At 46.2% G+C, this 217,360-nt stretch overlaps 3 protein-coding genes, 1 long non-coding RNA gene and 1 pseudogene across 11 annotated transcripts; 3 read left to right on the top strand and 2 right to left on the bottom strand.

The window, feature by feature from the left end:
* Positions 1 to 1,908: 1,908 nt before the first annotated feature.
* Positions 1,909 to 142,139, bottom strand: GLT1D1 (glycosyltransferase 1 domain containing 1). Of its 8 annotated transcripts, none has more exons than XM_054444237.1 (13): positions 141,951 to 142,139; positions 118,323 to 118,471; positions 105,206 to 105,311; positions 94,295 to 94,346; positions 86,211 to 86,258; positions 80,727 to 80,763; positions 78,193 to 78,249; positions 66,424 to 66,519; positions 65,724 to 65,773; positions 41,157 to 41,200; positions 39,084 to 39,204; positions 29,377 to 29,475; positions 1,909 to 3,943 (listed from the first exon to the last, which is right to left on the bottom strand). In XM_054444237.1, the coding sequence occupies exons 1-13, from the start codon at positions 142,016 to 142,018 to the stop codon at positions 3,782 to 3,784; spliced, it is 1,089 nt and encodes a 362-aa protein (XP_054300212.1). In that variant the 5' UTR covers positions 142,019 to 142,139; the 3' UTR covers positions 1,909 to 3,781. The 8 variants fall into 8 exon arrangements, 7 of the variants coding, with proteins under 7 accessions (XP_054300212.1, XP_054300207.1, XP_054300208.1 ...); XR_008492957.2 differs by lacking the exon at positions 86,211 to 86,258 and adding an exon at positions 9,231 to 9,369 and having other exon boundaries at positions 3,860 to 3,943; XM_054444232.1 differs by lacking the exon at positions 86,211 to 86,258.
* LOC129010242 (GTP:AMP phosphotransferase AK3, mitochondrial-like) lies at positions 41,320 to 42,278 on the top strand (annotated as a pseudogene).
* On the bottom strand, positions 106,217 to 106,659 carry LOC129010243 (small ribosomal subunit protein eS12-like). The gene has a single exon (XM_054444238.2). It carries the CDS (start codon positions 106,591 to 106,593, stop codon positions 106,237 to 106,239), a length of 357 nt encoding a protein of 118 aa, XP_054300213.1. The 5' UTR covers positions 106,594 to 106,659; the 3' UTR covers positions 106,217 to 106,236.
* Positions 142,066 to 146,540, top strand: LOC129010244 (uncharacterized). Its single transcript, XR_008492958.1, has 3 exons — positions 142,066 to 142,186; positions 142,349 to 142,480; positions 146,129 to 146,540. It is a non-coding gene; the product is annotated as an uncharacterized LOC129010244 (long non-coding RNA).
* A 22,405-nt stretch (positions 146,541 to 168,945) lies between these two features.
* Positions 168,946 to 201,629, top strand: SLC15A4 (solute carrier family 15 member 4). The gene is made up of 8 exons (XM_054443686.2): positions 168,946 to 169,562; positions 180,093 to 180,388; positions 184,972 to 185,140; positions 185,613 to 185,690; positions 186,146 to 186,314; positions 193,820 to 193,975; positions 195,406 to 195,564; positions 200,466 to 201,629. The coding sequence occupies exons 1-8, from the start codon at positions 169,011 to 169,013 to the stop codon at positions 200,624 to 200,626; spliced, it is 1,740 nt and encodes a 579-aa protein (XP_054299661.1). The 5' UTR covers positions 168,946 to 169,010; the 3' UTR covers positions 200,627 to 201,629.
* Positions 201,630 to 217,360: the final 15,731 nt, after the last annotated feature.

The raw sequence follows: 217,360 nt of genomic DNA, 5'->3' as shown, positions 1-217,360 counted from the left end.
GTGTATATATGTATACATACAAATACACATATATGTATATATACACACACACACACACGCATATGTATATATAGTTTGTGTTTTGTTTTTGTTTTTGTTTGAGGCAGTCTTGCTCTGTCACCCAGGCTGGAGTGATGTGGCATGATCACGGCTCACTGCAATCTCCGCCTCCCAGGTTCAAGCAATTCTCCTGCCTCAGCCTCCCTAGTAGCTGGTATTACAGGCATGTGCCACCATGCCTGGCTGATTTTTGTGTTTTTAGTAGAGACAGCGTTTTGAACCATGTTGGCTAGGCTGGTCTTGAACTCCTGGCCTCAAGTGATCCGCCTGCCTCGGCCTCCCAAAGTGCTGGGATTACAAGCGTGAGCCACTGCACCTGGCTTAGTGTTATTTTTATTGACAGTATTTCCCTCAATATGTAAAGGTTATAGTATCTCAATTTTATCCTGAAATGTATTTTTGAGTCATTCAAACGTGTACATCAGCAAACTAAAAACTACACACAAAATATTTGAACATTTTACCCAAAGGAAAAGAAATCATTATATCCAAAAGACACCTGAGTTCATATGTTTATTGCAGCACTATTCACAATAGCAAAGATCCAGAATCAACCTAAGTGTCCATCAATGGAGGACTCGATAAAGAAAATGTGGGGGCCGGGCGCGGTGGCTCACTCCTGTAATCCCAGCACTTTGGGAGGTCGAGGTGGGTGGATCACCTGAGGTCGGGAGTTCGAGACCATCCTGGCCAACATGGAGAAACCCCGTCTCTACTAAAAATACAAAATTAGCCAGGCATGGTGGCGCGTGCCTGTAGTCCCAGCTACTTGGGAGGCTGAGGCAGGAGAATCGCTTGAAGCCGGGAGGCAGAGATTGAGGTGAGCCGAGATTGTGCCATTGCACTCCAGCATGGGCAACAAGAGCAAAACTCTGTCCGCCCACCCCCCCCAAAAATGTGGAATATATACACACAATGAATACTATTCAGCCATGCAAAGGAATGAAATCATGCCTTTTACAGCAACATGGATGGAAGTGGAGGTCATTATTATATTCAGTGACACAACTTAGAAAGACAAATATTGCAAATTTCGCCTTGTAAGTGGAAGCTAAATAATGTGTACACGTGGAAGCAGAGTGTGGAATGCTGGGCCTTCGAGGGCTCAGAGGGAGGAGGGGAGGATGAAGGTTGCTTGGCGGGCAAGATGTGCATTGCCCAGTGATAGATGCCCCAAAGGCCCTGACCTCACCACCATACAATATATCAACAGAGCACAACCGCATGTGTGCCCCATGAATATATACAAATAAAAATAAATACATGTTTAGGCTGGGCATGATGGCTCACACATGTAATCTCAGCACTTTGGGAGGCCAAGGCGGGCAGGCCGCTTGAGGTCAGGAGTTCAAGACAAGCCTGGCCAACATGGTGAAACCCCATCTCTACTAAAAATACAAATAAAAATACAAATACTATATACAAATAAAAATAAATAAATGTTTAGGCCATGTGTGGTGGCAGGCGCCTGTAATCCCAGCTACTCAGGAGGCTGAGGCAGGAGAATCACTTGAACCCGGGAAGCAGAGGTTGCAGTGAGCTGAGATCGCACCACTGCACTCCAGCCTGGGTGACAGAGCGAGACTCTGTCTCAAAAATAATAATAATAAAAAATAAATGTTTAAACATAAAGTGAATCAAGTATGAAACTGACACCATGTAGAACCCTCATGGAAAAGCCCTGGTTTTACATCTATACTTGGGTATTAAAATAGTGGCTGCATTTTAACCCCCTCTTAACTAGATGCTTGAGTGTCTGTACTTCCTTTGAAGACGCGGGGCCTGGCGGGTGGGGAAGGGGCCTGCTCCTTGCAGAACACTGCTTACCGTGGGAAGAAAGAGAGGCTATTTCCATACGGCTAATGGTGACACACTTTATTAATTTAAAAACACGCCCTTCCTCCATAGTGCATGAGGCAGGTGCACATTTTCCTACAAAGACATAAACAGTGAGGTGGAGGTATGGTGGAGGTCAGGCATCTACAGGGTCATTCAAGGAGGAACAGATTCAAGCTTTCGGACGATCAGTGTTTTGTAAATAGCAGCATCATCAGATCTAAGACAACACTGGACCCGGCAGGGCCTTTTCTTTGGATGGCATTAATTACTCCAGATTCAGACCAGGCCATTTCTCCGGGCCCAGGAACCGCCTCTCCCTCCTCTGTCCCCACACCTAGACATGAAAGCCATAACCCTTAGGCCCCTCAGAGGGAAAAAACAAGGGTGCAGGGTGGGGGGGCGATGGGAGGCATTGTTGAGCAGTCCTCTCACGGCTAGGAGCCTCTGCTGTTTCCAGTTAACTGCCTTTCTGGAAAGCGATTCTATTACATGATGGAGGCAGCAGAATGAAACATCGAATTACACGGCACGAGATCCAAGCTAGTTGTTCTCATCCCCAGGGCATCAGAGTTTAAGAAGTTTAATTTGAGGCTACTTCTTTTAAAAACAAGATGTAGGCTGTGCCATTAAAAAAATGATGGTTGAAAACATGAAAGCAGAAAGTTCAGACATCGTAAAACTTGAAGCAAGGACAGTGCTGGTGGCATCTTCTCTCTCGGCCCTCCTAAGCGTCGAAACCCGCTTTCACCGAACGCTTCCCACAGCAACGCCCTGCCCTGGCTTTGCCTTCTCGCCTCCTCAAAGCAGACTGCTTTCTACCCACAAGAGGTGGGAAACACCCCATTCCCCATTGTTGTAAGGAATCCACAGGCATGCAACAATTTCAGTATTCAGTGGAGGTTCTCCCAGGCAAATTCCACTAGCAGAGGACAAGGAAGACTGCACGTCCTCATGTGACATGGATGACATGGGTGGGGCGAGGCCACCATTACCATGATGGCGGGGCTGGCCCCGGACTGACCTCGCTGTGTGGCTGCAAAGCCCTGCAGACCCGAACTCCATCCTGCCAAGGGCTGGAGGCTGGTGACCCTTCCGACACCCATCTCCGGGTCCCTGATGTGGGAAGGGGAAGGGCCCACCCTGGACCCAAAGCCCCAGGCCTCCATCTCAGGGTCACGCGAGCGTTTTGCAGGCTACGCGTGACGTGGCACTTTTTCCTTCCTGGTTTTCCACTCAAATTCAGCCAAGAGGTGGGCGGGGCCTACGAGCAGCCTGGCCGCTTTTCTAAAAAGCACAGCTTTCAATTCCACCATTGAAAAGTGAGATGTGCCGGGCGTGAGGTCACTCACAGCACTTTCTAGTGTTCAGAGAAGCCTGGGGCCACCCACGTGCCCGTCAGAGTCCTGAGATCACAACAAAAATCCTGCTAGGACTCAGCTCAGCTGACACGTCTGTGTTTTGCTTTTGCCTTTCAAACTGGCAATGATGGGGAGAGGTTGGTCAGAAGGCAGGCGGGGGGAGTCTGAACCATGACTGCTTGAAAATAAGCCTCTATTGTCCACACCAAAGCCCTAAAGCAGGTAATCAAATTCTCTCCCAAATTCCCTCAAAACCAGTTCCCCTTTCCCTGTCCCAGTCAACCCAGTCACTCATGCACCTCCATCAGGACTGGCTGGTGAACACGCCTGGGACAGCATCTGAACGCACAGAAGGATATGGGATGAACGCAGGGGCTCTGGGGACTCGCGACTAACATTTTCTGGGATTCCGCTGAGGCTGGTTTTATTTGAACTGCACTGGACCCACGTGACCCAGAACTCTGTCTCTGAGTGTCCACCCAGAGCCGTGTGTCAGAGAGCAGGTGTCTGATGAGGCGGGGCCCTCAATCTTCAGTGCTTCCTTCCAGCTTCCTGATGAGCTGTTGGTAGGTGTCTCTTTCCACCTGCCATGAATGATACATTCTCACGTATTCCTTTCCGTTCACTACAATTTCCTTTTCTAATGCAGGATCACTAACCAGTCTCTTTGCCAGATGAACAAACTCCTGCAAAAAAAGGAAGGAGAAGTAGACATAAATGACTGATGAAGGGAGATTTTGCAAATGCACCCAAGGCCCTGTGTCTGCACTAGCTGCTGGCCTTGCCCTTGTCTGCCTCCTGGGCCTGGAGAGAGTGACTTTTAGGAGGGATGGGAGTTAATGCAAACACTGAGACTGAGTAGGAAATAATATATGTGCACACACACACACACACACATGCACATACACGCACACACATATGCACACACGCACACACACATGCACACACACACGCACACATATGCTGGGATGAACATCACGAAAAATACTGGAGCCATCAACTCCCTTCCCTAGATCAACAAGACCAGCTGTCTTCCCAAGGACTCTCAGAGCCACAGTTTCTTCCCTCTCATGAGTGGAGCCTCAGTTGTGAATTTAGGTCTTACCCCAGAGTCTGAGCCCCACACAATATGACCCCTAGCCCATTTCTTTTCCTTTGTGTTGTTCTGTCCTCTTCCCTGGGTGCAGAGCCAAGCCTGTCTTCACAATACGGATGGTGTCTGCTGTAGCGGAAAGCACTAGTGCTTCAGAGCCAGATCTGGGTTCAAATTCTTCTGAACGACCTAACTTTGCTGTGTGGCCTTGGGCAAGCCAGTAGGCCCCTCTGAGTACCACGTTTCCCATCTGTAGAGGAGTGATGGGTACTTAATCAGTAAACCCAGCCCTACCCCAAGTCCCAGGGGCTCCCAGCATGAAGAAGGGAGGGAGGGGGATTTAACAGCCCTTTGCTTTTCTGGCCTTTCCTTCTGCAGCTCAGCTTCGGTCTGTGTTTCCGTTTATGCTCATTACTGAAGAAGGCTTACAGACCCTTGGCGCAGCAATGAAAGAGTGCTCCTGCTGACCTTGCTTTAATATCAAAGCCTTTCAGGATTGGAAACAAAATTAGAAGTATTTCACTGTTAAAGGGTATTCAGGGAGAGGAGGGGACCAGTCATTACTCTCCATGCGCGCATGTAAGTCAACAGCAGAGTTCTTGATACAGGAGGCGTGGGTTTAAATTCACACCCCACCCTTCACGTGAGCGGCAGTGGGTCAATTTCTTCCCCTCCCCGTGCCTCAGCTCCTCAGCTCCTCAGCTGTCAATCAGGGGTAATCACATACCTCTTTCCTAGGGTGTTGAGAGGATAGCAAATGAGTTACTGCAAACAAAGAATTTCGAGCAAAACCCGGCACATACTTGGCTCTCATTACCATGGTTATTCCCCCACGGCCCACGTAAATTCCAAGAAGGCAGCAATGCCTAAGATCAATATACAGTGCTTTTGCTGTTTAAAAGGCACATAAACATATTCTCAAAATTATTGTTAATTAAATGTTGAATGCCTTTTATAGCTGGCAATATAAATAGTAATATTTATGGTATAGTAGAATTATATGTTTATAGATTATGTTTATACTTTATAGTAAATTGGTGGTCGTTTATAATAAAAATGTAATATGTTTATTCCTGTTTCAGGGCAGAACATTCTTATTAAAATCATTTGAGATGCTTATAGCTGGGCATATTATTTTATGATGCTGGGCCTATCTTTGATTTATCCGACGTGGAGACTTTGGTGGAAACCCAAACCCCTCCTTCCCCGCTCTGCTTATTATTCCTACAGAATGCATGGCCCTTCTACAACCAAATCCTGAATGACAGTTTCTAGGAACAGGTTGTGATAAAACACACTTTTCTTTTCTCTCCGCATGGAAAAGTGAACGAAAAAACATAGACTTAAATAAAGCAAGAGAGAGGGGGGTTATGAGTAAGCAACATCTTGGCTGCTGGCTTAATAAAACCCTGGTTGAGTGGCAGAAAGAAAGGAAAGGAAAACCATTAGCAAAAGCAAAAATCTCTCTTGAATCATAAGTCACTCCCTGAGACTCTGGGATTCTTTTCTTCTGGACTAAAAGCTCCTATGTGGCTGCATCGGGAATCTGCTGGACACGCGCCTGTGGACAGGAGAAATCCATGTGGACACAGACTCTGTCGTTTGCTTACCAGCTAAGATGGTTTGCAAAGGTGGCCACACCCTCTATCCCTGTATGCACATCTCTGCGATATGACACTGCCACTGTCCCCGTTGAGTGGGTGTGGTCTATTCCCCACCCCGCCCCCGATGAATCTGACTTGGTCGGGTAATTTGCTTTGACTGACAGGATATATAAGAAGTGATGCCGTCTGCCTTCCACGCAAAGCTTCAAAAGCCCTTATAGCTTCCAGGCCCCCCCAGCCCTGGAGACCACCAGGTAAAGCAAAGCCTGGGCTAGCCTCCTGGGGGAAGGGAGACCACGTGAACAGGGACACTAAGCAGTGACCAGCACCATGAGTGAGGCCGTCTCAGAACATCCAGCTCCAGGCCAGCTGCCAGAAGACTCTCGCTGGACCAGTGGCCCCAGGCCACTCCCCAAACCAGCAGAAGCACCACCCCGCCAACCCAGCTCAAACTGCAGACTCGGAAAACTGCAAACAAACCAAATGGTGGTAGTTGTAAGGCACTGACTTTTGGTCAGCTCCTCCTCTTCAACAAGAGAACTGTGAATGTCTGAAGTTCTACCCCTTTACAACACGGTCTGGGAAGAAGACCCTGTCTCCACTTCCAAAAGTTGGTCCTGATTTGTCCAAGCCTGTTGTGGGGTGGCAGACAAACCCTGGGCTGACCCCAGCCACCCCTGCCTGTGACGTGAGTGTGGGTGGACTTGCCTCCCACCAACAGAATACGGCAAAGGTCGGGGGATGTGGCTCCCTCGACAGGATGATGTCACACAGGACTTCATCTCAGCAGAGCGGAACAGGGGACACCCCATGTTGCCAGGCCGCAGGGCAAGAAACCACAAACAGTCCCGACTTATGATGGTTCAGCTTAAGGTTTTTCAGTTTTCCAATGGTGTGAGAGTGAGATGCATTCAGTAGAAACTGTACTTCAGGCACCCATACAATCATTCTATTTTTACTCTCAGTATAGTAGTTGATAAATGAGATATGCAAAACCGTACTATAATACAGGCTTTGTGTTGGATGACAGCCCAACTATAGGTTAGTGTAAGTGTTCTGAGCACTGTTGAGGTAGGCTGGGCTAAGCCAGGATGCTCCGGAGGTTGGTGTATTCAGTGCATTTTCTCTTCTTTTTTATTTTTAATTTTTTTTTTTGAGACAGATTCTCTGTTACCCAGGCTGGAGTAGAGTGGTGCAATCACAGCTCACTGCAGCCTCAGCCTCCTGGGCTCAAGAGATCCTCCCACCTCAGCCTCCCAAGTAGCTGGAAATATAGGCACATGCCCTTTATCTGGCTAATTTTTGTATTTTTTCTGGAGACGGGGTTTCACTGTGTTGCCCAGGCTGTTAAGTGCATTTTCAGCTTCCAGTGGGTTTATTGAGATGTAATCCCATCACACATCCAGGGGCATCTGTCCTGGCAGCTTCTAAGAGCTGAGGGTGGCCCCTGGCCAACAACCAGCGAGAGAACAATGGCCCTAGTCCCACAGTCACAAGAAACTGAACCCTGCCACCAACTGTGCTCTAGATGAGAATGTGGCCCAGCCACCCAGAGGGACTGGTGGGACATGAGGCCCCGAGCCGAGGACCCACCTGGGCAGTGCCCAGAGCCTGGACCTGCAGAAACTGCCAGACAGCAGACAGGCGTGGCTTCAAGCTGCTGAGTTTGTGGTGATTTGTTACATGCAGTAGAGAGCGAACACTGTTATCCTGTTCTCCCCTGCCAACGTTTGACCCAAGTCTGGCCACTGAGATTATCAGAGGCGTTTGAACCAGATGAACTCCATCTTGAATAGCAGCTGGGTAAACTGAGGCTGAGACCCGCTGGGCTGCATTCCCAGACGGTGAAGGCGTTCTAAGTCACAGGATGATATAAGAGGTCAGCACAAGACACAGGTCACAAAGACCCTGCTGATGAAACAGTTTGCAGTAAAAGCCGGCGGAAACCCACCAAAACCAAGAGGACGACAAGCATGACCTCCAGTTGTCCTCACTGCTACACCCCCACCAGCCCCATGACAGTTTACAAATGCCACGGCAACGTCAGGAAGTTACCCTATATGGTCTAAACAGTGGAGGCATGAATAACTCACCGCTTGTTTAGCATATCATCAAGAAACACCATAAAAATGGACAAACAGCGGCCCTGGGGTGCTCTGTCTACGGAGTAGCCATTCTTTATTCCTTCATTTCCTAATAAACTCGCTTTCACTTTACAGACTTGCCCTGAATTCTTTCTTGCGACAGATCCAAGAACCCTCTCTTGGGGCCTGGATCGGGACCCCTTTCCCGTAACAAGATGGGAGGGAGAGATCAGCAGTCAGTGTCTTCTGGAAAAAGTAGTTTCCTCCTTCTAAGAAGAGAACACTAGGAACGACTGCCCCCTCCAGCCTCTGAGGCCACCCAGGTCGCATGGGGAGCCCGGATACACTGCAGCAATTCCCACCGACCTCAGGACGACGCCGCACGCAGGAAGGCAGGGCCAGACACTCACACGGAGGAGGAGAGCCGTGCCCGCCCTGACATGCCACACCGGACATCAGCTGTGGCCCTGGAATCTGACACCGGACACCTCATCAAGTGCACTGAAGAGTACACAGCAGGACTTGCAGCCCTGAGTGTCCCTGAGACGGATCCTTCCAGCCCAGGTGCTGCAGGTTTCACACAGGTTTCAGCCAGGCGCTGCGGAAAAGCCGATTGGCTGACAGCCACACACACAGGCTGTAACTCTGGAGGAGGGGGTGTCCACTCAGGATTATCCGCTTGGCTATGCAGTGATCTACTCTTGAAAATTGTTCCTGAAAATAACTCACAGGCCGGGCGCGGGGGCTCATGCCTGTAAACCCAGCACTTTGGGAGGCTGAGGTGGGCAGATTACCTGAAGTCAGGAGTTCCAGACCAACCTGGCCAACATGGTTAAACCCTGCCTCTACTAAAAATACAAAAAAATTAGCTAGTCATGGTGGCGGGCACCTGTAATCCCAGCTACTCAGGAGGCTGAGGTAAGAGGATCGCTTGAAACTGAGAGGCAGAGGTTGCAGTGAGCTGAGATAGCGCCATTCATTGCACTCCAGCCTGGGTGACAAGAGCGAAACCCTGTCTCAAAAAAAAAAAAAAAAAAAAAGAAAAGGAAAAAAAAGAAAAAGAAAAAAGAAAAGAACTCACAAGGCATTACAGAGGGCAGATGCTAAAAACTCAAAGCAAAGCCAAATATGGAAATTCCATCTCTCAAGAGAGTTTAAAAAAAAAAACAAAAAACAAAAAAACAAGCCTCACCTGTTCCTGATCAGCGGTGGGAAACGCAAACGCCTTCCGGGGCCCAGCAGGTGAAGTGGGAGGTGCACACATCCACATGGTAAATACAGGCCTATGCTGGTTGCCGCATTTCTTTTCTTTTCCAAGAGAGGTCTAAATTCTGGATATTTATGTAAAAGTGTTCCATGTTAAATATCAACAAGTAATTCAATATTTTAAGAATACAGCAAAGTAAACAAAACACATGTACAGACCAGATCTAGGTCCAGGGCCACAGGTGTGCCAACGCTGGCTCAGGTAATGCACTTGTGATGTTAAATAATAATAATAATAATAATAATGCAAAAGAGCATGGTTTTGTCTTTAGAGAGTAATTACTCAATTAGTAGATGACCGTCCTCAGAGCTTCTTCCTTTCTGAGGAGTCTGGAGCTGCTGGTGGAGCATTTCTCATTGAATCCTTTTGACCTGCTCCATCTCCCTGAGGTTTCACCAAGATCCAGAGGAAAAGAAGTGGTAGCCATTTTGTTTTGTTGTTTTGCTTTTGAGATGGAGTCTCTCTGTCGCCCAGGCTGGAATGCAGCGGCGCGACCTCGGCTCACTGCAACCTCTGCCTCCCGGGGTCAAGCGATTCACCTGCCTCAGCCTCCCAAGCAGCTGGGATTACAGGCTTGTGCCATCACACCCGATTAATTTTTGTGTTTTAAGTAGAGACAGGGTTTTGCCATGTTGGCTAGGCTGGTCTTGAACTCCTGGCCTCAAGTGATCCACCTGCGTTGGTCTCCCAAAGTGCTGGGATTACAGGTGTGAGCCACTGCACCCAGCCAGTACCTGTTTTATAAAATGAATATTAGAACCTCATTACAATCCTTCTCATGATGATGTCACCTCAAAGCTACAGAACAGAAGGGAAAAAAAACTCCACGAGAAGCGAAAGCCTTGAGCAGGACGCATGCTGGGGCTGGCAGATTTAAAATGTTACGGTTTTAAAGAGCATTACATTCTGACAACCTTCAGCAAGTGATATATACTTATTTTTCCAAGATGAGCTACAGTCAATCACAGGAAAACTCTTGAATTTCGGGCTTGGTGTGTTAAATTAAACAGCCCCGAAGCTCCTCTCCCGCTGCTTCAAATACGACAGCTTATCGATGGGAGACGTTGACGAGGAAATGTCTCAAGACTGGCGCAGGCTGCCGTCGTTAAAGATCTCGGGTTTTCCTCGGGCTTTTCTGGTTGGAGACTTTGAGTTAATTAAGGCTTCGACGGTGGCTTTGCTTCTCAAACCTCGCTGTAAGACTCTCTAACGGAGCTTGTAAAACACACACGCCCCACGTACCCGCCCTCAGTCCCCGAGATACTGATTGGGTGGGTGGAGGGTGGGGTTCAGGAATGTGCGTTTTCTAACAGTGCCCAACAGCGCCCCCAGGGGATTGCAGGAAGCCTGACAGGTCTAAGGCAACCTGCCGTGCCTGCCTCATTTTCCAAAAATTATTTGGTCATGGGACAGATTTATTTTGTTGAAAACTGCAAGTTGTGAGGCTCCTCCTTCAAGACCTCAATGCCTAGAAGAGGAACGTGCACCTGACTGTGGTACTTTTCTTGTACACGACACCATCCCTGTGGTCACATTTTATGGCACTATCCAAACTGTCAAACTGTCACCGCTGACAACACATCAATGTGACCACGTCATCACCCCGACTGCTAGCGTATGCTGATCGTTCTCCCAGTGGCTCCTGCATCGGGTAAAGTCGGGACCATGCAAAAGAACATGAAGCTCTTTCTTCAGCATGAACCTTCCAACCACCTCTTAAAACAGAGTAGTCACTGATTTATAGAACTGATGTTCTTTCACCCTGAACAGCATGGTTACAGTTAGGGGCTCACTTTAAAATAAGTATCAAAAACAGCCATTGGGGGCCCGGAGCTGTGGCTCACACCTGTAATCTCAGCACTTTGGGAGCCCAAGGCGGGTGGATCACTTGAGGTCAGGAGTTCGAGCCCAGCCTGGCCAACATGGCGAAACCCTGTCTCTACCAAAAAACACAAAAACTAGCCTGGCGTGGTGGCACGCGCCTGTAGTCCCAGCTACTCCAGAGGCTGAGGCAGGATGATCGCTTGAACCGGGGAGCTGGAGGTTGCAGTGAGCTGAGATAGCGCCACTGCACTCCAGCTTGGGTGACAGAGTGAGACCCCGTCTCAAAAGAAAAAAAAAAAAAAAACAACAGCTATGGGAATCTTCTGCAGATGGAGATGAGCAAGCCAACTGGGTAGGGTCAGAAATAACCTCTCAGTCAATGAGCCCTGTGCATAGCAACTGCTCAATACAGAGCCAGAGGACAAGGTGGTGGGGTGGGGACTCTGACCCCTACTCATGATGCTTCACTTCCCCCCGCCCCCAGTCATGATGCTTGAGTCTGATGTCCATTCCAAGACTGACCCCCAGTGAATCTGTGAGTGGGCCCTGTGCATGCACGCTGAGCCAGGGAGGCTCCGTGCTCAGGCCCTTTGCCGGGACAATGCCTGAGCGTGTATCTAACAGGCCACCCGCAGACATGGTGCGTGCTCAGGAGTGATGGAGCGTGGGAGTCTGTAGCATGCGGAAGGAGGTCTGCAGGTGCAGGTGCAGTGGGGACACTAAACAAAGGAGAGCCAGCAGGTGAGAAAGCTAATTCCCACCCGATTCATCTTCACTGCTGGTGGAGGGGAGGACAGCCTCAATGAGGGGCAAATGCTTCTTTCTTCAACACTTCTTTAGCGAAGAGAGAGCTGGCCTCTGGCCAAGAGCCTCCAGTGGAGGTCGGGATCCAGCCAGAAATTAACAACAGCAGCCAACATGCATCCAGTGCTCAAAAACGTACACGGAATAAGGCTTCAGAATTCAGGACCTGTGGGATTTTAGTAATTCAGCTGCTATAGCCTCCTATTACATATCATCTCCAGCGAGGTCTAAGGCCATGCCCGTCAACAACGGATCAGTGTTTCTTAATCAAAATGTATGAACAGTCCCGTGACGCAGGACAAACACAGCCCTAGGTGACTTCACATCAGTTCAGACAGGAGTTTTGGCACCAAATTCACTAAAAAGAGTGGTCTTATGGGTGGTGAGACAGTAAAACTCCTCTTTCCCTTCTGGCATTTGCACAGCAGAGGTTGATTATGCTGGTCAAAGGACAGCTGTTATTTGAGGAGGGAAAACAGTGCAAGACCTGGGTAACTAACAGCAGGGTCACTGACTGCCAGAGAACCTGTGTTTTATTCCTGCCATTCCCGGGGCTCTGTGGCTCATGAAATGCATGATGCAGGGTTAGTGTGGCTCAAAGGCGTTGCTGTGGCTGAGGTAGGAGGGAGCAAGAGCCCTTGCCGTCTGTGAGCCGGGTGGGTCCATAGATGTCCGTGTGAACAAGGACTCCGGCCATCAGCCAGGAACCTGCTAGTAAAAACGCACAGAGCTGGCGGGTGGGTCCCGACTGCAGGTTTTCCAAGCGCATGTTTTCCAAGCGCTTTTTGGATTTTGAAATTGCAGAAAAGGAACTAGGAATTTGGACTATTCCTATGCGCCCTCTCCCCTTCCACACACACAGATCAAGAGATGGGAGCCCAGGTCACCCGGGAACCCGCCTGAGGTTAACACATCACTGAGTGGCAGAAAAGGCATCTAGACCCAGACTGTCCCCCTCGGAGCACCGCTGCTGCATGTGGTGCAGAGCACAGATCACCAAGCACTTCCCCCCACCCCACACACACACCCTACACACACACACACACACACACACACACCCTACACACACACACCCTACACACACACACACCCTACACACACACACACCCTACACACACACCCATACACACACACGGGAAACCTGGGAGCCACCGATGAAGCTAAAAACAACTTCAGGAATATTTTCTGTGCTTCTCATTCGCTCACTTTCCAGACGATGGGCCGAGTAGAACACTAGCCATTTCAACACACACCCGGCTGGCTGAAAGGTGCTCCTGCTGCTCTGGTGTGCTTTGGGGCTGGGTGGGGAGAAGGTAGGCATCTTGAAGGAAAGAAGAAGGTGAGAGGCAGGGGAGGGAGGGAAGAGGGGGCCCGGGAGACTTTCCTCTGGGCTCGTGTGACGGCTTGGGTTAGAGCAGGAGGAAGTTGGAGGGAAAGAGCTGCCCGTTAAAGTGTAGCAGTAAATCTGCCATTCGTTCTGTTTATGCCTGGGGGAGAGGAAAGAAACACAAGCAGGCTGGGGCGGTGGCTCACACTTGTCATCCCAACACTCTGGGAGGCCGAGGTGGGTGGATCACTTGAGGTTAGGAGTTCGAGACCAGCCTGGCCAACATAGTGAAACCCCGTCTCTACAAAAATACAAAAAAAAAAAAAAATAGCCAGGTGTGGTGGCACATGCCTGTAATCCCAGCTACTGGGGAGGCTGAGGTAGGAGAATTGCTTGAACCCAGGAGGCGGAAGTTACAATGAGCCAATATCATGCCACTGGACTCCAGCCTGGGAAACAGAGTGAGACTCCGTCTCAAAAAAAAAACCAACAAGCAAACAAACAAAACAGAAAAGACAAATACTTCATAATTTTACCTATATGTGGATTCTTAAAAAGTCAGGTTCATAGAAACAGAGTAGGAGGGTGGTTACCAGGGACTGGGGGGCTGCAGGAGAGGAAATAAGGAAACACTGGTCAATGGTTCCAAAGTTTCAGTTAGGAGGGTCACATTCTGGAGACCTATGGGGCAGCCTGGTGACTCTAGTATACTTGAAAGTTGCTAAGTCAGTGGATCTTAAATATTCTCATTACAAAAAATGGTATGTGTGGGGATGGAAATGTTAATTAGCTCGATTTCATCATTGCACAATGGATGCACATAGCAAAACACTAAGTGGTACACCATACATGTATACAATCTTTAAATTTGTCAATCAGACCTTAATAAAGCTGGAAAGCAGAGTATGAACCTCAGCTGCACCTTTTACCAGGTTCTGGGCCTTGAGGAAGTTAACTCCTCTGTGCCTAGTTTGCTCATCTAGGAAATGGGGCTGATAACAGCACATTTGTCATTGTGCAGGTTAAACAAGATAATCCACATTTGTATCCGTAGAGCAAGCATTCAACAGATGCTAGCCATCTTCCTTATGATGGGTCTTGTTTTCTGTGTTTCTTTCTCCCAGAACACGTTAGCCTCATTCTTTGGTGAGAAAGGAGGAGCACCCAGTCATACCGTTGCTCCCCGGTTCTTCCCAGGCTGCAATTCCCAGCCTCCCTAGCAGCGGGCGTGATGTGACCGGGTTCCAGCCAAGGGAGCAAGAGCAGAGAGGGGCGTGTGCTCCCTCCAGCCCAGGTCACACATACCTCCCACGGTGGACCCTGTCTTCTCTCTCCCCAGTAGCTACCTACACGTGGAGCTGGAGCCCAGCCACGGAAGGAGCCTGTGCTCTGAGTGACCGAATGGGAGGTGGTCACAGACCAAAACAACCAGCTCTGGCCTCCAGAGGAGAGAGAAATAACGTCTCCCAATGCTGCCCTCCTGAGGTGCTGGGGTCCATTAGAGCAGCTGCCACTTCCTGTTGGCACCCTGGTCATCTCATGGCTTTGCCCCGCATGCAGCCCAGTTCCACTGCAGTCCAAGATCCCCAAGGGACAGCTTGCTCATTCAGACATGTGGTAGCGACACTTGAGAGGGAGCCTTGACGTGCTACAGAGATTCAGGGAAAACCACAGAGACCATGCTCCTGTATCAAGTGCAAACAATGGATTCTCCCGGCAAAACTCAAAAGAAGGTTGAGCTCACTAATGCGGAACGATGGGGGCAATGGTGCACAGGAAGGGAGAGAGGAGGGGAGGGAAGGAGAGAGGAAGGGAGGGAGGAAGGGAGAGAGGGAGAAAGGGAGCAAAGAAGGGAGGAAGGGAGGAGGGAGGGAGGGAGGAAGGGAGGAAGTTAGGGAGGCAGGGAGAGAGGAAAGGAGGGAGAGAGGAAAGGAGGGAGAGAGGAAAGGAGGGAAGAAGGGAGGGAGAAAGGGAGGGAGAGAGGAGGCAAGGGAGGAAGGGAGGGAGGTAGATAGGGAGGGAGAAAGAGAGGAAGGGAGAGAAGGAGAGAGAAAGGGACAGAAGGAGAGACGAAGGGAGAGAGGGAGGGAGGGAGGTAGAGAGAGGGAGGGAGGGAGGTGGAGGGAGGGAGGTAGAGGGAGGGATGGAGGGAGAGAGGGAAGGATGGAGGGAGAGAGGAAGGGAGGGAGGAGGAGAGGAAGGGAGGAGGAGAGGAAGGGAGGAGGAGAGGAAGGGAGGAGGAGAGGAAGGGAGGAGGAGAGGAAGGGAGGAGGAGAGGAAGGGAGGAGGGGAAGAAGGAAGTCAGGAGGGAAGAAGGGAGAAAGGAAGGAAGGAGGGAGGGAGAAGAAATCAAAGAAAATGGGAGCAAAGAACAGATGAAGAAAAGGAGGGAGGAAGAAAGGAGGGAGATGAAGGAACGAAGGAAAAAGGGAGGGAGGAAGGGAGGGCAAAAGAAAGACAATTTCTAAGCCAAAGGCATTTACATGGGATCTAAGCACCCAGGCAGGAGTAGGCGATCCTGTCGTTTTGCCACGTGGCAGTCAGCACCAGAACCCGTGATTGGCATGAAACTGTCAGAGACTACTTGCTAGGCATGGGGACAAAATCTGACAGGTGCCAATGATTGGGCAGGATGACTGCTGTCATCTGTGACTTTGAAAAGAAAAAGAAAAGAGAGCAGTTAAAGTACAACTGTGTGGCGTGCTGCATTGCTCACTATCAGATGAAAATAACAAAACATGCCCTCTGGAAGGGTTGCGCATCGTACGCCGGGGCATACTCATACCTTCCAGTACTCACTGAGCACCCAGTCCACATCAGGGTCCCTGCGAGGGAGAGCTGATGAGTAAACATGCCTGACTGCTGCCCTCGGGAAGCTTCCAGGCTGGGGACTGGTGTTTATAGATGGCAGAGTGCAGTGTACGCAGACACAGGTGCAGGGACAGAGGAAACCCAAATGGGAACCCCAGTCACACTGGGCGGCCACGACAAGTCCTTCCAAGGTGATTTCAATCAAGAAACAGTTGAGGAGGCGCCAGCCGTGGGCGCAGCTCGGTTAGAGACAGAGGATGAGCAGAGCTCAGGTGCTGGACAGAGAAGCCTGGAACGAGGAGGGGGCAGCGCGAGCTGTGCAAGGCCTCAGAAGCCAGGCCAGCAGTGGCATTTTCTTCTAGGTGCAATGGGGAAGCCAACAGAGGGTCCTCAGCTGCAGTGGATAGAAGCGGACTTTCACTTGGTGCCTATGGCTGCGGGGAGGGAGTGGACGGGCTGGAAGGAGGAGGCTGCTGGAACAGCCCAGGCAAGACCCTAGAGCCCCTCGGTCAGGAGTGCAGTGGAGATGGGGTCCAGCTGCGTTTGCAGACAGAGCTCAGGAGAAGTGGGACAGATGGGAAGTGGGGCTCAGGAGAGAGGGCACGGCGGGCTTGGGAGCCCAGGACCCAGGACGGTGTGCCCAGCTGCTTGTGCACGCACCTGCAACAGGCAGGGGCTGAGGCTCCAGGCAGGCCTTCCCCTGCAGCGTTACCCCTAAGGCTGCAGCCCACAGGGGTCCTCCACAGACCCTGGCCCGGCTTCTACCAGTGCCAACAAGGCACCATCCTCTTCCTTCTGAATTCCAGGATACTCCAGAAACGGCCTTCGGAGCTGATTCCCACAGCAGCGTTGTTTTGATGCGAGGCAAGCACCCCGCTGACTGGGGACTGCATTTGTCAGTGCTGACACAGATCACCAGGAGGCCTCCAGGAAGCGCACACAGGCAGAGGCAGGGGGAGGGGAGGGTCTCTCCATGCCTGGCCCCTCCCCTAATCACAGTCCCCAGCTGGAGCCTGCAGGCTCACACTCCTGGCAGGTGCCCAGCAGGCTTTGCACAGCAACAGGTGCACCCGCGCGAGGGCCCAGGAAATGGTAGAGAGCCAAGTGTCAGGATGACGCAGAGATGCCTCCTCCTGTTCTCAGAGGTGGGGACTGAGCTCACAGCGGGAAGGAAGCTCTTCTCTCTCTGCCTCTTCCCTCTCTGTATTTTCAGAGAATTCCAGACGCGATGCAAGCAGGATGCTCCCTGCTTGGTCAGGAGTGAGGCGGCCAGGAGGAGCCCCGAGTGCCTCCGCACCTTGGTGATGGCCCAGCCTCTGTGTCTGAGCAGTGAGCCCCACCTTGTGGCTCACCCGCGTCCTGGCCCTGCTTGCAGTGGCGCAGCTCAGTGCACACCCAGCTCAGTGCACACCCAGCTCGGTGCACACCCAGCTGGGTGCATACGTGCCCTAGGGGCTGCACAGTCAGCCAGGGGCTTCTCTTCCCACCTCATGCTGCATCCAGGGGCATCTACACCCAGGGTGGGGCTCAGAAATTGTCCCTTCTCCCCAGGAATACAGACAGAATCAGGGTGAGAAGAACCACTTTAGAAAATGGTTAGGTGTAAAACAGGAGAGGAGGGGAGGGAGGGAGACAGGGAGAGAGAGAGAGAGAGCGAGAGAGAGAGCTAGAGACTGAGATAGAGGTAGAAACAGAGACAGAGGAAGAGACAATGAGAGAAACAGAGACTGAGAGGGAGGAAGGCTACAGAAACAGAGACAGAGAGAGACACAGAGAGGTGGAGGAGGGCTACAGAGACTGAGACAGAGTGACTATGAGAGACAGAAAAGCTACAGAGACAGACAAGGAGATGATGAGACAGAGGGAGAGGGACAGAAAAAGGGAGGCACAGCAGGAAAGAGGAGGCAGAGTGAGGAGGAGCTGCCAGGGCAGAAGCAGGGAAGGGGGAGAGCAGGGTCATTTGTGCTCCCGGCCCTGCCCGAGCTCAGGCTCTGCAGTCAGACCCAGTTCTCACCCAGCTCCTCACCCCACCCAAGTGGCCGGAGGCAAGGGACCCACCCTCTCTAGCTCACTGGAGAATCTGTGTCCCTAACAATACACCAGCCCAGGCACCCAATCACAGCCCCCAGGCAGGCTGTCCCTAGGCTGCTCGGGTGAGGTTTACATCTGTTGTCCTAGTATTGTTATTATTGACATGATGTCTCGCACTGTCACCCAGGCTGGAGTGCAGTGGCATGATCTCGGCTCACTGCAACCTCCACCCTCCGGGTTCAAGTGATTCTCATGCCTCAGCCTCCTGAGTAGCTAGGATTATAGGCACCTGCGACCCTGCTCAGCTAATTTTTTGTATTTTTAGTAGAGATGGGGTTTTGCCATGTTGGCCTCGAACTCCTGACCTCAAGTGATCCACCTGCCTCAGCCTCCCAAAGTGCTGGGATGACAGGCATGAGCCACTATGCCCAGCCTGGTGTGCTTGTATTAGTCCACTCTCAAACGCTTCCCAGTATCACACAATAAGCAACCAGGACACACTACTTCCAAATCCACATAAGTGACCAGGTGCAGTAGCTCACGCCTGTCATCCCAACACTTTGGGAGGCCAAGGCGGGCGGATCACAAGGTCAGGAGATGGAGACCATCCTGGCTAACACTGTGAAACCCCATCCCTACTAAAAATACAAAAAATTAGCCGGGCATGGTGGTGGGCACCTGTAGTCCCAGCTACTTGGGAGGCTGAGGCAGGAGAATGGCGTGAACCCGGGAGGCGGAGCTTGCAGTGAGCTGAGTTTGCACCACTGCACTCCAGCCTGGGTGACAGAGCGAGACTCTGTCTCAAAACAAAACAAAACAAAACAAAATCCACATAAGTTTTGCATTAACCTCCAATGTAGTTCACACACGCTTTGTCCCACGTTTCCTCTGGGCTTAACTGGAAATCCAATCAACGCAGCAGGGTCTGCATCTCGGATTTCATGCTGAGGACCTACTGTGTGCTGTGCACTGGCTGGTGCTTACACATCCTGGATGCGTTTAACTTCCAAGAATTATAGATGTTACGTTAAAACACTTTTAAAACATAAGAGAGAAGTAATATTTTACATAATGTTGGCCAGTAGCCTCCCCAAATCCGTAAGTAGAAGGTAACTCGAAGAGAGAGTGAGACAGGAATTTCTCCCTGGGTTCTCAGTGCTCTGCACCGGGCGGGAATCCTGGTGTGGGCTGATCCCAGCACTTAAACATAAGTGCTTTCCATACTCCACAGCTTCCCCTAGTGCACAGCGCTGTAAGCCGTGAACGCGGTTGAGTATTTGCAGTTTTTTTTCCAGGGGAAGGGAGAGGCAATAGTGCATGGGTCCTCCCTCAGCTATTCCCCAAAGAGAGGTCATGATCTCCACTCTCCCGAAGAAGCATCGAGCAGAGGACAGGAGGGGTGTCCAGGATCACTCAGCTGCCAAGAGCAAAACTTGAGATCTCAGCACAGCCCTGCCTGAATGAAAGTTTGGAAGCTGATGTTTTCTACCGGGCCTCACATTTCCCAAACATTAAATCGTTGACTGACTATTAAAGCCATTAGCGTTTGAAGAAAAATAAGCTATCTTTAGTGAAAATGCAAGCCACATAGAACAGTATGGCCAGAGCCCGGCCCAGAATACCCACTGGATAAATGCTAGCTCTGGTCAATGTCATTATTCCAGAACTTATGTTTTTCTATAGCTGTGCACCATACAAACAGAACCAACAAGCAAAATAGGTTTGAGCTACACTTTGAAAGTCTGACCCTGGGACAGTGTATAGATTCACAGTTTCTATTAAATGTCAAATGGATTTTAATTTCAAAGCTATAAAACAGAGCAATAAAATACCTAGGATAGTAGCTCAACCCTTTTCTACTTCTTAAAAGGAGAAATAACAGGATTGTGGTGGTAATGAAAAAATCAATCTTTAGTAGGTTTGGAAAGCTTTGCTTAAATTGAAGTTTTCCAGGGGTGAGGTATATAGAATTAGAGATTATTCTGTTCCTACCGGGGCTGAATATGTTTAATCGTCATTTTAAAAAAAAAAATAAAAAATCGTTTTTTATTCAGTTCGGTAGGCTGTCCTCATAAGTTCCCTAAAGCAAACTTCCTTCCAGATTCCCATCATCTTTGTGCCAACAGCTGCCACCCCTACCCCGGGACCCTGTGCTCAGCATTCACCTGTCAACACACATTTAGTGCCAGGTGCTGCCCAAGTGCTGAGGCTGCATGCAGAAGAGCACAAACCCCCCAGATGAGGCCTCACTTCCCCATTTTACAGTCGGAGAAACTGCTCTCCTGGATCTAACAGTCTGAGGGGGTTGGGGAGGAGGGTGTGGGCACCAAGCAGTGTGGCACCGTGACACATGCCAGGAGGGAAATAAGATAGGGAAGGGTGGTGAAAGGAGGCTGGGGACTCCAGTTACCTGTGAGGGAGGAGCAGAGACGCCCACATGGCTGCAAAGCAGCAAAGGCAGAGCGGTAGGCAGTGGTTAGCTCAGGGACAGCTTGGTGGCCATCAGAAAAAGTTTGGACTTTCTTCCAAGTGCAGCCGGCCACCCCTGGGGTATTTCAGGCAGGGATGCTGGCTGGTATGCATGCCCTCTCAGCTCAGCCCTGGCTCCCGGGAGCACTCTGCTGTCTCTTTCTCTCCAATTGCACCAAGGACTCCTACTCCCAGCCGCTCATTGAATAGAGAAAGATGCAGTGGTTGCAGGGGGAAGGAGAAACATAAGGTTTTCTCCAGTAAGACCCTATGAATCCCCTTGAATGACCTTCCATCATCTCAAATGTGATGCATTAATTACCTGAAACAGTCCTCTTTCTGGAGGTCCCATCTCTGCCACTGTGAACACATTCTTTCCTCCTCTGCAGCCAGCTGCATTGGCTTCACTGGAAACTCTTCCCTTGCCTTCTTCCTGGAGCTAGTTCTCTTTTTCTTTATTTTTGAGACAGTGTCTTGCTGTTACCCAGGCTGGAGTGCAGTGGCAAGATCTCAGCTCACGGCAACTTCCATCACCCAGGCTAAAGCGATCCTCCCACCTCAGCCTCCCCAGTAGCTGGGACTACAGGCAAGAGCCACCACATCTGGCTAATTTTTTTTCTTTTTCTTTCTTTTTTTTTTTTTTTTTTTAAAGCAGAGACAGGACTTTGCCATGTTGCCCAGGCTGGTCTTGAACTCCTGAGCTCAAGCAATCTGCTTGCCTTAGCCTCCCAAAGTGCTGAGATTACAGGTATGAGCCACTATGCCCAGCCTCTGGGACTAGTTTTCTATTGCTGCATAACAAATAGCCACAAACTTGGGACTTAGAATGACACCCATGTATTGTCTCATGGTTTCTGCAAGTCAAAGTCCAGGCACAGACATAGCAGAGCTGACTTTTCAGCTCAGCATCCCACGAGCCTGAGATCAAAGTTTGGGCTGGGCTGGACTCCTGTCTGGAGCTTGGGGTCTTCCTTGAACCTCACACAGTTGGCAGAATTCAGTTTCTATGGTTGTAAGACCCAGGCCATCTTTCTCCCACTGGCTGTCAACCAGGGGTCGCCCCCAGCTCCTAGAGGCTGCCCAAAGTTCCTTGCCATGTGGATCCCTCCACAGGTCCCAGTCTCTCTGAATTCTTCTGTCCTTGACCTCCAGATCTAAATTTAAAGGGCTCTGATGATGAGGTCAGGCCCACACAGTTTGTATTTTTGATTAACTCAAAGTCAACTGATTAGTTACCTTAATCACAACTGCAAAATCCCTCTTGCCACGTAATCTACTGTAACAGCCGAACACCAGGAGGCAGAGGCCACAGGGCATCTCAGAACTCTGCTCACCACACTCCCCTATGTCCCATGCTCCTTACATCTGAGTTCCCTTTCATTTAGCCATTCCTTCCCTCACACCTTCCACACTGCACTATGCCTAACTCTTCCAATGCATTGCACACTTTCATGCCCCTAAAGTTTTGCCCAGGCGATTCCCTCTACTGTGAATGCCTTTCCCTGCCTGGGGAATCTCGTCCTTTGAGGCCCAGCTCAACGTCTCTTCCTTCCTTAAACCTCACCCTGCCCAGGGAAACCTGCAGGCTTCTCGCCAGTGGGTCCTCAGCAATCCCTTCACACTAACGACACAACATGCCAGTGGTCCTCAGCAATCTCTTCACACTAATAACACAACATGCCAGGGTGACGAGGCTCCAGGTGTGGCTCTGACACTTATGAACTAGTTAACTGGGCTTCTCCGTGCCTCAGTTCTCCCACTGATCCCAGGGTGATTATGAAGGTGTTGACGCCATGGCATTGTTGTGAGAGTTCACAGAGTCCATCCATGTAAAGCAGCGGGAACATGTCCATCACAGGATGAACACTTGACAAGGGGTCATATTGTGGGGTGAATGTGTGTGTCTCCTCAAATTCATACTCTGAACTGCTCACCCCCAAGGGGACGGCAGAAGGTCTTTGGGAGGTGATTGGGTCATGAGGATGGAAAGGTTGGTGTCTGTGTTGTTTTGAGACAGGGTCTCACTCTGTCACCCAGGCTGGAGTGCAGCCACGCCATCATGGCTCCCCTGCAGCCTCTACCTCTCAGGCTCAAGTGATCCTCCCATCTCAGCCTCTCGAGTAGCTGGGACTACAGGCATCTGCCACCACCGCCCGATAATATTTTACTTTTTTTGTAGAGACAGGGTTTCTCCATGTTGGCCAGACTGGCCCTGAACTCCTGGGCTCAAGCAATCTGGCCTCCCAAAGTGCTAGGATTATAGGCATGAGCCAGCGCAACTGGCCGAGATTAGTGTCCTTATAAAAGGGACCCCAGAGAGCTGTCTCGGCCCTTCCACCATGGGACACAGGGAGAAGACAGCTGTCTATGAGGTGCCCATCTTGGACTTGCAGCCTCTAGGACTGTGAGAGAGAAATGTTTGTTGCTTAAGTCCCCAGTCTATGGTATTCTGTTACTGCAGCCGGAACAGACTAAGACAGGTGTCACTCACCATGGCCGATGATGCAGAGGGCATGCTACCTGCTGCCGTGTTCTGCCATCTGTGCACCACCCACAGCCGACTGTGCATTCCCAAGGGCCTTGCAGCCTTTCTGTTTCATTCCTTCACCTTCAGGACCTGGCTCAGTGGCGGGCACATAGTAAGAACTCCATAAAAGTTCTCTGCCTAACATGCCTGTGCGTGATAGGAGCCAGCACACGTTAATTTTCATGTAGAGAGAGAAAAAAACACCTTTTTGTTTTTGTTTTGAGATGGAGTCTCACTCTCGCCCAGGCTGGAGTGTAATGGCATAATCTCGGCTCACTGCAACTTCCACCCCCCGGGTTTAAGCAATTCTCCTGCCTCAGCCTCCCAAGTAGCTGGGATTACAGGCGCCCACAACTATGCCCGGCTAATTTTTGTATTTTAGTAGAGACAGGGTTTTACCATGTCGCTCAGGCTGGTCTCGAACTCCTGATCTTGTGATCTGCCCACCTTGGCCTCCCAAAGTGCTGGGATTACAGGTGTGAGCCACTGCGCCCAGCCTCCCACTGTTGTTTTATCACATCAAGTCCTTCCTATTTTCTGGCCCATACAGCCCTGGAATCAACCCCACTCCACTCCTGAACCCACAGCAGGCCCTCCTGGGACAGCTGACACCTCTTTTGTCTGGAGTGAGGAGGACACTGATGGCCAGAGGCAGCCTGGACCCTGGGACCAGACGTCACCTTTGATGTGTCCTCCTCAGGTAACCCACTGTTGCTGGTGTGCACAGTGGACTCCAGCTGAGTTACAGTTCTCATCTGTCAGTGGAAAGGGGTATCCCTGATCCAGAGCAGAGGTCACAGGCTGGCAGCAAATCTCCCCACGAATGTGTAAGTAGGTCTCCATCATGTTTAAAAGAATCATTTTAGCTGGGCGTGGTGGCTCACGCCTGTAATCCCAGCACTTTGGGAGGCCAAGGCGGGCAGATCACAAGATCAGGAGTTCGAGACCAGCCTGGCCAATATGGTGAAACCCCATCTCTACTAAAAATACAAAACTTAGAGGGCATGGTGGCACACACCTGTAGTCCCAGCCACTCGGGAGGCTGAGACAGAATAATTGCTTGAACCTGGGAGGCAGAGGTTGCAGTGAGCCGAGATCACATCACTGCACTCCAGCCTGGGCAACAGAGAGAGACTCAATCTCAAAAAAAAAAAAAAAACAAACAAAAAAAAATAAAAGGAATCATTTTAGAATCTGACTGAGTTGTCTACATTTATAAATCGGTAATACCCACGTAAGAATCGACTTTCAGCCACTCTTCAACAGCAGCAAGGGCTGTACGTCTGACCCCAAAGTCCCTAGGGTTGCACCTGACCAGACCACCTCACCGCCTGCATACCTGGGTGCCCTCCAGACACCTGAGCTTGAACCTCCTGCCCAGCACAGGCCACACTGTGTTCTACTCCCTCCACTCATTCCTTGCCCACACCTGTTTGCTGGGAAGTCTTTCCCTAAAGACCTCATTGCTGCTGCCCAGGCTAATTGATGCACTGCTATGGCCATTGCTGATGTCTTAGTCCTGTCCCTTCTTAGACGAGATGTGAATATTCGTTCAAAGACTCTGGACATTGTGTCTAGACCCAGAGCTAGCCCTGCAGGTCTGCAACAGACAGCTAGGAGAATAATCGACTGCCCCAATCCCACCATACACTGCAGCTCACTCCACCCTTGAAAGCATGACGTGTGCAACCCCTCACTGGAGCACACACACGGGGCCGCCATAGGACACAAGTGCCAGGAGGCCGAGGGGGACAGGGGCACACACACGGGGCTGCCATAGGACACAAGTGGTGGGAGGTGGAGGGGGACAGGGGCACACACACGGAGCCGCCATAGGACACAGTGGCAGGAGGTGGAGGAGGACAGGGGCACAGACATGGGGCCGCCATAGGACACAAGTGCTGGGAAGGGAGGAGGGGGACGGGGCACACACACAAGGCTACCGTAGGACACAAGTGTCAGGAAGGGAGAGGGGGACAGAGTCCGGGTTACCAGAAAAACTGCCTGACTCACAGAGTGTGTGTTATGGTTTCAAAAAAAAAGGTCACATTTCTGTTCCTTTTGTTGGTTTAGTCTTTATGATGGTTAATTTTATGTGTCAGTGTGCCTGGGCTAAGGGATGTCCAGATAGCTGGTGACGCCTTATTTCTGGGTGTGTCTATGAGGCTGTTTCTGGTAGAGATTAGCATTTGAATCTGTGAACTGAAGAGGGAAGATGCACCCTCAGCAATGTGGGCCAGCACCATCCAATCCGAATAGAACAAAAAGGGGAATCTTCCTGCTTCTTGAGCTGGGACATCCATCTTCTCCTGCACAGAGACATCTAAGCTCCTGAGTCTCAGCCTTTCAGACTCCAAGAATGTGCAATATTCATCTTTCTTTGCCTGCCTTATGTCACTTAATATGATGACCTCCAGTTCCAACCATGTTGCCATAAATGACAGGACTCCTTCTTTTTTATGGCTGAATAGTACTCCACTGGGCATATGTACCACATCTTCCTTATGCATTCATCTGTTGATGGACACTTAGGTTGATTCCATACCTTGGTGATGGTGAATGGCGCTTTGATAAACATGGGGGTGCAGGTGTCTCCTCCATATGCTGACCTCCTTTCTTTTGGATTCACACTCCTGATTCTTGGGCTTTTAGCCTTGGACTGAATTGCACCACTGGCTTTCCTGCATCTCCAGCTTGCAGACAACAGATGATGGAACTTCCTGGCTTCCAGAATCATGTCAGCCAATTGCTATAATCTCCTCACATATTTATATCTGTCTCCTACTGGTTCTGTTTCTCTGGGGAACCCTGATTAACACTGTTTTATAAAAGATTCACAAAATGAAAAGAATAGGGAATGCCCTTTAACAGTCACCCACATCCTTTACTGTATGTAAAATCAGTTTTCTGTTTTGAAAAATAGGTAACTGGGGTATTAAACATACAATCTAACGTGTTGAACTTCATCTTTTTATATCAGGTTTCTTTACATTCTCAATTAGAAAATAAAAACGAATGCAGAACTACTAACTGCACATTATCATTGATTTGAATAGCATACATGGTAATATATACTCCATATATGTACATAACTAAGGCTGACGCTCTGACGTGGACATTCCTGCTTAAAAAATGGAATGCTGGTTCTAATGCATATTGAAATATATATTTAACTTTTTTTTTGAGATACCCAGCTCTGTCACCCAGGCTGGAGTGCACTGGTGCAATCTCGGTGAAGTCTCGGCTCACTGCAACCTCCACCTCCTAGGTTCAAGCGATTCTCCTGCCTCAGCCTCCCGTGTAGCCAGGATTACATGCACCCACCACCACACCTGGCTAATTTTCATATTTTTAGTAGAGACAGGGTTTTGCATGTTTGCCAGGCTTGTCTCGAACTCCTAACCTCTGGCGATCCACCCACCTCAGCTTCCCAAAGTACTGGGATTACAGGCACGAGCCACTGTGCCCGGGCTCATATTTAAAATTAATCTTGCCAACACTGGCAACACACCAGTGGTCCCTTTCATCTGAGTTTCTTAGTCAAGATTCATAGAATCATAGTCCCTGACTTATTTAAAATGCATATTGTTGTTTAAAACAACAGCTCCTACCCCGTGCTGGGTAAAATTGGAAGGAGACTGTAAAGAAAACCAAACCAAACCAAACCAAACCAGGTGCGACATCCACGTCTAGCGCACTCTTTCAATGTGTGTTAAGAATCGCAGCCTCCCCCAACATAAAAACAGAAGAGTTCTATTTTTTTTAACATCCTTTGTGAAATGAACACGAAAGTGCTGGAATCAAAATAAGTCTGCAACTAGACTCCGTGAGTGCCGCAGAGTCGTGTCTGATGGCTCACAGGAAGCCGGAAACTCGCAGAAATGACCTGAATACATCGGAGGCATGATAGTGATTTGCAAACATTAAAAGGAATATTTTACAAGAGGCTGTATGAAATCGGAAGAGCCAAACTGCTTTCATTCTTCTGTTCAGCCTAATAGCTCCACTTATAAGGGATTGCTATTCAGACGTTCACTGATAAAGTTGGAGTGCTTTCTTTGGTCCTCTGAAATTGTGCTATAAAGTGAATAGACGTTGCCTTTTGGGAGATGGAAAAAAAAAAACCAGAATACTTTGCCAGAGTGGATATTAATATTCGCTGACCTGAAGCTTGGCTGGCGTTGATCTTGAGAGACATGGAATATGGTAAAAAGCAATAAGCCTTTGTTTGGAGAATCAACAAGTAACTACTGAAAACTCTTCCTATTCTGATATTATTTAGGCTTTTAGGTATTACTATCAAAAGAGAAGCCTTTAGTGCTACCTACGCCTTTTGTAGACAATAACAGATAAACTCCTGGGTCCCACCTTTGCTATTTCCCTCCACTTCTCAGGATGGTCAGTGCATTCTTTCATGACCTGCTGATACCTCGCGACTTGCAATCTCCACCCCCAACCCCTCGACGCCCCCCCACCACCCGCCGTCCCCCACCCCGCTGCCACCTCCCTACCCCCCGCTGCCTCATGAAGCTGGCTTTCATCTTGTTTGTGCTGGAATTTGTTTATGACTCTGTGAGAAGCAGGCAGTGAAAAGCATGACACGTCACCACACTACAGAAAGGGAAAGTTGAACTTGAATTAAACATCTGCTGTAGGAAATCTTAAAAACTGAATATTCAAGTATTTGAGTTTTTAGTTTTTAAGCGTAACTTTCTGGATTTCGGAATATCATATGTGCTTTAATAAAGATGGTTAGAAGTAGAACCTAATATTTTTTTAAGAAGCTAATTTTTGCTGAAGGTGGTGCTTATGCCTATAATCCCAGTACTTCAGGAGACCAAGCAGGTGGATCGCTTGAGGCCAGGAGTTTGAGACCAGACTGGGCAAAAAGGCGAGATCCTGTCTCTAAAAAAATAAACAAAATTAGCCAGGCATGGTGGCACATGCCTGTAGTCCCAGCTACTTAGGAGGCTGAGGTGGGAGGATCGCTTGAGCCCAGGAGGTCAAGGCTGTAGTAAGCCATGATCACACCACTGCACTGCAGCCTGGGCTACACAGTGAGACCCTGTCTCAAAAAAAAAAAAAAAAAAAAAAAGATTTTTACTTCCTACTGCCTAACAAGAGGCATGCGTAGTGACAATGCCTTCCTTTTTTTTTTTTTTTTTTTTTTTGAGATAGAGTCCCACTCTGTTGCCTAGACACAGTGCAGTGGCGCGATCTTGGTTCTCTGTAACCTCCATCTCCCGAGTTCAAGTGATTATCCTGCCTCAGCCTCCCGAGTAGCTGGAATTACAGGCATGCACCGTGCCCAGGATTTTTTTTTTTTTTTTTTTTTGTCTTTTTAGTAGAGACAGGGTTTCACCATGTTGCCCAGGCTGGTCTCAAACTCCTGACCTCAAATGATCCTCCCACCTCAGCCTCCCAAAGTGCTGGGATTACAGGCGTGAGCCACTGGACCACTGCACCCAGCCAACACCTTCCCTTTTGATAATATCGGTGTTTACTGAGCTCTGAGCATGTTTCATGTGTGCCTCTAAGCTCTGCCATCAACTCATTCAGCACATGTCACAACTCTAAGAGGGAAGTATTACGATAAGCTCCACTTATCCGGAAGAGAAAGTGGGGCTTGGAGACTCGGCCAAGGTCACTCTCTGCAGGAGGCACTCAGGGCGTCGGATGCAGGCAAACCCTGGACGGCGAATCCCCAGAACTGTCTGTGGCCCTCTACACTGGGCAACACCTTTCCATGCTCCTGGGAGGTGATGGCACACATGTGTGCCCCAGAAGTCACTGGATAACCAGCTGGACCGATGGACAGGTACATGGCCCTTTCTTCTATTTCCCGACATTCACACGTGTTTCTGTATTTACACAAGAACCCTGCATACTTTGTGCATTTGTTTCAAGGAATGAAAAGTGATCACATAGGCGCTCGTCCTCTGAAAGCCAGCAGATGTTCCATAAATACAAGGTTGTGTCTGAGAGTTTGCATTTTAGAAATCAGAAATCCGAACATCGCAGAGGTGATTATCTTTCCCAGCCCCGTAGAGCAACTTGGCAACAGAATCAGGAATGGAACTCAATGCTCCTGTTCCCTAGGCTTCTGCTAGTGGTACACCCAGGCAGCTGCCCAGGTGATAACAGAAGGCAGCATGCTCTCTGCAGGGCTCCAGCTAGGACAGGAATACTGAGCGCTAACAGAAAGAGTCTCTCCATTAAACACAGAGGAAAACCATTCAGACAAGGTGAGTAAATGGAGGGAAAGAACTTTTCTTTACCTGAGGATTGGAAAACAGTAGCCCTGTGACTTCATGCTTCACCATGGCAGCATTCCCCGGGATGTTCCTAGCCAACACTGGAACTTCTAAATCCATCGCCTGGAGGAGACAGGAGAAAAGGGGGCGGAAGGCAGTCATTTGAAGAGCCTCTGCAGCAAGGTGAGTCAGGGTGGGGCAGAATAACTTCTTAGGTTAACTGGACCTCTGGCACCTCACAAAAAATATGCCTTGCCAAAACGATATCCCAATCTCAACAGCACGTTTTCAAAATACATCTGAGTTTTAATTACTTACTATGTTTGGAAGCTCTGAAACACTGTATACTGTAATTGTTTGTCTGACATAATTATTGCAGTGTCACAAAGAACCCCCTCTCTCCGAATGCTCATTTGACACCTCTTCACCGACCGCATGGAGTATGCATTTTTAATTACCATCATCACTTTCCCTGAGGAGCCATTTCCTTCCAGCACAGGCAACGGAGTATGAATGCCACAAAAACCAAACTCAGCTCTCTGGCATGCAGACAAAAGTAAAGGAAAACGATTTATCATTCTGATTATTCACGAAGCCGACTTTCCATTTCCGAAGGTCTGGAGATAGGCACCTGATGCCCCACAGCCTGGCAGCAACTAGCAGCTGTGCCACAAGAAGATGGCCTGACAGCACAGTGTGCAGCCCTGGCCTCGCCTGCCCGGAAAGGAGGCATTTTGCGGGTTCTCTTTCTACAGTGTTCTAAGTTCAGTGATGTCAGATCGAAAGGAAACAGAAGCCAACTTCAAGGGGATCCCACTGACCACAGCGGGACAATTTTGCAACTTCAAAAAGAATAATGATTGTAACAGACGGTAACACACTAAATTTCAAAAATACCTGATTCCCTAGTCATGAGAGGGAAATGAAAGGAAAGAGGAGGAGGAGGAGGAAAAGTAGGAGGAAGAAAAGGGAAAGCTCATCTCTGCAGAAGAATCCGCACGTATAATAAGTGTAGATAGAAGAGCGGAATTAAAAAATCATCACTTTGTAACCCCCAGTGTAATAAGTGATTCAGGTGAGGATCAGGGATGAACAGTGGATCCTAGTGGATCCTGATCAAATCCATTGAGTAAAAGGTCATTGGGAAACAGGATACAGATGGTCTCTGACTTATAATGATTCGACTTAGGATTTTTTGACTTCATGTTGCTGCAAAAGCAATACATGTTCAGTAAAAACCATATTTCAGCAACAATATAACCATTCTGTTTTTCACTTTCAGTACAGTATCCAATAATATCTTCCATGAGATATTCAACACTTTATTATAAAATAGGTTCGTGTTAGATGACTTTGCCCAACTGTAGGCAAACGCAAGTCTTCTGAGCATATTTAAGGTCAGCTAGGCTGAGCTATGATACTTGGTAGGTTAGGGGTATTTAACGCATTTTTAACTCACAGTATTTTCTTTCTTTCTTTTTTTTTTTTTTTTGAGACGGAGTCTTGCTCTGTCACCCAGGCTGGAGTGGCACCATCTTGGCTCATTGCAAGCTCCGCCTCTCGGGTTCACACCATTCTCCTGCCTCAGCCTCCCGAGTAGCTGGGACTACAGGTGCCCGCCACTATGCCCAGCTAATTTTTTGTACTTTTAGTAGAGACAGGGTTTCACTGTGTTAGCCAACTCACAGTATTTTCAACGTGTGATGGGTTTATTGGGATGCAGCCCCATCATAAGTCGAGGAGCATCTGTGTCCCCAAATCCCAAAGCACCATTCTACAGAAGACTTATCAATCACAGAGGAGAGGTGAGGGACAGGTGAGCCTTCACAACGGAGCCATCTGTCACCAACAGCCAGAAGAGCTGACCAGATGCGTCTCCTGTTTGACGTGGTGGGAAGTACACATCACCAGCCCGGAGTCCCAGCTGGAAGTTTGATGTAAATCCAACCCCAAGGAACGCGTCAGCCAAATCTATTGGTATGTTCTCTAGGACAACTGACCAGGACCCTTCAGAGGGTTCAATGTCATGAAGAGCTATGGGGAGCTGGGTTGGGGGACACTAAAGAGACACAAAGCCAAATGCAATACATGAATGGTGTGTGGATCCTGCCTGAAAAAAAAAATATAACACCAAGGGAATTATCTATGGAGTGCACATCCAGTGATGTAATTTAACTAACACTGAATTTTCTCAGGCATGCTCATGTCTTCTCAGGTGCAGGAGAAGACACCTGTCTGCAAAGTTTCAGAGAGAAATATTAGCAGTGCTGTGATCAACCACCTTCTTTCAGATGATTTGGCAAAAGAAAAGAGAGAGAAAGAGAGTGTACGTGTACAGAGAGAGATGAGGGAGAGGGAGAGGAAGCAGGAGGATGAACGTGAGTGAAGGGTACACAGGTATTTGCTGTACCATTCTTTCAGTTCTTCTACAGATTTTACACTTTTTAAAAGTAAACAAATAATCACATTTGTAAGGGAAGCTCTGAAGCTGACCTGCGTGGGTGTGAATCCTGGTTCCACTAGATACTAGTCGTACCATCTTGGGTCAACATCTCAGCCTCCCCCAGCTGTTTGACTATTTCCCCTGAGGCAAAATAGAGATAATAAAATCTCCTTCAAAAGGGTAGTGGGGAAGATTAAATAACCTTTTTTTGGGGGAAGAGGGGACAGGGTCTCACTCTGTTGCCCAGGCTGGAATGCCGTGGCTCAATCTGAGCTCACTGCAACGTTCGCCTCCTGGGCTCAAGCAATCCTCCCACCTCAGCCTCTCTAGTAGCTGGGACTACAGGCACACGCCACCATCCTCAGCTAATGTTTTAAAAAATGTTTTGTAGCGATGGGGTCTTGCTATGTTTTCCACACTCATCTGAAACTCCTGGGATCAAGCAGTCCATCCACCTTGGCCTTCCAAACTGTTGGGATTACAGGTGTGAGCCACCGTGCTTGTCCAGATTAAATGGCTTAATACCACAGAATTTACATCTGTCTCTGGGCATTGGTATAACTGCAAATGAGATTACAGTAGCAGATGGGCTTCCTACCTGACTCAGTAAGTTTTATAGAGCATAGTGACCTGTCCCAGGTCTTGAGAACACACTCCACACCCATAAATCCCAAGTGAAAAACAGCTGACCTTAGAAACAGACCTCGAGATAAAGTAAATTAAAATTATATTAAAGCTATATTAGGCTGGGTGCAGTGGCTCACGCCTGTAATCCCAGCACTTTGGGAGGTGCCAAGGTGGTCAAATCACCTGAGGTCAGGAGTTGAAGACCAGCCCGGCCAACATGGTGAAACCTCGTCTCTACTAAAAAGACAAAAATTAGCCAGGTGTGGTGGCATGTGCCTGCAATACCAGCTACTTGAGAGGCTGAGGCAGGAGAATCGTTTGAACCCAGGAGGCGGAGGCTGCAATGAGCCGAGATTGTGCCACTGCACTCCAGCCTGGGCAACAGAGTGAGACTGTTTCGGGGAGAAAAAAAAAAAAAGCTATACTAGTCATTGTTAGTGTGCACACGCCAAAGAAGGAAGGAATTTGGAATCTGGCCCCTTCCTCACTCCACACACACAAAATTCACTCAAAATGGATCACAGACATAACAGACAAATTAAAACCATAAAATAAAATTCTTAGAAATACGCAAGTTAAGTCTTCAAGACTGTGGGTTAGGCAAAGCCTTCTTAGACGTGGTATCAAAAACACAAGCAACAACAAGAAAATAGGAAGATTGGACTTCTTCAAAATTGAAAACTTTCAACGAGGTACAGTGGCTCATGCCTATAATTCCAGCACTTTGGGAGATTGAGGCAGGAAAATTGCTTGAGGCCAGGAGTTTGAGGCCAGCCTGGGCAATATTGTGAGCTCCTTTTTCTACAAAAAATAAAATAATAAAGATAAAATTAAAAACTTTTGAGCTTCAATGGAAACCATTAAGAAAGTGAAAAGACAATCTACAGAATGGGAGGAAATATTTAGGAAATAAATATCTGATAGGCTGATAGGAGATTTGTATCTATAATATATAAAGAACTCTTACAACTCAACAATAAAAGGAGAACACAGTGAAAAAGTGGGCAAGGGGTTTGACTAGATACTTCTTCAGAGAAGGTATAAATAGGGCAATAAGCACGTGAAAAGATGCTCAACATCAGCCAGGTGTGGTGTCTCACTCCTGTAATCCCAGCACTTTCTGAGGCTGAGGTGGGAGGATCACTTGAGGCCAGGAGTTCAAGACCAGCTAGGCCAACATGGTAAAACCCGTCTCTACTAAAAATAGAAACAAAATTAGCTGGGCGTGGTGGTGCATGCCTGTGGTCCCAGCTAGTCGGGAGGCTAAGGCACAAGAATCACTTGAACTGGGGAGGCGGAAGCTGCAGTGAGCAAGAATGTGCCACTGCACTCCAGCCTGGGCGACAGAGCAAGAATACATCAAAAAAAAAAAAAAAGGCCAGTCGTGGTGGCTCACACCTGTAATCCCACAACTTTGGGAGGCTGAGGGAGGCGGCTCACCTGAAGTTGGGAGTTTGAGACCAGCCTGACTAACATGGAGAAACCCCATCTCTACTAAAAAAAAAATACAAAATTAGCCGGGTGTGGTGGCGCATGCCTGTCATCCCAGTTACCTGGGAGGCTGAGGCAGGAGAATCACTTGAACCTGGGAGGCGGAGGTCGGGGTGAGCCGAGATCGGCTACTGCCCTTCAGCCTGGGTAACAAGAGCGAAACTTCATCTCAAAAAAAAAAAAAAAAAAAAGAAATTTCCCTTTTCAGCCCCCCCCCCGCCCCCACCCCACACCCCTGCCCAGAGACCTCATTCTAGCTTGATTACCTCTATCTCCAAATACGTTCCCATTCTGAGATGCCAGGGGTGAGGACTTCAACACAGGCGTTTGGGGAGGGGCCACAGTTCAGCCCATGACAGCATGGAGTCTCCCTGAGCACATCCCCACCGCCCACTGCCACATCGTGCTGCTGCGCTTCCTGCTCAGCACTTACTACGTCCTAAAGTTCTCTGTTCACTTTTCCATTTGCCTGCTTCCTGCCCGTCTCCCAGTCCTTCTTTCTGTCCCTCACAAGGACATGGGTTCCACGATAACAAGGCCCTTTAGCGTCTGTCCGCTGCGGCATCTCCAGGGCCTGACAGACCTGGCACTCTACGCATTTCTGCTGAATGACAGAAGGCGTGAACACACTCATCCCATCTGATGGTCCACGGCGCAAGGGGAGATGCAGGGGAGGGTTCCACACCACGGCGGGCACGGCCCTGCCTCCAAGGAAAACCGCAGTTCAGCAGAAAAGATGCAACGCAACCCGTTCACGACATTGTAAAATGTACACAGGGCGAAGAGACTTCAGTGGAATCTGAGGGTTGCACATTTACAGAAAATTAGTTCTGAAATCAACTCTCGGAAAACCAACAAAATGTGCCTTTAACCAAGGAAACATCTTAAGGAGAGAAGAACTCCTGGACGATGGTGACGTTGTGCAGCTGGGCCTGACGGAGACGGGCGGTGCCTGGGCGGACAGTGCACAGAGGTGAGTGTGCTCGCCCTCAGAACATGCCCCGTGAGTCCACAGCGGGGCACCGTGCGTGACTCACAGGCTTGGGATGGAAAGCGGTTCATAGCCAGTGTCAGGGACCCCACTCTGGGACTAAGACAAGTGAAATGTCAGGATCCAAGATGCACCTGACACCTTTGTGTTTGAACTCACTTGATTAGGAAAAAAAAAAAAAACTGGCAAGTAAAAATTACCTACATTTACAGTGTACAACATGATGTATTTTTGTTTTGTTTGAGATGGAGTCTCGCTCTGTCACCCAGGCTGGAGTGCAGTGGTGTGATCTCAGCTCACTGCAATCTCCGCCTACCAGGTTCCAGCAATTCTCCTGCCTCTGCCGCCCTAGTAGCTGGGATTACAGGTGCACATCATCATACCCGGCTCATTTTTGTATTTTTAGTAGAGACAGGGTTTCATCATGTTGGCCAAGCTGGTCTCGAACTCCTGACCTCAGGTGATCCACCCACCTCAGCCTCCCAAAGTGCTGGGATTATAGGCGTGAGCCACCACGCCTGGCCACAACATGATATTTTGATACACATCTACCCCGTGGGATGGCTAAAGCAAGCTAATTAACATATGCATTACTTCATACTTGTTTTGTGTGGTGAGAACACTTAAGATCTACTCTTAGCAATTTTCAAGGATACAATATATTGTTATTAACTGTAGTCGCCATGATGTGCAATACAGATCTTTTGAATTTATTCCTCCTAATTGGAAGTTCAGGTCCTTCAACCAACATCTCCCCACTCCCCACACTCCCAGTCTCTGCTACACACCATTCTACTCTCTACTCCTATGAGAACTCACTTGATTTCTTATTTTCCCCAGATGAGCTCTCCAAGCTCTTATCAGGCAGAAGGAAACTTCATATGAGACTCTTTGTAAAAGCCTTTGTGGCTAGGATGCCATTTTCAGCAGAGCTGATAAAGGTTTACAGAGACAGTGCCTCTGTTCTACCCTGCAGAACTGTCATAAGACACTCAGCAGCCAGGCCCCTCCCCAAAACAAGTGAAGCTGATCTGTGAGGGGTGGGCACCATCACCTGTATTTATGGTTTTTTTAAGCTTCAAGGTCATTCTGGTGCATACCTGGGGCTGGAAACCACCATGTCTAGATTTTCTTGCAGAGAAGTTGGCTTGCATTTTAATGGTCTTTACTGAGCGTCTGTCAAGTCAAACAAGCATTGCTTGTCACGTGGCGATGGAGTTGGGCTACATGTGCCCACAGCACATTGGGATCTTACATAATTGGGATTACAGTGATTCTCAGTGGGGATGCCAACGGCATTTGGGTACAACTCTGATGCAATGAATTGATTAGAATCAATTCAGATAGCCAAAGTGTTCAATCATGGAATAAGTGTGTATCACTTTTGAAGGAAGTGACCTTTTGACCTTTCAGAATTAGCTATATTCTGGCACCTTGAACCAGCACCCCGCCTCCCTGCAGCTGTTCCATCCCAAATACATGCCAATAGCATCTTCCTAATGATGAAAACTCAAAAGGCCCTTCACTTTTCAAAGTGGGAAAGGCATCGCACTGCCGTATCCACACATACACTTACAAACAATTACAAACACACACACACACTTACAAACTAGTTGAGGTTAAAGTGACACAGAGTCGCAGCTGCCTTTGAATGCCCTCACATCCTACTTCAATCACTAGGGCTGGAGTCTGGAAGCCAAGAGGCCAGGAATCACCTCCTTCCTGCAGGTACTCCTCTCTGCTTTAGAAATTGGGCTTCCTCTCAGGCAGAGTGTGTGTGTGCGTGTACACGTGTGTGTACGTGCGTGTGCATGTGTGTGCATGCATGCATCTGTAGGTGCATGTGTGCGAGCGTGTGTGTGTGTGTGTGTGTGTTCTGGGGCTGGGAAAAGAGCCTAATCATGACGGCTGGGATAAGCAAATAATTGTTTATATACTTTTAATGTAACTCTCTGCAGGATTCAACTCCGTAAAAAAGCTCAAAAGTGGAAACAACTGATTAGTTGTAGAAGTGTTCACCCCGCTGCCTACGCATCCAGCTAAAGTTTGATTTTTGGAGTTTATCAGTAAGAAACGTGTTTCTGCAAATGGGATGTTTCTATGCTTCCATGGGAAAATACAGCTAATTCTGAAAGGTCAAAAGGTCACTTCCTTCAAAAGTGATAGGCACTTATTCCATGATTAAACACTTTGGCTATCTGAATTGATTCTAATGAAATGCACCCTTACCACTCCTCTAAAATCAGTTTCATTCAAAACCCTTCGCCCAAAGGTTATTTTGGAGTTTTCAAAAGGAACACAACATCAACATTTTAAGGCAGTCAGAATTGCTAACAGCTGCCTTTGCTTTGAAGTAAATGAGGTTTGACAGCGATTCATCCGCAGTGAAGTGCTGTGTGTGCTAGTTATAAAATCATTCCCGAATTTCACTCTACCTTGCCTTAAGAAGTTGAAAAAAAAAATGTATATTTACCTACAAAGGAGCAATTCACAACAGTTCAAATACTGGTACCATAAGCATATACATTTTTAAAGGAACATGACGAATAAAATGTATTGCTCTGAGGACTGCAGTTGGGAGCTGATTTGAAAGGACAATGGAGATTAATACTAGCGACAACCCCTAAGCGGAGGTGCTGACATCTGGCTGAGGACGATCAAGTTACAAACTCACACTTTGTGCTTTGAAAGCACCTAACAGCAGATTCATGGGCACGGACACACAGCTTCTACCATCTCCCTCTGTGTTTTTTTCTTTGGGTTTTTTTTTTTTTTATAAGTGATGCCAAATTAAGAGCAAATATTATGCATACAACGTCAGTCATTTCTTAAATGTAAGGAGAGGATTTTTTTCCTAGATTATTTACCGTGTTCTCTCTGGACCCCGAAGGTTTGCAGATCTTAACTTTTGTCAGTAAGTTCAGTACATTCACCCGGTATCCAAGGGGATACATGGATATCCCAAAGACTTATGATAAAGTAACAGCATGAACCTAAGTAGACACTGACATAAGAAATCCACGTATTCAGAAAGAACACATGAAACCTGGATCAAAGACGTCAGGAAGCAGTGGCCACATGTTTCCTTTCGACAGGAAAACAGGCTTTATCAGGTGCCCATCAACGCTTGTTTACGCCATGTCTATCGTGTGCAGTGTGTGTGCTGAGAATCACCAGGGGCACCATGCATGAGGTACTGGGTGCTTTAATCGCATGAGGAAAATTCAGTGCTAAAGGCTGGCACTGGTGTGAGCGAGCCCAGCCTGCGCTTTTCTGGGTTCATTCTTCAGGAGCCCCCAAGGCAATGAACTAACAATGAAACAAGAGAAGGAACATCTTTTTCTGTGAGACACATGCTGGTGATTCTCTCTAGGACCTAGCATCAAGCACCGAAGATAATGGTTAAATACCCCAGTCAAAAACCTCTCAAGGAGGAGAAGAGATGTTGTAGGTGGTCCCATTGCAAAAGGGATGCGAGGATTGCCAGGATCTTTTACAGAAGAGGGGACATAGCCCAGCCAGGGCCTGCCCGGGTTTCACGAGCACGGCCTTCCCACTCCAGCCTCGGTCCTGAAAACACAGATACGCCGGTGGGGAATTGCAGAGTGGTGCTGGGATAGACACATTTTGTCAAAAAAGATGAAGCGATTTTATAGAGCTGACTGCTAGATGAAGAGATTAGATCCACCCTGGCCCCCACGCCACCCCGACATCTATGATCACTACCCTGCTCCTGTCTCCTGCCACCTGCAAAGTCCAGCCCTTTCTTCTCCTCCCTTAAATTCTGGAATTACAGAACATATGGAAAAGAAAGAGAAAAGATCAAGTAAAAGGAGGCTTCCTGCAAAAATACCTTCACCCTGTTTCCTATCCTAATCTTTTGTAACCTTAGCTGCCTTCCTGTCAGAGATATTTAGAGGGTCAGAGAGGCAATGCTATCCCAGTTTTATTTTACATCGTAGCTGGCAAGGAGAAATAGCAATGAGAAATGAAATGATATTTTTAAACTTCCAGATAGAACTTCAAAAGTACTTTTGAACTCCAACAGGTATGCTGCTTGGCCTTTTTAGCTTTGAGAAGTGCAGAATGTTATTGACAAAGACGTCACCTCCATAAATAAGAGAAGGAGTGATGGACAATTTCATACTCTCACTTTCAGTACTCGAGTTACATAATTACCTCCAAAATTGCAGCTGACATGCCTTCAGAGACAGAGCTATTCACCACCGCGAAGCAATTCTTCACCACCGCGTGCAGATCTTCTTGAGGCATCTCTCCAATCAATCGTACCCCAGCGGCCCTGAAACACAAAGCAGGAAGAGTGGCTCTGATTCCAAGAATCTCGTGGGTAGGCAGCTGAGAGGAGGAGAGATGACAATTTGGGTGTAATACTCTAGATCAGCAAGTAAGCACTGTTGACCACGCATTCAGCCAGGAGAACTATACTGGGGTGGAAATCCTTACAGCTCATGTCCCTGACAAGGGAGGGAGGGAGTTGCTTAACATGTCTGCTTTTGTTTTCAATATGCTCCATAAAGACACCTGCTCTCAAAGATTAGAAGAGTCGGAGATAAGGTTTGTGCCATTTTCTCTGCATGATTTAGAGAACATTTTTCTAATAATTCAACTTTTTTTCAAATAATTCTTTAAAATACTAATGAGACAATAAGAATAGAAATAATAGAAATAGGCCAGGTGCAGTGGCTCACACCTGTTATCCCAGCACTTTGGGAGGCCTAGGCGGGCGGATCACCTGAGATCAGAAGGTCGAGACCAGCCTGGCGAACATGGCGAAACCCCGTCTCTACTAAAAATACAAATATTAGCCAGGCGTGTTGGTGCGCACCTGTAATCCCAGCTACTCGGGAGGCTGAGGCAGGAGAATTGCTTGAACCTGGGAGGCGGAGATTGCAGTGAGCTGAGATCGTGCCATTGCACTCCAGCCTGGGTGACAGAGCAAGACTAGGTCTCAAAAAAAAGGAGGCGGGGTGCAGTGGCTCACGCCTGTAATCCCAGCACTTTGGGAGGCCAAGGCGGGTGATTACGAGGTCAGGAGATCGAGACCATGGTGAAACCCTATCTCTACTAAAAATACAAAAGATTAGCCGGGTGCAGTGGCGGGCGCCTGTAGTCCCAGCTACTCAGGAGGCTGAGGCAGGAGAATGGCATGAACCCAGGAGGTGGAGCTTGCAGTGAGCCGAGATCGCGCCACTGCACTCCAGCCTGGGCGACACAGCGAAACTCTGTCTCAACAACAACAACGACGACAAAAAAAAAGAATGGAAATAGAAATACTAAATAGAGATGATAATGTCACAAAAGCCCTGTTCCCAGCACACAGTGCTGACAGCTATTTTGTCACAGACATTTTGCCTTGTTCTATTTTTTTCACCAGACAATGTAAATCTTCACCTTTCTTCGATCTTCCCCATCGCCACCGCTGGCCACCACCCTTATGGCTCTGCCAGGCCTCCCTTCCCCGAGCAGGTGATACTTTTGCACACATGTGTCTGCACCTAGGAGTAATCTAAAGATCCCTGATTATAGATGGGGAAAAACCAGTCTTTGTCAGTGCCCTTTGCGGTTGGTGTGGCCAATGAGTCTGGCTGGAATCCCGGGGGCTGTGAGGACACTGCTTTACAGGGGGCTGACCCAAATAAGACCCACATCCTTCTGGTCTGCTCATTCCCATCGCCCCACTTAAAACACAGACTGATGACACAGCTCTATAGCCACCATGTCACCTTCAGGATGGGAGCCACAGGCTGGGAAGGCAGGACAGAGACAGGAGCCAAATCCCTGAGGTCTCAGGGAAGCCTCCGTTTTGCTCCTTGACTGACCACCCTCAGACTTGTTGATGTGAGCAATGAAACTTCAGTCTGTTCAAGCTTGTGCTGTCGGTTCCTGGCCGACAAGTGCAACTTATAACCAACACACTAACAAATTGCTCTCCAGGCAGGCTGTGACAAAGGGCAATACCCCTCAATTGTTCCAAACCCTTGAGAGTTTAAATCTTTCCATTTTGGCCAATGTGATCCGTTTAAAAATTATAATCACAAAGTGGTTTTTATTGGCCTCTCCCTGGGCAAATAATAGTGCCTAGGATGCCACGGGCTCGCCGGGAGGATGCATGAGGAAACACTGGGAAACTGCTTGGAATAGTGCCTGGGACTGGAGAAATGTGAGTTCAGGTAATTCAGGGCCACCCAGGCTTCCCGTTCTGCAAAACGACTGGTCTCCACCAACTCTAACCTTTTCACGTTGGCTTTCACTTCCCTTGTAAACACTGGATCGACCTGAAAAGAGACAAAGATAAATGTCAGCGGTCGCTGCCTGCTAGTGGCGCTGTCAGCCAGCCAGCATGGGCCAGGCCAAAGCCCTGGTGCCAGCGCAGTGCAGGCCTCGGTCTGCAACCATGGGGGTGTCCTCGCGGCTGCTGCGTGCAGTGATCATGGGGGCCCCGGGCTCGGGCAAGGGCACCGTGTCGTCGCGTATCACCCAATACTTCGAGCTAAAGCACCTCTCCAGTGGGGACCTGCTCTGGGACAACATGCTGTGGGGCGCAGAAATTGGCATGTTACGTGTTCTCACTCATAAGTGGGAGTTGAACAATGAGAACACATGGACACAGGGAGGGGAACATCACACACTGGAGCCTGTTGGGGGTCGGGGGCTGGAGGAGGGATAGCGTTAGGAGAAATACCTAATGTAAATGATGAGTTGATGGGTGCAGCAAATCAATATGGCACATGTATACCTATGTAACCAACCTGCACATTGTGCACATGTACCCCAGAACTTACATATATATATATATATATATATATATATATATATATATATATATAAATTGACGTGTTAGCCAAGGCTTTCATTGACCAAGGGAAACTCATCCCAAATGATGTCATCTTGGTTGACCCTACAGGAGCTGCAAAATCTCACCCAGTCTAGCTGTTGGATAGTTTTCCAAGGACACTTCCACAGGCAGAAGCCCTAGATAAAGCTGATCAGATCGACACAGTGATTAACCTGAATATGTCCTTTGAGGTAATTAAACAACACCTTACTGCTCACTGGATTCATCCCACCAGTGGCTGAGTCTACAACATTGAATTCAACCCTCCCAAAACTGTGGACATTGAGGCTCTGACAGGGGAGCCTCTCATTCAGCATGAGGATGATAAACCAGAGACGATTATCAAGAGACTAAAGGCTTATAAAGCCAAACAAAGCCAGTCCTGGACTATTACCAGAAAAAAAGCAGTGTTGGAAACATTCTCCGGAACAGAAACCAACAAGACTTGGCCCTGTGGATATGCTTTCCTACAAACTAAAGTTCCTCAAACAAGCCAGGAAGCTTCAGTTACTCCATAAGGAGAAATGTGTGGAACTATTAGTAGTAAGATGGGCAAACCTCATAGTCCTTGCATTTAGAAGCTGCTTTTCCTAAGACTTCCAGTATGTATGAATTCTTTGAAAATTATATGACTTTTATTTCTACTGATTTTATTCTAGACACTAAGGATGTGCCAAATGAGTCAGATACTAAGATTCATCCTTTGAAATCATCTAGTGTGTTTTACGCAGCTATCCTCAAAAACATCAGTGATGTCTGAACTTTTAAAACATCTGTTGGAGCAAAATTAAAAGAGCATTTGGTAGTAATCTAACTTTTTGTTCAGTTAATAAGTGGTTGATAAAGCTTCCGCATTTTCCCGGAAAAGTTAAAAAAAAGTTACATGTCTGGAGGAGCCAAGATGGCTGAATAGGAACAGCTCCAGTCTACAGCTCCCAGCGTGAGCAACGCAGAAGATGGGTGATTTCTGCATTTCCATCTGAGGTACCAGGTTTATCTCACTAGGGAGTGCCAGACAGTGGGCGCAGGACAGTGGGTGCAGCGCACCGTGCGCCAGCCGAAGCAGGGCAAGGCATTGCCTCACTCGGGAAGCGCAAGGGGTCAGGGAGTTCCCTTTCCAGGTCAAGGAAAGGGGTGACAGACGGCACCTGGAAAATCGGGCTACTCCCACCCGAATACCGCGCTTTTCCGATGGGCTTAGGAAACAGTGCACCAGGAGATTATATCCTGCACCTGGCTCGGGGGGGGTCCTACGCCCATGGAGTCTCGCTGGTTGCTAGCACAGCAGTCTGAGATCAAACTGCAAGGTGGCAGTGAGGCTGGGGGAGGGGCGCCCACCATTGCCCAGGCTCACTAAGGTAAACAAAGCAGCCCTGAAGCTCGAACTGGGTGGAGCCCACTACAGCTCAAGGAGGCCTGCCTGCCTCTGTAGGCTCCACCTCTGGGGGCAGGGCACAGACAAACAAAAAGACAGCAGTAACCTCTGCAGACTTAAATGTCCCTGTCTGACAGCTTTGAGGAGAGCAGTGGTTCTCCCAGGACGCAGCTGGAGATCTGAGAACAGGCAGACTGCCCCCTCAAGTGGGTCCCTGACCCCTGACCCCCAAGCAGGCTAACTGGGAGGCACCCCCCAGCTGGGGCAGACTGACATCTCACACGGCCGGGTACTCCAACAGACCTGCAGCTGAGGGTCCTGTCTGTTAGAAGGAAAACTAGCAAACAGAAAGAAAATCCACACCAAAAACCCATCTGTACATCACCATCATCAAAGATCAAAAGTAGATAAAACCACAAAGATGGGGAAAAAACAGAGCAGAAAAACTGGGAACTCTAAAAAGCAGAGCGCCTCTCCTCCTCCAAAGGAACGCAGTTCCTCACCAGCAATGAAACAAAGCTGGACGGAGAATGACTTTGACGAGTTGAGAGAAGAAGGCTTCAGACGATCAAACTACTCCGAGCTACAGTAAGAAATTCAAACCAAAGGCAAAGAAGTTGAAAACTTTGAAAAAAATTTAGACGAATGTATAACTAGAATAACCAATACAGAGAAGTGCTTAAAGGAGCTGATGGAGCTGAAAGCCAAAGCTCGAGAACTACGTGAAGAATGCAGAAGCCTCAGGAGCTGATGTGATCAACTAGAAGAAAGGGTATTAGTGATGGAAGAGGAAATGAATGAAATGAAGCAAGAAGGGAAGTTTAGAGAAAAAAGAATAAAAAGAAATGAACAAAGCCTCCAAGAAATATGGGACTATGTGAAAAGACCAAATCTACGTCTGACTGGTGTACCTGAAAGTGATGGGGAGAATGGAACGAAGTAAGAAAACACTCTGCAGGATATTATCCAGGAGAACTTCCCCAGTCTAGCAAGGCAGGCCAACATTCTGATTCAGGAAATACAGAGAACGCCACAAAGATACTCCTCGAGAAGAGCAACTCCAAGACACATAATTGTCAGATTCACCAAAGCTGAAATGAAGGAAAAAATGTTAAGGGCAGCCAGAGAGAAAGGTCGGGTTACCCACAAAGGGAAGCCCATCAGACTAACAGTGGATCCCTCAGCAGAAACTCTACAAGCCAGAAGAGAGTGGGGGCCAATATTCAACATTCTTAAAGAAAAGAATTTCAACCCAGAATTTCATATCCAGCCAAACTAAGCTTCATAAGCGAAGGAGAAATAAAATATTTTACAGAAAAGCAAATGCTGAGAGACTTTGTCACCACCAGGCCTGCCCTAAAAGAGCTCCTGAAGGAAGCACTGAACATGGAAAGGCACAACCGGTACCAGCCGCTGCAAAATCATGCCAAAATGTAAAGACCATCGAGACTAGGAAGAAACTGCATCAACTAACGAGCAAAATAACAAGCTAACATCATAATGACAGGATCAAATTCACACATAACAATATTAACTTTAAATGTAAATGGACTAAATGCTCCAATTAAAAGACACAGACTGGCAAATTGGATAAAGAGTCAAGATCCATCAGTGTGCTGTATTCAGGAAACCCATCTCATGTGCAGAGACACACATAGGCTCAAAATAAAAGGATGGAGGAAGATCTACCAAGCAAATGGAAAACAAAAAAAGGCAGGGGTTGCAATCCTAGTCTCTGATAAAACAGACTTTAAACCAACAAAGATCAAAAGAGACAAAGAAGGCCATTACATAATGGTAAAGGGATCAATTCAACAAGAAGAGCTAACTATCCTAAATATATATGCACCCAATACAGGAGCACCCAGATTCATAAAGCAAGTCCTGAGTGACCTACAAAGAGACTTAGACTCCCACACAATAATAATGGGAGACTTTAACACCCCACTGTCAACATTAGACAGATCAACGGGACAGAAAGTTAACAAGGATACCCAGGAATTGAACTCAGCTCTGCACCAAGCAGAACTAATAGACCTCTACAGAACTCCCCACCCCAAATCAACAGAATATACATTTTTTTCAGCACCACACCACACCTATTCCAAAATTGACCACATACTTGGAAGTAAAGCTCTCCTCAGCAAATGTAAAGGAACAGAAATTATAAGAAACTGTCTCTCAGGCCACAGTGCAATCAAACTAGAACTCAGGATTAAGAAACTCACTCAAAATCACTCAACTACATGGAAACTGAACAACCTGCTCCGGAAGGACTACTGGGTACGTAACGAAATGAAGGCAGAAATAAAGATGTTTTTTGAAACCAACAAGAACCAACACACAGCATACCAGAATCTCTGGGATGCATTCAAAGCAGTGTGTAGAGGGAAATTTATAGCACTAAATGCCCACAAGAGAAAGCAGGAAAGATCTAAAATTGACACCCTAACATCACAATTAAAAGAACTAGAAAAGCAAGAGCAAACACATTCAAAAGCTAGCAGAAGGCAAGAAATAACTAAAATCAGAGCAGAACTGAAGGAAATAGAGACAAAAAAAAACCGTTCAAAAAATAAATGAATCCAGGAGCTGGTTTTTTGAAAGGATCAACAAAATTGATAGACCACTAGCAAGACTAATAAAGAAAAAAGATAGAAGAATCAAATAGACGCAATAAAAAATGATAAAGGGGATATCACCACCGATCCCACAGAAATACAAACTACCATCAGAGAATACTACAAACACCTCTATGCAAATAAACTAGAAAGTCTAGAAGAAATGGATAAATTCCTTGACACATACACCCTCCCAAGACTAAACCAGGAAGAAGTTGAATCTCTGAATAGACCAATAACAGGATCTGAAATTGTGGCAATAATCAATAGCTTACCAAAGAAAAAGAGTCCAGGACCAGATGGATTCACAGCCGAATTCTACCAGAGGTACAAGGAGGAACTGGTACCATTCCTTCTGAAACTATTCCAATCAATAGAAAAAGAGGGAATCCTCCCTAACTCATTTTATGAGGCCAGCATCATCCTGATACCAAAGCCGGGCAGAGACACAACCAAAAAAGAGAATTTTAGACCCATATCCTTGATGAACATTGATGCAAAAATCCTCAATAAAATACTGGCAAACCAAATCCAGCAGCACATCAAAAAGCTTATCCACCATGATCAAGTCCCTGGGTTGCAAGGCTGGTTCAATATACGCAAATCAATAAATGTAATCCAGCATATAAACAGAATCAAAGACAAAAACCACATGTTTATCTCAATAGATGCAGAAAAGGCCTTTGACAAAATTCAACAACCTTTCATGCTAAAAACTCTCAATAAATTAGGTATTGATGGGACGTATCTCAAAATAATAAGAGCTATCTATGACAAACCCACAGCCAATATCATACTGAATGGGCAAAAACTGGAAGCATTCCCTTTGAAAACTGGCACAAGACAGGGATGCCCTCTCTCACCACTCCTACTCAACATAGTGTTGGAAGTTCTGGCCAGGGCAATTAGGCAGGAGAAGGAAATAAAGGGTATTCAATTAGGAAAAGAGGAAGTCAAATTGTCCCTGTTTGCAGATGACATGATTGTATATGTAGAAAACCCCATCGTCTCAGCCCAAAATCTCCTTAAGCTGATAAGCAACTTCAGCAAAGTCTCAGGATACAAAATCAATGTGCAAAAATCACAAGCATTCTTATACACCAATAACAGACAAACAGAGAGCCAAATCATGAGTGAACTCCCATTCACAATTGCTTCAAAGAGAATAAAATACTTAGGAATCCAACTTACAAGGGACGTGAAGGACCTCTTCAAGGAGAACTACAAACCACTGCTCAATGAAATAAAAGAGGATACAAACAAATGGAAGAACATTCCATGCTCATGGGTAGGAAGAATCAATATCATGAAAATGGCCATACTGCCCAAGGTCATTTATAGATTCAATGCCATCCCCATCAAGCTACCAATGACTTTCTTCACAGAATTGGAAAAAACTACTTTAAAGTTCATATGGAACCAAAAAAGAGCCCGCATCGCCAGGCCAATCCTAAGCCAAAAGAACGAAGCTGGAGGCATCACACTACCTGACTTCAAACTATACTACAAGGCTACAGTAACCAAAACAGCATGGTACTGGTACCAAAACAGAGATATAGATCAATGGAACAGAACAGAGCCATCAGAAATAACGCCTCATATCTACAACTATCTGATCTTTGACAAACCTGAGAAAAACAAGCAATGGGGAAAGGATTCCCTATTTAATAAATGGTGCTGGGAAAACTGGCTAGCCATATGTAGAAAGCTGAAACTGGATCCCTTCCTTACACCTTATACAAAAATTAATTCAAGACGGATTAAAGACTTACATGTTAGACCTAAAACCATAAAAACCCTAGAAGAAAACCTAGGCATTACCATTCAGGACATAGGCATGGGCAAGGACTTCATGTCTAAAACACCAAAAGCAATGGCAACAAAAGCCAAAATTGACAAATGGGATCTAATTAAACTCAAGAGCTTCTGCACAGCAAAAGAAACTACCATCAGAGTGAACAGGCAACCTACAGGATGGGAGAAAATTTTCGCAACCTACTCATCTGACAAAGGGCTATTATCCAGAATCTACAATGAACTCCAACAAATTTACAAGAAAAAAACAAACAACACCATCAAAAAGTAGGCAAAGGATATGAACAGACACTTCTCAAAAGAAGACATTTATGCAGCCAAAAGACACATGAAAAAGTGCTCATCATCACTGGCCATCAGAGAAATGCAAATCAAAACCACAATGAGATACCATCTCACACCAGTTAGAATGGCCATCATTAAAAAGTCAGGAAACAACAGGTGCTGGAGAGGAGGTGGAGAAATAGGAACACTGTTACACTGTTGGTGGGACTGTAAACTAGTTCAACCATTGTGGAAGTCAGTGTGGCGATTCCTCAGGGATCTAGAACTAGAAATACCATTTGACCCAGCCATCCCATTACTGGGTATATACCCAAAGGACTATAAATCATGCTGCTATAAAGACACATGCACACGTATGTTTATTGTGGCACTATTCACAACAGCAGAGACTTGGAGCCAACCCAAATGTCCAACAATGATAGACTGGATTAAGAAAATGTGGCATATATACACCATGGAATACTATGCAGCCATAAAAAATGATGAGTTCATGTCCTTTGTAGGGACATGGATGAAATTGGAAATCATCATTCTCAGTAAACTATTGCAAGGACAAAAAACCAAACACTGCATGTTCTCACTCATAGATGGGAATTGAACAATGAGAACACATGGACACAGGAAGGAGAACACCACACTCTGGGGACTGTTGTGGGGCGGGCGGAGCGGGGAGGGATAGCATTAGGAGATATACCTAATGCTAAATGATGAGTTAATGGGTGCAGCACACCAGCATGGCACATGTTTACATATGTAACTAACCTGCGCATTGTGCACATGTACCCTAAAACTTAAAGTATAATAATAATAAAAGAAAGAAAGAAAGAAAAAAAAGTTACATGTCATTGGGGGAAAATATGTGATCAGAAATGTTTGCACAGATCGATGCCACAAAAGACATCTCCAGCGTTGTGGAATATGGTGAGACACAATATAAAATGCCAGAAAGAAAGCAACTGGGTTTACAGATTTGTTGTAAGACACAAATCCTCTGCTACTAAGAAATGTATATGCTAACCATATGTGCTGTGTTTATTTTGTTGTTAAGCATACCTTCAGTTTACTCAGAATTTTCAATTTGCTACAAAAATGTATCCATTAGCATATAGAAGAATATTACTTTAAGATGACTTATTTCCTTTGAAAATACATATGTACTGAGGGTTATGATTTATGTCAGAAATTGACATTATAAGTCCTTGGACAAGCACCAAAGTTGAAGGAATTTTCAACAAAATGTAATTAAAATCTATATGTTTTCAGATGTGACTCAGGTTAAGAAATGTGTTTTAGGATCTACTTGCCGGTTTCTCTTTTTGATCCAAATGTATGATCTGCCCTGATAAATAACAAGTTATAGTGCCACTGCCTGCCAAAAAAAAAGAGAGAGAAAAGAGAAAACCTGTGGCACTATGTAAATAAAGTAAACACACTTTGTCGTTAGTAAATAGATGAGACATGCCTGGGAAATGCTCCCTTGGCATAAATAGCAATCAATCATAATTAGTAAACAGGTGTGCCAATAAAAAGAATTTACACAATAGGTTAACAAGGACCAGTAAGTGAGTTTCCTGAAGGAGTTCTTTGTTCCTGATCAAAGAAATCGATACCTGTTAGCATTCACTGCCACCTTAAAGGGAAAGAACTCTGTTGGTGTCATCTGAGAAACCATTTAAAAATTGGAATCTAGGCCGGGCGTGGTGACTAACGCCTATAATCCCAGCACTTTGGGAGGCTGAGGCGGGTGGATCATGAGGTCAGGAGATCGAGACTATCCTGGCCAACATGGTGAAACCCCATCTCTACTAAAATACAAAAAATTACTCGGGCGTGGTAGCAGACGCCTGTAGCCCCAGCTACTCAGGAGGCTGAGGCAGGGGAATCACTTGAACCCAGGAGGCGGAGGTTGCAGTGAGCCGAGATCGCGCCACTGCACTCCAGCCTGGGGGCCGAGCGAGACTCTGTCTCAAAACAAACAAACAAACAAACAAACAAACAAACAAAATTGGAATCTAAAGTGATTCCTGAGTGGACAGCAAGGATGGCTGCTGATGGGCTGTGTGGTCTGGGAGAAGTGGGGCAGTATGAGAGGTGGACGAAAAATCCGATGGTGTCTTCCATGGCGTATTTACTCTTAACTTCACTTGGTCCCAAATCAAATGAAACAAGCCCTCGTACAAGCTGTTATTAATTGCCTTTAAAAATCTGTTCCATTTTTTTTCCCAGGTACTTAAAATACAAGTGCCAGTAAGCAGTTCTTATGTATTTTTGGGGGAAAAATTTTATTTTCCTTTTCTTCTGATATTTTAAAAATGCATCGATCTTTCAAGAAGAACCAAAGTTTCTTAAAAGAACTATAGTAAACACTTCATTCTTTATACAACTTTCTATAATGCCTTATTTAAATGTTAATCGTATGTGCTTTCTAAAAACGTTGTGAACTACCAAACTTGTGGATTATCACTAGGTTATCAGGCATACATTAGTCTTTATCAGAATAAAATGAAATTTCCTAACTGTGGCTATAACTTTGTCCTTGGTCCTTCCCAGGGCCTGCTCCCCCACCTTCCTTCCTGCTGCCTGATGTCCCCATGGCTTCTGAATGACTGTGTTCTAATAAATAACCTTAAAACAGTTGGGGGGTGGGGGGGAAAGACACATGTTAGCAAAAGCCTGAAATGAGGTTAAGTCTCCAGGAATTACATCGAATGGCAGCAGAGCCAGACTCAACAATTCAGAGAGGGAAAAAAATAAATAGGAAATGGTACTATGAGCCCAGCTATTAAATAATGAAAACAATAATAGTAAAAAAAAAAAAAAAAGAGAGAGAGAGAGAGAGACCGGGCACGGTGGCTCACGCTGGTGGCTCATGCCTGTAATCCCAGCATTTTGGGAGGCCGAGGAGGGGGGATCATGTGATCAGGAGTTCGAGACCCGCCTGCTGGCCAACATGGTGAAAGCCTGTCTCTACTAAAAACACAAAAATTGACCAGGCGTGGGGGTAGAGTGAGCACCTGTAATCCCAGCTACTTGGGAAACTGAAGCGGAAGAATCGCTTGAACCTGGGGGGCGGAGGTTGCAGTGAGTCGAGACAACTGCATTGCACTCCAGCCTGGGTAACAGAGCGAGACTCTGTCTCAAAAAAAAAAAAAAAAAAAAAAAATAGAGAGAAGGAAGAGAGAGAATGTTCCAAAGAATACATATAGGCTCTGGTTAGGAGCCTGTATGGTTACACCTGAGTGTGGTGAGTGAGAACCCTTCAGCCAACTTAAGGTCTTGAGACAGAGTTGTTTCCAGAAATGGGACAATTTGACAACCACCCAATATTGCAGTGGAAGTGTTGCTTAAATGGTGCAGAAGGATTTTGTCATAAAATCATTCAGGCCGAATAGGTTGGAATCCTTAGTAAGTCTATGACCAAAGGTCTGACCATATCAAAATATTTTTTAACAGGATGACTTCTCAGAAACAGTTTGAAGGGCCAGGATCTGATCATCAGCTGATGAATGAGTAAGCATGACATGCCCATCCATACAAAGGAGTGCCACTCAGCCGTGACAAGGAAGTGCCGACTTAGGCCGCAACAAGGGTGAGCTTGGAAAACACGATGCCACATGAGTTACACCAGACAGAAAAGACCACAGAGTGTATGATTCCACGTCTATGAAATGGTCAGAGCAGGCAAATCACAGAGACGGAAAGTAGATTAGCGGTTACCCAGGGGTTGCTTAGGATCTAATTAGGAGTTATTGGGGTGAGGGGGAAATGGGAAGCGACTGCTCAGTGGATAGAGGGTATCCTCTTGGGGTGAGAAAAAATATTCAGGAATGAGATAGGTGTGATGGTTGCACAACTTTGTGAATAGACTAAAACCCACTGGCTTGTACACTCTAAAATGGTGAATTTCGTGGCATGTGAATTCCACCTCAACTTTTTAAAGCCTAGGGGCAGCCTTTTCATTAGTCACAACCTAACATCCTCCAGTCCCAACTTGACTCCTACTTTGCATCTGGAAGGAACAGGTGCTTTGGGGCAGGGATTATTTCCATCCTGTTGCATTCCTGAAGGCTAATAACACACTTGTTGAATTCATGCAAAAATTAATAACAATGTGTTCAAACTTATCGCTCCTCAAAGACAGGCCAGAAGTTTTTAAGCAAACTCGTAGTGGATGTGTGGAAGCCAGAAAGAGGCAGCAGCAGACTGAGGGGACTCCGGATATAGAGGGCCAGGGTCAAGGCCACCCAGGCACCAAACTAGCCTCATGCACATTAACGGACCTCCCTGCGTGTCAGTTTGCTCATTTGTACAGTGAGAACTCTAGCACCTTGAGATTGCTCAGAGGAGTAAATGACTTAGAAGACATGAAGCGCTGAGCTGAGCCTGTATTCACATTCAGGCTGACCCCAGGGGCTGAATTTGTAAAACTATGCTCTGCCGCCTCTCTGGTTGCTGTTAGAACTGTGCCTGGGACACAGTAACTGCTATACGTGTTGCAGAAGAAAAAAGTCAAATGTCAAAGTCTTATTAGAAAAATACTAGAAGAAAATAACAATGAGAGCTACAGACGGCACCACCAATACAAAATACCAACACAATACCAATACGGATGGCACCACCAATACAAAATACATCTATTGAGAGCTACAATACAATACAAAATACATCTGTTGAGAGCTACAGACGGCAACACCAATACAAAATAATCCATAAGCTTAATCTTATATATGTACACATATATGTGTACATATATAAGATATATATACATATATTAAAAACGGGGTCTGATACGGTTTGAATCTGTGTCCCCACCCAAATCTCCTGTTAAATTGTAATCCCCAGTGTTGGAGGTGGGGCCTGGTAGGAGGTGATTGGATCATGGGGGTGGTTTCTAACAATTTAGCACCATCCCCCAGTGTTGTCTCATGATGGAGTTCTCAGGAGATTTGGCTGTTTAAATGTGTGTGGCACCTCCAGCCTCGCGCTTTTCCTCCTGACCCAGACGTGTGAGATGCGCCTACTTCCCCTTCGCCTTCCACTGTGATTGCAAGTTTCCTGAGGCATTTGCTGGCTGTGCTTCTTATACAGCCTGAGGAACTTGAGCCAATTAAACCTGTTTTCTTTATAAATTATCCAGTCTCAGGTAGTTCTTTATAGCAGTGGGAGAACTAACACAGGGTCTCACTATGTGGCCCAGGCTGGTCTCGAACTCCTGGGCTCAAGTGATCCTCCTGCCTCGGCCTCCCAAAGGGCTGGGATTACAAGCATGAGCCACTGTGCCCGGCTGAGCTTAATCTCAAATATGTACTTTTTTTTTTTTTTTTTTTAGTAGTGACAGAGTTTTGCCATATTGGCCAGGCTGGTCTCGAACTCCTGACCTTAAGTGATCCACCCACCCTGGCCTCCCAAAGTGCTAGGATTACAGGTGTGAGCTGCTGCACCTGGCCTCAAATGTGTACTTTTGAGATTAAGTACACATCTGAGATTAAGTGACACCGCCACATTTCTGAAGACTCCAGAACTGGGAGGTAGAGAGAAGCTCCCTGATTGCCTGAAAGGAACCCCTGGATTCCCAGGGGCAGCAGCCACACTCCTCACCACCAGAAACCTCGCCGTGACACGACATCATCTTATGCAACCTCGTCTTGTGCAATGATCTCATCTTGTGCAACGATCTGGCCTCAGGTAAGTTTGCTTACTGAGGTGATGAGAGGACCTTCCTAGGGTGCTGTTTCACCTTTTCCAGCCCACTCAGGACAAAGCTGCAGAATACAGTTATCATATCTGGCTCATCCAACAGCAAAGTCTTCAACAAAACAACCAACACCCATGCCTCTCCTGGTCTTATCGACAATGAATAGAATTTTAAAATACTGAAAAAAAATTCCTAAATGTATGCAAGTGTAACACAAAATTCTAAGCATTTATTCAAAGATACAGGCAGAGGGTCTAAACACATTTTGCTAATGCTATGCCTGCAGTTTCTTCCCAGCTGCTACTCCTGATGAGTCGGGAATGAAGGTATATTCAACTTCTATTCTCATTTACACTTTACCAGTAGGCATCATGAGTTACAAACCAAGTTGGTTTGAAGAATATGATGATATCCCAACAGTTTATAACACTAGCTGAAATAATGCTGCTTTCTAGAAACTTTATTTCTGTTTCTTCTGGCAAGGAGATGTTTCATGTGTATATTAAACCCCAATTCCTTCAGATGACCAGAAAGCCTGAGACTTAACCCAAAGGATTGGTAATGCTAAGCTCGTTGACATCCCTGAGATCACTAAGTCACTGAAAATTTGCTGTTAGCCTTCAGCCAATTTGGATGCATAAGAAAATTTAAAAGAATTCCTAGAAATCTATTTCAAGAGAAAAATTCATAGCCATACACAATTTTTTTGTTTATTGCTGTTGTTGCTATTAATAGTTAATACTTCTCGGCCACCTACTCTGTGCAGAACATATGCTAAGTCCTTCACACGCATTAGCTTATTTCTTCCAACAACCTGGTTATCATTACCCGCCTTTTACACATGAAGACACTGAAGCTCAGAGAGTTCTATAACTTAACCAGGATCACACAGTTAGAAGTTGCTGAGCCAGTATTCACATTCAGGCTGACTCCTGGGGCTGAATTTGTAAAACTATGCTCTGCTGCCTCTCTAGTTTCTGTTCAAAGTATTTCCTCAGATATAGTTCATAAGCTCATGTCGATTCTGGAAAGCCTACCTACTTATTAATTTACCCACTACACCCCATCCGTGTCCGTATTAGTCTGTTCTCACACTGTTAATAAAGACATATTCAAGACTGCATAATTTACAAAGGAAAGAGGTTTAATTGACTCACAGCTCCAATGGGCTGGGGAGGCCTCTGGAAGCTTACAGTCATGGTGGAAGGGAAGCAAACACGTCTTTCTTCACATGGCAGCAGCAAGGAGAAGTGCAGAGTGAAGGGGGAAAGCCCCTTATAAAACCATCAGATCCCGAGAACTTACTATCACAAGAACAGCATGAGGGTAACCACCCCCATGATTAAACTACCTCCCATGACACGTGGAGATTATGGGATTGCAATTGAAGATGAGATTTGGGTGGGGACACAGCCAAACCATATCAGTGTCTGTGTCCCTGTATTCTCTCTACCAGGAATGTCATCCTCTGTGCCCAAAACCTATTCATACTCTGAGATGCAGGCAATGCCCCCTCTCTGAGACACCTTCCCATCACCCTGTCCAGAAGTAACATCTCCACCCCATGCTATTGTAACACCTCCTACCACAGGGGCCAACCTCTTTTGATACTTGCCCACCTCCTCCTCCTATCTCCATGTTCCTCCCAAGGCCATGCACAGGGCCCTGCATACAGTTCTATGCTCATAAGATCTGCAAAAAGAATGATTTCCAGCAGACCCCACCTTTCCATTTGCCATTTCTGATGCCTTTTGCTTGAATTATCCTAAACAACTGAATTATCCTTTAACCCTAACATCTTATCATGAAAAAGCACACAGTCCAATGAAGGCCTTTTTTGGGCTCTACATATTAATTTTCAAAATCACATTTTATGAGTATTTTTAGTTAGGAATTTCTCTTATTTTTAATTTTATTAGCATGCTTCTGCTCTCATGAATAACTAAGGAAAAATAATTTATCAAGGAAAGAAATCAAATTTTATAAGACCACAAAAACACTTCATCTAAAACTTAAGGCATAACAGCAACTTTCAAGTTGAAACTAAAAACTGCATTAAATTTTTCTGGATTTACCTTCCACATCAGTTCACTTTCAAATCTCTTAGTGAAGCCACGTGGAACAAAGTGCAAGATAAAGAAAAAAAGAAGGGGGGATATTTTTATTTAATGAAAGCACATGTCATGAAATTTTAAAGGGCAAAAGCATCTCAAGCCACAATGAAAATTCTCATTTCCTCCTTCCAAGCTTATTTATTTTCTAGCAAAATATATTGTTACAACTCCTAGGCTTAAGGGAAGTAATCTTTGATATAAGAAGTTATTGTGGAAAGTCATTAAGCTGTCATGCTCAAACCAAATGTGCATACCCCACTCCTTATCAAAGAGCACCAGAAAATGCACCCACATATGATCGCCTGCAAGCAGAGACCATATGTTTTGTTGAAATGGTTGAGCTAAGAGATCAAAGAAGCTTTAATAGAAAACCAAAGCCACGCTCAAACCATCCTGCAGCTAAAACAGAATCTCAGCATGTCAAAGCAGAAAGGTAACATCAGCATGAAAAGATATTTTATGGCCAGGCGCGGTGGCTCACGCCTGCAATCCCAGCACTTTGGGAGGCCGAGACAGGCGGATCACGAGTTCAGGTGATCGAGACCATCCTGGCTAACACGGTGAAACCCCGTCTCTACTAAAAATACAAAAAATTAGCTGGGCGTGGTGGCGGGCGCCTGTAGTCCCAGCTACTGGGGAGGCTGAGGCCGGAGAATGGTGTGAACCCGGGAGGCGGAGCTTGCAGTGAGCCGAGATCAGGCCACTGCACTCCAGCCTGGGTGACAGAGCGAGACTCTGTCTCAAAAAAAAAAAAAAAAGATATTTTATTTAACACTCACAGGATGCTGCCTAGGAACCAGGCACTATTCCAGGCACCGTCCAAGAGTTCACTCATCGAATCCCCGCTGCAAACTGTGAGGCAGATAGTATTAGCTCAGTCATCCCCATTTTATAGATGGGGAAACTGAGGGACAGAGCAGTTAAGTCCTGTGCACCCAGGTAGCTGGATCCAGAATCCACGACATGCATGTGACCACTCTACTACACAGCCATGTGGTTGTGGTCTAGGGGTGTTAACTAACTTGCCAGCGGTTAGCATTGAATGATTGCGTGGATTTCATACGGGACTACAACCCATCTTTTTAAAAAGTTCTTGCTAAGAATTACCACAAAAATGAACATGTGTATGGCATCTAAAAACTAAAACAGTGCTAGGCATGGTGGCATGAGCCTGCAGTACCAGTGACTTGGGAGGCTAAGGTGCGAGGATTGCTTGAGGCCAGGACTTCCAGACCAGCCTGAGAAACATAGTGAGATCCCATCTCTACAAATAAATACATAAACAAATAAATATAAATAAAACATATGCAGCCTCAGCGACATTTTGGGCAATCTAAGAACATCTCTACTATTTTGTTTTTTTTTTTTTGAGACAGAGTCACTCTGTCACCCAGGCTGGAGTACAATGGCACAATCTTGGCTCACTGCAAACTCTGCCTCCCGGGTTCAAGCAATTTCCTTGCCTCAGCCTCCTGAGCAGCTGGGATTACAGGCATGTGCCACCACACCCAGCGATTTTTGTGATTTTAGTAGAGATGGGTTTTCACCATGTTGGCCAGCCTGGTCTCGAACACCTGACCTCAAGCTATCCGCCTGCCTCAGCCTCCCAAAAGGATTACAGACGTGAGCCACCATGCCCGGCTACTCTACTATTTTATAAAGCGCTGATAGAGTAGAAAATGCAAATTAAAAAGCAGAGAGATGATATTCAAAGAAAGCTGCTTTGACTATCAACTGCCTCCTGGCTGCGCCCAGAAATGGCCAGTGCAGAAGTCCACACAGCCCGCACCCCACCTGTACTTGCCTTTCCTGAAGCACCTCCAGCCTGTCCTGTTCCAGGCTCACAAAAGGGTGGGCTGTGACCCTGGCTGGGACAATTCAGTTCCCTCTTCCTGTACCCCATCCTTGAAGAGAATGACAGAGACTTCCAGGACCCTGTCCTGGACCCCATCTCCTTGAAGAGAATGACAGAGACTGAGGCATGGGTGGGGCTCATTTTCTCAGGTGTGAAGCCTTGAATGAAGGGCTTCTTGATGCGACATCCTGGCCTCTGGAATGTCTTGGTTCTGCCTAAATCCAAGCTGGCTCGCCAGCCTGCCCAGGAATTCTCTTAGTGAGACCTTGTCTTCTTCTAATCAATAGCTTTTCGCTGGCGTTGGGCCAGAGGTGGTTTCTGATGCTTGGGGTGGAGGCTCGGGACTGAGCTGGTGTGGTTTCTTCATTGGGACCTCCTGCGAATTGGGGCTTCATGGAGAGAAATGGACAAGAGGGAAACACTGCTGTAGATGCACTGCCATTGCCTCCTAAAAATAGACTAAGCTGGCTGGGCGCAGTGGCTCACACCTGTAATCCTAACATTCTGGGAGGCCGAGGCGGGCGGATCACCTGAAGTCAGGAGTTCGAGACCAGCCTGGCCAACATGGCGAAACCCCATCTCTACGAAAAATACAAAAATTAGCCAGGTGTGGTGGCACGTACCTATAATCCCAGCTACTTGGAAGGAGAATCGTTTGAACCCAGGGGGTGGAGGTTGCAGTGAGCCGAGATCGTGCCACTTCATTCCAGCCTGGGCAACAGAGCAACACTCCATCTAAAAAAAAATAAATAAAGACTGTCTCTTTGAAGACACAGTAAGTCAATGTGATTTTGTACTAAGAGGCACTGAACGTGACCTAGAAAAGCTCCAGCCCTCCAAAGTGTCTAGCTGATACCTAAAGGGTGTGTTCATTCATTGAGCTTTGCAGTTAACAGAGAAAGACATGGGCTGAAGCAGAGTGTGCTCCCGTTGGATGTCACAAATAGTGGTGAGATTCAGGGTGTTAAATCTGTTGCATGCCGTACTCTTTCCAATAAGAATTTTAATGTGACCCAAGACTTGACCTCTCGCCCACTTCTCAGATCCACCTCCCAATCTTCAGCGCGTGCACTAGTCACACTGCAGGAAATAGTCAACTTCAAGCATGAAATTGCCTTAGTCCCCTCCTAGTTCTGTATTCAGAAGTGTAATTAAATTGAATGCTTGACTCTGAAAAGTAATCGATGTTTGGAAATGTTATAATGATGATGGAAGAGAGGGAGTTTCAGCTGAGTGGTCGGGGAAGGGTGTCTGAGAGGGTGGCATCTGAGCCAGACTGAGGTCTGCAGAGAGAGAATTTCACCCCAAGGAAGCAGCAAGTGCACTGGCCCTAACCAGAGTCCAACACACCCACAGACCCACACACAGACCCTCCATCGGGGGTCGCCCAAGTCACAGCTTTTCAAACTACACCCTAGGTAGCAAATTATAAAATCAATTTTGGGGTAAAATAAAAACAAGCATTTCTCAAAATGGCGTAGAATAGAACAGCATATCATCACAAAGGGCAGCCCGGGACAATGTAAAAAATCAGAATGCATGAACTGCATGAAGTAAAAGAAAGTGTATTGTTTAACAGAGCGTGTTTCTGACGTACGCATGCGTGTGGCGGGTTCCTGTGTAAAATGCGCGGGAATCGGCTCCGCCTGCGCACGGGCGCCGCCTGTGTCTCCCCGCATCGCTTCCCCACTCTGTGTTCAGTGACGTGGGCTGAGGAACTGGAAACTGGCCTTGGTAAAGCATTGACACACGGACACTGATACACAGGGCTTTTAGGAAACAGGGCTCCCCCACTTCCTAAAAAGCTCTCTCTCCCAGACAGGAGTGGTTTCCTGCTTACAGTTAAAAAACAAACAACACGCGAAGACACCAGCCTATCTGCAGCACGAGGCACTGAAACACGTGCCCAGAGGCCCCCATCCTGTGAGGCTTCAGTGGGACATGGGAAATCTAGAGGCCCCCATCCTGTGAGGCTTCAGTGGGACATGGGAAATCTAGAGGCCCCCATCCTGTGAGGCTTCAGTGGGACGGGGGGAATCTAGAGGCCCCCATCCTGTGAGGTTTCAGTGGGACGGGGGGAATCTAGAGGCCCCCATCCTGTGAGGCTTCAGTGGGACGGGGGGAATCTAGAGGCCCCCATCCTGTGAGGCTTCAGTGGGACGGGGGGAATCTAGAGGCCCCCATCCTGTGAGGCTTCAGTGGGACGGGGGGAATCTAGAGGCCCCCATCCTGTGAGGCTTCAGTGGGACGGGGGGAATCTAGAGGCCCCCATCCTGTGAGGCTTCAGTGGGACGGGGGGAATCTAGAGAAACCCATTCTGTGAGGTTTCAGTGGGACATGGGAAGTCTAGAGGCCCCCATTCTGTGAGGCTTCTGTGGGACGGAGGGAATCAAGAAGTAAATAAGTTGTTGGAAGGGGCTTGTAATTTGTTAGATTCAGTGAGGCCTTAGAAACGTAGAAACTCAAATTATTTCATCCACTGAGATGACGTCAAGGTTTTATGGCGGTGGCTGTTGCTTTTCCCTTAGATATGAAAGACCTTCGACAAGGCAGGGATCTTAAACTAGGGTCGTGCCCAGAGCCTTCGTTTCTGCTAAAGGCCCACTGAGGCTGAAGACCGGCAGCCTCACTGTAAACCACGACTGGATGTGGAAGCCTCGGTTTCAGCAAATCCCAGGACAGCTCGGGGCTACGTGTAAACAGGCACAAACCTGGCGCTTATGACCTGTTTGCTTAAACAACAAATCCATAACCAAAGGGTGCACTTTTCCATTTCCTAGGACTGCTTTAATTATAGATAGCAAAGTGCCTCGTGAAAGAGGTGCTTTAGAATTCTTAATAATTTATGGCAATGAATTTAAAAAACTCTCAGACCACTGGAGTCCTTCCTACCAGGGTCTGGGACACTCTGCTGCAATGCTGCCTCTCCCAGCTACCCTTTCCTCTCATTACTTTGTGTTCTCTGCTCCACCCAAACCAGCTAACGTGCTGGGCTGGACATGCAGCTCCAGACGGGGATGTGGGGGTTTCAGGGACGGCGATCTAGTTGGGGTGTGAGCTCTAGGGGACTCATCTGGGACCTGTACTTGCCTACCACGTATCTTGTCATCAGGTATGTTACAGATGTGTTAGACTAGCTTGGAAATGGAGAGGGGGGATCTCTGGAAATCATGGAGGAGCTAAAGCTTCCCCAGACGGGGCTTTCCATCGCCGCCAGGAGCCGGCAGCACCTTCAAGCAGCCCCGTGCCCCCGACTGTTCCCTAATCCTGGAATGTCAAGTCCCAGTCAGCCCCTCAACAGGCAAAGCCATGGCAATCCCTGCTCAAACCCATTTCGCAATGACCTCCCTCCAGAATTAGGAAAGGAAAGAAAGTACAGAGATGCATTTTGTAGGACATACAAGGCCAACAGGTGTATATGTGTGTGTGTGTGTGTGTGTGTGTGTGTGTGTGCGCGCGCGCATGCGTGCACATATCCTCACATGAACACAGTGTTTAGTTAGTTCCCAGCACTTAAAAATAAAGGCATTTCACTGACGTTATTTTTAATAAAAAAACCACACACATTCACCCTTTCAAATAAAAAGAGGAGGCCTCTGGACTTGTGGCTTCTCCTGCAGAGTCAGCTCCTGGCCCTGCAGGGACAAGATTCCTAACAGCCACTTTAGGAGGGAAGACAAACACTTTTTCCACTGACTGTGCTTTCAGAAGCAGGCAAACGGAAGAGGGGAGGTGCCGTGTTCCATAAGAAGTGGTAGAAGAGGGCCGGGCATGGTGGTTCACACCTGTAATCCCAGCACTTTGGGAGGCCGAGGAGGTGGGCGGATCACTGGAGGTCAGGAGTTCGAGACCAGCCTGGCCAACATGGTGAAACCCCCGTCTCTACTAAAAATACAAAATTTGCCGGGCGTAGTGGTGGGCGCTTGTAATCCCACCTACTCGGGAGGCTGAGACGGGAGAATCGCTTGAACCCAGGAGGCGGAGGTTGCAGTGAGCCGAGATCACACCGCTGTACTCCAGGCTGGGTGGCAGAGTGAGACTCCATCTCAAAAAAAAAAAATTTAAAAAGTGGCCATGCGCAGTGGCTCAAGCCTGTAATCCTAGCACTTTGGGAGGCCGAGGCAGGCGGATCACGAGGTCAGGAGATTGAGACCATCCTGGCCAACATGGCGAAACCCCGTCTCTACTAAAAATACAAAAAATTAGCCAGGCGTGGTAGCACGTGTCTGTAGTCCCAGCTATTAAGGAGTCTGAGGCAGAAGAATTGCTTGAACCCATGAGGCGGAGGTTGCTGTGAGCCAAGATCACGATATTGCACTCCAGCCTGGGCGGCAGAGCAAGACTCCGTCTCACCAAAAAAAAAAAAAAAAAAGGTGGTAGAAGAGATGTATTTCCTCTGGGAGGTGAAAAACATTTCTCATTGCTTCATATGAAAACAACAGCAGCAACAACGGTGTCTCTCCTAAAAGACTATTACTTAAGAAGCCATTAAGAAACAAATGGCACCTGCTCCCTCACCGGCAGGCAGCTGAGTTAAAGAGGACAGATCAATCCAGGCAGCGTCCTTTGTTCCAGCAGCTCTCTCTTCTCCCGCCTCTGCAATCAGCTCACATGCACCCGGAGTCTTTACTTCTCTGGAAGAGGGCTCTGTCACATACCTAGTGCTATCTGTGTGCCCCTGCGTTTGCCCCCTGTACCAGCTTCCTGATCCAGAAAAAGCCAGACATTGCGACCAGATGATCGTCAGTTCAGTGTTTGTGGATGATCTTCTCCAGCAGGGGTTCCTTTTAAGTATTTCTTCCACCCCACACGCTAATGCTGTACAGAACTCTTTCCCAAACTTTGGCTAGTCGCATGTACTTGCACCGTTTGTCATATCTGCGTGCCATCTGCACCACTGCTTATACTTTTTGTGAAGTCAATTTATTTTGAAAGGCAATTTTCATAATTGGAAAGCCGGTATCAAGCACTATATGTGGGATGTGATCATCAGAATGAAAACAATGAAAAAGAAAACCACGTTATTAAATGCCTTCTAGATACTGTTGTTGCCTACCCATGGCCCCAAGTCTGAGGCCTTCTCTCTTGATTAGCCAGAATTTGAGCATCAAACTAGAAGTTTTTCTTTCAATGTTCTTCAAACAGAAAAATGAAAAGATAATTTTAAAAAGTAATAATAATAACCATACCTCTATGGGACTTAACATGAATTAGCGCACTGGGAATTATCTTGTTACTACTACAATGCTAGCACTTAACGTGTGTGTGTGCATGCATATATGTGCGTGTATGTTAACAAACTGCCACATTTAAGCGTAATTTATCTTCCATATGGTATTCAATGTGGCCACACAGATTCTAGCCCTTGATGTTTTTATTTGTTTGTTTGTTTTGAAACGGAATCTTGCTCTGTCACCCAGGCTGGAGTGCAGTGATGCAATCTCGGCTCACTGCAACCTCCACTTCCCGGGTTCAAGGGATTCTCATGCCTCAGCCTCCCAAGGAGCTGGGATTACAGGTGCAGGCCACCATGCCTGGCTAATTTTTGTATTTTTAATTTTTGTACCTTTAGTAAAGAAGGGGTTTCACCTTGTTGGCCTGGCTGGTGTCAAACTCCTGACCTCAGGTGATCCGCCCCTCTTGGCATTCCAAAATGCTGGGATTACAGGCCTGAGCCACCACACCTGGCCTAGCCCTTGACATTTTTAGTATCTTATGTGGCCCTTTCCAGGTAAATATTTCCAAAAGCCTTTGAAAATACTGAGAAAAGCTTGTAACTCCCATGTTATGCTTTTTTTTGGGGTCCCTAGGGAACTACAAAAAACTATATAAGGAAGAACCACAAAACAGACAAGGCTCCCGGCAGTTGTGTAGAGTTCCCTTCACTCGGATTTTCAGGGACACTGCTGCTTTAGGGACCGGAAACAGAACACCCCCGAAGAAACAGAGTTGTCACTGCCAGTGGTACACCCCATCTGGCTGGAAACGCTAAGTGTGTTTTGTTTTCCAAACTGCTTGGAGTCAGTGCAAGCTCTTTCTCCTGAGATGACCAGAGCAGCCACACAGACTTTATTTAACGCTGCAGACCAGGCAGCTTAGTCCATGAGAGCTGCTATCGCAAAATACCATAAAACAGAGGCTGACAAACAACAGAAATGTGCTGCTCATGGTTCCAGAGGGTGGAAGCCAACATCGAGGTGCGGGAAAGATGGGTGTCTGCGAGGCCTGCTTCCCATCCAGATGCTCGCTGGGTCCTCGCTTGGTGGAAGGGGCGAGGCAGCTCTCTGGGGCCTCCCTAATAGGCACGAATCTGCCCTCATGCCTGAATCACCCCCAAAGGCCCCACGTCCTAATACCCTCACACTGGGGAACAGGTTTCAACATAGGAATCTGGAGGGATGCACACACTCAGGCCATAGCAGCAACCCTGGAACAAAAACCCCACAAAGAGGCCGGGTGCGGTGGCTCACGCCTGGAATCCCAGCACTTTGGGAGGTTGAGGCAGGTGGATCACCTGAGGTCGGGAGTTCGAGACCAGCCTGGCCAACATGGTAAAACCCTGTCTCTACTAAAAATACAAAAATTAGCCAGGTGTGGTGGCAGACGCCTATAATCCCAGCTGCTAGGAAGACTGAGGCTGGAGAATCACTTGAACCCAGGAGGCAGAGGTTGCAGTGATCCGAGATCACACCATTGTACTCTAGCCTGGGTGACAGGAGCAAAACTCCGTCTCAAAAAAAAAAAAAGAAAAAAAAAAAAACCCACAAAGACGCGGAGCTGTCACTGGCAGCGGTCCACCCTGTCTGGCTGGAAACATTAGGTGTATTCTGTTTTCCAAACCGCTTGGAGTAAAGATGAGTTCATTTTCATGAGATGAGCAGTGCAGCCACAGATTCTATGAATCCTAAGCGCTTGGGACTTCTATTAGGACCGGCGTGGAACACAGCACGTGTTGGGTCCTGATCTGGTGAGGGATGAGTGAATATCCCGGAGTCCCCACGGAATGGGAAGCAGCGTCTGCAAGTGGCTCCCAGGGGCTCCATCCCTCGGCCACGGTCACCACGGTCGGGTAAGAACGTCTCCCATCCCAGCGTGTTTCTCGGATTTACAGATACTCATTTTCCACACAACAAGGCTCCCAAAGGTGTCACCTACCATCTGATGCTGGGTGGAAGGAACCACGCCAAGTTTGTTGAGCAATTTAAGGAAATTTCAAAGACAGTTTGGATCACACATAATATTTGCCTTATGCACCAAATTAGACTAATTTTCACTTTATATAACTTTAATTTTCTTTTTATAGGACTCCTATGTATTTCTTTTCTTTCTTTTTTTCTTCTCTTTTTTTTTTTTTTTTTGAGACAGAGTCTTGTTCTGTTGGCCAGGCTGGAGTGCAGCGGTGCGACCTTGGCTCACTGCAGCTTCCACCTCTCAGGTTCAAGCGATTCTTCTGCCTCAGCTTCCTGAGTAGCTGGGATTACAGGCACCCATCATCATGCCCGGCTAAATTTTGTATTTTTAGTAGAGACGGGGGTTTCACCGTGTTGTCCAGGCTGGTCTCGAACTCCTGCCCTCAGGTGATCCGCCCACCTCAGCCTCCCAAAGTTGCTGGGATTACAGGCGTGAGCCAGTGCGCCTGGCCAGACTCCTCTGTATTTCCATAGAAGTTATTAGTTATCCTTTGTAGCAATAAATTAGTCGTAAAGATTCATTGTCATTGTAATGATCTTTAACCTTGGTCTAGTTTTCATTTTTAAGAGGTAAATTGACTTCATTTACTTAAAAAGAGGAAAACTCCGCTTGGTTAGAAGAGCAATGTAAGCTGGGCGCGGTGGCTCACGCCTGTAATCCCAGCACTTTGGGAGGCTGAGGCAGGCAGATCACAAGGTCAAGAGATTGAGACCATCCTGGCTAACACGGTGAAACCCTGTCTCTACTAAAAATACAAAAAGTTAGCCGGGCGTGGTGATGGGCACCTGTAGTCCCAGCTACTCGGGAGGCTAAGGTAAGAGAATCGCTTGAACCTGGGAGGTGGAGGTTGCAGTGAGCTGAGATCACTCCACTGCACTGCAGCCTGGGCGACAGAGCAAGACTCCGTCTCAAAAAAATAAAGAAGAGAAATGTAAACTAATTGTAGAAAATACATAAAAAGTATATAGAGGAAAACAGAGATGAGATAAATGTTTACTGCACATCAACTTACTTCAGGACCCAAAATCACCAGGTACACATTGGGCTCTTCCTGATGCCATTCTTGGGAAGAAAAAAGAAGGCAAAAAAACACTTAAAATGGTTTTAAGTCACAGCTGCAAGCACAATTAACTTCAATATAAATTTTCCAATAACATAAATTATTTCATATCATTTGGCTTTCATTCATAATATTAGTCAATTTAAATTATATTTATTTAGAATTTCTGTATTTGACATTTTATGATTTTAAGTGAATTTCTACAATATTATCCATTGTCCAGATTTCTAATTTACTGGATAACTAGGACTAGTCTCCAGTATCACCCCAATTCAATGTGGACTTTGGAATATACCAAGACTATATAGATTACCTTAAACAATAAACAAAACTCCAAATGCATCACACAAATCGGCATGTGTGAAATATTTTCAGGTAAAATTATTTTAGTCCTATAATCATTTGCTATTTTTATGATTTTCTCAGAACCTGAGGGCACAGGACAGTGGAAAACTAAACGGAAATTCCTCCAAACAGCTGCTGATCCCATATATTATTTTTCTGTTCTTTCCCAAAGTAGCAATCTAGAAACAGTTCTGCTCATGTGCAAAGAATGAGGAAAGAAAATTCAGGGCCCTGAAGAGAGAAATGCTGAGATGGGCGCCCACACGGAATTCTATAAACAGTGGAGGAAGGTAGCCAGCAAACACACCTGAGAATGCATCCACCAGATAGAGAGGATCCTTAACTTGTCGAAGTCCACATATCAGAAGAAATATGTGCAAATTATCAGCACTTTGGTTAATCTCTGTAAGAGAAGAGTTCAGAATGTTTTCAGTGGGGAGGGCTCTGGATGCTGCAGCAGCAATGATATCACAGATGCATTCAGAAGTGGAGGCCTCTGACTTCGAGGCCAGCTCCTCCTACTCTTATTGTTATTATTATTATTATTATTATTATTATTATTTTGAGACAGAGTCTTGCTCTGTTGTCCAGGCTGAGTGCAGTGGTGCAATCTCGGCTCGGCTCACTGCAACCTCCTCCTCCTGGGTTCAAGCGATTCTCCTGCCTCAGCTTCCTGAGTAGCTGGGATTATAGGCATGCACCACCACGCCTGGCTAATTTTTGTATTTTTAATAGACATGAGGTTTCACCATGTTGGCCAGGCTGGTTTCAAACTCTGACCTCAGGTGATCTGCCACCTTGGGTTCCCAAAGTGCTGGGATTACAGGCATGAGCCACCACGCCCCGCCCCTCTCTTACTTTTGTATTAATTTCCTTGCTGTAAACTAATTATTTCTGGTGGGAAAAATGGAGCTGAGCTCAGGCTGTAAAATGCAACTTCACCTCTGCTGCAAAGAAAAAGGATGAGGCAAGGGGGAACTGACTCAACTATGACCGAAATAGGAGCCAGACATTCTAGAAAAGATTTAGATGCAATTCTAGATAGGAAGAATAATGTCTTGATGAAACTAGAAAAATGGTTTATATATTAATGTCTTCATTAACTCATATGTGCAAAGAGAGATCCACACACCTAAATGAACGCATGTCCTGGAATCAACCCAAACGCCCATCAATGATAGACTGGATCAAGAAAATGTGGTACATATACACCATGGAATACTATGCAACCACAAAAAGGAACGAGATCATGTCTTTTGCAGGGACATGGATGGAGTTGGAAGCCATTATCCTCAGCAAACTAATTCAGGCAGAGAAAACTAAAAACCGAATTTTACTCACTTATCAGTGGGAGCTGAATGATGAGAACACATGGACACATGGGGGAAGGACACACTGGGGCCTGTCGGAGGGTTGGGGTGGCAGGAGGGAGAGCATCAGGAAGAATAGCTAATGGATGCTTGGGCTTAACACCTACCTAAGTGACTGGATAATCTGTGTAGCAAACCACCATGGCACACTGTTAACCTACATAATAAACCTGCACATCCTGCACATGTACCCAGAACTTAAAATAAAAGTTGAAGAAAAGATAAATAAACACATGTCCATAGGTATATAAAATAAAATGTATACAGATATCAAACCATCACATCGTACACCTCACATACATATAATTTCTGTCAATTATACTTCAATAAATATGGACAAAGTAAAAACAATAAATAAAAACAGTTTATTTATGAAGAAAAGAAAGAAGCAGCATTGTTTCCCAGGCTGGAAGCTGTCACTAAGACTACTTGTGGTGGATGGCCACAGTCTTTGCAGCCCTTCCCAGCAAAAGTGGAACAGATCACTCTACCCCAAGACCCTGGGCTGGCCTGGGACTTCCAATGGCAGTCAGTGGCAGTGGCCAGATGTGATTTCCAAGCCTGGGCAGGGGAAGACTTTGTGCTTCCCACTCTCCCCACTGCCCCGTTCACACCGGTACCCTCTAATCTGGCCCCGCGACCTCTGTTCTCATTCTTAAGAATGAGGCTTTTTGGCTGGGCATGGTGGCTCACCAGGATCACTTGAGGTCAGGAGTTCAACACCAGCCAGGCCAAGATGGTGAAACCCCATCTCTACTAAAAATACAAAAATTAACTGGGCGGGGTGGCGGGGGCCTGTAATCCCAGCTATTCAGGAGGCTGAGGCAGGAGAATCACTTGAACCCGGGAGGTGGAGGTTGCAGTGAGCCAAGGTCACTGCACTCTAGTCTGGGCGACAGAGCAAGATGTCTCAAAAATAAATAAATAAATAAATAAAAAGAGGCTTTTTCTTTTTCTTTCTTTTTTTTTTTTTTTTGAGACCAAGTCTCACTCTGTCAACTATGCTGGAGTGCAGCAGCACGATCTCGGCTCAGTGCAACCTCCACCTCCCTGGTTCAAGCAATTCTCATCCCTCAGCCTCCCAAGTAGCTGGGATTACAGGCACACACCACCATGCTGAGCTAATTTTTGTATTTTTAGTGGAGATGGGGTTTCGCCATGTTGGCCAGGCTGGTCTCGAACTCCTGACCTCAAGTGATCCGCCCACCTTGGCCTCCCAAAGTGTTAGGATTACAGGCATGAGCCACTGCTCCAGGCCAAGAATGAGGCTTTAGTCTGGAGACTCCCGGCTGCATGAGGCCCTGGACACATTATGAGCTCATGCAGGACCCAGTGAGGGTTGAGCTGTCTGTAAGTGTCCAAGTGAGCCCAGCAGACACACATGAAGCAGCCCCCGCAGAGCCAAACCCCAACATCAGGAGAAATGCAGGGGTGGCTGCTTTCAGCTGGTGCATCTTTTTTTTTTTTAATGAGAAAATATGTTTAATTTTGTAATAAAAGTTTCTGAAAAAGAGGCGTAAATTTAGACACATTTGCTTCACAGTCCAAATTTCCTATAGTGCATCTGCTCTCTAAAGTGAGGGATCCTGGCTAGACGCCGTGGCTCATGCCTGTAATCCCAACATTGTGGGAGGCCAGGAGGGCGGATCACCTGAGGTCAGGAGTTCGAGACCAGCCTGACCAACATGGTGAAACCCCGTCTCTACTAAAAATACAAAAATTAGCCAGGTGTGGTAGCAGGCACCTGTAATCCCAGCTACTGGGGAGGCTGAGGCAGGAGAATCGCTCAAACCCGGGAGGCGGAGGTTGCAGTAAGCAGAGATGGTGCACTGCACTCCCAGCCTGGGTGACAGAGTGAGACTCCGTCTCAAAAAAAAAGAAAAGAAAAAAAAAGTGAGGGATCCAGACCAAGACATCTTCAGACACAGGAAAAAGCTGAGCCTTATTAGCAAAGGACTTTGGAGGCATTAGAAGGTCCATACCCCCCACCACAGAACAAATGGAAGCAGGTGGTACATCCTGAGGTGGCTTATTACAGCTCAGTACATGACGCATGCAATAGAAATTGCTAATACACTTAACATAAGCCGACCTAAAACTTCAGCATTTATAACCTGTATAATTGGCCATAAAATTATGCAGGTTCAAGGTTTTCTTTCCCAGCACAGGCATTCGTCCATTATTTAATTCAAACACTTTCATTTTCTCTATGCTATTCCAAATCTTGAACAACAATACAACTAGTGTGAATATAATGACTTATGGTGACACCACTTTAACACAATTACAAAGCTTCAAAAAATTAATACCTAACAGGAGAAAATCCTACTGAAATGTTAAGATCGAGATGTCGCTCTTAGAAAAGCCTTGGAAAATTGTCACAGCCTCCGAATAAGCTGCTGACAATCTGCACTGTCAATTTTTATTGAATATGTTGAGTTTTTAATATTTCCTTAATACTTTTTTTTTTTTTTTGAGATGGAGTCTCAGCCTGTAGCCCAGGCTGGAGTGCAGTGATGCGTTCTTGGCTCACTGCAACCTCTGCCTCCTGGGTTCAAGCGATTCTTCTGCCTCAGCTCCTCAAGTAGCTGAGACTACAGGCGCAGGCCACCATGCCCGGCTCTTTTTGGTATTTTTGGTATAGATGAGGTTTCACCATGTTGACCAGGCTAGGCTCAAACTCCTGACCTCAGGTGATCCACTGGCTTCATCCTCCCAAAATGCTGGGATTACAGGCGTGAGCCACCGCACCTGGCCCTTTCCTTAATATTCTAAGTATCCTGAAGCTAACTTTAGAAATGCAAACTTTAGTGAGTCCTTGTTTGGCCAAAAGCCTAAGCTAGATGCCACATGCAGAACTTGAATTGTAGGTCAGAAGAATTTGAGGTTAGGTATTTGAATATGAGATCAAGAGTCAAGCTATTCATTTTAATAAATGATTGTTAAAAATGGGGAAAATTTTTCAAGATTGAGAGGTCAGGTAGGAGAAACAGTCCAAGCCTACATTACTAGGCAAAAGCCACTAATGAATGCTAAAATTTGCAACTGAAAGTTTGATGAGAATAGAGATTAAGAGCACCCTCTCAAAAATTACTTATTAATTACAAAGGAAATATAATACCTGTACAGTACACGGAGAAACCAGGGGATACCAGCTTAACTAAGGGAGGAAGCCTTAGCCCAGCACACATGGCTGGTGTGTATACACACACACACACACACACACATACACACACAGAGTTTACATAGTCAGAAAAAGATCTCCAGCATTGGGACAAGCTGATGCTGTACACATCCATATGTGACATACTGAGAAGGAAACAACATCACTTCCCCCATATTCTTGATGTGCATGGAATATCTATTCACATACACAGCAGGAGGAAGAGGGAAAGAAGGAAGGTACAAGGAGAATCACAAATGTACCAAAAAGAGGGGGAAAGTCAAGAATCAGTATTACCGAATTGGAAAAAAAAAAAAGTAAATGTCAAACAAACAAACAATCTACAAAGATGGCATCCAGAGATGGTACTGAAAGCACTGTGTGAAGAACGCAGGTGACGTCGAGGTGAAGAGACTGTTTAATTCTTTATTTTTGCTGTGTGAGAAGTACGAGTGCCGGAAACCTATTTTGTTCCTTTACTCTGACACACTTAGCTACTGAGAACTCGAGGCTCTGAAGACGCATTGGCATTTTGGTCACGCGCGCTGTAAAAAAGTGGCCCTCCAACTACCCCTGTCCTAGGATCCCTTGGAAAGATGGCCCTAAGAAGAGAATAATTCATAAGATACAATATTGATTTTCAGAGTTTTTTGACTATGACATACGGTAAGATAAACATATTATGTTGCAACTCAGTCACATGAGATATATAAATACACACATACACATACATAGACATAGAGTTTATATATGATTAAAAAAACATACTTTAGACTGACTACATGCAAGCCACTTTGATGTTTTCTATTTGATTTCACTTCAATGTTTAAAAGTGCTGGTCCCTAACTTACTCAATTCATTATGAGACCCCTGACCTGCAAGACGCTGCAGGGAGATGGAGCGAATCCTATATTCCTTTCCTCTCCCCTCATCTTCTTCCCAGTTGGAGATTAAGTATAATGGGAATATAGGAAACTTAATTAGAAAAAGATAGAATAAAGGGCTATAGCCTTGTCTTACTCTAGGTTAAAAAAAAAAAAAAAACTAAAAGGCAGAGACAGCATTTGGATTTGAGTAGCTTATGTGCACTTTCCACATACTAAAATATCATTCACCGAAAATAAAGATTATAGAGGAAAAATCCTGATCAAGTGTTCAAGGGCTCAGCCTCATCACACATAAGCATCAACTCTGATGAATTACACTTCAGGCTCCCTAAAGCCCCTGACAGCTTTAAGGTGGTATAAATTCTTAGCTTTTAACAAAGAACTATTAAATAAGGTTGGCCTGCTGATGCTCAGAGACAAGGCACATACCTGACTAATTTTTTTAGTAAATTTTGTCTCCTCCTTTTAATGCCAAACTTATTTTTATTACCTCTGCTTTTCCTCTAATATCTAGGTTATCCATGAGTCAAGATTTGAACTCGTCACTTAACAAATGCACACACTGACATGTCTTTCCGTTAGAACCATTTCCTGGAGAATGGTATTTTTATCTTCAAAACAAAATGTGTTGTTTTCACGATCTGGCATATTGCTGCCAACAACTACACTCCATGTTGCTTAATCTCCCAAGTATGAGTCATCAGCAGGCTCAGGAACAGAAGCCCAATCCACACTGAGGCAGTTTCTATGCCCTGTATTCTATTCTAGAAGCTGTCTTTATTATTTTCTTTTTTCTTTCTTTCTTTTTTTTTTTTTTTTGAGACAAAGTTTCACTATTGTTGTCCAGGCTGGAGTGCAACACCGCAATCTCAGCTCACTGCAACCTCCGCCTCCCAGGTCCAAGCAATTCTTCTGTCTCAGCCTCCCAAGTAGCTGGGATTCCAGGCATGCACCACCACACCTGGCTAATTTTTGTATTTTTAATAGAGACAGGATTTCACCATGTTGGTCAAGCTGCTCTTGAACTCCTGACCTCAAGTGATCCGCGGCCTCGGCCTCCCGAAGTGCTGGGATTACAGGCGTGAGCCACTGCGCCAGGCCATGCTCTTCATTATTTTTTACTTGTTATTACAAAAAAAAAAAGTACTTCATTCGAACACATTAGACTTACTAAATTATAGCTGAAAAGGCTGATATGGGGGCTATGCAAGAATAAAGGCTTCTACTAACACTAGTTTTCCATACGAAAAACAAGTGAGTTTTCCTAGGACTAGCCTGAGGAAGAAAAGTGCTACAATCTGAGTTAGGCAAATTTGAGTTTCCATTATAGAAATACAAATAGAGTTGACAGAGAGATAGAGATAGAGATGAAGAGAGAGAGAGAGAGAGAGAGACAGATAGAAATAAGCAATAAAACTAGAAATACAGTAAAATAGAAATCAGAAAAACAGGAAGGAGTTACCCAGTCAATTTAAGCTTTCATACATTTTAGGTTTGATAGCCTGAAAGGGATCATGACTTTGATGTGTTGGTTATTGAAATTTAAAGGCAAAACTCACAGAACATGGAATCATCACATTTAAAATGTATCTAGAAATGCACAGAAAAACTCAAAGACCAGGTAACTAATTTAATGTCTACACATCTATCTTCCAATCAGAATAGCTATTGTCAATATCATGTGAAAAAATTACAACCATGCCATTTACTACATTTAACCTGCTTTATTATTTATTTGTTCTTAGTTGACCTGTTTTCATGTGAGATAATGGTAAGCATAAGAGGGGTTTGATGTTTTAAATTAAGGAGACTTAGTAATTCTTTAGCTGGGGCTTAGAGATAGAACTGAGTATGGTGAGAAAACCTGTGACGTGCTGGAAGAGGAGAATGCATCGTGACGTGGACATCAGACATTTAAGAAGCACACTACAAACCCTGGTGACTAATCAATTACTCAACTGTTTATATGCAGTGTTAAATGAAGCCCTTCCCACCCACTCCCCCTGATTTCAAGGTTAATAGTTGGTGAGAAGGCAGAGGGTATTTGATCACTAATAGTCTCTACCAATTTCACTCTACCTTCTGTTTTCACTGTCTGAAGCTCCAAGTGGGAGGGACAAATTACAGGCACAGGTTTCCAATGCTCCAGAGGCCAAGGGAAGATAGAGTAAGGATGATGAGGATGGCCCATCCCCAGAGCCTGAGAGATGACAAAGACACATGACGGCACAAATGCGAACAGACGCCTGATCGTAAAACCCAGAGACGCAGATTAATCCTACATCTACCCTTAAGCCATTATCTGCCACTGTCAGCTATCAGAGCCACAACCAGTCTCTCTAAGCCCATATATTCTGAATACATTTACAACTTCTAACTGCACACATTAAGATTAAGCAGCAGCCAAGTAGGTCTCCAGAGGAAAACGCTTTCTAAGGAGAGTTTAAAATCTCCTGGCTGTTCCCTTAATCATTCAATAGCAAGACCAACAAAACAGTCAACCCTGAGACTATGGAATGTGATGACAAATCATTCTCCTACTGGAAATTATGAATCTTAGTTACAATGCCATTTCGTCCTGTGATAGACTGAAGACAGACTAACCTTACAACAGGAAATGGAAAATGGGCCCACTCATTCTGAATAATGGTACATGTAACTGACATGACAAAGCAGCTGAGGTCGCGTGGGTTCATCTGTAATACTGAGAACAGCCATGCTAGTGTGGCTGAGATTGATGAATACACTACGAAAATTATTTCTGATAAAATGCTTGGAAATTTTTCTTTTCAATAGAACTTAATACTGACATAGAGTATGTGGTAGAAGCTTTGTTTCAAGTCTTTTTTGTTTCATTTTATCTTATTTTAACTTCCAGAATACATGTACAGGATGTGCAGGTTTGTTACATAGGTAAATGTGTGCCATGGTGGTTTGCTGCATCTATCAACCTATCACCTAGGTATCAAGCCCAGCATGCATTAGCTATTTTTCCTGATGCTCTCCTGATGCCCCCAGCCCTACCCTCCCCTGACAGGTCCCAGTGTGTGTTATTCCCCTCCCTGTGTCCACGTGTTCTCATTGTTCAGCTCCCACTTATAAGTGAGAACATGCGGTGTTTGGTTTTCTGTTCCTGCCTTAGTTTGCTGAGGATAATGGCTTCCAGCTTCATCCACGTTCCTGCAAAGGAACATGGTCTTGTTCCTTTTTATGGCTGCATAGTATTCCACGGTGTCTATGTACCACATTTTCTTTATCCAGTCTATCATTGATGGGCATTTGGGTTGATTCCATGTCTTTGCTATTGTGAATAGTGCTGCAATGAACATACACGTGCATGTATCTTTATAACAGAATGATTTATATTCCTTTGGGTATATACCCAGTAATGGGATTGCTGGGTCAAATAGTATCTTTGTGGAATTGCCACACTGTCTTCCAAAATGGTTGAACTAATTTACATTCCCACTAACGGTAAAAGCGTTCTTATTTCTCCACAAGCTCGCCAGAATCTGTTGTTTTTTGGCTTCTTAATAATCGCCATTCTGACTGATGTGCGATGTTATCTCATTGTGGTTTTGATTTGCATTTCTCTAATGATCAGTGGATGATGAACTTTTTTCATATGTTTTTTGGCTGCATGTATGTCTTCTTGTTTCAAGTCTTTAGCATGAAAACAGACTCGGGGTATCTTTCTGTTTGCTGAGGACAGAGAATTGATTTTGCATCTTCAGTCTCTTCTTAGAAGTTTGCAGCAGGAGGCTAGGCGAGGTGGCTCATGCCTGTAATCCCGGCACTTTGGGAAGCTGAGGCAGATGGCTTACTTGAACTCAGGAGTTCAAGACCAGCCTGGCCAACATGGTGAAACCCCCCTCTCTCCAAAAAATACAGAAAATTAGCCAGGTGTGGTGGGGCGTGCCTGTAATCCCAGCTACTCAAAAGACTAAGGCAGGAAAATCGCTTGAACCCAGGAGGTGGAGGTTCAATGTAACAGGATTTTACAGAAATTGACGAGTTGAGCCCCAAATTTAAATTGATATGCAAAAAACCTAGGATAGCTAAAATAATTTTGAAACAAAGTTACTGACTAACACTACTTGGTTTCTAGACTATTACCCTATACCAACAAAACAGCATGATATTGGAATAAAGATAGGCATAGATAATGGAGCGCCACATACAGTCGCCACATACAGCGACTTTCAACGAAGGCACCAGAGCAATTCAATGGGCAAAGAAAAACATTTCCAATAAATGATGCCAGAACCATCTGGATATTGTTAAGAAAAAAAAAAAGATCCCTACCTCATACAACACACAAACAGTAATTTCAGATGGATTTATAATCTTAAATGAAAGAGCTACAGCACTAAAACTTCTAAAGACATTTAAAAAAGAAAGAAAAACATATTTGTGACCTTAGGGTAGGTAAAGATTTTGTAGACAGGACTCAAAAGCACTAACCATGAAAGAAAAAGTTTGATAAACTAGACTTCAATAAAATTTAAAGCTCTTCTGTTCTTCAAAAGACATGGTTAAGCAAATGAAAATATAAACCAGAGAATGGGAGAAAATATTAACGATATATTTATCTGACAAAAGGCTTGTACCTAGAATATAAGGAAGTTCTACAAACTAATAATTAGAAGACACACACACAGTTGGCTAGACACTCAAAAAACAAGATACATGAATGGCCAACGTGCACATAAAAAGGTGCTGAACAAAATTAATCATCAGGGAAATAAAACTTAGAAGAATGACAATGAGACACCATTTCATTAGAACAGCTAAAATTGAAAAGACTGTCTACTCCATTGGTGGGCAAGAACGTGGAGTAACTGAAGCTCTTGTCAGCTTCTGCGGAAGTGTAAGATGGCACACCTTGGAGAACTGTTTGGATATTTTTTATAATGTTAATCATATAGTCAAGCTATTTGACTTAGAGGCATTTATCCAAGAGAAGTGAAAACATAGGTCACCAAAAACCTTGCACAAGGATATTCATAGTAAATGTATTTGTAATGGTTAAAAATGGAAAACAAAGCCAGGCGCGGTGGCTCAAGCCTGTAATCCCAGCACTTTGGGAGGCCGAGGCGGGCGGATCACGAGGTCAGGAGATCGAGACCATCCTGGCTAACACGGTGAAACCCCGTCTCTACTAAAAATACAAAAAAAAATTAGCCAGGCGCGGTGGCAGGCGCCTGTAGTCCCAGCTATTCGGGAGGCTGAGGCAGGAGAATAGCGTGAACCCGGGAGGTGGAGCTTGCAGTGAGCCGAGATCGCACCACTGCACTCCAGCTTGGGCGACAGAGCGAGACTCATCTCAAAAAAAAAAAAAAAAAAAGGAAAACAAGCTAAAAGTTCATCAATAGAAGAAGAGATAAGCAATTGGTGATGATATATGGAATGATATACACCATTCCAAAATAGAATACTAAGAAGAAAGGTCTACCGATACACACAATAGGGATAAATCTCAAACACATTAGTTGAACAAAGAAAGCCAGATACAAAAAATTATTGAACGCATGACTCCACTTAGATGAAGTTCAAGAACAGGTAAAACTAATTTAAGATAAGAAAAATGAGACTAGGAATCGCCTATAAAGTGACAGAAATTAAATATGGAAGAGGGCAGAAGAGAATTTTCTTGAGTGGTGGAAATGTTACCTATCTTGATTGGGGTATTTGTCACATGGCTATACATATTAGTCAAACATTTGCCTAATTTTATACTTGAGATCTCTGCATTTCACTACATACAAACTTCAGAATTTTTTTAAAAAAAGGATGAGTTCACTCTATTCTCCTGACATAATGAGCAAAGAAGGCAGGTTACAGTAGTAAGTGAAGCTTGATTTTGTCTTTTAAACATCATTATTTACATGTAAATTGTTGAGAAAGATCACATCAAACATTAATAGCAGTTCCTTTTTGGTGATGAAATTTCAAGTGATTTAACTTTTTGTTGTATTTTTTTGGCTGGGCCCGGTGGCTTATGCCTGTAATCCCAGCACTTTGGGAGGCCAAGGTGGGTGGATCACCTGATCAGGAGTTTGAGTCCAGCCTGGCTAATATGGCAAAACCCCATCTCCATTAAAAATACAAAATTTAGCCGGGCATGGTGGCGCATACCTGTAGTCCCAGCTACTTAGGAGGCTGAGGCAGGAGAATCACTTGAACCCGGGAGGTAGAGGCTGCAGTGAGTCTAGATCACACCACTGCACTCCAGCCTGGGCAACAGAACGAGACTCCATCTCAAAAATAAAAAACAAATGTGTTGCATATTCTGATATTTTCTCACTTTTCTACAATGGTAATTTAATTATGTGTATAATTAGTAAAGTAAAATAAAATGAACACATGAGGTTGTTATTCTTATAAAGAACAAATGTCACAGGAAATGATACTGAAAATTTGGAAAGCAGGTGCTAAAAACAGCATCAGAAAGGGCCAGAGCCCCATCTCTCTGGCTTTCTAGCCCTGCTGTTCCTCAAAAGGATAAAACTACTCATGAAGTCGCAGACAGAGGGAAATGAACCTTGTTCTCCCTGACAACCACTTTTTCAAAACCACATGAACATCACAAGCTCCTGAAAGTAACTGACAAGATGCACTTCATCAAAATCCTCTAAGAAGATCTCATGTCTCACCAGAACGTTGAAGAAAGGTATTCCAGTTAAAAGCGGCGTTTGGTGTTGTTGCAATTCCTGGGTCAAAGAAACAAAAAAAGGGCAAGTTCACTTTGATGCGACTGATGAAATACAACGAGTTATTTTGTGTTGAGGCTTATTATTATTATTACTATTATGATTATTATTTTGAGACGCAGTCTCGCTCTGTTGTCCAGACTGCAGTGCAGCGCCACGATCTCTGCTCACTGCAACCTCCTCTTCCCAGTTTGAAGTGATTCTCCTACCTCAGCCTCCCGAGTAGCTGGGATTATAGGCGCCCGCTGCCACACCCGGCTAATTTTTGTATTTTTAGTAGAGACAGGGTTTTCACCATGTTGGCTAGGCTGGTCTCAAGCTCCTGACCTCAAGTGATCCACCCGCCTCAGCCTCCCAAAGTGCTGGGATTACAGGTGTGAGCCACCACACAGGGTCCACTTGTGTTGAAGTTTAAATAACGGTAGCACCTGGTTTTCATAAAGCCACTCGATGCTCTGAGTGCGTCACAGAAGTCCCATGAATCCTTCAGCACAGGAGGGTTAAAAAGAGCCCACGGATTCCACATGAGAAAAGACCCACCCCTTTCAGCCCCAGGATCCATGACAGGCCCAAACTGGGTTAGACGAACCATGAGTTCCTTAAAAATGCCAGGAAGTAACAGGTTTCAAAAACACTGTCAACTAAGCCCCATGTGAAAATTATACCTCTCTGGAAAATTCCCACTCTCAACCCTCACCAACTCATGCCTGATGGTCTGTTGGCTATTACTTCCTCAGACAGAGAAGTTACATTTAATTTTTGCTGAAAAAAAAATGAGTATTTTACAATTCAGAGGCAACATCTAACACGTTATCTTGGTAACGGAAACATTTTGAAATTTTATAAAATGTAAGTAAATCAAGTCGTCTAACCACCTCCAAAATCCACCTGCGTAATCATTATTCACACTGAATGATACTGACAACGGCTATTTAACAAGTGCCCACTTCAAGCCAGCCCTGGGCTCTGACTGCATGTAGGCGCTTTCCATACTCCACTGAAACCCTTAAAGGCCCACTGAGCAGACTGGTTCCTCCAGTTTATCCAGCTGGACACTGATGTTCAAAGAGGTTAAACGGACTTCAAAATGCGCAGGGTGGAGGCAGTAGACGCTGTGTTCAAACCTACGCACTGCCTCAGAGCCCAGGTTTTTCCTGCTGCACCAGCTAAAAATGTCACTGAAGCCAATGCAGCAAGGACACGGTGATGACAGGACACCGTGCCTCACTAAGGTGCGCCTGAGCACCACGGAAGTCCTCAGGAGGCCCCGAACGCCTGACCTCAGCCTCTGCACTCGTTCTAACCTGAGCTTGGGGCCAATTACATGTTCTTCCTTGGATCTAGGCTTTCCATTATTTCTGTCGTGTAGTACAGTGGTTTACAAACTGTGTTTAGAGAGGCTGGGCACGGTGGCTCACATCTGGAATCCCAGCAATTTGGGAGGCAGAGGCGGACAATCATCTGAGGTCAGGAGTTCAAGATCAGCCTGGCCAACATGGTAAAACCCTGTCTCTACAAAATACACAAAAATTAGCTGGGCGTGGTGGGGGGCACCTGTAATCCCAGCTACTCGGGAGGGTGAGGCAGGAGAATTGCTCAAACCCAGGAGGCAAAGGTTGACGTGAACCAAGATTGCCCCACTGCACTCCAGCCTGGGCGACAGAGCAAGACTCCATCGCAAAATAAAAACAAAAACAAAAAAGTGTGTTTAAACCTCAGAGGGTTTGATGAAGAGCCTCACATGCCACCACCATAGGGAGAGGACTGGGCAGGGAAGAAGGAAGAGGAGGAAGGAGGAGGAGGAAGGGAGAAGAATTCCAGGTCCCCTAACTCAAGTCAGCCGAAACAGAAGCTCCGCATTTGGTTTGGTTTGTTTTTTCCAAACATACTGCTGATGGAGTATATCATACCTCTACTGGCAGAAAATGTTAAGTGATCTGCACTTTAAATCATTATTTTATAATTTGTCCTATTTATCTTTTATTCTAATGTTAGAAAAGTCTTAACAATGTAGCCATTCTCAGGCAGATTGCTTGAGCCCAGGAGTTCAAGACCAACCTGGCCAACATGGCGAAACCCCATTTCTACAAGGAATATAAAAAAAAATTAGCTGGGCATGGCGGCTCATGCCTGTAGTCCCAGCTACTTGGGGGGCTAAGGCTAGAGAATCACTTGAACCCAGGAGGCAGAGGTTGCAGTAAGCCGAGATCGCACAACGGCACTCCAGCCTAGGTGACAAAGCCAGACCTTGTCTCAAAAAAGAAAAAAAAAAAAGTAGCCATTTCACTGATTATTTTTAAGTAAATCTGAGAAATCATATTATCTCCTTCATAAACATCTCAATATGTGTCTCTTAAGGATGCAAACTTATTCTTTTAAATATACATATATATTTATCACATATAAACATACATCTATTTTTATATATTCGTTCTCTACCCCTGTACATAAGTAAATGAATATTTTAAAATTCTTACCTTGACTCTGGACATAGATCTTACCCTTAGCATGCGGCTTTTGAAAGGAGGGGAGAAAGAAAAGAAAAGTACATTGGATAGTGCATGACAACTGCTTTTTAGAAATAAAATGAAGGTCATTAACAAAAAAAGCTGTCCTGGAAAACATCACTGAGAATCATCCACACAGCTGCTCACAGACTTATTACTCTGTAAGAGCAAAGCATTACTTCTGCTTTTAATAGGTTTTGCCATTAAAAATACCGCATCTATAAGGTAAGAAGCACACACAAAAAAAGTCTCTTAAATGAGGCCTAACGCAATTTTGCAATTTTACACTTGCTACGTTAGTGGAGACATTACTGAAGTTCAGCCAGAGAGCATGCCAGTGCCGGCCCAGCTGATGCAGCTCCTGCCCCTGCGTGGAGGTGGAGGTTTGGGGAAGCATGTTATGGCTTATGCATCCCTAAAGGGAAGACTACTTCACTACCCCCAGAAAAAATGAAGAAAGGAGCGGGAGGAGAAGGAGGAGCTGCCAATATGTTGGGAAACCAAAGACAGGCCCCAGGAGGCAGATCCTTCCAGGCAAGGGAGGACAGCTGGATGGAAAGCATCTGGTAAGGTACCTCCCTGGCACCAAGCAAAAGGCGGCCCTTGCATGACGGATTTGGATATTTGTACCAAGATATCAACTTACTATTCCTTGCCATGTTTTCTGGCGGAACGTCACAAAACTACTAGAGAGAAATTGAATCCATTTCTCCAGTTCATTTTGAAACAGTGGCAGGAATATTTTTAAGATGACGTTTAGATGGAAAGGTGGAGGCAGGAGCAGAGTGAGACCCTCTCTGGAACGGCTGATGGAGCAAGTCCATGCCAAGGACGGTTTCTCTCAAGTGATCAAAATAGGCCATCATTTTGGTGAAAGAGTCCAAAAATGGATGTCTTTTTGTCATGTGACCTAAGCCTGATCAATGCATGAAGTGACTGAACTAGCTAGATCCCTGGAGGTCACAGAAGTCACACCCCTGTCCTTCCTCAGTGTAGGGATACAGTGTGGTCTTTAGGGTACCAGGGAGCCCTTGGCACTGCTTGGGGTATGCTGGTTCACGTTGGACATTGTCCCCACATCAGTTTTATATTTTGGGACACAAGCTAAAGGTGAAGCAGCCCTGCCAAGGGCGAGACAATCAACAGGAAGAAGGAGACTGGCCCTCCCCAAGCCTGGGAAGGTTTGGTAGAGGCAGCATCCAGGCAGAAGGTGGGTGGCACGGCCAGACACGGTGGCTCACCCATATGATCCTAGCACTTTGGGAGGCCGAGGCAGGCAAATCATTTGAGGTCAGGAGGTCAAAACCAGTCTGGGCAACATGGTAAAACCCTGTCTCTACTAAAAATACAAAAATTAGCCGGGTGTGGTGGCATGTGTCTGTAATCCCAGCTGCTTGGGACGCTGAGGCAGGACAATCGCTTGAACCCGGGAGGCGGAGGTTGCAGTGAGCCGAGATTGCGCCACTGCACTCCAGACTAAGCGACAGAGTGAGACTCTGCCTCAAAAATAAAAAAAAAATAAAGAAGGTGGTGGGTACACACGAGGCTTGGTATGGCGTTGGTTTTGTCCTTAGCATTGCATTTTGTATTTCACTACAGGAAGCATCTCAAGCCTCCAGAAGTCTTGCCTCGCCTCCCTACTTCATCATGCAAGCAGATATGCGTGGTATTCCAAATGCCCTTAAAATAGTAAACCTTTAAGAGAGAGTTTCAAAGACCTCTTCTCTACCAGTTAAAAAAGACATTAACTTTAATGAAAAAAAAAAAAAAGGCTAAGGGCAACCATTGAAATTAGAAATTGCAGTTCAGAGCCCTAAACTATTCCTTGTGCTGAATTATAATTTCCCTGGAAAGCTGGAAGAGCTGTTACTGGAGTGTAGTGGAGGCTTGGAGTGTTTCTTCCTGAAACAACCCTGTGTCCAAAACACTCGCCTGGCAACATCTTGAAGATGGATGGTAAAGCACTCACAATAGAACACCATGGCATTTAACTTAATATAAGTTAAGTTAATAAAAGTGTTTGACAATAACAGATTCAGCATAATCCTAGATAAATATAAGGTGAGGCAACATAGAGTTTATAGTTTTTGTCACTATTTTCATTGGAAATATGCTCTGCAATTAGCAATACATAAACTCAAAATGTTCCTGTCAAGAAACTCCTTTTTCCACCAAAAAAAAAAAAAAAAAAGAGCTAAACTTTTATCTCAGCTCTGTCAGCAGAAGGAATTGACTGAATGTGAAGATTTCTGAACTTATCTGCTGATCTTCCCACATCTCTGAGCATCATTTTTCTAAAATCATTTGAAAAGCGTTGCATAAACGATATTTTCAGATCTCATCCAGGCAAACAGAGGAAATAAAGTTGCAGTATAAACGAAGTCTGGACCTGAGTTATTTTTAATCATTGCAATAAAAGAAATCTGGCAAAAGCCAATTGGCTTATATCGATTTTGAAAAACATTTTCTATATGAAAGTGTAACAAATACAAATTAGCTTTCTTTGCTCAATATTTATTATTGTTCTATCTGCCTTGAAATAACATGAGTCAAAGTCCTTGTGTATGGCCTGCCTTGCAGATTAGCTCATCAGTGCACACAACGGCAAACACTGAGGTGTGTCTATCAGCAACTGTTACCTCTTTGGCTCATTACTGGATATAAAAAGCCAGGATCCTATTGGATAGATACCTATAAGTAGATGGACTTCTAACAGACCCAAGGACTAACTGATACCTTTTCATGCTGGAATAACATCAACCAAAGAACTTCCCATTCTTTGACTAAATATAAGCCAGAGAGTCACCTTCTAAAATTAAACTTTCTGCAAATGGAAACCACAATAGCTTATTTTCGAAATACAGGCACAATTTTATGCTCTACAGATGACAAAAATAATAGTTTTTGCTCTGAAATTATAATACAACTTCAGATTGTGGCTTTGTTAAAACTACTTGTAAAACGATTACAAACTGCTTAAAAGAAATGATGGCCCATACATATAAAGTTACAAAATATATTTATGCCACAAAACACATAGAAATTGGGCACTTTTCAAGGTCACAGTGTCTTTTTTCCTCCCTCTACTCTTTTCCCTTAGAAATCTGTTATCGTGCATAAAAAAAAGAAAATGATATTCAAAAGGAAGGGGAGCTGTGGGGAGATTCAGCCTTGCCACTGAACTCCTGCAATGGAACCACACAAAGAACAATTTTTCTTTTCTTTTCTTTTCTTTTTTTACTAGGAAGTACTTTAATCATTTTTCATAGGAAAAAAATGTCCAGACACTAACACTTCACAACATTTTAACAACAAAGAAAGAGGTTTTCAAGAGCTGGGATTCTGGAATATGAGGAAGAAACGTTGGTGTCCTGCTTCATTATCGATGGATGGCACAGGTCAGAAATGGGAGACTAGCTGCGAAGCCAATATCAAAACCTAGTAGAATGACGCTTGGACCTATCATGTTTATTTTTAATTTTATTTTTTTATTTTTTTTGAGACGGCGTCTCGCTCTGTCACCCAGGCTGGAGTGCAGTGGCGCGATCTCAGCTCACTGCAGGCTCCGCCTCCTGGGTTCACGCCATTCTCCTGCCTCAGCCTCCCGAGTAGCTGGGACTACAGGCTCCCGCCACCACGCCCGGCTAATTTTTTGTATTTTTAGTAGAGACGGGGTTTCACTGTGTTAGCCAGGATGGTCTCCATCTCCTGACCTCGTGATCCGCCCGCCTCGGCCTTCCGAAGTGCTGGGATTACAGGCGTGAGCCACCGTGCCCAGCCTATCATGTTTATTTTCCTTCCTGCTTTCTTCCGTGTCCCATAGAAACGCCAGCCACCATACAGAGCCCAGCACCTAGCTGAGCTGCCAGTCTTCTGCCTTGGGTAGGAGGACAATTAAAAAAAAAAAGAAGAAAGAAGGGAAGGAAGGAAGGAAGGAAGGAAAGAAGGAAGGAAGGAAGGAAGGAAGGAAAAAGAAAGAAGGAAAGAGGGAAAGAAGGAAAGAAAAGAAACAAAGAGAAAAAGAAAGAAAGAAAAGAAAAGAAAGAAAGAAAGTATATACATGGGTGAGATGAGAAAGAAATGTTAAAACTATACTGGGATAGGATTCTGTCAGGTCCAATAAGGAGCAGGCATAGAGATGAAATTAACACAACCCGGCAGGGCGCAGGGACTCACACCTGTAATCCCAGCACTTTCGGAGGCTGCAGTGAGCTGAGATCTCGCCACTGCACTCTAGCGTGGGGGACAGAGCAAGACTCGTCTAAAAAATAAATAGTTAAATAAATTTAAAAGAACAACTCATGATCCTTCACAAAATCAAAGGATGAGAGTGTGGCACCCAATCTAGTGGGGCGACTCAAGAAACAGGAACATCAACAGGAAATTTCCAGAGAAGATTTTTGTTTTTTTAAACAATTAAATGTATGGAGTAAACAACTCAGAATGATTGTTCATTTTATTCAGAAGGTTCCCCTACCATGCTCTGCCTTGGCAATTTAATGAATTACAAACAATACTTGTGATGGTACCACACATTTGAGCCCCGGATCATGGAAAAAGTAAACTCAAGATCTATGCTCTGGAATGGATCCATACTTACATTCCATACTTCTGAGTTCCTTTCATACTTCTGAGTTCCTTTCAAACTTCTCAATTCCCAGGGATCTCACATGGGGGTAAACAAACAAACAAAAAAAAAACCAAACCAAACAAAACAAAACAAAAAACCCACACAGACATTAAGAACATTTGCAGTTCCATCCAGAAATCTCCAATGAAGGCTCACCTTCATAGAAGTTATTAAAAATGATTAGCGGCCGGGCGCGGTGGCTCACGCCTGTAATCCCAGCACTTTGGGAGGCCGAGGCAGGTGGATCACAAGATCAGGAGATCGAGACCAGCCTGGCTAACACGGTGAAACCCCGTCTCTACTAAATATACAAAAAATTAGCCGGGCGTGGTGGCGGGCGCCTGTAGTCCCAGCTACTCGGGAGGCTGAGGCAGGAGAATGGCATGAACCCGGGAGGCGGAGCTTGCAGTGAGCCGAGATCGCGCCACTGCGCTCCAGCCTGGGCAACAAAGCGAGACTCTGTCTCAAAAAAAATGATTAGCTTCCTGGGACATAATCAATCCCTGGAGCTTCTCCTGCAGAGGTGAGAGGGCTGGCACAGAAAGGAGGTAGTCTAGAGGTGAAACCCATGTGCTCAATGTGTTTTTATGTTTCCAGGAGGGTGGGAACTCTAATAAAAGGTGTGGTCTGTGTAGTTTCAGCTGCTGCCAAGATGACTTTCCGAGGTAATCAGACATGAAGCAATGGGGCCATGCAGGAAGAGGGAGAAGTAACAAGTAGCTCAAAAGACAACATGCTTCTACTGCAGACTTTAGGGAAAAGTAGACACGCAGCTCATTCTGATTAGGCCAGCGCTAACATCTGCACTGACTTGTGGAGCTCACCTGTACAGGAACTGCACTTGTAACAGCCAATGAGATCTGTCTTGCTTTCTATATTTTAATTTCCAAAAGAATTTTGATGAGTAAATGTACACAAGGTAAAATTACACTTTAGGTTTTGCCTAATACAGCAACTTCAAGAAGTTACTTTTCTTTAACAAGTGCCAAGGCAAAGTAGATAAATTAGGCCCCAGAAGGTGGTGACTCAAAGTTTCCAGAAAAGAAAAAAAAAAAAGAAAAACCTCACTCTAAAGATAACACCTGAAAACTTAGCCTTTGCAAAGCATATTGATGGGCCATTATGAATGGCGCTGTGCTTTTTTTTTGTTTGAATTTGATAACTGTTTCAAACAATATTTACTCAAACAGGATTTTTTAAATATAGCTCATAAATAAATATTTGAGTTTAGATAATGTCCTCTTAGAAGAATGCTTATTAGGAAAAGAGTGTGAAAACAGGCATGAGGGGTTTTTAGCCCAATGGAGATATATTAAACCATAACCATTGCTTCTCCTGGTAGAAGCGTCCATTAAGATACACATTTAATTTGTTCATGGGTGTTTTATTTTTGGTGAAATTTTTACATTTTCTGGCGAAATTCTGATGAATTTAGACAAAGCGCTCTAAACGTGGACTAGAACTAGAAGTACTCAAGTTTGCATCCTGAATATCTATTACATATTGTAGCAAGAAATCAAAATCCTACATAAAATATTTTCAAACTTCCCGCAACATATATTTCAGGATCAGAAATGTGAAGTGAATCAAGTTCCTGAAAATGTCAAATCGGTATTATAATATCAGAAACTGGCCAGCACAGAGGCTCACACCTGTAATTCTAGCATTTTAGGAGGTTGAAGCAGGAGAACTACTTGAGGCCAAGAGTTCAAGAGTAGCCTGCGCAACACAGTGAGACCTTATCTCCATAAAAAAAAAAAAAAAAAAAAAAGTAAAAATTTCAGGCAGGTGTGGTGGCATGGGCCTGTAGTCCCAGCTACCCAGGAGGCTGAGGGGAGAGGATCGTCTGATCCCACGAGTTTGAGGCTGCAGTGAGCCATGATCATGCCGCTGCACTCCATCCAGTCTGGGCCACAGAGTGAGACCCCTTTAATAAAGAAAAAAATACTTAAAAGATATATTATAATATCACAAACCGACATAGTAATGCCATCCCAAAACATGACCTACATTGATCACGCGTGCTAGGCGTTAACAGCCTGGCATGCTGACCTGGTGAGGAGCCCACTAGGATTGTATATTTTACAAAGTAGGTACAACGTCAAATTAAGGCTGATATAAACAACACTAAAAAATAATGACTTGAGCATAAACAAAGGCATTTCAAATTAAAAGAGATAAAACCATCTTTATTGAAATCCAATCAAACTAATCTGTGAAGGTCAGCCAGAGATAGGTAGGCAATCATAAACCCAGCTCCCAAGACAACGTTTCCACAAGAGCAGCCCTGGGGGCTGAAGTTCGCTCACCGGTTACAAACTAACCCTCACTGGGCACATGTCCATTCATGTGTCCTCCAGGATCAGATATGGTGTAAGTTTCAGAAATCCTGAAACAGAGCTGCCCTGAGCACACAACAGCCCTGGCCACATGTGGCCACGTGGCTGATCCAGGGCACGTGTAAGGCAGCCGGTTTGAATTAAGATGTGCTGTGAGTGTAAAATACACACCGAATTTCAAAGACTTCACACAAAAAAAGGTAAAATATGATATCACTAGTAACTTTCATATTGATGACATGTTGAGATAATATTTTGGAATATAGTGAGTGTGTACTAGGAAATTCGGCCTTGACCAAACAAAGGCATGACCTGCACCCTTAGCTTCTGGGAAACGGCGTAAGTGGTGTAATACCTGACAGCAGAGTGTTTGTTTAGGGTGGGAAATGGGCTAGGCGCAGTGGCTCATACCTGCCTTTTGGGAGGATGAGGTGGGCAGATCATTTGAGGTCAGGAGTTTGAGACCAGCCTGGCCAACATGGTGAAACCCAGTCTCTATTAAAAATACAAAAATTAGCCAGGCATGGTGGCAGTCACCTGTAATCCCAGCACTTTGGGAGGCCAAGGCAAGTGGATCGCCTGAGGTCGGGAGTTCAAGACCAGCCTGGCCAACATGGTGAAACCCCATCTCTATTCAAAATACAAAAATTAGCTGGGTGTGGCGGTAGGCACCTGTAATCCCAGCTACTTGGGAAGCTGAGGCAGAAGAATCGCTTGAATCTGGGAGGCGTAGGTTGCAGTGAGCCGAGATCGCACTGCTGCACTCCAGCCCGGGCAACAGAGAAAGACTCTGTCTCAAAAAAAAAAAAAAGACTGTTTTCGTGCTTTAACCATCTTTAACCATCACCTGGACACCAGTGACTCACGTGGCTGTGTCCCCAACTGTGCCCTCCTCTAAGGACAGTCCTACATTCTCAGCTCTATTCTGGATATTGACCCCTGAGTCTAATATTTGTCACTAAGTCAATACATCTGGAACCAAATAATTCAGTTCCTCTCCTTTTCCCCCTCCAAATTCTATTCCTTGATTTCTTCCAAACTGTATTGATAAAAATGTTAGGTTGTATGAATACTCTTAAACCCCTCTTTATTTCTGCCTTACTGACGTGGTCTGCCAATACAAAGGTTACCTGTACCATGGTGTTTATGGGTTTTTAAAAAAGTCTTTATCAGAGTACGTTTGCAGGTAAAATGGCACATAATTATAGGTGAAATGGCATGATATTGGTAATTTTTCAAATTATCCTACAAAACATTTTATGTGTGTGTGTGTGTGTGTGAGTGTAGTGTGTGTGTGTATTCCGGAGGAAGTAGAGTAAATAAGAATTGAGGAACAATACACTGGGTCGTGGCACATAAAGGGCTCACTCTACTATTCTTGCTACTTCTACGTATGCCTGAAAATTTCTTTAATTAAAAGTTCTGGCCGGGCACAGTGGCTCATGCCTGTAATCCCAGCACTTTGGGAGGCCAAGGCGGGCAGATCACATGGTCAGGAGTTCGAGACCAGCCTGGCCAACATGGTGAAACCCCGTCTCTACTAAAAATACAAAAATTAGCTGGGCATGATGGCGGGAGCCTGTAATCCCAGCTACTCAGGAGGCTGAGGCAGGAGAATAGCTCGAACTTGGGAGGTGGAGGTTGCAGTGAGCTGAGATTGCGCCACTGTACTTCACCTTGGGTGACAGAGCAAGATTCCATCTCGAAAAAAAAAATCAAAAAATTAAAAAAAACCAAAAGGTTCTAAAGGAGGAGTCATTCCTAATCAATCAATTTAACGGATATTCCATGGGCCTGAGACAGTATACTATTCTCCAGGGATGCACGAGTGACTATATCATGTCCCTTTCTCAAGAAGCTCACCACTTGAGAAGCACGGGAAAGAAAGTAAAACATGTTATACTCATTAGAGACAAGCACGAAGTGTGGCAGATGGTTACAGAGGCCATCAATTCTCCCCGTCCCTGCATCCGTGCCCTTGTAAGGCAGCATTAAAGATTCTCTCATTATGAGGTAGGGACCGTATCTCCACCCGCTGAGTTGCTTTGGTCAATGGGAAGGAGGCAAGCCTATCACAGGCAGAGGCCTGGAATGTGCTTGTGAGTTGAGGCCTGTTCTCTCTTCCTGCTGATCCTAAAACAGGATGACAGACCCCATGGAGACAGGCCTCAGGGGTCCCCACCAACCCAGCTAAGGTACAGGCATGGAAGTGAGGCCACCCTGTGTGTTTAAGGCAACTGGTTTGTTAAGCAGCAAAAGGTAACTGACAGAGGAAGGGAACTCATCTATGCCAATTCTGGAGGGTCAAGGAAGGATTTACGATGGAGGACGATATTGAAGCCTGACAAGTTAGAGAAAAGGGCAATGAATTCATGGAAAAGGAGCATGCTTCCATAGGTAAAATATTTCTTTTATTTATTTATTTTTTTGAGACGGAGTCTTTCAGTGGCGTCATCTCTGCTCACTTCAACCTCGGCCTCCTGGGTTCAAGCAATTCTCTTGCCTCAACCTCCTGAGTAGCTGGGACTACAGGTGCACACCACCATGTCCAGCTAATTTTTTGTATTTTCAGTAGAGACAGGGTTTCGTCATGTAGGCCAGGCTGGTCTTGCACTCTTGACCTCAGGTGATCCGCCCACCTCAGCCTCCCAAAGTGCTGGGATTACAGGTGTGGGCCACCGCGCCTGGCAATTATTTCTTTAATGTCTGTCTTAACCAACACAGTTGGGTTCCCATATTTGCTGTTTCATTTAATTTGTTGCAACATGTTGTTTTGGTTGAGGTCTATAAAGAAAATCCTGCCTCTTGCAGACAGGTAGTAGGAAAACAAAGAGTATTTTAATAGCCTTTCAGATCACTGTAGGCATTATCCTTGGACACTGCACCCAAACTCAGCAAGTGGCAATTTCTTAAAGTTTAGCTGCATCAGGGAACTTTTCTTTTTTTTCTTTTTTTTTTTTTTTGAGACAGAATTTTTGCTCTTGTTGCCCAGGCTGTAGTGCAATGGTACAATCTCGGCTCACTGCAACCTCCACCTCCTGAGTTCAAGCGATTCTCCTGCCTCAGCCTCCCGAAAGTAGCTGGGATTACAGGCATGCACCTCCATGCCCGGCTACTTTTGTATTTTTAGTAGAGATGGGGTTTCTCCATGTTGGTCAGGCTGGTCTCGAACTCCCGACCTCAGGTGATCCCGCCCACCTCGGCCTCCCAAAGTGCTGGGATTACAGGCGTGAGCCACTGCGCCCAGCCAAACTTTTCATACTCAGTTATATTAAAGTCCATTGGTCTACCTGGTACTATGAACTGATCTTTCACCTGTACTTGATTCTATAGGTCACATATTGATCATTTAAAACATACTGGTTCACTGAGTCATGGAGATCTTTCAAATGTTTAAACATTTCATTATACAACACCCAAAAAAGTCAGATTTGTTAGTAGAACCACTGATTTCATCAGGAAAGCCTTCAGATACTGGGAAACTGACAACCTCATGCTGGCTTTCCAAAATTCTAATTTTTACTTGAAAATTCAAATTTGGCCACACGCAGTGGCTCATGCCTGTCATCCCAGCACTTTGGGAGGTGAAGGCGGGAGGATGGGCTTGAGCCCAGGTGTTCGAGGCTCCAGTGAGCCATGACTGCACCATTGCAATCCAGCCTGGGTAACAGAGTGAGAGCCTGTCTCAAAAAAAAAAAAAAAAGAGAGAGACCAGGCATGGTGGCTCATGCCTGTAATCCCAGCACTTTGGGAGGCCAAGGTGGGTGGATCACAAGGTCGGGAGTTCGAGACCAGCCTGGCCAACATGGTGAAACCCCGTCTCTACTAAAAATACAAAAATTAGCAGGGCGTGGTGGTGGGCGCTTGTAATCCCAGCTACTTGGGAGGCTGAGGTAGGAGAATAGCTTGAACCCGGGAGGCAGAGGTTGCAGTAAGCCGAGATCACGCCACTGCACTCCAGCCTGGGCAACAGAGCGAGACTCCATCTCAGAAAAAAAAAAAAAAAGAGAGAGAGAGAGAGAAAAGCTCAGGCACGGTGGTTCACGCCTGTAATCCTAGCACTTTGGGAGGCCGAGGAGGGCAGATCACTTGAGGTCAGGAGTTCAAGACCAGCCTGGCCAACGAGGCAAAACCCCATCTCTACTGAAAAAACAATAACAACATATATTCAAAGGTTAATATTTGAAAAGCTAATAATTTGTATTTCTTCATCAAGGACATTTTTAAGTGAAACTGGCTTAAGTGGGTGGTGGTGACTAATCAGCGAATATTAGCACAGATGGGGCCACTGCCTTCATTAGTATTAAGGCAGCTGCATTTTACTCATCATTGCATTTTAAACCATGAGAAAAGCCAAAAGAAAAGGCTTTGCATTATTATTTAGAAAAAGCTTGACTTGATGGGGCCCTGAAAGAGTCCCGGGGAATCTCAGAGGTCCAGGGACCCCATTTTGGTAACCACTGGTTTGAAAACTACCTTAAGAAGGCAGATAGATAGTCCAACAGGTAGGCCAGGTGCAGTGGCTCACACCTGTAGCCCCAACACTTTGGGAGGCTCAGGTGGGTGGATCACTTGAGGTCAGGCGTTTGAGACCAGCCTGGCCAACAAGGTGAAACCACGTCTCTACTAAAAATACAAAAATTAGCCGGGTGTGGTGGCACAGGCCTGTCATCCCAGCTACTCAGGAGGCTGAGGCAACAGAATCGCTTGAACCTGTGGGGCAGAGGTTGCAGTGAGCTGAGATAGCACCATTACACTCTAGTCTGGGTGACAGAGTGAGACTCTGTCTCAAAAAAAAAAAAAAAAAAAGTTAGGTATTACAATAAAACTGGAAACCAGGATGCCTGTTGGGTTTTCTGATACTGAGATTGACAAGTCATTAAATTGCACTAGGAAATACAACCTCCATGCTCTGCCTGGGAAAAGTCTGACATAAAGAGTAAGACTATGGGCAGTCAGGGTGTGTGCAACTTCACATTCACATATGTCTAGCATCCCGAGCTTTCAGAAGAGACCACAGATGACTGGGTTCTGCCCTTGTCCCAATGCAGCAGTTTCCAAGTACCACCAATTTTGCAAATTGCAATTCCATAAAGAATGGGCAGAGCCTGCAAATGATCAGGGCATAAGCCCTGTTCCTTGATCCCCCCAACCAACAGGAATAACGCCTGCAAATGATCAGGGCATACACCCTGTGCACAGCAGATGAACTGGCGGAACACAAGCACTAACAATGCTGGTGGAGCAGGCTCAATGCAGTTCCCACTGCCAGAGACAGCAGCCTTGCCCGCCAAAGGGAAACTGACCTTTGGCTTTTTTCTTTAGTTTTGCAGGCACCAGCTCTGTGGTGCGTTCACATAGCTCCTTACTGGGAATTCAGTTAAGCTCCCACCAGCTCATACACCAGCCCTCTAAGTCATCATGAATACAGAGTCAATAAGTGAACTAACTTGTGGATCTACAAACTCTTGACTGTTTAAAGCTTTTCTAATAAACGGTCCAACCCAGGAAATTACCTCTGTCACCTAAGAGATTGTTACTCTCATGCATACAAGGTTGCTGCAACATTTATAGTGCAGCTGATAAATCACCCGATCTGAGAACATAGAAAGAAAACAGGGTTCAAGCTATTCTCCTGCCTCAGCCTCCCAAGTAGCTGGGATTACAGGTTCCCACCACCAAGCCCTGCTAATTTTTGTATTTTTAGTAGAGACGGGGTTTCACCATGTTGGCCAGGCTGGTCTCAAACTCCCGACCTTGTGATCCACCCACCTCGGCCTCCCAAAGTGATGGGATTACAGGCGTGAGCCACCATGCCTGGTCCCTCTTTTTTTTTTTTTTTTTTTTTTAAGATGGGCTCTCACTCTGTTACCCAGGCTGGATTGCAATGGTGCAATCATGGCTCACTGGAGCCTCGAACACCTGGGCTCAAGTCATCCTCCAACTTTGGCCTCCCAAAGTGCTGCGATGACAGGCATGAGCCACTATGTATGGCCAAATTTGAATTTTCAAGTAAAAAGGTTCAGTGGCTCATGCCTGTCATCCCAGCACTTTGGGAGGCTGAGGCAGGCAGATCATTTGAGATCAGTAGTTCGAGACCAGCCTGACCAACATGGTGAAATCCCATCTCTACTAAAAATACAAAAAAATTAGCTGGGTGTGGTGGTGCGCACCTGTAATCCCAGCTACTCAGGAGGCTGAGGCAGGAGAATTGCTTTAACCCGGGAGGCAGAGGTTGCAGTGAGCTGAGATTGCACTCCAGCCTAGGTGACAGAGCGAGACTCCATCTCAAAACAAAACAAAACAAAACAAAACAACAACAACAAAAAACACAGACAACACATTATTGGGCTATTTTTGTCATTCAATAACAACATCAAAAAATATCAGGGACGTTTCAGGTGCATCTACACATACAAAATCAATCTATGGGAAACATAATACACTATTGTGGCCACAACAGGCACCGTCCATGGAAACATTGTCAGCTCAGTAAGGCTGCCTTTCAGTTCTCGAATTCTGCAATTTCATCAGCACAACCAAAATAACAATACCAGATAAACACATACCCACTGCACTTGTGCCATTTCCTTCATTGACTCTGTGAAAGCGACAGCAAATCTAGTAAATGAACAAAAATAATAGAAACAATTAGGCCAGAATTCAATTAAAAGAACTATGAAATAGCTCTTTGGAACAAATTATGAGAGACAAGGTAAGACACTAAATTTAAAATGCAATCAATCTTTATTACTTGTGGTCACTGGCCGTTAGGTTTAATCTCAACTCACACCAAAAAAAAGTTGTATATGCAAGAAGTAAACCAAACGAACCACAAAACTTCCTATTTTTTCTCTTCCTTCCACGCAAGTTCAGAGAGGCAGGGATAAAATCAAAAGCAAGCCATCAAGATGCAGGAGAGAAGCAAGGAACTTGCTTGGTTAATCCACCCTGACCATTCAAGGGCAGCCTGTCCACTCCACTAGCTCTGCCAAGGGGAGACTATGGGGACACGATCACAATTTACTGAATGCACATGGGTGCTCACTGTTAACATCTCCCTCCTTTCAATTGCTTCTTTAGGAAATGCACAAGGGCCCTCAAAACTAAGAATATAAAGGTAATCTATTTATTAACATTATGTTTGCCATGAAGTGCAGGAGTATTAAGAGATACTTTTTCATGGAAATGTGGAGCACATTCTTAGATGGGAAGCTCCAATACTATCAAAACGTCCATTTTTACCAAATTACATGACAAAATCAATAATTCAAATAAAATCCAGAAGTGGATTTCTATTGAAATTTGACAAAATAATTTTAAAGTTTACCCATACGTACAATTGGGTGACAAACAATCAGAAAATTTTGATGAAGAATTCAGGCCAGGCACAGTGGCTCACACTTATAATCCCAATACTTTGGGAGGCTGAGGCAGGAAGAGCACTTGAGCCCAGGCATTCAAGACCAGCCTGGGCAACATAGGGAGACCCCCATCTCTACAGGAAACGTTTTTGTAATTAGCCAGGCATGGTTGAGCACACTTGTAGTCCCAGCTACTCAGGAGGCTGAAGCAGGAGGATAGCTTGAGCCTGGGATGTCAAGGCTGCAGTGAGCCATGATTGTGCCACTGCACTCCAGCTTGGGTGACAGAGGAAGAAGAAAGAAGAAAGGAAGAAGGAAGAAGAAGGAGGAGGAGGAAGAAAAGGAAGAAGAAGAAGAGGAAGAGGAAGAGGAAGAAAAAGAAGGATTCAAAGATGAGATGTGTATTAACAGATATCAAAACATATTAAAAATATAACAATTGAAACAGTGTTGGCAGTGAAGAAAAGATAGAAAGATCAAAACCAAATACAAGGCCAGAAACAGACCCAAATACATTTAAGAATTTGACATAGCATAGACCAGGCCTGGTGGCTCACACCTATAATCCCAGCACTTTGGGAGGCCCAGGCGGGCGGATCACAAGGTCAGGAGATCGAGACCATCCTGGCTAACACGGTGAAACCTCGTCTCTACTAAAAAGACAAAAAATTAGCCGGGTGTGGTGGCGTGCGCCTGTAGTCCCAGCTACTTGGGACGCTGAGGCAGGAGGATGGTGTGAACCCGGGAGGCGGAGGTTGCAGTGAGCCGAGATCGTGCCACTGCCCTCCAGACTGGGCAAGAGCGAGACTCCATCTCAAAAAAAAAAAAAAAGAATTTGACATAGCATAAAGTCAGAGAAGTGGTGTTAAACACATGGAAAAAGTTAGTTTCCTCCCTTATATCACATATCTGAAAAGGTTCAGGAGCTAAGTAAAAAAAAAGTAAGACTACACGAGAAGTCTGGAATGATATAAGTGAACAAACAACTGGCCTCAGCCTGGGAAAGGTTTTCTGAGCATAAAAAGCTATCACATTATTGGGTACCACAGGCAAGGTATGAAAAGGAGAAAGAAAAAAGCTATGAAATTAATTCTAAAGATAAAAAAGCTTTGATTATATTAAAATTTAAAAACTACTGAAATACCGCAAATTAAAACAAAAATAACAATTTGGAAGAAACATGTGCAATTGACATGGAGAAAAGAGGAATAATATCCTTACTCAGGAGCTCTTCAAAATTAACAAGGAAGCCAAATATCCCAAGGGAAAAAAAGGGATGGGAAAAATGGGACAGTCACATGACAGCAAATACAAGGGACCATAAAATGTGAGGAAAAGTAAAGTTTCTCTATTAACAAAATAAATCTAATTAGAACAATAGGAAACAATTGCATCACATATAAGATTGGCAGTTTTAAAAATAAGAATGCCCAATGTTGATGAAGGTGAGAAAATGAAAACATACACCCACTTGGTAAATTAAAATGCAAATATTTTTTCTGAAGAGAAATTTGAGAAACTGCATCAATATATTCGCATGTTCATATCGTTAGACCTTGCAATTCTACCTGTAGGAATTCAACCTAAAGATACAATCAAGGCCGGGCGCGGTGGCTCACGCCTATAATCCCAGCACTTTGGGAGGCCGAGGCAGGTGGATCACGAGGTCAGGAGATCAAGACCATCCTGGCTAACACGGTGAAACCCCGTCTCTACTAAAAAATACAAAAAAATTAGCCGGGCGCAGTGGCGGGCGCCTGTAGTCCCAGCTACTCGGGAGGCTGAGGCTGGAGAATGGCAGGAATCCGGGAGGTGGAGTTTGCAGTGAGCGGAGATCACGCCACTGCATTCCAGCCTGGGCGACAGAGTGAGACTCCATCTCAAAAAAAAAAAAAGATACAATCAGACAAGTACACAAAGACAGAAACAGATTGTTCCCTGTGGTATTGTTTATAATAAAGATATAAATGCCCAATCTCAAAGAATTTACAGAATTTATGACAGAATTCTATGCAGCCATTAAAACCATGTTCGGAACCTTAAAATTATCAAAACTGTAGCTGGGCGCGGTGGTGCAGGCCTGTAATCCCAGCTACTCGGGAGGCTGAGGCAGGGGGATCAATTGAACCTGGGAGGCGGAGGTTGCAGTGAGCCAAGATCGTGCCACTGCACTCCAGCCTGGGCGACAGAGCGAGACTCTGTCTTAAAAAAAAAAAAAAAAAAAAAAATAGTATGTGTCATTCAGCCCAAATTTTCAAAAATAATAACAATGAAAATATAGTCACAGACATACAAATATAAGTAATTAAAAGATCACCTACCAAAAAGCTAGTCATGGTTAAAGTACACATAAAGTACAAAAAAAAATTTGGTAATTTGCTTTTGCCTGGCTTCTTCAGTACTTTCCAAAATTTCTACATTGCATTGGGACAGCCTTTTTTTTTAGTTAGAAAGAAAATTCTTAACAAAATATTTTATAAAGTCAGGACTTTCAATCTTTCAAGACTTTCTGTAGATAATATATATCCTCCTATCTTTCTCCCAAATCATTTTCTCCTCTACTCATTATAAAAATGCTATTATTTCTCTGATCTTAAAAACGACTCTCTTAATCCCACAGTCCCTGCTTCAATTATTGTCCTTTTTCTCTTTTCTCCTTGACAAAAAAAGCCCTAGTGTTACCTTGACTCAACACCTCCAATGCCTCTCTTCTCATTTAAACCACTCCAGGCAGCTCCCCTGACTGCACCATTGAAACTGTGCTCAAGGTCACTGAGGACCTCCACGTTGGTAAGCGGAATGGTCCCATCCTCAGTCTTCATCTTACTTGACCTATCAATAGCAACAGGCACATACGCTCTCTCCTTCCTCCTTGAAATGCTTCTTCATTGGTTTCCACCATACCATTCCATTTCATCTTACTGGCCACTCAATCTCAGTCTCACTAATTCCTCTCTCTGATTTCTCAAAAATGGGCTGCTCCAAGACTCAGTTCTTGGGCTTCTCTTCTCTATCTGCACTTACTCCCTTGGTGAGCTCACCAGTTTTCAGTTTTCAATAGCATCTGTAAGGCCAGACGCGGTGGTTCATGCCTGTAATCTCAGCACTTTGGGAGGCCGAGGTGGGAGTTCGAGAGACCAGCCTGACCAACATGGAGAAACCCCGTTCTCTACTAAAATTACAAAATTAGCTCTATGTGGTGGTACATGCCTGTAATCCCAGCTACTCAGAAGGCTGAGGCAGGAGAATAGCTTGAACCCAGGAGGCAGAGGTTGCGATGAGTCAAGATTGTGCCATTGCACTCCAGCCTGGGTGACAGATCGAGACTCTGTCTCAAAAAAAAAAAGCATCTGTATATTGACCAACAAACTCCCGACCCCTCCCCTAACTTGCCCAGACTTCTACCTACTTCATACCTCCATTCGGATGCCTAATACAAACCCTAAGCTTCATACCAATGTCAAATAATGAGAACCATATTTCTAGTGATGAAATAAAAATACATACAGTTGTATATGTGCATATAAACATACTTACATTTCCAAGCTCTAAGAGGGCTTACAAGAAAGGACACTGAGTAAGCAATAAGCACATATCTTAGTTTCTAAATAATATTCTCTAAAAAGACAAAAAAAATTATAACGGAACCAGGACTCCTTTGAGAAATAGCCATTTCCAGAAGTAGGACAAGTTAGACAGGAGATGAATCAGGGACATTTTATGATGCCAGAAAGTAGAAAAGTGCTCAGAAAACGATGAATGATGAGAGCATGTCAAAAGAAGACAGGCATCAGCTCAAAGCATCTCCTATGGGCAAATCTGCGACAATTTGAGCAACCGAATAAACAAAAATAGTAACAGATAACCTGTAAAGGAAAATAAAATAATATCTATGAGTCCATGTTTTTTATATATATATATTTTTTATATTTATTTATTTATTTATTTATTTTGAAATGGAGTCTTGCTCTGTCACCCAGGTTGGAGTGCAGTGGTGCAGTCTCAGCTCACTGTAACCTCCGCCTCCTGGGTTCAAGCAACTGTCCTGCCTCAGCCTCCTGAGTAGCTAGGATTACAGGCACGCACCACCATGCCCGGCTAATTTTTTTTTCTGTATTTTTAGTACAGATGAGGTTTCACCATGCTGGCCAGGCTGGTCTCGAACTCCTGGCCTCAAGTGATCCACCCAACTCAGCCTCCCAAAGTGCTGGGATTACAGCCATGAGCCACCACACCCAGCTCCCTTGAGTCCATACTGAATAACAAATAAATAATCAAATAAGTAAATGGGATCAAAGGGGAAAGTCTTCCGTAAGGCAGAATTCCAGTTAATAAACAAGACGCAGTGCAAATGGAAAAATCACCATCAGGCAAACACCACAGGAATAATTAATTACTGCAGATGAGAACCAGGAAAGGACGATTCCTTCCCTGCAGCAGGACCCAGAAATGGCAGATTCTTCCTCCAGTAGTCCCCGCTTCCCCTGCCTGTGTCTGCCCCGAGCTTTCCTTTCTGCCTCCTCTACAACCCTGTCATCAGTCGGGCACATTCCATCACAGGTCCACTACTGAAGGGAGAAGTAAGGAAAGACGGACGGAGAGGAGCTCACACTGGACTTCCCACCAAGGCCCACTTTCATAATCCAAGCACGGCACAGTGCTGACGCGGAAGGAGGCTTGAGCCCAGCACGGGTTGTTCTGCTGGCCTCAGTTATGAGAAGCTCTCCATTTGCTCTGAAAACTAACAAGAGGTGCAAGGAAACTGTATCTGGGGGAATAGACTTTATCCTGTGAAAATAAGATCAAAAAGAAAGAAAAGTAGCTAAATAACAATTGCCTGACGATGGGCCTTTCAGGAGAGTGTGTAAACCTTCCTTTGCCGGGAAACTTCAAAACTGAGAAACTTAAGAATTGAACAATTAGTGGGGCGCAATGGCTCAGTCCTGTAATCCCAACACTTTGGGAGGCCTAGGCAGGCAGACCACTGTAGTCAGGAGTTCCAGACCCGCCTGGCCAACACGGGGAAACTCCATCTTCACTAAAAATACAAAAATTAGCCGGGCGTGGTGGTGCACCCCTGTAGTCCCAGCTACTGACGAGGCTGAGGCAGGTGAATCGCCTGAACCCAGGAGGTGGAGGTTGCAGTGAGCTGAGATTGCACCACTGCACTCCAGCCTGGGTGACAGAGTAAGACTCTGTGTCCAAAAAAATAATAAAATTAAATTAAATTAAAAAAAACACATTTCTCATGAAAAATATAAAGCTACCATTTTTGCACTTTTAGTTGAACATTGCCATTTTGAAATAGATTTACTCACTTTCTCATGTGATTTTTTTTTTACAAAAAAAAATCTTTGGGCTTAAATATCTATAGCTTAAATCTTATGAAACTACCAATATTCAGCCATTTTATGCCTACAAAACAGCAAATTCACCTTGTTTAACCTATCGTGCGCTATATATTTCCTATTTATGAGGCTATTTTTGAGGTGTTTCATTTTATACAAACTCTCTTTTGCTTATTTGCTTGACAATAATTTTTTCTTTTCTTTTCTTTTCTTTTCTTTTTTTTTTTTTTGAGACAGAGTCTCCCTCTTTCGCCCAGGCTGGAGTGCAGTGGCGAGATCTCAGCTCACTGCAACCTCTGCCTCCAAGGTTTCAAGCGATGCTCTTGCCTCAGCCTCCTGAGTAGCTGGGATTACAGGCATGTGTCACCATGTCCAGCTAATTTTTGTATTTTTAGTGGAGATGGAGTTTCCCCATGTTGGCCAGGCTTGTCTCAAACTCCTGACTGCAGTGATCCACCTGCCTCAGCCTCTCAAAGTGCTGGGATTACAGGCGTGAGCCACCACGCCTGGTCAAGAGTATTTTCTTCTAATATGTACCTGGATGATCCTTCACCAAACAATTTCCATAGGTTTCACATACTCTTCATTTAGTTTTGATATTGATAATATAATTATCAAGTACTGATTACATTATAATATTTATAAGCCAAAAAGCTGAAGCTAAGTTCGAATACTATATAATATAGAAAAAAATTTTAAATACTAAAAAAAACTTCAAAAATAGACCCTCTAGGAAAAATATAACTATTTAAAAAATTTGATTAAAAATGAAATACTCATTATAAAGCTAGACAAGTTCAATACTTTCTTTTACAGAAACGTGTGCTATATTGTACTGGACAAAGAATCTGATTCATGCAGTTTTCCTGCCTACTAACCTCGATCAATAACCCCCCAAAATAGAAATCAGTGTTTGCTTTAATAACAATGCAATGAATAATACTAATGATAATACTGTAAGATGGATTCATTCAATGTTGTTTCTAGTAAACAGAATTGTTTTCCTTCCATAAGGCAGTGCATTGCCAACTACAGGAATCAAAGGTAATGAATTTGCAGAGCATAACAACAACAAGAAAACCTGTAATAAAAGATCCCCTTTTAAGGTAACCCCCATGTGTTTTAATGCCTTTTTTTATTGTAACACACACACGCACACACATGCACATGCACACATGTGCTCTCTGTTATGATAAGGTGGTGTGAAAGGAAAATATCTTGGGTCCCCAAATCACTAAGCTAAAGGGAAAAGTCAAGCTGGGAACTGCTAAGGGCAAACCTCCCTCCCATTCTATTCAAAGTCACCCCTCTGCTCACTGAGATAAATGTATATCTGATTGCCTCTTTGGGAAAGGCCAATCAGAAAAGCAAAAGAACGCAACCTTTTTTCTGTCACCTACCAGTGACCTGGAAAACCCCTCCCTGCTTCGAGTCTTCCTGCCTTTGCTTCCAGTTGTCCCGCCTTTCCAGACCGAACCAGTGTACCTCCTACATATATTGATTGATGTCTCACATCTCCCTAAGATGTAGGAAACCAACCTGTGACTGACCACCTTGGGCACGTGTCATCAGGACCTCCTGAGGCTGGGTCATGGGTGCGTGTCTTCGACGTTGGCAAAATAAACTTTCTAAATAGTAACTGAGACCTGTCTCAGGTTTTCTGGGTCCACACTTGCATTGCCACAACATATGATCAGGGGTCCTCAGGAAGGACTAGGGTCCTAAATGCAGTGATACCTCTCAGTAACCCCGGTTTTCAGAAGCGAGACTGACACCTACATTACCAAACAAGGAATCTGAGGCTCCAGACAGAACTTTGAATGCTGTCCCCGGTATGGAATAGGGTGACCCAGCTGCATAAAGACTTGAAGTGTCCCAAACTCCCTGGCCAGAGCTTCCCAGCCATGAGGTTAGCCACAGAAAATTGATGGCTGGTGATTTATTGGGATAAAACCAATTACCAGTTTTGCTTTGTTTTGCTTTTTACAATGATTCAAAGATTTAAAAGGGTCGAAGGGATAGTTAGGCAGTACTTGTTGGGCCAACTGTAAACCGTGATTTCAGAGTTATTCTAGACACAGGTGAGGCTTTCTTCTAACACCAGCAGCCAGTGAACATGTGGGAGGACAAACTGCACAGAACCCCGTCGACTGTCCAGGGAAACCCCGAGGAAGCCCATTGAGCACCTCATGACTGATCAGAAAAGTTCTTTGTTTTGGGTTAGTTCTTTTGATTTAATTTCTGCTTTTTTTCACAATTTTCATATGATCATGGAAGATTCATATTGCTTTTATCATTATTTTATTTAATTTTTTATTTTTTTAATTAATTAATTAATTTTTTTTTTTTTTGAGACAGTCTCGCTCTGTCACCCAGGCTAGAATGCAATGGCAAGATCTCGGCTCACTGCAACCACCACCTCCTGGGTTCTTTTGTTGTTGTTTGTTTTTGAGATGGAGTCACGCTCTGTCTCCCAGGCTGGAGTGCAATGGCACGATCTTGGCTCACTGCAACCTCTGCCTCCTGAGTTCAAGCAATTCTCCTGCGTCAGCCTCTCAAGTAGCTGGAACTACAGGCACAGGCCACCATGTCCGGCTAATTTTTGTATTTTTAGTAGAGATGGGGTTTCACCATGTTGGCCAGGCTGGTCTCGAACTCCTGACCTCAGGTGATCCACCTGCCTCAGTCTCCCAAAGTGCTGGGATTACATGTGTGAGCCACCACACCTGGCCACCTCCTGGGTTAAAGTGATTCTCCTGCCCCAGCCTTCCAAGTAGCTGGAATTACAGGCACCCACCACCATGCCCAGCTAATTTTTGTATTTTTAATAGAGACGGGGTTTCACCATGTTGGCCAGGCTGGTCTCGAACTCCTGACCTCAAGTGATCCACCTGCCTCGGGCCTCCCAAAGTGGTGGGATTACAGGCATGAGCCACTGTGCCTGGCCTGCTTTTATCATTATTTTAATTCTTATTATTGTATTTGTTAGACAAAGAAATGGGAGTGATTTTTTTAATCAAGCCTTTCAATCCACTTTAAATTGCTATCCAAATATGATAATTTTCTAAGTATGCCTTGTCAAAAGACACAATGACAACAAATTTAGTTCAAAGATTATAATGGGCTTTTATTAGCAATTCTAGAACTGGGCAGCACCTCATTCTACAAAACAGAATGAGTGTTCTGATGAGCTGCGCAGAGGACGCGTGTTTTACAGACAGACAAGGGCTGAAGAAAGCAGACACAGAAAACAAAAAGCAGATGGGGCATTTCAGAGTTACTTTCCCTACAGGGTTAAAGCAGAGAAGACTTCCCTATTCTGCTCACTGAAGTTGGCTGGAATTTCTTGCTTTTTAGAAAACTGGCCCATTTCAGGCTGGGCACAGTGTCTCATGCCTGTAATTCCAGAACTTTGGGAGGCCAAGGCAGGTGGATCGCTTGAGGCCAGGAGTTTGAGACCAATCTGGCAAAATGGCGAAACCCCATCTCTACTAAAAATACAAAAATTAGGCGACTGTGGTGGCAGGCGCCTGTAATCCCAGTTACTCGGGAGCCTGAGGCACAAGAATCGCTTGAACCCGGGAGGCTGAGGTTGCAGTGAGCCAAGATCGTGCCATTGCACTCCAGCCTGGGCAATGGAATGAGACTCTGTCAGGAAAAGAGAAGAGAAGAGAGAAGAGAGAAAGAAGACTGACCCATTTCAAAGTTCAGTTTGATTACACAGCGCTCAGCACAAGTGACTCCTTTCTGTCTTGGGCTGGTCTGCTGGGGCACAGCGCAGGGGCCAGTCCAGAACAACAGCCTCCGATGAACCTCCTTTCACCACGTTGACATGGAAAAGTTGGGAAGTACAGCGCTGGAAGGAATTCTCAACTGGGAATAATAACTTCCCCCACCCAGGGGGCATTAGAATTATAGGGAGACATACTAAGGTAGTTGTGGTACCTGGAGGCTGCTGCCCATGATTAGTATCTGGGATCAGAGATGTGCAGGGCAGCCCCCAGGATTATCACAGTGACCCCTGTGAGAAGTTTCACTCAGAGCATGTAGAGCTGTTCTCACAGCAGCTACCTCTCAGGTCCCCAGGACAGCTAGAGGGACATACCCAAGGAAAAGGCCTGAGCCACAGTTTAGAAATCCTGTTGGTGGCCCTTCTTGCAAATGGCATATATAGCTCAGAAAGCTACATAGATAAGACCCATGCCAAAGACAGTCTACTTGGGCAAACCTGATGCGAACTAGATCCTAATTTGTGTGCTGCTAAGGCTGCAGTTTGCCTGTGATCCGTGTTTTCTACATCCAGAACACCTCTTTTTTGAGAAGAGGGCTTTGCTCTACCACTCAGGCTGGATTGCAACCATAGCACACGGTAGCCTTGGGCTCCTGGGCTCCAGCAATCCTCCCGCCTCAGCCTCCCAAGCAGCTGGGACCACAGGTGTGCCTCACTATCAAGTGATCCTCCTGCCTCAGCCTCCCAAACAGCTGGGACCACAGGCGTGCCTCACTATGCCCGGCTCCATGCAGACCATTTTAAAGAGGCTTATCTAATATTAACTGTAGTTGAAGACTTAAGTGCAATAACCTGTTAGCAATGACTATTTGTGGCCAAATAAAAATGTACCAAATGAAAGAAAAGGTTACAAGAAATTGGTTTTAAGTGATAAGATGTAAACCTTCCCGACAATTGGTGCCCTCGGTCTTTGGTTTCAATTAATTCCATTCACATAGTTTAAATGTTTGGCATGGGTGAAATTCTCGCAGGTATTACCTGGCTTCCTCAAGAACTCTGCCCATGACTGTGTTTTTTTCTGCCTGGTTGGCATCTTCATTTACATCAGTTCCACCAAAGATGACTCCAAAAGGGATTCGGTGGCCTGCAAAACAATGACAGTCACAAAGCAGAATTTAGCCCTAAAAACAGCCTTCACCAACCATTCCCAAGCAAGGATCTTAAACACTGAGGTTCCCAGATCACAGGAGCTGTGCATTGCTATATGTTTAGCTGCATCCACCTCTCCTGGATAGCAGAATAGGTATCACTACAATAAACACAACACCAAGAGGAATCACGGAAGGCCCCAACCACTGTTGTCAGGGCTATCTTTCAATTAATTCATTTTAAACTTTAGCAAATAAAAAATATTGGTAGCCATCGTCTATCAAAGCCAAGCTTATCATTCCTAGGAAATCGGCTAATCTGGCATCATCAAAATTCATGACAAAAAAAAGGGCTCTCCAAACTGAGTCCTATTATTCATCAGCACCAACAGGCACCGTGCTAGCTTGGGACGAAAACAGGGGAGAGAGAGGTACAGACAACCTTGATGATATCCTCAAGAACTGTTCAGTACAGCAGGGATGATAAATTATGACGGGCACAACTAGGATGAGGGCCAAAATAACACAAGGTGCTGAGCACATAAAGTGGGAAAGAATTTGCAATATGTATATTCCGAGCGACGGGTCCTGTGCGGATGGGAGGCAGTGTGTGAGTCCACTCCCTGCTTCCTCGATGAACATGTCATGAGCGCAGATGGGCAGGACAGGGCATTAGCCCTGCCCATCTCAGGCTGAATGATGTGCTCATCAAAAGCGACTCCCTGAAAGGACTCCCAAAGGTCAACTAAAAATTTCAAAGAGACTTTGGCCTACAAATCACCCAACAGACCAGATCTAACTGGAGTTCACCCAGTTAGATTTCCCAGACAAGATATTTCTTTTTGTGTGTGTGTGTGTGTGAGTCAAAGATTTATTTCTTCATTTATTGCATTTAAAATACTCTTCGATGACATCCTTGGCCTAAGACTCCTTGCCATAGTCCTTAACTACTACACAACTGCAACCAACCACTTTACAGAGTTTCCCCTCTCTGTCAATTTTACAGAGGCCTACCCATTCTCCTAGTTTCTTGTTGTCATCAACCTTAATTAGGTTGATTTGGTGTTCAGCACAAAGGGCTTCCACCAGCTTGACATACATAGGCTCATCACAGTTGGATGCAAGCACACAAAGATGGGCTTGGCGCTTGTCTAAGGCTTTGGCAGCTTCGCAAATTCCACGTGCTAGGCCATCATGGATGAGGGCGGTCTTCAGCACCTCTTGTAAAGCCGTATTAACATCCATTACACCTCCAGCAGCAATGCCTTCCTCGGCCATGGCGGTGGGTTACGGGTGAAGTTGAATCTTGAACGCACCCAAGCCTCCGCCTCCGCGCCACTCGGCAGCGGCAGGGAGAGCCCAAACAAGACATTTCTATCAAGATATTTAAAGGAGAAGATACTGATCTTTCCTTTTACTGGCCTTTGAATTGTTTTTGTCATGTAAATTAGCAGAGCCCATCTTCTTTCTCTCTATCTAGGTCACTCTCACCCTAGAATTCCACTGCTATGAATTCAGCCCCCACATATTAAGCTGAACAATAATAATACCAGCAAGGCTGCTAAAAGTAGCACAGTTTGAAAAGCAACTTACTTATGCATTGGTGAAGACCAACTCTTTTTTTTTTGGATCTGTGTGTGTGTGTGTGTGTGTGTGTGTGTGTATACTCACATAGAAAGACTGGCAAAAAAAAAAAAAAAAACGCATATTGGTGAACAAAACATGCTTGCACAAAAACAAAAGCCATAAACACACATTTCTATATGCACAGAACATCTGTGACAGTACACAAAATAATAACTGTTGTCACCTCTGGGAAAGAGACCTGGAAGGCTACAGATATGGGATGGGCCAGGCACGGTGGCTCACACCTGTAATGCCAGCACTTTGGAAGGCCAAGTTGGGCAGATCACCTGAGGCCAGGAGTTTGAGATCAGCCTGGGCAACGTGGCAAAATTCTGTCTCTATTTTTGTAAAAATACAAAAATTAGCCAGGTGTGGTGGGGCACACCTGTAATCCCACCTACTCCGAAGGCTGAGGCATGAGAATCACTTGAACCCGGGAGGCAGAGGTTGGAGTGAGCTGAGATCATGCCACTGCACTGCAGCCTGGGTGACAGAGTGAGACTCTGCCTCAAAAAAAAAAAATCTGGGTTGGGAGTGAGACTTACTTTTCACTCTGTAACATTTTATATTGTTTGAATTTCTTACTATACACCTGTAAGAACTTTTCCAAAAATACAGAGAGACATAGAAACGCCTGCCCAGTAGAGATGGTTCACCACAGGTGATGGGTTTAGGCTTTGGGAGATGTTGGGACAGAGTGAAGATTTTTCTCATATGGTAAGGACATGAATCTGTGGTAGGAAGAATAATTGCTCCCAGAGATGACCACATCCTAATTCCCAGGACCCATGAGGCTGGGACAGGGGAGGGGCATTACGGTAGACTATCCAGGCAGGCTCAACATAACCACAGGGGTCGTTACAAGTGGAAGAGGGAGGCCAGAGAGTCAAGTTCAGAGTGAGGAAGACCTCACCAGCCTGATGGCTCCGGACATGGAGGAAGGGCCATGAGCCAAGACATGTGGATGCCCCTCAAGGCTGGAAAAGACAAGAAAACAGATTCTCCTCAAGAGCCTCCAGGAAGGAACGCAGCTGCTGACACCTGAATTTCAGCCTGGGAGATCTGCTTTAGCTTTCCAACCTCCAGAACAGGCTCCCCTGTCACAGCCTCAGGGGTCCTGGGAAGTAGGATGTGGACATCTCTGGGAGCAATTATTCTCCAGACCTGGAGGTCAGGTGACGAATTTCTGTTGTCTGAAGCCACTGGGTTTGTGGTAAATTATTACAGCAGCAGTGGGAAACTGATACACCCTACTGCCACAAAGGGACTGTATTAGTCCATTTTCAAGCTGCTGATAAAGACATACCCAACTGGCATGGCAACTGGATATGTCTGGGCAATTTACAAAAGAAAGAGGTTTAATGGACTCACAGTTCCACGTGGCTGGGGAGACCTCCCAATCATGGCAAAAGGTGAAAGGCACATCTCACATGGCGGCAGACAAGAGAAGACAGCGTGTGCAGGGAAACTCCCCTTTATAAAACCATCAGATCACGAGAGACTTATTCACTATCATGAGAATAGCACGGGAAAGGCCCGCCTCCATGATTCAATTACTTCCCACCAGGTCCTTCCCACAACACACGGGAATTGTGGGAGCTATAATTCAAGAAAAGATTTGGATGGGGATGCAGCAAAACCATATCTGGGATATTCCCCCAATAAAAACTGCTACTAAAGGAGGCTAAGTAAAACAGTGGGAAAGTCGTTCTCAGTGAAATTCCCAAAGACAGAAAAATAGACACCTAAAAGATACACACTATCAATGAGGTTGTTTAAAAGGTGTGAATATATTTAGTACTTAAGATGACAGCCCTTTCTTACTCAATCAGACCAGCAGCAATAACTCATATATGTCAAAGCTAATTTGACCTATCTGGAGAAATCACAGGACTTTCACTCCAGACAGCCCCAGGTTAGAATTCTGCTTCTCCACCTAGAACAGGCATGACTTTGGCCAAGCTACTCAGTGACTGTAGAAAATAACAATGTATTGTACACTTGAAAATTGCTAAGAGAGGGGCCAGGCATGGTGGCTCATACCTGTAATCCCAGCACTTTGGAAGGCCGAGGCGGGTGGATCACTTGAGGTATAGAGTTCGAGACCAGCCTGGCTAACATGGGGAAACCCCATCTCTACTAAAAATACAAAAATTAGCTGGGTGTGGTAGCGCACGCCTTTAATCCCAGCTACCCGGGAGGCTGAGGCAGGAGAATCGCTTGAACCTGGAAAGCAGAGGTTGCAGTGAGCCAAGACTGTGCCACTGCACTCCAGCCTGGGCGACAGAGCGAGACTCTTTCTCAAAAAAACAAGACTCTTATAAATTCACCCATGATTGCAATTGAAAAATTCTGGAAGTCCTCTGCTATAACATGATGTAGCATGATGTAGATAAAATATTTTTGCAAACTCTCTTTTTATTATTCTACATATATATGGTGTACAACATGATGTTTTAAAATATGTATACATTGTGGAATGACTAAATCAAGCTAATTAGGCCAAGCGCGGTGGCTCACACCTGTCATCTCAGCACTTTGGGAGGCCAAGGCAGGAGGATTGCTCCAGCCCAGGAGTTTGAGACCAGCCTGGGAAACACAGCAAGACCCCATCTCTTTAAAAAAAAAAAAAAAATCAAGCTAATTAACATATGTATTACCTCACATATTTATCATTTACTTGGTGATGAGAACACTCAAAACCTACTCCTCTCTTAGCAATTTTTTTTTCTATTTTTTGAGACAGAGTCTCACTTTGTCACCCAGGCTAGAGTGCAGTGCTGCTATCTTGGCTCACAGCCTCCACATCCCAGGTTCAAGTGATGCTCCTGCCTCAGCCTCCCAAGTACTGGGATTACAGGCAGCACCACCACGCCCAGCTAATTTTTGTATTTTTAACAGAGACAGGGTTTCACTATGTTGGCCAGGCAGCTCTCGAACTCATGACCTCAAGTGATCCACCCGCCTCAGCCTTCCAAAGTGCTGGGATTACAGGTATGAGCCACCACACCTGGCCCCTCTCTTAGCAATTTTCAAGCGTACAATACATTGTTATTTACTACAGTCACCATGCTGTGCAATAAATCTTGAATGTATTCCTCCTAGCTGAAATTTTGTGCTTTTTGACCAACGTTTCCCTAATCTCCTCACAATCCTGAGCACCTGGTAACCATCCTACTACTCTCTGCTTCTATGAATTTGACTTTTTGGATTTCACAGACAAGTGAGAACCATGAGGTATTTGTATTTCTGTGCCTGGCTTATTGTATTTAGCATTATGTCCTCCAGGCTCATCCATGTTGTTACAAACGACAGAATATCCTTCGTTTTCCATTACATATATATACCCCATTTTCTGTATCCATTTACCATCAATGGGCACAGGTTGATTCCCTGTCCTGGCTATTTTGAATAGTGCTGCAGTGAACATGGGGTTGCAGATATCTCCTCCACACACTGATTTCATTTCCTTTGCACATATACCCAGAAGTGGGATTGCTGGATCCTACGGTAGTTCTATTTTTCATTTTCGAGGATATATTTGCAAACTCTTACTCACTCTTCAAAACCCTATTCAGTCATCCCCTTGTTTCTGAAATCTTCTCCACGTCTCTCAGAAGTAAATCCTTTCCCTTCTACGTCATGCCATGTATCATAAGGTCTTGGGTTTTATTTGTAGATTAGAAGATTCTCTTATTTATGTCTGCACCCCTTGCTCTAATATGATGGCACTCAAAGTTCGGTCCTCAAACAGCATTTGCTGAAATGCACTGAGAATGAAGAGTGGTACAAAAACTATTTTCCAAGTGGGTTGACTCAGAGCCACCCACGTAAGGGTCTTATTCCTAAATCAGTGCTTGTGCTAGAGGTTTGTCTCTCCCAGTAATCTGCTGAGAAAAACAGAAAATCATAGCTTTCTAAACTTGGCTTCTTCTTTTTTTTTTTTTTTTTTGAGATGGAATCTAGCTCTGTCGCCCAGGCTAGAGGGCAGTGGCGCGATCTCGGCTCACTGCAAGCTCCGTCTCCCGGGTTCAAGCTATTCTCCTGCCTCAGGCTCCCGAGTAGCTGGGATTACAGGCATCCACCACCATGCCCAGCTAATTTTTGTATTTTTAGTAGAGATGGGGTTTCACCATGTTGGCCAGGCTGGTCTTGAACTCCTGACCTCGTGGATCCCCCCGCCTCAGCCTCCCAAAGTGCTGGGATTACAAGCATGAGCCACCACGCCCGGCCCTAAACTTGGCTTCTCAATCAGCCACCCGACCTTATCTGCTTCCTTATTAGGCTCAAGCCTAAAGCATATTCTTAAAAAGAAACAAGGCTGGGCGTGGTGGCTCACGCCTGTAATCCCAGCACTTTGGGAGGCGAGGCGGGCAGATAACGAGGTCAGGAGATCGAGACCAGCCTGGCCAACATGGTGAAACCCCGTCTCCACTAAAAATACGAAAATAAGCTGGGCGTGGTGGTGCGTGCTTGTAATCTCAGCGACTCAAGAGGTTGAGGCAGGAGAATTGCTTGAACCAGGGGAGTCAGAGGTTGCGGTGAGCCGAGATCCCACCACTGCACTACAGCCTGGTGACAGAGCGAGACTCTGTCTCAAAAAAAAAATTAAAAATATAAAGAAATAAATAAATAGAAACAGGAGGAGCTTCATTAACACACTGTTGACCAGCATCAAATTAAGTTTTTCCTTGTGTGCCATTTAGGGTATATAGGAAAGAGTCCAGAAAGCACGCTACCTGGGAACAGGCTCCATTCCATCTAAGTTAAGGACACCTGTAAAGTTCTGCTCGCATACACTTGAAACGATGGATTGGTATGCATGCCAAAAATATTTTACAGACATGCCCAAGAGGGAGAAACTAATATAATGTGTTTACTTTGATGTTCATATAATAATTGGTCCATAGCTTAAGGAATTAAAGTTGATATTGTTCTTTAAAACATTTGCAGGCTGGGTGTGGTGGCGCACACCTGTAATCCCAGCATTTTGGGAGGCCAAGGTAGGTGGTGGGTCACCTGAGGTCAGGAGTTTGAGACTAGCCTGGCCAACATGGTGAAATCCCATCTCTACTAAAAATATAAAAATTAGCAGGGCGTGGTGGCGGGCGCCTGTAATCCCAGCTACTTGGGAGGCTGAGACAGGAGAATTGCTTGAACCCGGGAGGTGGAGGTTCAGTGAGCCAAGATCTCGCTATTGTACTCCAGCCTGGGTGACAAGAGCCAGACTCTGTCTCAAAAAAAAAAAAAAAAAAAAAAAAAAAAAAAAATTGCATTACACCTGCAATATATCTGTAATGTGTATTAACGTTGTTAATGTGCTATTTTCCATTATTTGCATATTCTACTTAGCTATTTTATATAATTATTTGCTCAGCAAATACTGATTTTAAACAGAAAAGCAAACTTCCACTTGTCCAAGCTGTTAAGGTTTTACTTAGCAATATTTAATATACACAGTTATATAAATGTGACTAGTTATAACTTGGCAATATGTATGAAAAGCTTTAAAAATGCATATACCCTTTGATCCTGCAAGGTTATTTCTGGAAAATCCTAAAGGAAATAGGCTCCAAAGGTTTATGCAGAAGGCTGTTCATCACGATATTGTTTAAAACTGAGGGGAAACATGGAAATAGGACGTGACCATTCATGACTTGCTGCAAAAGAACATTCGATGACAGAGGAAATACATACGATCTATTTCTAACATATTGTAAAATAGGTTACGACATTATAAGTGTAATATGATTGCAATTTTTAAAATAGACACACAAACTACAGAGCAAGAGTCAGATACAGCAATATCTCTGCATCCAAAGCATTTATCAAAGTGCTTAGCACATACTAAATACTCCACAAAAAATATATATTTTTTATATATTATATATAAGAAATATATATTTATATAGGTATATAAATATATTTATTTTATGTATCTATATCTGTAAATTTTATATACACATATATATATTTTTTTTCGATACAGAATCTCACTCTGTTGTCCAGACTGGAGTTCAGGGGCATAATCTCAGCTCACTGCAACGTTCACCTCCCGGGTTCAAGCGATTCTCCTGCCTTGGTCTCCCGAGTAGCTGGGATTACAGGCACTCGCCACCATGCTCAGCTAATTTTTTTTGTATTTTTAGTAGAGACGGGGCTTCACCACGTGCGCCAGGCTAATCTCGAAATCTTGACTTCAAGTGATCTGCCTGCCTCAGCCTTCAAAGTGCTGGGATTACAGGTGTGAGGCACCAAGCCTGGACTACAGATTTTTTTTTTTTTTTTTGAGATGGAGTCTCGCTCTGTCACCCAGGCTGGAGTGCAGTGGTGTGATCTCGGCTCGCTGCAAGCTCCGCCTCCCGGGTTCACGCCATTCTCCTGCCTCAGCCTCCCGAGTAGCTGGGACTACAGGCGCCCGCCAACACGCCCGGCTAAATTTTTGTATTTTTAGTAGAGACGGGGTTTCACCGTGTTAGCCAGGATGGTCTCGATCTCCTGACCTCATGATCCGCCCGTCTCTGCCTCCCAAAGTGCTGGGATTACAGGCGTGAGCCACCGCGCCCAGCCAACTACAAATATTTTTTAAAAGAAGTTGCAAGCTTAATTGTAAAAGTATATCTTTTTTCCAAACTTAATTTTGAATAAAAACATAAATAAAACCAAAAACACACACACAAACAGTGGTCATTTCTGGCTGGCGAAATTGCAGGTGCCGTATTTTCTTCTTTGTATTTTTACATAGTTTCCAAGTCACCTCCATAAGTAATTTAAAAATCGATAGGTACTATATATTTTTAAATACAGTTTAATCAATAGAAGGGTGTCTAAGAAATGTGTAGTGTATGCACAGAATGAAATATCACACAGCCAGTTAATGACAGGGTAGGGCAACTCAATGTCCGCAACTGGTACAGAGAAGGTCCCCAGATACTTTGTTAAGTGAAAACCTCACAGTGCACAGGGACAGCTCTTCTTACTGACAATGGTTCTGGTGCTTTTTACACATGATGCTACACAGAGAGACTTTAACCTTCAAAAACATAACCCTGAGGAATAAATACAGTTTAATTTCCATATGGACAACAACTAGGAATGAACAAGTAAAAGTTTAACCACATTTACTAAGAGTAAGCATGGCTTCAGTTCTCGATATTTATTAGATTGAGCAATGTAACTGATTTTTTTTTCCTCTGGGCAACAGGTTGGTTTTGCGGAGGGCTCCTCTCCTCCTTCATCTCTTAGGAGAAGCAAACCTAACTTCAGATGACTTTGTGTTTATTTGAAGCAGAGGTCAAGCATGGTAAAATTGAGAACTGTAAGTTTGAAGGAAAAAACAAAAACCCAGCAATCTGACTAGCAATAAGTCCTTGCCTATCTGTTAGTAGAATACGAACTGGAATAACCTTTCCATATAGCATTTTGTCACTGTCAATCAAAACAAACTTACACAGCCCTTTGGCCCACAGGCTTTCCTAGGAATTTATATTTCCAACATGCACATACAATGGAGTAAAGAAATGTAATCGAAAACACTTCAGCCTTGCTTGGAATAGCAAAAAACCAAGAGAGAGACTTTTAATAAGTATGGTGCATTCTCACAGTGGAATACCTCACAGCCAATAAAAACAATAAGATAGATGTAGCTTTGTGGATTTGGAAAAGTAGCTAAGATATGAGTTAAATATACAGACCTAATCCCACTTGTGGGAATAAAATGTTCCACATATGTGTGTAAAACATTTAAAAAGGAATAATAGGGGCTGGCCGCACTTGGTGGCTCCCGCCTGTAATCCCAGCACTTTGGGAGGCTGAGGCCGGCAAACAACTTTATTTAAGTCAGGAGATGGAGACCAGCCTGGCCAACACAGTGAAAGCCCATTTCTACTAAAAACACAAAAAGTAGCTGGGCGTGGTGGCACGCACCTGTAATCCCAGCCATTCTGGAGGCTGAGGCACAAGAATTGCTTAAGCCTGCTAGGCAGAGGCTGCAGTGAGCCCAGATCATGCCACTGCACTCCAGCCTGGGCCACAGAGTGACACTCTGTCTCCCCCCAAAAAAAAAGAAAAGAAAGAAAGAAAGAAATAATAAATGTCACTTTACAGAAAATGACACAACTTGACAACTTGTTGGGGGTGGGGTGGGAAGAGGGAGAACATCAAGAAGAATAGCTAATGGATTCTGGTCTTAATACCTAGGTGATGGGATGATCTGTACAGCAAACCACCATGGCACACGTTTACCTATGTAACAAATCTGCACATCCTGCACACGTACTGCTGAACTTAAAAGTTGAAGAAAAAAAGAAAAGAAAACAACACAACTCACAGTCAACAGAATCACTAAACTCAGGGCCGGGGCTTTGTGACTGCATAGAAGAGTTGCAACAGTCAGTGACAACCTTACAAAGGTTCCTGTTGAGGTGTCAGGGGTTCCAAACTTCATCTTGGCCTATAAGGAAAGTTAAACTCTACACTTCTTTCACATTCAGAGACAAAGCTCAGACTGTGTTTCACTACACTTAAAACCGAATTCAAGGCTGGGTGCAGTGGCTCATGCCTTTAATCTCAGCACTTTAGGAGGCCAAGGTGGGTGGATTGCTTGAGTCCAGGAGTTTAAGACCAGCCTGGGCAACATGGCAAGACCCTGTCTCTAAAAATATACCAAAAAAATAGCCGGGCGTGGTGGCACATGCCTGTAGTCCCACATGCCTGTACTTGGGAGGCTGAGGTGGGAAGGTTATTTCAGCCCATGAAATGGAGGTTGCAGCGAGCCGAGACTGTATCACTGCACTCCAGCCTGGGTAACAGAGTGAGACCCTGTGTCAAAAAAAAAGAAAAAAATAATTCAAAGCCATATACTTGTTCAGCAGAAAATAACTCTCTAGAAATAATACTTTCAGAAACACTGTCCGCATGTACAGAAAAGTTAGTTTAGATTGTTCAAGCACGGATGCAAAAATATGGAAGTACAGATATATTCTCCCAAGTTCATATGCTATGACGTCTGTACAGAGACAAGCGTTCCAATGGATGAAATAGAAAAATTAAAGACAACGTAAATGTTTATTAATTGAAGACTTTAAATGATGGCACCTCCGCACAATGGATGAGATAGATCTATGTATGTGCCACTATGGGAGAAAGTTCCCAGATGTGTGGCTGAGTGGTGAAAAGGAAGATGCTGAATATATATTCAGCAGTGGGCTTCCATTTGTGTGTGTGTGTTTAAGGTGGGGGAGGAGGTACATATAAATACATGCACGGGTGTATGTGAACCTCCTCGTATGCATGCTCTGTGTAGTGCCCTCTCACACCGAATAGTGCTGACCTGTGTAATCAGAAGGATATTGTGGGATTCATATTGTATTGACTTCCGAGCCTGGGTCATGAAAAATAAGGCAATTTCCAACTTGCTTTTCTTTTGATGGTTCTCTCAGGGAGAAGCTGGTCATCACATCATGAGGACACTCAAGAGGGCCATGGAGAAGACCATGTGGTGAGGAACTGAGACCTCCCACCAACAGCCTTATGAGTGCACTATAATGGATGCACATCAGCAAGCCCCAGTCAAGCCACCAGATGAGACTGCAGCCTCATGGGAAACCCTGAGACAGACCACCCAGCTAAGCTGCTTTTGAATGCCCACAGGAACTACTAGATAACAAATGTACTGTGATAAGCAACTAAGTTGGGGCAGGGGGTAATTTGTTATGTAATAATAGATAATCAATATAGTACATATATTTCTAGGAGAATATACACAAGAAAATGGTAACTGTGGTTACTTATGGAAATGAGAAATAATACGATGGGGATAAGAGGTGGGAGACAGGTTTACTTGTCATACTATACCACTCAATTACATTTTACTCTACACCGGGGCAATTTTTCATGTATTACCTGAAAAAATAAAAAAGAACACATAGTAAGATGTGCCCATATATGAAGACAGTGTTTGGAGAGGGCTCAACTTGCTGTGGAAAAGGAGGCAGAAAAAAGAGCTGGAGCTTAAATAAGGTTTGATACAGTGTGGAAAAATGAAAAAATCACCTTCAGTAAAAAACCTCTAAAATTTTTGAAAGTGTGACACATTTTGCTGACCAAAATTTAATCCTGATGTGATGATGACTGGAGCAAATTTTGATCCTCCAATGACATGCTATTACTATTCCTTAAAATGGTGCAGCACAAATGATACCACTACTATGTCATTTAATTCATGTTTGAAGAAAGTCACTCAGGCCAGACAATAACAAAAATATCTGTCTTGCCTTTATTTGGTGGCTGCTATACTCTCAGTAAAGTCAGATGGGTCTTGCAAGTGTTAAGAAAAATTTTCCACAACCTGAAAATAAGGTCAAGAATAAAATAAGAATAAATAAGGTCCACATGCACTTTCTTGCAATGTTCTAGGAAGCCACAATTAAAAGGGTCCTCTAAAGATTAATTTTCTGTTAATCTTTAGAGGTATTGTTGTTTGACTTCACTATTTACTATTAATTGAAAGCTCATACTCTGTGAAGTTACATTAAGCCATTTGTAGCTTTGTGTCAGATAGAGATGTAAATCATTTCTGTCCAGTAGAAAAGATACTTCCAAAGCTTGGGGCCCATTGCCTTGTTGGATGTTAATCAGTTCTGCAACTAACCTCATGAATTTACTCTGACATTCTTTATTAAATTGCCTATTTAAACTCCAGTTGCTCAAATGTGCTTTAAACTGGTTTTAACATTAGTAGTTTCCTCATAAATTGATGCGTTGAACAACATCTTTCATAAGTGCTCTATTTGTAAAAGAATTCTTTTGAAAAAAATATATTTTGAAAGATGAAATATGTATTGAAAAAATTCAGGGCCAGGCTCATGCCTGCAATCCCAGCACTTTGGAAGGCTGAGGAGGATGGATTACTTGAGCCCAGGAGTTCAAGACCAGCCTGGGCAACAAAGATGAAACCCTATCTCTGAAAAAAAAAATTAAATTAGGGGACATGGTGGCATGCACCCCATAGTTCCAGCTACTTGGGAGGCTGAAGTGGGAGGATTGCTTGAGCCCACGAAGCGGAGGTTGCAGTGAGCCGAGATTGTATCACTGCACTCCAGCCTGGGTGAGAGTGAGACCCTGTCCCAAAAAACAAATAAACAAAAACTAAGGATGATACTTTTAATGTGGTAAAAACAGTTTCAATACACATCCATTCTTGACTGTTATAACATTTAAGAAAATTGTGCACTAAGAAAGCAAACCAAAGAGATTATTGCATGTCTCCCATTTCTGAACTGGATAAACAGGAGACACTGTTTCCTGTACTATTAGACATTACAGGCGCTTCTGGTTTTCAGAATTTCTAGTGTTTTACTTTTGAAGAGAAAGAGGATTACCTTGCAAAAGCCTGCCTCCCCTATAGAGATGAAGAGCCAGGGCAGCCTCACAGTTCTCAGCCAAGATGAGGTTTGCGATCTCAGATGGGCTTTCAAAGTCAAAGGCATCTTTCAAAATGCACACGTGCCCTGCAGCCTCTAGATGGGCCCTTTATCAAAAAATACAGAGAAAGGAGAAGATGAGGGGAAAATGTTAATATGTAACAGGTTGCTGCGACAGTTAGGATTTTTTTTTTTTGGTTGTTGTTACTGTTGTTGTTGTTGAGACAGAGTTTCACTCTTGCTGCCCAGGCTGGAGTGCAATGGTGTAGTCTCAGCTCACTGCAACCTCCGCCTCCTGGGTCTTCAAGTGATTCTCCTGCCTCAGTCTCCCTAGTAGCTGAGACTACATGGGTGCACCACTATGCCTGGCTAATTTTTTGTATTTTTAGTAGAAACGGGGTTTCACCATGCTGGTCAAGCTGTTCTCAAACTCTTGACCTCAGGTAATCCACCTGCTTTGGCCTCCCAAAGTGCTGGGATTACAGGCATGAGCCACTGTGCTCAGCCACTATGATTAAGATTTTAAATGAATTCCATAAGATGACTTATTTACTGAATCACCCTTTGTAAGCACCCTGCCTTAAAATACAAGAGAAGGCCTAGAATCAATGACATTAACCATTCATCTGCCAGTCTCAGATACCCAGGACTGTGGCTGGGACGGAGGCCATTGGAAGGAAGGTTGACCCAGGAGGCCTTGACAGCCTTTAGACATGGGGTACACACTGCCACCTCCAGTGGCATTTGCCATACCGGACAGCTCCTTTTCTATTTCCTTAATTCCACATTTTCTCTCCTGTCCCTGAATTGTGGTATCTAAAGATTGTTTTTGGGCCTGTGTTGCTCAGTTCTTTGAAAAGACTTCAAAAGTCACCTATTATCATAGCTTCAAAAAATACTTCCTGGTCTTTCCATTCTACCTGCTACACACACACACACACACACACACACACACACACAATATTTATGTCTTTCAAACATGTCTCTTCTCTTTCTCTCCACCTTAGTTTCAGTTCCTGGTAACATAAATATAAAATACCTCATAAACAAAAAAGAAATTTTTTCAATAGTGACAACAACATGAACAAAATCAGAAGACAAATGAGAAACTGGGGAAAAAACTATTTACGACTCATAAAGAAAAAAGTTCATCTGCTTAATATATAAAGAGCATTCGTAAATCAATAAAGAAAAAAGGCTAACAACACAATAGGAAAACGGAGATGAGAGCTGGGTGAGGTGGCTCAGGCCTGTAATCCCAGCACTTTGAGAACTTTGAGAGGTCGAGGCAGACAGATCACTTGAGCCCAGGAGTTTGAGACTAGCCTGGTCAATACGGTGAAACACCATCTCTATTTAAAAAAAAAGTTTTAATGCACTGGGCATGGTGGCACATACCTGTAGTCCTAGCTACTTGGGAGGCTGAGATGGGACGACTGCTTGAGCCTATGAGGTTGAGGCTGTAGTGAGCCATGATTGTGCCACTGTACTCCAGCCTGGGTGACAGAGCAAGACCCTGTCTCAAAAAAAAAAAAAAAAAAAGCCAGCCACAGTGGCTCAAGCCTGTAATCCCAGCACTCTGGGAGGCTGAAGCAGGCAGATCACTTGAGGTCAGGCGTTCGAGGCCAGCCTGGCCAACATGGTGAAATCCCGTCTCTACTAAAAATACAAAAATTAGCTAGGTGTGGTGGTGCACGCCTATAATCCTAGCTACTGGGGAGGCTGAGGCACAAGAATCGCTTGAACCCAGGAGGCAAACGTTGCAGTGGGCCGAGATTGTGCTACTGCACTCCAGCCTGGGCAACAGAGTGAGAGAAAGAAAGAAAGAGAGAGAGAGAGAGAGAGGAAGGCAGGCAGGCAGGCAGGCAGGCAGGAAAAGGGAAAGAAAGAAAGGAGAAAAAGAAAAATAGAGATGGGCACAAAATTGCAGTCCATAGAAAAAGAAATACAACTGGGCTCTTGAACAAAGAAAATGATGCTTTTAATATCAGTCATCTTTTTAATCCAGAAAATCTGTAAAGATTAAAAAGTTGACCTGAGGCTTCCTGAAATAAACACTCCTATACATTATCTGTGAGAGAGCAAATTGGTACAACCTCTCTAGCGGGCTATGCAACAGCAGCTAGAATATTTTAAATGCACAAACTCTGTGACCAAATAACTCCACTTCTAGGAATTTATTCCAAAGATAGACTTGGATATATGTGCAAAAGCATGTACCCAGGAATACGCACTGCAGCTGTGAAGTAGCAAAAACACTAAAAAGCTACCTCACCGCGCATCCACAGGGCCCTCGTTATATTATGGTAGACGGACCTCATCATGTTCTTTTGCCATCAAAAGAATGCAGTAGATCACTATGAGGTATTAAGAATGAATTCCAAGATTCACTATTAATGAAAACAGAGCACAGTGAAGAATACTTTTGGGTATATACACTTTGCGTGCATAGAATATATCTAGAAGGATACATTAAAAAGAGATAACAATGATTGTGTCCAAAGAGGAGAATCAGGCCAGGTGCAGCGGCTCCCACCTGTAATCACAGCACTTTGGGAGGCAGAGGTGGGAGGATCATTTGAGCTCAGGAGTTCAAGACCAGCCTAGACAACATGATGAAACTCTGTCTCTACAAAAAATTTTTTAAATTACCTGGGTTTGGTGACATGCACCTGCGATCCCAGCTGTTTGGGAGGCTGAGATGGGAGGATCGATGAGTCCAGGAATTCAAGGCTGCAGTGAGCCATGATCACACGACTGCACTTCAGCCTGGGTCTCAACAGAGCGAGACCCTGTCTCAAAATGAAAGAAAGAAACAGAGAGAGAGAGAGAGACAGAGAAAGAGAAAGAAAGAGACACACGAGCTTTTGTATTGTGGGATAGTTTTTACCACATGCATATATTATCTTTTTAAATTGTTTGAGGGGTGTGTGTGTGTGTGTGTGAGTGTGTGTGTGCATGTAGATACACAACAAATGGGACCAGGTCTCTTTTCTGATTAAAACCTGCAAAGAGCTCACCGTATTCAGCTCAACTGTCAGCGGCATGAGAATGGTGACCATTTCCATCCTGCTTAGGGAATCAACTAATGGCTGAGCGTGTCTCTGGGATAAATGCCTCAGCCCAGAACGCAGCTCACCCCGCATGGCAGAAGTGCACTCCACGCCAACCACCCTCCCACGGCAGGACCTTGGGACCTTGGGCACATCACGCTCCCTTCTTGAGTCTCCACGCCTCTGACATGACACTTCCGAGTGCCAGCTCCTTCCAGAGAACTCTCCTGACAGCCCCAGGTCCTACCACACCACAGTCTCTCAAAATTCCCATTTCGTTTTGAGCCTATCTGTTATAACCCCTCTGCACTGCATTTATATGGAAGATGGAGTCACATCTTACTCGGGGCACTGATTACAAAATCAGCACATACAGGAAAATCAAGTACACTTAAAATTACCCTTGAATCGGCCGGGCGCGGTGACTCACGCCTGTAATCCCAGCACTTTGGGAGGCCGAGGTAGGCGGATCAGGAGTTCAAGACCAGCCTGACCAACATGGTGAAACCCTGTCTCTACTAAAAATACAAAAAAATTAGCTGGGCATGGTGGCATATGCCTGTAATCCCAGCTACTTGGGAGGCTGAGGCAGAAGAATCGCTTGAACCCGGGAGGCGGAGATTGCAGTGAGCCGAGATCGCGCCACTGCACTGGGTGACAGAGCGAGACTCCGTCTCAAAAATAAATAAATAAATAAAAATAAAAAACAAATTTAAAAAAAATTACCCTTGAAAATCTCTTAAATCATCCAGACAGTACTATAGAACAAAGTTCAAGTCCAACCTAGCCTTTTTTTTTTTGTAATTCCAGCAATTAAATAATTATTAATTCAGCTGAACACCAGGTGAATTAACTGGTGTGCATTTAGGGGTAATATTGCACAAAATCATGAGTAAAACAAAGAAGAGGAGGACAAAGACGAGAGGAGGAGGAAGTAGGGGGAGGTCTAGAGCCTTTAAACACTGTGTTCATAAAATGACCAAGTTGCTAGGACTGTGGGAACCACAAAGAAACACTAGGTTCAAATCGTCTGGCTCACATTGACTCTAGGGCATACGGTGAGATTCTACACTGTACTAATATGTGGATGATATTTTTCTCTCTCTCCTTCTGTTTCTTTTTCGTAATATAAAGTGTCACAACATCACTGTGCAAATAAAGAATAACTAGGGCCTTGAGACCTAAGTTGGTTTAACTTACTGAAGTGCATCGTATATCTTGAGCCTACCATTTTCACTGTTAATTTTGATCCAGTCATTGTGGGTCAGTAACATTCCTTCTCTCCCCACCAAACCTAGCATCCTTTGGAAATGCTGAAGGTAACTGACCAGCAGAACCAGGAAAGATGCCTGCAGCAGTCAAGCTATCGGCTCGCTTCAGCCTAAAAAAATATAAAATATATCACACAAAAATAAGGATTCAACATGCTTCTGACCATGGGTGAATAATTGCTATTCTGTGTTCTTCGTAAAGCTCTAAGAAATGAGAAGCCAAAAATAAACACTGATAGATGGGAAAGGGGCTGAATTCTACTTGGAGAGTCCATTCCTGAGGGACTCATGACTTATGCAGAATCGATACAGCACAGCACATGGAATGCAGGTGGTTACATAGAGACAATCGGTAGTTCCTGATTTATTAAGGTGTTTTTGTTTGTTTGTTTGTTTGTTTTTGAGACAGGGTCTTGCTCTGTGGCACAGGCTGGAGTGCAGTGGCATAATCTCAGCTCATTGCAACCTCTGCCTCATGGGTTCAAGCGATTCTTGTGCCTCAGCCTCCAGAATAGCTGGGATTACAGGCATGTGCCACCACGCACAGCTAATTTTTGTATTTTTAGTAGAGACGGAGTTTCACCATGTTGGCAGGCTGGTCTCGAACTCCCAACCTCAGGTGATCCGCCTGCCTCAGCCTCCCAAAGTGCTGAGATTACATGCATGTGCTACCGTGCCCAGCCTATTAAGCATATTTTTAAACGGCATTTTGACACTAACTTTGCAATCTCATAAATATTCTAAATAAATTTGTCTAATCTAAATTATTCATGAACTAAAATTGTACCCTTGTTTCTGGTTGACTTGCAACACCTTTAAATCAATCTATGCTCTCTCCTTCTGTCATGTAATAATTCAACTAATAAATTCACTGAGCACCTATTATGCCCAAATAATTCTGATTTGATTTAAAAAGGCTTTCTTGAAAATAAAAGCATCTCCCATAGAGATTTTGGGCACTTGGCAGGTCCACAAAGAGAAGAAGCCTATGTGTGCGCCCCTGACTCAAGATTCACAGACTCTCTGTGGCTCCCTGGCCGGCAGCCAGACTCTTTACCTGAGTGTACAGTAGAGTTTGGTCATTTCTGTGTTTTGGTTTTGTTTTTTTGTTGTTGTTTTTTTGAGACAGTCTCAAAAATATTTGCTGGACTGCAAATTTATTTACTTTTTGAGATGGAGTCTCACTCTGTCGCCCAGGCTGGAGTGACTGTAATCCCAGCAGGCTGAGGCAGGTGGATCACATGAGGTCAGGAGTTTGAGACCAGCCTGGCCAACATGGTGAAACCCCGTCTCTACTAAAAATACAAAAAGTAGCCGGGTATGGTGGTGCACGCCTGTAATGCCAGCTATTCAGGAGGCTGAGGCAGGAGAATTGCTTGAACCTGGGACGTGGAGGTTGCAGTAAGCCACGACAGAGCAAGACTCCGCCTAAAAAAAAAAAAGAAAAAAAAAATAGAATACACACAGGAACTCTTTTTTAAAAGAATGCAAAAATTCAATCACCTAACAGGCAAAGTGACTAGATCAGGAAGTGTCTTGAACTCAAATGTCAACTGAGATCAGGTGAAATCAACAAACTGGAGGGAGGATGGTGAAATTATAAGACAGGATGAGCTCTGCACCGAACAGGGGGGGATGCCCATCTGCAGGGTCAGGCCCCCATAGTTCAGTAAGATAAAGAAAGCCACCTGGGGCAGCTGAGCACTAAAACTGTGGCTAATTCGAATAGAAAGGCACTCAGTGTGAAAGACACACGCAGCTCGGTTACACGTGCACATGTATAATATATATTACTACTTACGCATAAATATATAAATTATTTGTATATACATATTTATAATGTGTATTTCAAATATGTTTTATAAATATTCTACTTATATCATAAATATTTCAAACATATAATTTATTTCAAAATAGATGGGGCTGGGCATGGTGACTCACAACTATAATCCCAGCACTTTAGGAGGCCAAGATGGGTGAATGGGTTGAGCCCAGGAGTTTGAGGCCAGCCCGGGCAACATGACGAGACCCTGTCTCTACAAAAAATACAAAAAGTAGCCAAGCATGGTGGTTCACGCCTGTAGTAGTCCCAGCTACTCGGGAAGCTGAGGTGGGAGGACGGCTTTAGCCCTGGAAGACGAGGCTGCAGTGAGTCAAGACGGTGCCACTGCACTCCAGCCTGGACGACCGAGTGAGACCCTGTCAAAGAAAAAAATAAAACAAACGAGGCTGGGTGCAGTGGCTCACGCCTGTATTCCCAGCACTTTGGGAGGCCAAGGCGGGCGGATCACCTAAGGTCAGGAGTTCAAGACCAGCCTAATCAACATGCAGAAACCCCGTCTCTACTAAAAATATAAAATTAGCTGGGCATGGTAGTGCACGCTTATAATCCCAGCTACTCGGGAGGCTGAGGCAGGAGAATCACTTGAACCCGGCAGGCGGTGGTTGCAGTGAGCTAAGATCGTGCCATTGCACTCCAGCCTGGGCAACAGAGCGAGACTCCATCTCAAAAAAAAGAAAGAAAACAAACAAAATAGATCAAAATCATGTTTAGATATGTTGAGTGAAAGAGAATATAATATTAAAGTTGATTTTATCTGTTTCTTTTTGCTATGTTTAATGTGACTACTGGAAAATCTGAGAGGACCCATGGGGCTCACATTATGCTTCCAGGCGAGAGCGCAAGGTCAGACCCCACTGGCTCTGGCAGTCGGTCCCCAGCCTATCGAGGAGCTACTCGTTGCTGCAAGGTTACCAATCTACCCAGAAAAGCCAGGCATTTCAACATCTATGAGAATCTCCCCAGTTCCAACCTGCCTAATGGTATTTCTCACTCCTTCAAGGTCCACAACACCTGTTACTCCTCTACATCTTCAGAAGTTCCCGGAGGCCTGCGTTTCCCATTTCCCTTCTCCATAAGGACGAGTGACGCTTTTGGGCAGGTGTTGCCTCCACAGTGTCTGTTCCCACATGCCCCTTCCTAATACCTCGACCCTCCCTGGCACTTATTTGAGGAGGACGAGCCCCACCTCCAGATCCAAGGGTGCTCCTGCAGGCTCCTGCCAATCAAAACATCCGGCTCTCCACACACCCACCCCTAGATGTTCAATTCTGGGACCTGGGGTCGTGTTTTCAGAGACTCAACCGCGGAGGTTCTCCATGGGCCTGGGATGCAGGGAGCCCCAGGAGGGGCTGGCGAGAAGATTCTGCCAGGAGAGGAAAGCAGATGCAGGAAACGGAGATAAGTGGACTCCTGTCCCTGTCCTCTGCTGGAAAACCACCCCGAGAGGCCCTGCCTCCAGCCTTCTTATGGCAAAAGCCATTACATTCCCTTTATTGTCTAAGACAATTTAGGTTGGGTTTTCAATTCAACTTAGCTTTCAATTCAATTACCCAAGGCTGAAGATCTCTAAGACACACCACAATAATAGCTTAGCGCCCTTATTGTTAGTTTATACACAATCCATCGCAGTCTCTCATCCCCTCAATCCTTCCATTATGAGTCCTTTGGCCTCCTCGGAATTCCAGACCATTGACCTCTGCCCCCTCGGACCCACAGTCCCTCCGGGCTTTTCTCCCAGTTCTGGGGAGATTCCATGCTCCGCCATTTCAATCACTTTCTTGTCAACACCTTAACCACTCCCATCCCCTAGTCTTTCTGTAGCAAGCATGTGAGCATCTGGAACAATGCCAGCCCTGGAGAGTCTCCAGGTCAGCTTTCTCCATGGCAGCCCCGGGCACTGGCGCCTGCTGGGGGACCCCCCGAGGCAGAGGGTAAGTGGAGATCTGTGAGATGGGATCCCAAGTTGCTCACTACTGCGTCGGCACCTCTCATGCATTTTCAGTGACTGAGCGCACCTGCTGTATGCCCAGCACCGTCGGGGCACCAAGGGTTCAGTAAGGAACAAAACATGCACAAACCCCTGCCCTCCAGGTGCCAACTCTCTTTTTTTTTTCTTTTTTTTTTTGAGAAGGAGTTTCACTCTTGTTGCCCAGGCTGGAGTGCAATGGTGCGATCTCGGCTCACTGCAACCTCTGCCTCCCGGGTTCAAGCATTTCTCCTGTGTCAGCCTCCTGAGTAGCTGGGATTACAGGCATGCGCCACCACGCCCAGCTAATTTTGTATTTTTAGTAGAGACGGGGTTTCACCATGTTGGTCAGGCTGGTCTCATACTCCTGACCTCAGGTGATCCGCCCGCTTCGGCCTCCCAAAGTGCTGGGATTACAGGCGTGAGCCACTGCGCCCAAGGGCCAACTTTCTAGAGCAGGGAAAAGGTCAATGAGCCAGAAAATCCCAAATCTTCTCTATGTCAGAGGCAGGTCTTTTGCTCGGGAGGAAAACCACCAGCCCCAGGGAGACAGGGAGAGAGTGTGTGGTGGAAGGGGCTGCTATTTGAGAAGAGTGGGCAGGGGAGGTACCGCTAAAGAAGGTCACCTGAAAGTGGCTGGCGCGGTGGCTCATGCCTGTAATCCCAGCACTTTGGGAGGCCGAATTGGGTGGATCACCTGAGGTCAGGAGTTCGAGACCAGCCTGGCCAACATGGTGAAACTCTGTCTCTACTAAAAACATAAGAATTAGCCAGGTGTGGTGGCGCACGCCTGTAATTTCTGCTACACAGGAGGCTGAGGCAGGAGAATCGCTTGAACCAGGGAAGTGGAGGTTGCAATGAGCTAAGATCATGCCACTATACTCCAGCCTGGGTGACAGAGAGAGATTCGGTCTCAAGAAAAAAAAAAAAAAAAAAAAAAAAAAAAGCCTGAAGGTGATGAGGCAGCAAACCATGTGGATACTGTGGGGGAAAAGATGAAGAGCTAACAAAGTCCAGCACACAGAAGTAGAGAGCAGAATGGTGGTTCCCAGAGGCTGTTGGGGGGCTTGGTGGGGGTCAGGAGGAGGAATAGCTTGTACGGCATGGTGACCATCGTCAATAATAACATACTGCATATTTCAAAATTGCTTAAAAAAAAGATTTTAAATGTTTTCACTACAAAAAATAATAAGTACAATTGCCGGGCACGCTGCCTCACGCCTGTAATCCCAGCACTTTGGGAGGCCAAGGCGGGTGGCTCACGAGGTCTGGAGATCGAGACCATCCTGGCTAACATGGTGAAACCAGGTTGCTACTAAAAAATATAAAAAATTAGCCACGCGTGGTGGCAGGCATCTGTAGTCCCAGCTACTTGGGAGGTTGAGGCAGGAGAATGGCATGAACCCGGGAGGCAGAACTTGCAGTGAGCCAAGATCATGCCACTGCACTCCAGCCTGGGTGACAGACCCAAGACTCTGTCTCAAAAAAAAAAAAAAAAAAAAGGTACAATCATCCCTGGGAATCTGTGGATAACAAAATCCAAGGATGCTTAAGTCCCAGATATAAAATGGCACAGCATTTGCATATCACCTTCACACATCCTCCTGTATACTTTAAATCATCTCTAGATTACTTATAATACCTAATACAATGGAAATGCCATTCAATAGTTGTTCTGCTGTGTTGTTTGGGGTTTTGGGGGGTTTTTGGTCTTTTGGGTTTTTTGTTGTTGTTGTTGTGACAGAGTCTCGCCCTGTCACCCAGGCTGGCGTGCAGTGGTGCAATCTCAGCTCACTGAAACCTCTGTCTCCCAGGTTCAAGCGATTCTCCTGCCTCCGCCTCCCGAGTAGCTGGGATTATAGGCGCATGCCACCATGCCTGGCTAATTTTTGTATTTTTAATAGAGATGGATTTTGCCATGTTGGCCAGGCTGATCTCAAACTCCTGACCTCAGGTGATCTGCCCAATTCGGCCTCCCAAAGTGCTGGGATTACAGGCGTGGGCCACCGGGCCCGGCCTGTGTTGTTTTTTATTTCTATATACTTTTTAAAATTTTGATCTGTAGTAGCTTGGAACTGCAGACATGGAACCCACAGATACGGAATACTGACTGTCTTCAAGGTGACAGACATGTTCGTTACCGTGATATAATCATTCCACAATGTATTCATAGTCCAAAACATCACATGGTAAATACAATTACTAGTTGTCAAACTAAAAGTAACAATGTAAATTTTAAAAATAAATTCAAATAAACAAAAAATAACATCAGTGGGTATTGTATCAGAATATCAGAAAAGCAGGTGCTGTGGGCCTGATGTGGGACGTGCTGGGCTTTGGGAGGTCACAGGGGTCTGGGAAGGGTACGTCACTGAGGGGCCCACAGCGCAGAGGATAGCAGGTCCTGGCAGAAGCCTCGGTGTGTGTTGGATGTGAAGCAGAGAAGAGATGCAATCTGGCTGAGCATTTCACCAGACTCAGTCTGACTGCTGTGTTGAAAGGGAAAAGAGACAAGCTAAGAGGCTTTGGCAATGACCCAGGGAGGGCTGGGGTGGTGACACCTTCCCTCTCCTCCAGCCTCTGAGGTCCTTATCTGTTCTGCCACCAGCAGCTCATGGCCTTGCCTCCTCTACAGAGAAAGTCACAGCTGCAAGACAGGCACACCGTCAAGTGTCCCCCACCACACCTACCCCTCTGGCACCTGCAGGCCTCCGGGCCTCTCCCCGAGGTCCCAGCAGAGGCCACACTCCTTCTCCAGCTCACCCCTCCCCAACAGCTCAGGAGTTAACCACCCCACAGTCATGCCTCTCCCTGTTTCCTCTTCCCACTCACCTTCAGGCAGCATCAAATATGCCCGAGCCCCTTAGAAGGTTTCCCCAGCAACCCAGCATCCTCCCCCAATCAGGCTCTACTCTCTCCTCCCCTGCTCATCACAAAAGGACTTCTGGAAATGAAAGGGTGGCACACATTCACCATCTCCATCTCCCGTGCCTGCCCACTCCTGGGCTTCCACCTGCCACTACTCCTGCGGAACAAGATCAGACAAGATCTCCACAGACCTTCAGGTGCCAACCCTCATTGCCCCTTTGACGTCTTGAGCAGATGGACCTGTTAGCAACATCCAGCATCGCTACCCAGCCCTCCTGCTTGGGAAATTCGTCTTCTTTGGCTTCCCTAAGTTTTCTGGATTTCCGGGGCCCTCTGCCTTCCCAGCCTGGCTCCTTTCTGATCATGTTATATCCCAGTTTGCCCCACCCTTAGTGCAGGACTAAGCAAACTTCATCCCACACTCAGCTTCTCATCTTCAGCCCAGAAGCCTCTCTGAGTGCCCAGGGGTTCCAACTGCCCTAATTCAACAAAAACTTACAGTGTGTCTGACAGGCACCTCGCAGTCAGCATGTTAAGACTCTCCTGCCCCAGCCAAGCTGGCATCAGCCAGTATTGCATGTGCAGGGACCTGCCCACCGTGCACACAGCGGCACAAGTCAGGCCCCTGGAAGTCCCCCTAGTGCTCTTCTCTTCTCTCCCCGCTGCCACAGTATCGCAGGGTCCTTCCAGATAGTATTCAGATCTATACATTTTTTTTTTGAGATGGAGTCTTGCTCTGTCACCCAGGCTGGAGTGCAGTGGCGTGATCTTGGCTCACTGCAAGTTCCACCTCCCGGGTTCACGCCATTCTCCTACCTCAGCCTCCCGAGTAGCTGGGACTGCAGGTGCCCACCACCACGTGTGGCTAATTTTTTTGTATTTTTAGTAGAGATGGGGTTTCACCACTTTAGCCAGGATGGTCTCAATCTCCTGATCTCGTGATCCGCCCGCCTCGGCCTCCCAAAGTGCTGGGATTACAGGAGTGAGCCACCATGCCCGGCCTTTTTTTTTTTTTTTTTTTTTTTGAGTTTTGCTCTGTCACCCAGGCTGGAGGGCAGTGGCGCGATCTCAGCTCACTGCAACCTCTGTTTCCTGGGTTCAAGAAATTCTCCTGCCTCAGCCTCCTGTGTAGCTGGGATTACAGGCATGCACTATCACACCCGGCTAATTCTTGTATTTTTAGTAGAGACAGGGTTTCACCATGTTGGCCAGGCTGGTCTCAAACTCATGACCTCAGGTTATCTGCTGACCTCGGCCTCCCAAAGTGCTGGGATTACAGGCATGAGCCACCACACCTGGCAGATCTATACACTTTCCTTGTTCTTAAAGCAGCAACCTTCATCCCTCATCCTTCAATCCTGACAGCTTTAAACCCAGAATCCACAAGATGACAGTGACAGTGACTGGATTCCACCCCCGAGCTGCCCACTCAGGTCCTCAGCCAACTCCTCTGCGGGGTCTCACAAGCGCCTTCCTGGCTCACGGCGTCCTCCACACACAGCTCCCTCTGCCCAGAATGCACGTCCCAGCCTCTCTCCTCTCGCTAACCCCGATGGCCCCAGCCGAAAAAGTTATTTCCCATATGCGCAAATGCTCACAGAACACTACTCAGGATAGCTCCAAGGTGGAAATGTCCCAAAGGCCCACCATTCTCCAGTTGAGGAGTGGACAAGCAAAAGTGCCCATCCGGCTGATGGGGTATTCCTCAGCCACATGGGAATGAAGGACTGACACTTTAGGCCAAGCCCACAAAAGGGACCACATCGTGTATGATCCCATTCCTACGAAACGTCCAGAATAGGCCTATTCCTAGAGACCAAAGGAAGCCGACTATTTCCCAGGGGCTGGGGGAGGAGCAGAAGGGGAGCGTCTGCTAACGGATATGGGTTTCTTCTGAGAGTGATGGAAATGTTCGGAAATTAGATAGGAGTGACGGTTGCGTGACTTTATGAATACACTAAGAATCCCTGGTGTGTACATACTTTAAAAGGGTGAAGTTTATGATATGTGAATTATATCTCAATTTTTTTCAAAAACTATATGGGGCCGGGTGGGGTGGCTCATGCCTGTAATCCCAGAACTTTGGGAGGCCGAGGAGGGCAGATCATTTGAGGTCATGAGTTCGAGACCAGCCTGATCAACATGGTGAGACCCTGTCTCTACTAAAAATACTAAAAATTAGCTGGGCGTGGTGGCACATGCCTGTAATCCCAGCTACTCAGGAGGCTGAGGCAGGAGAATCACTTAAATCTGGGGGCAGAGGTTGCAGTGGGCCGAGATCGTGCCAGTGCACTCCAGCCTGGGGGACAGAGACTCTGTCTCAAAAAATAATAATAATAATAAACTATATGTGAAATAAAATGTTATTTCTTGAAGAAGTCTTCCCAGACCCTGGTTGGGGCTCAGAAAAAAACCCCAAAATGAAGGCCTCAGCAGCTCTCTCTGACCCTCTCCCGCCCTCCTGTCTCTGACCCCTCATTTTCCCCAGAGGTTAACCAGAGAAACTAGAATTCCTCTTTCCCACGGTGGTTCATGGAAACCAGAACTCCTTCTCCCCAAAGCCAGCCATAAAACCCAAAATTATGACTCTAACTTTCCCCTGCCTTCCTGTGTAAAACCTGACCATAAAGAAATTATCCCAGGCCAGGTGCGGTGGCTCATGCCTGTAATCCCAGCACTTTGGAAGGCCAAGGCGAGTGAATCGCCTGAGGTCAGGAGTTCAAGACCAGCCTGACCAACATGGTGAAACCCCGTCTCTATTTACTAAAAAAATACCAAATTAGCTGGGTGCGGTGGCACATGCCTGTAATCCCAGCTACTTGGGAGGCTGAGGCAGGAGAAACGCTTGAATCCAGGAGGCAGAGGTTGCAGTGAGCCAAGATTGTGCTACTGCACTCCAGCCTGGGCAACAAGAGCGAAACTCCATCTCAAAAAAAAAAAAAAGGAAATTATCCAAACTACCTTGTTTGATTGTAGGTCACAAAGCCCCAATTCCAGAGAGGGCCTGCCTTGTACCAGAAGGAAAGAAGGCTGCACAGAGGGGCCAAGATGCATCCAGACAGACTCGCCTTGCTGGGCTTTCCCAAGCAGTCTATCAGTGTTCGATCAGACCCTTTCATCCCATCCTATTTCCATGTGGCTGTCCGTACCTTGTCCAACCTAAGCATAAACTGGCCAGTCTCTTGTGTCTCTGGGTCTTCATTCTGAAGCCTCCCATGTCATGTAAAACTATGACCAACACAGGTGTGTGCCGTGTCTCCTATGAATCTGTCTTTGCTCAGCTGGTTTTCAGTGAACCTTCAGAGGGGGAAAGAGAAGCCCTTCCTTGGACCCTACGCCCTCTGGAAGTAGGTCGGCTCTATTCAGAGTCCTCTCTCTGTCATCACCCTACACTTCTCCATCATAGCACTGATCGTATCACAATCAGACAAATGTCTGGGTAATTACATGCTTGTGTCTGTCTTCCATGCTAGAATGCTAGACTTGTCTTCCAAATGACAATGCTGAGCATCGAGCTGATGCGCAGAAGCTCTCTGTGGTTGAGCGGCTGCCTCCTGAGGACAGGGACTGCATGACGCCGGCTCTCTGTGTTGCGCCTACACAGCACTGTGCCCATGGGAGACGCTCAAAAAATATCTGCTGAATGAAGATATTAACAACTTTCTTTTGTGTGTGTGATACAGGGTCTCATTCTGTTGCTGCCCAGGCTGGAGTGCAGTGGTGCAATCATGGCTCATCGCAGCCTCAACTTCCCTGGGCTCAAGTGATTCTCCTGCCTCAGCCTTCTGAGTAGCTGGGACCACCATGCTCAGCTAATTTTTGTATGTTTTGTATGGGGTTTCACCATGTAGCCCAGGCTGGTCTCAAACTTCTGAGCTCAAGCAATCTGCCTGCCTCAGCCTCCCAAAGTGCTGGGATTACAAGAGTAAGCCACAGCACCCAGCAACAACTTTCAATGGCTATCTTTGTGGGGTTTTTTTGTTTGGTTGGTTTTTTTTTTTGAGACAGAGTCTCAGTCTGTCACCCAGGCTGGACTGCAGTGGCGCAATCTTGGCTCATTGCAGCCTCCGCCTCCCAGGCTCAAGCAATTCTCCTGCGTCAGCCTCCTGAGTAGGTGAGATTACAGGCATGCACCACCATGCCCAGCTAATTTTTGTAGAGACAGGGTTTTACCATGTTAGCCATGCTGGTCTCAAACTCCTGACCTCAAGTGATCTGCCTGCCTCAGCCTCCCACAATGCTGGGATCAGAGGCATGAGCCACCGCGTATGGCCTCAATGGCTATCTTTGAACGTGGAAAAATTGGTAACAAGATCTTTAAAAAACAAACAGAACAAAGGAAGGTAGAAGAAATAAAATAGCCTCCTTGTCTGAACTTCATCTGCATTCACACTTTCCTTTGACTCCTCAAAAGAAAACCTGAAAACTTTTCCTCATACTTTTTTTTTCTCTTTCCAAATGCTTGGCAATCACAGAGAATTCAGAATGATGCGGCCAGAAAGTAGCCGGGCCTGGAAGGAAACGTACTGCCTTGGATGCAAAGGATGTTTGCACTTCTTCCTTCACTTTCTCTCCTTTCTGGTCCGTGTCCTTTAGTGCTCCAATCTCCCCCATTATCTAAAGTGCTTCTCATTCCGACAAACACACCTTTGTATTCTCCGTTCCAGATGGAGAAACAGAACAAACACACAATCACCACCCCACTGCACCAAGTCCAGCTATGAGTGTGACAACATTTGCCATCATTCTGATGTCAACACACTCCTGGCTGGACTGAACCGCCCCTCAGGCTTCCCTGCTCTGGGCTGAGGAAGCCCAAATGCTCTATTTTGTTCTCTTTCCACGACCATCTTCATGCATTTCCCCAGTACCCTTGGCAGCTCTGCAGACAATACACTAGGCATGCAACTCAGTTATCTAGCGAATATCTGATATCAAGATGTAGAGCACGGGTCAGAAGGCCTTTCCTGGAAGCAGACAGAGAGGAAATACCTTTGGGTTTGTGGGTCAGAGGGCCTCTGTTCTAACTACTGTATTCTGCCCCTGAGAAGCAAAAGCAGAAATGTGAACAACACATAAGCGTATATAGTATAGCTGGGGCCACTACAACTTTATTTACAAAACTGGCAGGGAGGCTGCGTTTAACCCCGGGCAGGCAGCAGTTTGTCGCCCTGGTTTTAGAAGATGATTTCAGTGTTTCCGAGGACTAGCCTCCTATTTTAGCATAACAGGGGGCACCCTTTGAGACAACTCCACGACTTACTCTCGGTGTGAATTTTTTACATCCACTCCTTGTGCAGTTTGTCCCCCTCCACAGGTGACATGAACTTGGTTCTCTAGGTGTCAGACTCTATTTTTTCACTTACCAGAGCTGCTTTTAATTTTGAACTTCACCGTTAGAAACTGACCTAGACCAATTTCCCCGGTTCCGTGAGGACGGCCTGGCTCTCCTGGCAAATGTTCATTCTCAGGGGATCAGAGGGGGGTGGGGACCCTTCTGACCTCTTCCTTCCAACCTCACCACCGGGTGTGCCCTATAATGAGAGGAACTCTTACTCCAGATTCAGCCACACGCACACAAAATGGTCTATTCTGCTGGGCTGCAGAACTCTCTGTGTTCTCCAAGCACCCTGCCCGAAGGATCAAGTCCACACTGGACCATACTAGCAGCCACACTAGCCAATCTAGTTAAGACAGATGACAGAGGGTTATGGCAGGGACGCAAGACCAGATAGAGCTGGCAACCCCTCAAGGGCTGCCCAGCAGGTGAGGGCTCCCTGACTTCTTGGTCAACAGCCTGTGTCATCTTCCCAGTGAACCACATATCTTAGACACCACTAATTTCTTTTTGTTAAGACAGAGTCTCACTCTGTCACCCAGGCTGGAGTGCAGTGGTGCAATCTCGGCTCACTGCAACCTCTGCCACCTGGGTTCAAGTGATTCTCCTGCCTCAGCCTCCCGAGTAGCTGGGACTACAGGTGCCAGCCAACACACCTGGCTAATGTTTGTATTTTCAGTAGAGACAGGGTTTCACCATGTTGGCCAGGCTGGTCTCGAACTCCTGACCTCAGGTGATCTGCCCGCCTCGGCCTCCCAAACTGTTGGGATTACAGGCATGAGCCACCGCACCCAGCCTAATTTCTGAAATGCTTTATGCTAATGAACAAATCTTCCCATGTGGGTTGCTAATGTTACAGTGCCTAGGAGACATCTCTAGAGTGTAGGTGCCACATTAGGGTATTCAGAATACTCGCTAGCAGCTCACGGGTTATACTTAAAGGAAACTTACACACCCTGAACACTTTATACTGAAGAATATTTAACGTGACACACAGACAATGTAACGTCAATTCTCAAGTTATTGATCCCCCAGATTTTGTGCCCAAGAAACACATTATTCCATTCTATCACCTACACCTTCTAAAAAACTACTAGACAGCAGAAGCCTTAGATTTTCCCTCTATCACGAAGGAAATCACGGGTTTTTCTCTCCTTCACTCCCCACACTCAACTGCCAAGGCCTGTTCATTTTACTTCCTAAATATGCCAAACCCAAATGCACACACGATTTTCAACTACACGCAAATCTCATGGCCTTTCATGGTGCAATCCTGTTTTTGGCACAAAATTGAAGGTGTTGCGTGGCCGTGTCTCCCTCTCCAGCCACATCTCCTGACCCCACCTAGAGAAGGGTTCATCAGCAAAGCCCTGTTCACATGTCAAGCGGGGTCACTCTTGGTGGGGGGCTGTCCTGTGCACTACTGGATGTGGAGCGGCGTCCCACTCAATGCCAGTAGCCCCCAACACTAGTGGTGACATCGAAATATGTCTCCAGACCTTGCCCAACGACCCTGGGGGCAAAATGGCTCCCCCTCCTCGGCACATCCTCTGTACCCCATGCTCTTCTGGAGGGAGAGTCGCTGATCTACAGGATTCTGTGATGTGAAAGCCGCCTGACTCTCAGCTCTGGAAGAGACGGTCTCTTCCCATCCCATTGGCTGACCCTCTGCCTAAGACGCCTCCCCTCCATTCTCGCAGCTTGCTAACTAAGGCCCATTATGCTGATTAATAGCTCACAACTATTGTCGACGAAAACAGTCAAACTCTGTCAAATATTAAAAGATTTATTCTGAGCCAAATATGAGTGACCATGGCCCGTGACACAGCCCTCAGGAGGTCCTGAGAACATGTGCCCAAGGAGGTCGGGGTACAGCTTGGTTTTACACATTTTAGAGCGGCATGAGACATCAATCAAATACATTTAAGAAATACATTGGTTTGGTTCAGAAAGGCAGGACAACTCAAAGCATGCGGGTTGTGGGGAGGAGGGGCAGTTCCAAGCTATAAGTCAATTTAAACATTTTCTGGCTGACAATTGGTTGAGGCTTGTCTTAAGACCTGGGATCCATAGAAAGGAAATGTTCAAGTTAAGATAAAAGACTGTGGAGACCAATGTTCCTCTGAAGTCTTACAGTGGCTGCCCTTAGAAATAATAAATGACAAATTTTTCCTCTTCAGATCTTTAAAAGGTGCTAGACTTTTAGTTAATCTCTTCAGGATTGGGAGGGCATGGAAGAAAAAGATCTAGCTATGTTAATAGAGATTTTTTTTTTTTTTTTTGAGACAGAGTCCCCCTCTGTTGTCCAGGCTGGAGTGCAATGGTGTGATCTCAGCTCACTGCAACCTCTGCTTCCCGGGTTCAAGCAATTCTCCTTCCTCAGCCACCCAAGTAGCTGGGATTACAGGTGTGTGCCACCACGCTCAGCTAACTTTTGTATTTTTAGTAGAGACGGGGTTTCACCATGTTGGCCAGGATGGTCTCCAATGCCTGACCTCAAGTGATCCACCTGCCTCAGCCTCCCAAAGTGCTGTGATCACAGATGTGAGCCACCAGGTCCAGCAGAGATTCTTTACAGATGCAGATTTTCCTCCCACAAAGGATGGCTCTGCAGGGCCATTTCAAGATATGGTACAGAAGCATGTTTTGGGGTTAAATATTTTGATTTTTTTCTTGCCTCATAATGTTATGCCAGAGTCAGATTGGAAAGTAAGTCACGATATATAGTGTCAAATAAAACCCATCTGATGAGAATTTATGGTTTGTAGGGCATGACTCCCAGATCCCTTAGACAGGAATTTGGGCAAGATAAAAAAAAAAAAAAAAATCAGAGCTTAGTCCCCACTATGTTCCAGACACTGCTTTAAAAACTCTGAAAGTGTATTAACTCCTTTAATTCCATTCACAACCCATATTGGCATCCTCATTATGAATAAGAACACTAAGCCACAAAGCAAACTTGGTCTGGACCTTGCCATTTTTCAGCAGGGAACAGGCTTGGAAAGCACCAGAAGGCTTTCCCCGACCTCTGATCTGGGATCGGTCCCCACCTATATGTCCCCAGAGGATCCTGTGCTTCCCAGGCCAATACATTCATGAGGATTTAGCACCATTACTTATATATGGGGTGTTGATTTACAATGACCAACTGGTACAAGAATAGAACCACTTCTTTTTTTCTTTAAATGCAGTCTTACCTAATTCTGACCTCCTATTCTGCCAGGCTGACGGGAACTCCAGATTTATGCATTTGGGGAACTCCCTCCCCAAGGGTCCAGGGTCAGTTGAGGGTGGTCTCTGGCGTCTTTGGCAGAGATTTTGGAGGAGAACGTCCAGTCCTCACCGCTCACTGCTGATTAGCTCACAGGGACTCTCAGTCACCAAGGGAACCTCCCTCCCCGCCCGTCCAGGACACCAGCATCATTTCCTCAAGGAGCCTAAGCTTTCACAAGGCAGAAGATGTCTTCAAGCAACTTCTGCTTTTTTCTTTTTCTTCCCCCAGCAATCCTTCCTGAGGTGAAGGACAACAAACGCCTGGTCTGAATAAACATCAAAGCGTGAAGAGCAGCCTTTATTCTGCTTCTGCACAGCCAGGAAAAGAAAGAACCAAGTGACTACATGGCGCTCCACTCCAGTTTAGCTGAAGTCAACCTTCTGCATAAACCCTGCCCGCCTCCTTCCCCTTCGTAGCCCCAAGGCCTAGCAAGACAGGCAATTTCAAAAGTGCACCACCAACGGAATGATGGGGGAGTGAATCTCAGGAGAGCAGCTAACGTAGTTATTTTTTCTATTAATTCACCTCTGAGTTGGGACAAAAGTAACGTGACCTTGCGGGTGGGTGTGAGTTTGGGCCCTTGGAAGATGTGGGTTTACAGCTCAAGTTAGGAGCAAAATATTAAATAACAGGTAATATTTGTTTTTTGCCTGAAGCTTTTAATTCTGTGCCCGTTCAGGTTCTTTGGTCACTCAACATTGTTTTTGGTTTTCTTTTCTTTTTTTGAAACGGAGTCTTGCTCTGTCTCCCAGGCTGTTGTGCAGTGGCGCCATCTTGGCTCATGCAACCTCCGCCTCGTGGGTTCAAGCGATTCTTGAGCCTCCGCCTCCCAAGAAGCTGGGATTACAGGTCTGTGCCACCACAGCTGGCTAATTTTTTTATTTTTAGTAGAGACAGGGTTTCACCATGTTTTTTTGTTTTTTGATTTTTTAGTGGTAATTACTTCTTAAGCACAAAGTGTTTTCCCCACCACATGTACAAGCCAGATTTGGCCTCTCTCTCTGATTCATTTCCTAGCACTGGCCCCAAACTCTCTACAGTCCAGTGACCCTGGCTGCCTTTCCGCTTCTCACACAGCTCAGGGCCTGTGTTCTCGCTATTATTCCTTCCTGGCACCATCCCTCCAGATCCCGGTGATGGCCTCTTTTCGGTCTTAGCTTCAGTGTCATCTCCTGAGACAGCCTCCTGGACCACATTCTCTAAAGCATCTCAGCCATCATCATGCCTCTCAATCACTTTATCTGGTTTTGTCAGAGGCATCTGAACCAGAGTAACTCCATCTTGAATAAGGGCTGGGTCAAATGAGGCTGAGACCTACTGGGCTGCACTCACAGATGGTGAAGGCGTTCTAAGTCACAGAATGAGATAGGAGGTCAGCACAAGATACAAGGGGAGAAAGACCTTGCTGATACAACAGGATGCAGTAAAGAAGCCAGCCAAGACTGACCAAAACCAAGATGGCAACAAGAGTGACCTCTGGCTGTCTTCACTGCTACACTCCCACCGGTGCCATGACAGTTTACAAATGCACGGCAATGCCAGGAAGTTACCCTATATGGTCTGGAAAGGGGAGGCGTGAATAATCCACTCCTTGTTTACCATATCACCAAGAAATAACCATAAAAATGGGCAACCAAGGCCAGGCGAAGTTGCTCATGCCTGTAATCCTAGCACTTTGGGAGGCCAAGACCGGTGGATCACCTGAGGTCAGGAGTTCGAGACCAGCCTGGCCAACACGGTGAAACCCTGTCTTTACTAAAAATACAAAAATCAGCTGGGCTTGGTGGCAGGCACCTGCAATCCCAGCTACTCCGGATGCTAAGGCAGGAGAATCGCTGGAACCCAGGGGCAGAGGTTGCAGTGAGCTGAGACCCCACCATTGCACTCCAGCCTGGGCGAAAGAATGAAGCTCTGTCTCAAAAAAAAAAAAAAAAAAAAGGCAACCAGCAGCCCTTGGGGCTGCTCTGTCTATGGAGTAGCCATTCTTTTATTTTTTTTACTTTCTGAATAAACTTGCTTTCACTTTAAGGACTCGCCCTGAATTCTTTCTTGTGCAAGATCCAAGAACCCTCTCTCGGGTTCTGGATCAGGACCCCTTTCCGGTAACTGTTTTGTTTTATTTTTTAGAGTTTCGATCTGCCACCCAGGCTGGAGTTCAGTGGTGCAATGTCAGTTCACTGCAGCCTCGACCTTCTGGGCTCAAGCGATCCTCCTGCCTCAGCCTCCTGAGTAGCTGGGACCACAGGCACGCGTAACCACATCAGCTAATTTTTAAATTATTTTTTGTAGAGATGAGGGTTTCACCATGTTGCCCATGCTGGTCTTTAACTCCTGGGCTCAAGCAATCCTCTCATCTCAGCCTCCCAAAGTGCTGGGATTACAGGCTTGAGCCGCCGTGCCTGCCCGCCCTAGGCTTTTTTTTTTCTTTTTTTAAATGGAGTCTCGCTCTGTCGCCCAGGCTGGAGTGCAGTGGCGTGATCCCGGATCAATTGGCTCAATGCAACCGCTGCCTCCCAGGTTCAAGCGATTCTCCTGCCTCAGCCTCCTAGTTTTGCTTTCTTAATAGCACCAATTCCTATGTGAAATCACCTCCTTCATTCCTCTCCCGTACTGGGATGCTGGTCCATCCAACAGAGCCAGGAACACAAAGGGCTCCTCACTGCTAGACCCAAGCGGAGCATCACTGACCTATTTAATAGAAACCTGCACCATGAAACCTGAATGTAAATTTTCCAGCAAACTTCAGAAAACTGATGGATCCTCTCTTGGTCATTTCTGCTTCTTATGATCTTTAGGAGAAATTAGCTGAAAGGGACATGAAAGTGTTGGTGGAGTCTCAATTGCTCATTTTAATGAAGAGGAGGCCGGGTACGGTGCCTCATACCTGTAAACCCAGCACTATGGGAGGCTGAGGCAGGCGGATCACCTGAGGTCAGGAGTTCGAGACCAACCTGGCCAACATAGTGAAACCCCGTCTCTACTAAAAATATAAAAATCAGCCGGGCGTGGTGGTGCGCATCTGTAATCCCAACTACTTGGGAGGCTGAGGCAGGAGAATCGCTTGAACCCGGGAGGCGGAGGTTGCAGTGAGCCCAGATCGTACCACTGCACTCCAGCCTGGGCGCCAGGAGACTCCATTTCAAAAAAATAAATTGATGAGGAAACAGGCCCACAGAGGGGAAGTAAATCGGGAAATTTCACGAAGCAAGTCCGTTTTTCTTCACACACACACACACGGCTTCTGTTAAGCTGCAGGCTCTAATCCTGGCGCTTCCCAGGCTTCGCCTCAAGGAATATGTTTATCCGGCTAATACAGGCCGAGCGCCCGCTGTGCAAGCGGGAGGCGGCGGGATTAACGCGGCAGCCCCTCTCCGGGCCCCCGCTGGGCTTGCGTTCCAGGGACCAGAACACAGACCAACGGGTAAACAAATAAGACAAAGGCAGAAAAAGATGAGTGTGAAGGAGCTAACCAGCCAGGAAGACGAGAATAGAGAGGATGGAGGGGAGGTGGGGAAGGGACTTCGGGGACAGGAACCCGGACGCCCGCACACAGCCGAGACCCGATCCGCGAAGGCAGGGCTGGCACCGCGGTCCCCGGCCTGGAAACGCGCCCCCGCCGGGAGCTCCACGGACCCCACTGCGCATCCCTACGGATACTGCTCCCATCCTGCTTCTGCAGCGAGGCCTTCCCGGGCCCCTCCGCGAGCGGCTCCGGGCCTGTTCACCTGCTCAGTCCCCTCCGGAGAGCGCGAGGCCAACGCGCCGGCCGCACGGAGGCCCTGGGACACGCGCGCCGCGCAGGAGGCACCGACCCCCGCGCGCCCGGCAGGCGGCACCGGCCCATCCGTTTGTGCGCGCGGCTCGGGACGGCCCCGGCCCGGCTGGAGGGGGCCTGGCTGAGCGCCCCGCGTCCCCGCCCCCTGGCCCACGGCCCCCGGCCCCGGCTTCGCAGGCCCCGGCGCCCTGCACCTACCGAACGCGCTGGGCCGTGACCGCGTTGCCGGTGTGCGGCCGCAGCACCGCCAGGAACAGGAGCCGCATGCCGCCGCCGCCGCCGCCCGGGCCATCGACCGGCCCCGCCGCCGCCGACCAGGCCCCGGGGGCAGCGCAGACGCGGACGGCGGGGGAGCCGGGGCGGCTGGGTCTGTCCCGCCCGCCCCTCCCCGAGGCCGCGCCCGCCCCTCCCCGAGGCCGCGCCCGAGCTCGCAGGTTCCGGCGCCAGGCGGGGAGGGGGACGGGAACCGGGGGCCTCGGGCGGCGCGAGCTCTGGGTGCGGGGTGGCGCGGGTGTGCCCCGTGGGGTCCATCACCAGGGTAGCCGCCCACCTGGACCAGGATGAGCGGTGACCACAGTCCCTTCCACGGGGACCAGGACCAGCGGTGACCACAGTCCCTCCCAAGAGGACCAGGACCAGCAGTGACCACGGTCCCTTCCACAGGGAACAGGCAGCGGTGACCACAGACCATTCTCACGGGGACCAGGACCAGCGGTGCGGTGACCACGGTACCTCCCAAGGGGACCAGGACCAGCGGTGACCACAGTCCCTTCCCACAGTGACCAGGACCAGGGGTGGCCTTGGTCCCTTCCCACAGGGAACAGGAGCAGGGGTGGCCATGGTCCGCTCTCGTGTAAACCAGTGATGGCTTCCATGGGGTTCATTGGGAAATCAGGGCTTCACGGAGCACCGGGATGGCTGCGGGTCTTTGCCCACCGGGACCAGCAGAGACCTCGGGTTCCGTCCTACAGGGTGCTGCGGACAGGGGCTCTCAGCCTCATTTTCCATAACAACCTGAGTGGGGCCTTGGTCCGCACGAAGCCCAGGATTCCTTTCTAGTCCCATTCCAGGTGACGTGGCATGATCAGTCCCAAATTCCTTCCCAAGCTAGACTACCCTAAAACTAACCCGAGGAGGGGAACATGGGGACTGTGTGAGGAGACAGTAGAAACCCATTTCAGGGCCGCACCTGTCCGGTGAGAAAGATGTTGGAGAGGGGAACCTGGGGTTCATCAGGGTACATGGGCTGCACCTGGTCTGGATCTCCAAAATAGGATACCTTGAGTGAGAGAAATAGGGAACTGAAGGAGGCCTCTGGCAAAATGCCATCTGTGGATTTAAACAAGCACCCCCCAAAACAGCTGTTAAGTGTGTGCAAAGATGCATGCGTATTTACAGATGTGGAACATTCTAGTGGGTGCCCAATGTTTTCATTTTCTGTCATCCCCCAAATACCTTCCAGCCTCAAAAAGGGAAAGTGGGAATGAAGAAAGCCATGACATGTGATAACCACCGTCAGTGGCAGGTCTCCAGCCTCACTATGCAGCATGATGACCCCCAGGCTTATCAAGACATAAAAGTCCGTCCTGGAGGGCACATTCGGCTCTGCAGGCCTTCTCCCAGTTAGATCCACCACTCTGTCTCTCAGTGTGACATGGAGTAGGGAAGAGTTTTATATCATTGTAGAACAATCAAAATCCTGTCCTCCTCTCACTCTCAAAAAAACACCCAGGATTTTGCTCTTCTTCCTGGCATTTCAGCTTCCCAGGCACCAGGCAGGCAGGCCACATCCTTTTTAAAGGACAAAAGCGATCTGAAAATATTATCATTCTGCTAAACAACTTAATACTTTCCAACAGAATTACACAAGGAAACAAGAAAGGGGACAAGTTGCACAGAGCTGCCACAACCCCCTTCTAACGAAATTTTAGAAAAAGAGTTTTGACCCCAGGCGCGGCGGCTGACTCCTATAATTCCAGCACTTTGGGAGGCCGAGGTGGGTGGATCACTTGAAGCCAGGGGTTCAAGACCAGTCTGGCCAACATGGCAAAACCCCGTCTCTACCAAAAATAGAAAAATAGATGGGCGTGGTGGTACACGCCTGTAGTCCTAGGTACTTGGGAGGCTGAGGCATAAGAATCATTTGAACCCAGGAGGCGGAGGTTGCAGTGAGCCGCGATCACGCCACTGCACTCCAGCCTGGGCAATAAAGCAAGACTCCGTGTTAAATAAATAAATAAGTTTTGAGTGGACTCCTGATATATTTGCTACACACCAAGAAGAGGCAATAAAACCCAGTGTCTGGTGTGGTGTACAGAAGCAGAGGGGGGCACTCGCCCATGATCTTCCCCTATTTCATCTTGCCCGTGGGATATTAAAAGCTAAATGTGAACAGATACATTTCTGATTTTACAAAGGCAACTTCAGCATGAGCCCAGAAAGGAACCTCCCTAAGAAGAGTTGAACTGGCAGCCCTGTGGGCTCAATATCATCCTTAGATGTATTTAGGCCACACCGTGTTTTTTATAAAAGCTGAGCTATTGTTTTTTGTTTGTTTTGAGACAGTGTCACTCTGTCATCCAGGCTGGGGTGCTGTGGTGTGATTATGGATCACTGCAGCTTCCACCTCCTGGGCTCAGGTGATCCTCCCATCTCAGCCTCCCAAAAAAGTAGCTGGGACCATAGATCTGCGCCACCATGCTGGGCTAATTTTTTGTATTTTTTGTAGAAGTGGGGTCTCACTATGTTGCCCAGGCTGGTCTTGAGCTCCTGGGCTCAAGCAGTCAACTCACCTCAGCCTCCCAGAGTACTGGAATTACAGGCGTGAGCCACTATACCTGGCCAAGCCACGATTTTTTAATTGGGAGCTTTCATATAGAAGTTGGAATTTCTGACATCTGTTGAAAAATGAGAGATCTGATTAAATGAAGCCACCATCCTGTGGCTGACTGAACCTGGGAAGCAGCTGCCTGCTTTAGATGAAATCTGAATGTGCCATTTCACACAGTGGTTGAAGGCTCACTTCAATTCCTTGATAACCTCGATCTGCATTCTTGTGTTTAGAAAAAAATTGAAGTTTATTTTTACGTAAATTAAGTTCAGAAGTAGGTGGCCCAAGCCTAATATAGTGGCTGTACCATCACCAGGAACCCAGACTTTCCTGTCTACTCCATCATGCTAGTGTTTAGCTTCTAGTCTCAAGATCACCTTATTAAGGAATTGATAAGGAGTAGGACTGCTGCAGCTCCACCCATCACATCAACATTCCAGGCAGCAGGAAGGAAGGAAAGGCAAAAGTGGTGCACTCCAGATGGTGTATTTTATTTTAAAGGGTCTTCCTAAAAATGCAAACAGCCCCATGCCTTTATCGTGTTGGCCACGTGACCATTTCTTGCATCCAAGGAGGCTAAGACATGCAGTCTATTAACTGGGTACACTGCCACCTAAATACAATCATGGTTACTAAAGAAAAGTGGCAGAATAGGTTTGCAGTAAGTCACCTCTGCCATAGCAATCTACATTAATAGATTAAAAGAGGAAATGGCAGAGGCATTTGAATCAGAGCAACTCCCTCTTGAATAGAGGCTGGGTAAAATGAGGCTGAGACCCGCTGGGCTGCCTCCCAGGAGGTTAAGGCATTCCAAGTGACAGGATGAGATAGGAGGTCGGTACAAGATACAGGTCACAAAGACCTTGCTGATAAAACAGTTTGCAGTAAAGAAGCCGGCCAAAACCCACCAAAACCAAGATGGCAATGAAAGTGACCTCTGGTTGTCCTCACTGCTACACTCTCACCAGCACCTTGACAGTTTACGAATGCAATGGCAACGTCAGGAAGTTACCCTCCCTATATGCTCTAGAAAGGGGAGGCATGAATAACCCACCCCTTGTTTAGCATATCATCAAGAAATACCATAAAAATGGGCAACCAGCAGCCCTCGGGCTGCTCTGTCTATGGAATAGCCATTCTTTATTCCTTTACTTTTTAATGAACTTGCTTTCCCTTTACTCTATGGACTCGCCCTGAATTCTTTCTTGTGTGAGATCCAAGAACTTTCTCTTGCAGTCTGGAATAGGACCCCTTTCCGGTAACAGAAACACATATGACCCTCTCTATGGGTGGAATAAGAACATTCAGTAGGATTCAACACTCATTCTTCATGATACAAAAGAAGTAATAAAAGTAAGAAGAAAGCAAGGAACAAGGGAAGGAAGGAGGGACTGGGAGGGAGGGAGGCAGGAACGAAGGAGGGAAGGAAGGAAGGAAGGAAGGAAGGAATTCACTAATGGAAGAAACTATGAAGAACTTTAAAAACTCTGTTTTTTAAAACCTTGCAGGTAAAAATTGCCTGACTCTGTGATTATCTCTTTTCTAGTCTCTCTACAGCTTATGAGTGGTTGAACCAGATGCAGAACTGCTCTCCAGAGGACTTTTGGAAATTTGGGGATGGAGAAGGAACTTTGTTGTCAGAATGATTAAGGAATGTCATCAATATTTCACAACTAGGCCCAGAAGTTTTAACACCTTGCAACGTATAGGACATCCCCGCCTAAAGAAAAAATGCTCTTCCCCAAATGCCAGTAGATACCTGTATTAGTCAGGGTTCTCCAAGGAAACAGAACTAATGGGAGATTCATATTCGTAAATGGAGATTTATTATGAGGCATCGGCTCATGTAATCATGAAGCCTGAGAAGTACCCTGATCTGGTGTCTGCCACACGGAGAACCAGGAAAGCTGGTGGTGTAATTCAGTTCCAGTCTGAAGGCCTGAGCAATGGTGTAAATCCCAGTTTGAGGGAGGAGGGGGAATGGTGGGGGTGGTTGCTGAGATGACGACATGAAATGTGCCAGCTCAAGCAGTGAGGCAGTCGGGAAAACGGAGGGGGGTGGGGATGGGGCACAAATTCCTCTTTCCTCCTCCTTTTTTTTTTGAGACAGTCTTACCCTGTCACCCAGGCTGGAGTGCAGTGGTGGGATCTTGGCTCACGGCAAACTCTGCCTCCTAGGTTCAAGCAATTCTCTTGCCTCAGCCTCCTGAGTAGCTGGGATAACAGGCACACACCACTATACCCGGGTAAGTTTTGCATTTTTAATAGACACAGGGCTTCACCATTTTGGCCGGGGCAGTCTCGAACTCCTGACCTCAAGTGATCCGCAGGCCCGCCTCACCTCCCAAGTGCTGGGATTACTGGTGTGAGCCACCACGCCCGGCCTCCTCCACCTTTTTTGCTCTACTTAGACCTTCAACAGATTGGATGAAGCCCAGTCACACTGGGAGGGCACTTGCTCAACTCAGTTCACGGATACAAATCTCATCTGGAAACACCCGCCCAGGTCCACCCTGAAACTACGTCCAATGTGGGCCCCTGATATGGGTTTGGATCTGTGTCCTCGTCCAAATCTCATGTGAAATTGTAGCCACCAGTGTTGGAGCTGGAGCCTGGTGGGAGGTGGCTGGAACAGGGCGGTGGATTTCTCATGAATGGTTTAGTGCCATCCCCTTGGTTCTGTCTTCGTGAGAGTAAGCGAGTTCTCACCAGCTCTGGTAGTTTACAAGTGTGAACTCGCCGCACTCTCTTGCTCCTGCTCCCACCATATGAGACGCCTCACTGCCCGTCTGCCTTCTGCCATGATTGGAAGCTTCCTGAGGCCTCCTCAGAAGCAGAAGCCACAGTGCTTCCTGTACAGCCTTCCTGTACAGCAGAACCGCAAGCCAATTCAACCTCTTTTCTTTAAAAACTACCCAGTCTTAGGTATTTCTTTTTCTTTTCTTTTTTTTTTTTTTTCCTTTTGAGACAAGATCTCACTCAGATGCCCAGGCTGGAATGCAGTGGTACAATCTCAGCTCACTGCAACCTCCACCTCCTGGGTTCAAGCAATTCTCCTGCCTCAGCTTCCTGAGTAGTTGGAATTACAGGCATGTTCCACCATGCCCTCCTAGTTTTTGTGTTTTTAGTAGAGATCAGATTTCACTGTGTTGGCCAGGCTGGTCTCGAACTCCTGACCTCAGGTGATCTGCTCGCCTCAGCCTCCCAAAGTGCTGAGATTACAGGCGTGAGCCACGGCACGTGGCTTTCAGGTATTTCTGTATTTTTTTTTTTTTTTTTGAGACGAGGTGTCGTTTTGTCGCACAGTCTGGAATGCAGTGGTGTGATCTTGGCTCACTGCAGCCTCCACCTCCCAGGTACAAGTGATTCTCCTGCCTCAGCCTCCCAAGTAGCTGGGATTACAGGCATGCACCACCACACCCAGCTAATTTAGTATTTTTAGTAGAGAAGGGATTTTTTTTTTTTTTTTTTTTTTTTTAGACAGAGTCTTGCTCTGTAGCCCAGGCTGGACTGCAGTGGCGCGATCTCGGTTCACTGCAAGCTCCGCCTCCCAGGTTCACACCATCCTCCGGCCTCAGCCTCCCGAGCAGCTGGGACTACAGGCACCCACCACGACGCCCAGCTCATTTTTTGTATTTTTAGTAGAGACGGGGTTTCACTGTGTTAGCCAGGATGGTCTCCATCTCCTGACCTCGTGATCCGCCCACGTCAGCCTCCCAAAGTGCTGGGATTACAGGCGTGAGCCACCGAGCCCGGCTAGAGACGAGATTTCACCATGTTGGCCAGGCTGGTCTCAAACTCCTGACCTCAGGTGATCCACCCGCCTCGGCTTCCCAAAGTGCTGGGATGACGGGTGTGAGCCACCATGCCTGGCCTCGGGTATTTAAAGCAGTGTGAGAATGGTCTAATACAGCACCCCATGCTCCCAATCAAGCTGACACCTAAAATTCACCACAATAGATGACAGTTAATTCCTCATGATTGAGGAAAAAACATGGTGAATACTGTTTTGTTTTGTTTTCTTTTCTTTTCTTTCTTTTTTTTTTTTGAGACAGAGTCTCGCTCTGTCGCCCAGGCTGGAGTGCAGTGGCGTGATCTCGGCTCACTGCAAGCTCTGCCTCCCGGGTTCACACCATTCTCCTGCCTCAGTCTCCCGAGTAACTGAGACTACAGGCGCCCGCCACCACGTCCGGCTATTTTTTTATATTTTTAGTAGACGTGGGATTTCACCATGTTAGCCAGGATGTCTCGATCTCCTGACCTCATGATCCATCCGCCTCGGCCTCCCAAAGTGCTGGGATTACAGGTGTGAACCACTGTGCCCGGACACTTTTTTGTTTTCTAAAATGGAAGTAGTTCTCCACCGCTGGGCATGGCCTCCTTCTCCTCCAGACTGGCCTTTCCCTCGCTCAGGGCTTCCTGGGGCTGCATAACGAAGAACCGCAAACTCCTCCGTGGCCTAAGCCCTTCCTCTGGAAGCTCTGGAGGACAGACGTCTGGGCTCACGGTGTCACAGAGGGGCCCTTCCTCTGGCTCTGGAGGACAGACGTCTGGGCTCACGGTGTCACAGAGGGGCCCTTCCTCTGGCTCTGGAAGACAGATGTCTGGGATCACGGTGTCAGCAGAGGGGCCCTTCCTCTGGAGCCTCTAGTGGGGAACCTGTTAGTTGCATCTTTCAGCTTCTGGTGGCTGGTGTTTCCTTTTTCTTTTTTCATCTTTTTTTTTTTAATTTAATTAGAGACAGGGTCTCCCTATGTAGCCCAGGCTGGTCTCAAACTCCTGGCCTCAGGCAGTCCTCCTGCTCTGGCCTCACAAAGTGCTGTGATTACAGGCGTGAGTCATGGGGCCCAGCCTGTTGGTGTTTCCTGACTTGTGGCCCCATTACTGCAGTCTCTGCCTTCGGGGTCACATGGCCTTCTCCTCTGCTGGAGCATCTCTTCCTCTAAGTTTCTTTTTTTTTTTTTTTTTTTTTTTTGAGATGGAGCCTCACTCTGTCACCCAGGCTAGAATGCTGTGGCGGGACCTCGGCTCACTGCATCCTTCACCTCCAGGGTTCAAGCAATTCTTGTGCCTCAGCCCCCCAAGTAGCTGGGACTACCAGTGAGCACCACTACACCTGGCTAATTTTTGTATTTTTAGTAGAGATGAGGTTTCACCATGTTGGCCAGGCTGGTCTCAAACTCCTAACCTTAGGTGATCTGCTTGCCTCAGCCTCTCAAAGTGCTGGGATTACAGACGTGAGCCACCACACCCAGTTTCCTGTAAGTTTATTATGAAGGCACTTATCATTTGATTTAGGGCACGCTGGACAATCTAGGATGATTTCTTCATCTTAAGATCCCTATTTTAGTTACAACAAAAATTACTTTTTCTCATAATGTCACTGTTGTGGTTTGAATGATGGTGTCCTCTCTAAAATTGATGCTGAAACTGAATCCTCGATGCAACAGCATTAAGAGGTGGGGCCTTTAGGAGGTGATTTGGCTGTAAGGGCTCTGCCCTCATGGATATGATTAGTGCCTTATCAAAGGTCTTCGGGGGTGAGTTCATTCCTTCTACCTCCTCTGCTATGGAGGACACAGCGTTCATCCCCTCTGGAAGATGCTGCAACAAGGCACTGTTGTGGAAGCAGAGAGCAGCCTCACCTGCCCCCAGGTCTGCTGGTGCCTTGATCTTGAACTTCCCAGCCTCTAGAACTGTGAGAAATAAATTCCCATTGTTTGAAAATCACCCAGTCTATGGTATTTTGTTATAGCAGCACACATGGACTGAGCACATCTGATTTACAGGTTCTGGGGATTACGATATGTACATTTCTTTCTTGGGGCCACCCTTCAGACCACCACAAAATCCCTCTTCAAAGATGACTGCATTTTGTTGTTGTTGTTTTTTGTTTTGTTTGTTTGTTTTTTGAGATGACGTCTCGCTCAGTCACCCAGGCTGGAGTGCAGTGGTGCAATCTTGGCTCACTGCAACCTGTGCCTCCTGGGTTCAAGCAATTCTCCTCCCTCAGCCTCCCAGGTAGCTGGGACTACAGGTGCGCACCACCACACCTGGCTAATTTTTGTATTTTTAGTAGAGATGAGGTTTTGCTATATTGGCCAGGCTAGTCTTGAACTTCTGGCCTTAAGTGATCCGACTGCCTTCCTTGGCCTCCCAAAGTGCTGGGATTACAGGGGTGAGTCACCACGCCCAGCCAGATGACTGCATTGATGAAGGCCCCCCAATCGCCTCATCTGGGACTATTCTTCACCTTCCCTAACCCTGAGGCTCTTTGGCCCTGTCTCCTGTCCTGATCCCATTCTGCATTATAGCCATGGAGCAGTCAGCCCCTTCCCCTCAACTGGATAGTGACCTCCTGGACAGTCAAGTCACTTGTGCCTATAACCTCTGCTTGCCTGGGACAGTGACATGCCTGGGTAAACACAGTCAATCAATGTTTGTTGAGTTTCATCAGATCTTTAAATGTGCACTGTTACAAGATTTTATTCCTGTAAGAATGTATTTCTGACTTTTTTGAGATGGCGTCTCGCTCTCTCACCCAGGCTGGAGTGCAATGGCTCAATCTCGGCTCTCTGCAACCTCCCCCTCCCAGGTTCAAGTGATTCTCCTGCCTCAGCCTCCAAGTAGCTGGGATTATAGGCACATGCCACCATGCACAGCTAATTTTTTTGTATTTTTAGTAGAGATGAGGTGTTACCATGTTGGCCAGGCTGGTCTCAAAGTCCTGACCTCAAGTGATCCACCCGCCTTGGCTTCTCAAAGTGCTGGGATTACAGGTGTGAGCCACTGTGTCTGGCCCATTTCTGACTTTTTAATGGGAGTCAGTGTTACAAGGGGATTTGCTGAGCTGAAATTCACTTATATTTGGTTGTTCTGGAATACACCTGTTCCACAAGGTAAGATATTCTCACATCTCCTTTGGGACCCATTACTTTACACATTCATGGCTTCAGTTTACCCATTTGTAAAACGAGAAAAAACGATAAACAATATCATAGTGAATTAGTTCTTTTGATGGAGTCTTTTATGATTCTCTCAAGTAGGTAACATAAAAGGGTACAAAGGCAATGTGTTATTATGGGATAATGTAGAAATAATTACCGAGGAGGAGAGCAGTAGAACAGAAAAAGTTGTAGACATCTCTCATAAGATTTCTCCAGATGCTTCTAACATAAGGGTCTTACAATAAATGTAAAGTAAAATCTGTTTTTTTCTTTGATCACAGTGTTTGCTCAGACTATTTTTCTAGTTCCTAGCACCAGGGAAAATAAAACTTTATTATCTACCCTGTATAAGAGTGATAGCATTTTCAAGAGAAAGCATGGTGGGCATACTGACTTTAGAAGTGGCTCTGTGATAAAAATCAATACGACTTCTCTCCTTTTTTCCCTTAGAGCATTAATAAGAAAGGTACTCTGTTTCTTTGTTTCTGTCAGAGTTTTTAGTCTTTGTACCATCATTTCTCCCCATGGTACAGCAAACTATGAATGCTGTGTGTGTGTGTGTGTGTGTGTGAGAGAGAGAGAGAGATACAGAGAGACAGAGACAGGGACAAGAGACAGAGAGGGGTAAGAAGAGAGGGAGAGAGAGAGGGAGAGAGAGATACAGGAGACAGACAAGGACAGAGAGACAGAGGGGGGAAGAGAGGGAGGGTGAGAGATGGAGAGAGAGAGAGAGATAGAGAGACAGAGAGGAGGAAAAAGAGGGGGAGGAAAGAGAAATCCGCATTTGAATAAAGCAGGTGCACGTGGAATTGTGGTTTCTTTGCCCTAGTTATGTTTCCTTTTCCTGACTTTTATTAACGGCACTTGAAAGTGACCAACCGCAAAAAAAACAAAAAAAAAAATCTGTTATTCTGGAAGTATCTAGTTCCTGCGAGGGTTGTTTAATGAACATGACGAAGTCAACCAACCAGAGATAAATGATTTCTCCCCTTTGAGCTTTTGGCAAGAAATCGGGGTTTCATTTGCCACTGCTGTTCTGATGACAGTGCAGACCCAATTCTTAACTTTGCAGCACAAAGCTGCTCGTCCCAAACATGGTCGTCCCTGCAAAGGAGACAGTGAGCCTAACAGTGCATGGCACAGCCGTAAGGATCAGAGGTTTGCTCAAGGGATGATGGGCTCCATTTGAACAGCTTCCAGTAGCAACCTGTTGTGTGTGGAGACCCATATTTATTCTTTTAACATTTTAACTTATTTTTTATTAAATAATAAGATGTTTAAGAAATTCAGATAAGCAAAAAAACAATTGTAAAAATCACACGGTTGGGTGCAGTGGCTCACGCCTGTAATCCCAGCAATTTGGGAGGCTGAGGTGGGTGGATCACCTGAGGTTAGGAGTTTAAGACCAGCCTGAACAACATGGGGAAACCCCGTCTCTACTAAAAATACAAAATTACCTGGATGTGGTGGTGCATGCCTGTAATCCCAGCTACTGGGGAAGCTGAGGCAGGAGAATCGCTTGAACCCAGGAGGCGGAGGCTGCAGTGAGCCGAGATCATGCCATTCTACTGCACTGCATTCTAGCCTGGGCAACAAGAGCAAAACTCCATTAAAAAAAAAAAAAACTCACAATTTCGTTTCCCTGAGATAACTACTATTAATATTTTGACATCAAGTTTTTCCTGACTTGACATACAATCATCGTAATAGTCTGCTTTACTGGGTGTGCACCAGGAGCCGAACATTTTTCTAAGCACTGTTCAGTGTCCTTCAATGAATCCTCCCAAATTCTAAACTGCGGGGACTGTTCTCACCATTTCACAGACGAAGAGCTGGAGACACAGGAAGGTGCAATGCCTCCCAGAGGTAATACAGGCAGTGGAAACGCTACAGTGTTTCCTTGGCTCTGCTGTATGGACACAGTATTCTTGTCAGTTCTTGTTCTGTTTTGTTCGTGTTTTTCATTTTTGCTACAAGAAATAGAAACACTCTATACATTTTTGGTATTATGCTCTTTATTACTTAATAATTGTGGTAGGCAAAATTCTAACAAGGCCCGCTAGAGTTCCCAACAATGGTGTGCACACACACTTCCTCCCGATTCCATCACACGTCAATCCAGGGGCTGGCAGGGAGAGAATCTGCAGATCAGACTTGAATCCCCAAATGAGTTGACCTTAAAATACGAAGGTTATGCAGGATGAGCCTCACTTAATAATTGTCTCCTTGAAAGGACTGAGCATTTCCTCAGTCAGAAAGATTCAAAGGGTAACTTGATGTCAGGGAGATTCTCTACTGCTCCTCCAAAGACAAAGAGGACAGTGTGATGAGGGAGGCAGGCCAGCTCCAGGAACTGAGAGCAGCCCCCAGCCGTCAGGCAGCAAGGAAACAGCCCTTCAACCCATCTTCTTGAGGAACTACCTTCTGCCACAACCACATGAGCACGAAAGAGAGCCCTGACCTCCTAGTGAGATCTCAGCCTGGCCAACACTTTGATTTCAGCTTTGTGAGACCCTGGACAGAGAGGTCAGCCACACCAACGCCTAGACTTCCAGCCTCCTGAAGCCTGTGAACTCAACAATGGGCGTTGTTTTAAACTGCTAAAGTAGTGGTTATTTGCTACGCAGCAATAGAAAATGAATACAATAATATGTCATGAATACTTTTCCAACTCATAATCCTACATCTGCAGTATCATTTGAATAACGACGTAGCATTCCAGTATATGCATGCACTGGAACTGATTTGATCTCTGCCTTGTTGTTGTACGTCTTTGCCATTTCCAATCATTTTGTGATTCTTATGCAACATTGTGATGAACATTTTATTGGTAAGTCTGGGCACACATTCTTTAATTTCTAGAAGTGGAATTGCACATTCAAAGTGTAAGCCAGTAAGTTTTTGATACAAGTGACTAATTGCCCTCCAGAAAAGCTGCACCGATTTACTTTCTGTTGGTCATTTATGAGCATACTTATTTCCCAGAACATAGCCAACACGGGCTCTTTTTCAGGTCAAGTGACAAACCATGTCTCCTCTTTTTGCATTTTAAAATTATTGGTGTAATTTGCCTTTTTTTTTTCGTGAAAGGCATTTGTATTGTTTTCTGTGAGTGTGTATGCTTGTATTGGTTCGAACTGGTTTTAAAATTTTTAAATTTTTTATTTTTAACCTGTATGGTACATAGTAGGTGTACATATTTAAGGGGCACGTGAGATATTTTGATACAGGCAAGCAATGTGTAGTAATTACATGAGGGTAAAGGGGGTCTCCATCACCTTAGGCATTTATCATTTCTTTGTGTTATTAACAATTCAATTACACTCTTTTAATTATTTTAAAATGTACAATAAATTGTTGTTTATTGCTGTGCTATCAAATACTAGATTTGTTCATGAGTTCTTTTCTTTTCTTTTCATTTCTTTTCTTTTTTTGAGACGGAGTCTCACTCTGTCTCCCAGACTGGAGTATAGTGGCTCGATCTCGGCTCACTGCAACTTCTGCCTCCTGGGTTTAAGTGATTCTCCTGCCACAGCCTCCTGAGTAGCCGGGATTGCAGGCCTCTGCCACCATGCCCGGCTAATTTTTTTATTTTTAGTAGAGACAGGGTTTCACCATGTTGGCCAGGCTGGTCTCAAACTCCTGACCTCAGGTGACCCACCTGCCTCGGCCTCCCACAGTGCTGGGATTACAGGTGTGAGCCATCATGCCCAGCCAGATTCCTTTATTATCATACACTGAGATTTTTCTTTTTTGCTTTTTTTAAAATTTTTTAATTAATTATTATTTTTCTTTTGAGATGGAGTCTCACTCTGTTTCCCAGACTGGAGTACAGTGGCACAATCTTGGCTCACTGCAACCTCTGTCTCCCAGGCTCAAGCAATTCTCCTGCCTCAGCCTCATGAGTAGCTGGGACTACAGGTGCCTGCCACCCTGCTGTGCAATCAAATACTAGATCATATTCATTCTATCTAACTATATTTTTGTACCCATTAACCATCTCCATTCCTTCCTTTCCCCCTACTACCCTTCCCAGCCTTCGGTAACCATCTTTCTACTGTCTATCTCCATGAGTTCAATTGTTTTAATTTTTAGCTCCCACGAATGAGTGAGAACATGCAAAGTTTATCTTTCTATGTCTGTCTTATTTCACTTAATGCAATGTCCTCCAGTTCTATCCATGTTGTTGCAAATGACAAGATGTCATTCTTTTTATGGCTGAATAGCACTCCAGTGTGTATATGTACCACATTATCTTTATACACTCATTTGTTGATGGACACTTAGGTTGATTCCAAATCTTGGCTATTGTGAGCAGTGCTGCAATAGATATGGGAGTGCCAATATCTCTTCGATATACTGATTGTCTTTCATTTAGCTATATATCTAGCAGTGGGATTGCTGGATGATATGATAGCTCTATTTTTAGTTTTTGGAGGAACCTCCAAACTGTTCTCCACACTGGCTGTACTAATCTACATTCCCACCAATGATGTACAAGGGTTTCTTTTCCTCCACATTCTCATCAACATTTGTTATTGCCTGACTTTTGGATAAAAGACATTTTTTTTTCGAGAAGGAGTCTCACTCTGTCACCCAGGCTGGAATACAATGGCGCGATCTCAGCTCACTGCAACCTCCACCTCCCGGGGTCAAGCGATTCTCCTGCCTCAGCCTCCTGAGTAGCTGGGACTGCAGGCGTGCTCCACCACACCCAGCTAATTTTTGTTTTTTTGGTTTTTTTTTAGGAGAGACAGAGTTTCACCATATTGGCTGCCGATACCAGCTTGGTCGGGGACACTCTAACCCAGCGGCACTAGAGGAATTAAAGACACACACATAGAAATGCAGAGGTGTGAAGTGGGAAATCAGGGGTCTCACAGCCTTCAGAGCTGAGAGCCTCGAACAGAGATTTACCCACGTATTTATTAACAGCAAGCCAGTCATTAGCATTGTTTCTATAGATATTAAATTCACCAAAAGTATCCCTTATGGGAAACGAAGGGATGGGCCGAATTAAAGGAATAGGCTGGGCTAGTTATCTGCAGCAGGAGCATATCCTTAAGGTACAGATCGCTCATGCTATTGTTTGTGGCTTAAGAATGCCTTTCAGCGGTTTTCTGCCCTGGGCGGGCCAGGTGTTCCTTGCCCTCATTCCCATAAACCCACAACCTTCCAGCGTGGGCGTCAGGGCCATTATGAACACGTTACAATGCTGCAGAGATTTTGTTTATGGCCAGTTTTGGGGCCAGTTTATGGCCAGATTTTGGGGGGCTTGTTCCCAACAATTGGCCAGGCTGGTCTCGAACTCCTGACCTCGTGATCTACCCACCTCGTCCTCCCAAAGTGCTGCGATTACAGGTGTGAGCCACTGCTCTGGCCAAGATGAAAGCCATTTTAACTAGGGTGAGATGATATCTCATTGTAGTTTTGTTTTGTTTGAGACAGTCTCACTCTGTCGCCCAGGCTGGAGTGCAGTGGCACGATCTCAACTCACTACAACCTCTGTCTCCCGGGTTCAATAGATCCTCCCACCTCAGCCACCCAAGTAGCTAAAATTACAGGCGCCTGCCACCACGGCCAGCTAATTTTTGTGTTTTTAGTGGAGACGGGGTTTCGCCATGTTGGCCAGGCTAGTCTCAAACTCCTGACCTCAAGTGATCTGGCTGCATTGGCATCCCAAGGTGCCGGGATTACAGGCATGAGCTACCATGCCCGGCCTCATTGTAGTTTTGATTTGCAATTCTCTGATGATCGATGATGTTGGGCACCTTTTCGTAACCTGTTCGCCATTTGTATGTCTTCTCTTGAGAAGTGTCTATTCAGATCTTCTGCTCATTTTAAAAATGAGATTATTAGAATTTTTCCTATTGAGTCATTTGCATTGTTTATATATTCTGGTTATTAATCTCTTGTCAGATGGGTGGTTTGTAAATATTTTCTCCCATTCTGTGGGTTGTCTCTTCACTTTGTTGATTGTTTCCTTTTCTGTGAAGAAGGCTTTTAATTTGATGTGATCTCATGTGTCTATTTTTGCTTTGGTTGCCTTTGCCTGTGGTGGAGTTTTACTCAAGAAATCGTTGCCCTGACCAATGTCCTGGAGCGTTCCCCCCACTTTTGGTATTTGTTTTGTTTTGTTTTTGAGACAGAGTCTCCCTCTGTCCCCTAGGTTGGAGTGCAGTGGTGCGATCTTGGCTCACTGCAGTCTCTGCCTCCAGGGTTCAAGAGATTCTCCTGCCTAAGCCTCCGGAGTAGCTGGGATTACAGGCACCTGCCACCATGGCCAGCTAATTTTTGTATTATTAGTAGAGACAGGGTTTCACCACGTTGGCCAGGCTGGTCTCAAACTTCTGACCTCAAGTGATTCGCCCGCCTCAGCCTCCCAAAGTGCTGGGATTATAGGCATGAGCCACCACACCTGGCCTCCCCTGTCTTTTCTTTTCTGTTTTTTTGAGATGGAGTTTCGCTCTTGTTGCCCAGGCTGGAGTGCAATGGTATGATCTCGGCTCACCGCAACCTCTGCCTCCCGGGTTCAAATGATTCTCTTGCCTCAGCCTCCCAAGCAGCTGGGATTACAGGCATGTGCCACCACGCCCAGCTAATTTTGTATTTTTAGTAGAGACGAGGTTTCTCCATGTTGGTCAGGCTGGTCTTGAACTCCCGACCTTAGGTGATGTGTCACCTCAGCCTCCCAAACTGCTGGGATTATAGGTGTAAGCCACCATGCCTGGCCCTCCCCAGTGTTTTCTTGTTGTAGCTTCAGAGTTTTAGGTCTTAGATTTAAGTCTTTAATCCATTTTGATTTGATTTTTGTACATAGCTGGTTGGGACTTTTTCTATTGCAATTGACCGAATGTCACATTTGCTTAACCAAAAGGAGAATTTATGGACTCACAATTAAAATGTCTAATTTTAAAGAAAAAGCTACTTTTAGCTATGATCAGAACCAAGATCTATAAACAGTCCTTTTTTCTTTTTTTTTTTTTCTTTTGCTCTGTTGTCTAGGTTGGAGTGCACTGGCACCATCTCAGCTCACTGCAACCTTTACCTCCCGGGTTCAAGCGATTCTCCTGCTTCAGCCTCTCAAGTGGTTGAGACTACAGGCAGACGCTACAATTAGCCTGGCTAATTTTTGTATTTTAGTAGAGACGGGATTTCACCATGTTGGCTAGGTTGGTCTTGAACTCCTGACCTCAGGTGATCCACCTGCCTCAGCCTCCAAAATTTTGGGATTTAAACTGTCTTTTTAAAACAAGTGTCTCTCTCATCTCTATCTCCTTCTGGGATGCTTAGTTCTCTGGTTTCACAAGATGGCCTCTGGCAACTCCAAGCTTATATTTCCATAATCTCAAACTCAACAGAAAAGAGAATCACTTCTTCCTGCTCATTCCAGAGTAAATTCTGGGATTAGCTTTGACCAACTAGGATCACTTGTTCATCTCTGAATCAATACTTTATTTTTGCTTATTCATTTATTTTTTGAGACAGAATCTCACTCTGTTGCCCAGGCTGGAGTGCAGTGGCATGAACTCGGCTCACTGCAACCTCCACCTCCAGTGTTCAAGCAATTCTCCTGCCTCAGTCTCTCAGGTAGCTGGGATTACAGGCGCGTGCCACTGTGGCTGGCTCATTTTTATATTTTTAGTAGAGATGGGGTTTTACCATGTTGACCACGCTGGTCTCAAACTCCCGACCTCAGGTGATCTGCCTGCCTCGGCCTCCGAAAGTGCTGGGATTACAAGCGTGAGCCACCGTGCCAGGCCTGAACCAAGTACTTTAGCTCAATAGATGGGATACTGCTGATTGGATAGGCGTAGGTCAACTGCCCACTCTTGGACTGGAGGGTCAAGCCACCCGACCTAAATCACAGTGAGCATTGATTAGTTAAGGCAAATCAAGGTGCAGTCACCAGAAGGGAGAATGGATGCTGAATAGGACCCAACAACAGCTCTCCTCTAAAGAGCCTGGCCACTCAGTGTGCCAATTTTATTTGTTGGGTGTTTATCCTTTCATAATATTCTTTTTTTAATTATTTATTTTATTTTTATTTATTTATTTATTTATTTATTTATTTTTTTGAGATGGAGTCTTGCTCTGTCACCCGGGCTGGAGTGCAGTGGCACAATCTCAGCTCACTGCAAGCTCCACCTCCCGGGTTCATGCCATTCTCCTGCCTCAGCCTCCCGAGTTGTTGGGACTACAGGCATCCACCACCATGCCCAGCTAATTTTTTGTATTTTTAGTAGAGGCGGGGTTTCATCATGTTAGCCAGGATGGTCTCGATCTCCTGAGCTCGTGATCCGCCCGCTTCAGCCTTCCAAAGGCGTGAGCCACCACGCCCGGCCCATAATATTCTTTATAACTCTTTATAAAATAAGAACATTAACTTTCAGGAGGCTGAGGCAGGAGAATCACTTGAACCCGGGAGGTAGAGGTTGCAGCGAGCCGAGATTGTGCCACTGCACTCCAGCCTGGGTGACAGAGCAAGACTCCATCTCAAAAATAAAATTAAATAAATAAAATAAAATAAAATAAAGGCATATTATAGAAAGATTGTCATTCTGTACATACTTATAATAGGATAAATAGGACTCAGGAATATGGACATATAAAAAGTTCTGCTGAAAGAGAGTTTATAGAATGGGTGGCAAGACTCTGTCTCAAAAAAAAAAAAGAACATTGTCTTACGTACTTCAATTTTTTTCTTAGTTTGTGTGCTCTCAACAGCAATTGTTATTTTTTATACACATAAGTTTTAAATCTTCATGTAGTCAAACTAATTTTTACTGCATGCCTTCTGCCTTTAGTGTTAGGCTTAGGAAGGCATTTTCTCTCAATTATATATTTGCCAATATTTTCTCCTAGTGCTTTTATAGTTTTGGTTTCTGAATTTTAATATTTAATCCATCTGAAATTTATGTTGGTACAAAATATGAAGCCTGTTTTCCCCTATGCTTCAACATTCATTCCAATATAATTTGTTTAACAATCCATCCTTTCCCCATGAATTGATGAATTACTGATTCTTTTTGTTTTTTTTTTTTTTTTTTGAGACGGAATCTCACTCTGTCGCCCAGGCTGGGGTGCAGTGCAGTGGCACAATTTTGGCTCACTGCAAGTTCGGCCTCCCGGGTTCATGCCATTCTCCTGCCTCAGCCTCCCCAGTAGCTGGGACTACAGGTGCCCACCACCATGCCCGGCTAATTTTTAGTAGAGACGGGGTTTCACCATGTTAGCCAGGATGGTCTCGATCTCCTGGCCTCGTGATCTGCCTGTCTCGGCCTCCCAAAGTGCTGGGATTACAGGCGTGAGCCACAGCGCCCGGCCCTACCCTTTTTTTTTTGGAGATGGAGTCTTGCTCTGTTGCCCAGGCTAGAGTGCAGTGGCACGATCTCGGCTCACTGCAACCTCTGCCTCCCGAATTCAAATGATTCTCTCACCTCAGCCTCCTGAATAGTAGCTGGGATTACAGGCTTGCATTACCATGCCAGGCTAATTTTTGTATTTTTAGTAGAGATGGGGTTTCACCATGTTGGCCAAGCTGGTCTCAAATTCCTGACCTCAGGTGATCTGCCTGCCTCAGCCTCCCAAAGTGTTGGGATTACAGGCATGAGCCACTGCACCTGACCAGATCCCTTTATTATCATACACTGAGATTTTTCTTTTTTGCTTTTATTATTATTATTTATTTATTTGAGATGGAGTCTCGCTCTCTTGCCCAGGCTGTAGTGCAGTGGCACAATCTCAGCTGACTGCAACCTCCACAGGTTCAAGCATTTATCCGGCCTCAGCCTACTTAGTAGCTGGGATTACAAGCACCTGCCACCATGCCCGGCTGAGTTTTGTATTTTTAGTAGAGACAGGATTTCACCACTTTGGTCAGGCTGGTCTGGAACTCCTGACCTCAAGTGATCTGCCCAGCTTGGCCTTCCAAAGTGCTGGGATTACAGGCGTGAGCCACCGTACCAGACAGGCTTTCATTATAATTATTATTATTTTTGAGACTGAGTTTCACTCTTGTTGCCCAGGCTGGAGTGCAATAGTGCAATCTTGGCTTACTGCAACCTCGGCCTCCCGGGTTCAAGAGATTCTCCTGCCTCAGCCTCTGGAGTAGCTGGGGTTACAGGCACCCACCACCATGCCTGGCTAATTTTTTATATTTTTAGGAGAGACAGGGTTTCACCATGTTGTCCAGGCTGGTCGTGAACTCCTGACCTCAGGTATCTACTGGCCTTGGCCTTCCAAAGTGCTGGGATTACAGGCGTGAGCCACCACGCCTGGCCTCATTATTATTTTTAATTGACATAATAATTGTACATAATTATGGGGCATAAGGTAGGATTTTGAAACATGTACTTCTATGAGATCAACTTTTTTAGCTTCTACATATGAGTGAGAACATAGGTTATGTATCTCTCTGTGCCTGGCTGATTTCACTTCATACAATCAGTGATTTTGTATTAGTGCTTCTGTTCTTGTTCTTTGTATTCATCTTCCTTGATCCTTCCCGTAAGGCCTAATCTAGAAAACAAATACACTTATAATTACCAATGAACTATTATATGGTTACAGTTTAGGCTAAGGTTGCTTACAAGGAATTGTGAAAGTGGTGGTTAAAATAGGATCTTAGGTGTGGTCACACCATCTTGCGCTTCTTGCAATAGAAGGAAGCAGAAGTTCATATTCTTTCACTTACTTTCCACTCTCTCCTCACCTCCCTGCTTCTATTGGCAAAGCCCAACTTTTGCAAATGTCTTGGGGGTTTTTTAAACACAGGTGGAAAAGTACCCAAGAAACAGACATTGCTACTCGCAAGGGTCAAATAAAACGAGTGCCTGAAACAAGTCAAATCAAAACCAGCTCCCTGACCGTACACTCTCACATCCTCTGTTAAACGCAAGTCATTCTGGGAGCTGAATTAGTTCATACTAAAAGTAGATTAGTGTGGCTTTGGTTTAGGATCAAGGATTTAACACCTGATTCTATTCCGTTGGTTGCCTGTGTTTTTATTGATTTCACTTTTTATACCTTCTGCTTCTATCAAGATTATTTGTTGCTAGAAAGAATGGTTGCAACAGCGACTCCTTGAAGTAAATAGAATTTATGGCAACTCTCTGTACCCAAGGAGATTCAAAAGATGTATGGCATGGCCTGTGGCTGTACTATGGCTAATGACTTACGCTGTGGCCTGATACACGAAGATGAGGGGGGCCTATCAGAGTCCCTCCCTAGGGAACTGGGAAATCGGAGAAGCTGAAGCACTGGCCGTGAGAGCTGAGGCTGAGCTGAGCTGAGGCTGAGCTAAGCTGAGGCTGAGCTGTCATGACTCAGGGGGCAGGTGTTCAACAGTTGTTTGTTGAGTGAACGAGTGATGTACGGATGGCACAGAAAGGCTATGGAGGCTGCTTCTAACCCAAAGTTTTGAGGAAGCTGAAACTGTGAGTAAGGAGAGGCAACTGTCTGGCAGCGAGGAGTGAGCAACTCAATAGAGATGTGAAACTACGGCAGAAATGTCATGAAACAGCTAGAGGAGTCAGGCAGTCCCCTGAATGTCCTGTCTCTGACAGTTTCTCAGTTCACTGCCTCAAATCGCGCCCACTCGAGCTCCGCACTGGGTGAGGCTCAGGAGACAAGGTGGTACCAGAGAATGGAGAACCCTGTCTCCAAGTCTAGTCCACACCACAGGCACCTTTGCAAAGAGTGTCCTTGCCCCTTTTCCAGAGGGCCCTTGAGGTGAAGAGCCAATAGACAAAAATGTTATTTTGGAAGACACGGTTACCTATCCCTTAGATGCCTACTGTATGGGTTAGGTCATTTATTAATTTTAGCTGCAAAGGAACGCCTCATAGGATCACTTTTTGGGGCAGGAGTATATTGTAAGCATATCCAATAAAGTGGGAGGAATCACCTTACATCAATTCTTTAGCTATACCATCACTGGGGGGCTCAGTACAGGGGCTGCAAACCCAATCATTACAGGAGCCAGGCAGAAAACTCATGGGTCAGGCATGAGAAAAAAATCAGGCTGGCCTCTCTTATTCTTTTTTTTTTTATTTTTTATTTTTTGAGACGGAGTCTCGCCCTGTCGCCCATGCTGAATGCAGTGGTGCGATCTCAGCTCACTGCAACCTCCGCCTCCTGGGTTCAAGCGATTCTCCTGCCCTAGCCTCCTAGTTCTTTTATTTTTTCCATTTTTGATAGAATTATGATAGGTGGCTTGGGGCCACAAGTAATACAAATAACAGAAAACCCAACACAGTGGCTTAAACAATGTTGAGACTTTTTATCTCACTTCTCCCTGAGTCTCCTGTGCCATCCCCCATCAGTCTCATCCTAAGCTGGTTCATCTCATGGCTGTCAATAGCCATCAGGAGCTATTAGAGCTGCAGGCTTCCTAACTCATGTCCGGTTTGGGAGCATGTGCCTCGCCCACAGTCAGCCAATAAGTGGCCTTGCCTCTAGTCTGACTGGGTCAACTTACCTCATTTGTCCACTCCTGGGTCAGTAACCACAGGCACCAGGGAAATTTTGTGTCCTGAAAGGTTAGAGTCTGCGTTCCTGAACTAGTCACCATGAAGAGGCATGAGACTAATACTGGTGTGGGCTACTTCCATCTGGGAACACGGATGAAGTCAGGTTCTCCTGAGCTACATGGGAAGCTGGTGGGGGCAGGGGTGGGTTGAGGAAGACAAATATCTGAAGATAATCAGGATTGTTTGGAAAGAGTATGGATGTTGGCTAGTCAATCACATCCATTACATTTTAGCATGGAATGGTGTTGCTGGCCGGGCATGGTGGCTCTAGCCTGTAATCCCAGCACTTTGGGAAGCCAAGGCAGGCAGATCACCTGACTTCAGGAGTTCAACATCAGCCTGACCAACACGGTAAAACCCCATCTCTATAAAAAATATAAAAATTAGCCAGGTATGATGGCAGGTGCCTGTAATCCCAGCTACTTGGGAAGCTGAGGCGGGAGAATCACTTGAACCTGGGAGGTGGAGGTAATGGTGAGCCGAGATGGCACTATCGCACTTCAGCCTGGGCAACGGAGCAAGACTCCGTCTCAAAAACAAACAAAAAGAACGGGGTTGCTGATAGAAGTTACTGCAATGATGGTGTGAAGTAGACTATGCTGTCCAATATGGTAGCCACCAGTCATAAACCACTTGAAATATGGCTAGTGTAAGTGAGGAACAGAATTTTTCATTTTATTTAACTAGTTTCAATAGCCACACATAGCTAGTGGCTCCTGCACTGGACTATGCAGATATGGAGAATTTTCTCTATGATAAGAAAAATAAGACACTAGTGAGTGGGGAGGGTTTAGGAAAGCTAGAAAGCGTCTGCCATCTAAAGACAGTGGCTGCTGCTGAGTGTCAGCAGATTGTGGCTACAGGGGGAAGCAAATGTGTTTCCATTACCTGTTGCTACATAATAAACTGCCCCAGAATTTAGTGGCTTAAAAGAACAACCATGTTATTTGTTTACAATTCTGCTATCTGGGCTGAGGCTCAGCTGGGTGGTTATTCTGCTGGTCTTCACATGGCTGCATTCAGTAGGCAGGTCATCTGGAATGCTGAGAATCCCCTCTCCATATAGTTGCAGACTCCTCCTCAACATATGACGGAAGGTGGGTGGACTTCTAATATGATGGCTCAGGACACCCCAGTCATGAAAGTGGAAGGTGTCAGACTTTAAGCCTGTGCCCAGACCAGGCCCAGAGACACTTTTGATGTATTCTCTTGGTCAAAACAGGTCACAGGACAGGCCCTGTGGTGTGATCTCTGAGGAATACATAAAGGCTTGAATACTATGGGGCATGGTTCAAAGTGATGGGATCATACTAATGTAACAGGTAATCACAAGTCCAGCATTGCCAGAGCTCACATTTATTTTCCCCAAATAGCAAGATATCCAAATTTATACATGAAACCTTTCAAATTGTAACTATTAGTTCACTTTCTTTTGGTACCAGCTTTATTGAGACATATTCACATACCATATAATTCACTTATATAAAGTGTAGAATTCAGTGTTTTTTTAGTACATTCACAGAGATGTGCACCAATCCTCCCCTCCCCTCCCCCCGTACCGGGAAACTGTACTAATCTGCATTGTCTGTATGGATTTGCCTATTGCCTATTCTGGCCATTGCATATAAATGTGATCTTGCAAGATGTGGTCTTGGCTCACTTTTTTTTTTTTTTTTTTTTAACTGAGCTTTAGTTTTCTCAAATGAGCCAATGCAATTGGATTAGTTTACTATCATCCAAAAATGGCAGAGTGTATTGAGCACTGTTTGGACACTGGGTTATCACATGATTCAAGTCATTTGCTTTGCTTTCATTCCATGTTTAATGTTAATTTTACTCTAGACTTTGCCTGAGCGTCAGACCTATCAGTCTTAGAACAAATACTCAAAGATTCTGTCTCATCTACCAACTGCAAAGTGGAAGCAGCACTGGACTCATAATTACATATAAGCCTTTCATTGAAGTCTGAGTTCTATTGCTTTCTTTTTTTATTTTTTATTTTGAGACAGTTTCACTCTATCACCCAGGCTGGAGTGCAGTGGCATGATCTCGGCTCACTGCAACCTCCACCTTCCAGGCTCAAGAGATTCTTCTGCCTGAGCCTCTTGAGTAGCTGGGATTACAGGTGCGCACCACTACCGCCTGGCTAATTTTTGTAATTTTAGTAGAGATGGGGTTTCACCATGTTGGCCCGGCTGGTCTTTAACTCCTGACCTCAAGTGATATGCCTGCCTCGGCCTCCGAAAGTGCTGAGATTATAGGCATGAGCTACTGTGCCACTGCACTCCAGCCTGGGTTACAAGAGCGAAACTCCATCTCAAAAAAAAATTGGCATATATGTGTGTGTGTCTGTATGTACAAGTTCAAGGACATACATTAGTATCCAATAATAAGTTAAAATATTAATATATGCCCTTGAACATGTATAGACACACACACATATATATACACATGTATACATACACACACACTTATATACACACATATATACATATATGTACATATATACACACACAGATATACATGTGTATACACACACATATATGAGAACATAAGGTGACTTACATCATTTACATTCAACAAATGGTCAGTCATTCACTCATCCAGTTAAATCTACACCTATTTATCATTGGCAAGTGCTGTGCTAGCCTCTAGAACTACAATAGTGCTTAAAAAAAGATCCCGGCCATCCCAGCTTTAAAGACAGGCATTCAACAGTTGCACGAAATAAGTATAAATTATAACTGGTGCTGTGGGAAAAATGTATAGGGAGTTCCAAGGCCATAAAAACGGGGAGCTAACCTAGTGTGGCAGGGTTAGGAAAGTGATATTTGAGGTGACAGCTGGAAATGACAAGCATCAACAGATAGGTGGCAAAGGTCCAATTCGGGCATTCAATTATTCTCTCATTAGACATTCATTAAATATATATTGCCTGCTGTGTGGCAGCACTGTGCTGACCATCAGTCTATCTATTGGACATTTAAAAAAGTTTTCTAAAAAGAGAATGCATGCAACTTCAAGACTTACTGGCAGGATTACTTCTCCAGATGACCTACTGGCAAGCCAACTTCCCAGCTACTGGCTCCACCCTCATCTTAGCTGGAGGGAATGATAAAGGAAGAGGAGGTGGTCTTACACTAATTGAATCATTGCAGCAGCTGTGGATCCCGATTCCTTTCTTTTTCTTTTTTTTTTTTGAGACAGGGTCTCACTCTGTCACCCAGGCTGGAGTGCAGTGATGCCCTCACTGCTGAATTCAGCCTCTACCTCTCGGGCTCAAGTGATCCTCTTGCCTCAGCCTCCCAAAGTGCTGAGATTATAGGCACGAGCCATCATCCCAGGCCGGGGTCTCAATTTCTTTTTTTTTTGAGACGAAGTCTCACTCTGTCACCAGGCTGGAGTGCAGCGGCACAATCTCGGCTCACTGCAACCTCTGCCTCCCTAGTTCAAGCGATTCTCCTGCCTCAGCCTCCTGAGTAGCTGGGACTACAGGCGCGTGCCACCACGCCCAGCTAACTTTTGTATTTTTAGTAGAGACGGGATTTCACCATGTTGGCCAGGATGGTCTCGATCTCTTGACCTCGTGATCCGCCCGCCTCGGCCTCCCAAAGTGCTGGGATTATAGGCGTGAGCCACCATCCCAGGCCGGGGTCTCAATTTCTGAAGCCATGCTGAGGGCCATTTTTGGGTGGCAGTCTTTCACTCCACTATGTGCCAGGCGCTGTCCCAGAGGCAGGCGGCACAGTGAGGAACAAAACACAAGAGAATCCTGCCATCAGGAAGCTTACACCTGTGAACACATGCAGGTTGGGGAGATAAACGAATAAATTAAAAAATGTAACAGGTAATAAGGAGAAAGAGTAACATGATGGAATGGGATACTCGGGCCTTGGACGGGCTGGTGAAAAAAATGTTTCTCTGAAGTCAACACTTGGGTGGAAGGTTGAAGGATGAGAAGCCAGCCATGCAACCATAGATGGTGTAGGGGCAGTCTCTGGGAAAGCCTGAAACAGGCTGGAGCTTGCCTTGTTCTAAGCCAGTGAGTCTCAATGGGGGCGTATTTTCCCCCAGGGGTCCTTCAGCAAAGTCTAGAAGACATTTTCGGTTGTTAACCTGAGGTGCTAGGGGGTGGAAGTGGCCCCTAGTGGAAAGCAAAGGCCAAAGCTGCTGCTGAACATCGTGCAACGCACAGGACAGTCCCGTCGCTCAAAGTGCCAACGATGCACGGGTTGAGAAACCAGGTCCTCTCCAGGACTGAAGCCCAGGGCAGGGAGCACAGGGGCAGCCTGAGCAAACCCGCCTGGAGAGCAGCCGCCGTCTCAGTGTGAGTTTTGGCTGCCTACTGGGCCCCACTGAAGCCCGAAGAGGTCCAGGCTCCGGCTTCTTTGTTTAAACTCCCTCAGTCCGACTGCGTGCAGTGGCTCATGCACGTAATTCCAACACTTTGGGGGGCTGAGACGGGAGGAACGCTTGATGCCAGGAGTTCGAGACCAACTTGAGCAACAAAGCGAGACCCCATCTCAAAAAACTGTTTAAAAATTAGCCAGAGGCAGTGGCGAGCGCCTGTGGTCCCGGCTACTCGGGAGGCTGAGGTGGGAGGGCCGCTTGATCCTGGGAAGCTGAGGCTGCAGTGAGGCGTAACCGCATGACTGCACTCCAGCCTGGGCGAGAGAGGAAAACCCTGTCTCAAAAAGGCAAAAAAAGGCTCTCGGCGGCCAAGCTGCGGAATCCCAAGCTCCCCAAGACACGCAGCGACCCAGAGTACCGGCCACTTCCTCGCCTAGTGCCCGGGGCGGGGCCGGAAGTTCCGGCGAGTGGGGCGTTGAGCAGCGGCGAGCCCGCCCAATAGGAGGGTCCCAGGCCCGGCAGTCTCGCGATAAGGGCGGCGGCCCTGGGTTCTGGGACAGGTGACCCGGCGGCGGGGCGAGGCAGCTAGCGGCGTCGCATGGAGGGCTCTGGGGGCGGTGCGGGCGAGCGGGCGCCGCTGCTGGGCGCGCGGCGGGCGGCGGCGGCGGCGGCGGCGGCGGCGGCTGGGGCGTTCGCGCGCCGGCGCGCGGCGTGCGGGGCCGTGCTGCTGACGGAGCTGCTGGAGCGCGCCGCTTTCTACGGCATCACGTCCAACCTGGTGCTATTCCTGAACGGGGCGCCGTTCTGCTGGGAGGGCGCGCAGGCCAGCGAGGCGCTGCTGCTCTTCGTGGGCCTCACCTACCTGGGCTCGCCGTTCGGAGGCTGGCTGGCCGACGCGCGGCTGGGCCGGGCGCGCGCCATCCTGCTGAGCCTGGCGCTTTACCTGCTGGGCATGCTGGCCTTCCCGCTGCTGGCGGCGCCTGCCACGCGAGCCGCGCTCTGCGGTTGCGCGCGCCTGCTCAACTGCACAGCGCCTTATCCCGACGCCGGCGCCCGCTGCTGCGCACCGGCCACGTTCGCGGGGCTAGTGCTGGTGGGCCTGGGCGTGGCCACCGTCAAGGCCAACATCACGCCCTTCGGCGCCGACCAGGTGAGCCGCGCCCCCGCGCTGTCCTTGTCCCTGTCCCTGTCCAGCCCCTGCCCAGCCCCAGCCTCTTCCCGTGCCCCAGTCCCTGCCTCTGACCGCAAAGGGAGCCCCTTGCCCCGGGGGGCTTCTGTCTAGTGCAGAGGAATCCCGCCAGCAGGTGGGCCAAGACTGGAGGGACCGGTGTGATGGGTGCTGGAAGGGGTTTGCCTGGGGCGGGGTGAGGTCTATACACACACAGCGATGGCCGCAGTGGCTTTAAAGAAGAGAGAGGCCGGGATCGGTGGCTTACGCCTATAATCCCAGTACTTTGGGAGGCCGAGGCGGGAGGATCGCTTGAGCCCAGGACTTTGAGACCAGGTTGGGCAACATAGTGAGACCTAATCTCTAAAAAATTTAAAAATTTGTCGGCCGTGGAGGCGCACACCTGTAGTCCTAGCAGAGAAAGGAGGATTCCTTGAGCGTACGAGTTGCGGAGGCTGCAGTGAGCTAGGGTCACACCAGTGCACTCTAGCTTGGGTAACAGTGAGACCCCACCTCAAAAAAATAAATAAATAAAATTTAAAAAATAAGCTGAGCGCAGTGGCTCACGCCTGTAATCCCAACACTTTGGGAGGCCGAGGTGGGTGGATCACCTAAGGTCAGGAGTTCGAGACCAGCCTGACCAGCCTGGCTAAAAATACAAAACTTAGCCGGGCGTGGTGGCGGGCACCTGTTATCTCAGCTAGTCGGGAGGCTGAGGCAGGAGAATCGCTTGCAACCGGGAGGCAGAGGTTGCGATGAGCCGAGATCGCGCCACTCCACTTCTCCAGTCTGAGCGACAGAGCGAGACTCTGTCTCCAAATAAATAAATAAATAAATAAATGAAAGGGACCCTCTCTATGTTCAGGCCGTGTAAGTTCAGACCAGAAGGCTAGGAAAGAGCAGTTGTTTGAGGAGCTTTCCAGACATGGGGATTCGCAGGTGCAGGGCCCCGGGCCAGGAAGCTGAGGGAAGGGGAAGCCCCCGTTGTTGCCTTAGCTTCCTTTACAAAGAAGTGGGAAAACACTCATATTGCGGCTTTGTGGCTTTAAAGGAGTTTTGGGCTAGGTTGGGTAGGAAAGCTCAGATGAAAATGAGTTTGAATCAAGTTAGCATCAAGCTGCCCCCCGGCAACTGTTAACTGCCAAGAAGTAAGGGAGGAACCACTGCAGCTTTTCAGGAGGGGAAAGGACATGGCCGCCAAGTATTATATGCAGAATAGGCCGCCTTTAAGAGCAGTAGCAAACTCAGATCATTTCAGAAAATATTTAAAAAAAAGTGGGAAGTGAGGTGGAAGGCTGGGGCCGCATCACGTGAGGAGTGTTAAAGCGTTCGGGATGCAGTTGGGAGCTTTACTGGGTCCCAGCAGGGAGTGATTTGCGCAGAGCAGGCACTACAGCTGGGGTAGCAGGTCAGGTCTACTTCGTGTTTTCTGAGGATTCACAAGTTAAGAATGGTTCTTAATATTTTCTTTCTTTCTTTTTTTTTTTTTTTTTTTTGAGGCGGAGTCTTGCTCTGTCGCCAGGTTGGAGTGCAGTGGTGTGATCTCAGTTCACTGCAACCTCCACCTTCCGAGTTCAAGCGATTCTCCTGCCTCGGCCTCCTGAGTAGTTGAGACTACAAGTGCACGCCAGCATGCCCAGCTAATTTTTGTATTTGTAGTAGAGACAGGGTTTCACCATGTTGGCCAGGATGATCTTGATCTCTTGACCTTGTGATCCACCTGCCTCAGCCTTCCAAAGTGCTGGGATTACAGGCGTGAGCCACGGCACCCAGCCGGTTCTTACATTTTTAAGTGGTCGGAAACAGGATCATTTGTGACGAGTGAAAATTTTATGAAAATCAAATTTCAGTCTCCATAAATAAAGCATTATTGGAACACAGCACCACCTGTTTCTGCGACACAGCCACTACACTGGGGCTGCTTTCACTAAGCAGTGGCAGAATTGAGTAACTGTGATGGAGACGAAATGTCTCATAGAACTCAAAATGTGAACTGCCTGCCCCTTCACAGAAGTGTGTGGATGCTTGTTGTAGAGAATGGGTTGTGTAGGAAGTGGTGACATTAGGGACATGAGGTGGGAGTCTCTCCTAACTAGAGTGGAGGCAGTGGAGGTGGGTGAAGTGGATGGATGGAGTTCAGCTGTGGAAGTAGAATGGGTAGGAAGTACTGGCAGGTTGTCTTGTCCCTGTTTGTGTTGCTATATAGGAATACCTGAGGCTCAGTCACCTATAATGAAAAGATGTTTCTTTGGTTTAGGGTTCTGCAGGCTGTACAAGAAGCAGGGCGCCAGCAGCTGCACTGGTGAGGGCCTTGTGAACGGGAGCCAGCTGTGTAGAGATCACATGCACTAGAGGAAGTGAGAGAGGGGAGGGAGGTGCCAGGCTTGTAAACAACCTCTCTCATAGGAGAGTTCACTCCTGTGACAGCCCCAAGCCTTTCTTCACGGATCTGTCCCCATGACCCAAACACTAGGCCCCACAAGAAGCACTGGGGATCACATTTCTTCATGAGATTTTGAGGGTCAGACATTGAAACCATGGCATGCGAGCTGTAGGGAAGGTGACTCTTAGGCTTTTGCCTAAGTATCTGTGAGTGCCTGTTTTTTAGGAACATTTACTGAGAGCTTACTGTGCACCAGGCACAGTGCTTGCCAAGTACCTAAGTACAGTATCTGGTTAGTCCACATGACACGTATGCTACATGTCTACAAGACCACTTGGTTAGTCTACATGACACATACGGTGCCCATTTTACTGATGAAACTGAGGCTTGAGAGGTTTAATCATTGGCCCAAAGTTACACAGCTTGTATGTGACTGAGCCAGGATTCAAAAGCCTGTCCTTTGAATGTGAGCGTTCACTCTGCCTGTGTAAGGCTATCCATTACAGTCAGGAGACACCTTAGAATGACGTTAGAAATGATAGTCTTCTAATGTACTGAATCGGAACTGGGTTTTTTGTACAGTGGCATATGCTTTACATATGTGACCAAATCTGAACCTCACAGGAGTCTTAGATCCATTTTACTGGTGAGGAAACAGGCACAAAAACAGATCACTTTCTTACTGCCTGTAGGGAGTGAGTGGTCAAGCTGGACTTCCATTCCAGCTCTGGTTCTTTTTTAGCTACCGCACTAAGATGGGCCCAGTGTGCGTGCGTTCCATAATGGTTCTGCAGGGCTGGATCTCAAGGCCCAGGCTCTTGGCCTTGGGGTGCCATTGGCTCATGAAGGAACGGGGCTGGTAGCACAGTCAGCCTCTATCTTTTAAAGACTTGGCCACGCCACACAAGTGTACTCGAAAGCTTCTATTATGCCTCTTACTTGTGCCTTTCCCACGTGATCTTATGTAAGCCTCGTGACAGTTGATGGTATATGGGCTGCAGTTATGCCTGTTATACAGGGAACAGAGGCCTAGAGGGTTGGCTCCCACGGCTGCACAGCAAGTGCCTAGGGGAGCTGGTTTGGGGCCCTGGCAGCCTGACTTAAAAGCTGGTGCTCTCCAGGAGATAACAGGCGAGTAATTGATACTTCTTAAAATGAGGAGGAAATGGTGCTCGGTTATCTCAAATGAATCTGACAGAATATGCACTCTTTCATCCATAATTAAATGTGGATGTTGAAAGGAGATGTGCCTTCTTCCGCAAGATAGCTGGCCTGATCTCTTCCGATGTAACGCTGTCATGGGAAAAGAGGACCTTGTGGATGAAAGGCTACTCGGGAGACCTGGCCGCCCCCTGCAGCGTGTGCTGAGTGATTGGATCCCAGCTGCTTTCATGGCCATTCTTCTTGGATGCTTGGGATAGTTTGTAGACTACCTATTAGCTAATAATGGACCAATGTTGCCTTTCTTAGGTGTGGTAATCTCACTACCGTTAAAAGAATGTCCTTATTTCCAGGAGATTCATGATGAAATTTTGGGGGTGAAATAGGTTGCTGGAGCTTATTTGTAAATAGATCACCCAGAAGTTTTTTTTTTTTTTAAGACCGAGTCTCATTCTCTTGTCCAGGCTGGGGTGCATTGGTGTAATCTCAGCTCACTGCAACCTCTGCCTCCTGGTTCAAGCTATTTTCCTGCCTCAGCCTCCTGAGTAGCTGGGACTACAAGTGTGAGCCACCACGCCTGGCTAATTTTTGTATTTTTAATAGAGACGGGTTTCACCATGTTGGCCAGGTTGGTCTCGAACTCCTGACTTCAGGTGATCCAACTGCCTCGGCCTCCCAAAGTTCTGGGATTACAGGCGTGAGCCACTGCGCTGGGCCAGTATTTTTTATGTGTAGAAAAAAGAGTGCTGGGGCTCCAAGTGAAGGGTAGAGAAGTGTGCATTTTGCGATTCAACTTTTCTATACATTTGGAATTTTTTTAAATGAAAGATAAGAAAATGTTCACTGATGAATGTATAAACTAAATGTAGTATATCCATACAATGACATATTTTTCAGCCATTAAAAAAGAAATGAAGTACTGATGAGCCTTGAAAACATTCTGCTGAGTGAAGGAAGCCAGACACATAAGGCCCCAGTTGTGTGATTGCACTGATGTGGAATGCCCGGGAGACGCGAGTCCACAGAGACTGGAAGTAGATTAAGGGTTGCCAGGGGCCAGGAGAGGGGCGTGGGAGTGACTTAAAGGGAACAGGAGTTCCTGTTGGTGTGATGAGAATGTGAACTTGGATGGCAGTGATGGCTGTACATCTCTGAATATACTAAACACTACTGAATTGTACACTTTTAAAGGGTGAATTTTATGGTATGTGAATCATAGTGAAAAAACATTTGAGGGGAAAAGTACCCTTATGCCAGGGTGCTTGCCCGTGACCAGGTGGCAGGTCCCCTTCCAGGAGCGGCTGCTTCATGGCAGGAGGCCTGGCTGGGGACCCTGAGGTGTGCAGGCCTGAAGTACACTCTGTTGTGCCCCAGGCGAGGGTTAATTTGTCCTGGTTTGGTCCTTTTCATTTAGAGGCAAGTTATTTGTATTTTTAAGGTGCTTTTTATGGTTCTTTGTCACTTACCTCTTCATCTCCCAGGCAGAGCCTCTGGGAAACATTCTGATAGGAGAGACAATGGGGTGAGGCTGCATAGCTTTGAGAAGGAGGCCTAGTTGGCTTCTGAAAGAGGATGTGTGAGCTGTGAGTCCAAGGGAAATGCATGTTCATGTAAATCTGGTCAGCCCCATATCTTCCCTCACTGTTTCACCTTTTTCAAAGGTCACAATCATTCTTGGTGGATGGATTATTTGAAATAGTGACCTGAAAGACAAAAATCTTATGTTACAGATGAAAAGAGCAAATGATGCATTTTTTTTTTTTCTAGAGGAAAAACTGACACTCCATTTTAAGGAATTCTTCTGTCAGCCAACTGTTTGGTGTGCTGTATACAATTCTGTTCTTTTAGCTTTTCTTCTCCAAATTGATTTTGGTGGTATCTTTTGACCAGTCATGTGAAAACCTTGTTTACCCTTGGTAGGGCACGTAGCTGCAGCTCACACAGTGATGTCATGCAAACGATGGGCAGGGAGGCTGTGGCCTATTCGCCAGGGGCTGGAAAGCATGTGATGTCCCTCCACAGCAGCCAGCTTCCCTTGGTACAGAAATGCCTGCTGTGAGGTTATTTAGGGCTTAGTAATTTTGGCTTATAGAGTAATTTTGATGGATTACTCTTGGAGTTGAAATAAACTGACCACCACAATTACACAGGAAATGAGGATGAATGGCATTTTAAGGTTAGGATTTTCCCAGACTAATCAAATGCTGATTTTTTCATGCTTCATCTGAAGAGGACATAAGTCTGAGACCGTGGGAAGGTGTGTGCAGTGTCACTGCGGGTAATGGGGTCCGAGTGAGACTGTGGGAAGGTGTGTGCAGTGTCACTGTGGGTAATGGGAAGGTCCGAGTGAGACCGTGGGAAGGTGTCTGCAGTGTCACTGCGGGTAATGGGAAGGTCCGAGTGAGACCGTGGGAAGGTGTCTGCAGTGTCACTGCGGGTAATGGGAAGGTCCGAGTGAGACCGTGGGAAGGTGTGTGCAGTGTCACTGCGGGTAATGGGAAGGTCCGAGTGAGACCGTGGGAAGGTGTGTGCAGTGTCACTGCGGGTAATGGGAAGGTCCGAGTGAGACCGTGGGAAGGTGTGTGCAGTGTCACTGCGGGTAATGGGAAGGTCCGAGTGAGACTGTGGGAAGGTGTGTGCAGTGTCACTGCGGGTAATGGGAAGGTCCGAGTGAGACTGTGGGAAGGTGTGTGCAGTGTCACTGCGGGTAATGGGAAGGTCCGAGTGAGACTGTGGGAAGGTGTGTGCAGTGTCACTGTGGGTAATGGGAAGGCCCGAGTGAGACTGGGAAGGTGTGTGCAGTGTCACTGCGGGTGATGGGGTCCGAGTGAGACTGTGGGAAGGTGTGTGCAGTGTCACTGCGGGTAATGGGAAGGTCCGAGTGAGACCGTGGGAAGGTGTGTGCAGTGTCACTGTGGGTAATGGGAAGGCCCGAGTGAGACTGTGGGAAGGTGTGTGCAGTGTCACTGCGGGTAATGGGGTCCGAGTGAGACCGTGGGAAGGTGTGTGCAGTGTCACTGCGGGTAATGGGAAGGTCCGAGTGAGACTGTGGGAAGGTGTGTGCAGTGTCACTGTGGGTAATGGGAAGGCCCGAGTGAGACTGGGAAGGTGTGTGCAGTGTCACTGCGGGTGATGGGGTCCGAGTGAGACTGTGGGAAGGTGTGTGCAGTGTCACTGCGGGTAATGGGAAGGTCCGAGTGAGACCGTGGGAAGGTGTGTGCAGTGTCACTGTGGGTAATGGGAAGGCCCGAGTGAGACTGTGGGAAGGTGTGTGCAGTGTCACTGCGGGTAATGGGGTCCGAGTGAGACCGTGGGAAGGTGTGTGCAGTGTCACTGCGGGTAATGGGAAGGTCCGAGTGAGACTGTGGGAAGGTGTGTGCAGTGTCACTGCGGGTAATGGGGTCCGAGTGAGACTGTGGGAAGGTGTGTGCAGTGTCACTGCGGGTAATGGGAAGGTCCGAGTGAGACCGTGGGAAGGTGTGTGCAGTGTCACTGTGGGTAATGGGAAGGCCCGAGTGAGACTGTGGGAAGGTGTGTGCAGTGTCACTGCGGGTAATGGGGTCCGAGTGAGACCGTGGGAAGGTGTGTGCAGTGTCACTGCGGGTAATGGGAAGGTCCGAGTGAGACTGTGGGAAGGTGTGTGCAGTGTCACTGCGGGTAATGGGAAGGTCCGAGTGAGACTGTGGGAAGGTGTGTGCAGTGTCACTGCGGGTAATGGGAAGGTCCGAGTGAGACTGTGGGAAGGTGTGTGCAGTGTCACTGCGGGTGATGGGGTCCGAGTGAGACTGTGGGAAGGTGTGTGCAGTGTCACTGCAGGTAATGGGAAGGTCCGAGTGAGACTGTGGGAAGGTGTGTGCAGTGTCACTGCGGGTAATGGGAAGGCCCGAGTGAGACTGTGGGAAGGTGTGTGCAGTGTCACTGCGGGTGATGGGGTCTGAGTGAGACTGTGGGAAGGTGTGTGCAGTGTCACTGCAGGTGATGGGGTCCGAGTGAGACCGTGGGAAGGTGTGTGCAGTGTCACTGCGGGTGATGGGGTCCGAGTGAGACCGTGGGAAGGTGTGTGCAGTGTCACTGCGGGTAATGGGGTCCGAGTGAGACCGTGGGAAGGTGTGTGCAGTGTCACTGTGGGTGATGGGAAGACCCGAGTGAGACCGTGGGAAGGTGTGTGCAGTGTCACTGTGGGTGATGGGAAGCCCCGAGTGAGACTGTGGGAAGGTGTGTGCAGTGTCACTGCGGGTAATGGGAAGACCCGAGTGAGACTGTGGGAAGGTGTGTGCAGTGTCACTGCGGGTAATGGGGTCCGAGTGAGACTGTGGGAAGGTGTGTGCAGTGTCACTGTGGGTAATGGGAAGACCCGAGTGAGACTGTGGGAAGGTGTGTGCAGTGTCACTGCGGGTAATGGGACGACCCGAGTGAGACTGTGGGAAGTTGTGTGCAGTGTCACTGCGGGTAATGGGAAGATCCGAGTACATTTCAGTTATGAAATCATTTGTGCCTCTATTAAGTTTAGATATTATGTTTACTGGCCTCTTTTATGCTTGTCAAAAAATCACTTTTTTTTTTTTGTTTTCACACTTGTAGTTTTGTTTTCTCAGTAACCATTTCTCTGCTCACATTTTTCATTTTTCTTCCTGGTCCGTGTCTAGTATAGCATGAGAACTGGTGTCTACTACAGCATGAGAATTGGTGTCTAGTATAGCATGAGAATTGGTGTCCATTTTTGAGCAATATTTAAATGCATTGTGTCCTAGTGAAGAAGTGTCTTAGATGTCTAAAAAGTTCTCATCTCAAACTCTTTATTCAATAGAGTTGTCTGCATTTGGTCTAGGACCTCTGTTCAATATTGTCATAGATAGGAGAAGAGTTTAAACTCTTGAGAACATGTGATTTTCTTTTAAACTTAGATTTTTAGTTTGAAGTGGTGTTACTATATATAATTAAATTACCTGCCACCACAGTAGCCATGCTTAATCATTTGGACTTCAAACAAATCTCTTTTTGAGGAGCACACAATTTTTTTTTCTTTTGCTCTATTTCCTTTAGAGAGGAGCACACAATTTTATAAATTTTACACCTCTGATTTAATCTTTAAAAAATAGAGCTTAAAATACCATATCAAATATATGACTGCTAAAAAGATGCATGTGCTTATTGCATACCGTATCTTTCTTTTTTCTTTTGAGACAGGGCCTCTGTTGCTTAGGCTGGAGTGCAGTGGTGCCATCACAGTTCACTGCCACCTCCTCCCCAGTTCAAGGGATACTCCCACCTCAGCCTCCCAAGTAGCTGGGACTGTAGGCACACACCACCACACCTGGCTGATGTTTGTAATTTTTTGTAGAGATGGGGGTCTCTCTGTGTTCCCAGGCTGGTCTCAAACTCCTAGACCCAAGCAGTCTGCCTGCCCTGGCTTCCCAAAGTGCTGGGATTTCAGACCTGAGCCACCATGCCCAGCCGTAATTGGTTGTTTTGGCCCCATTGAGAATTTGTTATTCAGTAGAGCAGATTGTTCTGTGGATCCAGAAACTAGATCTATTATTGGAATAAGAATTTTCTAACTCTTTCATAACCTGTGACTTAAGAATGAGACAGTAGAATAGAAGTTTTTAAGACAGCAAGAGAGTGTTTTTATGAGATCCAGTATCAGCCTCTCATAAGTTTGTCAAAAATAAATTTATGAAATGAAACTCACTAGAAATGTCTCTGTCTAGTACAGGGTTCATTTGCACAGTATCTTATTTAGAGGTAAAAATCCAGGTGGGCAGAGAAGGCTTCTGCTGTGTCTGTCCCCAAATGACCTGTTCCCACTGCTTGGGCTCCATTGAGGTAGCCTCGTGAGCTCCATAAGCCTAGACGTTGCATGATTACCTCAGTGCTTTTGTTTGAGTTCAGGAAGTCAGTGATTTTTGAGCCTTTTGGAAATCCCACCCTTATCAGAATTTCTCCGATTCCACTGATAGCCTGTCTAATCTAAAAATAGCATGTGGTTTTATCTTTAGTCTGTAATTTCCTCTTTGCTTCAAGTTTACCGAGATCTCTGATTCTCAGGAGACCAGATACAGTTGGTGTGGGTGGTGGCTTGGCCTCACTGAACAAATGTCACCTGCAGTGTTTCTCTTGGGGCCTAAGCATATTTGCGGGGTGCCTCATGGTACTTGCATGTAGCTCAGTAAGGCACGGAGCTTTATAACATTGGTTCTAAAACTTACCTGTGAGTAGAAGTCACCTGGGAAGTTACTTGAAATGCAGATTCCTGGGCCCCAGAGACCGTGATTCAGTAGGTCTGGAGCGTGGGTCCTGTGACTCTGTTTCTTTTTTTTTTTTTTTTTTTTTTTTTGAGATGGAGTTTCGCTCGTCACCCAGGTGCAGTGGCACAATCTCGGCTCACTGCAACCTCCGTCTCCTGGATTCAAGCGATTCTCCTGCCTCAGCCTCCCAAGTAACTGGGATTACAGGTGCCCGCCACCATGCCTGGCTAATTTTTGTATTTTTAGTAGAGATGGTGTTTCACCATGTTGGCCAGGCTGGTCTTGGCCAGGCTGGTCTTGAACTCCATACCTCAAGTGATCCACCCACCTTGGCCTCCCAAAGTGCTGGGATTATAGATGTGAGCCACCATGCCCAGCCGACTCTTATTTTTAAAGAGCATTCCAGGTAATTCCAAGGCAAGTGGTTCAGGTACTTAGAAAAATTCTGTAGCAGGTGGTCCACATACTCGGAAAAACTCTCTAGGATTTGTTGGAATTTAGTGTAATTAAGTGAAACCTACCCAGCACCTGTAGTAATTGAAAGTGTGGGGTATGTTTTTTGTCGAGATCCGTGAATGTTTCTGTGAACACCATTTTGATTGTGTTGCACTTCTTAAAGGTTGTGATGACAACGGTAATTTTAACCACTTGACCGTATATGTTTTTCATCCTTGAAGACTGTCATATATTTTCAAGTGTCTTTCCTCCCTGTTATTTTAGGTTAAAGATCGAGGTCCGGAAGCCACTAGGAGATTTTTTAATTGGTTTTATTGGAGCATTAACCTGGGAGCGATCCTGTCGTTAGGTGGCATTGCCTATATTCAGCAGAACATCAGCTTTGTCACTGGTTATGCGATCCCCACTGTCTGCGTCGGCCTTGCTTTTGTGGTCTTCCTCTGTGGCCAGAGCGTTTTCATCACCAAGCCTCCTGATGGCAGTGCCTTCACCGACGTGTTCAAGATACTGACGTATTCCTGCTGTTCCCAGAAGCGAAGTGGAGAGCGCCAGAGTAATGGGTAAGCACTTAGTTCTCATCTCGGGCTGTTTGAAAGGACTTTATCGATCTCTTTATTAACATCCTAGCTTAGGTTTGTTGTGTGCTTATTGTGTGCTGGGCCTGGGCTGAGTGGTTTACATGTCTTCTCTCCTTTAACATTGCATTTCCCCAAGGAGGCGGGTGCGGTCTTATTATCCCATCTTAGAGACAGGCCAGTGGCCTGATTCCAGAGCTCATGCTTTAACCCCGCATTGCACTTTCTGTCACTGCTAGTGTAGACAGAAGCTCCTTTGGTGCCAGATTATAAAGGTAGAAATTTGTGGAGGGCATCGAGGAGACAGAAGACATGCTTTATACATGTTTCTTTTTATTTTAAAAAGCTTTAAAATACATTTGAATGAAAAGCTAAGTAGTTGCTTATGCTGTCAGTACCTGTCTCTGCTCTTTAAAAAGTAAGCCACTGCCTCTTACCTGAAGGTCAGCATGGGCTCCATCATACAGCGGTCAGGTCCATCATACAGTGGTCAGGTCCATCATACAGCGGTCAGGTCTGTAACTCTGATAGGAAGATGCGGTAGTAGAATGGCGAGATGCACTGAGGGTAACCAGATGATCTCATGGGACTTACCCGGTGTTAGCACCAAAGTCCCATGAACTGAGGTGTTAGAAAGGCCTGTGTCCTCAGAACCCCTCCAAGTCACTGGCCAACTGTGACTCATGTTTGCTGATGTTAGATGCCAGTTAATAAAGTCCAGAACTTCAGCCCAGGAAGAGAGCTCAGAAATGTTTGTGTTACTCTTTATTGAGGAATACTTTACAGATAGTAAAATTCACCCCTCGTATCTGTACAGTTCTGTGAATTATGCAAACTTACTCAGGTTGTGTAACCACCAGTGCAGTCAAGGCATAGATTATTTCCATCATTCCAGAGAAGTCTCTGAGACCTTTTGTAGTCAGTCCCCTCCTGGAATGTTTTGATCAACGTAGAAATGCCTGGAGGCTGCTGGGTGGGAGGCTGATCACTCAGCCATCGGAGCATCCTGTGTCTCTGAGCCGTGCACCCCATTGTGGCATGGCACTGGTTGCTGGACGTTCCTCTACAGGCCCACTCACACATCTGCCTGCCTGCGGCTTGTCTGTGTTTGTCTTACTCATGTGCTTGGAGCCATAGTGAATGTGTCTAATATTCCTTCCACGTGGTAGGTTGAAACTACACCAAAATAGCCCTGTGCGCCTACTTCTTTGCTCCTGAACATCTCTGATTTCTCCAGCTGTCCCTGTGTGGAGTTCTGGCAGATCTCACCAGTCTAGATGACCTGTTGGAAATGCCAGTGGGTCATTGTGGCATTCAGACACATAATTCAAAACTGCAAATGGTGGGACCACACTAAAGAATTTTTAGTAATTAAAGTACAGGAGGCTAAGGTGGGAGGATCACTTCAGCCCAGGAGGTCAGGTCAAGGCTGCAGTGAGCCATGGTTGCACCACTACACTGTAGCCTGGGTGACAAAGTGAGACCCTGTCTCCAAAAAAAAAAAAAAGGTAGCCCCATCTTCGCTGATACTAGTCTTTTGCCAGGGCCTTATTTGATTAGACAGAAGCAGTGTTTCAGATCCTAGAAGTCTTTTTCAGGAACAACCCTTAAAGTTTTAGTATCTGTGTGGGTGGTAGCCCACAGACATTTCTGCAAGAGAACAGCATTGTTCTGTGGACATATTTGGGTTTTAAAGCACAAATGGCAGCGTGGAGAGGGTTTGGAGTTACTTAGGAAACTGATTTCCTGTTAGGATTGTCTTTGAAAGTCTTCTTGGGCAAAAATAAGGGAAAAAAAGCGGGGGCTAGCTTGCAGAAAAGTTGATGGTCTGAAAATTCTCAAATTCCGCCATTTGTATGAACTGGCTCTGTAACCTTGGGCAGGTTACTGATCTTGCGAAGCCCAGCTTTCCTTCTTGTACAGTGGAGATGGATTCATCTCGTGGGATCACTGTGGGGCCTGAGCACAGTGATGTGTGCAAGGCCCTCAGCAGGATGCCAGGCACATGAAGGGCCCTGTCAGTGGTGACCACTGTGACGAGGGTGCCTTAAAAAAGGTGGGTCTCCAGGCTGGGTGCAGTGGCTCATGCCTGTAGTCCCAGCACTTTGGGAGGCCGAGGCGGGTGGATCACAAGGTCAGGAGATCAAGACCATCCTGGTTAACACGGTGAAACCCCGTCTCTACTAAAAATACAAAAAATTAGCTGGGCGTGGTGGTGGGTGCCTGTAGTCCCAGCTCCTGGGGAGCCTGAGGCAGGAGAATGGCGTGAACCCGGGAGGCGGAGCTTGCAGTGAGCCGAGATCGCGCCATTGCCCTCCAGCCTGGGTGACAGAGCGAGACTCCATCTCAAAAAAAAAAAAAAAAAAAAAAAAATTTGGGCCTCCAAAGCCTGAGGAAGCATGACATACCCAGCATTTTTACAGTCGTGACACTTAATTTCATCTGGCCCAATCTCAGTTTCAATCCAGGTTGATCTATGTTTTGAAGATAATATAGTGCTTGATATTAAATGAGAAATGAAGGCGTATTTGTTCAACTCATCAGACCAGAGTAGAAATGGTTCTACAGCTTTTTGAGATACATACTTCTTTGGGAATCCGTGAGAACCAGTGGACTCTTTTCCTGAAGAATACACGCACGTGCATGCGGCCTTCACAGAGACGCGGGCACAGGCATCCTGAAACTGGAGCTTGTCAACTTTTGTGGGAGGAGCAGAGGGCTCTTGTGGGTGTTCGGGTGTCACTTGTGACCGTGGCTTCGTGTTGGACCCTTGTATGTTGCAAAATAGTGCACCTAACACTATGTATAACCCAGTAAAGCTTCAGATGCATATTGATTTCACAGCTTTTAAATATTTTAATTATGTAAAGCGAAAGTAATATAACCAGTAACCTGTGTGAATGATTCTTTGTATGAAAATGGATTTGTTGTTATTTAAATGTTTTTAGTGAAACGTATTTAATATGATGTGGTAAACCACTGATAGTATCTGTATTAGGTACAAAAGGACTTTTAATTTCCTTTTTGAAAAAAAGTAGTACTTGAAGAAGTTAATGTTTTCTAGTGAAAGTATTTTATAATGTCTTTGGAATTTATTTTCACTTTTGGGTGTTTTTGTTTCTGATTATTTTCCCCCGCTAGACTAAGTCCATAAGGACAGGAGCCCTCTCCTTTAGCCCCCAGATAGAGCAATGCAAGGCCTACAGCAGGTACTCGATCAGTATTTGTTGAATCGAACTTAGTTTTCTTGTCCAAAATTTGCCTAAATTTTAAGTTATAGTTTTCTGCGCTTTTATTTTTCCCCACTCTGAATGTCCAGACTTGAAATGTTGGCTTTATAAGATAAAGAATTTAAAATACTGGCACCATAGTAAAATGGGACATGAGTTAATAAACTAGAAAGCTGACAGGTGCCAATTCTGTTGGCTTCCCACAGTTAAACACAATCTTAATGGGAGTTAACTCTCTCCTGGTACTTCCGGCTTTAGGGAATAGTGTGCACTTTGTTTTCCCATTTTACCCCTGAGATCCTTGGTGCCCGTTCCCCATTAGAGTGTTTTGGAGCTGGGAGAGAGTGTGGAGCTGTCTAGTGGGGCCTGTTCATTTTCTAAATAATGAAGCAGGCCCAGAGCAAGTAAGTGAAACTCGTTAGTACAAGAGCTGGGAATGCCAGGTCCATGTTCCTGCTGTGACCGGCAGATGTGAGGGCAGTGGCAGGGAGTGGAGGGGCAGTGGTGTCCTGCAGGGGTCAGGGCCTCAGGCTGTAAAGCCAAGACTGCCTGGGTCCAAGTCCTGGCCATACCTCGGGCATGCTTCTCACTCTCTGTGCCCAGGCATCTTCCTCTGTGCAATAGGGCCCTGAAGAGTTTTAACACCACATGGTTAATGAGGGAGCATATGGGACATGGTGCACTGGGCACTCCCTGTTTCCTACTGTCAGAGGACAGAGCCAGGGGCATTCTCCTCTCATCACCACCAGCACTGCCCTCCCCCACAGCTCTTCCTTAATCCAAGAGCTGACAGCTTTCCTCCTAGAATAGAAGCCTGCCTCAGTCCTGCCAGTGACTCAGTTTAAACCAGCAGGGTTTTATTAACAGCGTTGGTATTGGCTGTCAGGTCTTGATGTTTGATAAATTAGCTGATTAAAAATTCACACAATCCAGTGCATTTTTTCATATGCTATCCAGTGGTGTAGCTGGTGTCCTTCCCAGTGTCAGGTAGAGCTGCAGACTCTCCCCAAGCGGAGATTGCCGAGCCGGCAGCTGCGCTGGGGCTCAGCTCAGCCGTGGTTCACACTGTCGTCACAGATCTTCCAGCCACGCTAAAATTACAGTAGCCCAATTGCACTTTGACTAGAAAGTCCCTTTGTCAGCTGTTTCAGTACATTCTGTGACATTTATAAATAATTTAGGTAGCTGTGTTGGGTGTGTACAATTAGTAAGTGATGGAATGAGTTGAAGCAGATTCAATACAGTGAGCTGGTTTCTTACCTCCAAACTTGATTTGTGACCAAATAATTGATTGCTGGGAGGGGAAGAAAACTAATTCCTTCATTTTATTTCCCAAAGTGAAGGCATTGGAGTCTTTCAGCAATCTTCTAAACAAAGTCTGTTTGATTCATGTAAGATGTCTCATGGTGGGCCATTTACAGAAGAGAAAGTGGAAGATGTGAAAGCTCTGGTCAAGATTGTCCCTGTTTTCTTGGCTTTGATACCTTACTGGACAGTGTATTTCCAAGTGAGTGGTGACAAACAGGTTTAATTTCCTTTATCTCCTATGAAGTCTTACCCTAGCACTTGTTTTGGCCATTTCTAAAGTAGTTAGGACTAGGTGATTTTTTTTCCATGAGTCTACAGAATCTTGGAATTTTTGGTTTTAGTTATGGAGTCATTTTGGCTGCTTTAACTATGTTTAAATAAAGCCTCTCTGAAAAAGAAGCTGACAACAGGTATGCTTCTGGTTTTTCAGGCCCCTCTTGTTAATGTAATTTCTCCTTTGGATAACTGGCCATTCTTTTTCAAAACTGATCTCCAGAGGACTTTACAATGACCAAATCATTGACCTGTCTGTTTTCAAACTAGAGCCATTGTCTGTTTCTGGGAGTCACTGCTGTGTCGCATCTCAGAGTCTAGTAGGGGAGGGGCAAGATGCTTAGAGTGTTTGAGAGCACGGTTGGTTCACATATAATGATACTGTTTTTTATACCTAGATGCAGACAACGTATGTTTTACAGAGTCTTCATTTGAGGATTCCAGAAATTTCAAACATTACAACCACCCCTCACACGGTAGGAACAATTGTGATGATCTGAAAATTGTCATTTTGGGCTTATGTAGTAAATGGATTCCTTCTACCAACTGTAAATGTTTTATAAATGTTAACAACGCCAACACAAAAGCATTGTTATTGAAATAGAGTTTTTACTTATTTTAGAGAATATTTTTTCATTGGTTGTGTCAATAGCTAGATTAGGTTGACTAACATCAATTCAACATTACTTAGTATTTTTCACCTGATTATTTTCCCCTCAAAACACGTTTCCCCTCAAAACATGAAAAGCAAATGCAGATTCATTTAGAAAGAAATCTTTTCCCTGTTCTGTTGTCTCTAAACTGAAGAGGTTGTACCTTGTGGAGAGGAACTGTTCTTTACATGCATTTCTCCCATTGAGACGTTGGTTCTCTAGACAGGTGATGGCCTGTATTGTGGGTGGTAAACGCCTCCTCCTGTGTTTCACCGCAGCTCCCTGCAGCCTGGCTGACCATGTTTGATGCTGTGCTCATCCTCCTGCTCATCCCTCTGAAGGACAAACTGGTCGATCCCATTTTGAGAAGACACGGCCTGCTCCCATCCTCCCTGAAGAGGATCGCCGTGGGCATGTTCTTTGTCATGTGCTCGGCCTTTGCTGCAGGTAAGAGGCATTCTGCTCCGTTCCTCCTCAGGCCTGACTGCAGCAGTTGCGGATTCAGAATATAGTGTTCACACCCAGTCATGCCCCAGGTTGTTCAGGAAGTGCATGTCTGTAAAAGAGGATGTGTATCAGTTATTTTACAGCACTAATCCTTTATTTTAAAGTTTAAGATTATTTTCCTAAGGATACATCATTTTTCTTCTGCTACTAAAACCTTTGGGTTGCTCTGAAAAGTGACGTTTGGACTGAGTTAAAGGGAGGTTTTTCTCTACCTACTGATTTAGAATTAGGCTATTGAATGCTGAATAAATGAATTTTTATAAATTAAAGGTACTATATCATTCTCAAGGATGGGAATTCCACCTTCAGATTACTAACCTTAGGTTTATTAACAAGTGTCAGGGTGCCTGTGAGTCCTTTGAATTTTTTATGTAAAATTCTGTGTGCATTTTTCTGGTGACAAAAATGTTTCTAGATTGTTACAGGCTCATGGGCAGCATCTCCTCCCCCTACAAATAAACCTGATAAGAACGAATGCCTAAGTCTCTAAACTCTGATGAGGAGAGTTATCCTTTTGAGGGTTTCTATTCTGTTTTCATAATTTTTATGTGCTGAAATGAGTTGTTTATCTTTTGCTGTTAAAGCTGGGTATTGCTGACTTTCTCAATTATTTTGGAGTTTTCCCTTCATTAACATTTGAAAATTATTGAATGATAAAACAGCTTAGTTACATAATAAGAAAAGTTGATATTCTTGAACCAACTATGTATTATCTGCTGTTATGAGGAATTCAGTGTTAAGCACTGCTGAAATGGAATTTAATATTCTCAAACAATGCTGCCTTCATAGCAGCCTTCATCTACTTTTGCCAGACTGAATATATTGATATAGTACTTAATAGGTTTAAAGAAATTAGTCCCTGGGCTTAAGAAATCTCTATTCTAGAGACTGGGACATTTTAGAAGACTATTGCATTTTCTTTTGTTCAAATAGATAATTAAAGTGAGATCATGTCTGAATGAAGTTTTTGCTGTGCCTTCTTTATAATTCAGCCTCTCTTCCAGAGCTGTGACACATGGGGAAATAAGCATGGGCAGAGAAGAACTGCATCATCGCAGGGCTCTAGCTGCAGGCTGCAGTTCAGCAGAGTGCGCATGCAGAAGGGCTGTCTGCAGGAAGTCTTTGCACTGGAGGCTGTGTCTGCCTGTCTGTCCTACCTCCCCAAAGCGCAGGCTCAGCTTTGGCCTCAGATCTCTCTCTCCCCCCGGGGCTGGAGTGCCTTCTCTGTGCCCGGTCACCACACTGGTTGATGCCAAGGAAGGGAGTCCTCATTCCCTCCCTGCGGGAAAGGAGACGTCCTTGGTTTCCGGAGGCTTTTCCAGTAGTTACTTGGTTTGGGCTCCTTTCCCAACATCCTCTCTTTCAGTTTCATAAATGGCTGAATCACTTCTGTGGGCTGCCTTGAGAGCCATGCAGTCCATTCTGGTGGTTTCTGTGTGTGTTTATGCAGGACACAAGTGCCAGACCAGTCACTGTTGAGATTTCCCCATCGCACTCCGTCAGTTCTGTCTTTAAAAAGCGCTGGCAGGCTGGGCGCGGTGGCTCACACCTGTCATCCCAGTACTTCAGGAGGCCAAGGCAGGTGGATCACAAGGTCAGGAGTTTGAGTCCAGCCTGGCCAATGTGGTGAAACCCCGTCTCTACTAAAAATACAAAAATTAGCTGGCCATGGTGGCGGGTGCCTGTGGTCCGAGCTACTCGGGAGGCTGAGGCAGGAAAGTCGCTTGAACCGGGAGGCGGAGGTTGCAGTGAGCCGAGATCGCACCACTGCACTCCAGCCTGGTGACAGAGCAAGACTCCGTCTCAAAAAAAAAAAAAAAAAGCGCTAGCAAAATCCACAGGACATCAAGTCCGGTACGTACTGACTGGAGTCAGGCAGCCTCTGCACAGTGCTTGCCTTCTTACTGAGTGTTGGCACCTGTGGGGAGGCATGCGCTCTGACCTAGTGTGACGGCAGCAGCTCCAGAGCCTCTGAATTGGTGACATGGAAGTGGAAAATTCGCAGCATGTGTGCGTTCTGAAACAGGCGTTCTTTCCCAAGTGACCCAGTGTTGGGAAGAAGCTTTACCCGCCAGTAGTTGGGAAGAGTTACATATATCTTATAACTTGACATGCGTACAATCTATTAAATTTAATAAAACACCTGCCCATATTTGATGCGGTTTCATTCCCAGCTCTAGTGAGTATTATTTAGAGACGTTAATGGTCTTTGAGTAGAGATTTGAAACCATCATAGCAAACCAAAATTTTAATGGGAAAGAACCTTGATTTTGCTTATAGCTTACCACCTCCACCCATAATAAATCTACACTCATAATAAATCTACACCCATAATAAATGATTTTTTTTCTGTTAATCTTTTCTTAGCTGAAGGGTTGAAAAATGGTATATTATTGTTTTAACATATGTTATTAGTGACGTTTAAGATTCTTTCCCAAAATTTATCAAACTCTATCATCTTAGGTGGGTCATGGTTTACCTGGATCCCCACAGAATATAACTGTACATGGTTATATTCTGTGTACAGTTTGTTTTGTACCCATTTTTCTAATAGGTTTTTCTTTTTTGTGTTGTTACATAGTAGATCATGATTATTCAAGGATTTGAGATTTTTATCTCTTAGCTTATGGATTTTTTTCCCATTTAAAAGATTTTCCCTTGGGAGACCAAGGCGAGTAGATCACCTGAGGTTGGGAGTTTGAGACCAGCCTGGCCAACATGGTGAAACCCCATCTCTACTAAAAATACTAAAATTAGCCATGTGTGGTGGTGCATGCCTTTAATCCCAGCTACTCGGAGGCTGAGGTATGAGAATCATTTGAACTCAGGAGGTGGAGGTTGCAGTGAGCCAAGATCATGCCGTTGCACTCCAGTCTGGGCAACAGAGTGAGACTCCGTCTCAAAAAAAAAAAAAAAAATTTCTTATAATTTTATTTATGGAATCTTGGAAAGTTTTATACATTTCTTTAGATTCTCTACCTTTTATGTTAGGTTTATTCCTAACTACTTTATGTATTTTCAGTTCCTCATATATGGGATTTTATAAAATTCTGTGAGTTTCAGTGAACTATTTTCAAATGGTCATTCTTTGTCTTCAAATAATATAGTTTCTTTTTCTGTCTTTGTAATAATTATATCTCTCTTTCTGTTTTTCTTTGATTCAACGTTAGTCTCATCCTTGATTTTAATGGGACTGCCACTAGTAGCTCACAGTTAAGTTGAAACTGTATCATTGCCTGTTAAAGTAGGTATTTGTGATGACATTAAACATCTAGCCAGCATGAAGGTTGGATTTTTTTGGCAGGGTATCCAAGGATAATTGCATCTCCCCCCAGCTGCCTTTGGCTTCTCATGTATTTCATTTATATTATTGTATTAGCTTCCTGATATTTAACTATTCCTGCGTTTTAGAAAACAAACCCTGTTTGTTAAAAGAGGCTGATGTTGATCATCTGACCTGACTCTGCTGCTGTATCATTGAGCGCGTGTGCATCTGTATCTAGAATTGGCCTTGGTCTGTGGTTGTTTTTGGCAGGTTTCGATGGGGTGATACAGATTCTTAAAAAGAGTTGGTATACTCTCTTTTTCTCTGTAGGCCAGAGAATATTTTAAGGGGACAATAATTATCTTTCTGTTCTCAAGGAGTTCCAAGCATTTGCCTGGCGTGAAGTCATCTTGAGTCCATTACCTCTCTGAGAGGAAATTTGTTTGATAACTTTTTCATTTTCAAGACAGGGTCTCCTTCCCATCACCCAGGCTGGAGTGCAGTGGCGTGATCTCAGCTCACTGCAACCTCCGCCTCCCTGGTTCAAGCGATTCTCCTGCCTCAGCCTCCCCAGTAGCTGGGATTACAGGCGCCTGCCATCACGCTAGGCTAATTTTTGTATTTTTAGTAGAGACGGAGTTTCACCGTATTGGCCAGGCTGGTCTCAAACTCCTGACCTTGTGATCTGTCCACCTTGGCCTCCCAAAGTGCTGGGATTACAGGCATGAGCCACTGGGCCTGGCTTTCATTCATTTTTACTTATTCTATTCTATTTAATAATGAAAAGATAATTTAATGCTATTAATTTACTTGTTGTTACTACTTTGGTCAGTTCTTGTGTGCTTTGATTTGTTTTAATGTTCTCTTGTTTTCTGTGAATATTGAAACTGGTTTTGGTTTTCTTTTTGACCTAAGACTAATTTCAGATAATTTTTAGGTTTTACCATATTGATGTTTTTGTTTATACTTTTGTTAATGATGGCAAATTTTGTTGAGTCAGGAGAGATTATGGCTTTTATAATTCCTGCATTGGGGATTTCAAGGCTTCCTTTATGGCCAGATATCACTCTCTAAAAATGTTGTAGGTGAATAGGATGATTCATATATTGTAATACTACCAACGATATATTAATTAGGTCTTTTACAGCAGGAGTCTTAAACTCCAATACTGGCAGTGGGCCTGAGGCCATGTGGATGAGTGCGTGGTCCAAGAATAACACAGTGGGTCTGTGGTGAATGGGAAGGCACAGGCAGGTCCTGTCCAAACACTTTCTAAAACACCATGTGGGCTTAAAACATAAGCCTGTCAAAACAGAGCTCCACGAGGACCCAGATCTTTGTGTCTGTCCCATTCATCGTGTCGTCCCGGACATGTTGTAAGCCTCAGGAATTATTTGTTGTCACGAAGTCGGTCTGGGGCCTTGCTTTCTGTTTGTGTCTGTAGTTTGTAAACTTTATGTCAAATAAAGCTGTATTTTTTTTTTCGTCTGCTTGTTCTGACAAGGACAAAAAGAAGTGTATTCCTGTGAGATTCTAGCAGCCGGATGGTATTTTAATTCACATTAAAGTTCATGATTTGTGTTTTATCTGGATACTATGTGTCATCCATAGTGAAACAGCCATTTGATTGGAAGGTAGCGCATGTGGCATCGTTGAGAGCCGGCTGTGAAGCCTGGCCTCAGCTCTGCCACTTGTCTCCAAGTCTCATTTTCCTCATCATCAAATGAGCTTGCGTTATTTCTCCCCCCGGCTTACTGTGAGTAATAAATGAGGTGCTGTCTGTGAATCCATCAACAAAAGCGGCTCATCACACAAGGAACAATTCATACATGGCACCTATTGGTTATTTTGGTTTTTGATTCTTTTTCTCTCTTGGTATTTTTGTTGTCACCTCTTCCCTTTATGATTGTTTGTCTGATACATCCTGGCCTGTCCTCTCCTTTATTTACAATCTTTGGGTTATATTATGCTTTAGTTCTGTGTATTAACCGTAATACTCAGTTTTGTTTATTTTTTGAACTGATGTAAGTGGATGACTTTTGTCTGAAGGATTTGGCTCATTTATCCTGACTGCTGTGTTGATTATCCAGCGTTGCATCCCATGCTTGTTTTTACTGGGTGCCCCCTTGCCATGTCACTGTCACTCAGCCTGAACCCTGCTGCTTTTCGGCCTGTCCCAGCCTCTCCAGGGCTCTCAGTTGTTCCCAGGCAGGGTCACTTTCCCCATTGGCTCTGCCTCTCCGCCTCGCTCGTGACTGAGGGCACCCGTCCCCATCCTGGTTTCTGCAGTGTCGGCTGTGCGTGCACCTCTGCTGCTGCTCATCTCTGCTAACAGTCTCAACAATAATCAGGCTTATTTGTTTTCTCATTTTCTCTTCTCCTAATTCTTGATCTCATCATTTGTGTCTCTCTTAAGGCAACATCCCCTTAATTTCTTTGTTACCTTTTTCATCCTTAGTCTTCAGAGTCTGTGTTTTCTTGAATAATAAGATGAGTTCTCTGGTAGAACTATGCCAGTAGCAATAGTAGTATCTTTCCCATTCAGGTTATAAAATCTACTTATTGTCCTCCGCATGAGTAACCTTCCCTTGTCCTGCCCCCTGCAGACACTTTGGTGTCGTCCTATGGCTCTCCTCCTGTCCTGTGAAGGAGAAAAGTGGTATTCAGCTTTCGTGTTTATTTCCAAAATTGACCTGAATTTCTGCTTGAGTTGCATTGGTTCTGTTCCCATTCAAGGAGTGGGGACCAGTGTAGTCAGCTACGGTCCCAGGGGAGCAGGCGGGAGCTGGCGACCTCGGGTGTCTAGGGGAAGCCATTGCCGCACAGTTCATTCTTGGTGTTTGAAGGCGCTGATACCAGGTCTAGAGGTGCAGCGCTATGGTTGCTGTCAGCTGCCCTGTCAGGGAGGAAGGCTGTCATTTGGGGACAGTCCCTATTGTCACTACCAGCCTTGCCTGATTAAGATGCCCTCAGATGCCCTTTCCAGAGCAACTAAGGCTCTAAATAGTTTGCTGCCCTTGCCTGGGTCTGCGTTTATGTTTCGCCCGTGGAGGGTGCAGTGGAAGGATTGGGTTTCCCTTGACACTCTTCCAGGGTGGGGCTGCAGGTTTTCTGATGGAAGTAAGCTGTGGGTTGGCTCGAAGGTCTCTCTCTACCTTGATCCTGAAGAATGTTTTCACTTTGCTTGGCATTTCAGTTGAGATTTGAGGTGGAAATTCCAGAGTTTGTCTTCTCATCGCCCTATGAATCATATCCTGGTCCTTTCTCATGCTCAGGTTTTAGAAGGAACATTTTTAATATCTTCATTCCATTGCCCTCTGATCAGACCTTTCTTCATAGTCGTGTTTTAAAATAAGCATATCTTTACATACGCTTTAAATATTAGGGCCTGTGACCTAATTTGCAATAAGAATTCTTTATCAAATAAAACTTGGTGGTATCTTTAACCTAAGGACTTGGACCTGCAAATAGATGCTTTAACACTTTATTTCCGTTGGTTGATTTTTGTTTATAGAGTAGGAGCAGCCGTCCTTGCTTGTTTTTCTTATGTCTTTCTGTTACACTTGATAGGTGACCAGTAACTTAGCCTGCACCTGCAGTGAGATCTCAGTGCTGCTGAGAGCAGAGGTTGATTTGTGAAGTCAGCTTACTTTGTTGCAAAGATTAAGCCTACCCTATGCAGAGAAACCAACATCATCATCATCATCATTATTATCATCATTTGTTGTTATAATAATAAATCAATAGAACACTTTCGATCCATCACTATGATTGGAAGAAATCTCAGTATTACCTGCTGTTAGGTAAAATAGCACTACTGTTAATTCTACAGTAGGACTATTTAACTTTCTCCTACTCCCCTTTGTAAGAGACAAAAGAGGTATGGGTGAGCAATCCAGATATTTGAGGATTAAATGAAACATATTGAACATCTGATTTTATATAAGATGCTGTAAACAGCCGAAGTGAAATAGGTGTGCTGTGCCATGACCTCCACTCAGCCTGCTTAGGAGGCTGAAGGCTGGGGGCCTATTAGTCCTGGGGGAAGCTGTGATTAGACATGGTCCTTTCACGCATCAGAATCACGTTCGCTACGAAGTCTTGTAGCAAACATCAGATTTTTAGATTAACTGTAAATGTTAATAAATGAATATTACACTAACCTACTTTTGAATTCTAGGAATTTTGGAGAGTAAAAGGCTGAACCTTGTTAAAGAGAAAACCATTAATCAGACCATCGGCAACGTCGTCTACCATGCTGCCGATCTGTCACTGTGGTGGCAGGTGCCGCAGTACGTGCTGATCGGGATCAGCGAGATCTTTGCAAGTATCGCAGGTGAGGACCTTTAGTGCCGGAGGTGTCTGAGTCCAGGCACAAGCATGAGCGCTCTGGCATTCTGACTGTGCTGTTGGAATATGTTGAGACAAGGATAGCACAGCACTTCTGTAGTTTTTGGCAATGTGTGGTTTAGAATATGAATCGCTAGGTAAACACACCAGTGCTGAGGTTCTCCTTTCTTTGTGTAAAAACAGTATCGCAAAATATTTTCATGAAAGTTTGTTAACTACCCTATAAGTGCCACAGGACAGAGAAGAAGAAAGCAATTGTGGTTGGATAGTTCCCAGCGGAGCCCTCAGCCATGCTGCCGTGTTGGCTGGGCTGAGCTCACAGCTCTCAGTGCGCTTCGTTTAGATGTACGTAAAGAAGCAGATCTAATTTTTAGAAACGTGTTCTCACAGGCCTCCCTTTTCCTATTAGTGAGATCCTGCAGTGGTTGAACAAGTGTATTCTGGGCAGATCTGTCCGGCTGCTGAGAGTGAGAGAGAAGAGAAAATGAGTGATATGCAGAGGTGGATGGATGTGTGGGTGTAGTAGTCAGTGGTGGTTTTCACTGTAGAAAACTCATCCAGAATTGGCTAATGAATTTGTAAAGGGGATAAATCACAACGGAATGGACTTGTGTATTCAAATCTCCGTGTCTAGTTATGAAAATCTAAATTTATAGATGAGCCTGCCAAAATAGTTTTGAAGTGTATTTCCCGTGGCGTGGTGGCTCACACCTGTAACCCCAGCACTTTAGGAGGCCGAGGCGGGTGCATCACCTGAGGTCGGGAGTTCGAGACCAGCCTGGCCGACATGGTGAATCCCTGTCTCTACTAAAAATACAAAAAATTAGCCAGGCATGGTGGCATGCACCTGTAATCCCAGCTACTCGGGAGGCTGAGGCAGGAGAATCGCTTGAACCAGGGAGGCGGAAGTTGCGGTGAGCCAAGATCGTGCCATTGCACTCCAGCCTGGGCAACAAGAGCAAAACTCCGTCTCAACAAAAAAAAAGATAAAGTATATTGCCTTTGAAATAGAATCCTTACGGAGATTTCCCAGTTTAGTGTGTGTACTTAGTTTTCAAACACTCATTCCTTGACAATATAGGACAATTTTTTCTTTAATCTCTTTAAGGAACACAAAAGTCTAAGAGCCAACAAATCACATTACTTTTAAGCTTGAGAGCAAGGAATTTAACTTTCTGCTCATTGAATTTATTAGGAATTGTCCTAATGGCTAGGAGAATGAACAGTTGACCCATAGCCATTGATTTCTTGATCACTAGTAAGCATCGTCCTCCTAGTAGAAAAGAGGTTGTACCTGTCTGCAGGACTCAGTCCCTAGGAGACCCCACGCTTCCTCTGCTATATTAGGTAAAAGCATTGATCCCATGTGTTAAAGTGCCCCTTTCACAAAAACGACCCTCCCTTTTCTTTCCTCAGGCCTGGAATTTGCATACTCAGCTGCCCCCAAGTCCATGCAGAGTGCCATAATGGGCTTGTTCTTTTTCTTCTCTGGCGTTGGGTCATTTGTGGGTTCTGGACTGCTGGCGCTGGTGTCTATCAAAGCCATTGGATGGATGAGCAGCCACACAGACTTTGGTAAGAACCAGCATCCTGTCCCTTTTGAAAATAGCCAGTGACGGGGAGGCGCGGGCACTCAGGAGATGGCTGAGTGAGCGGAGGTGTTTTCACGTGGGTGGCCTGTCCCGAGCTGCCTGTCCAGCGCTCCTTCCACAGCACTGCTCTGTGCTGCTTGCATCACTTTGTTTCCTTACATCGTGAACGGTTTTCAAGAGACAAGCAGGTCTCTCTTCTCATCCCAGGGGCTAAGCCTGCCCTGGCCACAGCCCGGCGAGCAGCTGCTGCAGCCACCACTCCTTATGGGGATGTCCTTGACGGACAGGCACCTTCTCCACCCCCGTCCAGCACAGTCTTCGTGAGGCAGCTGAATCTGCACCCCAAGCTTCCCTTTTTTTAACTTGGTGGTGTACTTTCGTTCTCTTTTCCTAACAGTACCTTTTCTGATATGAAAAAGACAAGATAGATTGTAAGTTACTTTTGAAAGTAAACATATTACTCGTGATCAATCATAATGGGTTTTTACAATTAATACCAGTAGGTGGCATCTTGAGTGTTGAACAGAACCACTCATAAAAGATGAGTTTTGCTTTCTCCAGGTTTACGATGCTTTTAAATGGACCCAGCAAGTGAAGGTTTCTTCTTTCTTTTCCTTTGTAAAAATATTTTATCTACAAAACAACCTTGTTACTTTTTCTTGTATAATCATGTGGCATTTGCTCTGGTCTAGTAGTACTTAGCCACTTTTAGGTTACAAATCCCCTTGAGAATCTGATGAACGTTTGGGGACTTTTCTGCAGAAATTGCAGAATTCCCAGAGTCCTTCCATGAGTATAGGCCTGTGGAGTCCTAATGTAAGGCCCACAACTCCAAGCCACCAATGTCCCCTGGACACTTATCACCGATGTTTTCTGGCTGTGGGTGCCACCTCCGTGGCCAGCTCAGGGCTGCTTGCTCTGAGGAGGGCAAGTGGATTTGGGGCTGGTGTTTCATTCCCGCCTTCTCCTGAAGATGAACAGCCCGAGGAGTAAGATCCTCTTGTAGTACGTGGGACAGACTTCCTTCAAAGAAACACCAAAGTCCATAGCTCTGAAGATGAAGATTCTGGTTCTTGGTTTTTGTTTTATCTTTAAATGTGTCATAAAGGATTGGCTGGTCATTCTCGTTGCTTTCTAGTCATTTAATCCTCATTCTTAATTTAATTTCACATCTCAGAGTTGACCTTTCATTCATCATTTCTGTCTGACAGGTTGTTTGTGGACTTCCCCTGCATTGGTGCACTCAGGGCGAGTGTGCTGGGGATGGGCCAGGATCTGTCTGTTGTTCTCAAGAATGGGAAGTGTTTCATGAAGGAGGTGTGTTTGCCAGCAGCCCCCAGGCTGTGCCCCCCGGCTGCATGGCAGCCTCCTTGGTTCACACCAGTAAGGAGAGTTGGAGCTCATCTGTCGAGCAGCCCTTGGCATCCTGGGTGGAGAAATAAAGGCTGTGACATGGGAAATCCACAGGAAGCCCGCCCCTCAGAGAGAGTTCTCCCTGAATTTGTGTGGCCTTGGAAGGAGCAGCAGCTCTCAGGCCAGGTTCCAGGGGTGTCTGTGCCCCCCTTATCCCTGGCCCTGCCTCAGCATCTCATGACCGACACGGGAAATAGCTTTCTGGAAAGTCACAGCACTGTGAAGGGAGAGTCCCCAGAGTTTTGTTACATTGTTTTTTTCTTACCCACCTCCCAGCAGGCTCCTTTTATTAGTGTTATTTAAGCTGGGGAGAAGGTGCATACCATAGTAAAGGTCTCTAATCTTAAGCGCAGCTTGCTGTATTTGCAGTCTGGATCTCAGTGGAGGAACTTTTGGAAGCCCTCCTTGCCTCTCTCAGTTTACTGCCCACCCCTAGAAGGTAAACCTGTACTATTCCAGCGTTGGCCCCCACAGGTTACCCTCGCCTGTCCTATGCTGGGCTGTGGCTGTCTCCTTTCACTTAGCACTTCTGTCTGTGAGTGTCTCCCCTGTGCTTCTGAGTACTGCTCCTTTGTACGAGCCATCGCGAGGCATTTATCCATGCTGTTGTCAGTGGGTGCCCGGATGTTGGCAGTGTGGGGCTGTTGTGAATACCTGTCCTGCCTGTGCGCCTGGGGGGCAGGTGTGCTCGTTCCTCGGGGACCCAAGAGCCTGTCTTGTCAAATGTCAAAACCCTAGTGTTTGCCATCTTCCTGTGTAATTATCCTTCTGTCTGTGAAGAGGCTCAGGAATGCACAGGAGGTTTTCTCCCAGGCGACTTAGGCGTTTCCGAATACCCTGTGTAATGCCACCCTGAGACAGACCCTGACGAAGCATGGTGTGTCTGCCGGCGGGCTCAGACCGCACCTCCACTCTCGCAGGGCTGCGCAGCCTTCAGTTCATGTGGCCTCAGCCTTCAGTTCACGTGGCCTGCCAGCTTTAGCTCGGGAAGTTTTCAGTGACTGGTACATTTGGGGAGACTTGTATTTCAAAATAGGCACATAAAATGATGTCATTGATATTTTGATGACAACCTCGTCTCAGTAGCGTCAAATGCCAGTGTTGGGACAGCAGTGACAGCTAGTGCCAGGCTCCAGGAAGCTGGGGTTTGCCTTTCCACTGAGTGTCCAGGACAGAGCCTGGTAAGTCGTAAGGGTTGAATGAATAGTGTAAAACATCTGCCGAAAAAAATAAAGCTTTAGACTGGTAGAATTCAGGGTGTTAGCAGCTGTCTTTCTAAATCAGTAGACACAGGAAATTATCTTCTTTAATTGGTGTGAATGAGCATTCTTTAAAAATGTGTGAGATCTCACCATACAGATGTGTGGGGTTTTTTTTTTTTTTTTTTTGAGATGGAGTTTCACGTTTGTTCCCCTGGCTGGAGTGCAGTGGCACGATCTTGGCTCACTGCAACCTTTCACCTCCTGGGTTCAAGTAACGATTCTCTGGCCTCAGCCTCCCAAGCATCTGAGATTACAGGCGCTAGCCACCACACCTGGCTAATTTTTGTGTTTTTAGTAGAGACGGGGTTTCATCATGTTGGCCAGGCTGGTTTTGAATTCCTGACCTCAGTTGATCCACCCACCTTGGCCTCCCAAAGTGCCGGGATTATAGTTATAAGCCACTGCGCCCGGCCCAGACGCGTATTATATTGTGTTTATTTGATAAATGCACTGTTGAACATGCAATATATGTTCAGATAGAAAAAGGAAGTGCCAGAATAACCCAGCTTTAAAAAGGTCTTCAGAAGAAAGGGAGTCTCACTTTTTAAAATAAACAAATGAGAAAGTGTTTTTGAAGAGGAGCAGAAAATGGAGCAACTTGATTCCAAAGCACTCGCTCCCCTCGTGATGTTGCCGGCCACATGCGCCTGCGACCTCGTGCAGAAACATGCAGCAGTGCTTTCCAGCCGGTGGCAGGTGATGTACATGGTACGGAGACAGAGGGACGGACATGGTGGCAGGAGCAGCCATGGTGGAGAGCACAGGGCGACACTCGGCTTGGCCTGGATGATCAGTCATGACGAGCTAAAGTCCTGCCGTTTTCTGCTCACACGTCATTCCCACGTCTGCACATTGAGTGGTGATGTTAGCCGGTGCTGGCTAAACTCTGTTCTCTGGTGGAGAGACTGCCAGTTTGCAGAGTGGACAGTTCCAGACCTCTGTGAAAGGGGGATTATGACCGTGGCACGTGGTGCCAGCACCCTCACCGTGTCCAGACTCCCTCTTGAGTGCCTTTCTGAAATGCTGCTCCTCAGCGCTTTCCCCATTTTACAGATGGGGGAACTGAGCACAGAGATCTCAGAGGCCGGATTCAAGCCTTATCGCTTGAGCTGCATGGTCCATGACCTTAGCCTCTGTGCTGTCCAGCCTGCTTGGGATGCAAACGTTGCATGTAAAATGCCTCCATAGTGCCCGGGACTGGGTTGGGTATTCATTGTATGCTAACTCTTTGTATTAAAGTATGCAGAGGTATCTGCTTGTGTCAGTTTGAGGATGCTAAAACCTGAACATGTTTAAGACACATTCAAAAACCAGCTCATCAATTCCTTTGATATATTGTCCAGCTGTCGGCCCTGGTGTCTTGGATGTGTTGTTTCCCGTCAGCGACCCATGCAGTGAATCCAGAATTCACGATGTTCAGGCTGTGTCATAGTGCAATCTGTGATGCTAAAAAGTGCACAGGTTCTATAGCCAAGTTATAAAGACATTCACCTCAGGATTCGATCAGGAGATAGTCAGGCGCTCTTTTGTTATCTTCGTGTCTGCTTTCCTCAACAATACAGTTCCAGGCCAATCATAACTATAAATGGAGGAGGTTCCCCTGAAGTAGTTGAGGAGAGGAACACTGCCTCAGAAAAGGCAGGAAGGAAATAACACCAGACCGGCTAACACTTGTTTTTGGTGGCAAGAACACAGGAAGGTAGTTTTTTACTTTGCCCAGATGTTCTGGTGTGGGGGGATTAGCAGTCACAGGAGGCTGGGTTGGCAGGTTTCCCCTTGCTCCTGATTTGCAGCCTTGTCGTGCGGCCTTAGGCACATTCTGCATCGACACTGTCCCCTTCACCACCGCATGTGTGTCTGCAGGCCACACAGGGATTTTCCTGAGTACTGGGGAGCTACCTCTCCTAGTTTCCTCAGAGAACCTCCTCCTTTTACCTTACAGAAGAGAGGGATGGGCTGCTAGGGGCAGGTGGGGGGCTGCAGAGAGCCCACCTCCAGAGCCCCCACTGGCAATGTATCTAACTTCAGGGAGCTTCTCCAGTGGTTTTGAAAGCAAGATACTTGTGCATTTTGGACTACAGAGACAACATTTGTTTCTTTTTTTATGACTCCAGTTAAACCTTAGTGGGAACCAGATTAAATAGTAAAGTCTTGAAAAAATATCTGTAGCAGTGCAGCTTACCTGCCACTTTCCTTTTGTTTTCTCCAGGTAATATTAACGGCTGCTATTTGAACTATTACTTTTTTCTTCTGGCTGCTATTCAAGGAGTTACCCTCCTGCTTTTCCTCATTATTTCTGTGAAATATGACCATCATCGAGACCATCAGCGATCAAGAGCCAATGGCGTGCCCACCAGCGGGAGGGCCTGACCTTCCTGAGGCCATGTGCGGTTTCTGAGGCTGACATGTCAGTAACTGACTGGGGTGCACTGAGGACAGGCAAAACTTTAAATTCCCGTAAAATGTCTGACTTCACTGAAACTTGCATGTTGCCTGGATTGATTTCTTTCCTTCTACCCAAAGGAGCTTGGTAAGTGCCTTACTACGGCGTGTCTCCTGGCACGCTGGGCCCTCCGGGAGGAGAGCTGCAGTTTTCGAGTATGTCGCTTGTCATTCAAGGTCTCTGTGAATCCTCTAGCTGGGTTCCCTTTTTTACAGAAACCCACAAATGGAGATTGCAAAGTCTTGGGGAACTACACGTGTTAGTTGGCATCTCAGTTTCTTAAACAAATAGTATCACCTGCTTCCCGTAGCCATATCTCACTGTAAAAACAAAAATTAATAAACTGTTACTTATATTTAGGAAAGTGAGGATTTTTTTTTTTTTTTTTTAAAGATAAGAGCATGGTCAGATGCTGCAAGGATTTTACATAAATGCCATATTTATGGTTTCCTTCCTGAGAACAATCTTGCTCTTGCCATGTTCTTTGATTTAGGCTGGTAGTAAACACATTTCATCTGCTGCTTCAAAAAGTACTTACTTTTTAAACCATCAACATTACTTTTCTTTCTTAAGGCAAGGCATGCAGAAGAGTCATTCAAGACCATGTGTCCCATCTCAAGCCACAGAGCAACTTACAGGGTATTTCACACGTTACCTAGTCAGTGCTTATATATAGCTTTATTTTGGTACGATTGAGACTAAAGACCGACCATGGTTGTATGTAAGGAAAACATTCTTTTGAACAGAAATAGTGTAATTAAAAATAATTGAAAGTGTTAAATGTGAACTTGAGCTGTTTAACCAGTCACATTTTTGTATTGTTACTGTACATGTATCTGGGGCTTCTCCGTTTGTTAATACTTTTTCTGTATTTGTTGCTGTATTTTTGGCATAACTTTATTATAAAAAGCATCTCAAATTCGAAATCCATGAGCCGGTTCTTTGCGTGGTTTGTCCTCAGTCTCTGTTGGTGTGGCGTGTGGATTCCTCCTGTTGTGTGGAAGGCACAGAGCTCCCCGAGTCGGGAACTGAGGGAGGGTGGGGAAGTACGCTCCTGCACAGCCCTCGGATGCTCCGGCACGTCTCCTGATTCTGCAGCGTCCTCTGCATTGAAGGGTAGTTTCAGCATTTGGAGAAGACAAAAAGCAAACCAAAAAACCCTCACGTTGTTGTTCGTTGTGTAATACAAAGTATAGAAAAACTACAGAAAAATACAAGGAAATTTCAACCAATGGAGGTAGAATAGAGTGAAGACAGATGACACTCATGGTGTCACTGGATCTCAGAGGGGCTGGAGGTGTGAGCCCAGGTTAAAAAATAAGTGGGGCAGGTTTCGAAAAGCCTTGTGCTACGAAGGATACCACTTTCCGGAGACAGAACTCATGTCTTCAGGATATATCACATGTAAAAATAACCCATGGTGTCAAACAGATTTTCTTCATAAGGCCTTTGCACGGAAGGGGAAAGGCAGGTGGCGTCGGGAGAGCTCTCGGATCATTCCTCCTGTGTGTTGTGCCCTTGATGCCCCGGGCTGTGTGAACGGTGAGTGAGCAACCACATCCGTCCGCTCCGTCTGTCCCGCCAGCCCCCGCTTCTAGCTGGGTGCACCCTCGATGTTACGAGGAAAATTCTCTCCAGAAAGTCAGTTGGACAGTTGACAGAGTTATCAGGGTACCAGCCTGTGATATTGTGATGAGATAAGAAACAGATTTGATCTGGGCCCTAAATCGCTGGGACAGAACTCCTGCAACCCCTGTAGATAGGGCACTAGGAGAAGCCCACGTTTTCATATTTGCTGTTTGACCCCTTGAACCCAGCTCCTGACCTAGAGCTGGTAAGGCCTTTGTAATTTCCTGGGTGATGGGGACATCTTTTGTTCTAATGCGGCAATCTGTGGTGGCTCCTGGACAGCCTCAGGAGCGGGGAGTGCTTGCTCAGGGAGCCAGTCTGGTGATTGGAGTAGGGGGACTTTCAGCCCTCCCCCTCCCCCACCTCCAGGAAGTGGGGGGTTGGGGGTAGAAGGTGGAGTCGATCACCAGTGGCCAGTGGTGTCATCAGTCATGACTACGTAATGAAGCCTCCATAAAACCCCAGAGGCCTGGGGTTCCGAAAACTTCCTGGTTGGTGAACTCATGGGGGTTCCCCGAGGGTGGCACACTCGGTGGGCATGGGAGCTTCCCGGTCCCCTTCCCACACACCTCATCCTGCACACCTCCACCTGCTGTTCCTCTGTGCCCTTGTCACAGCCTTGATAATACACGGGCATACGTGAGTAAAGCGTTTCCCAAGCTCAGAGCCGCTCTGGCAAGTCAGCTGAACCTGGAGAGGGAGTTCCTGCTTTGTAGTTGGTCAGAAGCATAGGTGACAGCCCACTACTTGCGCCTGGCATCTGCCGGAGGGGGGCAGTCTCGTGGGCCTGAGCCCTCAGCCCTGGGATCCTGATGCTGCCTCCAGGTGGGTGGTGGCACGGCGTATGCCAGGATATTATAGGATGCTGGGTGTCCACCGGAGCATCGTGTGGCATGGGGAAGGAAAGCCGCTTTCCCATCCTGCATCAGAAGTGTTCTGTGAGAGTAAAGGCTGTTTTTTTATCAGACAACTTTTTACATTTTCATCTGAATTTAGATAGTTGATCCAGTTCACCCTACAGCATGAAGCAGTGATTGAATAAATACGCACAAAACATGTGCCTGCCCTGAAGACTTCGGTGTGTGTGTAACTGGCTTTTGTTGGCCTCATGAAGCAAATGTCTTCTCACTCCATGTGAAGATGCTCACCCAGACTTTCTTTTCAGGGAAGCTGGGCAGGACAGAGCTTTTCATTTCTCCATGGTGTCACGGGCAGATGGGGAGAAAAAGTTCTTAAGACTGACAGGGACCCACCGGGCCTGTGGTCAGTGACCCCAGGGTGAGACTGCGACCGTGTGTCCTGCCTGAATTTGCGCACAGGCTGTACAAGTGCAGGGTCCCTGGGGCCGGCCTCGTGCCCCCCACCCCCAGGGGCCGAGATGCTGCTTCCCGGAGGATTGGAGAGCGCACAGTACCACATCACATCACGCTTCCCAACAGCCCAGCATCTCAGAGTCACACCAGGCCCGTCCTGATCACTTCTGAATTCTAGGTAATAAAAAATGGATGATCCTCAATATTACCAATTATTTCACTTGGTGCAAAATCCCATCACCTGGAAAAAAAAGCACATTAAGCAGGAGCGGAATGCTGCAATAATGTGAAACTGCTGTGTGCCACCGAGTGATACACACTGTTATTAACACGGGCCACATATGTTAACGGGGGTTCTCAAACAATGAAGTCACTTGAGTAAATATTTTTAAATGTTCATTCTCACATGTTGTTCTTTTGGAAATAGGGCCTTTTAAAGGAGATAATGCCTACAAAGTAATTTGTTGGACTAGAATCTATTAAGCAAATGAAAAGTACAGAATGTAAAGGTTGAAAGAAAAAGCAGCCGAATGATGGAAAGCTGGATAGTAACAAGAGAACTCAGCATTTGCTGGTTTCCAGATGAGCTAAGCATGCTCAGGTTGTCATAGGGCTGCTTGGAGAGGAAGCCAGCCCAATGCCAGGGACCTTGTTTTTTCTCTGTTTGACCTAATCCCAAACCAATGCGTTGTGAGAGACGTGTCTCAAGATGAGATGAGCAGACACCCCCAGACGTTCAGGGACTAGGCCTGGTCACAGCCTCCCAGTGGTGAGGACGGCACAGAGACCTGTGTTCTGGTCTCTGTGCCGGGCTGTGCCGGGCTAGTGACATCAGAATTCAGCCACAGAACGCATAGGGAGTTGAGGAGGCCGGCAAGTAGCACGGCATTTCCCAGAAACGCAGGATGAGCCCCTTGACCTCTAGGGCTTTGATGGTGGGAGTTGAAGTTGGGCAGGTCCATTGCATAACTCCCCTTACCCGTCCCTAACATCTCCCTGTTGCTTAATCAGAGCTGCTGCCAGGGCGGATTGCTTGAGGTCAGGAGTTTGGGACCAGCCTGGCCAACATGGTGAAACCCCGTCTCTATTAAAAGTACAAAAAATTAGCTGGGCGTGATGGTGCATGCCTGTAACCCCAGCTACTCAGGAGGCTGAGGCAGGAAAATCGCTTGAACCCACGAGGCGGAGACTGCAGTGAACCCAGATCGCGCCACTGCACTCTAGCCTAGGTGACAGAAGGAGACTCCATCTCAAAAAAATAAATAAAAATTGTATTGGTATATTAATTCTTTTCTGGAACTCTCGAGTCAATCATGAATCCCTTCTTTCAAGCCTAAAGGGCTTCTCCAGACAGATGTCCAAAAGCGGCTCTGCACGTCTGATTGCAGTGATTGGGGTTGGGAAGGATGCATTTGGAGTCACCTGCGGGTAGACACCTGTCACCTGAGTTTGGGTGAGCTCGGTGAGGGCCTGGATGTTGATGGAGTAGGAACCTGAGGTTCCCAGGCTAAGGAGGTGTCTTGGAAGCCAAGTGAAGGGAGTTTTTCCAGAGGATGGGGTGGTCCACGTGCCACAGGTTCCTGCCGGCAAGCTGAGCTCTGTGTGGGGTCCTGACAGGTTGCAGACAGCTGGAGGAGAGAGGAGACGCCCTCAAGGGACTCACAGAAAAGAGGAATGCAGGGCAAGGGAGGTTTCCACTTTTAAGAATGGAGAAGTGAAAATAAGCTTCTTCCTGAAAGTCTGGCATCGGAGTAAAGTGACTTTTGTTTTTTTTTTTTTTTTTTTTTTGAGATGGTGTCTCACTCTGTCGCCCAGGCTGGAGTGCAGTGGCACGATCTTGGCTCAGTGCAACCTCCGCTTCTGGGGTTCAAGCGATTCTCCTGCCTCGGCCTCCCTAGTAGCTGGGATTACAGGTGCCCGCCACCAGGCTCAGCTAATTTTTGTATTTTTAGTAGAGATGGGGTTTCATCATGTTGGTCAGGCTGGTCTGAAACTCCTGACCTCAGGCGATCCGCCCACCTCGGCCTCCCAAAGTGCTGGGATTACAGGCGTGAGCCACTGCACCTGGCCTCTTTTTTTTTTTTTTTTTTTGAGACGGAGTTTCGCTCTTGTTGCCCAGGCTGGAGTGCGTTGGCGAGATCTTGGCTCACTGCAACCTCTGCCTCCCGGGTTCAAGCAATTCTCCTGCCTCAGCCTCCCAAGTAGCTGGGGTTACAGGCATGCGCCACCACCCCTGCTAATTTTGTATTTTTAGTAGAGACGGGGTTTCTCCATGTTGGTCAGGTTGGTCTTCAACTCCGACCTCCAGTGATCTGCCCACCTTGGCCTCCCAAAGTGTTGGGATTACAGGCGTGAGCCACCACGCCCAGATTTTTTTTTTTTTTTTTTTTTTTTTTTGAGACAGGGTCTCTGTTGCCCAGGCTGGAGTGCAGTGGTGCAATCATGGCTGGCTGCAGCCTTAACCTCCTGGGATCAAGCAATCTTCCCACATCAGCCTCCAGAGTAGCTGGGACTACAGACACACATTACACCCAATTACTTTTTTATTTTATATTTTGTAGAGTCACGGTCTCACTATGTTGCCCAGGCTGGTCTCAAACTCCTGGCCTCAAGTGATACTCCTGCCTCAGCCTCCCAAAACACTGGGAATACAGGCATGAGCCACCGCACCTGGTCAAGAACTTAGTAGAGACGGGGTTTCACCACGTTGGCCAGGCTGCTCTCGAACTCCTGACCTCAAGTGATCCACTCGCCTCGGCCTCCCGAAGTGCTGGGATTAGAGGCGAGAGCCACCACACCCGGCCATGTGACTATTATTTTTGTGGGAAAGGGCTGGATTCCTGACCTAGCTCTCTGTGTTTGGTGAAGGCTGGGGTTTAGTGAGTCAGATTTAGTGAGTCAAAACTGAGGTGTAAATGGTGCAGATGATTTTACTGGTCCTTACACACAGCAGGATCCTGAGCCTGACAAGAGGATGCCATTCAGGGAGAAAGAAGCCTCCAGGTCCTCACTGTTAGCAAAGCCTAAGGGAGAAACACAGCGGGCTGTGAACTTGGAGGAGAAAAAGAAGGAGTGGAAAAAGCCATGCATCCACACGGCTCTGCAGGACTTAGGGCCAGGCAGGCCCAACCCAACATGAATGTTCGAGGCCATGGGGGCCAGCCCTCCTGTGACATAGCCACCCCTCAGCATCAGAGAAGTAGATGGCTGCTGTACTGGGCTGACTAATATAGCCCCAGCCTTCATGTCCATCCAGAACCTGTGACCTCATTTGGACAGTGTCTTTGCAGATGGAATCAAGTTAAGATGGGGCCACACTGGATTAATGTGGGGCCTAAATCCAATGTGACTGGTGTCCTTGGAGGAAGGGAATTGGGACCTCCTTAGGGGCTGTCATCCTGCCTGCTCCAGTGGCACAGAAACCAAACTTTGCTGCCTGGCAGCCAAATTCCAGGGTGTTGAAGCCACCTGTGTGAAGCCCTGGCCTGTTGTCACAGGAGAAGCTCGTCGTCAATCAAAAATGCCTTCCGCACAAAGCTGGTAAGAATGCTAAAACTGCTCCCTCCAGGACCGGCAGTGCTAATAGCTTACAAAATGAAACTTTTTTCCTACAGATCTAGACATGAAATTTTATTCTTTATATTACTGCACAAATTTACTTCATGGGTACAGATATGGACATGAACAAAATTACCAGCTTTAGAGAACTGAATTAAGAAGAAAGAAAAGCCCTCCCTGCTCTGAAGTCATCCAAACTCCCCGAGCAGAGAAAACAAGCCCCAGCGGGCCACCTTATTTCCTTTTCATTTTTGGTCTAGGACTTTAATTTTTCTACATCCCGAACACAAAAGTCGTATGTTCCTGAAGTCAGGAAAACCGCAATAGCCCATTTATACCCACCAGAAGTTAAACCTGTGCTCTGCGTGTTAAGGCTGATGAAGGAGCCCTTCATTATGCCACTCTAACTGGAATCCCATCTCCACCGGGCAGAAGCTCTTCTGGAGAGCTGCTTTTCATGCTCACACTGCAATTTCACATCCATCAGGGAAATGGGAAAGAGGCACTCGGAACTGTCACTCAGGGATGGGCCACAGGGTTTGGACCGCCAGTCCTTTCTGGGGGGGCACGGCCTTCTACACAGAAACCTACAGCAGGCGGGAAGACGCCGTGAGATGGGACGAGGGAGTGAGTGTGCGCGGGATGGGCACAACTTTCCTCGTGAGCAGGTGCACCCTTGAGCGCTGGTGAACAGGACCACTCCTGCTCAGCACCGACCACTGAGCCACACCCCTGGGCCCTCGCACCTCCCCATGCCCAGGCCAGGAAATCGTCCCCTCCACATAGGTTTCTTGGAGGGATTATGAGGTCGGTGGGCTGGAGAGGGGCACCCATTTGTAGATGCCTGATCCTGCTCAGGCACTTTGCAGCATTTGACTACCGGTGTGGATGGGAACCAAAGTGAAAACACCTGCTCCAGGGAGCCAGCTGTGCCCCCTCTCCAAGCTGGAGCAGGCTCCCTGGGCTAGGAGGACTCGCCTCTGACGTTTTTTGCCAGCAGCCTCCAGGATCCCCTGATGATACTGTCAGCATTCAATTTGGCAGATTTGTCACCCACCGAGAGCCCCTCATTTATTTATTTTATTTTATTATTTTTTGAGATGGAGTCTCGCTCTGTCACCCATGGTGCAGTGGCAAAATCTCAGTTCACTGCAACCTCCGTCTCCTGGGTTCAAGCAATTCTTGTGCCTCAGCCTCCCGAGTAGCTGGGATTACAGGCACCTGCCACCACGCCCGGCTAGTTTTCGTATTTTTAGTAGAGACGGGGTTTTGCCATGCTGGCCAGGCTGGTCTTGAACTCATGGCCTCAAGTGATCTGCCTGCCTCGGTCTCCCAAAGTGCTGTGATTACAGGTGTGAGCCACCGTGCCCAGCCAGGAGCCCCTCATTTAAAATGACCTGCTGGCCAGTGCCAGGAGCAGGGCAGCTGAGGCGAGGGCCCTGCCCTAAGCAAGCGCCTCACAGTGTCCTTCACCCAAGGCAGCCTCTTAAAGTGAGTTAGTGTTGGGAGCTGGCATTAGATCATGAGCTTGTTCTCCATCAAAAAAAACTTACTAAATTGACACAAATTGTGTATATTAATATTTATTGTGTACCACACATTCAGAAATGTATACATGGTGGAATGGTTACATCGAGCTAATTAACGTGCATTACTGCACATATTTTACTTGTGATTAATAACACTTGAGACCTCTCATCAATTTCAAGAACATAATATCTTGCTATTAACTATAGCTGTGTTGTGCAATAGATCTCTTGAATTTTTTCCGTTTTAATTAACTTTGGGTTAGGATTCAGACCAGCTTTGCTGTGGGCTGAATAATTACCACCACCCCAAAACCCCAGGTGTCCTGCCCTGATCCTGGAACCTGTGATTGTCACCTCACATGACGGAAGGCACCTTTCTCATGCGATTATGTTCATGCTGTGGACATGAGCAGATTGTCCTGGACTAGTCAGGTGGGCCCCAAGGTCACAAGGCTCATTATGAGTGAAAGACGAAGACAGGAGGTCAGAATCAGGAGACAGGAGGACAAGATCCAGGTGGGAGCGACGTGCTCTGAAGGAGGGAGGGGCCACAAGCTCAGGGGCTTGAGCGCCTCAGGGGTTTGGGCGCCTCTGGAAGCTGGAAGAGGCCGGGAAATAGATTCTCCCCTGGATCCTGCAGGGGGAACACGGCTCTGTCAGCACCCTTGATTTTAGCCAGTGTGTTAATTCGTTCGGGCTGCTATGACCAGAATGTTATTGGGACGGCTTCAACAACAGGAATAGATTCTTCAGAGTCCTGGGGGCTGCGGCATCCAAGGTCAAGGCGCTGGCTGATTGGACGGCTGGTGAGGCCCCTCCTGATTTGCCCACTGCCTGTTTCATGCTGTGTCCTCATGTGGGGCAGAGATCCTCTCCTTCCTATCCCTTCTCATAAGGGCACTAACCCCATCACGGGGGTGCCACCCTCGAGGCCTGATGGCCTCCCAAAGCCCCACCTCCTGATACCATCACCCTGGGGACTGGGCTGTCACATAGGAATTTTACCAGGCACAGTTTCTAGAGTGACCAGTGAGTCCCATCTCAGACTCTGACCTCCTGAACTGAAGAATAATACATCTGTGCTGTATTAGGCCACCAGGTTTTCGATACTTTGTTGAAGCAGCACTAGGAAATGAATGGAGGATGTTTGTTTGAATGTAGTAAAACTTCCAGGCCCACTCACGTGCTTTGTCATGTTTTTGAAGCTACAGAAGTAAGTGATCATCTCACAGCCCTAAGGTAGTTCAGTATTCTCTCCTGGGTCTTTTGAATTTGAGGAAACCAGGGACTCGTTCCCTACCCCAGCTCCCCTTAGGCAGCGTGGTGAAGCTATCCTATGCCCCAGGGCTGAGATGGGGCAGGAAGTTGAAGGGAGTGCCAAAAATCTCAGTAGCCAGGATAAAAAATATTTAACTCAATATTTTAAAAACTCAAAATTAATGCAAAAAACTCCATGATGAACAAAAGGCTGCAACAGTGAACAGAGGCAGGACTGTTTCTGCCCTTTCAGACTCAGCTGCCCCCACCTCTCCTGCCAGGCCCTGCTGCACATGGTCACTCCGTTTCTCAGCCCTTGGACTTGTCTATTTCCAGACTGTAACATCCCTGGCACTCCCCCACGCGCAGCACAATCTCTGGCTACTCTGAAATGTAAAAGGGTGACTTATCCAAAGCCACCTAAATGAGCCAGAATTTACAACTTCACTTCTATGTAAGTCATTTGTCTTTTCTAGAGGAAAGGAATGGACACAGTTCAGGGAGGATCAGAGAAGCTTCGGAGTGGATTTATGCTCAGCATTTAAAATCTTTAACCCAAACCAAGCCCGGTACACCTAAAGGACATTCCGCTTACTGCTCTTTAGGGCTCAGATATTTCAAAGACATAAACCAAACCACACAGGTCAGCATTTTTCTAATGTTCTGGACACCATGCTGAGTTCAAATCGACTAATTCACAATGAATCATAATAACATCGGAAACAATGCCAAGAGAGTCAGAGAGGCCGGGCGCAGAGGCTCATGCCTGTAATCCCAGCACTTTGGGAGGGTGAGGCAGGCGGATCACTTGAGGTCAGGAGTTCAAGGCCAACCTGGCCAACAGGGCGAAGTCCCGTCTCTACTAAAAAAACACAAAAATTAGCCAGGCGTGATGGTGAGCACCTGTAAGCCAAGCTACTCAGGAGATTCTCAAGTCTCCGCTGAGGCAGGAGAATCACTTGAACCCAGGAGGCGGAGGTTGTGGTGAGCCAAGATCACACCACCGCACTCTAGCCTGGGTGACAGAGCAAGACTCCCTCTCAAAAAGAGAAAAAAAAAATTAGCCAGCCATGGTGGTGAGCACCTGTAAGCCAAGCTACTCGGGAGGCCGAAGCACGAGAATTACTTGAACCGGGAAAGTGGAGGTTGCAGTGAGCAGAGATCGTGCCTCTGCACTGCAGCCTGGGCCACAGAGAAAGACTCTATCTCAAAAAAAAGGAGAGTCAGAGAAGCAGATTCAGCCTGGTTATTATCGTGCATCAGAGGTCGTTCATTCATTCCCTCCTATCATTCAGTCACTCAACAAATATCCCTCAGCCACCTGTCAATTTATGCTGTAGCTCCATTTTAGACAGGGACGCAGCAGTGAACTAAACAGGAACTCAGCTTTCCTGGAGCTCACATTTTCATGCAAGAGACAGATAATAAACGTGTCATCAAACAGTCACATATCAGAAAGTGAAAGCGTTTTGAAGAAGCAATCGAAGATGATGTGATGCATGATGAAGATGGAGGAGGGGGTCTGCCTTAGGTTGGCTTGTCCAGGGACACCGAGGGACCAGGAGCCAGCTTGCTAATATCGAACAACAGAGTTTCAGGCCAGGAGAACTAAGGGAAAAAGCCCAAAGTCAGGAGAAAGCTTGATGCATGCAGTGAATAGAAAGAAGGTCTGGGAGGGAGATGCGGGAGGCAGGGCTGACGTGTAGAGGTGGTGAGTAACTCCACACAGAGCAGGACTCCGGAGCAAACCACTTTCTTTTTTTTTTTTTTTTTTTTTGAGGCGGAATCTTGCTCTGTCACCCAGGCTGGAGTGCAGTGTCATGGTCTCGGCTCACTGCAAACTCTGCCTCCCAGGTTCAAACAATTCTCCTGCCTCAGCCTCCCAAGTAGCTGGGATTACAGCCATGTGCCACCATGCACAGCTAATTTTTGTATTTTTAGTAGAGACCAGGTTTCACCATGTTGGTCAGGCTGGTCTTGAACTCCTGACCTCCAGTGATCTGCCTGCCTCAGCCTCCCAAAGTGCTGGGATTACAGGCATGAACCACCGTGCCCAGTGGCAAACCACTTTTTTTTTTTTTTTTTTTTTTTTTTTTGAGACAGAGTCTCACTCTCGCCCAGGCTGGAGTGCAGTGGCGCGATCTCGGCTCCCTGCAACCTCTGCCTCCCGGATTCAAGCGATTCTCCTGCCTCAGCCTCCCGAGTAGCAGGGATTAGAGGCGCCTGCCACCACACCCGGCTAATTTTTGTATTTTTAGTAAAGATGGGATTTTGCCATGTTGGCCAGGCTGGTCTCAAACTCCCAACCTCAGGTGATCCGCCTCCCAGCCAACCATTTTTTTTAAGGATAGCCCCCACCTTCTGTCAAGCAGTTGGTGAGATTCCCATTAGATGTCCAGCATTTCTTATTCAGCCTGCTATCTAGTAACCGAAACATAGAACTACAGGCTATTTTCAAAAACTGCAAAGAAATTTTCTTGAATGCCTCCAACAGCGAAATTGTGCAGAGAAGAAAAATACTGTTAGCTTTCGCCAGAATGTTCATATGGAACTTGGTCACTCAAGTTGTTTTTCCAAAACCTCTTAGGTTCAAAGTCAATACGATTATTATTATTTTTTTTTTTTGAGATGGAGTCTCGTTCTGTCGCCCAGGCTGGAGTGCAGTGGCGTGATCTCGGCTCACTGCAAGCTCCGCCTCCCGGGTTCCCACCATTCTCCTGCCTCAGCCTCCCGAGTAGCTCGGACTACAGGCGCCCGCCACCACGCCAGGCTAATTTTTTGTATTTTTAGTAGAGACGGGGTTTCACCGTGTTAGCCAGGATGGTCTCGATCTCCTGACCTCGTGATCTGCCCACCTCGGCCTCCCAAAGCGCTGGGATTACAGGCGTGAGCCACCGCGACCGGCCGTCAATACGATTTTTGAACACACCAGTCGTCTGTCCCGTACGGGGATATACGCCCTTGAAGATTTGCTCCTGCACTTTGAGAGAATGACCATTCCTCAAGCCTGGGCTTCCCTGGAAGACAGCCTGAGATGTGGCCTCAGGAGCAGGAGTGAGGCTCAGGGAGTGAAACCAGGGAGAAAGGAGAGCAGGTGACAGAGAAGTTCCGGAGCTGGTGGCCACCCTGGGTGCCTGGGGCCGGACTCCCTGGATCCTTTGGAGGAGCCTTTTCAAATGCATCTCAGAGCTGTCTGCTTGGGCACAAGACGGGGTAGGCGGGGGAAGCTATCCATCGGTCTCATCCTTCCTCCGCGAGCGTGGTTCCTTGAGCATAGCTGCCAGCTCCTGGGTTATCCAAGGGCCAGGGCTGAGCAGGTTTCCAGGCATCCCCACTGTGGAGTCAGAGGTGAGTTCTGGAAAGTCATCTAGGTGACCTGAGGGCACTCCTCGCATGGGAAGACTCAAACAGAGATGGCCAGCTCAGAGGCGCTGACCTGGACAGATGCCTTGCACACACGCTGGAATTTTTCCCAAGACAGAAATGGTCTGGGAACCACCAATGCGGCACTTCCCAGAGCGTGGGATCCAGACACCCTGCCCTCGTTCACCTGGTTCTTCCAGGGACCAGTGTTCGCTCCTGTGAGTTCCAGGAGCTGGCGTTTTCAAAGCTGCTTGCTGTGCCGGAGGAGATTTTCATCCTGAGCCTTGGACCAGGTTGGGGCAGGTCAGATCCTGAGCCTACAGGAGGCCGAGATCACCAACAGGCACCCACCGGCTGTGTGTGGCATTTGGGGACACTCTGCTCAGCTTGGAGATTATTTTCTTCAATTGACCTAATAGCTCAGTGTCCTCGCTAGGGCTGCTGCAGGACCAAATTTCCACTGACTTCGTGGCTTACCCAACTGGAATTTATGCTCCCTGTTCTGGAGGCCAGAAATCTGAAATCACGGTATTGGCAGGTCTGGCTCCATCCAGAGGCTCCATAGTAGGAGCCCTTCTTGCCTCTTCCATCTCCTGGTGGCTGCCAGCGTCCCTTGGCTTGTGGCGGCATTGCTCCCATCTCTGCCTCTGTCTTTGCGTGGCCTCCTCTCTGTGTCTGTGTCCTTTCCTGTCTCTTAAAAGGACACTTGTCATTGGATTTAGGGTCCACTCAATTCCAAATGATCTCATCTCCATTCTCTTTTTGTTTTTTATTTTTATTTTTTTCTTTGAGATGGAGTCTTGATCTGTTGCCCAGGCTGGAGTGCAGTGGTGCCATCTTGGCTCACTGCAACCTCCGTCTCCTGTGTTCAAGTTAGTCACCTACCTCAGCCTCCTGAGTAGCTGGGATTACAGGCACCTGCCACCACGCCCGGCTAATTTTTGCATTTTTAGTAGAGGGGTTTTCACCATGTTGGCCAGGATGGTCTTGAACTCCTGATCTCAGGTGATCCGCCCGCCTCGGCCTCCCAAAGTGCTGGGATTACAGGTGTGAGCCACCGTGCCCGACCCTCATCTTTATTCTTCATGACACCTGCAAAGGCCCTGTTTGGGAATGAGACCACATTCTGAAGATCTGAGTGAGCATGAATTTTGGGGGAACACTATTAAAACCACTAAACATATTGGAGAAAGAATCAGGAGATTTTTTTTACATTAGAAAATCCAGACTTCTAGCCAGGTGCAGTGGCTCACACCTGTAATCCCTGCACTTTGGGAGGCCGAGGCGAGTGGATCACCTAAGATTGGGAGTTCGAGACCAGCCTGGCCAACATGGTGAAACCCCATCTCTACTAAAATTATAAAAATTAACTGGGCATGGTGGTGGGTGCCTATAATTCCAGCTACTCAAGAGGCTTAGGCACGAGAATCACTTGAGCCCGGGAGGCAGAGGTTGCAGTGAGCTGAGATTATGCCACTGCACTCCAGCCTGGGTGATAGAGTGAGACTCTGTCTTAAAAAGGAAAAAAAAAAAAAAAAAAAAAAAGAAAAAGAAAAGAAAGAAAATCCAGACTTCCAAAGACATCAGAAAACTGGTCAAGATTGGATTCTAGGCCCTAGGCTGTCTCCGTTGGAAGGGGCATCTCTTCTGATTTGTTGCAGTCCTGGCGGCTCAGAGGAGGCACACCTATAGCCTCTCCCTGGCTGGTTAGTGCATTGGCATCACCTACCCGGGCTGGGCAGAGTCTGAGTGTCTGGCCATTGATGTGAGAGAAGTTAATAGTTGGCGGAGAGTGCTGAGTAAGCTGCTGGCTTCACTATGGCCATTCAAAGTGAAACAAAATTGCTGTGCTTTGAGAAGTCCAGCATCAGGGGGAGAATAGGCCCTTCACTTCAGAACCTTTATGACGGTAGGTCACAGGTTAGAACAGAACACCTCCATGAATTTCTGTCTTGTGCGGACAATTCACATTACAGCAATTTATATCATTCCAATTAAGTAAAGCCATTACTTCCCTTACTCATTAGTTCAGATGGCTCTTATCTTGTTGAGAGAAGTTCATCCAAGACACAGAGACTTTATGTGGTCTAACCTTGCCTGCAGTAAAAAGAAAGTCTGTCTGCTGTTGCATGTAACCCTATAAAGGTTCATCAGTACTGGAGAGATAGATTTCTATATAAGGCTAGAAGCATCAGAAATCCAACACAGTCTGGCTTAAGCATGATAGGAAACTAATTGGTGCAAATAAATAAAAGCCTACATGTGGATTTCAGGTATGGGTGGATCCAGCAGCTCACATCATGGTACCAGCACTCTGTCTCTTCCCATCTTTTGGGTATGGTTTTATCTGTATTGACTTCACTCTCAATTTATCCTGCAAGGCTGCAAGAGCTTCTGATCACCAGGAACTCCATGCTTTTATTCTACCAACATTGAGCCCTGTGAAAATCAGGTTTCTCCTTCCCACAAGTTCCAATAAGAGTCTTAGAATTGATCTCATTGGTTCTAACTGGAAAGGTTACAGACACATGCTCATCACCACAGCCAGAAATGTGCAAACCTCCCACTGGCCAGGACTGGTTCACACCACAGCCCTGGAAAGCAGATCAGGACCGGCTGTCCCAAACCACATGGGTGAAGACTGGGGGACTGTGGCTCCCCAAGGAAATTCTAGGATACGTTTTTTTTGTTTGTTTCTAGGGATGGGGTCTTGCTCTGTTGCCCAGGATGGAGTGCAGTCGTGCAATCATGGCTCACTGTAACCTCAACCTCTCAGGTGCAAGCAATCCTCCCACTTCAGCCTCCAGAGTAGCTGGCACTACAGGCATGCATCACCATGCCCAGCTAATTTTTTAATTTTTATTCTTATTTTTGTGGAAACGGGGTCTTGCTACATTGTCAAGGCTGTCTTCGAACTCCTGGACTCAAGCAATTGTCTCGCCTCAGCCTCCCAAAGTGCTAGGATCACAGTGTGAGCCATTGCACCCTGCCTTGGGATGGTGTTTCCAAAGTAACAGGAAGGAAACTTAAACAAATTAACAGATGTCTGCTACATATTGTGTTACCCATTGACATGGTTTGGCTGTGACCCCAACCAAATCTCATCTTGAATTGTAGCTCCCATAATTCCCACGTGTCATGGGAGGGACTCTGTGGGAGGTAATTGAGTCATCGGGGCAGGTGTTTCCCGTGCTGTTCTCGTGGTAGTGAATAAGTCTCATGAGATCTGATGGTTTTATAAAGGGCAGCTCCCCTGCACACACCCTTGACTGCCACCATGAAAGATGTGCCTTTGCTCCTCCTTCACCTTCTGCCATGATTGTGAGGCCTCCCCAGCCATGTGGAACTGTGAGTCCATTAAACCTCCTTTCCTTCATCAATTACCCAGTCTCGGGTATGTCTTTATTAGCAGCATGAGAACAGACTAATCCACGAATTTTACCTATTTAGGCTTTTGTCTGGATCTCAGGCCTTCCTCCAAGTCCACAGCCCTCAACAGCCAAGCTCCCAGCACTCTGGGGAGTAGTTTACCAACTTAACAAACAACCCTGCCCACATTGCTTTATCTCAACACCCATAGGTGGTCCCTGATCCAGGAATGGTTCACGCCAGTCAATTTCACCTAGACGTGAATTTCAGGCAGGACCACTTTGCCAGAGGGTTGGTTTGATGGTGGCTTTTGAATGGAGGACTGACCAGATCCTGCCCAGAAATAGTCACAAGCTGACGCGGGGCACAAGCCTCAGACCCTCAGACAGTGGGGTGTGAGCTGGGTCATCAGAGGGGACCATGCAAAGACGTGGTACAAGAAAGGAGACCCAGGGCCCAGCTGGAATGCAGCGTTTCTGAATCAGACCCATCCGTGCCACTATAATTGTTGCTATGTCTACAAGTATGAGTTTACTGGGGCTTCCCTAACAAAGTACTGCCAGATTCATAGCTCAATACCACAGAAATTCAATCTGTTCTGGAGGCAGACACGACTATTCTCATTACACAGACAAGGTAACAT

The sequence above is a fragment of the Pongo pygmaeus genome, chromosome 10 (assembly GCF_028885625.2).
Source record: "Pongo pygmaeus isolate AG05252 chromosome 10, NHGRI_mPonPyg2-v2.0_pri, whole genome shotgun sequence".
NCBI classification, from domain to species: Eukaryota; Metazoa; Chordata; class Mammalia; order Primates; family Hominidae; genus Pongo; species Pongo pygmaeus.
This window is presented reverse-complemented; position numbering and strand designations above follow the sequence as displayed.

What these genes read in the sequence shown, in the direction of transcription:
- LOC129010243 (XM_054444238.2), bottom strand. Translation starts at nt 106,593, where the DNA reads ATGGCCGAGGAAGGCATTGCTGCTGGAGGTGTAATGGATGTTAATACG.
- GLT1D1 (XM_054444237.1), bottom strand. Translation starts at nt 142,018, where the DNA reads ATGCGGCTCCTGTTCCTGGCGGTGCTGCGGCCGCACACCGGCAACGCG. An exon ending in GATCTATGTCCAGAGTCAAG is followed by an intron (nt 78,250 to 80,726) that starts GTAAGAATTTTA and finishes TCTTTGACCCAG; the next exon opens with GAATTGCAACAACACCAAAC. An exon ending in TACTGTTTTCCAATCCTCAG is followed by an intron (nt 3,944 to 29,376) that starts GTAAAGAAAAGT and finishes CTTTTTTTGCAG; the next exon opens with GAGTTTGTTCATCTGGCAAA.
- SLC15A4 (XM_054443686.2), top strand. Translation starts at nt 169,011, where the DNA reads ATGGAGGGCTCTGGGGGCGGTGCGGGCGAGCGGGCGCCGCTGCTGGGC. An exon ending in TTACAACCACCCCTCACACG is followed by an intron (nt 185,691 to 186,145) that starts GTAGGAACAATT and finishes GTTTCACCGCAG; the next exon opens with CTCCCTGCAGCCTGGCTGAC. An exon ending in GATCTTTGCAAGTATCGCAG is followed by an intron (nt 193,976 to 195,405) that starts GTGAGGACCTTT and finishes TTCTTTCCTCAG; the next exon opens with GCCTGGAATTTGCATACTCA.